At 41.7% G+C, this 262,922-nt stretch overlaps 2 protein-coding genes across 2 annotated transcripts; one reads left to right on the top strand and one right to left on the bottom strand.

Moving 5' to 3' along the window:
• Window positions 1–35,209: 35,209 nt before the first annotated feature.
• Window positions 35,210–91,721, bottom strand: LOC126166621 (DNA polymerase beta-like). The gene is made up of 7 exons (XM_049920417.1): window positions 91,407–91,721; window positions 80,492–80,691; window positions 80,191–80,351; window positions 65,940–66,062; window positions 65,623–65,797; window positions 42,678–42,885; window positions 35,210–35,446 (listed from the first exon to the last, which is right to left on the bottom strand). The coding sequence occupies exons 1-7, from the start codon at window positions 91,507–91,509 to the stop codon at window positions 35,352–35,354; spliced, it is 1,065 nt and encodes a 354-aa protein (XP_049776374.1). The 5' UTR covers window positions 91,510–91,721; the 3' UTR covers window positions 35,210–35,351.
• Window positions 91,722–139,025: 47,304 nt separating this feature from the next.
• On the top strand, window positions 139,026–256,160 carry LOC126166637 (protein phosphatase PTC7 homolog). Its single transcript, XM_049920418.1, has 5 exons — window positions 139,026–139,384; window positions 214,882–215,061; window positions 222,515–222,713; window positions 233,710–233,966; window positions 255,418–256,160. Exons 1-5 carry the CDS (start codon window positions 139,159–139,161, stop codon window positions 255,465–255,467), a joined length of 912 nt encoding a protein of 303 aa, XP_049776375.1. The 5' UTR covers window positions 139,026–139,158; the 3' UTR covers window positions 255,468–256,160.
• The last annotated feature ends 6,762 nt before the right edge of the window (window positions 256,161–262,922 follow it).

The raw sequence follows: 262,922 nt of genomic DNA, 5'->3' as shown, positions 1-262,922 counted from the left end.
TGTCGTCACTGCTGCTACCAATGCATTAGAATTTAATGAAGAAAAATCAAAGGAGCACAGTACAAATCTTTCCCATGGCATAAACAGTTACTGGCAACTGTTACAATTTATTATCCTGTGTATTCATATTACTTTAAAAAATTAAGTTAATATTTAATTTTAACTGCATATTAATATGACTTTTGTACTTCTGGTATTAAAATAAATTGTTAGAAAAAGTTAATGTTGTTATTTAATTTCCTGATGATAAATTATGATAAATGAAAACAGTGTTCCACAAAAAGAAAAAGCCTGTATTGAAACCTACAGCCATTGTAATTATGCTCAGTAATGAAAGATCTGTAAGACTTTCATATTTTATTCTGCAGTGATATCTGATGCTTTACAACTCAGAAATACACTAAGTGAGGAGAGGAGATGGGAGGGGAGGCAGGGTTTACTAAAGCATTGGTTCAAATAAATCAATAATACTGTAGTATCATAGCCTATCAATACTGCTGAAGCCGGAGCCTCGAATATTTCTGTGGGCAGCGTGAGCGGCACTTGTAATATCACCACCAATAAAGAACCTGCAGGCCACCAACCACTGAAGACTACCATGATGGCATTATAAATGGCAGGCACCTGGGCACCCTTCTGCTACCTGAGAGTACTTCCATGTTGTTAGTTGGTGCCAAATGTTACACCGAGTTGCTGATAGTTGGCCCTACCAGAAGCCATTCAGTGTCACACACCCGCCCACCCACCCACCCACCCACACACACACACACACACACACACAACACACACACAATAGGGCCTCAGCTTATAGCTAGCCATGTCTGCCACAAGTTATCAACAACATAGCATTTCTCGACCCACAAAATGACCACAAAGTATTTATTTAAAGTGCACTTGTGCCAACTAATGTTTTGCCTGTCTGTCCAGATTCCTACTGCAACGGATCCTCTGGTCACCTTCCACACCATTTATTACTGGCAACAAGAACATAAGATTTGGCTCCAAGGAACATATCAAGTACAGTAACATGCTCTGGTATAAAAACACTGCTGAAACAAAGGGACCACACAGAAACATACTTACTATTAAAAAGGGCAAGAATTTATTGATATCTACTGGAGAAATCTAAAATGCATTTCTGTGGATCTAAGAAATCCTTGCTTAATCATCTCAGCAGAAATAAGTAATATAATTTCTTTGAACTGGTCACTGTTAACAATTACCTATTAATAATCTTTTAAGTACATACTGCAATACTTCATTTTACAACCACACTAAAGCTATTGAAATCTATATCAGTTGAGCACTGGAAATAAGACAATAATTAAATGCTCCTCTGTGTCTGAAATTATATTCATCATGAAAAAAAATCAATTTTTAATGTGTTCTCTACTTCATATTCATTTAATGTCATCCAAATTTTAGATCTGAGATGACTTCACACACACACACATACACACACACACACACACACAAACTTAAAGGCCACTCACTCCTCAGATGTTGCAGCTTATTTTTGGGCTTTGACCAAAATTCAGTTGTTAACTGGACTTTTCTACATGTCTACCCACTGCCTAACATCTATGTTTCATGAGTTGTGACCCACATCTACATTTACATCGTGCTCTGCAAGCCACCGAATGGTGTGTGGCAAAGGGTACTTTCGGTACTACTATCTGATTCCTCCAACCCTGTTCCACTAGCAAATAGTGCATGGGAAGAATGATTGTTGGTAAGCCTCTGTATAGGCTCTAATTTCTAGAATTTTCTCCTCATGGCCAATATGCGAGATGTATGTGGGGGGAAGTAATATGTTGTCCAACTCCTCCTGAAAAGTGCTGTCCTAAAATTTCGATAGTAAATCCCTCCGTGATGCACAACGTCTCTCTTGTAACGTCTGCCAGTGGAGTTGGTTTAGTATCTCCATAACGCTCTCTCGCCAGCTAAACAATCCCATGACGAAACATGCTGCTCTTTGTTGGAGCTTCTCTATCTCTATCAGTCCCACCTGATAGGGATCCCAGTTAGATGAACAATACTCAACAATCAGGCGAACAAGCACCTTATAAGCCACTTCTTTCGTGGGTGAGTTACACTTCCTTAAGATTCTTTTGATGAATCTGAGTCTGGTGTCTGCTTTTCCCACTATTGTTTTATATGGTCACTCCGCTTAAGGTCGGTCACTCTGGGTAGTTACGCCTAGATATTTTATGGCAGACGCTGTCTCCAGCTGTTTGTCATCAATAGTGTAGATGTACAGTAGGGGATTTCTTTTCCTATCCATGCGCAATATGTTACATTTATTTACGTTCAGGGCCGACTGCCAGAGCCTGCACGATTCATCAATTCTCTGCAGGTTGTTCTGCAAATTCTGTTTTCTGGCATTGTTACTTTCGTATAGACAACTGTATCATCTGTGAATAGCCTTAAAGAGCATCTGTCATTTTCTACTAGATCATTTATATATATTGTAAACACCAACAGTCCTATCACACTTTCCGGTGGTACTCAGGATATTACCTTTACATCTGTCGATTTAGTTCCGTTAAGAGTGACATGTTGAGTTCTATCTGCAAGGAAGTCTTGAATCCAATTGCAAGTCTACTTCGATACTCCATAAGCTCGTATTTTTTTCATTAAACAGTAATATGACACGGTGTCAAATGCCTTCTGAAATCAAGGAACGCAGCATCAACTTGAGCGCCATTGTCCACTGCATTGTGGATCTCATGGAGGAACAGAGCGAGCTGAGTTTTGCAGGATCGCTGTTTGCAGAATCCATGTTGATTTTTATAAAGGAGATGTTCATTTTCCAAAAAAGTCATAATTCTTGAGCATAAAACGCTCCATAATTCTACAACAGATTGATGTCAAAGATATAGGTCCATAATTGTGTGAATCTGTCTAACAGCCTTTCTTAAAAATGGGAATGGCCTGCATATTTTTCCAGTCATTAGGTACCTTTCATTGCTCAAGTGATCTATGATAAATTACTGTTAAAAGGGGAACAAGTTCTTTTGCATAATCTTTATAGAATCTTATAGGTATCTCATCTGCACCTGAAGCCTTTCCGCTACTAAGCAGTTGTAGCTGATTTCCAATTCTGTGATCAGTTATCTCAATATCTGCCATTTTAATGTTTGCACAACAATTGAAAGGAGGGACAGTGTTACAATCTTCCATGGTGAAACAACTTTGGAAGACTGAATTCAGTATTTCAGCCTTCTCTCTGTTTTGTGCCAGTGTGGTCATTGAGAGAATGAATCGATGATTTTGACCCACTTACTGATTTTACCTATGATCAAAATCTCTTAGGGTTTTTACTCAGGTCAGTTGACAACATCTTACTTTCAAAATCATTGAACACTTCTCTCATTGCTCTCCTTACACTCATTTTCACTTCATTCAGCTTTTGTTTGTTAGCTAGGTTTTTACTTCTCTTGAATCTGAGATGAAGTGCTCTTTGTTTACATAGCGCTTTTCTAACACAGCTATTAAACCATGGTGGATCTTTCCCATCCCTTAAAACCTTACTCAGAACATACTTGTCTAGGGCATACTGAACAATGCTTTTGATTTTTTTTTCATTTGTTCTTTGTTCTCCACATCTTTGTCCTCATTACCCAATATTTGATGCTAGCTGCTGAGATATTCTGAAATTTGTATCCTGTCACCCTTGCTGAGCAAATATATCTTCCTACCTTTCTTAACATTTATTGTAAGAACCGTCGTCATAGATGCTGTCACAGCCTTATGATCATGGATGCCTTCCTCTGCGCAAACTAATTCAATAAGTTCAGGTCCGTTTGTTGCCAGGAGGCCTAAGACATTACCCTCATGAGTTGATTCTCTATCTGCTAAGGTAATTTTCGGACAAGACATCCAGAACAATGTCACATGATTCCCTGTCTCTGGCACCAGTTTTGATGGCATGACACTCCCAATCTACACCTGGCAAGTTGAAGTCATCCACTATTACAATGGCATGGTCAGGAAAATTACTTATGATATCCTACAAGTTCTGTCTGAAGCACTCTACAACTACAGATCCTGACCCAGGTGGTCTATAAAAGCATCTGGTCATCATTTTCGACTGTTCTTGGATACTTAATTTCACCCAGATTAATTCATATTCGGAATCCATAATAACCTAGCTAGAATTTATAAAATTTTTTACTGAAATAAATACGCTGCCAATCTGAACTTAGGATTTCGTTGTCATTGATGTCTGGTTTCAACCAGCTTTCCGTTCCCAATACTATCTGTGCATTAAAACCTTCAGTAAGTGATACTAACTCTGGGACCTTTCCTGCAGTTTGCTAAAATCATATTAATCTTTTCTATCTCTGATCTGCGAGGACCAACATTCTCTGAGGTCGCTGTGGCTGATTTAACAGACAAATCATCTTTGATCCCAAGGGAGGGGTTTAGCTAACCTAAAAAGCCCCATGTGCATGCCACATGTACTCTGTTACCCTAGTAACTGCTTCCTGCACATAGTGTATGTCTGGCCTATTAAGGGGAACTCTACAATTCTGCACCCACCAATAGCAGAGGTCAAGAAATTTGCATCCGATACCATCGCAGAGTCGTCTGAGCCTATGGCTTAGACCTTCCACTTTGCTCCAGACCAGAGGACCGCGATCAACCCTGGGTATGATGCAACAAATAGACAGCTAAGCCCGCACCTTGCGTGCATTGCTACTTGCCTTCACTAAATCAGCAGCCACCGAAAGGAGCTGAGGATGGCCTCAGAACCCAAGCAGCAGGTGTCATTTGTGCCAACATGTGCCACTACATGCAGCCAGTTACACCCAGTGCGCTCGACAGCCGCCAGCAGGGACTCCTCCACATCACAGATGAGACCTCCCAGCAAACATACCGAATGCACACTGGAATTCTTTCCCATCTAACCTGCAATCTCACTGAGGGGATCCATCACCCGCCTAACATTGGAGCTCCCAATGACTAGCATAACCACCCTCTGTACTTGTCCAGACTGGGCAGGAAAATCAACTGCTGGCACAACAGGAGAGGCATCATGTGCTGGCTCAGAGGTATCATCAACAAAGGTGAGCACCTCGTACCTGTTGCTAAGACATAGGGAGGCAGTCGCACGGCCTGCTCCCTCTTTTGCCATCTGCCCAGTGACATGTGAACCCAACACTGTCTGCCACCCACTCTGGAGTGAAGTCTGTGTCACCTGAGGATTCCACTGGCACCAAAGAAGTTGCAGGTCTCGTCACTGACGCCCCGACATCACTGCAACTTTGAGCCTTAGCTAGAAGCTTGTTGATGGTAGCCAACGCAGCTTCCAGCTGTTTATGGACAGCAACCAACTCTCCTCGTGTCCGCTCACAACAAGCTCAGTCCCTAGCCATATCGTACTGTGTATAAAATAGATATAAGGTCTCAAATGGCGCTACTGTGTTTGAAAATATACCAAAGGAGTATAAAGTAACACTAAAAGTTGCTGTGCAGATTTCTCGCTGTACTTGGAGACCACAAGCTATTAAACAGAAATAAATATCTCTTCTGAAATTGATGTATTTACAGATACCTCTCATTAGAAATCCTGTTTGCTGAAAAGTTACTGCATGATATAAATATTCAAACTAGAATGCGCTGATCTGAACTGTGTGCTGTCTCCTAGCACAAAATTAAAACTTAGTGATGTGACGGAGTTTCTGGGAATAGGAAAATTTACACTATGAAGCCACCCTACACAAGGATATTCACAAGACTTACACAAAAATAAAAACTACAATCAATTTTTTAACCACTAGTCTACACAGTATAATACACATGTACATTTCACTTCTTTGCAGAAGTGCATGAACATAAAACAAAAATTAAATTAATTTACAGTTTATCAAACAAGCACTGCTGCTGCTCTGCTGCATGTCCTCTCAGCTCGGTGGCTTCCGGTACATTGAGTAGTCAACGGTCATTCACTCAAATGAGTCACACGATGGGTGATGAGGCAGTCTGGTGATGGCAAAATTTACACTAGGAAGCTGTCCTGCACAAGTATATCCACAAGACTTAAAATAATTATTTATTTTCTAACCACTAGTCTACACAGTAAAATACAGATAAACAGTTCACTTCTTTGCAGAAGCACATGAACAAAAGACAGACTAAATTAATTTACAGTTTATCAGACAAGTATCCATTTTGATACAGATACTTAGTATCATAAATTTTCCATCATTATATTTACAGAAAAGAAACATTTTTTATAAACAATAAATAAAGTTAAGAATTTTGTGTTTCATAAATTAACAACAGTAGGTGAATGCTTGAGCTATCCTTTAACTATTTCTTCTTTTATCACTTTTAATAGTCTTGGTACCTAAATTGAATAAAGAGAATATTGTTACTTCAAACTGAACAGTATATTCTCTAACGAAAGACACAGAAATCATCAGTGTCTGTGGAACTTATTGTTCATGGTCTTTCTGGTAGCAGCACATCAATTCAAGTGTGTGTGTGTGTGTGTGTGTGTGTGTGTGCGTGTGTGTGTGTCTCATAGTTGAGCTTCTTAAGAAAATTTCAGGTACATAGTCCACAAGTACATTTCTTTTCCTACAGAAGTGAGGGGTACATCAAGGACTGGTGGATTTTGAAGCTGATAAACTTTTTTGTCCTCAGTTTTCTAACTTTTTATCTCATATAACTTAGTTCCTTCAATAAATTCTGGAAGTCTCAATGCCAGAGTGGATGACTGTCCTAACCGTTCACATATGTTTTGCATCAAACAAGACGCTTCTGCCTAAGGGACTGTTTCTCTGTTTCCCACAGATAAGCATTGCTCTTTACATGAAATGTAGTGAAATCTGAAGCAGTTCATTAGATAAGGAATGAGAGACTTTACTTCAAAGCAGATGAAACCCAACGTTATGTGTCACTGCCCACAACAATATAGACATGGCTATTTTTCCCAGTCATGCTATTGAGTTTCTTTATCATGCTTCTCACATCAGTGAAATATTTTCCTTCCCATTCTTTCTCTGAATCTCCAATGCTAATATGCTTTAGGTCTCTGCACAAGACAACACACTCCCTGACATTTAGTGATGAATTTCTGTGGTTACTGGAAACACTCTGTGGGAATGTTTTCTTACGTAACTTGTAAGTCAATTATCAAATAATAAAGCAAGAAAAGATAGGCACTGCACGAAGCACAATATTCACATGTGGTCAAGGAACACATCTATTTCCCAACTGTGTAACTACAAAGAAACATACAAAATAGTCCCACAATTCATAAGTTCTGAACCAAGGCACAGGCACTCGTTGGCGTGACTAGTGCTGGAAAAAGGTGTGGCTCAACAGAACAGATGGATGCTGAGCAAGGTGTCAGTCTCATCCCCAAGCACAACAATATTCTGACACGAGGCATGGAATTGGCACAAAACATTGTATGAAACACCATTTACACACCTACCAGCAGAGAAGGGTAGAGACAGCGCACAGCGTGCATGTCTCTCAAAACCTCACAGTACATATTGCTACACAGCATGACTGTTGTGTGGGCACGGAGCAGTAACCAATGTTGACGTTACAAGGAGTGGATGGAGACTGGTCAAGGCTAAGTGTAGAAGTCTCACTAAGGATCAAGCTATTGTTGTCTACCAGTAGCCAGCGATCATAGTATGCAGGTATCTGGTCACACGGCATGATCGACAGCTTGGAACAGAAGTAACATGCAAAGGGAGAAACTCACTGCCTTAGCAGATGGTCGTTGCAGGTTAACGACATACAGAATTGCTAAGATAGCAGCCACCACTCAGTTCCCCCCCTTGCCCCTCCCATGGGAACGGAGTCTGAGTGGTGAGCAAGGTGGTGACAGCGAAGGCTGGTACTGGTGGATGACATGTCTTTTACCCATGGTGAGGATGTGGGCAATGGCATCGACCCTGCAGTTGCTGGTCATGCAATGGGGATGGGCGCCGGACTTCAGGGTGCTGAGTGCAAAGTGGGTGGGGCAGCCAGCTGTCAGTATCATGGGTCCACTGTGTGACAGCTAGCAGAGGTGCAGAACTGGCAGCCGACACAAGCAATGAATAATCTGATGGCATGCGGGGTGGGCAGAGACAGGCCGGATCACCCTGAGCCTGTGTTCAGTGCTGCACTTGCAGGGGTGGGCAGGCACTAGACGCTATTGCCAGTGCAGGGCTGTGCAGGCAAGGGCATAGTGTTGTTGCCAGTTGGCTGTGAAGAGAGGTTGACAGCCTGGTGGTTTACGTTTGACAGCTGAAAGTGCAAATGTTGGGCACTTCAAATGTGAATCAGCAGTGTCTCTGGTGTGAGGACAGGTGAAAGCAGCTCCAGGACGCAGCACTGGAAGCATGTGAAACAATGCTGTTGTGGAAGTGATGTGGGCATAGCCCACTGTTAACTGAGGCGGCCTCGCTGGCACTGACAATGCACTTTGCTTTGTTGATGATGATGCCTGCATAATCGAGGCTTTAAAAATGTTGTGGAGGTGCTCACAGTGTTATTTGGGCATCATGGAAAACACAAGTATGTCATTGAAGTAGGCAAAACAGCAGTGCAAGCTGTCCAACATGCCATCAAAGAAATGCTGCCATGTTTGGCTGATATTACGGAGGCCTAACGTCATAAAGGCACTCTAATGGAGTCCAAAAGGTGTGATGATGGCAGTCTTCTGGACGTTTGTGGGTGTGTTCAGAATCTGGGTGAAAGCCTCCATGCAAATCGTGCTGAAAATTGTAGCTCCAGCCAGTGCATTGTTGTATCTGTGTAAGAACAGCACCGTGATTCAGTTGGAGATGGTGTGGATGTTAGCTTCTGGTAATTGATGCATGGGTGCCAGGAACCATCCTTCTTCTTGACAAGGTGAAGGGTGGATGCCACAGGCTCTTCAAAGGACACACCACACTGGCAGCGAGCAGCTCGTCAAACTCGGTCTTGGCGATCATGAGTTTGTGAGGTGTTAGACACCATGGCCAGCAAGTAACAGGTGGTCTGGGTGTGGTGTCGTAAAGGACAGTTGAATGACAGACATCCCAAGTTGGGCTGTATGGGTGTGTGAGAGCAGAAAATTGCGCTCATACGTCAGTGTTGGGGCCAGAATACGCCGTCTGCTTCACATCATACAAGTGGTGCATTTCATTCACCTCCCAGTGCCACTGTCAATGAGGTGTCAGCCTGAAATGTCAGGGAGCAGGCAGTAATGTCTGATGAAGTCTGCTCCAATAATGAGGTCAGTGACATCAGTGACGGTGAAGATCCAGGGGAGCTCCCATAGCAGGCTGAGTCAAGGACGCCATGATATATGTCATAGGTGGTGATGGTGGAGTTGTTCACTGCCATTAGGAAGATGGCTAAGGCAGTGCCAGCATCCCATGTAAGTTGCTGTGGGAAGATAGACAACTCAGAGCCTGTGTTAATCAGGAAAGGAGTGGCAGAGTGAGCATCACAGATCAACAGGAACTGAGAGATCAAGCCAACAGACGGGCGTGTCTGATCCCAGCGGGCATTGGCATTTGGGTTCCAAGAGCAGTGCTACCAGTAGCTTGTATCGTCGGTGCCAAAACGCTCGCAATACTAGCAGAAGCCGGCTGTGTCAAGAGAGGTGTCAGCATGTCGACTAGAGCTGCAGTGGTGATAGCCATCGTTGCACCAGCAGCTGGAGCTGCATGGATGGCGGCAATCAGAAATGAGGTAGATCATGGTTGCTTGCAGCAATGCATACTGGGGCTGAGGTGGACAAGGATGTCTTATACCTCCAGCAGATGGGCACTTTTCTGTGGGGCGAGAAGAAGAGCGGCTGGTGACGTCATTAATGGTGCATCGAGCAGCAAGGGGACGGCTAAAAACAGGTGACAAGCAGAGTGACAGTCAGCTTACTGCACCGTGTGTGGGTAGGACTTGTGCACAATGGTGACAGTTGCAGGCAGGATGGCCAGTGTTTCATGAACCTGGTTGGTGAGGCTGGTGGCATCAGTGAGGGAGAGATTGACATGCATCGGCACAGCTGTCTGTAATGGGGCTGGGAGGTGAGCCAGCCACATGTTGTATAGAAAGCAGTTGGAGACCATGTGTGGCTCTGTCAGGTTTCAAAGATGACACAAGAATTGTGGAGGTTTCTGGCTGCCACACTGCTCAAGGGAAAGGAGAACCTGGACATGCTACATTTTATGCGATGTGAGTTATGTCATTAGGTGGCAGCAAGTGTCTCATAGGAGTCCGTGGCTGGGAGCAATGAAATAATGTTGTGGATCTCCATTGCTTATGTCAGCTCAAGCTGGCTGTTCACCACAATGAACTTGGTGGTGTCCTGGGTGATGCCGCAGCTGGTGAAGATGGCGTCCATTGAGGAAAACCACAGGCACAGGCACAGGTGGCGGCTTGCAGGACAATGGACAGCGGTGTATCGAGGCAGGGAGGGTTGGCAGTGGAGGTGGAAGAAGCAGGGGCTGGTGCAGGAATCGGCGTGGAGACTGTTGCCAGTGGGTGGTCCGCAAGTGATCACATCACCGCGAATTGTGCACACCGGTCAGCATTGCTGCATTTCAGTTCTGCGAGGCACGCTGTCAGCTCGGTGATGGCTTGTGGTGCTGGAGCAGCAGCCATGTGCAGTGAGGTGTCGGCTGGGGTGGAGGGAGAAGTCTTGGCCACTAGGTTGCACAATGGACGGCAAAACACACAAGACAAATTGCTCATGATGTGAAACACTAGTGTATGGTGCACAAAAATAGAAGTTGTTGGTGGGGTACACACAAGTATGAGGGTCGAAATGAGTGCTGACAGAACGAGGTAGCCGACACCATGCTGAAATAGGAAATTAAGTCAACGGATTCTACTGTCAGGTCACCAGTGTAAGAATGTTTCCGTACCTAACTTATAAGTCAATTACCAAATAGCAGAGCAAGATGTGGTAGGTGCCACACAAAGCAAAATGTTCATACATGGTCAAGGAACACATCTAATTACTGATTACGCAACAATAAAGAAACAAAATTCATAATTTCTGAACCAAGTCACTTGCCGGTGTGGCTGGTGCTGGAAAAAGATGCATTGTAGTATAAAAGGCAGATGCTGAGCAAGGCAGCACCCCTGCGTTTCACCATCACAACGAATTTCCAACGCGAGGTGTGGATTTAATAGTCTTTGGCAGAAGATGTGGCATGAAAGACCACTTACAGACCCCACAGAGTGGCAGGGATAGAGATGGCGCGGCGTGAGTGTCTTTCAAAATTTTGCAGTATGCGGCAACATGTGACATGCCCAATAGCAGTGTGGGTGCAGAGCAGCAAAGATTGTTGACAACGCGAGTAGAAGATGGAGACTGATCGAGGCTAAGTCAGCAGAAGTCTCGCTACAGACTGAGCTTTTGTTCTCTGCCTGCAACCAGTGACCGTAGCATGCAGGTATATGGTCACATGCCATCAATAGCTTGGCATGGAAGTAAGATGCGAAGGGAGAAACTTTGCTTTCAGAAAATCTATGAATGGGAGATTTCTGCTTATACAGGAGAAGCATTAGTGTTCAATGTTCTATTGACAATAAGGTCATTAAAGAAGACGACCAAATGGATTGGATGAGATAGGGCAGGAACCATCTATGACCTATTCGAAGGAACTATCCAATTAACAGAAAACATATAAAACCTAAATCAGGATGGCAGGATGGGATTTTAATCCTGCTCCTACCAAGAGCCTTCAATGTGGCCCTCACTATCTCCTTTACAAATTTCCCTCTACTGTCTGTACAAGTAGAAGATACTTATTAATATTTGGTTCCTACAATTTGTGGCTGAACTGATGCTCTCAGCTTACAATTAAATGTATGATACTGGGCTCACAGGTTAACCCAACATTTCTATTCCCAATGACACTTCTGCCACAATGAACCAAAATCAAAGATATGACACTAGACTAGTGGCACTGAAGAGCCTACAGTTTCAGAAACTCAGGTTTGCCAAATCCCAATTCAGCTATTGGTATCTCAGCTCCCTGAGGCACTCAGCATTCAGCACAGTCCACGGGATGCATATAGTTTATCAGATTCTGACATTACTCTCACACTTTCTGAATGAAATATTTCACATCATGATGACAGAATTATTTGGTTGACAACAGCAAGGTGTTTACCATCTATTCCCAAGTCTGTGGAGATGAGTGGAGCTAAGATGAGCAAAAGCATTAAAAATTGTAGAATAAAAACATCAAATATTTCCTAAAAATTTTCACACACACACAATATAAAAGCTTGTAATACATCAGTAAACAGATGCTTAATGCTGGATTTTCGCTAAACAAAAAATGGTGCATTAGCCACTTTACAAAACACTTAAATTTAAATATTTCATACTCCAGTTAGCTCTTGCATGAGGGTCAGAATAGTTTCCATGTATTGTGGAAAATGCAGGAGAAAATCAGTGCGGAAACAAAAGATTTGCACTTGTTGGGAGCCTGGCAGTGAGATCATGAGTGATAATAGTTGCCTGGGTGTCATAACACTCCAGTATATGTTTGAGTTCTCCACAGACTTAAAACGTTTTGAATAGGGATCACTTCATTTCATTTAGCCTCCTCTGCTAACACAGTGTCTTTTATGATATGACAGTAGCATGAAAAATCAGTGTTCACTATCAGTAATTCCCATCATTCATTTAGCACTCAGCTGTGTAAAATTTACTTTGTTAATGGAAAGACATCATCTGGAGATACACTATTTTCTCAGTACTGGACTGTAGTACCCAAAGTACTATACGTTGTCCATGTGCCATTGTGATTGTGATATATTGAGCAGTAAATATATCTGCAAGATAAACTGTGCCATCAAAGAAGAATTTCATAGTCTTGGGCAGTTTTCGTACATCCAAACAAATTCCTATGTGAAAACTGCCTAGGAAAGGATAATCATTATTTAAATAGACTGAGACCTGTAACATCTGGCAGAATGCTTACTAATGTCTGCAAAATAATTGAAACAGGGAAACTAATATGGCTTAGTGGAGTGAAAAAATCAGATTCTCTTGCTGAGAAAGCTAACCAAACAAAAAAGGAGGTACTATAGAGTATAATTTCAGAACACAGTCTACAACATGTAAGTCATCAAAAGGAAAATTACATATAAACACTATACCAGAAGATCGAATAAACTTGAAGCAGAAGTAGTAATATGTGAAATACAACCAGACATAGGCATCACACATCTCTTCTACTGCCATGTCTTTGCTTTCAATGTTTTGAGAGATGGTAGTATGGACTAAACTGAGGAAAAATTTTTCAGTAAACATGGGTTCTAAACTGCATATCTTAAAAGTTATGAGCATTTCTTCATCTTTGCTACAGTGAAACATCTCTCTTCTACTGAACAAGTACCCGTAGCTCTAAAGGTATGCATTTTAGAGCCCATGTTTACTGCACTTTTTCTTGTGTTTTGGTCCACACTATTACCTTTTTATGTATGGAATACTTTTTTTTAACATGCTGTATGTTAAAAAAGGAAAGCTCCTGAAGACTAAACCATGAAGACATGAGATTACACATAGCTAAAGAAAAATACTTTGAAATTATTGGTGTAATAACAGATGACTTAAGAGTGTTTTGTATATACAGATGTAAGGTGGCAATATTAGCATCTTCCTGAATGAATTAATATTAAGAGAAAAATTGTTATATGTGGAAACTTTAATACTGACATGGAAAAATGACAAAAAACATGATTTTGAAGAATTGTTACAACATTATAATGTTAGGGCAACAACATTTGTTTTAAAAAGAGTGACCTCTCAGGGTCAGGCTGTTACTGAAAATATCATTATCAATATGAATATAATAGAGGGAAACATTCCACGTGGGAAAAATATATTTAAAAAGAAAGATGATGAGACTTACCAAACAAAAGCGCTGGCAGGTCGATAGACACACAAACAAACACAAACATACACACAAAAATCTAGCTTTCGCAACCAACGGTTGCCTCGTCAGGAAAGAGGGAAGGAGAAGGAAAGACAAAAGGATATGGGTTTTAAGGGAGAGAGTAAGGAGTCATTCCAATCCCGGGAGCGGAAAGACTTACCTTAGGGGAAAAAAAGGATAGGTATACACTCGCACACACACACATATCCATCCGCATATACACAGACACAAGCAGACATTTGTAAAGGCAAAGAGCCTCTTTGCCTTTACAAATGTCTGCTTGTGTCTGTGTATATGCGGATGGATATGTGTGTGTGTGCGAGTGTATACCTATCCTTTTTTTCCCCTAAGGTAAGTCTTTCCGCTCCCGGGATTGGAATGACTCCTTACCCTCTCCCTTAAAACCCATATCCTTTTGTCTTTCCTTCTCCTTCCCTCTTTCCTGACGAGGCAACCGTTGGTTGCGAAAGCTAGATTTTTGTGTGTATGTTTGTGTTTGTTTGTGTGTCTATCGACCTGCCAGCGCTTTTGTTTGGTAAGTCTCATCATCTTTCTTTTTAAATATATCATTATCAATATTAGTAGAAGTGGCTATGAGTCACATGAAGTTCAGACAGAAATATGTGATCATCACAGACAGCTGGTATACAAGTAATGACATCATAGCACACTCAATAAGAACAACTAAAGAAGTCAGGATTATCCGTGAGCAAAATATTAACATCTTTGAAACAATATTAATTACGGAAAACCAGATCAAAACCCAACAGGCACAGAATGTAAATGAAAAGTATGATTTATTTATTACTACAACTAAATATCATTTAACGTTGCATTCATCCAAGTAAGAGCTGCAGGATCATACATTGGAGATAATCAGTGAAATATTAGAACAATGTAGGAAGCTGCAGGGACTGGGACAGACTGGCAACACTGAAAACTATAAAGTATTACAATTAAAGTATAGAAAAGTAATGAGAGATGCAAAAGCAAAAGCAATTAACACCACCATAACAAGCTCAAAAAAACATTAAAGGCAACCTGGAAAATAATTAAAGCAGGACAGAAGGAAAAAGTAGGCTCAAACAAAGAACATAGTCCACGTCAGTGAAAATAGACAGAAAAATGGTTATAGATGGTACAGAAATAGCAAACATATGTAGTGATAATTATCTAAATGTGGTAGAGAGCTTAAAACTGGAAAGAAACAGCCCAGAATGGAACAGCATTACCGTACCAAAAATTATATAGTTCTTGAAAGCAGTCACAAAAGACGAACTAAGAAAAAATATACAGAAACTAAAGTCCAAGAAATCAGCTGATTATGACAGAAAACCAATTTGCATAATAACAATAAGGCAGTAAGTGAACAAATGATCACACAATGGCTGGACACAGAAAACAGCTCTTTCAGAGGTGTAAGTTTTCCATAAAAACAAGAAAGGGGATCAGGAGTACACCAACAACTAATGACCAGTTTCACTGACAACAGGTTCTCAAAAATCCTCGATATGTTTATGTATAACAAATTAGCACTTTCCTGGACAAACACAGCATTTTTGTAGTATCACAGTATGCTTTCAGAAAGGGTAAATGCACAACATCAGATATTGTCAACTGACAGAAATAAATTACACACTTAGTAGATGAAAAAAAAGATGTATTCCCAATGTTTCTGGATCTCTCCAAATCATTCAGCACCACTGTCCATGAAATACTGATACAAAAATAGTAAAACTATGGCATTCGAAGGCAATCAGGAGAGTGGATACAATCACACCTACACAACAGTAACTGGTGTGTATCAACTGGGAACAAATACCAGTCAGAAACAGAAGCATGAAACATGGGGTGCCACCGGGTTCAGTAATGATGTCATTGCTGTGTAATCTATTTATAAAATGATACAGGAGTTAAACTGAAAGAGAAGAAAATATTGTATGCAAATGACATGGCAGTACTGAATAGTGCTCAAAATGTGAAACAGCTTGAATGAAGCACATATATTTCTGCAAATGACACTGTCCAATGATTCACGGGAAATGAACTGGTCATAAGAAGATTATGTATGCATTGTTCTAAAACAGATAGAAGTCTGAGCGTGTGGATTTAGAGGTAGTTGAAACAAGTCTGGAACAAATAGAATCCACTAGATTCTTAGGCACTAGTGCAGATAATGAGATTAAATGGAAACAGTTTTTAATTCTATCTGTAAGAAACAGGACTTCATTATATTCATAATGAAGCAGCTATCACATTATGCAGACAAACAGCTACCATGCATGGTATATCAAAGACTCTTTGAACCACACCTGTCATACAGAGGTGCAGTGTGGGGAAACTCAAATAGTCATTAAGCAAAAAGGGTTTACACTGAGAGAAAAAAAATGTTAGTATAATTTTAAGGTGGCCTTCTGAAACATGCAGAAACTGCTTCAGAATTATAGGTATCTTAACTTTTACATCTTTATGTAGGTGTGCAAACACACAAGGTGTCACAAAAGAAATGGTCAGTATTCAGGGTCATGATGGTAATGATCACTCGAAGCGAAAAAAATCTAGTAAACATGGGCTCCAAGATGGATGCCTTTTGAGATATAAGCACTACTTCATCCTCAATACTGTGAAATAAATCTCTTCTACTGCAAACTCGTTGCTTTCCATATTTTGGGAGGAGGTAGTATGGGCCAAAAAAGAAAAAACTGTCTACCAAAGATGGGCTCTAAAATGCATACCTTAAGAGATATGAGCATGTATTCAGTAGAAGAGATGTGTTTCACAGCACTGAATATGAACAAGTACTTATAGCTCTTACGGTATGCATTTTAGAGTCCATATTTACCAGACCTTTTTGCTTCAAATGATCGTTCATTTGTCATATCCTTGAATACTGACCATTGCTCCCAGCAAGCCTCATGGGCAAGCTAATTTCATACATACATACATTAATCCTTGTTCCATAGATCATGAATACGACATTTCATAATGATGTGGAACATGCCACTTTAACATAAGTTTTCTTTACACAAAATAATTAATTAAGTAATTTTTTTTTAAGTTACTACCCCCCATGAACAATGGACCTTGCCGTCGGTGGGGAGGCTTGCGTGCCTCAGCAATACAGATAGCCGTACCGTAGGTGCAACCATAGTGGAGAGGTATCTGTTGAGAGGCCAGACAAACGTGTGGTTCCTGAAGAGGGGCAGCAGCCTTTTCAGTAGTTGCAGGGGTAACAGTGTGGATGATTGACTGATCTGGCCTTGTAACACTAGCCAAAACGGCCTTGCTGTGCTGGTACTGCGAACGGCTGGAAGCAAGGGGAAACTACAGCCGTAATTTTTCCCGAGGGCATGTAGCTTTACTGTATGACTAAATAATGATGGCGTCCTCTTGGGTAAAATATTCCGGAGGTAAAATAGTCCCCCATTCGGATCTCCGGGCGGGGACTACTCAGGAGGACGTCGTTATCAGGAGAAAGAAAACAGGTGTTCTACGGATCGGAGCGTGGAATGTCAGATCCCTTAATCAGGCAGGTAGGTTAGAAAATTTAAAAAGGCAAATGGATAGGTTAAAGTTAGTCATAGTGGGAATTAATGAAGTTCGGTGGCAGGAGGAACAAGACTTTTGGTCAAGTGAATACAGCGTTATAAATACAAAATCAAATAGGAGTAATGCAGGAGTAGGTTTAATAATGAATAAAAAAATAGGAGTGCAGATAAGATACTACAAACAGCATAGTGAACGCATTATTGTGGCCAAGATAGACACGAAGCTCACGCCTACCACAGTAGTACAAGTTTATATGCCAACTAGCTCTGCAGATGATGAAGAAATTGAAGAAATGTATGAGGAAATAAAAGAAATTATTCAGATAGTGAAGGGAGACGAAAATTTAATAGTCATGCGTGACTGGAATTCGAGTGTAGGAAAAGGGAGAAAAGGAAACGTAGTAGGTGAATATGGATTGGGGGGAAGAAATGAAAGAGGAACCCGCCTTGTAGAATTTTGCACAGAGTACAATTTAATCATAGCTAATACTTGGTTCAAGAATCATAAAAGAAGGTTGTATACATGGAAGAATCCTGGAGATACTAGTAGGTATCAGATAGATTATATAATGGTAAGACAAAGATTTAGGAACCACGTTTTAAATTGTAAAACATTTCCAGGGGCAGATGTGGATTCTGACCACAATCTATTGGTTATGAACTGTAGATAAAAACTGAAGGAACTGCAAAAAGGTGGGAATTGAAGGATATGGGACCTGGATAAACTGAAATAACCAGAGGTTGTACAGAGTTTCAAGGAGAGCATAAGGGAACAATTGACAGTAATGGGGGAAAGAAATACAGTAGAAGAAGAATGCGTAGCTTTGAGGGATGAAGTAGTGAAGGCAGCAGAGGATCAAGTAGGTAAAAAGACGAGGGCTGCTAGAAATCCTTGGCTAACAGAAGAGATAATGAATTTAATTGCTGAAAGGACAAAATACAAAAATGCAGTAAATGAAGCAGGCAAAAAAGAATACAAACGTCTCAAAAATGAGATCGACAGGAAGTGCAAAATGGCTAAGCAGGGATGGCTAGAGGACAAATGTAAGGATGTAGAGGCTTATCTCACGAGGTGTAAGATAGATACTGCCTACAGGAAAATTAAAGAGACCTTTGGAGAAAAGAGAACCACTTGTATGAATATCAAGAGCTCAGATGGAAACCCAGTGCTAAGCAAAGAAGGGGAAGAGAAAGGTGGAAGGAGTATATAGAGGGTCTATACAAGGGCGATGTACTTGAGGACAATGTTATGGAAATGGAAGAGGATGTAGATGAAGATGAAATGGGAGATATGATAGTGCGCGAAGAGTTTGACAGAGCACTGAAAGACCTGAGTCGAAACAAGGCCCCGGGAGTATACAACATTCCATTAAAACTACTGACAGCCTTGGGAGAGCCAGTCCTGACAAAACTCTACCATCTGGTGAGCAAGATATATGAGACAGGTGAAATACCCTCAGACTTCAAGAAGAATATAATAATTCCAATCCCAAAGAAAGCAGGTGTCGACAGATGTGAAAATTACCGAACTATCAGTTTAATAAGTCACGGCTGCAAAATACTAACGCGAATTCTTTACAGACGAAGGAAAAACTAGTAGAAGCCGACCTCGGGGAAGATCAGTTTGGATTCCGTAGGAATATTGGAACACGTGAGGCAATACTGACCCTACGACTTATCTTAGAAGCTAGATTAAGGAAAGGCAAACCTATGTTTCTAGCATTTGTAGACTTAGAGAAAGCTTTTGACAATGTTGACTGGAATACTCTCTTTCAAATTCTGAAGGTAGCAGGGGTAAAATACAGGGAGCGAAAGGCTATTTACAATTTGTACAGAAACCAGATGGCAGTTATAAGAGTTGAGGGACATGAAAGGGAAGCAGTGGTTGGGAAGGGAATGAGACAGGGTTGTAGCCTCTCCCCAATGTTATTCAATCTGTATATTGAGCAAGCAGTGAAGGAAACAAAAGAAAAATTCGGAGTAGGTTTTAAAATCCATGGAGAAGAAATAAAAACTTTGAGGTTCGCCGATGACATTGTAATTCTGTCAGAGACAGCAAAGGACTTGGAAGAGCAGCTGAACGGAATGGATAGTGTCTTGAAAGGAGGATATAAGATGAACATCAACAAAAGCAAAATGAGGATCATGGAATGTAGTCGAATTAAGTCGGGTGATGCTGAGGGAGTTAGATTAGGAAATGAGACTTGCGCCATAGGGTGGTGAGGTTTCGGGTTCTGCTGGATAGGTCAGGAGTCCACTACACGCAACAAGCAGCTACATGGGTAGCAGGGGTTGTGTGGCGTGGGTTGGGCGGTTTTTTAGGTTAGATGGCCTTGGGCAAGTACAGAAAGGGCAACAGCCTCAACGGGTGCGGGGCAAAGTCAGGACATGCGGGGACCAAGCAGCAATCGGTATTGTAATTGTAAACTGTCGAAGCTGCGTTGGTAAAGTACCGGAACTTCAAGCGCTGATAGAAAGCACCGAAGCTGAAATCGTTATAGGTACAGAAAGCTGGCTGAAGCCAGAGATAAATTCTGCCGAAATTTTTACAAAGGTACAGACGGTGTTTAAAAAGGATAGATTGCATGCAACCGGTGGTGGAGTGTTCGGCGCTGTTAGTAGTAGTTTATCCTGTAGTGAAGTAGAAGTGGATAGTTCCTGTGAATTATTATGGGTGGAGGTTACACTCAACAACCGAGCTAGGTTAGTAATTGGCTCCTTTTACCGACCTCCCGACTCAGTTGCATTAGTGGCAGAACAACTGAGAGAAAATTTGGAATACATTTCACATAAATTTTCTCAGCATGTTATAGTCTTAGGTGAAGATTTCAATTTACCAGATATAGACTGGGACACTCAGATGTTTAGGACGGGTGGTAGGGACAGAGCATCGAGTGACATTATACTGAGTGCACTATCCAAAAATTACCTCGAGCAATTAAACAGAGAACCGACTCGTGGAGATAACATCTTGGACCTACTGATAACAAACAGACCCGAACTTTTCGACTCTGTATGTGCAGAACAGGGAATCAGTGATCATAAGGCCGTTGCAGCATCCCTGAATATGGAAGTTAATAGGAATATAAAAAAGGGAGGAAGGTTTATCTGTTTAGCAAGAGTAATAGAAGGCAGATTTCAGACTACCTAACAGACCAAAACGAAAATTTCTGTTCCGACACTGACAATGTTGAGTGTTTATGGAAGAAGTTCAAGGCAATCGTAAAATGCATTTTAGACAGGTACGTGCCGAGTAAAACTGTGAGGGACGGGAAAGACCCACCGTGGTACAACAACAAAGTTAGGAAACTACTGCGAAAGCAAAGAGAGCATCACTCCAAGTTTAAACGCAGCCAAAACCTCTCAGACAAACAGAAGCTACACGATGTCAAAGTTAGCGTAAAGAGGGCTATGCATGAAGCGTTCAGTGAATTCGAAAGTAAAATTCTATGTACCGACTTGACAGAAAATCCTAGGAAGTTCTGGTCTTACGTTAAATCAGTAAGTGGCTCGAAACAGCATATCCAGACACTCCGTGATGATGATGGCATTGAAACAGAGGATGACACGCGTAAAGCTGAAATACTAAACACCTTTTTCCAAAGCTGTTTCAAAGAGGAAGACTGCACTGCAGTTCCTTCTCTAAATCCTCGCACAAACGAAAAAATGGCTGACAGCGAAATAAGAATCCAAGGAATAGAAAAGCAACTGGAATCACTCAACAGAGGAAAGTCCACTGGACCTGACGGGATACCATTTCGATTCTACACAGAGTACGCGAAAGAACTTGCCCCCCTTCTAACAGCCGTATACCGCAAGTCTCTAGAGGAATTGAAGGTTCCAAATGATTGGAAAAGAGCACAGGTAGTCCCAGTCTTCAAGAAGGGTCGTCGAGCAGATGCGCAAAACTATAGACCTATATCTCTGACGTTGATCTGTTGTAGAATTTTAGAACATGTTTTTTGCTCGAGTATCATGTCGTTTTTGGAAACCCAGAATCTACTATGTAGGAATCAACATGGATACCAGAAACAGCGATCATGTGAGACCCAACTCGCTTTATTTGTTCATGAGACCCAGAAAATATTAGATACAGGCTCCCAGGTAGATGCTATTTTTCTTGACTTCCGGAAGGCGTTCGATACAGTTTCGCACTGTCGCCTGATAAACAAAGTAAGAGCCTATGGAATATCAGACCAGCTGTGTGGCTGGATTGAAGACTTTTTAACAAACAGAACACAGCATGTTGTTATCAATGGAGAAATGTCTACAGACGTTAAAGTAACCTCTGGAGTGCCACATGGGAGTGTTATGGGACCATTGCTTTTCACAATATATACAAATGACCTAGTAGATAGTGTCGGAAGTTCCATGCGGCTTTTCGCGGATGATGCTGTAGTATACAGAGAGGTTGCAGCATTAGAAAATTGTAGCGAAATGCAGGAAGATCTGCAGCGGATAGGCACTTGGTGCAGGGAGTGGCAACTGACCATTAACATAGACAAATATAATGTATTGCGAATACATAGAAAGAAGGATCCTTTATTGTATGATTATATGATAGCAGAACAAACACTGGAAGCAGTTACTTCTGTAAAATATCTGGGAGTACGCGTGCGGAACGATTTGAAGTGGAATGATCATATAAAATTAATTGTTGGTAAGGCGGGTACCAGGTTGACATTCATTGGGAGAGTCCTTAGAGAATGTAGTCCATCAACAAAGGAGGTGGCTTACAAAACACTCGTTCGACCTATACTTGAGTATTGCTCATCAGTGTGGGATCCGTACCAGATCGGGTTGACGGAGGAGATAGAGAAGATCCAAAGAAGAGCGGCACGTTTCATCACAGGGTTATTTGGTAACCGTGATAGCGTTACGGAGATGTTTAACAAACTCAAGCGGCAGACTCTGCAAGAGAGGCGCTCTGCATCATGGTGTAGCTTGCTTGCCAGGTTTCGAGAGGGTGCGTTTCTGGATGAGGTATCGAATAGATTGCTTCCCCCTGCTTATACCTCCCGAGGAGATCACGAATGTAAAATTAGAGAGATTAGAGCGCACACAGAGGCTTTCAGACAGTCGTTCTTCCCGCGAACCATACGCGACAGGAACAGGAAAGGGAGGTAATGACAGTGGCACGTTAAGTGCCCTCCGCCACACGCCGTTGGGTGGCTTGCGGAGTATAAATGTAGATGTAGATGTAGAAGAAACACTTAAAGTAGTAAAGGAGTTTTGCTATTTGGGGAGCAAAATAACTGATGATGGTCGGAGTTGAGAGGATATAAAATGTAGACTGGCAGTGGCAAGGAAAGTGTTTCTGAAGAAGAGAAATTTGTTAACATCGAGTATAGATTTAAGTGTCAGGAAGTTGTTTCTGAAAGTATTTGTATGGAGTGTAGCCATGTATGGAAGTGAAACATGGACGATAAATAGTTTGGACAAGAAGAGAATAGAAGCTTTTGAAATGTGATGCTACAGAAGAATGCTGAAGATTAGATGGGTAGATCACATAACTAATGAGGAGGTATTGAATAGGATTGGGGAGAAGAGAAATTTGTGGCACAACTTGACTAGAAGAAGGGATCGGTTGGTAGGACATGTTCTGAGGCATCAAGGGATCACCAATTTAGTACTGGAGGGCAGCGTGGAGGGTAAAAATCGTAGAGGGAGACCAAGAGATGAATACACTATGCAGAGTCAGAAGGATGTAGGTTGCAGTAGTTACTGGGAGATGAAGAAGCTTGCACAGGATAGAGTGGCATGGAGAGCTGCATCAAACCAGTCTCAGGACTGAAGACCACAACAACAACAACAACAACAGTTACTACTTCATATCTAAGAATTCATCTATTGAGTAGGAGTTGTCATTCAGAAATTCTTTTAATTTGCTTTTAAATGTTGGTTGGCTATCTGTCAGACTTTTAATACTATTTGGCAAATGACCATAGATTTTTGTGGTAGCATAATTCACCCCTTTCTGTGCCAAAGTGAGATTTAATCTAGAATAGTGAATATCATCCTTTCTTCTAGTGTTGTAGCTATGCAATTCACTGTTATTTTTGAATTGGGATGGGTTATTAATGACAAATTTCATAAGTGATTATATGTATTGAGAAGGTACTGTGAATATCCCGAGTTCCTTAAATAAAGGTCTGCAAGGTGATCTTGGGTGGGCTCCAGCTATTATTCTGATTAAATGCTTCTGTGCAATGAATACTTTCTCTTTTAATGACAAATTGCCCCAAAATATGATGCCATATGAAAGCAGTGAATGAAAAGGCATAATAGGTTAATTTACTGATATGTTTATCACCAAAACTTGCTGCAAGAAACTATTGTTTCACTAGAGTTTCATAGTGAATAGGCAAGTGGATGTTTACAGTGTCATGGTTATTATTATTGAAGAAAAAAATGGTTAAGAAAATCAAAAAGTTAAGAAAAGAAAAAAATGTGTGTGTATGAACAAATAATAATGTATACATATATAAATTATCAAGAAACATTACTGAATGAACAAAAATCAGTTGACTTCACTCAGATTAAAAACTTTCTGAGAATTTCGTATGCAATGTCCAAAAATCTCTTGTCTATTTTACAATAAAATATTTGAAAATAGGACACAAAAATACTGCAAATTGTATCACCAAGAGATCACCTTTTACTTATTCTTAGATTTTTACAATCAACATTTATTACTTTTATTACAAATGTAATGCACTCAAAAACAAGATACCAAAATTTTGTTATCTGTATCGCCTTGGGATCACCTTTTAATTACTCTTTTATTTTTGCAAACAATATTTATTACTTTTATTGCAAATGTAATTTCATTTGAAAACAATATACAAAAATGCTGCAAGCTGTGTCACCAGAAGAGCACCTTTTAATTACTCTTCAATTTTTACAAATAGTAATTATTACAAACGTTTATGTTCATGCTAAAATTTAAAGATGACTATACTGCCATTTTACGTCCCCTTCTGGTGAAACAAATTAATCACTAGATTCATTTTGCACTTTTGTGGCTGATAGTTACCAATTATTTATGTTTCGTGACTCCTATAGTACATTTCTTTCTGTCCATCTGTCTTTGCACCATTCTCCTTTTGACACTGACACTTTTATATTGCCATTCAACACACAAAACTTTTGCAAGATTGAGAAAAACTTCCAGAGACTGACCTGTTTGGCAGGCACTTGCAGCAACAAACTAGGAAGTGTTTCCATTAACTTGTGGAACCTAATTCTGCAAGTAGATGAAACTTGCAGAAGTCAACTTGCTGGGGGAGTTTCAACGTCAAACAACTTGCAGAAGTAGCTCCTACAAGTGACTTGTGGAAATTTACTTGCTAGTGGACACCTGCTCTAAGAATCTTGTTTCCGCAGGTATTTGCATTTAGTTTTTGCAGTGTGTAGCTGGAGTAAGCCCAACAAATACTGCTGATCATGTCTTTCATGAACACCATAAAATTATTTTTAAAGTAGAATTGTATATGCCCACTCAATACAGTGGTCCCAAATTAGTCTGTCTTGATATTTGTTTAATCAGTATGTATTAACACTGCCAGTGGAACATGAAGAAAAACCAGCACTCCATCAGTGACAGCATCACCCTGGCCCGCACTGACTGTCACTGCCATGCAACAGCACCGCTTAGTTGCTGTTGGAGTAATGGTAATTCTTCACATTATGTGGTTCCTGTTAATAAATATCAATAAAAGAAAAATCACACTAGAATAATAAACTCTTTGTCTTTTAATATGTCTGCTTGTGTCTGTATATGTGTGGATGGATATGTGTGTGTGTGCGAGTGTGTACCCGTCCTTTTTTCCCCCTAAGGTAACTCTTTCCGCTCCCGGGACTGGAATGACTCCTTACCCTCTCCCTTAAAACCCACATCCTTTCGTCTTTCCCTCTCCTTCCCTCTTTCCTGATGAGGCAACAGTTTGTTGCGAAAGCTTGAATTTTGTGTGTATGTTTGTGTTCGTTTGTGTGTCTGTCGACCTGCCAGCACTTTCATTTGGTAAGTCACATCATCTTTGTTTTTTTATATATATATATATATATATATATATATATATACGATGAGGCAACAGTTTGTTGCGAAAGCTTGAATTTTGTGTGTATGTTTGTGTGTCTGTCGACCTGCCAGCACTTTCATTTGGTAAGTCACATCATCTTTGTTTTTATATATATATATATATATATATATATATATATATATATATATATATATATACCTAAAAACAAAGATGATGTGACTTAGCAAATGAAAGTGCTGGCAGGTCGACAGACACGCAAACGAACACAAACATACACACAAAATTCAAGCTTTCGCAACAAACTGTTGCCTCATCAGGAAAGAGGGAAGGAGAGGGAAAGACGAAAGGATGTGGGTTTTAAGGGAGAGGGTAAGGAGTCATTCCAGTCCCGGGAGCGGAAAGACTTACCTTAGGGGGAAAAAAGGACGGGTATACATTCGCACACACACACACACATATCCATCCACACATATACAGACACAAGCAGACATATTTAAAGACAAAGAGTTTGGGCAGAGATGTCAGTCGAGGCAGAAGTGCAGAGGCAAAGATGTTGTTGAATGACAGGTGAGGTATGAGTGGTGGCAACTTGAAATTAGCGGAGATTGAGGCCTACCTCACATGTCATTCAACAACATCTTTGCCTCTGCACTTCTGCCTCGACTGACATCTCTGCCCAAACTCTTTGTCTTTAAATATGTCTGCTTGTGTCTGTATATGTGTGGATGGATGTGTGTGTGTGTGTGTGTGTGCGCGCGAGTGTATACCCGTCCTTTTTTCCCCCTAAGGTAAGTCTTTCCGCTCCCGGGACTGGAATGACTCCTTACCCTCTCCCTTAAAACCCACATCCTTTCGTCTTTCCCTCTCCTTCCCTCTTTCCTGATGAGGCAACAGTTTGTTGCGAAAGCTTGAATTTTGTGTGTATGTTTGTGTTCGTTTGTGTGTCTGTCGACCTGCCAGCACTTTCATTTGGTAAGTCACATCATCTTTGTTTTTAGGTATATTTTTCCTATGTGGAATGTTTCCTTCTATTAACCATATCATATATATATATATATATATATATATATATATATATATATATATATATATATATATATATATATATATATGATGAGACTTACCCAACAAAAGCGCTGGCAGGTCGATAGATACACAAATAAACACAAACATACACACAAAACTCTAGCTTTCGCAACCAACGGTTGCCTCGTCAGGAAAGAGGGAAGGAGAAGGAAAGACAAAAGGATATGGGTTTTAAGGGAGAGGGTAAGGAGTCATTCCAATCCCGGGAGCGGAAAGACTTACCTTAGGGGGAAAAAAGTACAGGTATACACTCGCACACACACACATATCCATCCATACATACAAGACACAAGCAGACATTTGTAAAGGCAAAGAGTTTGAGCAGAGATGTCAGTCGGGACGGAAGTATAGAGGCAAAGATGATGTTGAAAGACAGGTGAGGTATGAGCGGCGGCAGATTGAAATTAGGAATTAGCGGAGATTGAGGCCTGGCGGATAGCGAGAAGAGAGGATATGCTGAAGGGCAAGTTCCCATCTCCGGAGTTCTGACAGGTTGGTGTTAGTGGGAAGTATCCAGATAACCCGGACGGTGTAACACTGTGCCAAGATGTGCTGGCCGTGCACCAAGGCATGTTTAGCCACAGGGTGATCCTCATTACCAACAAACACTGTCTGCCTGTGTCCATTCATGCGAATGGACAGTTTGTTGCTGGTCATTCCCACATAGAACGCTTCACAGTGTAGGCAGGTCAGTTGGTAAATCACGTGGGTGCTTTCACACGTGGCTCTGCCTTTGATCGTGTACACCTTCCGGGTTACAGGACTGGAATAGGTGGTGGTGGGAGGGTGCATGGGACAGGTTTTACACCGGGGGCGGTTACAGGGGTAGGAGCCAGAGGGTAGGGAAGGTGGTTTGGGGATTTCATAGGGATGAACTAAGAGGTTACGAAGGTTAGGTGGACGGCGGAAAGACACTCTTGGTGGAGTGGGGAGGATTTCATGAAGGATGGATCTCATTTCAGGGCAGGATTTGAGGAAGTCGTATCCCTGCTGGAGAGCCACATTCAGAATCTGATCCAGTCCCGGAAAGTATCCTGTCACAAGTGGGGCACTTTTGGGGTTCTTCTGTGGAAGGTTCCGGGTTTGAGGAGATGAGGAAGTGGCTCTGGTTATTTGCTTCTGTACCAGGTCGGGAGGGTAGTTACGGGATGCAAAAGCTGTTTTCAGGTTGTTGGTGTAATGGTTCAAGGATTCCGGACTGGAGCAGATTCGTTTGCCACGAAGACCTAGGCTGTAGGGAAGGGCCCGTTTGATGTGGAATGGGTGGCAGCTGTCATAATGGAGGTACTGTTGCTTGTTGGTGGGTTTGATGTGGACGGACGTGTGAAGCTGGCCATTGGACAGGTGGAGGTCAACGTCAAGGAAAGTGGCATGGGATTTAGAGTAGGACCAGGTGAATCTGATGGAACCAAAGGAGTTGAGGTTGGAGAGGAAATTCTGGAGTTCTTCTTCACTGTGAGTCCAGATCATGAAAATGTCATCAATAAATCTGTACCAAACTTTGGGTTGGCAGGCCTGGGTAACCAAGAAGGATTCCTCTAAGCGACCCATGAATAGGTTGGCGTACGAGGGGGCCATCCTGGTACCCATGGCTGTTCCCTTTAATTGTTGGTATGTCTGGCCTTCAAAAGTGAAGAAGTTGTGGGTCAGGATGAAGCTGGCTAAGGTAATGAGGAAAGAGGTTTTAGGTAGGGCGGCAGGTGATCGGCGTGAAAGGAAGTGCTCCATCGCAGCGAGGCCCTGCTGCGATGGAGCACTTCCTTTCACGCCGATCACCTGCCGCCCTACCTAAAACCTCTTTCCTCATTACCTTAGCCAGCTTCATCCTAACCCACAACTTCTTCACTTTTGAAGGCCAGACATACCAACAATTAAAGGGAACAGCCATGGGTACCAGGATGGCCCCCTCGTACGCCAACCTATTCATGGGTCGCTTAGAGGAAGCCTTCTTGGTTACCCAGGCCTGCCAACCCAAAGTTTGGTACAGATTTATTGATGACATTTTCATGATCTGGACTCACAGTGAAGAAGAACTCCAGAATTTCCTCTCCAACCTCAACTCCTTTGGTTCCATCAGATTCACCTGGTCCTACTCTAAATCCCATGCCACTTTCCTTGACGTTGACCTCCACCTGTCCAATGGCCAGCTTCACACGTCCGTCCACATCAAACCCACCAACAAGCAACAGTACCTCCATTATGACAGCTGCCACCCATTCCACATCAAACGGTCCCTTCCCTACAGCCTAGGTCTTCGTGGCAAACGAATCTGCTCCAGTCCGGAATCCTTGAACCATTACACCAACAACCTGAAAACAGCTTTTGCATCCCGTAACTACCCTCCCGACCTGGTACAGAAGCAAATAACCAGAGCCACTTCCTCATCTCCTCAAACCCGGAACCTTCCACAGAAGAACCCCAAAAGTGCCCCACTTGTGACAGGATACTTTCCGGGACTGGATCAGATTCTGAATGTGGCTCTCCAGCAGGGATACGACTTCCTCAAATCCTGCCCTGAAATGAGATCCATCCTTCATGAAATCCTCCCCACTCCACCAAGAGTGTCTTTCCGCCGTCCACCTAACCTTCGTAACCTCTTAGTTCATCCCTATGAAATCCCCAAACCACCTTCCCTACCCTCTGGCTCCTACCCCTGTAACCGCCCCCGGTGTAAAACCTGTCCCATGCACCCTCCCACCACCACCTATTCCAGTCCTGTAACCCGGAAGGTGTACACGATCAAAGGCAGAGCCACGTGTGAAAGCACCCACGTGATTTACCAACTGACCTGCCTACACTGTGAAGCGTTCTATGTGGGAATGACCAGCAACAAACTGTCCATTCGCATGAATGGACACAGGCAGACAGTGTTTGTTGGTAATGAGGATCACCCTGTGGCTAAACATGCCTTGGTGCACGGCCAGCACATCTTGGCACAGTGTTACACCGTCCGGGTTATCTGGATACTTCCCACTAACACCAACCTGTCAGAACTCCGGAGATGGGAACTTGCCCTTCAGCATATCCTCTCTTCTCGCTATCCGCCAGGCCTCAATCTCCGCTAATTCCTAATTTCAATCTGTCGCCGCTCATACCTCACCTGTCTTTCAACATCATCTTTGCCTCTATACTTCCGTCCCGACTGACATCTCTGCTCAAACTCTTTGCCTTTACAAATGTCTGCTTGTGTCTTGTATGTATGGATGGATATGTGTGTGTGTGCGAGTGTATACCTGTACTTTTTTCCCCCTAAGGTAAGTCTTTCCGCTCCCGGGATTGGAATGACTCCTTACCCTCTCCCTTAAAACCCATATCCTTTTGTCTTTCCTTCTCCTTCCCTCTTTCCTGACGAGGCAACCGTTGGTTGCGAAAGCTAGAGTTTTGTGTGTATGTTTGTGTTTATTTGTGTGTCTATCGACCTGCCAGCGCTTTTGTTGGGTAAGTCTCATCATCTTTCTTTTAAATATATTTTTCCCACGTGGAATGTTTCCCTCTATTATATATATATATATATATATATATATATATATATATATATATATAATAGAGGGAAACGTTCCACGTGGGAAAAATATATTTAAAAAGAAAGATGATGAGACTTACCAAACAAAAGCGCTGGCAGGTCGATAGACACACAAATAAACACAAACATACACACAAAATCTAGCTTTCGCAACCAATGGTTGCCTCGTCAGGAAAGAGGGAAGGAGAGGGAAAGACAAAAGGATTTGGGTTTTAAGGGAGAGGGTAAGGAGTCATTCCAATCCCGGGAGCGGAAAGACTTACCTTAGGGGGAAAAAAGGACAGGTATACACTCGCACACACACACATATCCATCCTCATATACACAGACACAAGCAGACATTTGTAAAGGCAAAGAGTTTGGGCAGAGATGTCAGTCGGGGCGGATGTACAAAGGCAAAGATGATGTTGAAAGACAGGTGAGGTATGAGCGGCGGCAAATTGAAATTAGAAATTAGCGGAGATTGAGGCCTGGCGGATAGCGAGAAGAGAGGATATGCTGAAGGGCAAGTTCCCATCTCCGGAGTTCTGACAGGTTGGTGTTAGTGGGAAGTATCCAGATAACCCGGACGGTGTAACACTGTGCCAAGATGTGCTGGCCGTGCACCAAGGCATGTTTAGCCACAGGGTGATCCTCATTACCAACAAACACTGTCTGCCTGTGTCCATTCATGCGAATGGACAGTTTGTTGCTGGTCATTCCCACATAGAACGCTTCACAGTGTAGGCAGGTCAGTTGGTAAATCACGTGGGTGCTTTCACACGTGGCTCTGCCTTTGATCGTGTACACCTTCCGGGTTACAGGACTGGAATAGGTGGTGGTGGGAGGGTGCATGGGACAGGTTTTACACCGGGGGCGGTTACAGGGGTAGGAGCCAGAGGGTAGGGAAGGTGGTCTGGGGATTTCATAGGGATGAACTAAAAGGTTGCGAAGGTTAGGTGGACGGCGGAAAGACACTCTTGGTGGAGTGGGGAGGATTTCATGAAGGATGGATCTCATTTCAGGGCAGGATTTGAGGAAGTCGTATCCCTGCTGGAGAGCCACATTCAGAATCTGATCCAGTCCCGGAAAGTATCCTGTCACAAGTGGGGCACTTTTGGGGTTCTTCTGTGGAAGGTTCCGGGTTTGAGGAGATGAGGAAGTGGCTCTGGTTATTTGCTTGTGTACCAGGTCGGGAGGGTAGTTACGGGATGCAAAAGCTGTTTTCAGGTTGTTGGTGTAGTGGTTCAAGGATTCCGGACTGGAGCAGATTCGTTTGCCACGAAGACCTAGGCTGTAGGGAAGGGACCGTTTGATGTGGAATGGGTGGCAGCTGTCATAATGGAGGTACTGTTGCTTGTTGGTGGGTTTGATGTGGACGGACGTGTGAAGCTGGCCATTGGACAGGTGGAGGTCAACGTCAAGGAAAGTGGCATGGGATTTGGAGTAGGACCAGGTGAATCTGATGGAACCAAAGGAGTTGAGGTTGGAGAGGAAATTCTGGAGTTCTTCTTCACTGTGAGTCCAGATCATGAAAATGTCATCAATAAATCTGTACCAAACTTCGGGTTGGCAGGCCTGGGTAACCAAGAAGGCTTCCTCTAAGCGACCCATGAATAGGTTGGCATACGAGGGGGCCATCCTGGTACCCATGGCTGTTCCCTTTAATTGTTGGTATGTCTGGCCTTCAAAAGTGAAGAAGTTGTGGGTCAGGATGAAGCTGGCTAAGGTAATGAGGAAAGAGGTTTTAGGTAGGGCGGCAGGTGATCGGCGTGAAAGGAAGTGCTCCATCGCAGCGAGGCCCTGGACATGCGGAATATTTGTGTATAAGGAAGTGGCATCAATGGTTACAAGGATGGTTTCCGGGGGTAACAGACTGGGTAGGGATTCCAGGCGTTCGAGAAAGTGGTTGGTGTCTTTGATGAAGGATGGGAGACTGCATGTAATGGGTTGAAGGTGTTGATCTACGTAGGCAGAGATGCGTTCGGTGGGGGCTTGGTAACCAGCTACAATGGGACGGCCGGGATGATTGGGTTTGTGAATTTTGGGAAGAAGGTAGAAGGTAGGGGTGCGGGGTGTTGGTGGGGTCAGGAGGTTGATGGAGTCGGGTGAAAGGTTTTGTAAGGGGCCTAAGGTTCTGAGGATTCCTTGAAGCTCCGCCTGGACATCAGGAATGGGATTGCCTTGGCAAACTTTGTAAGTAGTGTTGTCTGAAAGCTGACGCAGTCCCTCAGTCACATACTCCCGACGATCAAGTACCACAGTTGTGGAACCCTTGTCAGCCGGAAGAATGACGATGGATCGGTCAGCCTTCAGATCACGGATAGCCTGGGCTTCAGCAGTGGTGATGTTGGGAGTAGGATTAAGGTTTTTTAAGAAGGATTGAGAGGCAAGGCTGGAAGTCAGAAATTCCTGGAAGGTTAGGAGAGGGTGATTTTGAGGAAGAGGAGGTGGGTCCCGCTGTGACGGAGGACGGAACTGTTCCAGGCATTGAACCATGCCTGGAACAGTTCCGTCCTCCGTCACAGCGGGACCCACCTCCTCTTCCTCAAAATCACCCTCTCCTAACCTTCCAGGAATTTCTGACTTCCAGCCTTGCCTCTCAATCCTTCTTAAAAAACCTTAATCCTACTCCCAACATCACCACTGCTGAAGCCCAGGCTATCCGTGATCTGAAGGCTGACCGATCCATCGTCATTCTTCCGGCTGACAAGGGTTCCACAACTGTGGTACTTGATCGTCGGGAGTATGTGACTGAGGGACTGCGTCAGCTTTCAGACAACACTACGGATGGCCCCCTCGTATGCCAACCTATTCATGGGTCGCTTAGAGGAAGCCTTCTTGGTTACCCAGGCCTGCCAACCCGAAGTTTGGTACAGATTTATTGATGACATTTTCATGATCTGGACTCACAGTGAAGAAGAACTCCAGAATTTCCTCTCCAACCTCAACTCCTTTGGTTCCATCAGATTCACCTGGTCCTACTCCAAATCCCATGCCACTTTCCTTGACGTTGACCTCCACCTGTCCAATGGCCAGCTTCACACGTCCGTCCACATCAAACCCACCAACAAGCAACAGTACCTCCATTATGACAGCTGCCACCCATTCCACATCAAACGGTCCCTTCCCTACAGCCTAGGTCTTCGTGGCAAACGAATCTGCTCCAGTCCGGAATCCTTGAACCACTACACCAACAACCTGAAAACAGCTTTTGCATCCCGTAACTACCCTCCCGACCTGGTACACAAGCAAATAACCAGAGCCACTTCCTCATCTCCTCAAACCCGGAACCTTCCACAGAAGAACCCCAAAAGTGCCCCACTTGTGACAGGATACTTTCCGGGACTGGATCAGATTCTGAATGTGGCTCTCCAGCAGGGATACGACTTCCTCAAATCCTGCCCTGAAATGAGATCCATCCTTCATGAAATCCTCCCCACTCCACCAAGAGTGTCTTTCCGCCGTCCACCTAACCTTCGCAACCTTTTAGTTCATCCCTATGAAATCCCCAGACCACCTTCCCTACCCTCTGGCTCCTACCCCTGTAACCGCCCCCGGTGTAAAACCTGTCCCATGCACCCTCCCACCACCACCTATTCCAGTCCTGTAACCCGGAAGGTGTACACGATCAAAGGCAGAGCCACGTGTGAAAGCACCCACGTGATTTACCAACTGACCTGCCTACACTGTGAAGCGTTCTATGTGGGAATGACCAGCAACAAACTGTCCATTCGCATGAATGGACACAGGCAGACAGTGTTTGTTGGTAATGAGGATCACCCTGTGGCTAAACATGCCTTGGTGCACGGCCAGCACATCTTGGCACAGTGTTACACCGTCCGGGTTATCTGGATACTTCCCACTAACACCAACCTGTCAGAACTCCGGAGATGGGAACTTGCCCTTCAGCATATCCTCTCTTCTCGCTATCCGCCAGGCCTCAATCTCCGCTAATTTCTAATTTCAATTTGCCGCCGCTCATACCTCACCTGTCTTTCAACATCATCTTTGCCTTTGTACATCCGCCCCGACTGACATCTCTGCCCAAACTCTTTGCCTTTACAAATGTCTGCTTGTGTCTGTGTATATGAGGATGGATATGTGTGTGTGTGCGAGTGTATACCTGTCCTTTTTTCCCCCTAAGGTAAGTCTTTCCGCTCCCGGGATTGGAATGACTCCTTACCCTCTCCCTTAAAACCCAAATCCTTTTGTCTTTCCCTCTCCTTCCCTCTTTCCTGACGAGGCAACCATTGGTTGCGAAAGCTAGATTTTGTGTGTATGTTTGTGTTTGTTTGTGTGTCTATCGACCTGCCAGCGCTTTTGTTTGGTAAGTCTCATCATCTTTCTTTTTAAATATATATATATATATATATATATATATATATATATATATATATATATATATATATATAAAAAACAAAGATGATGTGACTTACCAAATTAAAGTGCTGGCAGGTCGACAGACACACAAACGAACACAAACATACACACAAAATTCAAGCTTTCGCAACAAACTGTTGCCTCATCAGGAAAGAGGGAAGGAGAGGGAAAGACGAAAGGATGTGGGTTTTAAGGGAGAGGGTAAGGAGTCATTCCAGTCCCGGGAGCGGAAAGACTTACCTTAGGGGGAAAAAAGGACGGGTATACACTCGCACACACACACATATCCATCTTTGTTTTTAGGTATATTTTTCCTTCGTGGAATGTTTCCTTCTATTATAACCATATCATTAATTTGAACCCAACAATTACGTTTGTTATTGTCACCTTTGCATTTCGAAATCTTTCCTGTCGTCTTATTTCTCTTTTTTCTCTTTATTTTCTCTTTCTTTTCACCAGTAGTTTCACTTTGGATTCACCTTCCCCCTTTACCCTTTTTAGGATTATTTCCTAAGGTGCAACTGTTTTGATTACACTACTGAGTGTTTTCTGTGTTCAGTATGACGTATATTACATGCATACTTGCTGTTCATAATATTTCCTATAGTATCATATAAAATTAAATTCAACTAAAGGTCATTCATGAACTAAATAAATACAGATAAATTGGATATAGGAGACATAAGTTGACAATACTGGACAATTATTTTGGATGTTCATAAATCATGTATTAAAAAATTTTCAGTTATTACAATGTGCTAAATTAATACAGTTTATCAGACAATCTCTCAATCGAAAGTTTTAAGCAAAGACATGTATAAGTACTGGGTTTCTATTCCTATTATATAAGTACATCAGTGTTCTCTAGAGCTGTCCTGAGCAGTTCTGTTCACCAGTCTCTTTCTTCTGGTTTCCTATACTTAAAGTCAATGCAGTTAAAAATGTCCTCCTCGCTAGTAATGGGAATCGGTTCACCAGCCACACCTGGAACAGTTAATTTATTCACTAGCTAGCTACAATAACTCAAGGAAACATCAAAGCAGCATTAGTGTTACATATTCTTCTAACCTCACAGACTGAATCTCATTCAAAGACATTACGTATGTACTTGAACGTTTCCTCCTAGATAAACTGGGAGTATGTACATCAAAAGAGTTAACCTGAGCCTTTAATATTCCTCATCAGTTTTGAGCCATGAGACAGTATAGTTGCCACGGGTCACATTATTCATTAATGAGCTTACAATCCCAATCAGTCAGTAATTAATCATCTTTCACTGCCCTACTAACAAGCAAAAGTGGTGATAACAGTTTACATGAACTTGGAATTATTTATGTATGCTTTTTCCTTTTGAATATAAAATTCTTGAATGGCATGCTACTTGCCTTCAGAGAACAGGGGTCAGTTTGTGAGTTATAGTCACGCTAAGCTATTAATTATTTGTTTTATTTTGATACAGTGTTTCATCAATTCCCACAATTTGTGGTTATGTGTACTGGCATCTTTTTGGACTTTTTGTATTGCTATCAGTTTTTGGCTTTTGTATTGGTATTGGCATTTTATGTTGAGCTGTACAGGTTAGGTGAGGTTTTTGATACTACATTTCATTAGGTCTTGTGATATTTCACTATGTACTGGTCATGGGCATTCAAACATTTTTGAGGGAGGGAGATGGGGGAGGTGGCAAGACTCAAAAATTTCTATTTATGATATAAATGAGTTTCACTTATTACCTAAAAGAGTTTGTCAGTTTTGATACGTGTCATGCCACAACAACTAAATTTTAGTTACACAAATAACTTGTTACATACTACAGAATTGATGGTTATCCATGCACATCTTGAAGCATGTGAGAATCTGGAAATGAATAGAAAATTTATGCTTCAGATCCCAGAGGAAGGATTGGAAGTGCCTCTTTTTTCCCCTCCTTACAGACACATATGGTATTTGTCTCATTTTTATACCATTTTTATACTGATTTTGGTTTTTGGCTTTCTGTATTGTTATCAGTCTCGTAAGTTGAGCTACATATGTTAAGTGATGTTTTCAATACCAGTTATACACTGGAACGCCAAAGAAACTGGTATAGGCATGTGTATTCAAATATAGAGGTATGTAAACATGCAGAATACAGCGCTTCGGTCGGCAACACCTATAGAAGACAACAAGTGTCTGGCGCAATTGTTAGATTGCTACGATGACAGGTTATCAAGATTTGACTGAGTTTCAACATGGTGTTATAGTAGGCACATGAGTGATGGGAGACAGCATCTCTGAGGTAGCAATGAAGTGGGGATTTTCCCTTGCAGCCACTTCACGATTTTACCCTGAATATCAGGAATCTGGTAAAACATCAAATCTCCGACATTGCTGTGGCTGGAAAAAAATCCTGCAAGAATAGAACTAATGACAACTAAAGAGAATCATTCCAACATGGCAGAAATCAACCCTTCCACAAATTGCTGCAGATTTCAATGCTGGGCCATCAACAAGTGTCTGCATGTAAACCATTCAATAAAACAGCATCGATATGGGCCTTTCAAGCCGAAGATCCACCCATGTATCCTTGATGACTGCATGACACAAAACTGTATGCCTCGCCTAGGTCCATCAACACCAACATTGGACTGTTGATGACTGGAAACCTTTGCCTGGTCGGACGAGTCTGATTTCAAATTGTATTGAGCGGATGGACGTGTACGGTTATGAAAACTACTCATGAATCCATGGACCCTGAATGTCAGCTGGGGACTAACCAAGCTGATGTAGGTTCTACAATGGTGTGGGGCGTGTGCAGTTGGGAGTGATATGGGATCCCCGATACGTCTAGATACGACTCTGACAGGTGACCCATACATACGAATCCTGTCTGGTCACCTGCATCCATTTATGTCCATTGTGCATTCCAATGGACTTGGGCAATTCCAGCAGGACAATGCAATACCCCACACATCCAGCACTGCTACAGAGTGGCTCCAGGAACACTCTTCTGAGTTTAAACACTTCCACTGCCCACCAAACTCCCCAGTCATGAACATGATTAAGCATATCTGAGATGCCTTGCAACATGCTGTTCAGGAGAGATTTCCACACCCCCATACTCTCACGGATTTATGGACAGCTCTTCAAGATTCATGGTGTCAATTTCCTCCAGCTCTACTTCAGACATTAGTCGAGTCCGTGCCACGTCATGTTGCAAAACTTCTGCGTGCTCACAGGGGCCCTACACAATATTAGAGACGTATACCAATTTCTTTGGCTCTTCAGTGTAGTTGGTTTGCATTACTTTTGTGTTTTTTGCATCTTTCAAATCAGCCATGGTTTTGTGTATTTTGCTGCATCATGATTTTGTGGCTGTTATTTTAGATATTAGTTTGTCCTTGTTCAAAAGTGCTAATTTCTTATCACTGCCCCATTAACTTCAATATTTTTTGATGTACATTTTTGGCACAATGGGAGCATGTAACACCCTTGGCCAGCATTTAGAAATCATGTTTGTGCTGCATCTTGGGACTTGTTATGACATCACTGGTCAAAGTCAAGGGATGGTATCTAATGCTCTGGTTTATCCTGTTGATCCATTACCTGTCTCCAAACTAGCATTAACAGAGAGAAATACAGGTCTCTGACTTCCATAATAATGGGCAATTACTAGACTTCCATATGCCTTGAAGCATGAGCATGTCAGAAACATGATTCACCCAATGAGGGCACTGGAAGTGATGGGCAACTTTACTGATAAGTCCCACACGTGAAAAAGTAGTGACTACCAATGAGACTTTTCTTACAGTTGCAGGTTGATTACAATAGATGTACTTATCATTCCTATAGATCCATAGTGAGGGGATCCTCTAGGATGTAAAACATGTCAGGAAACAAGACTACACAATAATATTTACAAAAAAAAGTATGCTTTTGTATATTCCACAGATTCTAAATTAAATGATTTTCATAGAAGTGCAATTATGTCAAAAACCTTACACACATATACATTTAAAAGTTAATGGCAAATTTGCCACAAAACATGTAGATGTTCAAACAAAGGTGCATATGACAACTCTTAGGCTATTGTAGCCACACATCATCAAATAGAAAAATCATTTTACAACACTTATTTACATTGATCACATTACTGCACTGAAGTTGTACAGATGTCACATTGTACATAATGCTCCCATTATTTGATATTAATAATAACATGTACACATCACTTGATTCTGCTAAGAAATTTATCAACGGAGAAGGAGGAGATGGCCATCAGTAAATCCTTTGAGCTTCTCTACAACTGCACTTTATTAGTACAGTAGTTAAACTTTTTATGGCTGCTGATAAGTTATTGAAAATGTGTATTCCTGAATAATGGACACCCTTCTGGACCAAAGTAACTGACTTTAAATCTTTGTGAAGATAATTTTTCTTTTTAGCAATGATGCCATGAAATGAATTGTTGGTTTGAAAAATATATTCCATTACGGAGTAAAGATATGAAACTGTAGTTGGTATTTGTTTTCAGAAAATTCTAGACATTAAGATACTAGCAACACAATACAAAAATAAATCCAAATTATACAATATGTTGGGCTGGAATTATTCCATAAGCTTCTAAAATCAAAACATGCTTCCACCTAAGTAAGAAATGGAAGCAACAAGAATTACTGGACCAACAGAGAGCTGTCTCCAGACAACCTTTCCTTGTCTACAAAAGAGAAAAATTCATAAAATAAGTGTTCAGATAAATTCAAAATGATTATAACAACTGCAAACAGCTATAACTATTTAACACATACTGATGTATCAATAACAATTATAGATAGTAAAAAAAAGATAAAAATTTTGCTTGTTGTGCAAGCACAGTAAATCATACACTGGCACGTGCAGAGTGATTCAAATGTGGAAAGTTCATATCATAAGTGATAATGGTGGATACCACACAGAAGGTATTCTGCATGTTAAATTCTAACAGTTGTTCTGTCATCATAGTGCAAAAAAGGTTTCAACAGCAATGCTATCAAGCATCTCCAAATAGCAATAACCTCCACAGATGGCATCAACAGTTTGAAGAAACAGGATGTTTGTGCAACTTGATGACACTGTATTCTGCTCTTGGCCACATAGATCTCCAGACCTGAGGCAATGAATTTCTTTTGGCGGGTTACATAAAGGTCTTGTGCCTTCTTTGTCAAAATCAACTCCAGAACTCAAAATGTACATTTCCAACGACCCTCGCATCAGTTACTTCACATGTTTTTTTTATGATGGAGTGAAATAGATTACTGTTTAGACAATGTCCATGTGACCAAGAGTAGTAGTATAGAAATCCTATAAAGTATATATTTTTTTTTAAAATGAACTTTTTTATTCTCTTTAATACTTATCACTGTGCATTAAATAGTTATAGCTGTTTGTAATTGTTATATACATATTGAATTGTCCTGGGACTCTTGGTTGGAATACAAAAAATGGAAGGTCAAAAGGTACACAATCACTGCATAGTTGTAGCATTGAGTGATCAACAGGAACATAAACAAGACTGAAAACATTATCCAATGCCTGAAAGTTCAACATCATTTTCATTCCTTTTTATATGCTTGTCAATATCCCAATAAATTAACTATACAGAGAGTGATTACCACCATCACACCTTCTATTATTCATAAAAAAAATTAATGTGGTTATCTAGTAACAGTTACATTAGGAGGTACAAATTGTGTGCTGCCACTAGGTGACAATCTCTTTCTTCTACCTTCTCAACCACTATTGATGCAAAGTGAGTATGCAGTCATTACTATCACCTACCATAAGAGTTGTGTGAGAAAAGTAATGAAACTTACTTTTTATCCTTTTTTTTCTTTTTCTTTTTTTCAAACAACACTATTGCCCCCTTCAAAGAAGTTCCCTCCAGCAGCTATCACTGGCAGAGTCATTGTTCCCGGTCTTGGTAGCAGCACTGAAAGGCGCAACTGATAGCACCTTTAAAATGTCACTCACATTCAATTTCGCCAAAGTCACAAGGACTCAGACCAAGTGAATGGGGTGAGCTGTGGAACAACAGGAATGGCTTTTGGGGTCAAAATTCTGTGATGGAAGGTCTCACTCAATTCACCCTTTTCCTTAGACTTTCAAGGAAATCTTTGTAAAACACTTGGTCAACAGTTTGTCCTTGAGGAATAAATTCTTTACGCATGATGCCCATACTATAGTAAAAGCAAATCAACATTCTCTTGATCTTTGATTTGCTCATTTGAGCTTTTTTCGGTCAAGGGGATGTCTCAGTGTGCCACTTCTCATTTTGCCACTCTGTATCATACTCAAAAATCCAAGATTCACCACCTGCGATCACAGGACTCAACCAATCTTCTCAAGAATATCAACATGTTTCTTTGACTCTCCTGCTGCTCAGTCAGGACACTTTTCGGCACCATTTGGACACAGGTCTTTCCTATGGGCAAAACTTTGGTCAAAATTTGATGTATGGTGAGAGTGTCTACATTTAAAAGTCACCCATCATCTTTATTGTCAAATGTCAGTCTGATCTCACAAGAGTATGCACCTGTTGGACATTTTCATCAGTTTTTGAAGATGATTACCCACAAGCTTGTTTCAACTTTTCAAAGACCGTACTTGTATATTCCCCAAGTTTAACACAAAACCTGATTGCATAACATTGCTCTAAATTCTGCTGTTCCATTTTCATAACATGCAACTTCACTGTGGCATTCTCAAAAGTCACATGATACTTGAACAGAGCATCTAGACGAGGTGAACACATTGGCATATTCAAGTAGAACAACATAGCATTGCCAGATCACTTGCACTGTTGTCAGTCTCGTTACCTTTATCACACACATTGTGGACAGTTAAGCATGAAGAACAACACTAATGTATCAATAAATCATTTGTGAATTTTCGTTGAGTTTCTTTCATGTACAAATTTATAAAAAGAAAACTGTAACTCAGTTTGTATCTAAAACTGGACATGTTTTATCAAACTTCTCGAATGCACCATTCTCCAAATATTTTCTGTGTTGCCACAAACACACAGAAAACTTTAGGTTTTAGTGTCGCATAATTGTTTCTTATCCATTGCTAAAAATAAATACACCATAAACTGAGATAAATTGCAAATCTGAAAAGAAAAAGATCAGTTGCATCATAAATGAATTGGCTACAGAAAGTAAACTTCCAAGTTCCATTTTAATTATGCATTATTTCTCCCCACACTACAACTAATTTTTAATTATCTCTTACTGCCTTTCACTACAACATGTTACTATATATGTGACTGATGACCACATCTCATACTGAATATGTGAAATTCACAAACTGAAAAATGTGGATGTTACCTACATTTTTGGGTTTATTTCATGAATATTCACTGAACCTTTTTAATGATAAATTATGCTTTGTTTTTATTCACTCAGGTGAAGATGAGCATTGAAACATATGGATTAACACACAAGCTGAGCTCTGAAAACTATAACAGCATCAGTAGCAGGCTATTAACTATATTAAAAGCGAAAGAAAGAACCAAGTTGTCAATTCCCGCTACTATAACAGAACAAAAAATAACACGTAACTGGTGCTTTTCCTCCAGAATAAACTGTATACACACTACACTGAAACACAGGTTTTTCCATTCACCTGACAGAGGTAAGAATAATCAAACACACAAAGGGAAAGTTTAGAGTAATGTACTCTCTTAATATAAAATTATTCCTTACTTTAGTTCCTTCAATTCCTACTATCATTACCACATCTGTATAGACTTCTTTTACCTGACACTCCAAGTTGCTGGATGTCCTGCAGTGTCAATATTTCTTATCACTCCCTTCCAACTTATAATCCCACGCATGCTTTTACGTGTCACATCCCACAGTACACAGACATGTCTAGTGGTGACAAGCCACATATCATTTCTCTTTTCTAACTACTTTCACCTTGACTGGCTACAAAGAAACAGTTTTGCACAAGCCAACAAGAGAGGACATCTTCCTCGCCAACAACAGAGGACATCTTCCTTTTTCCAGATTATTGATTAAAAAGTTTTTGAAACATTAACTGTTTTAGGCTAGTTATAAACATAATTGTAAAATATTAGTTTTCCTGTCCACAAACTAAAATAACTACAAGACAGAACTGAAGAAATTTTGTAATGAGTATTGCTGTAATATATAAATATCATCACTACTTAGTGACGATGTTGTAACTAAAATACCTGTGCTTCCAACAGGACGTAATGAATATTCATTCAGTGTAAAGCCCTTTGACAGAGCATGTGTCCTCATCTCTTTGTTGAACAAGTCTGAACCTGTGAAATACAGGATAGCACAGTAGAACTGATCATATGGTATAAAACGGATGTCCAGTCGTCTCACTGGTGTCTCTTTGGATGTCTTTTGAACTCCAGACAACCTGCATGCGCCCTGTAGAAAATACAGACATCTATTACAGCATCAGTATAAAAAACTATAACTACATAAACATAATACTGTAGTCATGAAAAGACCTATTTCCAAGATTTATTTCATTGTAAAGTTTTTGAAACACAAAATTAATATGATTCTTAAAGCAGATGACAAAATCATTTCTTGTTGTGAAGGTTCAAAAGTTTACATTTGATGTGAAAATACTGTGTCTAATGACCAATACTTAGAGATTAAATATTGTTTTGTGTTGCAGCAATTAAATTGTGGTGATATTTAATAAATTCAAAGGATTCTTCATAGAAATTAAACTCTAAATAGTACACAGTAGGGAATGATCTTTGATCACTACCTTTAATCTTAGTTACTTGGAAAAATCCAACAGTGTATTTATGGTCATTCTACTGTCACATATCACCTACTCTTTGAAACTCAATGAAGAAACAGGTCAGGTACCTTTATCTGATATACTGGTTAAGAAACACGCATCCTGGACAACAATGTATGTAGTAACCTATGCAGGTAAACCTTTCACTCCATGTCTTGAGCCAATTACTATCACTCATGGGGAAATGTTAACCTTAAGTTCCTGGTCCATAGAGCTCATGAACTGTTAGACAAAGAGTGCCTTGTCAAAGGATTTCTGTTCAAACATTGTTACAAGTACACTACTACATTATGTAACTTGCTAATGGCTGAGAGTATTAAACGGCCTCTGAACCTAATTTACTGGTCATGGATTACAGATTGAAACTGAAGAATCTGCAGAAAGTCAGGAAATTAAGAAGATATGACAATGATAAACTGACTCATTCAGAAGGAACTGCAACATTTCTGTAGTAAACATTAGGCAGGGGCAAAAAAATTTGGCTTGCGATAGCACTTCCTGAAGCATTGTACAGAAAAGTATGCACTATTTCAGCAGGTTTCATTTCCAACAGGTTTCCAATTATAAAGGTTTCCTCCTGGAACACTCTTATTCTGTACAGGAGCTCCTCACAATAGTCGAGGAATTTCCTCTATAATGTCTAATTTATTCGCAAACTCTCTCACAATTTTTTTGTGTGTTATTAATTCTTTAATTTTTTTGTTTATGATCAGCATCCTGTAAACTATGTATTTACTCCTTCCATTATGAAGTAGCTTTGGACTCACATGGTCCTGCGGCACATGATAGATAGATAGATAAATAAATAAGTAATGGATATGAAAGATGCTGAGATTTTCAAAGGGGCCATTACACAAGTGACTGGATGAAACAGAGAAAAGGAATACGACAGAAGATGAATGGACAGCTTTGAGAGATGAAATAGTGAAAGCAGCAGAAGATTAAACAAGCAAAAATATAAGGCCCACTACAAATCCTTGGGTAGTATACAAATTATTGAACTGAATGGCAAAAAAGAGGAAATATAAAAGTTAAGTAAGCAAAAGCAAATATAAACATATAAAAATAAGACTGGCAAGATGTGCAAAATGTTGAAACAGGATAGACCCAATGATAAATGCAAAGCCTGGGGGAAATCAATGTGCTACCTATAGGAAAATCAAAGAAATTTTTGAAGAAAAGAGAAATGGTGATATGAATATCAAGAGTGCACATCGAAAGCCAGTAATAAGCAAAGAATGAAAGGTGAAAAAGTGGAAAAAATGTATATAAGAGCTATAAAAAGGAAACATACTTTCAGACAATATTATGGAAAGGAAGAGGAAATAAATGAAGATGAGACCAAAGATATCATAGTATTTGAAGCATTCAATGGAGCACCACTGAACCCTGAGTCAAAACAAGGTCCCTGAAGTAGACAATGTTCCCTCTGAATTACTGAGATCCTTGGACAAAACTATTCTATTTGGTGTGCAAGATATATGCAACGGGCAACAACATACCATCAGGTAAATGTAATAATTCCCATTCCAAAGAAGATGGGTGTGAATATTACTGAACCATCAGTTTGATACATCGTGGTTGCAAAATACTAATATGAATATTATTTACAGAAGAACAGAGAGAGTTCTAGAAGCCCACCTTGGGATTCCACAGAAATGTAGAAACATGTGAGGCAATACTGACTATACAACTTATCTTAAGAAGAAAAATCAAAAATTGGAAAATTCAGGATGGAATAATTACAATATTATGAAAAAGAAATATAGCAGAAATGCTGAGTCGCAGATAGGCACAACAAAAAAAACTGTCAAACAAATTAGCTTTCAGTCACAAAGGCCTTCTTCTGAATTAGACAACATAAACATGCACACTCACACAAACACAACTCACACACACGACCACTGTCTTTGGCAGCCTATCTGCGACTCAAAATCTCCACTATATAGTGAGTAGCAATCTATCCTTTTCATAGTATTGTCATTATCTTAAAAAATATTTTTGTAGCAGTTGTATATTTAGAGAAAGCATTTTACAATAGTGACCAGAGTACACTCTTTGAAATTCTGAAACACACACACACAAAATTGTTCAATCTGTAAACTGAGCAAGGAGACTAGTGGTAAATAGAGGAATTTGAAAAGGAAATTAAAGTTTAAGAGGAGAAAAATAACAACTCTAATGTTTGCTGATGACATTTTAATTCTTTCGGAGACTGGAAAGGACTTAGAACAATTGAACAGAATGAAAATTGTCTCGAAAAAAAGGTTAAAAGATGAGCAGCAACAATATTAAAACAAGGGTACTGGAATGCAGTCAAATTAAATCAGGCAATGATGAAGGAATTAGATTATGAAATGTGAATAGTACATTATCAGTTCTGCTACTTGGGCAATGAGATAACTGACAACACTGAGAGTAGAGAGGAAATAATATGACGACTGGCAGTAGCAAAAACAGTTTCTGAAAAAGAGAAATATTTTAATATCTAATACAAGTATGAATATTAGGAAAAAATTTTAAAAATATTCGTCTGGAGTGTAGCCTTTTGTGGAAGTGAAACGTAGATGATAAATAATACAGTCAAGAAGAGAATAACAGCTTTTGAAATGTGATGCTACAAAGGAATGTTGAAGAATAGATGAGAAGATTGGATAAATAATAAAGAAATACCGAATCAGACTGGGTAAGAAATACATTTGAGGCACAACTTGACAACAAAGGACGCAGTTGATAGGGGACAGCCTGTGGCATCAATGAATAGCTTATTTGGTAATGAAGGAAGTATAGTGTGTAAAAATAGAAGAGATAGATCAAGATTTGACTGCAGTAAGCAGGTTAGCATGGTCAACAACCTCATACTCAAATTTTAACCAACAAATTACAGTTCCTTGATATATATGTTTTTCCTAGTCTCGCTGTCAGTATTTTCTGTCTCAAGTGTACCTACAGCACTGCAAATGGTCAATATTCATTCTTCTATTATGTGTTGCAACTTGATTTTCAAGCAGTATATCAACTGACATAAAGTGGAATTTTTCTTGACTCAGTTTCTCCTGCAATTTTGATAGGTTAAACCTATTCATAAAGATTGCACCACAAGCTGTAGTTAATAGTTGTGAAGACAGAAAAACACATCTGGGCATCAATACTAGATGTTACCATAAAAATCTACTTCATTTGTATGGAATAAGCTGCTTAAAAGATAATGTCCTTTCACAAACAACACACTATCATCATTACAAGCTTTTAATATGGATAAATTCATTCTGGGATGCCATATGAACTTCACTGACAAAGCTCCTAATTTTTAATCAACTCTTTTTCATGGTAGTGGAAGAATTAACACTGATCTGAAACATTCACCACTCCTATGCAAAATACAGTCAGAAAATAATTTTGTGCGAAACTGCAGTATTCTTTTGAACAAAGATTGCTCACTTTTTTGTCCAAATCATGGGATAAATATCAATGAAGCAATAAAGTTTGTCAAATCCTATGTGTTTCTCCTTTGGCAAAAGAGAATGCAGGCTAGCATATATGTTGGTGCACCAATAAAACTGATTACTTTCAGTTACTTTTAATACCATCAGGTACTGCAACGCAGGTATCACAAATATATATGAGTGTCATTTTATTAGTGAAAGTGAAATGTATTTTATCAGTGTAGAGTCCCCCCATAAACCATGGACCTTGCCACTAATAGGGAGGCAATACAGGTAGGTACTGTAGCTGCAACCACAACTGCATATTTGTTAAGAGGCCAGACAAACACGTGGTTCCTGAGGAGGAGGAGCAGCCTTTTCAGTAGTTGCAAGGGCAACAGTCTGGATGAATGACTGATCTGGCCTTATAACATCAACCAAAACAGTCCTGCTGTGCTGTTAAATCAAACAGCTGAAAGCAATGGGAAACTACAGCTGTAATTTTTACTACGGCATGCAGCCTTACTGTATGCTTGAATGATGATGGATGGCATCCTCTTGGATTAAATATACAAGGGGTAAAACAGTCCACCATTCAGATCTCCAGGTGGGGACTACTCAGAAGGATGTCATTATCAAGAGAAACAAAACTGGCATTCTATGGATCAGGGCACTGAATGTGTAACTGGCAAACTGCTACAGAACAAAAGTGTACACAACTATAGTGCCAGAAGGGAAACAAACATACATCAAAAATATCACAGAACGACCACCTATCAGAGGAGCATAATTAACATTGGTGTAATACTACACAATAAGATACCAGAGGAAATAAAAAATACTACTCATCCAATATTTAAAGCTAAACTAAAGGCATTTCTAATAAAGCACTGTTTCTATTCTGTCAGAGAATATCTGAATAAGTAACAAAATTAATTGTAGTTGATGCCCAATTTTAATTGCTAATACTGTGTATTATTGTAAGTTATCTTTGACCTGTCCAATATGAATTGTACAATTTGTGCTATATGATAAAACTGGACCAATAAAAAACCAAATCAAACCAAATCAGAGTCCTTAATTGGAAAGGTAGATTAGAAAACTTAAAAAGGGGAATGGGTTGGTTGGCTGGTTGATTTGAGGGAGGGGACCAAACAGTAAGGTTATCGGTCCCATCGGATTAGGGAAGGATAGGGAGCGAAATCAGCCATGTCCTTTCAAAGGAATGATGCTAGCATTTTCCTGAAGTGATTTAGGGAACTCATGAAAAACCTAAATCAGGATGGCCGAACACTGGTTTGAACCACCATCCTCCTACATGCAAGTCCAGTGTGCTAACCACTGAGTCACCTCAATTGGTCAAATGGATAGATTAAAGTTAGATATAGTGGGAGTTAGTAAAGTTCGGTGGCAGGAGGAACAGGACTTCTGGTCAGGTGAATATAGGGTTCTAAACACAAAATCAAAAAGGGATAATGCAAGAGTAGGTTTAATAATGCAGCTACCTTGAACAGTGTAGTGAAAGCATTATTGTAGCCAAGATAAACATGAAGCTCACATCCACTACAGTAGCACATGTTTATATACCAACTAGCTCTGCAGATGATGATGAGATTGAAGAAACCTAAAATGCGATAAAGGAAATTATTCAGATAGTTACAGGAGACAAAAATTTAATAGCCATGGGAAACTGGAATTCAATAGTATGAAAACAAAGAGAAGTAAGTGGATATGGACTGGGGGAAAGGAATGAAAAAGGAAGCCACCTGGTATAATTTAGCACAGAGCATAATTTAATCATAGCTCACAATTGGTTTAAGAATCATGAAAGAAGGTTGTATACGTGGAAGAGACCTGGAGACTCTGGAAGGTTTCAAATTGATTGCATAATGGTATGACAGTGATTTTGGACCATATTTTGAATTGTAAAACATTTTCAGGGGCAGATATAGACTCTCACCACAATTTATTGGTCATGAACTGTAGATTAAAATTGAAAAACTGCAAAAAAGTAGGAATTTAAGGAAATTGGACCTGGATAAAATTGAAAAAAACTATAGGTTCTAGAGTGTTTCAGAGGGAGCATTAGGGAACGATTGGCAAGAACAGCTGAAAAGAAAACAGTAGAAGAATAATGAGTAGTTTTGAGAGATGAAATATTGAAGGCAACAGAGGATCAAGTACATAAAAAGACAAGGCTTGGTAAAAATCCTTGGGTAACACAAGAGATACTGAATTTAATTGATGAAAGGAGAAAAATGTAAAAATCCAGTAAATGAAGCAGATGAAAGAGAATACAAACATCTAAAAAATGAGAATAACAAGAAGTGCAAAATGGCTAAGCAGGAACAGCTAGATGACAAATGTAAGGATTTAAAAGCATACATCACTAGGGGGAAATAGATGCAGCCTACAACGAAATTAAAGGGACCTTTGGAGGAAAGAGAACCATCCGTATGAATATCGAGATCTCAAAACAAAAACCAGTGCTAAAACAAAAAAGGGAAAGCAGAGAGGTGGAAGGAATATATAGGGAGCTATACAAGGGCGATGTACTTGAGGCAAGATAATGGAAATAGAAGAGGATGTAGATGAAGATGGGATATGAGATATGATATTGAATGAAGAGTTTGACCAAGCACTGAAAGACCTACATCAAAACAAGGCACTGGGAGTAATTAACATTCCATTAGAATTACTAATAGCCTTTGGAGAGCCAGCCATGACAAAACTCCTCCATCTGGTGAAGCAAGATGTATGAGGTAGGCGAAATACCCTCAGACTTCAAGAAGAATATAATAATTCCAACTCCAAACAAAGAAGGTGCTGACAAGTGTGAAAATTATCAAACTATCAGTTTCATAAGTCACTGTTGCAAAATACTAACACGAATTCTGCACAGAAGAATGGCAAAACTGGTAGAAGCTGATCCTGAGGAAGATCAGTTCAGATTCTGGAGAAATGTAGGGATACACAAGGCAATACTGACCCTACAACTTCTCATAGGCGATAGGTAAAGGAAAGGCAAACCTATGTTTTTAGCATTCATAGACTTAGAGAAAGCTTTTGACAATTCTAAAGTAGGCAGGAGAAAAATACAGGGAGCAAAAGGCTATTTAAAATTTGCACAGTAACCAGATGGCAATTATAACAGTTAACTAGCATGAAAGGCAAGCACTGGTTGAGAAGGGAGTGAGATGGGGTTGTAGCCTATCTCTGACATTATTCAATCTGTACACTGAGCAAGCAGTAAAGGAAACCATAGAAAAATCAGAGTAGGAATTAAAGTCCAGAGAGAAGAAATAAAGGAATGGACAGCGTCTTGAAAGGAGGGCATGAGATGAACATCAACTAAAGCAAAACCAAGATAATGGAATGAAGTAAAATTAAATCAGGTGATGCTGAAGGAATTAGATTAGGAAATGCGACACTTAAAGTAGTAGATGAATTTTGTTATTTGGGAAGCAAAGTGGTCAAAGTAGAAAGGACGTAAAATGTAGACTGGCAATGGCAAGAAAAGTGTTTCTGAAGAAGTGAAATTTGTTAACATCGAGTATAGATTTAAGTGTAAGGAAGTGTTTTTTGAAAGTATTTATACGGAGTGTAGCCACATATGGAAGTGAAACGTGGACAATAAATAGTTTAGACAAGAAGAGAATAGAAGCTTTTGAAATGTGGTGCTACAGAAGAATGCTGGAGATCAAATGGATGGATCACAAAACTAATGGGGAGGTACTGAATAGAATTGGAGAGAAAAGGCATCTGTGGCACAACCTGACTAGAAGAAGGGATTGGTTGGTAGGGCACATTCTGAGACATCACAGGATTACCATTTAGCACTGGAGGGAAGTTTATGGGGTAAAAATTGTAGATGGAGAGTGAAAGATGAATACAGTAAGCAGATTCAGAAGGATTGAGGTTGCAGTAGTTACTCAGAGGTGAAGGGGCTTGCACAGGATGGAGCAGCATAGAGAGCTGCATCAAACCAGTCTTCGGGCTGAAGACCCCTTCCCTCATCACCCTCACAAACAACACAAACACAATACAATGCTATACACTACCTTCAAACATCACCTACAGTGGACAATTGCACATACAGAAGACATTTAAATTACCATGAAAATGCTTGTGCACTGCACAGTACAGTAAGTTTGAGCTCACTGGCACGAACTTCCTTCCTGCAGAGGAAAAGATCTGTTCAACAGCCAGAGCACACAGGACTTCCCTATTATCACTGTGAAATTTTGCCTAATGTTTCAGTTTTGTAATACATCACTAAAATTAATCAAATAAAGTTGGGCCACACAGTGTGCCAAAGTGTCCTTTTACACTTTGTGAAAATACAAGAGAAATGACTGAGTATTTGGCAAGATTACATGGATACGCTTTCATTGGTAGCTCACATTTTAAGATAGCGAAGGTTTTCTGTGTCCCACGAGATTAAAACAAACACTGTATCTTAGACAAACCAAACAAAAGTTTGTCAACGTGGTGCTCAGGTTCTAGTGTACAATCAACAGAATGTGAGTCCTGTGAACTGGTGTTCGTGTTAGAGGCCACAACCACTAAACTGTGGTGGATTAGCTGGAAAACATACAGATTACATCAGGAGTTCATAACTGCCTGGAGATGGGGTTGAGTGATGTCACAGGAGACGTAGAGAGCTAACCATTTGTAAACACAGCAAAATCAGTCAACAGTAGAGTACAAGCTGTACAAAGAGAAATCCAACTACACAGTGAGGTCATCAGTACTCAACTTCATATAGCTGAGTTATCTGCTCTGACATACATTGTGGTGGACTTCATAGGCTGTTTGATGGCACAGGGTTCCACAGCACAGTCAGCACCTGCAATGGCCTCTTCTGACTCGACTCCCAGCAATACGCCTATGATGGTCAAATTGACATCCTCATCAAAAAGCAGTAGATATGTAGATATTGTATCTCTGCTGGATGAGAACGCAAGGAGTTCCTTTTAGAGAATTGTGGGAAAGTTGAAGATACAATCTAATAAGAAAGACAACCCTCCTGGATTAGACTCATCTCTCCATCAGCCGTAAGTCAAAATTAGTGAGTACGTGAAAAGTTTGTGGGGAGTTCATTAAGAGGGACAATTTATCACACACCATATGATGGCTTGCAGAGTACAGCAAAAAGAAGATCAGAAAGCTGGGTGAAATGTATTGGGGGAAAAAGCAATATTAGGATCCAATGTTCTGGTGATGAGAAGATCCTCAGGGATGGAACACAAGCTTAAATTGGAGATGGTAACTGGTCATCTCCATCTCAGAGGAACCATCACAGTATTCTGCTCAATTAATTTAGGGAGACTACAGAATACCTAAATCTGGATGACCAGACAGGAATCTGAACCCAATCTTCCCATACGTATGCCCTGTTCTTTAAAACTGCACCACCTAACTTGGTTCCAATCTTCTGGAGTCCTTCGGAATTGATGAAGGGTACCGTAAAAATTAAATTACATCTGTGTGAGTGTAAATTGTAACAAGTTGCTACAGTCAACAGCAGTATACATCCAGCTACTGCAAAAATTAAATTACATGTGTGTGAGTGTAAACTGGGACTAGATGTCAAAGTGAAGAGTATCTTATTTCCAGCTACAAACATCTTTTCAAAACAATGATGATCTAACCCAAAATCAAAAACTACTAATTTACCTTGAGATATGCAAAGCATTATTCATTAAGATTTGATTCTTTTGGAGCAAAGTCATGACAAGCAGTTTTACCAACAAGAATGTCTTCCGAGACAGGAAATGAGTTCTTTGGATGAGTGTGGAACGCACCAATAAAACCGCTTGCACACAATACACCATTACTTCCTTTTTTTTTTTTTTAAGTGAAAATCAGCACTTCTGTATGTGTTTGGATTTCACATCAGATGATACTGGTCAGCACAGCTCACAACAGCTATGGCAATCTCACACTTTCTTTGAAAGTTTGTGACTTGGACTTAGTTTTAATTGTGCTGCAGTCTGAAGTGTCATTTTCTATATTCGGGGATTTGGTGTACCTGCAGAGACACAGAAGTTTGATGCCACGGACTGTAACCCGCTTGCATTATGGACAAAAATTTCTCAATCAGTGGCACTAGCGATTAAAGTTGTAGCAATAACAGCAGTGTCATCTTCAGCAGTAGTTATTGCACCAGTGGGTACAACAGAAGCTATAACAGCAACAAATGCTCTTGTCCCAGCAGCAATTACAGTGACAAAAGACATACAGCAACAAATGGTTCAACAAAAGGATTTGGCATCTGCACTCCATATACATTGTTCAACAGTTTTGATGAGTCTAAGGGGACTTGGGATACATATTTACGCAATTTCCTTCAACGTTAATTAGGTTATTGGTACTTTCTCTAAGAATACTCTATCACTGTCATGGTATAGTCAGTCATACAAAGTGATCCAGAAACTAAGGCCACTCTAAATTCAGGTATCTTGGTAAAATGTTGATTCAATCGTATGGTTGGCAAACTCACATTGTGACAGCTCAACTGCACTTTAACTCATGTGCTACAGAAATCAGTTAATCACATGCATGATGAATTGCCAACCTCCAGGACCTCAATCACATATATAATTCTGCTTGTTATGAGTGGAAGGCATCATATGCAGAATTGCTGATCAGAGACGTTGTGGTTCGTCAACCTCCCAATGGTGAATTTCACACCAAAAGTCAATTTATTAGCGCAGTCAGTTGGAAATAAGGCATAATCAAAATAGGGGTAAACAGCATTTGTAATGATAGTGAAGAGATATGATACTTAAATTGTCAGGCAAAGGATGATTATTGTGAAGGAGTGGGCAGTAGGGAGCAGGAATGTTGCCTTTGAGACAGTATGAAGCCTTTCAGCACTTAAGAGGATTTTATAGGCAGTATGGTGTTGGGGTTCGAGCATTTTATTAAATGACTTCAGAGATCTCACTGAAGCTAAAATGCACTAACATATAGAATGAAAATAGGGAGCTAAAGGTAACCACTCACTATATGGCTGTGACACTGAATGGTCATCAAGCACATAAAACAGGAAGAAATCATTGCTAAGCTTTTGGATAACACCCTTCCACAGAGTTATTTAACAAAACTACACACATTCAAAACCATGTCTGTATCGTCCCTGCTGCAGTGCTGCAGAGTAGGCGTTGCACAAAAATAACTAACATACTCACTACACCAGCAGCAGCTGATAATTTGCCGTGTGAGCCTTGCCCTTGCTCTATAGCACAACAGCACTTCGCCTGGCTGCACACTTTCTCCACTAACACGGCATGCTTTCTAAGTGGGATGAGGGGGGAATGGGGGAAACTGTATGTTGTGACTCGCTGATTATTCAAAGTGCTGCCGCGCAATTACGCACGTCCTCTACGTGCGGCGCTGTCTGCCAGCCATGCAGCAGCTGCGCCACCTAAGCGGCCAGCCGAGCAGCGGCCGCTAGACTGAGACTCAGTGTTTAATCGAATGCCGACTTGTACACAGGTCAACTTACTCAGTGACTTATATGTGTTGTTGTGTTGTCCGAAATATGTGTTAAATTTGACGATTTAACAATTGGCGACGAGGATGGGATTTTTCCTTTTCACCGTTGACTCACAGGGTTCCATGGCTACTATCGAGCAGCTCTTGCAAAATCTCCTTGAACAGCAAACGCTTCTAACAGCGGCGATTCGCGATTTCGTCGCGGCGTCAAATGCGGGGCATTTCTCGTCGCTGGCTGTACCTCCTTTTCCACCTTACGACGAGACGGCGGAAGACTGGTCTGATTATGAAAAACGTCTTCGACAGCACTTCTTGGCATTTCATGTCACGGACGAACAACCATGTAAGTCTCTGTTCCTTTCCTGGATTTCACCTCAAATGTATCGGTTGTTGTCGCAATTGGCTCCTTTGAAGGATCCTGCATCTTTGTCCTTTGCTGAAATGTGCTCCCTTCTGTCTGTCTATTTTCAAAAGCAAACGTATGTGGTAGCCTCTCGTGTTGCCTTTTATCGTTGTCAAAAACAACCTAATCAGTCCTATCGCGCTTGGGCTGCTGAACTTCACGGCCTCAGTCGAAAGTGTCAATTTGTTACTGACGTTCACAAAGAATCCTATGCCGATTCCATGGTACGGGATGCTATTATCCGGTCGGCGCCCGACAAAGAAGTTCGGCAACGTGCCCTTCAATTGGTGAATCCAACTCTCGATGAAGTTCTCTCCATTGCGCAGTCTTTTGAAATTTCTCGCGCCGACGGGGCGCAAATAGAAGCGTGGGGTGACGTCGGGGAAATACAACTTCTGTGCGCTGTTGACGACGCGCGCGGTGCGTCCCCGCCAGCCGACGTGGCCGCAGTACGCTCCCACGCGCAGCCTCGGCCTAGCCGTAAACAACCCACTAAGAAACTGCAGCAAAATCCCCGGCAACTTCCTTCATGTCCGCGGTGTTTTACGAAACATTCACGCGAGGATTGTCCCCAACGTTGGGCTGTGTGTCACAATTGCAAAAAGAAAGGTCATGTGTCTTCCGTTTGTAAATCCGACCGCATGCACGATGTTCATGAAGATGACGTTGATTCTGATTCTGTGTTGTCTGTCAATTTCACTTCTTCCCTTTCAGGGAAGTTATTCCTCACTGTCCAAATCCTTGGTCGAGATGTTCGCATGCAAGTGGATACCGGTTCTGCTGCCACTATAGTTAATTCTCAGACGTATCTTCAACTGGGTTCTCCACTCCTTTCCCCCGTCACTCGGCAATTACGGACGTACAATAAACAGAAGATTTCTCTCTTGGGACAGTTTAATGCTGAGGTATCTTACAAATCCGTCGTTCGCACTGTTCCCATATTTGTGGTCGACCAGAGCAACACAGAAAATCTTTTTGGTTTCGATGCCTTTCGCGTTTTTGGGTTCTCCATAGATGACTCTGTCAATATTGTCTCTGATGCTATTCCTTATGCTCAGCTGGATTCCTTGTCGATGACATTTTCGTCCCTTTTTACTCCTGGGTTAAGCCGTGCAAACGACTTTGAAGCTCATATCGCGCTCAAACCCACTGCTCGGCCTAAGTTTTTTCGGGCTCGGCCCATTCCTGTGGCCCTTCGTGATCGGGTAAAATGGGAGTTGGATCGTCTCACTGCTTCAGGGGTCTTGCTTCCTGTCACTTCCAGTGAGTGGTCCTCTCCTGTCATTGTAGTTGCTAAGCCCAAAGGTGATATTCATCTCGGTGGCGATTTCAAAGCCACTGTAAATGCTCAATGCCTCATCGACACTTACCCTATGCCCTGTCCTGAAGAACTGTTCACTAAACTCGCTGGAGGACAGTATTTTTCTAAAATTGACCTGTCGGAAGCTTATCATCAACTTCCTCTCGACGCTGCTTCCCTGCAGTTTCTGGTCCTTAACACGCCTTTCGGCCTCTATCAATACCAACACTTGCCATTCAGGGTTGCTAGCGCCCCTGCTCTTTTTCAGCGATTCTTGGAACAATTATTGCTCCCTGTCCCGGGGTGTATCAATTACATGGACGACATAGTTGCCACTGGCTCCACCACTGAAGAACATCTTCAAAATCTCCGCACACTTTTTAATGTCTTACAGACTGCCGGTCTTAAGTGTAATCTTCAGAAATCACAATTTTTTCAGGCATCTATCACGTACTTGGGGTTTCAACTCTCTCGGGATGGTATTCGTCCGCTTCAACACACTGTTGCTGCGATCGATGCCCTTCCTCGCCCTACATCTGTTAAGGAACTGCAGGCCTTCTTGGGGAAAATAGCATAGTATCACAAGTTTTTACCGTCTGCGGCGTCGGTGGCTCAGCCATTGCATCGCCTGTTGCATAAAACCGTGCCTTTTCACTGGTCCGCGTCATGTGACGCGGCTTTCCGGAAATTAAAGACTATGCTGAAATAGGCCCCGGGCCTGGCTACTTATCGACCTGGCCAACATCTTGTTCTTGCCACAGACGCCTCTCAATACGGGGTCGGTGCAGTCCTTGCGCACCGTTTTTCTGACGGTTCAGAACAACCCATCGCTTATGCCTCCAAAACGCTCACAGATGCCCAACAGAAGTATTCTCAAATTGAGAAAGAAGCTTTGGCCATCATTTATGCTCTACATAAGTTTGGTGTTTTTCTCTATGGCTCAAAATTTAATCTTGTTATGGATCACAAACCACTTGTTTCCTTGTTTCATCCATCAACGTCACTTCCCGACACGGCTGCACACCGCCTCCAGCATTGGGCTCTTTACTTGTCCCGTTTCAATTATGAGATTCATTTCCGGCCAACAGCTCAACATGTGAATGCTGATGCTCTGTCTCACCTTCCCATGGGTCCTGATCAGGCATTCGATAGGGACGAACTTTTGTGTTTCCACCTGGATGTTGCCGAGCAGCGGGTTGTGGGCGGGTTCCCCATCACTGGGGACAGGCTGGCAGCTGCTACAGGTTCTGACCCTACCCTCTCCCGGGTTTTACGCTGTATTCAGAAGGGTTGGCCAGATCGCCCATCCGCTAAGACTTCTGATCCGTTGCGAAACTACTACACTTTGCGCTACCGCCTCACGGCTAGGGACGGTGTTATCCTCCTCTCCACTGACAATGCTTCGCCGCGTGTTGTGGTACCTGCGTCTTTGCGTGCTTCGGTCTTGCGCCTCCTTCACCAGGGGCACTGGGGTGTGTCTCGCACAAAATCTCTGGCGCGCCGTCATGTGTACTGGCCTGGCATCGACTCTGAAATAGCACACATTGTCGCTGCCTGCGGCCCTTGTGCGTCACAGGCCGCTGCCCCGAAGTCATCTTTGTCACCGTGGCCTTCGCCTAAAAAGCCCTGGGAGCGCATTCATGCTGACTTTGCGGGACCCTTTTTAGGTACTTATTGGCTCCTCGTAATTGACGCCTACTCTAACTTTCCTTTCATTGTCCGTTGCACGTCACCTATCACCGCGGCAACCACCAGTGCTCTCGCCCGCATTTTTTCTTTGGAAGGCCTCCCCTCTACTCTTGTTACTGATAATGGTCCGCAATCTGCCTCTTCCGACTTTGCGGATTTTTGTGCTCGTCACGGCGTTATGCATGTCACGGCCCCGCCGTTCCATCCACAATCCAACGGTGAGGCTGCACGACTGGTCCACACATTTAAGGCTCAGATGCGGAAACTTCTGACTTCTTCTGCTGCTGATGATGCGCTTCTCCAGTTCCTGGCGTCTTACTGTTTCACCCCCATGGGCGATCACAGCCCGGCTGAGCTCTTACATGGCCGATAGCCCCGCACGCTACTTCATCTTCTGCGGCCTCCCACCTCATGGCCTCGGGTGCCTTCACTTGGCCGGTTCACCGCCGACGACCTCGTCTGGGTACGGGGATATGGCAGGCGGCCAAAATGGAGCCCGGGCCGCATCTTAAGACACCGTGGCAGACACCTGTATGAAATCCAGACGGACATGGGTGTTGCAGTGCGTCATTCGGACCAGCTTCGGCCTCGGGTGCTAGCAACACCTGTTCCGAATGCCGCCACACCACCTTTGGCTCTACCTGATGCTCGGGATCTTGGCATCTCTCAATACTCACAATGCAGCCCTCTCACCGTCATCGCGATGCCAGCACCAGAACGGACGCCACCAGGAGACGTGCCCATGCAAGAACCAGAGGACCATCCTCTGTCCCTCTGTCAGAGTACATCTACTCGCCTCCTCCTCCAACGGACGCCGACACATCGCCCATGTCTCCTGTCATATCAACTGGACTTGCCGCAACAGGCGGATTGGTGCATGGGGCCCCAGCAGATTCAACCCCTACGTCTCCTGTCATCTCGACCCCTTATCATCGGGGACACTTCTGTCCGTATGGGAAGCCTCCTCCTCAAGACTTTACGGCGAGTCAAACAATGCCTATGGACATTAGCCATCTCCAGGACACCTCCATCAAGACCAGTGCAACAATTTCAAAGGGGGGAAAAGTGTTGTGACTCGCCGATTATTCAAAGTGCCGCCGCGCAATTACGCACGTCCTCTACGTGCAGCGCTGTCTGCCAGCCATGCAGCAGCTGCGCCACCTAAGCGGCCAGCCGAGCAGCGGCCGCTAGACTGAGACTCAGTGTTTAATCGAATGCCGACTTGTACACAGGTCAACTTACTCAGTGACTTATATGTGTCGTTGTGTTGTCCGAAATATGTGTTAAATTTGACGATTTAACACTGTATTTAGAGGGCAATACACTCACACTGAATATCACTTGGTTTCATATTTGCCAACAACATAAAACACAAACAAAACAAATTTTCACTATTATTTAATTATTTTTGGTGCACTGAAGAAATAATATAATTTTCAGCTGGTACTAATTGTTGGAATACGTACACACACAGACATTTCACAGATTTTCGCACTCAGGTTGCCACACAGTCGTGACTTATTTGGTTTCATAACAAAAAAAAAAAAACCTTTCACACATATATGTTGACACAAATATTAAAGCATGTTTGCCACCTAACTATGAGGACGTGGAAACAAAGTAGTTATCCTGTATAGTGTAAAAGTATTTATCTTTAAAGCAGGAACTACACTGCACATCAATCTGCACATGCACAGGGCCCTTTCAACTGAAATGGCAAACGGTTTCGAAAACAGCCTGAAGACAGATGTAAGAATTGCAGTGTCCTCAAAACATTTAAAAAACTAATCCTTGTAATTCTTCCAAGGTTACAATGAATTCTTCCAACCTCACATCTTCTTTGATGCTAGTGAACTTACGGAACTGGTCTGTGCTTGTCAGAATTTGTCCATTATACAATGTGATTTTCTTTTTAAATGCATCCCATCAAATCAGAAATAAGTTGTTTCTCACCTTGCAATGTCTTACTGTGGGCAGTGTGCAGTCACGTCCACTTAGAATGCAAGCTCTGCAATCCATTCTGAATGTTCTAATTTTCGTTCCTGTACTTCTTTTTCCTTCACAAATTCAACAGTGGGTTTGAAATCATTCCCTTTGACTTAGCCAACATACTCGGCAGTAATACAAGATTATCACAAATGACTGAAGTGGTTTCATAAATTCACTGTTGCTACATTATCTTACATATTATTAGAAAACTCACCGCCCCCCATAGAACAGGCTGTTCCAACCAAGCTCCAGGGAGCCAGAGCACTCCGGAGCGCTCACTGTGGCAGCTCGGAGCCCGCGTGGAGGGGGAACGCTAACTCACTGCCCCCTGGCTGCATGCAGCCGCAACTGACGCAACAATCTGTGTTCAATGACATTTATGACTAAGTGGAGTAATGAAAGATGTCCTGAAGTTTGTGGATTTTGTGCAGTGTCATGGTATGGATCTTCACCAATTCAAAGGATTCCTGAAAGATATGGAAGCAGAGTATGGGGATATACCTTACCACAGTACAGTTCGTCGGCTGAGTCGGGGCAAAGTTCTTGATGTTTTCTTTGCCATTCGTGAGGAAATATCCCTTTTTCTCAAAATGAAAAGGGAAGAAATGTGTTCTCTGAAAGATATAAAATGGATATCAGACCTGGCATTCCTAGCTGACATAACTATGCATCTCAATAATTTAAATCTGTCATTGCAGGGCAAAGGGCAGCTAATTGTTGACATGCACGACCAGATCAAAGCGTTCATGGAAAAGTTACATTTATTTGAGAGGCAGATGTTCAATCGTCCTGCTTCTTTAAAACTACCTGAAGGTAGTACTTTGGGCGATTACCAAGCAAAGTTAAAGCAGCTCATCACATCGTTTGGAACACCGATGACTTGTCATTGCCACTTCAATTGGAAATTACTGATTTGGAAAATTCAACTTTGTTCAAAGAGATGTACTACAACATGTTGGATTTGTCACGATGGTATCATTCATTACAGCAAAAAACATTTCCCAAGCATCCACCAACTGCCAATTCCATTAAGTGATGATATGTGCAGTTTCAGGCTTCAGGACATCCCTGGATTGGTCACGGTTGGGTTGATGATCATCAATTTAAGTCATATCCTTCACACTCTCCTGTCCTAACTTCATATGAGTCTTTTGTGTGGAGTTATATGAAAGATTCTGTATTTATGGCTCCTCTATCAACGAACCTACCACAATTGCGAGTTCACATCAAAAGTACTTTTAGACTGATTGATCGGAACATGCTGTGCCAACTGTGGGAAGAACTTGATTATCAACTTGATATCTGCAGAATCAGTGGTGGGGCACTTACGGAGCACTTGTAAAATGTGAAGGGAAACAAAAAAAATTTTAGTTTTTGTATTTGTTTGCAAAGCCCTGTGGCAGTACGTCAAATAATACAGCTACAGAAAATCTGTGAAATCACTTCAATCATTTATTATAAAAGTCTATATATTCTTCTTTCAATTTCACAGGAATAATGCATGAGACTTTGGAAATTTTACTATATGTACCACCTACTTCTTCACGTGCTACATGCCCACAAATTTAGGACAAATGGTTTCTGATATAATGAACAATGAATCCCATCTGTGCTCTTTCACTGTCAACTAAATCTTTAAATTCTTTCTGCATGGTACTATAATGTCAATTATGTGACTGCATAATACATACCGAGAATTATCATCACTTTCTTCTGTCAGTCCCATTCATTTTTAAAGACTTGTGGCAATAGACTGCTGGATTGCCTCTTTTTGTGTAAACAGCCATTAGACCTGTGAACATCCTTCATACCATGAACAAATACCAAAGGGAAAACAGTGCTGACACCACAATTCAGCTGAAATAAAGAGAACCATGCTGACCAAAAAATGCCACTTTGGGACACTAAACGGATGTTGTGCTGTACCAGGTACTTCTGAGGAGGACTGAGCAAAGCTGAGATCAATAATGAAGTCACCACATGTAACTAATTTTTGGTACTTCCTATAAAGTGAATCAAGAATCCTCTCTAGCTTGAACAGAAATGCTCTGAAGTAAAAGTTAGGGGACCTATAAACAACAACAATTAGAAGTTAAATTTCACTAAACTCAACTGCCCTGCACAACATTCAAATATTTGTTCAGTGCAGTGCCGTGATATGTCTATGGACTCAAACAGAATACTGTTTTTTATGTACATGGCCACTCCCCCACTCCGCAAGGAACTCCTCGAAAAACAGCCAGCTAATCTGTATCCTGGTAAAGGAAGACTCTGAATTGTCATATTATTTAAGTAGTGCTCTGATATACCAATAATGTCATCTATAAGTAGTTCACTAACTTCATCTCTAATACCTCTTATATTTTGATGAAATATGCTAATTCCTTCTCTACTAGGATACCTGACCTCCTCTGAAGGTGATTCCTTAATTAGGAGGACTGCCTTTAAGCAGGTATACCTAAAGCTGACTTCAATCTAAAAGACGTGCAGTTCTAACACCAACTACTACAGGAATTTTCCAATGAGTGATTCCACCACCGCCCACTACACTGTCACCTATAAGCTTTGCCAGCCTTCCCTTCCCATACCTATTGAGGTGTAGGACATGCCTAGCGAAACCTGGTCTACTAATAGACTCAACTGGCACCACTGCATTGTGACCCATGCCCTCTGCCATCAGTGCCTTCTCCAGCCCCATGTTAACACGCCAGCAACCGCATTAAGATAAGGCCGTTTGTGATGCTGAAACAGTTGCATGAAATGCACATTTGTACCACCAGTTTGAGTAGCTATCTTTACCAGGTCACCACTTACATCATGTTCCCCATCCCTATCAATACTATTCCCAGCTCTTCCCACAATCACTACCTGATACTATTTCACAAAATTCCTACAATAACTCTCGCTCGCATGCTGTCAGTCACCTGACCCAGCCCTGCACTAGGCTTCACAATGCTGGCGACCTGGTACTCACTCACCAACACTTCCTGCAACTGCTGGCCCCACCTCTACCATGTGGACTACCTAGCAGCAGAACCTTCTTCTTTCTGTGACTTTGCAACTGCTGAGGACTGCTGCATGTTTCCTACATCTACAGCTGCAAGAGGATCATCTCCATTCAACTCTAACAGTTGGTCAAATCTATTGCAGATACACAAAATACAACTGTCTGAATATCTCCTCCTCCTAGCTGCCTTCTTGCCAACTGCCGGTTCCCATTCTCCAGCATTCTTTAACCTCCTCAAACTATCTAGTTCCTTCTTTGCGTATTGTAACTGCACCTGAATGGCGCAGATCTTATGCTCCTGCTCCTCTATCAACTTATTTCTACTACAGATTCTGCATTTCCAAGAGAGTATCTTGCTAGAATGCCCACTGGCTTCCCCACTGCATTCCCCCCAATGAAAATACTTTGAGCAAATCCCACACTGTAACCCACTACTCATGAACCAACAACAAATCCCATATTTCTCACTTACAGTAAAATTTTACATTTACAGAAAAAAACTAAATGTCTATTTTACCTAACTTCAACTACACCAGTTGAACTAACAATAGTGGTCTCAAACTTCCCACTCTACTAAGAAAGCAACAACTTTCATTAATACTATTCAACCACAAGTAATATCAATACTAACAAAACCTCATACATGTTACTAGCTGAAACCAAAAATCCAAGCAGCCACTGGAACACTCACTGAAGTTAAAACAGGAAATGAAAATTTTACGGAAATATTTCACTATAAACAATAAGAAACATCAGCCAAAAACTGCTGCATGAAATTTACGAAATGCTTCAACACACAGAAAACTCTAAATAGACAGTAAGCGAACATTTCCAAAAGTTTGGTAAACTGTTATTTCGACACAAACAGCACAAGACACTGTTGAAATCTACTAAATTTAATAACAGTATAACAGTGCACAAACAACTTTGTCAGAAATTAACTTAAGAACCACTACAGCTGCAACTGCATGCCGCAAAATGTAAACACACTGCTAACATTTGGACGAATAATTGAAAAATACTAAATTTAATATTTGAATAAAGTCCACAAAAAAATTTGACAGAAATTAGCTTTATAGCCACTACAGCTGCAAACACACGTCGCAAAATGTGTGTTATCACACAGTGAGGTTGATCCTGCACTAAATAAACTCATACTGCACCTTACAACATGCAGTCATTCCAATATTTTGCTTCATGTTTTGAAAATGATATTTACTAAGTGTCATTTCAAGATTTACCACAATATTTTTAGGCAGAAATAGCCCATTGTGTTTTTGCAATATGTGCATGGATGTGTGGGTGTCTCTCTCTCTCTCTCTCTCTCTCTCTCTCTCCCCCTCCCCACTCCAGTATGTATGTTGTTTCTTCAGATAAAAAAAAGGTATGAGTGTGATTTGCTTACACTTTTTTAAAGTTTACCTCAAAGAAGCACGCAGACAAATCTGTAAATTTGGGAGCCTACAAAATGTCACCTTGTATTGTGCCAGTCAATCCAGAGAATATGATGATGATGACGACGATGATGATAATGATTGATTTGTGGGGCGATGAACTGCATGGTCATCATCGGCCGTAGAAAGTCACAAGTTTTTTCACAGTCAAATTTTTTCACAGTCCAAGCCAGCCACTGTCACAAATGATGAGGATGATGATGATGATGAAATGAGGAGGACAATACAAACACCCAGTCCCTGGGCAGAGAAAATCCCCAACCTGGCCAGGAATCGAACCCAGGACCCCATGATCAAGAGGTAGCAATGCTATCCACTAGACCACGAGTTGCGGACGACATGTCTAGACGATGACCAAACTAGTTAGCTAATAACGTAACCTAAGAAATACTGACAGTTGAGCTGACTGTGAGATTTTCACAAGAGAAAGATACCGTTGCCAATATGATTGAAGGCACTGTCTCATATAAGTTCTGTTATGTGTTCTGTAACCTCTCTCAAATCCATAACATTAACACATTAGAAAAGCTTCTCATATGGTATTTAGTGCTGTATTGAGATAAATAGTTAATTCCTGGTACTAATCAAAATTCTGACCATTTCTCAAAATAATGAAAAGTGAGATACACAACTGCATTCTTTTATGAAGCTGTACAAAGATCCCATACGTCAAAACAGCAATGGGCACCTGTACTCTGCAAACTGCAATATGTGCTTTCAAGGATGGCATTAAGAGTAAAACTAGGGGTAAACTATCAATGACAATGTTTGAAAAGACAAGCTGCCTCAAATAATAAAACACTGAAAATATTTTAAGCAAACGAGTGCAACAGAGTTCCACAGCTGACATTCCTTAATCAAGCAATAGTTGCAATGTTGGCCTACAGACAACAATGTTCTTGCTGCACATTGCACACTGCATTGCAATGTATCCCTTGTGGCTCAGCTTATGATCTGTGAAATGCAACTGTTTCTCGTAGTACTTCAATACAAAAGTTCTTGAGCGACTTGTGCTGGCTTTCAAATATAATCATTCCATATTAGCTAGTACCTCCAATCCAGCATATTACACCTATCACATGCTGCTCTTACCACACTTAAAAACATTCTCTGTTATGTCTTCAGGCCTATAAAGGATTAATATCTCAACAGCAACATTTACTTTATCATACAGATTACTGGATTTTCTTAATGGCATCAAACACAATTCCATGATGTATTTTTTTCTTAAAAGAAGACAATTTAATTGATTCAACTTTTGGTTCTAGGTGAAACATTGTATTGTATTAACCAAACAAAATACCTTTTTAGCCTTGTTTCACAACCTTTATTATTACTTTACAACATGTGTTACATATTATAAGTCCATTTCTTAATACATAATACGCATGTACTAATACGTAACTACTAGGAAATGGGATTATAACCAGAAGCCTAGGTCAACAGTAACAATAAAGTTGTGGAACAAGGCTAAAAAAGTTTTTTGTTTACTTAATACAACTAGGCTTCTTTTTAGGACAAAAACTTGTATATGAAAAAAATTGTAACAACAACTTACAGATATCTGTAGAGTACCCACCATGAATTTACTGTCACCTTGTGAAATGGTATCAACAATGAGACCACATTTCTCCAGAGATGCAACAACATCTTTGAACACTTTTGATTTATTGTGGCTCTTATCTCTGGTGGTGTACATGTAGTCAGTATGAGTCACTAGCACATCAATGTCTCCACTATCTGCCTTTCCCCTCCTGAAATAAATGGGTTTTCATAGTCAAAATTTGAAATATTTAACCACAAACATATACAGAGGCATAGAGAAGAATATGTAGGAGAACAGGGGGTCTAATATAGAAGCTAAATGCCTATGTAAAATTTCATAAAAGTTTCTACCTGTAACTTCCACATATAGTTGCCACATACTTTTCATCATTGTCAGCAAGTTGTTTCTTAATTACAGTTTCAATCTGTTGGATCTCTTCCCTGGGTATTCTCTTCTCAAAGTCTTCTAAGTACCTGAGCCAAAATATAACAGTATGGTACACAACAGAGCAGGACGGTGAAATATTTGATGAAGTCTATTATTCTCTCTCCAAAACATGGCATTGTTATCACAGAAAATATGCTGACATCTAATAGTTATAAATTTTTGATTATAAATGTAATAGCATTTTCAAGAAAGCACATGCTGTTTTACATTTAGAGAGACTGCGCCTTGTAAAGTTACTTGTTCGCGCTTCTCTCTGTCATAGGCACAATGGACTGAGCTGCGGTGAATTCCTTTCACTGTCTTTCTTTGATCTAATGACATACCAATGCATTGCATACTCCTTGTCCTCTGGTCAGCAACATATTCATTCAGCCCCACCTATGATACTACGGAGAAAACCAGAGGAAGCACACTAATTGGGAACTCCAATTTACCCAGCAGTTAATCACATCCACTAATCAGGTTTGACATTCCAGGCAGTCTGCTTCTGAAGAGCTACACAATAGGTTAAGACATTAAAAATATGTATTAGAAACTAAACACTAAAAACATCAAAACATATGCATAGACACTAGTGACTAATAACATATGATATAAATGTATTAATAATGAAAATAGACAGATATTGATGAGGACAGGTGTATAAATAAATAAATGCTGAAATGTTTGGGTACACACATAAACAAAAGGAAGGAAGGAAACAAAGAAAGAAAGTAAACATGTTTTGCAAAAGACAGATCTTTTAATACTAAGTTTGGCTGAAAACTATCCCTCCCCCCTCCTCCCCCCCAAACAAGGTCATCATTTGACAGGCAAGAGTTTCAGTATTATACAGATTTCTAACAAGTATCACAGGATCCTAGGATCAAAACAAAACGTTCCTTTTGACATATATCACACGACATGTTATTCAGTTGCATGCTAAAGTATAACAGGAGGTACAGTGGTCACATTGCAGGAGATAGCATTGAATATGTGGCGATGTCTCAACATGGACTGGTTATGCCATTGACGATATCCAGGTTCTGCTAAACAGCTACACAGATATTGTGGATATCCTACTGCAAATCACTCAAGTTATTAACTGGAACAACATACACCAGTTTCCATGTGTTTCCACTGTCAAAATTTCACATCAGTGCACCCAAACAACCATGTGAATAGTGTGCCTTACCAACCATGGATTACATGGTGGGACAACTGTTGGTGCAAATATTCCATTACTAAAGACAAATTGGGCTTCAATAATGTCAAGGTCTAACACATGACAAGCTAGCTGCCCTGTTGCACCACTCAGTTCTCATTCTCCTGAAAAACTGTGTCATCCCTCCAAGAAACAATACGCTGTTAGCATGGATGACCATAGATGGCTTATGCATATTAATACACAAACATATTTGTTTTTTACAACAAATGTATCACTGTAGTGTGCTGCAGTAGCAGTTCATGATACAACATGCACACTGCCCACAAGTCATGGCAAACCATCTGTAGGACAAATGTTTATATGAATATGTTTGTCTGTTTCTGATCCTAGGAATCATGTCCCTAATGTCTGGTACAAACATTTGCAGGAACTCTGTAATATGCTCATGTGTAAATCTGATCTAAAACTATCTACTTTGCAATATGTGTTTTATTGTTGTGGTTCTCACTTTCTTTTATCTTTAACACATTACATTTCCTATTTTGATTATATTTTCCTTTCTCTGATTTATTTTTATTACTTTTCTTGTCTTTCTCTTATACTACTATAGTGCTGAGCAAATAAAACTGGCTCATATGAGTGGATACGACTGGATAAGAATGTATGCATATAACCACATCCCGTGACGTGCACACGACATGTACGCAGGCCAAGTGGTCCACACCAGTTCAGAGTGCAGTGCGGGCTGTGTCAGTCTGAGTGGAGCAGTGCAAATGGGATTATGGTACTCACAGTGAAGCAGCAGGTGTTCATTAAGAAAAGTTATGTGACAACAAAGTCATGGAAATAGCATGGTCATTTGTTTGCTGAGAAATTTAATGGTGTCAAAGTGCCAGCAAAGAGTGCCATGCAAAGCTTAGCCTGAAAGTGGTGACAGACAGAATCTGTTTTCGAACAAGTCAAAACTATTCCAAGACACGCCCATGCACCACAAAATGTAGCTGCAGTTCATCAGAAAATGCTTCAGAGTCCTACCAAATCAAGTCAATACCTGTCACAAGAAACCAGCATATCACATCGATCACACAGACAAATACTACATCTGGGACTGCATATTCATCCCTCGAAGAGTCTGTTGTTTATGTCTTAAAACCAATAGATGCTCCTCAGTGCCTCCAGTTTTGTGAGTGGCTGTCCACTGAGATAACAATGAATAGCTTGTACATGGATCTGTTCTTTATGTCTGATGAAGCCTGGTTTCACCCGAATGGTTGTGTCAATTCACAGAATCACGTTTTGTGCAGTGTTAGAATCTGCTTAACTTCCACAAAACACTATGGCATGGTCAGAAGCTTAGGGGTTTGGTGTGCAGTATCTGCATGCTGCATCACTGGTCCCACCTTCATTCATCAGACACAGTTCAGTGCATTACATTTCCAACATTTTGAAACCATTTGTGGCAGCATTAATGTAGAAGGAAAAGACCTACAGTTACTTCCAACAAGATGGAGCAACTGCCCATACAGCCAGCCGAATGTTGGAGGACATTTATAAAATCTTCACAACCGACAAGAGTTGTTAGCTGAGGTCAGTCTGGCCGTGGCCCACCCTAGATGGCCACCCACGTCACCTGAGCTGTCAGTGTGTGGTTATTTTGTATGGGGAGCTCTCAAGTCTAAGTGTATTGCAACAAACTGCAGCAATTCCAGCAGTCCACCTTTGATATGCCTTCAGCAACTTGCTGACCACGGCCCACAAGTACAAAGAGATGAATAGTGGTCACTTTCAACAACTGCTATAGTCACGTTAGCAGTGTATTTCCTTTCCTCTGCTGTGTTTGTAGGTACCCTGGAACTCTGTTCTCTGGACCACTTTTACTTGCTCTACCCTGTACATACAAGTCAGCACTGTTAATGTGCCATGTATGACAATACCACCAAATATTAAAAATAGTGCAGCTCCAGCATACACTTAGACAATAACAATAAGTAATGCATTCCAAGTTTACAGCTATTAACCAACATTTGTGCTGTAGATTGGTATCGAAGACAATAAAATAACTCTATGATGATTACAAAACAAATATGGCTTTAGTCAGTTATACTATCAAAATAATTTTATAACTATTTATGATTACATTTTGCTCATATACTGATCTATCATTCTCTGTTAATGCACCTGTTATGCATACATTTTACATAGGAGAGAAGCACATATATACAGATACAGACAGCTGCACATATAAGAGAATAGTTCCTGTCAACGTCAACTATGTCAACTGAAACTAACTACTGTACATGGCATATTAATTTATTTCCAGATACTTGCTCACATGTGATTTAACAAAAAGTATAAAACCTGGGAAGTGCACAATGGAATAACAACAATATGGAAAGGATGGATTGCTACTCACCACATAGCGAAGGCACGAAGCATTGAGCTAGACACACGCACAATGAAAAAGAATGCTGGAAGTAGTTCAGTTGGACAAAGTTCTTCTTCAGAGGTAGAAGACACACACACACACACACACACACACACACACACACACACACACATGATCATTGTCTCCATGAACTAAGGCATGATTGCATCTGATGTGAACAGCAGTCTGGCTGGGGAGGTTAGTGGAGGTAACGAGGCAAAGATAAGAGGGAGAGGAATAGTGTGGTAGGTATGGGGGAAGATGTGAGTGCAGCCTGTGGGAGCGTGCAAGGATATGGTCGGGACAGGATAGGGCTGCTACGTGCAGCATCAGGAGGCTGTGCTGTGGATGGAGTTTGGGGGAGGGGGAAGTGAATGTGTAAAGTAGGACGAGAGCAGTAGAAAAGGGGAAAGGACTACGTACATGCGTTGGCATGATAGAAGGTGTTTAGTGAGGGAGCATGGAAGAGGATAGGTGGTGGAGCAAAGGGACTCGGGAAGGTTGAAGCATGGGGTTGTTACAGGAATGAAGAATATGTTGGAGAGAGAATTCTGTCCCCTATGCAATTCAGAGAACTGGTGTTGGTGGGAAGAATCCTGATGGCACAGGCTGCAAAGCAGTTATTGAAGTGAAGCACATCATGTTAGACAGCATGTTCAGCGACTGTGTGGTCCTGCTGTCTCTTGGACACAGCCCAGCAGTGGCCATTCATGCAGACAGAAAGCTTGTTAGTTGTCATTCACATGTAGAATACAGCAAAGTGGTTGCAGCTAAGTAGGTAGATCACATGGCTGCTTTCACAGGCAGCCCTGATGGGATAGGAAATGCTTGTGACAGGATTGGAGTAGGTGGTAGTGGAAGGATGTAAGGGAGAAGTCTTGCATCTAAGTCTGCTGCAGGGATATGAGGCATGAAGCACAGGGATGGGAGCAGCGATGGAGTAGGGCTGCATAACAATTTTATGTAAGCTGGGTGGGTGGTAGATTACCACTACGGGAGTGGTGGGGAGGATAATAAGGAGGATTTTTCTCATTTCAAGGAACAATGGGAGGTACTCAAAACCCTGAAAGAGAATGTATTTTATCTGCTCAAGTTTGAGTGGCACTGAGTTACAACAGGAGTGCTCCTTTGTGGCTGGACAGTGGGAATGTGGGGGATGATAGGTGACTGGTGAGATGACACATGTTACATCTGTTTCTGAACAATGTTTAGAGAGTAATTCAGTTTGTGAAGGCCTCAGTTAGACACATGGAGTATTTGAAGAGTGACTGGTCACCACTACAGATGCAACATCGACGAGTGGCTATGCTTTATGGATGTGACTTCTTGGTGTGGAGCGGGTGGCATCTGTTGAAGTTGAGGTATTGTTAGTGGTTGGTAGGTTTGGTGTGGACACAGGTACTGATGTAGCCATCCTTGAGGTGGATGTTGACACTGAGGAAAGTGGCTTGTTAAAAGTGGCTTGTTGAGCTGAGAAGGAATGGTGGAGAAGTTGCTGAGGTTCCAGAGGAATATGGATAGGGGGTCCTCAACTTCAGTCCACATCAACAAGATGTCACAAATGAATATAAACTAAGTAGGTGGTTACAAAGGCATCCTCTACGTGTTCCATGAATAGGTTCACATAAGACAGTGCCATGCACGTGCCAATTGCTGTAACATGGATTTGTTAGTAGGTGATGCCTTCAAAGGAGAAATAATTGTGTATTGGGATAAGGCTGGTCATGGTGACCAGGAACGAGATTGTAGGTTTGTAGTCAATCTGGCATTGGAAAAAGCAGAGTTCAATAGCAGCAAAGGTGTGGACATTGGAGATGATAGTGTGGAGAGAGGTGGAATCAAGAGTGATATGTACGGCATCGAGTGGTAAAAAAAAAGAAGAAATGCATACAGTTGGTGGATGAAATGGTTGGTATCTTTTGTATAGGAGGTTATGTTAGGTTAGGGGTAGTAGGCTGAAGGTGTTCATCCATGAGAACAGAGATTTTCTCTGTGAGCGAACAGTAACCACCCACAATTAGCCATCTTAGGGGTTTGGTTTATGAACTTTAGGAAACAGGTAGAAGGTAGGAGTGTGGGGAATGATGGGAGTAAGGTACAGAAATAGACTCAGAGGAGAGGAGGTACCTATACACCTGAGTAGGAACTGGAGATATGGATGGATTTCTGAAATGGGGTCACTGTGGCAGGGTTTGTAGGTGGACGAATCTGACAGCTGGCGGAGTTCTTCTGCCACATAATTCCTGCGGTTCATAAGCACAATGGTGGAGCCTTTGTCAGCAGGTACAGTTATAAGGTCAGTTTAAGCTTTTAGGTGGTGGACTGCAGCTCTTTCAGCAGATGTGAGGTTCGTCTCCATGTTGAGGGATGTGGGGTAAAAGAGCGAGGCAAAGTTGAAAAGGAGTAGTAGGGCTGAACCACAGTTTGTCGGAGGTGTAAAACTAAGTCAGGCAAAGTTCTATATTGGTTTTGGGTTGAGTCTAACTGGTAGAGTTCGTCATAAAAACTGTAGGCTCCAGGAAAAGGACAGAATGTCTTCAACAAGCCTGACTGAATTTGGAAGTGAAGCAAAAGGTAAGGCCTCTGGAAAAGAGAATTTTACAGATAACAGAGAGAAGGTAATGCATGGGGGCTGATTTATACGGTATTGCAGGAGTAGGTCAGTAAATGCTATGGACCAACAAAATTTGAGCACACAGAAATCATTGTGGAAAGACGGGTTGCAGCCGAAGATCCCATCTTTGGTGGTCAGGCCATCTTAAGAGATTCCATGAGCTGTGCAACAATGCAGGAACTGAATGTGGGACTGTGCTTTGGTTAGAGGTAGTGAAACTTTTCTGTATTGGCACAGATGGAAGGGGCAAGGATCCATAGTGGATCATAAAAATGCAAAACATCCTCCTCACACAGTGGTAAGTTAGTTACATTTTCCATACATCGTTTGAAAGGTTCTTCTATCAAGTGATGTGGAATGAGTCAGTTTAGAGGGTATGTATACAAAATTAGTGCTAACATTAATGAACACTTAATGTTTTAGTCCTACTCATCCCACTAAACTACAAAAACAGTTTTTTTATTAAAAAAAATACTGGCTACCAGTTTTTACATAGAAATTCATTAATGGAATAGAAGGAGTTGTCCAGGGAAGTGATTTTAGGTTAGCTTTACAATTTGCTTTGCTAACCATCTGACATTTTATGTTATTTGGCAAATGATCAAAAATTTTTGTTGGTGTATACTGAACTCCTTTCTGAACCACTGACAGCTATTATAAAGGGCAATAAAGGTCATTTTTGCCTCTGGTGTTGTAGATGTGGACATCACTGTTGATCTCAAATTGTGAAGGATTATTTATGAGAAATTTCATTAGCAAACATATATGTTGTGATGGTGCAGCTAAAATGCCTAGCTCCTTGAAGGGGTACTACATCATGTCTATTGGTGAACACAACATATTACTCTTACTGCTCACTTTTGTGCAACCAATACCTTCTTTGTAAGTGATGAGTTGCCCCATAAAATTATTCTCAGACATTATTGAGTAGAAATATTCAAAATATGTCAGGAGGTTGATTCATTTGTTTCCAAGATTAGCAATAAAACTAAGAGCAACAGTGGCTGAACTTAACTGTTTGAGGAGCTCAGTAATATGCTTCTACAATTTCAAGTTTTCATCAACATGTACACCCAAAAATTTGGGCATTCTACCCTATTTCTGACTCCCGCCCACTTGTTACGTCAATTGTTGGTAAGATTTTACTATTACATAACCCAATATGTACACTGCATTTTTCCCCCCAAATGTTATTCATAGTCCATTTTCTTAGACGCACATTATACTTATTTGCAAAATATCATTTACAATCACTTCTGTTGCTTTCTTTCTGGTGGGGCTTATCATAATACTAGTATTGTCTGTAAAAAAAAATGCCAATTCTGCTTACTGAATGTTAAGTGGAAGGTCATTTTCATATATAAGGACTAATAGTGAGCATAAAATTGAACTGTGTGGGACTCTCTTTGTGATTTCTCCTCAGACACTAACATTTTCTACTCTGCTTACATTGTCTGAATTATTCAGCACAACCTTCTGAACCTTGTTTCTTAATTATGATTCATACCAGCTGTGTGTAAAACCATCAATACCATAACTTGAGTTTAAGAGAGTAACATGATCTCTGGAATCAAACACCTTGCAAATATCACAAAAAATACCAACTGGCAATATTTCATTTTCTAAGGCATGTACTATTTGATGAATGAACGTGTAAATAGCATTCTTAGTTGTGCAACTCTTCTGGAATACAAACCTAAGTAAATTGTTTCCACTTAAGTGTGAGACTAATCTTGAGTACATTACTTATTGGAATATTTGTGAAAAAGCACTCAGTAAGGGAACTGTATGATAATTGTTTAAGTCTGTCTTGTTACCTTTCCTACGAAATGGTTTAATAACTGCATATTTTAAACTGTTAGGAAAAATTTCATGTGCCAGTGATGCATTCCATATACCACTAATATTATTACTTATTAAGTCGGAAATACTTCTCAGAATTCTGTCTGAAATTCCATCAACACCACATGAGCTTTGGTTATTTAGAATTTTTAGAATTCTGTTAATTTCAGCATAGGATGTAGGTACTACATCTAGTTGCTTAAAGTTTAGTAGAATAACATTTTTATATTGGGTTGGTGCATAAGTTCACAGTGTTTTTTTCCATAAGTTTAATAAACACAACAAATACACATAACAGAGACCTCCGTCATCAATACATCCTCCCTCACTATTTACAACAGTATGTCACTGTTGGGATAGATTGTTGATTTCTCAATTGTAGATATCACACGGTTCTGAGGTGAAGAACTTGTCAAGCCACCACGTTCAGAGTGCATTTTCATCCAGAAGCAAAGTTCCTTAAAGGTTGTTCCATAAAGAGTGGAAAACGTGTAAATCTGAAGGTGCAAGATCAAGTGAATAAAGTGGGTGTGAAATGACTTCCCAACCCAACTCCTCTATAGTGTTTATGGTCAGTCTACCAGAAAGCAGGAGGGCATTATCGTGGAGTAGCATTACTTCACACAGTCTTCTTGGTCATTGTTCTTGGAATGCATGAATGTACACAGATCTTTGTACGAGGAGTTGCTGCTGTCTCTGAGCTCAACCATTCCTTTCCTGTAAGGAAATTATATTAACATAAAATTACACACATCACAAAAAGTTTTGCATCACACTTGTTCCCAGAATTCCTGAAGATAGACATTTACTGTGGATATTGTACAACATCTATTAGACGGAGAGGGTCCGACAGCCGATCAGTTCCAGTCATTCCACCAGGAAGGAGGCACACGGCTCGTGTTGTCTGTAGTTTAACCTTGCCTAGACGGTCAATACCATGGTTCGATCATGTCGGCATCGTTACTTTGTGTCAGGAAGGGCTCTACACAAGAGAAGTGTCCAGGCGTCTCGGGGTGAACCAAAATGATGTTGTTCAGACATAGAGGAGAGACAGAGAGATAGGAACTGTCAATGACATGCCTTGCTCAGGCCACCCAAGGGTTACTATTGCAATGGATGACTGCTATCTATGGATTATGGCTCGGAGGAACCCTGACAGCAATGCCACCATGTTGAATAATGCTTTTTGTGCAGCCTCACGATGTCGTGTTATGACTCAAACTGAACGCAATAGGCTGCATGAGTGCAACTTCACTCCTGACGTCGATGGCGAGGGCCATCTTTGCAACTGCGACACCATGCAGTGTGGGACAGATGGGCCCAACAACATGCCGGATGGACCACTCAGGATTGACATCACGTTCTCTTCACCAATGAGTGTTGCATATGCCTTCAACCAATCATTGGAGACGTGTTTGGAGGCAACCCGGTCAGGTTGAACGCCTTACACACATTGTCCAGCAAGTGCAGCAAGGTGGAGGTTCCCTGCTGTTTTGGGGGTGGCATTCATCTTCATGGGGACAATTCGCGCCCCCATCGTGGTCATCTTGTGAATGACTTTCTTCAGGATAAGGACATCGCTTGATTAGAGTGGCCAGCGTGTTCTCCAGACATGAACCCCAACGAACATGCCTGGGATGGATTGTAAAGGGCTGTTTATGGACGACGTGACCCACCAACCAGTCTGAGGGACCTATGCCAAATCGTCATCGAGGAGTGAGATAATCTGGACCAACAGTGCCTTGATGAACTAGTGGATAATATACCACAACAAATACAGGCATGCTGGGTATTAGAGGTACAAGTGTGTACAGCAATCTGGACCACCACCTCTGGAGGTCTCTCTGTATGGTGGTACAACACGCAATGTGTGGTTTTCATGAGCAATAAAAATGGTTGAGATGATGTTTATGTTGATCTCTATTCCAATTTTCTGTACAAGTTCCGGAACCGAGGCGATGCAAACCTTTTTTTGATGTGTGTATTTCTTGTCACCAGTAATGATCTGGATAAGATCAATATTGTTCATAAGACAACTGATGATAAGCAAGTACAAATGCACATATGGCCATCCACAAAGTTTTTTATTTTGGCTTTGTGGTACTCATGCACATGATTTTTTTAGCCTTCCCAACTGCATGCAAATGTCGCATAATGGTGAAATAATCGCAGTTCATCACATTCGGCAGTTCTCACGCACACTGACATGAGTCATTGTGGATTAATGCATTCAAACAATTCATCAAAGCCAAACAGCCTTTCTGACTATTAAACTCAAATAGAAGAACAAGTCAAAATCGTTGCAATTTCTCTACTTGACACTCCATTTCCTAGCACCCACAGCTCAACTCACAAAATTACAAAGTGTAAACTTATTTAGCAACAGTGAACTACAAATAAAAAATGACATTCAAAAAATGAACCCATAGCAACTAGAATACCAACATGCAAAACAAAAATGCCACAAATTTATGCAGCAACCTAATATATTCTCTTGCTTCCATAACTGAACCATTTAATCCTATTTTTGCTGCTACATTTATAAAGTGACTGTTAAAAGTGCTTGCCACTTGTGAATTATCTGTCACAACATTGACATTTAGTTTAATTGTTATTGTGTTATTGTACAGTGACTGGATGTCCTGTCTCCTAATTTTTTAGGAAAGTAACTTTCAAATATTGACACAAATTTACTGTAGAATAAACTGAATCTGACATTAGCACATCTTTCTACATTACATTGGGTACATACTAATTGTTTCAGACTGAGTACTGTCTACAAAAATGTCATCAATGTCCTACTATCTTGCTGTATGTGAGTTGGAATATTAGCTGCTAAAATTGAAAGTTTCCCAGAGGGGATTTGTAGACTGTTACAATCATCAAAAAGTATTCTGCAGTAACAACTCACAAGCAAATGCTTCTGGTTTCTTATCAACACAAAACCTACTTGTTTCAATGTTTGACTTTTTGTCCAACTTTTACACATGTTGCAACTCCTCTGTTTTCCATGTTAAGTCTACATGAAAATGATGCAAATGTATAGTTCCTGATATTTAACTTCTCCATCTCTTTGGGTACATGGTGATCAGACAGTACATAATATCTATCACTTCAAATTTTCCACATCTTGTAAGCATACAAGAAACTCATCTGCTCCTGTCCTGCTCTAATTTCTTTCAGTACTATCTGTAGCCTAATTCTAGCCTATAAAATGTGCCCCTTTGACTCCAGTAATCACAAAGATTTGGACTTGGCTGCTTGTGCCTCCCTTATTCCGTCATTGACCCAAACTACGCAATACCCTTGTCTGTCCCTATGCCACCCGTGCTCCAAACCACTTGTCTCATGGATCATACTTCTGCAACAGACCCAGATGCCAGATCCATCCCAAACATCCTTCCACTACTACCTACTCCAGTCCTATCACAAGTGTATCCTATCCAATCAATGGCAGGGCCACACATGAAAGCAGCCATGTGATCTACCTAATTAGCTGCAACTACTGTGCCACATTCTATGTGGGCATAACAACTAACAAGATGTCTGTCTGCGTGAGTAGCCACAGCCAGACTGTGGCCAAGAGACAGCTGGATCACAAAGTTGTTGAACATGCCCACCAGTACGGTGTGCTTCACTTTAACGGCTGCTTCACAACCTGTGCCATTTAGATTCTCCCCACCAACGGCAGCTCTTCTGAGATGCGCAGTTGGGAACTTTCTCTATAACGTATCCTTCACCCCTGTAAGCCCCCTTGTCTCATCCTTCCCTAGTCCCTGTCCTCCAGCACCTGTCCCTACCCTCACTCCCGCTCCAGTACTACACATGCCTTGTATCTCACCAGTTTACTTACAGTCTTTTCCTCTTCTCTACTTCTGTCTCTTCCACAACCACCCTGCCTCCCCCACCTCGCTTCTGATGCTGCATCTAGCAGCCCTATCCTGTCCTCGCCACATCCCTGCAGGGTCTCACAGACAGCACTAACATCTTTCCCCATCCCTACCATGTTATCCCCCCCCCCCCCCCCCTTCCCACTCTGCACCTTCCTTACCCCCACAAACCACTCCAGCTAGATTGCTACTCACACCACATGCAGATGCGTATTAGTGCACAGAGACAGTGACTGCATGCATGCACGCGTTTGTGTGTGTGTGTGTGTGTGTGTGTGTGTGTGTGTGAGCGCGCGCGCGCGCGAGTGCATGCATGCACGTGTTTTCTAATTCTGAACAAGAACTGAGTCTGAAAGCTGAAAAATCTTTCTAAGGTTTTTTTTTTTTTTTTCACTGTGCTTGTCTGTGACACAAAGCCTCCTCTATGTGGTGAGTAGCACATCACCGCTAATCAAAATGGCTCTGAGCACTATGAGACTTAACTTCTGAGGTCACCAGTCCCCTAGAACTTAGAAGAACTTAGAACTACTTAAACCTACCTAACCTAAGGACATCACACACATCCATGCCCGAGGCAGGATTTGAACCTGTGACTGTAGCGATCGCGCAGTTCCAGAATGTAGCACCTAGAACCGCTCGGCCACTCCGTCTAATCAAAAGTATCATCATATGCAAATATCTCCTCTCTACTTAGCATTGTTTCGAGATTGCAGCTGGTCAACATTTTCTACCAAGCACGATATTTCATCTGGCCACCTGCCAGAAAACTACAAGTGAGCTGTCGAAGACTAACACTGACTACCTATTCACACAATTAATCAGCACATTGTCTACGTTCCGTGCTTGCACCATCATCATACCTGCAAGACAAATCACTGAGGCAGTAAATTTCCATCAAGGCAGTGCGGTCGGTCTTGCTGATACAGTCATGACACATGTGCAAAATGCTTACTGTGTGCAAATAAAATGTGTGTGACAGGTAGACGAAGGCAGTCTTCAGTAGATCACCTGAAGGTATCTGACAGGTGCCCAGAAGAAAACCTGGCTGCACTCCTGATACATCATTCAGTATTAAGTATGATGGGAAAATGTAGATGAAGAAAATCTCAAAATTCAAATCTCCCTCTTGTGTACACTACTAGCCAGATTTATGCTTGTACACTAGTAGCAGCCCAATCTCTTCACCAGAACTATTTTGTCACCCAGTACTCAGATTTACAGTTTGCAAATCATGAATCTACTAATAATATACAGCCCTGAAACAATCTGCATTATCATACACTAAAACTACAATTTTACAAGTATGACACAAAGTAAACTTAGGGTACGTCAGTCTTCTCACATGTGATACAAGTACTATTGAGTGATATCAAATAAATATCAAGCTAGTCACCCCTTCTTCAAGTTTTACATCCTTTTCCAGATAAATTTCCTAATGACTGCCATGCACATTACAGGTAAAAACAAACTGGATAATGTATGTTTTTCATGCAATAATTTAGTTTCTTTAATTTTCTCTATATTACCGACTTAGCTATTTCAGTATACAGTTCATTAAAAGTATAGACATCAGATAGAAAGTTCCTGGAGAATCATAAACTTGTGGAATAATGCGAGGACTTTTTCTGGATAAATATGGAATCTCAAATGTCTCTGTACCAACTTGGGTGCAGAAAAGAGAACTACAACAAATAATTACCAACAACCTGGTGCTGTCATCTCAGCAGCATATTACTGGAAACTATTTCTATCCTTTGTGGCCCTCTTGTTAAATTACAGAGAGACATCTCAGTGGCTACCATGGGTAAACAAATTTCAAATCCAAAGTTCCAAGGTTTAGTCTTCAGTCAGTCCTTTTTTTGTGGTCACTTATCATTACTACTGACAACGTTTTGTTAACATGAAAAATCCACATTTAACTGTAAGGTTCCCAATAGCTGACAGAGTGAATTAGTTCAAATGTTGGAGGAAGACAAGAGCATACCACTTCCAACAGTAAGGTGCTGAAACATTCAAAACAATGTCTGGGTTGAGAACAGTTTTACCCTGTTTTCCATACAATATAATAGGAAGTTCTAGTACGTGTCAGTCTCACATAAATTTAGATGAAACCTGAAGTTTAACTGTACAAGGCAAATTTAACAGTTACAACAACAGAGTAAGTGACAATTATGATACCAGACTAATTTAGCCTTATTCCAACAGAAGCACTAATAAACAACCCTACTAAGCTCACCTCAACCCAATAAGCTGGTGATGATTAAGTTTCTCTTTGTTTTTCTTTAAATCTTCAATGCTTTTAATACCAGAATCAACAAGTTCTTTTGCTTTTGCTGGTCCTATACCTGAAACTCTTGTTAACTCATTTATTGCTTTTGAAGAATCATCATTTCTAATCTGAAAAAAGATTAAGGAAAAAGATGAAATTTGTATTTGCTCATAGAAACAATTGTGCTTTACTCCAATTGAAAAATTATGTTTTCCGCAAGTCCACTAAAAAGAGTTACGTTCAACACGGAGCTTTCAAAAACACTTACATTTTCCACTTTCCGCAGCTTCCCTGTCTCCAGGAACTCATCTATCTTTTTGGCAATTTTTTCTCCCACTCCCGGCAGCTTTCGAGCTTCTGCACCAGATTTGACACGTGTAGGGTGTGCCGCAAGAGTTGACGCCGCTTTACGGTATGCATTATACTTGTGGATATTGCGACTAACATTTCGCTCATAATCAGCCAACTCTAAATCAAAATGAGAGATGTGTCATGTCAAGTATTCAGAAGTAATCGAGCAGAAAAAGTAAGGTTGTACTTCATTCTGTTTTATTGGCAGAATCTTCAGGGGCCTTGCAGCTAAGGTGAAAACAGTGGTTATTCCACAGAAGCATCTAGTATGAATATTACTTAAAGTTAATAAACAAACATCTTGCAGAAGCCTCTTCAGTGCCCTAGAGCTTTTTACACTTACATTCCAATACATACACTAATACTACTTGTGATTAAGAACAAGAATAAATTTAGGATGAATTCAGCAATTCATACTCACAATATTAGAAGGTATAATTTCCAAGCAGACTAAAAGGAAAGTCATATAGCATGAATGGTTGGGAGACCCCAAAGGGTAGGTTCAGCCACCTAATTGGGAAGATTTTCCCTTCTTCACACCTGTATGCCCTTTCCTACATGAAGTATGAGAGGTGTGTGGGAAAGTGTATTTGTTAAATGAAGATGAATGTAATGGGTGTGTATGTGTGCAAAGTGTTGTTTCCTACTTGTGTTGGAGATAATGAGAGGAGAGAGAGGGTGAAACCCAGTGCTGGCACACAGCCTATTCCTTTTGAAGAGCATCAACGGGGCAGCCCACCTGTTCTCTCGGCCGTAAAGTCAAGGGGAAAATTATCAACAGCATAAAAGTTTACCTGGACAATTACCCATGCACACACTAGCCACCTCCAACGGTGATTAATTTAAGTAATTTGATGAGAATCAGTGTACCCATACCAGCACAGTCATCAACTCCAAACAGGCTATGAATCAGGATATAGAATGGAGTTTTATATTATGGTGCAAAAGTGCTAAACAGATTGTCAGTGAACATCAGACAGGAAATTGCACATTTCCAAATATTTAAAAACAAAGTAAGAGAATTCCTCATTAGCCACTCCTTATACAATTTATCAGAATGACTGTACTCAAGAATGTAAATTTTGAATAACTTTCATATTTGTATTAGTGCTCTGTGCAAAGCTACATAAATTCTTTGTCTGAAATATTGGATAAAAACAGAAGCTGAGTAGACCATGAGGAGGAGCAGCAGATTCTTTCAAAGGAACTGTTTTTCTCCTAACATAAATATATGTTGTCATCTAGAAGTAATCGCCTCAATTATCAGTTTGAGTAGATTAGTGCTAGTCATTATTTTTGTTAGTATATATTACAGAAATAGCCAACAATGTTTCTTCCCCCTCTTAATGTATAACTTGACTCAGTCCACATCCCTGAGGTTCTCCTTGTGATGGGATTGACATAACAAGATGTGGGGATGGATGGATGGATGAATGATTATGCTACCAATCTCCTTTTATATGCCTATTGTAATCCTGCTGAACAAAAATTTGAATTAACTGTAGCTCTATCTTACTTTTTCACCCTCTTCCTCCCTCTCCCCACCTTTTTATGGAAATTCAAGTGAAAGACAAGAAAATGCCATATCACTCAACAGAAGCTATAGAGAAATCCTTTTCATTTTATTTAAAAAGTATATGCTGTATTCAGTACTATATTGATAAGCACTCTGAGCCCTTTCTAAGCCTGTGGTGCAGTCATCCACTGCAGTGGGCAACTGTTAATGTTGCTACTTTGGTGCTGTTAATTAGTCCTGAGGCTCAAAATGCATGCAGTCCACTCCAGTGGATACTCCCTGCTGGTGTTGTGCCCTGGGTGCATTTGCAGCCTCAGGACTAACTAAAATTGTCAAAGAAGCTACATTAACAACTCTCTACTACAGTGGACAACCACTACACAGTTCATTCTCCTTTTTATCTCATCTGATAATAATTCAGTTGTCTTCAATTGTCCTGAGTATAAAAACCCATCAACTGGTTCTATGAGTTTATTGTAGATTTATAAAATTAATTTTTCAGTGTCTTCATTCTTATTTTAGTCTTACTAAATTTGATTTTGAAGCTTACTTTCAAACTTCCTGCATTAAGTTCATGCACTTAGTTTTGGGGTGAATCTGCATGGCAGCATAGAGTTCAGTGTCATCAGCCAAAATAATGTGGTTTCCATATCTTCCAATTATATGTATTTTGTCTTCGTTTTCAATAGATTAGGAATCTGAATCCTTTCTCAGTGACTACTGAGAAGAGTTTTGGTGATTTGAAATCATGTTGTTTGATTCCTCTTACAATTTTGAATTTCTTACTATCCTGATGAAGGTGTAGCACAGAACATATTTACTTTTTGGTACAGTGTTGCATAATGAACCAATACCTTACTTTTCAGGGGCTCTATGTAGCAATTTTGATCAATATGAGACGAATGCTTTCTCAAAGTCTATGTAAACTAGAAACAGGCAATTCATACACACTGTTTCGTTCTATACTTTTGTCTATTTCACTCTAATTATTTGTAATCCTAGCTTGTTCCTTGTGTTATGGATTATGGGAAGCTAACAGCCAAGAGCTGCACACAATGTGCGGATGAACCTCCCACTTTTTTCCTTATAAGCTAAAGACTGCTTTATTTTAAAGACATTGCCATAGTATATAAATAATGATTAACAACAGTTTAAGCAATTTAATAACATTTTTGTACATAATTTATGAATAAAGGTAACAACTCACTGAATGGTACAGGTGTTGACTTGCTGACAGACACGTGTGTGTGTGTGTGTGTGTGTGTGTGTGTGTGTGTTGACTTATTGGCTCCACTATTCAGTAGTTTTCAGTTTTGCTTATGTGGCTATTACCAACTCAGTGCCTCCACCATTCAGTGAGTTTGTTACCTTTACTCCTTAATTATCTACAGTCCACCATAACTTTCCATTACCATATTATTAAGTTTTTTCTAGTCACTGTGGTATGATCTTTCTCTTCAATGCAAAGAAATAAAAAACTTACATATTACCAAGAAAAACTTATTCCGTCAACAAACTAGAAACTATATTTTACTGTCATATACAATAATGTTATTGTTTTTGTTGTGGTCTCCAGTCCTGAGACTGGTTTGATGCAGCTCTCCATGCTACTCTATCCTGTGCAAGGTTCTTCATCTCCCAGTACTTACTGCAACATACATCCTTCTGAATCTGCTTAGTGTATTCATAGCCTATCCATTTCCCTTTTTAAATTTTCTAACCTACCTGCCCGATTAAGGGATCTGATATTCCACGTTCCAATCCATAGAACGCCAGTTTTCTTTCTCCTCATAACGACAACCTCTTAGAGTAGTCCCTGCCCAGAGATCCGAATGGGGGACTATTTTACCTCCGGAATATTTTACCCAAGAGGACGCCATCATCATTTAACCATACAGTAAAGCTGCATGCCCTCGGTCCCCTTGCTTTCAGCCGTTCGCAGTACCAGCAGAGCAAGGCCGTTTTGGTTAGTGTTACAAGGCCAGATCAGTCAATCATCCAGATTGTTGCCCCTGCAACTACTGAAAAGGCTGCTGCCCCTCTTCAGGAACCACACGTTTGTCTGGCCTCTCAACAGATACCCCTCCGTTGTGGATGCACCTACAGTACGGCCATCTGTATCGCTGAGGCACGCAAGCCTCCCCACCAATGGTAAGGTCCATGGTTATTGGTATTGGATATGGAATGGAACTACCAGTTAGCTGAAGCTTTGAGTTGATCTGCAGTCAATCTGTGCTCCAAGCAGAAGAGCACCACACCACAGAAACTAGGCATTAAAATTCAATTTACAACCCAGTATGTGTTAAATGCGGCACAAAGTGTTCAAGGGAAGCAACTCCGTCTACTGAATGAAATCTATGTATTTATCCTTTGATCATTGTTTGGAAGTGGTGCTGAGTAAGTTAATGCATTAATAAAGGCATACATACATATATACAAGTTATGAAGAACAAATGTTAACAAAATTACCAAATGGATAATCAGGCAGACCCGGCAACAAAGTAGAAGAATTATCTACATCTCAACTAAAAATTCTAAATACAGAATTATCAGAGAATACGAGTCACAATTGGATTAGTTTAGTTGGTTGATACTGTCATTCTCGTCAGTTACAGGCCCCACTGGTGCCAAAACAAAAGTTACAAGTAACTGAAGACCACACCAAAGTAGTTCACAAATTCTGTTGATAAATGAAGCAGAAGACGTAAATATTATATGTAGAAAACTAAAGTCTCCACATACAGCCAAGGCACCCAGGCCTTGTGACTTCATTATATTTTATATTGTGAATGCAAATCAGTTTACCTCCTTACTTTCTTCAGAATGAATTTTCATTTTTCAGTAATGTGTGCTGATATGAAACTACCTAGCAGATTAAAACTGTGCGCCAGACCGGACTCGAACCTTTGCCTTTTGTAGGCAAGTGCTCTACTGACTGAGCTACCGATACAGGACTCACAACTTGGTATTACAGCTTCACTTCTGTCAGGACCTCATCCCCCACCTTCCTGACTTACTAGCAATTCTGGAAGAAGGACACATCATAAACATGACTTAAACACAGCCTGCAGGACTGTTTCCTGGGTGAATTCTTTACTCTACACCAGATTTTGCACTGATATAAGACTTCCTGGCAGATTAAAACTGTGAAAAGAGCAGGACTCAAACTGGGGACATTTGTCCTTCACAGCTAAGTGCTTCACTGACTGAGTTACCCAAGCACGATTCACGACACTCCCTCACGGCTTCACTTCTGCAAGTACCTTATCTGATATTAAGGCTCATACCAGCACATACTCCATGCAGAGTGAAAAATTCATTCTGGAAACAAACCCCCAGGCTGTGGCTAAGCCAAGTCTCCACAATATATTTTTCTTCCAGGAGTGATAGTACCATAAGTTAAGCAGTTCAGCAGAGAATACACTGTGATGATCATTTGCGACAAGTGACTATTATGTGCTAGATGTGAACTTTAACCCGGATGCCTAATTTATTTGAGTAAACCACTACAAGCAGTGCCATGTCAGAACCCTTCAGACGCTATCCAGCAAAACCCCTGAACCTTAATGTTAAAGAATATACCAGAGCTTGACTTTAGCACAGCCTTAGTGTTGTTACTACACTGCAAATCTGACAGAGAGAATGACATCATCACAAGCTATGGGTTACAAAAATCCATTAGATCACCATATTCTTTTCTCAAAGCTGCTAGTGCTCCATAATTATGGAGAGGAAGTCTCTAAAGTTTACAACAGAAGTAAAGACATACTAACATGTGAGCTGCCCTTAAATGAATGCTCAAATGGTACAACTGGAACAGCACAGCTCAAAAAGGTATTGTATCATTCATGTCTTGGTCTAGCACACAGTTTTCACCTGTCTTACATGCTGTTACAATTTGTATCACCTCATACAAAGTTATCAAAATCTTATGAACAACACTGAAGCTAAGTCAAATCTGTAAAGCACAATCTTAGATCAACATAATTAAAGTAGTAGTTAACTCTATGCTATGTTGTACAGTGAATACGCAAGACATACCGGTATTTAAAATAAAGACATACATGTTGCACTGGTATAAAAAAGGGATGTATGAATGCTATTCAAGGTACCGCTTTAGAATAAGCAATTTTAATTGAAACAAGTTAACTATGAAAATAATTAACTGGAGTGATCAGAAGAGAATGTGTGGATTCTTGGTGCTTTACAAATGCTTGGGGCACTTACTGTGAACATGAAAAGGTGTAATGCAGACAATGTGTGATGTATATCCCCTGGCCTCCAGTAACTACTACTTAAGCACATTAACAACTATGAACGAAACATTTATTCCTTTTCATGTTTGTCACCAACAAAAGGTCATAATTTCAGAACATTGAAATGGAAGCAATGAAAGTGACAGCCGAAGGGTTACACCAAGAAAGTATTTCTACCACAATTTCTCTAGGTTAACCCTCAGTTGATATAAACCGAAAACCTTTGAGTAAATAGTACATATGCTTCAGTGACTGCCTGTCAGTCATGGAAACTCAGTAATACAGTGCCAAAAAATCAGGACATGGGTGAATGTAGGCCTAAATGAGTAAGTTGTGTAAATGAAGTGTAGTTGGCGTCATCGCTTCGTTAAGATGGCTGGACTGTAGCCACAGCTGAAATGTCACTGTGACAACGGAATCCGTTTCGTGACACAAGTTGAGGGATATGCTTTTCAATGACTATCACATGGTGGGAACATGAGTTGGACAACTGAACTTCCTCACCCAACCACCACTTGAGTGGCAAATTAGGAAGACTTAAAAGTATATTAACTTAAATTGAAATTAAAGTTTCTAAATGACTACTATGAACAATTATAAAATTATGACTTCAAATTCATGACTGTTTCTATGCCATAGGGCAGTTTTCAGTTAATATCTACATCAACACTCTGCAAACCACTGTGAAGTGCACAGCAGAGGGCCCCTCCCATTGTACCAGTTATTAGAGCTTTCTTCTGTTCCAGTCACATATGGGTCATGGAAAAAATGATTGCTTAAATGCCTTTGTGCATGCTGTAAGTAGTCTAATCACATCTTCTTGATCCCTAAGGGAGCAATACATAGAAGGCTGTAATATATTTCTAAATTCCTCACTTAAAGTTGGCTCTAGAAAGATAGTTTGTGTCTATCTTCATGCACATGCCAGTTCAGTTATTTCAGCATCTTCATGATGCACTCGCTTGGAATGAACAAACCTGTGATAATTTGTGCTGCCCTCATTTAAAGCTAGTTGCCAACATTGGCACCACTTTGAAATCTTATCAAGATCTAACTGAATATTTGCACAGCTTGTTTCAGACATTACTTCATTACAAATAATTGTATCGTCTGCAAAAAGTCAGAAGTTATTATTAATATCATCCGCAAGGTCAAGAAAATCTAAATCCTATGTCTATTGAAGACTCTGAATTAAGGATAACTTGCTGTGTCCTCCCTACCAAACGACCTTAATCCTGCCACAAATTTCAGTTGATACTCCACACAATTTTACTTTTAATTATAACCACAGGTGTGGTACTGAATCAAATGTTTTTTGGAATTCGAGAAATACTGCATCTACCTGACTGCCTTGATCTGTGGTTTTCAGTATGCCACATGAGAAAAGTGAGAGTTGGATTTCACATTATCTATGTTTTCAGAATCCTGGCTGGTTGGCATGGAGGTCATTCTGTTCAAGGTAGATTATTACTTTTGAACTCAGAATATGTTCTAAGATTCAACAATAAATGCATTTTAAGGGTACTGCACGGTAGTGTTGTGGATCACTACTGTTATCCTACTTGTAGACTGGTGTGGCCTGTGCTTTCTTCCAACTAACAGGTACAGTTTTTTGTTCCAGGTGTAATGTCTCTTGCAGCGGTCTCTCTGCGATATTTTCAGAAATTTTATAAATTATATAACTCAGTACATATCTCTTCTTATCTTACCGATTATCAATGCAAAGTAGTTTCAAGCCCAATTATTCCTTGGAGCGTCCATTTACTCCATGGAATAGCTTCTCTGCTATCTATGTTTTCTCTTAGGAAAAGAATGAGAACTTCTTGCCGATTAGTCGTGAAAGAAGGAGGATGTATATGTATGTATTGTTGGGCTAGTCGCCATCTTGATGAGATTCTGTATGAGAAGGAATTTAATACATGAACTAAACTAAAGTAAGTGTGTTCGCATATTATTTAACTGATTATTATTGACAGTGTCTGCTTACTACACTGTGTTGCACGGGATCAGTGGGGAACATCTGATTTACACTGGACGAACCTGCCGTTTTGTATGCTCAAGATATCCAGTTATTTCAAATAAATAGGCTAACACGGTCTTACCAGCAGATCTCCGGTCTTCCCCATGTGATCACCGAAAGTTAATAATTATTACAAATGTTTCCAGGAGATCGACTGACAATTTTCGTCGCACCGAGACTTCGAAATTGCTTCACTGCCTTATGGAATTTAAGTTAAGCTCAATTTAATCAGGATAGAACAGTATTGAACTGTGTGAATGTGATAAGCCTGCTTTGTGAATGAAAATTCCCTTAATATACGCATGTTTTTACTATCCTGATCAGTGAAGCTAAATCAGGCGGGTGAGAGAGAGGAGCCACATTTCAGTACAGAATCTGATAGGGATTCCATCAGGCCCAGGAGCTTTGTTCAATTTTAAGGCTTTCAATGTCACTGACACTAATATCTATTTCACTAATCCTTTCAGTGGTGCGAGAATTAAACTGAGGTAATAATCATGCTAACATTTGAAAGTGGAATTAAGTACTTCTCATTTTGCTTTCCTACTCTCAATTTCAGTTCCTATTTTCTCCACGACTGACTGGACACCAACTTTGGTACCAGTAATAGCCACTGCATACAACCAGAGTTTCTTTGGATTTTGTGAAAGATCTTTTGACACTATTCTGGTATGGTAGTCACTGAAGGTTTTACGGATTGCACTCTTGACAGTAAAACTAGTTTAACTCAACATCTCTATCTACAGCCTTCTGCTTCATTTTACACCTGCTATGCAGCAGTCACTGCTTTTTATGAGTTCCTTTACAGTGACTGTATCCTATGGAGAGTCCCTCCCAACACAAACAGTTCTACCGGGCACGTCTGTCAGTTCTTCTACATGTTCCTGTTCAGAGCAAAAATTAGCTTTCGCCCACAGTCTTCGTCAGAAAAGTTTCTTTCTGACTAAGAATGTGGCCAAAAGCTAACGCGTAAGTGTATTTTCATTGTGCCTTTCATGACCAACATTAAGTTTGATATGATTATAGATACAAGTCACTCTTGCAAATAAACAGAATGTAGCTATATACTCACTGAGATTATTGTAAATCAATTGACACACAGTACATAAAAGTAAAAAACTGTAAACATGCTCCAAAACGTGCAAATAATTAAGAATGATTAATTATTGGTGTTGTCTCACTAAGCTCAATGACTGCTTAAATGTACGGGTTAACACAAAATGAAACCCTCTACCACATGTACACTTAAAATGCATCACATTCTTCACATGGCAGTTCTCAATAACCTAATGAAATCTAAGCTTCTTTTCACAAAGTAGAGTACACTTTTCAACGTGCAGGAAAGTTAGTGATGGAGTACCTCAAAGATGTGCAGCTTATTGTTCTTGATTTATCATATCATTTCTCAACATCAGAAATCATGTGTTCTGAGAAGGTACAACATATTTTTTTTCTTTTTTTTCCTTAATAGACATAATGCAACTGATTTACAGCAAAACTGTCTCACACAATAATAGCTAAAGTGTGGTTTAGAAATTTTATTCTTAAAAATGACAAACAATAAGGTATGGCTAAGCTTGCATCTTAAAATAACAAAACTTAGATACAGTATAATGTTATAATTAAGAGGATGTGACACTGAACAAACATCTTGAACAAATTTCCTAGAGTATTGTGAGATGTTTATACAAAATAATGAAACCTTGTCAAAATAGTAAGCAAAAGTTCAGTAAATAAGGTTCTGTTAGAAGAGTGATTATGGACTGCCAAATACTTAGCCCAATGTTTTTATACACTGAGTTAAAAAAACAAGATGCATTAAGGCATATGCCATTTTCCAGAAATAAGCATAGAAGGAATGAGCAATTGGAATGATGATACAGACCATCAATGTGGAATTATGAAGTCCTGAACATTTTAGTCAATTTCAAATCACAATTATACACCCTATTATCTGAAATTATAAAGCAATTTTGGTCTGAAAACTATAGTGCTGCAGGCCTACTTGGTATGGTCCCATCGCAAGCCATATGTCCTTCCCTTTCTTTAACGTTTTGAACTGACCTACTAAATCAGTTACAGGAGGACCTACAGTCTAACATGGACTCCAAAACCACAGTGCAATTTGGCATTTTTGACTAGTAATTGCCAGAGACAATAAGTGACATAGAAGTGAATATCAAGGCATTATATACGTTAAACAAGTGCGTCAGATTACAAAAAATAACCCCCATTAATTCAGTAACAGAGTTCTGCAGACTCCAATAAGCTCTACCTTCAGGGATATGGAATGAGTCAAGATATACAGTAACAGAAGACAAAGGCAGCAAAGAAACTTAATGAATATACTGTTTTAACATTAAACTATTACTATTCTGCTGGGTTACATTTACACTTATGCTATCTAAATTTAATCAAATAAATCAACAATAAAGTTATTCTTTTGAAATACCTTGCCATCTATTCCACTTTACAATAAAGCTGCTGTTTATCTGTCATTAGTAGGTTAATATTTACTTGATTATAATGAAATTTTTCAAGGAAAATTTTTTTTACAACTATAAATACTTAGTCATATCTACAGAATAGTCCAACTTGCGATACAGGTTTATAACAAACACTGCTACTTGCCATGTGTCTAATAGCAATTATTCAATCCTTGAATCTAGACATTCACATAAATTGTAGAGCAGTTAATGAGATACGTTTTTAATTGAAAAGAATTCCCAACTTCTTGCCTTTTGCCAGACAAGAATTTGTTAACTATCTGACCACCACATTACACAATTCCATTCTGAAACCTGGGCAAGAAGGAAAATATTGTAACACACAATTTTCTTACTAATTACTTCTTTTGACCAAAAAACATTATTTTCCAATGAATTATTTGAAGGAATTGAGAAGTTAAAAATGCATCTCTTGATTTCAGACTGAAATGAGAAAATGGTACTGTCTATTGGTTTATACTACAATTAGAAATACATTAGTTCTTCAGACTAAAATATAAGTCAGCCATTTTGTTTTATTTTGTGTACTGTACTTGATGTTTTCGAGTATAAATAATATTTCTGCTGCTGCTTCCTTGTTTCAGTAGAATCTCGGATAACCCAACATTTGGAAATTGGTTTGGCTAATAAAGACATAATGTTGAACGAACACCGAAATTTATCCTCAACTACATTGCAGACTAAAGAGGTAAATCTCGCTGTTGAAGAAATGTATATTTTCTGAAAATAAGAACATATAACGTAGTAGTATAGGATAGGCGTGATAGGGAGGCGTAGTAGGAGATAAAATATAAGCCCTATATGGAATCGAAATGCAGCGCTACGTTACATGCCAGAACTAAGTAAACTACACATAATGGGGCAGCTTTTTGCTTGTGTGTTCACCAATGCTGATTTCTTTACGGCACAAATTGTTAAATACAGACACAACAAATTGGTGACAATTCCATCATTGAGCTCACCCAGTAATAATTCACAAATATCATAATTAGGGTTGTTTTCACTAGACTGGGCCTTTCTTTTACTCATATTTTAACTGCAGAGTAAAAACAATACAATATTCAATTCAACGTAATAAGAACTCGTCTCATGCAATTCACTTTGAACTTTTCAAATTACCAAACAATAACACAGAAATCGACATAAGTAATAAATCGATATTTCAAACAAACATGTCAATTGCTTGGTATCGATATCACCAAACGCGGATAAGAATCGTTTGTGGGTAAAAAGGTCGTATTTCCAAAACTCGAACTTTATTATGATTATTGGCATGTTATTGATTTTTGTCATTTTCAACATACAACTGTCTCACAAGTATATAATTACCGAAAATACACAAGGATTCATTAAGGTATCGAACAATATGTCCTCACAATGCACAGATAGTATTATGAACGCTTGTAAGACGTTTAAACTCACAATAATCGTTTGGATTTTGTTCAAGAAAAAAGTTATAGAAAAAGTTTAGCTTCCTATAACTTATCCTTTTTTCGCGCGCTTCCTGGCTCGACGACTGTTCTAAGATGTTTATTTTCTGTTTCGTAAATTAATAATATAGTCTTTAAAAATGACGTTTTATTTAATATTAGTACGACTTCTTGTCCTGTTTTTCAGCTATTGTGATGGTGAGTGATGATTTAAATTGTACGGTGCTAATACGGTGATGACCTTGACCAGCTGCCATTACAGCAGCGTTGAATGAATATCGCATGGTCAATAATAGAACTTGCATTCATCCTAAATTTATTACTCCAAGTCCCACGATTTATAAGGAACCACTGCATTAAAAAGGCCATAAATGCACTGAAATATCGATTCACTGTCAGACATCAACCTGTTTACAGCGAGTCAGCTACAATACATCACGCAGATTTTCCAAAGTCACGTCATTAAGATAACTCCACTTTCTCTTCTTGTTAGTTATCAAATAATTAAACATTAACCTTTTATATTCAAGAAATAGAATTTTAATGGCGAAATTGCAACACAACTTTTACATATTTTACATGGTCTGGTTTTAATGTTCCATGATCGTCGCATTTATTTAGACAAGACAGTACAGAATAAATGTTAACGAAAAATGAACTGGAAGAAAAGATCAATAGAGAAAACTCAATTACAAAAAAGGGAAAGAGGCGAATTATTAACAGGAATCTACATCATATTCTTATTCAAGATAATAACAACAGCATTTTTTCGTCATTTATCATGTGTGTACAGCATTCAACATTAAGATCTTCGTCCATTACAAAGAAATTTTTTTGTAATTTCAAATTTTCCGACTTCTAATTCTAATTCTGCAGTAATTTTTGACCACAAGATGGCTGTTCTAGTAGGATATAAAAAAAGGATATATCTATAGAGGCAAACATAAGCCACTACAAGGCAACGGGGAGGAATGTAGTATTATATGCTGCTGAGACAATGACACTAGGAAGAAATGGGGCAGAAGAACTAGAGAAAGAAGAGAGAAAAATACTGAGAAAAATACTAGGTCCCAAAAGAGGTGGAGATAGGTGATTGCGAAGATCTGGGGAAGAATTGTACCGGAACATGAGAACAATATCCGGGGAAATCAGACTCAAAAGGTCAGGGTTTGCTGGACATGTAGTTAGGATGAGTATGGAAAGAACGACAAAGAGAGTGTGGGAAACAACAGGGAGGATAAGGGGAAAGAAAGGAACGAAGTGGGTTGTTGAACTTCCGAAGGACTGGTTGGAATGACGGAGAGGAATATAGGAAAAGATTAGAGTGTCACCAGTGGTGCCGACAGGAGAAATGGAAACTGAAGATCTCAGAAGAAGAGCGGGAGAGAAGAAGAGAAAGAATGAAGAGCTTCTGGGAGAAGAAGAGGAAAAGGCAGTCCATGATGGGGTTACCCGTGGTCCTAGAGAAGAAGGAGAAGAAGAAGAAGAAGAAGATATAAAAATGTAATGGCAGAAGTCACACCACATTGTTATATGCACGATCCTTAATTATTGATTTTGTTAATTGTAAATATTAAGCACTATTACTATGTAGAGACTTTTTGGACCATAAGTTACTTACATTTCTTTTAAACATTTTTTGCTTACATTTTGTGTAATGGTAGAAATAGCAAAGACTACTCAAATGCCTATGGGAGAAAATCGTGATGTGGAAATTGACATCGAATAAAGTGAATTAGCTTATGCAGAAATTTGAAATTCACGCATTTCATAACATAATCTAGAATTTTACTCTGAGAGAGACGCTGTAATTGGTGACCATTTATGTGAGGGTGAAATTCACACAGAAAACATTTTCTGTAATGTAACTGTTCAGCCCAATTATGTTTTATATGACGTAAATGCTCCAGTGGACGATATATCATGTGAATTTAGCGTCCAAATAATAATCAACCAGTTGATCCAATTATGCATCTGTTAAAAAGTTTGCAGACAGTGGAAGAAAGTATAGAAGGCCTCAAAATTGAACAACAAACGAACTTTAACAACCTACCAGCACAATTAGAAAAACAATCCAACCATTTAATAAAAATGACTAATAATTTAATATTTTGTCACTACAGTGTAATCCTTTCCCAAGTGAAGTTGCACAGTTAAAAACATCTCCAGATGTCATACATTCTTTGGCAAAGGAACAAAAACAATTAATGGATACTGTGAAGGAGTTATAAAATAAAGCTGACTCTTTTGTGGAAGAGCAGGGAGCTATAAGTACAGAAAGAATTTGATGATCAGTACACACACATTGTTGATGACATTTCGTAATGACCTCCACACAAGACAAAGATATTAATAGCAAATTAGATTCAGGATTAGGACACATGGAAAATGAATTGGTCACAGCTGCAATGTCTGCACAGGGCAATACCAGTGTATCAATAAAGTCAGAATTGGAACACACAAAATCTACTTGAATCAAAGATTGTCAAATTGGCGAGATCAAGTTACAATGCAAGTCACAAACACACAGCAGAAACTGTCGGCAGTTAGAAGAGTAATTCAAGGCACCCCTCCAACAGCTTATAGAAGATTTGATAGTTACAAAACTCCTGTCATGATGTACAGTAATGAAATGAATTACAATGGGCTATCGCCAAATTGTTTTCTGTGAAAAGTAGGGATTACACTGATACTGTCCTCTGTCTTCCTTGAAGCACAACAGGTTATATTCAGGATGATGGTGCCCTTTGGGCAACGCAAACGCCAGAATCTTGCCAAACATATCAACAGTTTCAAAGAGTATTTAGATCTAAATACTGGTCAGAATTAGACATGGGTAGTAACAGGTCCAAAGGAACGGTTCACCAAGATGAATGAAAGGACCGAGGAACGAATTCTAAGAAACGGTCTTTCGTAGTTCATTTCGGTCGCGGTAGTCTACTTATAGTTCCTGGGAATGAGAAACGGTCGGTCTCGTCCCCTCAATGGCACTTCGGCCGGTCTCGTTCCAGCCGCGGTCCCGTTCTCGTCTCTGTCTAGTTCTCCCTCGGCCGCACTCGCCGTTCTTCACGTGACCACTCGACGCAATTCCACTGCCGACTGCTCCTAGTTAGTTCAGTATCTAATTGTTCATTTCGTTCATTGCGCTCGTCCATTGTACATCTGTTTCAAACTGTTATTGAACTCTGATTCTGGCTATTCAGCCTCGACGACTGGTAATTAAAAAGTACTTAATAGTTACGTAAATTACATAAAAATTAAGTTGTATGTAATAGATACATCTTTTCAGGTATAAAAGGGCATATCAGCTCACTTCATTATTTCGATCAACAGCAGAAGATATATTTATAACAAGGCAAGTTTTTTGTTATATATGTATTTGGTTTCATAGACATGAATTAACAACTAACTTTCAATAATTAGCTTAATTTGTAGTGTAAGAAAATTCATATAAAACGATTTTCCTGTATGTTTCATATGTAAAACACTACGTTTAGAGAGACTCTAATCTTTTTTATGTTTGGTTGTTTCCAATTTGCATTACGTACTACTTTGGTTTCTTTGCAAAAAGAAAAAAAAGAAAAGTGAGTTGTGGATCATTTTGGCTCAGCAGGAAAATCCATAAAACCGTATTTACTTATTATCTCAAAAATATTTGTTCAGTAGGAGCTCTCAAACCAAAACTTTTATTACTGTGACCTTAACTGCTCCATTAACTTTAATAATGCAACATAAAAACCTACTTTTTATTAAGAGTGTGAGGCAAATATGATGAGAAAACCACATTTTATTTTAAAACTATTTACTCTTCCATAAAGTGTCTACTTCACCCAGAAATTCAGAGACCAGGTGAAGTATATATAGGGTATAAACGATTATTGTTTACAACATAGCATAGTTGTGTAGAGGAAATCGAGACGAAGAATTTTATACAAAAAAAATGGTTCAAATGACTCTGAGCACATCTGAGGTCATCAGTCCCCTAGAACTTAGAACTAATTAAACCTAACTAACCTAAGGACATCACACACATCCATGCCCAAGGCACGATTCGAACCTGCGACAGTAGCAGTCGTGCGGTTCCGGACTGAAGCGCTCAGAACCGCACGGTCACCAGCGGCCGGCAGAATTTTATATAAGACACTTATGATATATTAATTTGGGAAACAGGCTTACAAGACTACTTGAGCTATAGCCCATGCGTGTCGCATGAGATTTTCATGTTCTCTTCTCCAGATCTCTACATGCGAACTATTAATGCTAGAAAAAACGAATAGGACCTCTTTTTGTAGGAAATTTAATGTAGTTAAATATCATATTGGGATAAGTTTTCGCTAGAGGCCATGGTATTCCACTTATTAAAGAGAAACTTAGAAAAGTGACTTTGAAACGTTTTCCATATTACGTTAAACATAATTATTAGCATTGAACTAGCAACAGATTTCTCTTTCATTTTATTTTCAGGTACAGCTGTGTAAAGTTTATATTTTAAGTACAGTAAAACGTAATTGTAAAATTTCATATTTGTTCCACTCATTAGCATGGCTGCCTCACTGCCTGTGCTCGTCTAGAAGATCTGATAAATAATTGATGGCTAATTCCATTCACAAACCCTTCCACCATCCTCTTTCTTTCACTTATAAAGTTAAGATGATATTCCAGCGTCTTTATGTAGTCGCCACTGTTGCTGTACGAAGCTTCTGATTTTAGTATGCCGTTTCTGAGCTCCTGTGTCGGAAGTCACGATATATATAAATAAATCTTCAATTCCTACACAGTTAGTATTGCACTTTAATGCGTAGATAATGTGATGCAGACATCAGCAAATTGCAAAAGAAAACTATTAATGTTTGTTTGATAGACGGCTCTTTACTGGCCAGTTATTTAATGCGAGTAATTCCCTTGCGAATGTGAATTATTTTATGTAAACGAGCAGAAAACAAAGATTTTGCAGTCTCTACGACCTTCCCTCGAAAGCGAAAGGCGACTGTGTTCTGGAGTGGTCGTGCTGGGTCGTTAACAGGTTTTGGTTCCATAAATCCGTACTTCCGTCCGCACTGAGTCTGCTGGTCTATCTGTTAGTCTTTATCTGAGCTTGTGGCCACCAAGTAACATTGGCTCATCCAAAAAGCGAGTTTTGTTTAAATACTACTCAAAGTATCTGCTGAAGTTAAACAGTTTGGCATAAAATATTAAAATATAAAAAAGTATTAAATACCTATTTTCTAGGCCTTCCCTGGTGGTATCCTGACTAGAGATGCGCAAAGTCGTTCATCCTTGGGAACTAGTTCATTGATGAACATTCCTTTTTGGGAACCGTTCATTTTTACACGACCACCGTTCATTTGTGCGTGGTATATGGTTCTTAAGAAAAATGGAAAACTAATAGTGTTTTAGCCAACTGGAGCGTTATGTGGCCGATGGTAAGGAATTAATATATGGTGGCTTGTATTAACAAGCCGCTCTTATGGGGGGGGGGAGGGGAGCAACCCTTCCTGATTTTTAAAGGTAGAAATGAAGTTTAAAAGCATCCAGGTTTTAACGTCTGTTTTGGGCAATGACACAGCTTGCTCAACGCTCACCTCTTTAGTTACTTCATAAAAGTTTTAAAGTAATGTAGTTGAATGTTCTATGCTATCCCTCTTCTCTGGCGTCAGTTTATGTTCATCATTTCCGACAACAGCTATAGTGGAAATTATGGGCAATTTGTTTCCAAAAACACATACTAGCATGACAAAAAGCGAGTTCCATCACTTGGGGACTTCTTGTTTTAGTTTTATTACCGGAAGATTCATTTGCACTTGCGTTTCCTGGAGTTTATTCATTGCAAGTGAACTTTTTTTGAAATACTGAATGAGACATTTAATCTTTTTGACCACCCTCTCGAATGGTTTTATATCCAATTTAAAAATTAAATGTATAGTGTGGGCGTAACAGGGGATGTGGGCCCATTTACAAATTTTGAGCACAGCAACCATGTTAGCTGCATTGTTGGTTACAACTGCCACTATTTTGTTGTTTATTCCCCAGTTGGTCGCTTCTCTTTGTAGAAAATTATCTATGTTTTCTGCTGTGTGCTGAAGTGAAAATTCCAGGCAACACAAGACATTCAGATGAAGTTTCGTGCTATCATCCATACAGTGTGCAGTTTTCCAATAAAACTTTGATAGTTCAAGGAAGTCCATGCGTCAGTTGTCACAGGGATTGCTGTTTTCGAATTCAGTTTTCCTCGTAAATTATCCTGCAGTTGATTGGGTAGTTGTGGCAGCAAGCTGGTGGGATGGGTTTTCCTACTTGCAAGCTGGTAATTGGAGCAGAGCAGGGAAACAAACTTCCCAAATTCTTCCACAATGCTGAAGGGAAGGTATTTCTTAAAAATCATTTTAAGTAACTGTAAGTCGATTTCTTTGCTTTTATAAATGGGGAGGGGCTTAATAAATCTGACAAAATTTGTCAAAGATGACTGTCCTCCTCCTATTGAAACGGGTTCAAAGGTGGCAAATGCAGGCATCCTGCTGATCATATTGTTCGACGATAGCGAATCAACATCGCTGACAGATTCACTCATAGAAGCCAAGGAGTTAGAGGATAGGGTGAATTGCTGGGGAGACGCAGTTGACATCATAGTGCTTGTTTCAGCACATGTCGACGATGGAGATCTAGATCGAAAATCCGTCCTCTCCAGTGGCACTGTGGAGTGTTTCTTTATAAGATGCGCTTTTAAATTACCCTAGGAACCTCCAGCAACACTTATGATGGCTTTGCAATATATGCATTCTCCTCTATCTACTTTTTTTATCGTAGTGATACTACAATACAGCAATTGACTTTTGTAATACTATTATTATTTCATTACTAATTCATCTTAAAAAGTTACCTTGAAAAGTTTTAAAGAGAATCTCTGTATTCATTGTACAAACCTTTACAAATAAATATTGATATGTAAAACTGCACCTGATTAAAATAGCTGGAAATTGAATATCAGGGAATGGTGTTGATCGAGTCAATGATAAAAGATTCGAAGTATCATTATGGTTGCTCTTATGACAGTTTTAAAAGCTATGATTTATGTACGACTGCATGATAAATTCATTGTTTGCCTAAAGTAGACATATTGTTTACCTAGAATTTCTTAACTGAATGCGTTTTCCTCATCGCAATATTCGTGTGACGGGCCAGTAAATACTCGGTGGCCACAAGCTCAGATAAAGATATGCTGAAAATTCCAAAGGCGAAGCTGCCTTTAGACATTCGCTAGAAATTAGTGCATGTACCAGAAGATAATCTAGAACATTTTGTGTCCATACTTGACTCTATAGACCTGATCTATGAAGATGGAAAGGTCAGTCGTGATAACAGTAATGGCCACAATAGTGCGCCACAGCCAAATCAGCTGCACATGCAGAATCACAACTCAGGTCAGCCACATGCCTATCATAATGCCCAATTGATGTCCCCTCCTACATTACCTGGGTACTGAACACCAGCCAACGTATATAAATAATGTCAGAAGAATATTGAATAATCGGTTTCATCCTGGTTATCCAGGAAATGGAGTGGGTAGTTTTATAAAAATAACAGCATCAGTTACTGGATTCACTTAATGCAAACCAGGACAAAGAGGATATGAATAACATTCACACACAGAATAATAAGATGCCCCATGCTCTGCCTAATAACAGCTGGCAAAATCAATGTCCGTTAGTAAATATTACTGAAGTGACCAATGAGGCACAGCCAGCTACTAACAACGAAATATTTTCAAACAAATTGCAACCTTATTAAGTCCACCAGTGATAATTGCTTAATCGGATGGAGGCAATCACATTCCTCTTTTAAGATATAATGATGGAATTGATATAAGAGGTGTATTGGCAATGGATCAACATACGTTTTCTAGTAACTCACGAGTATTAGTTCAACCTTCAATTAAGGCTGTAGTAGGGGAGATCCCTACTTCAATCATTCTAGACACAGGTGCCTCTGTTAATGTTATATAATAGAATTTATTTAACAATATTAAGGAGATAAACAAAGTGCTGACTTACTAGTTACAGAACTGCCATATATCAGAACTCTGTGTACAAAATCGCAACTTGTCAGGTGGCATACACTGGTGGTTGTCACAATAAGAAAAGGAGTTATATTATACCTGATCCTCATTTTGAGGGGTGCCATAGTGGAATGTTTAGTTTGCATTGAGGTTTTCTGTTGAAAGGGCGGAATATTAGTCTTTATTTGAGGAAATGCTATCTTTGCACTGAGAGCAAAGCTGTTGTGGTTGATCTCTATACAATTTGGATGTAGAAATTCGGTCTCTGGGTATAGAACTGCAGCATGTCTGCAGATTCATGTGTTTGGTATCATTCGCCATGCTGCAGTTTGGTAAACAAACTTCCATCAGTCTGTAAGTGACAAGGAACTGCAGACTAATTTCTTGTTTTGAACTTTATGTCAATATGTGTTGTAATAGGCTGATGTGGGAGCAGAATCGAAAGGTATTTTCTCTTGATGTTCTAGTGAAAGTTCCTGACACCCATGTTGTAGTTTGGCGAGAAACGAAATATGAGCATCTATGGCTGACACGACCAGTCAGCTAAAGTTCAGCATCCAGGTAGTTTAGAAATCTCTGTAATTATACAGGTAAATACCACCAGATATTACGATAAAATTAGTGAAAATGTAGAGTACATCTGAAAATAATTAGTGAAAATGTAAAGTACATCTGAAAATCACTTTCCTGGTCTCTGTGGTCAGAGTGAAAACAAGAAAACCTACATCCATGATAAAGTAATGGAATCGTCTTATCCCAGTTTAGAAAGGCCACTAATACTAAAAAAATATATTTATAAAGTACTTGCAAGTTTCTGAAGAAAAATCAGGTATAATAAATACTTATGTGTACCTCATGAACATGAGGGCACATGAAACATTTTGCCAAAAATCTTACTCTATCCCTTGGGTGAATCAAGAGGCTGATGCTCGAGAAATAACACAAATGCTTCATTGGAATGTCATTGAAACATTTCAGTATCTGTGATGTAGTCCACTACCAGCAGTAGATTAATTCGTTTAGTTCCAGATGTATGTAACATATTAAGATATTTGTGCCAATGTGAGAGCTTAGAGGATCTATTGCAGAAATTTCATGATGTACACTTTTTATCATCAATCACAGATCTTCCTACATCAGATTCTGCTGTGTAATGAATCTAGGTAGTATATGGCTTTTGTCCATACTATCAGAAGTTACTAGTTTTGCTTGTTTCTGTTTTGACTCTATGTAAGTTCTAGTGTTTATTGTTACACTAGAAGGACCTGTTAGAAAAAGCGACACTGTTTGTCGATGATATCTTAATTGCTACTACTATGTAGGAGGAACATCTTCATTTGCTTGATAGAACATTACATCAATATTCACAGGCTGGAGTGACAGTCAACCTACAAAAATCAAAGTTTGGTTGGGAAGATATTAAATTTCTAGGACACGTTATATTTTCTCCAGAAATAACACCCAGTTCTAGTAAAACAAGTGCAATAAAGTATTTTCCAACTCATAGAACAAAGGAGCAGTTAAAGATGTTCATCTGTCTCTGTTCATTCTTTCATCATTATGTTCCGATTCAATTGCTGAAAAGCTCAGCACTGTTAAGTTTATTAAAGAAAAATATAATATGGTTTTGGATCAGGAATAATATTTTGATACTATAGGAAATGCATTACTAATTTCTGAAATCCTGTGTCATCCTGACATGAATTTAGATTTTTGTACTGCAATGGAACCACTTTTTTCTGGACTTGGTGGCCTGTGTGTTTCTGATTCCTGAGTAAAATAACAGACATGAAGTTAAAATTATTAGTTTTGAAAACTGAACACTTTCATTAATGTGAGTGTGTTTTTTGACTACTATGCTAAAAGCTCTAGCCATAATATGGTTGTTCAAGTAATTTAGCTACTACAGTTATCATAAAAACGCTAAAGTATTTTGTGATTACCAACCATTAAACTTCTTGTTAACCTGTTAGCTACTTCTTGCTAGAATTGCAAGGTGGACAGCATTCCTTCATGAATATGGTTGTGAAATAATGCATGTGAAAGGTAAAGACAATGTAGTAGCAGATGCCTTGTCACATCTACCACAAGGTTTAAATGATATTACTGACTTATGTAAACAAATCACTGATTTCCAGATTCTTTTAATCAAAGACACTCCAGATAGGCAATACTATCTTTATATGTGTGCTAACATGGCTACAATTCAAGGTGCAGACCCTAGATGGAATAATGTAAAAACAAATTTATCTGAGAAACTCCTATAACACTACAAATTATAGAATAACGTATAATTCTACAGATGTAATGCTCAAAGCAATAACTGGCATGTGTGTGTGTACCAAATAGTTGCAGGAACACTTTAATTTGCCTTATTCATTATGTTTGGGGGCACTACAGTGCAAAAAATGTTTGCGAAAGATAAACCTTCATTCTTATTTTCTGAATATGCGAAGATATTTAGAACAGTTGTTAAAAATTTAAGATCCACAAGCAAGTGTTGCTAGAAGGAACTGCATTCTGTTTTACCAACACAACTTTTACAAATGGTATCCAGCGACACTGCAGGTCCAGTACCCTCTGTACAACGTGAACTTATGTACTCATTTGCACAGTATGACCTTTTTTCGAAATAGTTCAAGTTATAAGCCATAAATTCCACAGCAGCGTCCATCATTATCATTATCAGAAAGATTCGTAGATACTATATGCGAACAGTTTGCAAACCTGTCACATTTCTAACAGAAAACGCATCAAACTTCACATGTAAAAAATGGAAAGACTTTGTACAAAACTGTAATATCACACATATTTTCATATCAAAATTTCATCTGCAAAGTGATGCCATTGATCGTATTTTCCAAGAGTTTAATCGATTTATACACATATATGCGAGCCACAACAAACACATTGGGTAGAATTTATGAAATCTTTTGAACTCACAGTACTTAAATTGCTGATTTATGCACCTCTTATATACTGCCAGATCTATTAACCAACAGCAAAGAAGTCAACACTAGGATAAATTCACTGCCATACATGCACAAGAAAAGATAAGGGAGACATTAATTGTACCCACTGAACATGCCAGTATCAGAAAGACCACCTTGAACTGAGAAGATGTATAAGGTATAAACCCTTTGAGTAGTGATTCACATGAAAATGTGCTATAAAGAACTTAATATGTACAGGTAAACAGTAAAACCACTTTTTAAATAATGATTGCGCTAAACTATCAAGTGTTTGTAAAGAAAAACTAGAGAGTAAACCGCTATGTGATTAGTTTTACTGTAGTAGACCAATTTTTTATGTACAGAAAGTGCTGCATTAAATTCTACATTAGCATGTGACATAACGCCGTATTTTCCTTAGAAGCCAACTGTACATTCATCAAGCAACACCAAAAAATAATTTATGTACAGTAATTAAATTTTGGGAATTTATTCGTCTATGTAATATATTTATATGATTAACATTGTAAAACCACAGGTTAATGTAAGCATAACATAAGTCACTGAAAATGTGAAACTCTGGTACATTAATAACCAGTGTGGCAGCCACAATGTTGAATGCAGGCATGCAAAGTTGCATGTATTATGTTGTACAGGTGCCAGATGTCAATTTGTGCGATGGAGTTCCATACCTGTTGCACTTGGTTCGTCAGTACAGTGACGGTTAATGCTGTTTGAGAATGATGTTCGAGTTGTCATCTGATGATGTCCCATATGTACTCAATTGAAGACAAATATGATGATCAAGCAGGCCCAGGAAACGTATCAACGCTCTGTAGAGCATGTTGGGTGACAACAGCCGTATGTGGGCGAGTGTTATCCTGTTGGAAAACACCCTGTGGAATCTGTTCATGAATAGCAGCACAGCTGGCCAAATCACCAGATTGCAGACAGGTTGTGTGGTATAATTACGAGAGTGCTCTTGCTGTCAAACAAAATCGCAACCCAGACCATAACTCCTGTTGTAGATCCAGTGTGTCTAGCATGCAGACAGGTTGGTTGAAGGCCTTCAACTGGCCTCCTCCTAACCAGCACATGGTCTTCACTGGCATTGAGGCAGAAGTGGCTTTCATGAGAAAACACAACAGACCTACATTCTGCCAACCAGTCAGCTCTTGCTTGACACCACCGAAGTAGAAAGGCTACAGGTTGTATGGCTCGGAGCTGTCCTAGAAGTAACCGATTTGTAACAGTTTTGTGTCAAAGAAACATCCAGTTTCCCATAGCTAGAGACTACCAGCCTTGCTCATGGAGTTTTAATGAAGCAGATATTCTGCAGCATTGTTCCTAGAACAGATTGTGCTCTCCTGGTTATCAACCGATTGGAAGGCCAGAGACAGCCAAGGTTCTGCGAAAAGCTAGACTGTGATTTCCTACAATTGCGCCACAGGGTTGAGAATTATAAGGTCCCCTTAAGTGGGGCAGGTGTGCACTACACATAGAAGCTACTACCCAGTTGAGTGTCAGTGCACACAAGATTAGTGACTCTCCATCCAGTCCAGATAACGATGGCGGTAGGAGACCCAGAAGTTTCAATATCCAAAGATATACCACCAAAAGGCAAAGAAATACCACACACCGGCTAGAGAATTAACATACTAGTCGTTACGTGCCAAAGGATTTGCAACGAAGTGCCATAATTTGAAGTGCTCCTAAAAAGCAGTGGGGCTCGGATTATGCTAGGTACAGAAAGCTGGTAAAAATCTGAAAATGACCGCAGTGATATTTTTGTGGAAAATCAAAGTGCATTTCGAATGGATAAGTTCCTGGGAAATGGAGTTGATGTTTTTGTTGCAGCAGACAAGAAACCCAAATTCACTGCAATGGAAATTGAAATTATATGTAGATTGTTTAGGCAAGACTTAGTTCAGTGGGTAAACATAAAATTATAATTAGATCTTTCTACTGATCTCACCCCACTTCAGTGAAATCGTAAGTAATCGTATGTAAGTTCCCCAATCACTCTAAACACGAGAGTTGACTTTAATCATCCAAAAATCGATTGATATGATTTCAGATTTTTTAGTGGTGTGCCTGAAAGACATCTTGCGAAAAATTACTAAATGCCTAATCTGAAAACTGCTTGGAACAAATAGTTTTGAACCCCACTCATGATAGAAACAGAGTCAATGGCAACAAACAGAGCAAGCGTCCTTGAGGATGTCCGTATCAAAAGGACAAAAGTCAACTAAAACAAGTAGAGAGACATATGTGTTCCTTAAACTAGATAAAGAAGCAGTAGTGCCATATTTCAGTGAGGAACTTGCAAATTTTAACTCAGGAGTATTTAGAGGAACTATTGGCAAAGTTTAATAGTTGACCATGCATCGGATATGTATGTACCTGGTAGAATAGTTCACTATGGGAGGAATGATCCATGGTATACAGCAGCTGTAAAGATTCACATAAAGAAAGAAAGACTAAAGCATAATAGAGGCCAGCCGGTGTGGCCGAGCGGTTCTAGGCGCTTAAGTCTGGAACCGCGAGAGCTTTACGGTCGCCGGTTCGAATCCTGCCCGGGCATGGATGTGTGTGATGTCCTTAGGTTAGTTAAGTAGTTCTACGTTCTAGGGGACTGATGACCTCAGAAGTTAAGTAGCATAGTGCTCAGAGCCATTTGAACCAGCGCTGATGACCACGCTGTTTAGCGCCCATAAACTTCAAACACACTTTCATTTGAACCATAATAGAGATAAAATGAAGTGTGTGGCTCTAGACAGAGAGATGCAGAATGAAACACATTTGTCTGTCAAGAAAGCATTGCGTGACGCTTCTGTGACTACCACAACAGAATATTGTCGAAAGATCTCTTGCAAACCCATAGAAATTCTGGTCTTATGTTCAGACTATTACTAGCACTAAAGTTAGCGCTAGAGTATTGTCGAAAGATCTCTTGCAAACGCATAGTAATTCAGGTTTATGTGCAGACTATTAGTAGCACTAAAGTTAGCGCTCAGTGTCTCAGGATCGAGACAGGAACTGAGACTGAAGGTAGCAAAGCAGAAATGATTAACTCTGTTTTCGAAGGGAAATCCGGGTTAGTGCTCCAGTTTAATACTCATGCCACAGAAAAGATGGGTGAAATAGATACCAGTGTCAGTGGTGTTGAGAAAAAGTTGAAATGATTAATATTGAACAATTCTGCCAGGCCTGTTGGAATCTCTATCAGTTTGTGGCCGGATTAACTTCTCTAATAACTCCAATCCATCGTAGATCTCTTAAAAAAGGACTGTGCCCAGCAGAACATATTCCCTCTTCAAATGTAATGAGCTACCTTGAAGAAAATGATCTCCTCGATGCCAACAAGCATGCAAAACTCACTTTTCTCACATGACATACTGAAAGCCATTGGTCAAGGCAGTCATGTATATACAGTGTTTCCCGATTTCAGATAAGTGTCTGACTCAGTACCACACGTACGATTATTATCAAAAGTACAATCACGTCAGATATCAAGTGAAACCTGAGACTGAATTGAGAATTAACCTGGTAGGGAGGGTGCAGCATGTCATCATGGATGGAGAGTCTTCGAAAGATGGATAAGTAACTTCGCGTATGTCCCAGAGAAGTTTATTGAGACCCTTGTTGCTCATATGACTTTGAAGACAATATTAATAGTAACCTCACACTGTACAGTTTCCTAACCAATTGACAAATATTTCTGTCAGAGAACAAAAAAGAGAACGTTCTCCTCTTTAGAAGACTCTGACAGAAAAGTGGCTACTTCAATCCTCATTTCTATTTTCCCTCCAAAAACCCTGGTACGTGAACATACTCATACTCTTTTAAAATATAACGCTTTTACCCATTCTCACTCTGTAGTGAAGCCTTCATATTCAGTATCGCCATCCCACTGCCTCTGTCTATGTTTGTCCATCTCCTACTGCCTCCTTTTTCTCATGCTGGCAATTTCTTCTGTTCTGTCTCTCCCACTGTCACTATCTTCATCCCTTTTTCTCGCACTTCCTTACCACAGTGTGCTCCTCTCTCAATTTCAGTGTCTCTCTATCCCGATGCTATTGTCTTTGGCCCATTCTTTTCCTCTCCGATTGCCACCGTATCTCTCTTTCTCGGCTACAGTCTGCTGTCTTTCTCTTCAATCACTATTTTCTCCTCTCCACAGATGCCGTTGGGGATGGTGTGCTCGAGGTTTTGACCCTGGATCAGGAAACTTTAATACGTGGGTCTAGGGAAAGGGAAATTTGGGCAATTTATTTCGAGTAAAAGTTCACCAGTTTGGGGATCAGAGCGCCCCTATCCATTTCCACTGTCTCCTTCCTGATTTGCTTCCACTACTACTACTCCTCCTATCTCTCCTTCTCTTTCACTGCCACTGTCTCTCACTGACCATCAGTATCTCCTCTTTCTTTGGCTCCCACTGCTAATTTCTTCATCCATCTCGATTTCTCTTTCACTGCCACTTCCTCTCTCCTGCCATCGCTGTCTTCTCCCTTTCTCACCCAGTGGCACTGTCTCCTCTCTCTATCACCAATGCTATTATCTTTCAGAACAAAAAAGCACTAATGCGTATGCATGGCAAAATTTTTGTTGAGGAAGGGGGGCGGCAGGATTGAGGGAGCTGGTTCCCCAGTTTGAGGATTTTAAAGAGGAGCATGCTCGCCTTTTTTGTGCTCTGACAGGAGCACATTTTAGCTGGTTCCCACCTTTTCCCTGTCAAAGTGTGTCTGCCACTTATATAAAACGAATCCTGTATGTCAATACAGGTTTGCGAGCTCATTTATGTACTTTGACACATTTACATACACAGACACATATAAACAACAAATAAGTAAGCATAATATAAGGTTAAAACAAAACATTCCCATCCAACACAACTTGACTTTACACTAGTTTACATAACGCACATTTTTAAACATTTTTAGGCTACACCTCCAGTACACAGAGAAAACGCTTTGTTCGCGTGTACAAAGAAATTCATATGACAGAATAATCGTCTGTAAGGTATGTAAGGTACTTACACCACCAGGTGGCATCATCAAATACTTTCCACATCAAGACAGTTGTATAGCCTTGAAGTGCTCATTACACGGAGACAGCACTTCCATAAAGTTTTGTTGGTGAAACAGTGGCAACTAACAACATAGTTTGGTGACTTCAGAACCCCTGCAATGATGCCAGAAACCTTGCCATTTCTGCATTACATCAGTTAACACTGCATTTACGCCTGAGATCGGATATTATGTGCATATTTTACGTGAATAAGGATTGTGATTGAGAACCTCTGGATTTCTGTAGCGGACAACATCATCGAAAAAATTACAGGGTTTCCTGAGAACATCATCTGAAGAGCACATGTTGAAACTTTGACAATCTGCCATGAATATAAATTATAGAAGTGGCGTTTCCTGTAACTGCTGCTTTTCATGTCCAAAAATCATGGCTTTTTGGGTGATTTTGATCATGGATGAATATTTTCGAAAACGGAAAATTGTAGTTTCTATATAAATGTCTAAAGCATGTACAATTAAAATTTGACATATTTTCTATGATTAGTTATTTAGATAATTGCGGCCGATGGTACAGAAATGGCTAAAAACCAATTTTTGTATCTCCAGATCAAGGTAATGGATAATGATATCGAAAAAGGTTTCGAAGCTCCTCGAGGACATAATCAAAAGAATATATGGTAAAAATTTCAACAGTTTGAGAAGTGGCCACGGGCGCAACTGGCACTTTTCGTACCTAAAAATCAGGTTTTTCAGAGTTTTCTCGGGAACCGCCCATGAGCTGTAGGGTAGCTACACTATGCCCGAAAGGTACACAAACGATCGCCAGACCAAGGGCTATCCAAAACACTTGACCACTTATCTCTACAATCAATAGAACTCGAGATACGACCACTCAAAGAATTAAATTTTCGCATGCGGCTGTTTGGAACATATTTGTACTCCACACTGTCATGCACAGACTGATAATGAAGCACTGTCTGAAAGATGCTGTACAGATATTCAGTCAGATCTTGATAAGATGTAACAGTGGCTCACAGGTTTGTCATCTTGCTTTAAATGTTCAGATATGAAAAACTGTGCACTTTACAAAACGAAAATATATATTATCCTATGACCATAATCTCAGTGAGTCACAGCTCAGACCAGTCATTTCATACAAATACCAGGTGCAGCAACTGATTGGAATATGAAATGGAATGATCACATAGGTTTAGTCATAGGCAAATCATGTGGCAGACTTCGCTTTATTGGTAGAATACTAGGGAAACGTAATCAGTCTAGAAAGGAGACTGTTTACATATCATGTGTGGGACCCATCCTCGAATGTTGCTCAACTCTGTAGGATCCATACCACATAGTACTAAAAGAGGACAATGTAAGCAGATAAGGGCAACACAAAGGGACACAGGTTTATTTGACTTGTGGGAGAATGTCACACAGATGATGAAAGAACTGAATTTGCACACTCTTGATGTCTGAAGTAAACTAGCCCAAGGTAGGCTACTTACAAATTTTCAAGCAGTGGCTTTAAATTAAGACTCTAGGAAATACTATAACCACCTACTTACCACTCTCGTAGGGATTCTGATGACAAAATTACATTAATTGCATTTTACACAGAGGTATTCAGTCATTCTTCCTATACTCTACGGAATGGAGTGGAAAAATGCCCTGATACTGTAATTGGTACAATGGAGCATATCCAGAGACACATAATTCAAAATGGTTTGCAGAGTTTAGATGTAGATTTAGATTCGCCTGTTGTTGTTGGGATACAATATATTATTCCTTTATATATCTCCATGTTTCATTGTAAGTAACCCTTCTTCTACTTTTATGATGCACATTACGGTCTTGATAACTTTCCATATTGTGTGCTGATCTCACAAAACATACTTTCACCTTTCACTGAATTCAATTCTCTTCTCTTTGCCACGTTAGGGCAAGGTCCATAACAACTCTAACTTATAAAATTCGCTCCTTTTCCTCTTAGCATATCTCCCTCTTCCGTATTTCTATTTATCTGAAATTCCTACTGTTGTCATCTCAAATTAACTATTACTCTCATTTTTCCTTCTTCACTTCACTAATTATCTAAAACTTTTCCTTATCATTGTCCATCAAAATTTATGAATTCACCCAGTGAAGTCCTTTCCCACACACACGCACACACACACACACACACACACACACACACACACACACACACACACACTCTCTCTCAACCCAGAAAAAAAAAATCACGTGTCTCAGTTACTCTCCTCCACCAACATACACTACTGGCCATTAAAATTGCTACAACAAGAAGAAATGCAGATGCTAAACGGGTATTCATTGGACAAATATATTATACTAGAACTGATATATGATTACATTTTCACGCAGTTTGCGTGCAAATATCCTGTGAAATAAGTACCCAGAACAGCCACCTCTGGCCATAATAACGGCCTTGATACGCCTGGGCATTGAGTCAAACAGGGCTTGGGTGGCGTGTACACGTACAGCTGCCCATGCAGCTTCAACACGATACCACAGTTCATCAAGAGTAGTCACTGGCGTATTGTGACGAGCCAGTTGCTCGGCCACCATTGACCAGACGTTTTCAATTGGTGAGAGATTTGGAGAAAGTGCTGGCCAGTCTAGCAGTCGAACATCTTCTGTATCCAGAAACGCCCGTACAGGACCTGCAACATGCGGTCGTGCATTATCCTGCTGAAATGTAGGGTTTCGTGGGGATCGAATAAGGGTAGAGCCTCGGGTCGTACACATCTGAAATGTAACGTCCACTGTTCAAAGTGCCGTCAATGCGAACAAGAGGTGACCGAGACGTGTAACCAATGGCACCCGATACCATCATGCCGGGTGACACGCCAGTATGGCGATGACGAATACACTTCCAATGTGCGTTCACCGCGATGTCGCCAAACAAGGATGCTACCATCATGATGCTGTGAACAGAACCTGGATTCATCCGAAAAAATGACGTTTTGCCATTTGTGCACCCAGGCTTGTCATTGAGTACACCATCGCAGGCGCTCCTGTCTGTGATGCAGCGTCAAGGGTAACTGCAGCCATGGTCTCCGAGCTGATAGTCCGTGCTGCTGCAAACGTCGTCGAACCGTTCGTGCAGACGGTTGTTGTCTTGCAAAAGTCCCCATCTGTTGACCCAGGGATCGAGATGTGGCTGCACGATCCGTTACAGCCATGCGGATAAGATGCCTGTCATCTCGACTGCTAGTGATACGAGGCCATTGGGATCCAGCAGAGCGTTCCGTATTACCCTCCTGAACCCACCGATTCCATATTCTGCTAACAGTTATTGGATCTAGACCAACACGAGCAACAATGTCGCGATACGATAGACCGCAATCGCGATAGGCTATAATCCGACCTTTATCAAAGTCGGAAACATGATGGAACGCATTTCTCTTCCTTACACGAGGCATCAGAACAACGTTTCACCAGGCAACGCCGGTCCGCTGCTGTTTTTGTATGAGAAATCGGTTGGAAAGTTTCCTCATGTCAGCACGTTGTAGGTGTCACATTTTAGATGGTTATTTAGTATGTAGCCCTATAGAACACAACACCAGAACACAGTTAAAGATGTCAAAGTGGAATGGAATTCTGCCTGAAGGTACTTATATTGAGTATGTGTTTACATTATTCACCAGTCCACTGTCAGTTACATTTCAAACTGGTTGTCTTAAAATAATGAGAAAAAAATAAGCCAACTGCCAAGAAAAATAATCTCACATCTGCGCACAGCTGGTTCAGACCTGATCTAGAAAGGCTTAGATTTCTGTTAATGATTTTCTATGACAAATCAAGGAGTATTGATGCAGAAAAAGCAAACTATATAAATTTGAAGAACAAATATGATACCGGTTAAGCAAGTACAAGGTGAATGACGATTACATTAATAAGTTATAAAATAAATATAAATCAGCCTGAAGATTCATATCAGTAGAAGTATTTTATTAATTCTGGGAATATGATTAACAGCCTGTAGTGATATCAAGACTCATCTGGGTAGATGTAAAGATATTAGCGAAAATGATTTTTTGTGATGTTGGCAGTATGAATAACACTACTGCAACTGAACATAGCCATAAATCTGACAATATATGTAACTCAAATCATCGAAACTCCTGTGGATAGTGAATTTTCTGGTACATTTTGTGCATGCAGAGTAGTCTCTGATTCCTTGTTGCCTCTAAAGTAAAAACAAATGATAGCTGTAGAGCCTCCTTGCAGTCTTATGATTATATATGGAAATCAATTGCTTATGTTGCATTGAGCAAATAAATCGTATTTACACATGACATTTCGTGACCCTGAATTTCCAAACCATGTGCCGAAGTGATCGCATCACAACACATGTTACATAAGTTTTCACATCAAACGCGCCATGGAGAATCACTCATGGACAACTACATCATATAATCGCCGCAGGGCTCTATTTAGGTCCAGTGCTGTATACAGCCTTCACAGCAGACCTCTCAGAATCACTGAAAATCATCAGTGCTATAGACACCGATGATACTATGATTCTCACATGTAGCAGGTGGTCAGCTATTTGCTGTCCAGCGTTGACTGCAAGATATTTGCCACCAGCTTGAGGCATCAAGCAACTACTGGCTATCTAGAACAAAATCCTGTGCCAACTTTCTGGCCCACTATCTGCTTGACTTGGATTTTGAGCCCTATGTCCTTGAGAAATGCCAACATGTGGCGAGGAGACCCTACACCATGTCCCAACTTTCCCACAACTCCATCATCCACCATCTCAGGAAGAGAAATGTTATGAACAGTCAGTCTGTCGACAGGCTGTGCCCTCTGACGTCGATTTAACCTTCGATAAGACATGCACCCAAAACAATACCAAACACATGAGAAGCTGAACTATGTAGCACACCCCAAGACTATAGTAGGCAAGCCCTAGGGTTGATACTATGGTACTCTTGTTGTGGATTAATTCTCCCAATCTGATGAAAGATGCACGCCTGCCTGCTTGCATCATGTAATCAATGCCTACCATGACAAACAACAAGACCCTGCAAGTGTTTACTTACCAGCAAAGAACATCATCCTCAGTACAGTTGTGGTGAAACCCCTGCCCTTCTGGCTGGATAATCCGGTATTCTGGTTTGCCCAACCTTAGGGCCAAATCGTCTTGAGCCACATCACCTCAATCAAAGCTGAATATACTGTAGTTATGTGGTAGCTGCACTAAACAATCAAATGGCTATGGAAGTACAAGTCAACCTAGTTTCACTGCAAGGCACTAAAAATATACCTCCATCAAGCATTCGCTTGCAATACACATGTTGCAGACAAAAGTAAAGCGGATTGAAACATTGCTCTGCACAGAAGAACTCAGCAACTGAATACCATCTCAACTACTTCATCATCTTCGCATGTTGGCAGCCAGCGCAACTAATAACGATATTCTGTGGAATGCATAGTTGTCACGCATGCCTGCAGACGCGCAGAGAATACTTACAGTTTGTGGTAGTGCCATCAATGCTCTCGCTCAAACTGCTGACCGAATAGTTCGAAATGTATCCATCAAAGGGCGTCAAAACCATCTTCACCAGAACGAATACTTCTCTGGAAACACTGCAAGCACAAGTTACTGAACTGTCTGAGCAAGCTGCAGCCCTACAGATACGTGTGTTGTGACGTCGACGCCCTTCCAGGAGAAATAGGCAGGTGGCCACCTGGAATAATAGCTGTTGGCATCACAAAAAATTTGGAGTTGCGCCTCGGCAGTGTCGACCACTCTGTGACAAAGGCACACCGCGGGAATTCAGTAGCCATGGCGATTGATTTAAAATTGGACCGTTAGTGACTGTTTATAACAGAGCGCCCTACCAAACAGCAATTTGTCCTTGATACAGATGCTGATCGCTCAGTTTACCACTCTTCTCGTCTTCCACGGAGGAATACCGTTGGAAGTTACCTGTGTACTGTGAATGGATCTTCTATCACGAAATACATCTATAGCAACTTACATCTAAACCTCAATCTTTGACGTGAATTCGTATGGAGATTCGTTATGATGTACCCGATTGTTAGAGCACGTTTCTTATTGTTCTAGAGCTTGTGCGGAGATCTTCGCAACCGATGTGTGCTTGGCTCTACAAAGCAGTTGCCTAGTCACAGATACCTATACATAGGTGATTGCAAGTAATTCACCATACAATAATTTGCTTTATCAAATAGCTGAACTCAACTGTCCATTGCCTACTCCAGCACCAGCTAGACACCCAGCGGTCCATCACATCGTCACTATGGCAGGACCGCTAGTTCACACATAGCCTCATTGTCAGCGACGAGAAGAAGTAAAAAGCGCAAAGCAAGACTCATCTTTCATCTTAGTAGATGGGATCCGTCGTCCTTCAAATAGTAGCTGGGCCTCCCACTCTATATTGTCACTAGGAAGCGTAATGGGTAGCGTCGTTGTGGCGACTATCATCAGCTTATCGCCAGAATGATATCTGATCATCAGACTTAGTTTTACTCATTAACAACAATAATTTATCGTATACAGTTACATCAGAAGAAATACCCAAAACCTGTGGTTGCATTCCATTTGTTAATTAGGAGTTTACGAATTTGTGTGAATGCCATTCAGACTATGCAATGCCGCCCAGAAGTAGAGGAAGTAATTAAACAGTTCGGGTCCAGTTAGGTCTACACTAATGACCTAACAGTAAGTCATATAGCGAGCTGTTCACTAGACTGCAAGAACTTGTTTTAGTGATTAATCTGCAAAAACGTATCTTCAAAACGACAGAAATAAAATTATTGGGGTACCTCATCAACATACAAGAAACCTTCCATTTAAAGAAAAAGTGAAAGCTGTTCCTCAGTTTCCCCAGCCCTCTAAATATAATAATCACTCCTTTTCTTGTGTTTGACAAACTTTTATCGACTTTTGTGCACAACTGTACATTGTTGGCAGCACGCCTCAATGAAATGCTGCCTGATTTGCCTAAATCTGGAGACACACTACAGTGGAATGATGAAAAGAAAGAATCTTTGGCCAGAGTGATATCTGCTACTGCAGAGGCTGCATTGTAAGCTCGTCCTCTACCCGAAGCAACTCTTGCAGTTAAGATGAATGCACCATCAACTGCAACCGGAGCTGCCTTACAACGACATGTGAAACATGACTGCCAACCTATAGTTTTGTTCATCAAAAAATTATCAGCACCGCAACCAGACTGGTCATCGTGTGACCACGAGCTCTATGCACCATATGTCCCAATCAAAATATTTAGGTACATATTCGAAGGTACACATTTTATGCTTCTCACAGACCAAAAGTCAATTGTGTTCGCTTTCCATCAGGAGCCAGATAAGGCAATACCGCGCCAATTACAGCATTTGGACTTCATTGTGTAATATACAGTAGATAGTCAACATGTTGAAGGTGGGAAGAATAGAGCAGCTGATGCACGATTATGTATTGACGCCATCGCAAAGAGACTTGATTTCATAGCACTTGCCAACGTCCAGGAAGGAGACAGCAAATTGAAGGTATACTTTACACCTTAAACATCGTCAGACTTGCAGCTCCGACGCACTCAAATAGCGTGTTGGAATGTTCTGCTGTACTGCGATGTGTCAACACCGTAAGCGTGGCGGTTCGTTATGCCAGTTTTTCACAGACACGTAATTTCCCCTCTTAATAGCCTCTCTCATTGAGGACTAAGGGCCACTGTACGACTTGTGAAGAGAGCATTTGTTCTCAAAACATTGAGAAACATTGCAAGGGACCTGTTCGCCAGTGCAATGTTTCTCAGCGCAATAACGGCGGACTTGGTGTGTAGACAAACAATTCGACTAACACATCAATCAGTATTACTATCTTCATTCACTGATCTGCAAAGCCTGTCTTGCTGTTCCAAAAGTATAGCAGCCATTCATTTTTTACGACTTACAGTCTGCAAACAGGTTTTCGTCTCACGTGGAGCCATTCAGAAACCTCTCCAACCACCATATGATGCTCCATACACGGTATTGGCATGTCACGATGAAACATTCGATGTTGACACCAATGGCTCTTCCATCACAATACCCGCTGAAAGACTCAAGCCAGTCTCTACCCCACTGGTACAGATACAGCAGTCTTCCTTAGCTAATGTTTCCAAGTAAGCCTCAAGTCACAACTTGTCGTTGACACTTGGGATGGGGGGAGGGTGATGTTGACAGTGAATCCTCTGCTACATTTTATGTGTGTATAGTGTAAGCTCGGTGAGTCGTCACATTCCCTCTACACTAAAAACAAATGATAGATATAGTTGCTCTTTACAGACTCACAGGTAGAGGTTATAAATAATTGCTGATGATGTGTTGAACAAATAAATTATATTCGTGCATGACACTCTTTTCTACTAAATTTTGAAGTTGTAGCCACTGTCTTTAAATGGAATGAAGTAAAAGTAAGCGAGATTACAAATGCAACAGCAAAGTTACGTCACTTAAAATCAGAAGACATTTATGGTCTTTCCAATTTTTTGATCAGAAGATTGTTGTTATAATAGTACAAACATCACGTTTTCTTACAATCTGGGTGTTTGTTGGTGGCGGTTGCCCTTCATCCTTCAAAATTGCAGTCGTTACTCCTCTGCACAAAAATGTTGACAAGTTTTGTCCTAATAATTACTGCTCAGCCTTTCTTGTACCCATCCTTTCGAATGCTTTGTCATATTGCATACAGTTTGCATTTACAATTTGTAAATAATGTTATTAGTGATCACTATATTGGTTCAGGGCCAGCTTGTCAATAGTAAAATCAGCTGAAAAAATGGTTTCCTTTACTCCAATCGACATTATCAGTTAATGCTACATTTGTCGATATCAGCAAAATATTTGACTCTGTCAGCCATAGAACTCCGCCAGAAAAATGCTACTACTTTGGTTTTAGTGACTCAGAACTATCTCTGATCAGATTCTACCTGAGTAACGGAAAAAAATTGTTCGGTTTAACAAAATAAGATATAATGTCTAGGAAATCACGCAATGCTTATCACAATGGTCAGTGTTTGGACCTTTTCTCTTGATGACATACATGTAAATGACTTTCCCACCATTATGTTGTGTAAATCCACACTCTATACAGATTGTGCCACTTTTATACAGTTGGAAGACTTAGAGGCATTGAAGAAGGACAGAACAGCCAGTAAGTGGTTCCAAATCAATGAACTGCAAATATGCTCTTTGGCTTACGTATTAAAGATGACAGCAATGACTCTACTTCACCTAATCTTCTTAGGATCCATCTTGACTCCAAATTACCATGGAAAAATCACACTCATTATATATGTACTAATTTAGCCAATGTTAAGTATTTTTTAGGTAGGGTAAGGTCTTGTTTTATCGATAAGCTACTTCTTAAGGTATAATATGTTCCTTCCCACATCTACTTGAGATATGCCAGTTTGTTATGCAAAAATTCAATGGAGCAAAACAAATTCTCATTAGGCAACACAAGGCAATCAGGTGAATTTGTGGAGTCAGAAAAATGAGTCTTGTAGACCATACTTCAAAAAACTAAAAATTCCCTTTTTATATTACATTGTGTAATATACACAGAAAAAAACACAGTTTCAAACCATAATTATCTGTCCATCAATATCACACAAATCTCAACCAGCACATCGATATCAGTCACTGGACTTAATAAAACTGTGATATTTACAAACACATGCGGGTAAAACTATTTAGCATGTTGCCAGTACAGGCACACATTGTATCACTAAGTATGTTTAAAAATAGAGAAAAAGCATATTATAGAACAGAACAGTTTAAAATGTGCCCTAAATATGATCTTAAGTACTATTAATAATTTCATTTAGATTAAACTTATTAATATGGATTTGTTGAGTACATCCTATGCAGTATGCTGCATAGCCAATAACGACCTGAAAATACATTTTACACCATGTATGTTATTTATGTGCTTGTATATGTAACTGTATATATACAATATAACAACATGTATTGCATTTTAATACTTAAAGATAGATAGTAAATAAAAATAATAATAGTAATAATTTAATATTTTCAACTTTTGTATCATCTCATTCAGTAGCTTCAAATTAATTTGGTTCAAAATGACATGTGCAAGACAGTACTCAGTGCACAAGTCAGAGCTGTTTGTAATTGGCAATTGAGCTGAGCAGAGCTGGCAATTGAACTATTGTATGAGAAGAAGATATTACTTACTTATGCTTAAATCAGACTATAATTCAGAAGATATGCTAGTATTTATTTGTTTAGACAGTTTTAAATTCCCCACAAAAATGCTCTTATATTTTGAATCTAAGAAAACATAGGTTTATATTGAGAAAGAATGAATCTAAAACAAACTTTTATACAATATATGTCGATGGAATTACTACAAAAAGGGCCTAATGCAACAGGTATAGCAACAGTTCCAAAACATATTATTTTGATTAGATGCATGAATTTCAATTCATAATTTCCAATACTTCCATTTGAATCAATGCTTCATCTTCATAATCTACATCTTTGGATTAACCAATGATAACTGGTTCTTGGTGTGGCTTTTCCACCATGTCCAGGAATATTATGTTCATGAAATTTGCTCCACAGATACGACCCCTAATTCGATTTTTCCTTGTTTGGTGCGATCTGTGCAATCCACCTGTCTTTGACTGGTCAATTGCACCTTTGTTGTTATACAACAATTAATTTGGGTCTAGTCCATTCATAAAGGTCTATGTCTGCTATCTGTTGATACTCAGGTTTGTAGGCAATTTGATACTTCTCATCTGGAATAAATTTTTCTTTCAGTTTCTGTTTCGTTTCCAGCTGTGAGTTGTCACTAACACAGTTTGTTGCCTATGTATACTGCTATGTTGAATACAGAACTTCTTTGATTTTTCTGGAAGATACAAACTACTATGTTGAATGTGAAACTATGTAGATGTTTCTGGTCAACTTAGGGGTTAGCTTTTGGTCTGCTGAAATTAAAACTTAGTAGAGAATTATCAGTTTTACATTGCTATTGCAATTTTCCTGTTTAACTCCCTAGACTATTTTCTTAAGCCTTTAAATGCTTAAGTCTTTTACTGTACTCCTCTTTTACTCAACCATAGGAAGTTTAAAACAAAATTCCTGTGTCAAGTTACTTTTAAAAACGTAGTAACTATATTAAGTGATCAATATCTAACTCTTATTCAGCAACTAGAGTAAGTGAATAACTAAGTGTATTGTACTGCATTACTGATTTGTCATGGTAGATAACTTTGACATGTCCACCCTTAACTGACAAGAGAGCCTTACAGAGGATGCTTTGTTCTTGTAAATCTGTTTTTTACTTCAAAGTTCAGTTGGTATCAATCGTTATGCTCCCTTTTTATTTTCTGTTTGTGATTGTAGATCATCTATTGCAGGAAGCCAATTCTGTGAGTCATTAGAATGCACGTTTTCAGCTTACGTTGATGGATCTGATTCCTGCAAATCTTTTGCATTGTAAGATGGATAATATTCCATCTTCTGTAGTCTATTTATCACGAAAATCTTCAGAGTTCTCGAACTTATTGAGATGGTTCACGATCATTTTCCAGTAAAAACTGATACGTAATTTTTTTTCTGAGAGGCGTTTTGCTGGTATGGTGTCCCTTTAGTAGTATTCCACCTCAGTATTTTGTGGTTCTGACACAATTTTCTCTGATTTTGTTCGATTTAATTAATTCTTCTTCTCCTCTGTGCATAAAATAAATATTCAACTTGGTTTCAATGAATCACAAAAGGTTCCTGGCTTGTCATTTCCCTTCTAAATCCTTTCTTGCTTAAATATTATGTCTCTGGCTTCCATATTTCTTTGTTCAATGGGTAGTAAAAATGGATTCACATTGTTATCTTCACAGTTTTTGACAAGTATGCACTCAGCACATTTTCTGTCCCCTTTGGGCATATTTGTTATCAGTTCGTAGACATGCATACTGTTATCGAATAATCTCAGGTTCGGTTTCTTCTCTAAGAAAGCTTCTCCTGGAATCAAACAGTTCAAAGCTTTTGTTGAAAACCTTTTAATAAGACAAGCTGCGGTGGGGATCGGTTCTCTCCCTAAATTTCACAGGTAATTTCACATCAAATATTAAACATATCATGTTTTCCATTGTCAGTCTATTATACTACTGGCAATATTATTTTGCTCTGGAGTGCAGGGTTTAATGCTTAATTCCTTTGGCCTTCAAGAATAAGTTTGGTTTCTCATTTATGTCTGGTCTCTGAGGTCATCCCTGGGTCACTCCAGTGAGAGAAAGTTGAGAAGACCTGCCTTGCATGTGGAGTTTGGAGTTTCAACGAAGCTTAAAATTGGCAGAATTTTCTCCAGAACCTTTGGTTCTGAGTCGAGTGGAAGGATTGAACCAATGATTTCAAAGGTTCTGTGACATGCTGGGCCATGACTTCCTGGACTTGCGCCATAGTTTTGAGAATTGTAAGATTCCCCTAAATAGTCAGGTGTGCACTATACATTCCAGGCTGCTACTTAGACAGCTGGCTGTGTGTGGGGAGCACACAATACTTTTTTAGATTAGGCGATACTCTATCAAATCCAGGAAACGATAGCTGTAGGAAACCCAGAAGTATCAGTTTAAGATCGATAGAAATGCGTTCCACAGGTGAGAATATTAAAATAGAAATGGTAAAAAGCCAAAGAATTCGCAACAATGTGCCAGAGTTTGAAGTGCCCATGAAAAGCAGTGAAGCTCCTATAATACTAGGTACAGAAAGCTGATTGAAAACTGAAACTGATAGCAGTGAGATTTTTGGGAAAATTTAAGTGTATACCGAAAGGATAGGTAAATAGGTAGTAGAGATGGTGTATTTGTCACAGTAGACAAGAAACTCAAATCCACTGAAGTGGAAATTGAAGCAATATGAGAGACTGTTAGGGGAAGACTCAATATCAGGGGTGTGCATAAAATGCTAATAGGATCCTTCAGAACAGAATGATTTAGATTTAGGTGTTCCTTTTTCCCACACACCATTCGAGAGTGGAATGGTAGAGAAGTACTATGAAAATTGCAGAGTAACCATGTAGATGTAGATATAGATGTTCTGTCACCCACCAGACACACATCCTGATGACTTTAGAGAAAACCTCAGTTCACATGTAGGTTAAGTTCCCCAATCATACTGTAATCATCGGTGGAGACTTTAATCATCCAACAATTAATTGGGAAAATTACAATAATGTTAGTGATGGGCATGGTGAGACATCCAGTGCAACTTTACTAAAGGCCTTCTCAGAAAGCTGCCTAGAACATATCGTTAGGAGCCCCACTCGTGATGCAATTACTCTGGATCTAATGCCAAAAAATACACCTGACCTCTTTGAGGACGTTCACATCGAAACTGGTATCAGTGACCATGACATGGTTGTGGCAATAATGATAACCAAAGTACAAAGGACAACTAAAACAAGCAGAAAGATATAAATTTTCAGTAAACTAGATAAAAAGTCAGTAGTGTCATATCCCAGCGAGGAACGTTCAGCACAGGGCTGGAGCATGTAGAGGAACTCTGGTTCAAGTTTAAAAACATAGTTGACCATGCACTGTGTACCCAGTAGAACAGTTCATGATGATAGGGAACCTCTGTGGTATAACAGTCAGCTTAAAGAAACTTCCAAAGGAATAGAGATTACTGCATAATAGGTGTAAAACATGTCGTAGTGCTATAGATAGAGATATGCTGAATGAAACATGTTTGCCTGTCAAAGGAGTAATGCATGAAACCTTCATTGACTACCACAGCAGAATATTGTCAAGTGATCTTTCACAGAACTCAAAGAAATTCTGGTCGTATGTAAAGCTTGTTAGTGGCACCAAAGTTAGTCCTAGCGAATGAGACAGGAACTGAAACTAAGGGAAGCAATGCAAAAGCTGAAACGCTTAACTCAGTTTTGAAATGTTCCTTTGCAAAGGATAACCCAGGAGAATCGCCCCAATCTACTTCTCGTATCAGTGAGGAAATGAATGACATAAGTATTAGTGTCAGTGTTGTTGAGAAACAGTTGAAATGGTTAAAATTGAACGAAGCTCTAGGGCCTGATGAAATCACTGTCATATTCCATACGAAATTGTGGCTGTGTTACCCCCTCTTCTAATTACAATCTATTGTAGATCCCTCAAACAAGACACTGGAAAAAAGTACAGGTCACACTCGTGTATAGAAAGGGTAGTAGAAGTGATCCACAAAACTACCGCACTATAGACCTGACATCTGTTTGTTGTAGAATCATAGAATATATTCTGAGCTCAACATAATGAGGAATGTTGAACAGAATGACCTCCTCAATGTCAACCAGCAAGGATTTCGAAAACATCGATCATGTACAAGCAAATAAGCACTTTTCTCGTATGACACACTGAGAGCTTTGGATCAAGGCAACCAGGTAGATGCTGTATTTCTTGATTTCCGAAAATTATTTGACATAGTACCACATGTATACTTATTCTCAAAAGTACAATCATATGGGGTATCAAGTGAAATTAGTGACTGGATTGAGGACTTTTTGGTAGGGAGGATACAGCATGTGATCTTTGATGGAGAGTAATTGTGAGATATAGAAGTAACTTCGAGTGTGCCCCAGGGAAGTGTATTGGGGCCATTGCTGTTGATATTGCATGTTAATGACCTCACAGACAATATTACTAGTAAAATCAGGATTTTTGCAGATGATGCAGCTATCTATAATGAAGTAATATATAAAAGAATGTGTATAAATATTCAGTCAGATCTTATAATATTTCAAGATGGTGCAGTTATTGGCAACCTGCTCTAAACGTTCAGAAATATAAAATTATGCACTTCACAAAACGAGAAAATGTAGTATCCTATGACTATAGTATCAATAAGTCACTGTTTGAATCGGACAAACTCGTACAAATACCTGGATGTAACACTTTGTGGAATTGGTTAACTCATACAAATAACTTGGTGTAACACTTTGTAGGAATATGGATCACATAGGTTCAGTCATAGGTAAAGATGATGCTAGACTTCGGTCTATTGGTAGAAAACTGGGGAAATGCAGTCAGTCTACAAAGGAGATTGCTTACAAATCACTTGTGCGGCCCATTCTAGAATATTGCTCAAGTGCGTGGGGCCTGTACCAGATAAGACTAGCAGGGGATATTGAACATATGCAGAGAGGGACAGCACAAATTGTCACAGGTTTGTCCAATGACAGATGTAAGATATACCGAGAAAGTCTATCAACAAAGTTTCAAGAACTGGCCTTAAATGATTACTCTAGGAATATACTACAACCCCATATTTATTGCTCACATAGGGATCATGAGGATAAGATTAGAATTACTGCACGCACAGAGGTATTCAAACAATAATTTTTCCAATGCTCCCTACATGAATGGAACAGGAAGAAGCCCTAATAAGTGATAAAATGGGATGTACCTTCTGACGCTGATAACCACGCAGTTGAGCGCCCCACAAACCAAACAAACTGTACCTTCTGCCATGCACCTCAGAGTCGTTTGCAGAGTATAGATGTAGATGTAGATGCAAATCTGAATGCATTGATTCCAAAATACTTTTACCCTTAGAAGTCGAATGTGGATAGGAAAGTCTAGCTTTCTTACCTTCTATGAGTCTATTCTGAATGACTGATTTACATTTGATGTCACTGAGCAAAGAAATGTTTCCATAACGTCGTAGTGCTATGGGTTTATGTCATTAGACCAGAATGCAGAGATTTCTTTAACAATGTGATCACTTCGCTGATGCAGTTTATACATACATTAATTAAGCATGCTGTACCTATCAATTTCTCCTCTGCATCATGATTATTCTTCTTAAGGCGCCTTCTCCTGATGGAGGCTAGTGATGCACATAGCCAAATTGGATGTGACATTGCAAAATAGAAGACCTCTTCTGACATGCAATTATACCATCTCTGAATATCTTTCAGCTACAATTTCATTCATCTCCCAACAGACATTTACCCTTCTATTTTTCTGTTCAACGATAAGTTGTAATAATTGATATTTTTCGCCTCTTCTAATGTGTCCTAGATGTTGAGTCTTCCTTTGTTTTATAGTGAGCAATGATTCTTTTTGCTTTTTCGTGCAATGAAGGATTTCTAAGTTTAAAATTTTCAGCACCCAGTATGCATAAGAGACAGTGATATAGATACATTTCAAAAGCATCAATCTTTTTCTCTAGATATTGGTGAAGGATATAGCTTTCGCATCAATAGAGAAAAATAGTGAACGTATAGCAATGACTTTTTCCCATTCTCAGATGCATACTAAGATCTCACCTTACAAAAAGTTGTTTCATGGTAATAAATTGTCTCTTGGCCTATTCTATTCTAGATCTGATCTCTCACACTGCTTATCTATAACAGTGTCCAAGTACTTCAAGAAGGATTCTTGTTCAATCTTTTTTCCTTTCATTGACAAGGTTGCTTGAATTCTTCTCTTAGAAAAGACTACAACTTTGGTCTTGGAACTATTGGCAAACATGCCAAACTCTTCAGTGAATGGGACTATATTGTCTGTCATATGTTGGAGGGCAGGTAGATTATTTACTATGGCAACAGTGTCATCTGCAAAAACTAATATTTTTAATTATCTTTCGATCTATAATGATCCTGTTAGTTTCTTCCACCAACACTAGCCTGAAAATTGTTTTGGAGTATATGTTAAACATGATTACAACTCGAGAAATGACTGAGTAGCCCTGTTCCACTATTATGCTTATGTGAAGCTAAGTTATACTCATTTGTCTGTAATGATTCAGTGTATCTACAACTTGTTCCTTTAATGGAAAAGTCCTCACCATTAACTACAACTAATTGTGAACTGAGCTCTGACTTTATGAAATTTCATTCACGTATGTGTGTGTCACATATCTCATCTGTCATGCACTGCCTCAATTGCTCATATGGTAAATAAGTCTCTATAGGAAGCTGTGTTTTCTCTATTCCTTTTACTTTATACATTACATGTCAATGTATTAGCGCTGAAGGAATTCACAATGTCAGCACTCTGTATCTATGTCCCTGACCTATTTTTGCCAACTTTCCTTTCACCTGACCTAATACTGAAGTCTAGTCAGAGCGACATGTGATTTTCTTTGCTTCAAATAAAAGGTGTTTTCTGTAATCGTTTGGAATTCTCTAGTCTTTCAGGAAAACGTAGTTATAGATTGAAACTAAAAAGCAAATATTTATTTGTAACGCAGAAAGAGTAAAACACGAACTGTTACACAAAATAAAAGCATGAAACAACTACAGAAACCGTCTATAGGAACAGCTGTAGCAAAGGAACGAAAGACGAATGCTAGTAGAGCCAAAAGTATGGATACAAATTCTTGGTAGAAATTAATTATTGCATGCACTGCGCACATTCAGATCTGCCATTACAACAAAATCCTTTCGAAGTAGCTTCATTCCAAAAACGAGCACCAATCTTGATTGGCTGGATGACATCATGAACATTAGGCAATCAGCATCAGCATTTCAGAGCAGACTAACAGCATGGGGCTATATTTAAGTTCTAATTAGAAGGCGAATAAATAAATACGTAAATAAATAATTTACAGCTTCAAACCATTTACTTATAGCGAATATGGCAGACTTCATGTAGAGAACCCACAGATAAATTTTATGGTGCTATTGACAACATTGTTAAAGACAAAACTGCACTTGTGCTAAGAGATAAGTCCTTTTTATGCTGCCTGACAATGGCATCCTATTTCTGATTTATACGTTTTTGTGGTATGCTATAATCTGGGTTAGAATGATTTGCTTTGTAATATGAAGTGACTTCTCATAATATAATTTTGGGATCAGTATCTGCTACCAGAATACTAACAGGATGAGCCAAAAAGCACTAAAGTGAGTAAAATCCATTGCTACACATTTATATCAACTCACTTTCACTACTACATAGTAGTCTGCGTAGTTCAATTCAAGCTGGATGTTATGGAATGGAATTGAACATCGAAACATTCCACAATGCATTTAAAAGAGTGGCAATAACACAAATGATAAATGGAACAGAATGGGATGTTAATACCAAGAAGTCTTGGGAAGGAAGTTTTGAGCCTGATGCTGGTAGGGGGATAGCAGCAGTATCAGCTCACACTGGAAGTTAACCTATTAATTTTGCACTCATTCATGTTAAGGCAGTAAAGTTTGTGCATTTCTGTCTTCTTAATCTACATTTTATTGTTTGCTTATTTTTCGTGGTACTTTGTGAAGATTCCAGGAGGACCTTGGTATTTTTGCTATGAATAATCTTCCATAAAAGGTGCCAAATATTTGAAAGCGAAAAATGCTTTAAGGTAGTCAAAGACTAACCCTACAATGTGCATAAACGAGGACATAAATTTACAAAGGAATAATCATAAAAAAATCTTTATTTACGAGTCAGCTATATGGGCAGTGAAAAATATAGTTGTTTTTGACGTTATTTTGAATTAGAAAGAAAGCAAAACGCAACTGATAAGATAAAAATCTCTAAAAGCCATCTGAATATTTTTGTTGTGTATATATATTTATGTTTTCTTGAGATGATAAAGGTTGATGTTTGTAAATATTTCAATGTCCCTTTCCATAACAGTGTGGAAAATTTCCTATACAGCCTGTCTCAATAACATCAGGTATAATTTTTGCTTTGCCATTAATGTTTGGTTGGTTTGTGGACTTGAAGGGACCAGACTACTAGGGCCATAGGTCCTTTTTGCCATTAATAAAATCCATAATCCCAAGTTCATTATTTCTGGTACTGTATTACCACTTTTTATGGCATGGATGCTTTCTCATAACCTCACTTTCACTATTAGGTATCACACAAAGTGTCTCATAACCTCATGTTCACTGTTGGGTATGTAATGAACTAATCAAAGTGACATTACATTGATATCTATTTCACAATGGCATATATTTATATTTTGTTCCATTCACGTCCAGACTCCATTGTGAACAGATTTTTAAGCCTGGTTTCTGCAGGCATGTTTTACTTAAATCTGTATCCCTCACCACTAGCCTTACATGCCAGTTAGCGTTTCCACACACCAAAGTTGGAAACATAATTTGTGCAACTTTTAAGATGGCGACAAGTGGAGTTATTCATATCAGAGTTACGCCACCTTCATTTAAAAAACTTATAATCAGGTTGACAAAACTAAAACGGACCCACAAATGTTGGGTACAGAAATGGGCATCTCACAGGAAACGTTTGGGGCCATCCAATACAGTAACAAGTAAGCTATCTGCTGAGGACTAAGTTTTGCTTGTGAAGGAGAAACGTTTATCCATTTTTGGCAGATTCATTTATTCTTCGACAAATAACATGTAAAGAATTTTGAATCGTAATACATATCAGTTTTTGAGATTATAGTATTGTTGTTGTTGTTGTGGTCTTCAGTCCTGAGACTGGTTTGATGCAGCTCTCCATGCTACTCTATCCTGTGCAAGCTTCTTCATCTCCCAGTATCTACTGCAACCTACATCCTTCTGAATCTGCTTAGTGTATTCATCTCTTGGTCTCCCTCTACGATTTTTACCCTCCACACTGCCCTCCAATGCTAAATTTGTGATCCCTTGATGCCTCAAAACATGTCCTACCAACCGATCCCTTCTTCTAGTCAAGTTGTGCCACAAACTTCTCTTCTCCCCAATCCTATTCAATACCTCCTCATTAGTTACGTGATCTACCCACCTTATCTTCAGCATTCTTCTGTAGCACCACATTTCAAAAGCTTCTATTCTCTTCCTGTCCAAACTATTTATCGTCCATTTTTATAGTCACTTCCATACATGGCTACACCCCATACAAATACTTTCAGAAACGACTTCCTGACACTTAAATCTATACTCGATGTCAACAAATTCCTCTTCTTGAGAAACGCTTTCCTTGCCATTGCCAGTCTACATTTTATATCCTCTCTACTTCGACCATCATCGGTTATTTTACTCCCTAAATAGCAAAACTCCTTTACTACTTTAAGTGTCTCATTTCCTAATCTAATTCCCTCAGCATCACCCGACTTAATTTGACTACATTCCATTATCCTCGTTTTGCTTTTGTTGATGTTCATCTTATATCCTCCTTTCAAGACTCTGTCCATTCCGTTCAACTGCTCTTCCAAGCCCTTTGCTGTCTCTGACAGAATTACAATGTCATCGGCGAACCTCAAAGTTTTTACTTCTTCTCCATGAATTTTAATACCTACTCCGAATTTTTCTTTTGTTTCCTTTACTGCTTGCTCAATATACAGATTGAATAACATCGGGGAGAGGCTACAACCCTGTCTTACTCCTTTCCCAACCACTGCTTCCCTTTCATGCCCCTCGACTCTTATAACTGCCATCTGGTTTCTGTACAAACTGTAAATACCCTTTCGCTCCCTGTATTTTACCCCTGCCACCTTCAGAATTTTAAAGAGAGTATTCCAGTTAACATTGTCAAAAGCTTTCTCTAAGTCTACAAATGCTAGAAACGTAGGTTGGCCTTTTCTTAATCTTTCTTCTAAGATAAGTCGTAAGGTCAGTATTGCCTCACGTGTTCCAACATTTCTACGGAATCCAAACTGATCTTCCCCGAGGTCGGCTTCTACCAGTTTTTCCATTCGTCTGTAAAGAATTCGCGTTAGTATTTTGCAGCTGTGACTTATTAAACTGATAGTTCGGTAATTTTCACATCTGTCAACGCCTGCTTTCTTTGGGATTGGAATTATTATATTCTTCTTGAAGTCTGAGCGTATTTTGCCTGTCTCATACATCTTGCTCACCAGATGGTAGAGTTTTGTCATGACTGGCTCTCCCGAGGCCATTAGTAGTTCAAACGGAATGTTGTCTACTCCCGGGGCCTTGTTTTGACTTAGGTCTTTCAGTGCTCTGTCAAACTCTTCACGCAGTATCTTATCTCCCATTTCGTCTTCATCTACATCCTCTTCCATTTCCATAATATTGTCCTCAAGTACATCGCCCTTGTATAAACCCTCTATATACTCCTTCCACCTTTCTGCCTTCCCTTCTTTGCTTAGAACTGGGTTGCCATCTGAGCTCTTGATATTCATACAAGTGGTTCTCTTCTCTCCAAAGGTCTCTTTAATTTTCCTGTAGGCAGTATCTATCTTACCCCTAGTGAGACAAGCCTCTACATCCTTACATTTGTCCTCTAGCCATCCCTGCTTAGCCATTTTGCACTTCCTGTCGATATCATTTTTGAGACGTTTGTATTCCTTTTTGCCTGCTTCATTAACTGCATTTTTATATTTTCTCCTTTCATCAATTAAATTCAATATTTCTTCTGTTACCCAAGGATTTCTATTAGCCCTCATCTTTTTACCTACTTGATCCTCTGCTGCCTTCACTACTTCATCCCTCAGAGCTATCCATTCTTCTTCTACTGTATTTCTTTCCCCCATTCCTGTCAATTGTTCCCTTATGCTCTCCCTGAAACTCTCTGCAACCTCTGGTTCTTTCAGTTTATCCAGGTCCCATCTCCTTAAATTCCCACCTTTTTGCAGTTTCTTCAGTTTCAATCTGCAGTTCATAACCAATAGATTGTGGTCAGAATCCACATCTGCCCCAGGAAATGTCTTACAATTTAAAACCTGGTTCCTAAATCTCTGTCTTACCATTATATAATCTATCTGATACCTTTTAGTATCTCCAGGATTCTTCCAGGTATACAACCTTCTTTTATGATTCTTGAACCAAGTGTTGGCTATGATTAAGTTATGCTCTGTGCAAAATTCTACAAGGCGGCTTCCTCTTTCATTCCTTCCCCCCAATCCATATTCACCTACTATGTTTCCTTCTCTCCCTTTTCCTACTGACGAATTCCAGTCACCCATGACTATTAAATTTTCGTCTCCCTTCACTACCCGAATAATTTCTTTTATCTCGTCATACATTTCATCTATTTCTTCATCATCTGCAGAGGTAGTTGGCATATAAACTTGTACTACTGTCGTAGGCATGGGCTTTGTGTCTATCTTGGCCACAATAATGCGTTCACTATGCTGTTTGTTGTAGCTAACCCGCACTCCTATTTTTTTATTCATTATTAAACCTACTCCTGCATTACCCCTATTTGATTTTGTATTTATAACCCTGTAATCAGCTGACCAAAAGTCTTGTTCCTCCTGCCACCATACTTCACTAATTCCCACTATATCTAACTTTAACCTATCCATTTCCCTTTTTAAATTTTCAAACCTACCTGCCCGATTAAGGGATCTGACATTCCACGCTCCGATCCGTAGAACGCCAGTTTTCTTTCTCCTGATAACGACGTCCTCCTGAGTAGTCCCCGCCAGGAGATCCGAATGGGGGACTATTTTACCTCCGGAATATTTTACCCAAGAGGACGCCATCATCATTTAATCATACAGTAGAGCTGCATGTCCTCGGGAAAAATTACGGCTGTAGTTTCCCCTTGCTTTCAGCCGTTCGCAGTACCAGCACAGCAAGGCCGTTTTGGTTAATGTTACAAGGCCAGATCAGTCAATCATCCAGACTGTTGCCCCTGCAACTACTGAAAAGGCTGCTGCCCCTCTTCGGGAACCACATGTTTGTCTGGCCTCTCAACAGATACCCCTCCGTTGTGGTTGCACCTACGGTACGGCCATCTGTATCGCTGAGGCATGCAAGCCTCCCCACCAACGGCAAGGTCCATGGTTCATGGGGGGGATTATAGTATTACATTAATAAAATTATTAACAGAAATATTCACAGGAAAAATATACAGGGTGTTACAAAAACGTACGGCCAAACTTTCAGGAAACATTTCTCACGCACAAATAAAGAAAAGATGTTATGTGGATATGTATCTGGAAACGCTTAATTTCCATATTATAGCTCATTTTAGTTTCGCCAGTATATACTGTACTTCCTTGATTCACCGCCAGTTGGCCCAATTGAAGGAAGGTAATGTTGACCTCGGTGCTTGTGTAGACATGCGACTCATTGCTCTACAGTACTAGCATCAACCACATCAGTAGGTAGCATCAACAGGATAGTGTTAATCACGAACGTGGTTTTGCAGTCAGTGCAATGTTTACAAATGTGGAGTTGGCAGATGCCCATTTGATGTATGGATTAGCACTTCTGCGAATGGTTCATCCAACAATGTGTCAATCCTCATTTCAGTGCAAATGTTCTCTTTACGGATGAGGCTTCATTCCAACGTGATCAAATTGTAAATTTTCACAATCAACGTGTGTGGGCTGACGAGAATCCGCACGCAATTGTGCAGTCACGTCATCAACACAGATTTTCTGTGAACGTTTGGGCAGGCATTGTTGGTGATGTCTTGATTGGGCCCCATGTTCTTCCACCTACGCTCAATGGAGCACATTATCATGATTTCGTACGGGATACTCTATCTGTGTTGCTAGAACATGTGCCTTTACAAGTACGACACAACATGTGGTTCATGCACGATGGAGCTCCTGCACATTTCAGTCGAAGTGTTCATACGCTTCTCAACAACAGATTCAGTGACCGATGGATTGGTAGAGGCGGACCAATTCCATGGCCTCCACGCTCTCCTGACCTCAACCCTCTTGACTTTCATTTACGGGGGCATTTGAAAGCTCTTGTCTACACAACCCCGGTACCAAATGTAGAGACTCTTTGTGCTCGTATTGTGGATGGCTGTGATACAATACGCCATTCTCCAGGGATTCATGAGCGCATCAGGGATTCCATGGGATAGATGGTGGATGCATGTATCCTCGCTAACGGAGGACATTTTGAACATTTCCTGTAACAAAGTGTTTGAAGTCACGCTGGTACGTTCTGTTGCTGTGTGTTTCCATTCCATGATTAATGTTATTTGAAGAGAAGTAATAAAATGAGCTCTAACATGGAAAGTAAGCGTTTCCGGACACATGTCCACATAACATATTTTCTTTCTTTGTGTGTGAGGAATATTTCATGAAAGTTTGGCCGTACCTTTTTGTAACACCCTGTATACTCTAGTATTACATACTGATGTTCATGTGGCTGTTTTAAATTCACTGTACAGCAATAAGTATTTCCAGAATGAAATTCCGCAAATATCCCCCATCATGTGGCTAAACCATATCTCCCAAATACTCTTCTTCTTCCAGGAGTGCTAGTCTTGTAATTTTTGCAGGAGAGCTTCTTTGAAGTTTGGAAGGTAGGAGATCAGATATTAGTAAAAACAGAGCTGTGAGGACAGATCATGAATCGTGCTTGGATAGCTCCGTAGGCAGAGCACTTGACCACAAAAATCAATGGTCCTGGGTTCGAGTCTCAGTCCAGCACACAGTTTTAATCCTCCAGGACTGCCAGACTGGTGATGTGTTGTGGAATACCACTAGACACCCAAAACCAAGCAGGCCTCTATGGAGTGGAAACATGCTGATTTCTCCAGTATGACAAAAATTCAAAGTGAGTGCTGGTAGTAAAGTACTTGTGACAATGTTCTGGGATAAGCATATTATGTTGCTGGCAGACTTTGCTGAACACAGGACCACTGTGAATGCTGTAGTCTACACTAAAACTATGGTTAAGTTGCATTGCGTCATTCATGACAAAAGTCCCAACACACGATGTTAAACTTTTCATGACGATGTTCACCCCCATGTTTCTTCTCCTGTCCATGAGAAAATCGCCACATTTGGGTAGGAGGTGCTCCAGCATCCACCATACAGGCCTGACTTTGCACTATCAGACTTTCATTTCTATGGTTACATGAAGAGCTTCCTGGCCAATAAGCACTTTGTAGCAGACGTGGAAGTGAAATCAGCAGTCCACAGATGGCTATGCTCCAAGCAAATGGGCTTCTATAAAAAGGATGGACTGAAAGTACTATAGTGATGGGAGAAAAGTGTTGAGAACGTTGGTGAAATGTATAAAATTCGGTAAAAGATTTAAGTTAATTAGTTATTTTTTTGTTTTTCCACCTATTGAACTTGTTAGTAATAAAATTATTGTAAATTACTTTTCGATCTTCCCTCATATTTTTAGAAAATGTGTTGGAGAATACGCTGATTGTGAATATGCTTTGTGAAATGGTGAGTTGGATGGAGGGGGGAGGGCTATGTATGTACAAAAATAAGAACACACAATTAACATAGGTCCCTCCCCCAACTCGCAATTTCACAGAGCCTATTCACAATCAGCATATTCTCCAACACAAGTATCAAAAATAGTACTGTAACCTAAAGAACGATAGTCAGAGCGTAAAACAGTCAATTTTGTTGACAACATAACGTAAAATAACGACAGTAAAACGATAATTTATATTAGGCTTCAAAATAACACTGAAAATCATTATTAATTGCAGATGTGTTACTGGAGGACAATAATTGGGACAATAATTAGAGCTGTACTGCGAATATCAGGCAGCCATATGAACACCAGTATGTAATACTACTAATGTTTCTGTTAGTAGTTTCACTAATGTAATACCGTAATCTCAGTAATTGTTATGTATTACCATGCAAAAATTGTTATAGGCTATTGAACGTGAACAAATGAAACCACTGAAGATTGGGAAACTTCTCTGAAACATGTTTGGGTAATAAAACAAGGAAAATTGCGGCTGCTGAAGAGCGATCCAAATTTCCATACTACATACACTCCTGGAAATTGAAATAAGAACACCGTGAATTCATTGTCCCAGGAAGGGGAAACTTTATTGACACATTCCTGGGGTCAGATACATCACATGATCACACTGACAGAACCACAGGCACATAGACACAGGCAACAGAGCATGCACAATGTCGGCACTAGTACAGTGTATATCCACCTTTCGCAGCAATGCAGGCTGCTATTCTCCCATGGAGACGATCGTAGAGATGCTGGATGTAGTCCTGTGGAACGGCTTGCCATGCCATTTCCACCTGGCGCCTCAGTTGGACCAGCGTTCGTACAGGACGTGCAGACCACGTGAGACGACACTTCATCCAGTCCCAAACATGCTCAATGGGGGACAGATCCGGAGATCTTGCTGGCCAGGGTAGTTGACTTACACCTTCTAGAGCACGTTGGGTGGCACGGGAAATATGCGGACGTGCATTGTCCTGTTGGAACAGCAAGTTCCCTTGCCGGTCTAGGAATGGTAGAACGATGGGTTCAATGACGGTTTGGATGTACCGTGCACTATTCAGTGTTCCCTGGACGATCACCAGTGGTGTACGGCCAGTGTAGGAGATCGCTCCCCACACCATGATGCCGGGTGTTGGCCCTGTGTGCCTCGGTCGTATGCAGTCCTGATTGTGGCGCTCACATGCACGGCGCCAAACACGCATACGACCATCATTGGCACCAAGGCAGAAGCGACTCTCATCGCTGAAGACGACACGTCTCCATTCGTCCCTCCAAATACGCCTGTCGCGACACCACTGGAGGCGGGCTGCACGATGTTGGGGCGTGAGCGGAAGACGGCCTAACGGTGTGCGGGACCGTAGCCCAGCTTCATGGAGACGGTTGCGAATGGTCGTCGCCGATACCCCAGGAGCAACAGTGTCCCTAATTTGCTGGGAAGTGGCGGTGCGGTCCCCTACGGCACTGCGTAGGATCCTACGGTCTTGGCGTGCATCCGTGCGTTGCTGCGGTCCGGTCCCAGGTCGACGGGCACGTGCACCTTCCGCCGACCACTGGCGACAACATCGATGTACTGTGGAGACCTCACGCCCCACGTGTTGAGCAATTCGGCGGTACGTCCACCTGGCCTCCCGCATGCCCACTATACGCCCTCGCTCAAAGTTCGTCAACTGCACATACGGTTCACGTCCACGCTGTCGCGGCATGCTACCAGTGTTAAAGACTGCGATGGAGCTCCGTATGCCACGGCAAACTGGCTGACACTGACGGCGGTGGTGCGCAAATGCTGCGCAGCTAGCGCCATTCGACGGCCAACACCGCGGTTCCTGGTGTGTCCGCTGTGCCGTGCGTGTGATCATTGCTTGTACAGCCCTCTCGCAGTGTCCGGAGCAAGTATGGTGGATCTGACACACCAGTGTCAATGTGTTCTATTTTCCATTTCCAGGAGTGTATTTATGTTGACACTGTGAAGAACCGTATTTTAAATAAGCGATTATGTTGGAATAAGGTTTCTGTCACATGGTTTAAGAATATTTTTCACTTGACAAGGTATTATTTGCTTAGTTGAAGTGCATTATTTTGGCACAAAGCTAATGTTTCATGTACACAAACCCCTTATACTTAGAAAGTTTATGATATAATCAAATGGTTCAAGATATATCCAAGCATGTGTTTATTGCAGAAACACAATGAAAGGTGGAGGATCATGTATTTATGTTAAGAACAGTTTTGAATTTGAGGTCATAAGTGATATTATCATGCTAAGTGTAGACAAAGACTTTGAAGTGTCAGCAATAAAGATAGTTGCTATAAATATGCCCAACAAACTAACTATATTATGTGTATACCATTCTCCCAGTGGTAATTTAGATATATTCTTTTCAAAACTTATAGAAAGCCTAGAACTAGCGTTGACTCTGAAACATAATATCCTTTTGTGTGGGGACTTTAACATAAATACAGCTTAAACAGATGACACCAGTAACACATTTATGAATATCCTGCTTAGTTTTGGCATGTCATCACTAGTCAACTGTGCAACAAGAATAACCACACATTCATCATCTACCATTGACCGTTGTAATGGTACTTGAATTACATAACCATTACGGCACCTCAACTCAACCTCTCGATACCAGCAATATTCTACTGTGTTTCTTGAGAGTAGTTGGCATATTTCTGAGACAACATTCAGATTTGATTTCGTTAATGTAGAGGTACTTTGAAACATATCGATGTTGAGTTGAGGTGCCGTAATGGTTATGTAATTCAAGTACCATTACAGTGTGTACCTAGATACAGGCAGAGAAAACTGTGATGTACTTGTTAAAAATCTTGGATTGTCTGACTATTTATGTCAGATTATAACAGTAAAGGCTTGTGTAAAAATAGATTCAAAACTGTACATCTATAAAAGAGTCTACTCTCCATCAGCTTTGCAAAAGTTTTCCTTAAAGGTAACACATTAAAGTTGGGGAGGAGTATATACAGAAACTAAAGTGAATTGCAAATTCTCCAATTTTATATCTGAGTTTAAATTAAAATTTGAACAAACAATCCCCAAAGCATTAATTCATTTTGGAACACCCACCAAAAATAAATGGATTACTAAAGGAATTAGAAATGTGCTCCAACTTATAAATACCAAAACTACATTAAAAAGGACAATAGTGATCCAGTTTTCTTGCACTACTACAAAAACTACAAAAGGGTCTACAGGAAGGTACTCAAACTGCAAAAAAATCAGCCAGCGATAGGTTCATAAATTTAGCCTATAACAAAAGTAAAGCTACATGAGCTGTAGTGAAACAAGAAACAGGAACTGTGAAGAAGAGAGGTACAAACACACAAATCAAGAACAAGGAAAATATAGAAAGTAACCTAAAAGAATAGGCAAATTATGTGAATACCTACTTTAGCAGCATTGCAACGACGTTACAGAAAAATTTTCCAAAAAGTGCTAATCAACCAATACAGAAGAATATAGAAACCTCAGTGGTATTGCTTCCAACTACTAATGAGGATGCATGCAATATTGTAAGGCAATTAAAGAAAAAAACCTCAGCAGGTTTAGATGAAATTCCAATGTGTGTGCTGAAAAAATGCATAAATGGTATCAAAGCTCCACTAACAGAAATCATAAATGAATGTTTCAAAACTGGTTGCTTCCCTGACGACCTGAAGCACGCCAAAATTTTACCATTGCACAAGAAAGGTGACATAGAAAACGTTGAGAACTACAGACCAATAGCCCTATTGTCATGCTTTTCCAAAGTGTTAGAAACAATAATGTAAAACAGGCTTATGAACAAGTAAATTCAACCTCCCTTGCGGTGACCAGCATGGTTTGAGGCCTGGTAGAGGAACAGAATCTGCAATAGCACAATTTACAAAAACAGTTTTAGAAGCACTATATGAGAACTGCAATGTATCCGGCCTTTTCCTAGACCTGTCTAAGGCATTTGATTCAGTTGACCACCAGAAGTTGTTGCATAAGTTAGAGGCACTAGAAGCAAGGGGAGTGGTTCTCAAATGATTTCGTTCCTATCCAGAAAACAGAGTACAATCAACAGAGATCACACATGTATCCAGTGGCTCAAAGTACACTGAGAAACATATATCTGATCCACAATATATCAATACTGGGGTCCATCAAGGAAGTGTACTGGACCCAGTATTGTTTCTGGTGTATATAAATGATTTCCTACACATTATCAGCCACGGAGAGAAGATATTGTTTGCTGATGACAGCAACACAGCAATCACCAGTACGACACTAGCACAAATGCTGGAAAATTCTACTGAAGTGATGAGGGACGTTCACAAATGATCTCAGAAAAACAAAGTAACTCTCAATATAAAGAAAACAAATACAATATGCTTTAGAATGAACAAAAAACATAGTCCCTTAAATTTAAAACTAGATAACATCCCCAGACGATGTATCTACAACAAAATTCTTAGGATTGCACATTGACAGCCAAATGAAGTGGAATGAACATGCTATGAAACTCTTGAAAAAGGTATCCACAACGTGTTATACACTTAGAGTCCTTGTATCGCATGCAGTAATGAATGTTTGAGAACTGTATACTTTCGTTATGTTCCTTCAGTGATCAGATATGGTATTATTTTCTGATGACACAGTGCTCAGAATTTACAAACAGAATTTAAAGTGCAAAGAGAGCAGTAAGAATTATAACGAAAAGCAATATGATGTAAGCAATGATGTATCACCTGCAGACACGACAATCTTCCAAGATTTTAGAATCTTATTGAATTCGTTGATATAGGCATACTGAATAACTAATTTTTAGTTTAACATCTGCCACGTCACAGTCTGGAGCTATGTCTTGCATATAATCCCCAATCTGTATACTGCTTGGTCTCACAAATTACGAAGTTTATACGACTTGCCCTTTTTGGTTACATACATTAAGTTTATTTATTCATTCATTCGAAAATCTTTCAAGACTGTGAGACACATCATTGGTTTGCACATATTACCTCCCTCACATACATACGCAGAAAATAAAATATACGTTGCTGTTCTTATATTTATAGAACATGCGAAATTATACCTGCTGACCATTGTTTTCGCCAATAAAATAGAAACACACTGAAATCGAATGGAGTACAGCAGCAACTACTCCACGATATCAGCGACAGAATGCTCGTGTTTCGAAATACTGTCACCAGGAAGCAGTAGTGGTAGGAAACTGGCGCAACGAACTACAGCCACTAAAAACTGGGAGTTGGCACAAGCAACTGCAGTATGCGACTAGCTGTGACGACACTTTTGTTGCGTGTGTGAACCCGGATTAATAATTATCAGGTTGGTATATGTTACTAGCCGCGTCATATCAGTGATCTTTCTTCGGCCCGCCGATGTTCGTTTGAGATTTTAACTATGGAATGGTAACCGTGCGATATTCATAAGAATTCAGATGACGGAGCATTAGATGGAAGGCAGGGAATAGACGCAAACAATTGATAATAGGCTTAATATAAAGGTGTTGCATATCTTCCGAAACTCAACTAATATTATCTTTGCTATACCAAAGAGTGTGTTATGTCTGCGAATGTAAAGTTCCGATCGCGAATTGATGGCTGTTGAGGTCAAGTAGTGGTTTGTGTCGTGCGTGTTTGTGAGAGTGCATGAGGTTAGGTGAAAATGCAGTGTTTGTAGTAAGACTTCGGCTTCTAGATAATGCAGTCCATTGTCTGGACTGGGAGACTTTTGTCTCGAGCGTTGTGGAATGGCTTGTCGAATTATACGAACTGCGGTGAACAGAATCTCAGCAGAAAACGTGAATCCCGAATAGTGTCTGCGGTGTGTGGTTTTCCAAAAGAACTTTCTCACGCCAAGTTTAGGAAAGGACAGTTTGGTGATGATGCCTACTTTACTGCAAAGTACAAGTCCGCGGAGGTTATTGGTGAGTATGCACTACATAACGTGTTGCGTTATCGAGGACCTTTAACGCCGAGGGTGTCGGTGATCGATATGGCCCGTGATTGAGTTTTGTGTAAGTTCTGCCGACTTATGCTGATCTCTAAAGATTGTTATCTTGAAGAAATGTTTGGCTTCTGTAATCAGCCGACTAAATACGTGTCTCGTTTACTGATTACTGAAGGTAGTATATTTCAGCGCTGAAAGAAAAGTAACAAAATGATTTATCCTCAGCTTAAAATTTAGATTCACGTTAAAACCAATCACGCCCTCGTTGTAGCAGTAACGTTTGCTGTTTGTTAAACTAGTACAGTGAATAAAAGGTTACGTCAATCATTGCGCTAGAACTCAACGTAAACATAGACTTTGTCGGTGCGTTTGAGGCAATAGTCTTACATCAGTTTACATCCCATACAGTGTGGTTCATGAAAGACATTCACTGATCGCTGTAGCCTTACCCTGAACGAATCACACGCCTTGTACTTCTGGGGTACCGATATTATGGGTTTAAACTACTCACAGGTCATTGGCGCAGGTTCACTGCGTGTCCACTACCACAATTATTCCCATAATCTAACGTGGTTAAAATCGTAATTTATGCGTTAAGTGACAGTTTGCTATTTGTATTGTCAGTAAGATTGTACACCGCCTTTAAGAACCCCTCACCCTTTCTCAATTTGTTCATTAACGGCGTTTCAAAACAGTGGGTTACTTCAATGACATTCCGTCTATTGCGTTATTCAACAAGCGCAGTTAGTCATATTGTTGAGTAATTGGTTCTTTTCTATAAATCTGTATTTAACGCACCGAACCGTTTATTGAGTTGCCCATTCATTTGGGCTGTGAGAGCAGATTATTTTCACTCTGTAACGCATAGTGTTCACTATAGAGCAGAATTTGAAATATGTAGTACTGCTAAACGCGAAAGAAGAATGAAATGCGTTCTCTGTAGTATATGTAGGTATCTACTACATCTAACATAAGAAATGATGCATGTAGGCTATATGGGCAATTTTTGTTACTATAAAGTAATACTCCTAACAAAAGTGTATATGACAAACATTCTGGTGTTAAAAAGAAAACCATTGTGTTTACAAACATTCAGGTGCCAGTTAATACAGTTAACTAAAAGTCGCTCTCTCTCTCTCTCTCTCTCTGTCTGTCTGTCTGTATGTGTGTGTGTGTGTGTGTGGAGGGGGGTGGGGGTTAAGCTTACTTATTGTTTGCTTTGTGACTGAATGGTTATTTTCTCAAAAATGGCGACATGTGTACCATAAATAGTTCTTGAGATGCAGATAGATAAACTTCTCAAATGCTGTTCACAAAATTAAACTGTACATTGAGATCAGTGGAGTGAAAAGTGCTGCACATTTGTACACATGAAATCATTGCATTTTCCTTTATTGACAACTCTGCAATTTGGGATTCACTACATTTCATGATCCACAAGTTAATGGCTGTTGATGAGAATTTGTGGATTGTAATTCTTAAAAGAAGTCATATCTTTTTTAGTGTGTATCTGCTCTATTCTGAACAGGCAGCCTATTACAAGGGTTTGCAAATGAAGCCAAAATTTTATTTACTGTGTAATTAATAGCTGATCTTGTAGTGTTTCTGCTAAATCACTTTCTCTTTGCACCTCTGCTTCTGAGTTATATTCTCAATCAGCTCAGTTTATATACTACGGAAAATTTTATTCTACGGTGAGAATTGTTTAACGTCATGTTTTGAGCTAGTGATTAGCTTGAGGAGGAAAATTGCTATACTGCTTATCCTGTATTCATTTTCTCTAAGTAAACTTAAATTGTGCAACAGTTTTCCCAATCATCTGTTGATTATATGATAGCTACAAGAATGAATTTTTCACACTGCAGCAGTTTGTGTGCTGATAGTATATTTCCTGGCAGATTAAAGCTTTACTTTGGATGTGGACTTAAACCCTCTAACTTTTACTTTTGTAGGTAAGTCCTCTAGTGACAGATCTACTCAAGCTCAAATCATGACCCTCCAGTACTTCATCTCCTACTTTCCACATTTCACAAAAGTTCTCCTGTGAAACTTGCAACATTAGCATTCCAGGAAGAAAGGTATGCTAGTCCTGTAAATTCAGTGGGAGAAGTGTGAAGTATGGAAGGTAGGATAGTGAGGTACTGGCAGAAGTAAAGCTATGAGGATGGGTTGTTAGTTGTGCTTGGGTAGCTCGGTCAGTAGAGCATTGCTTGCAAAAGACAAAGGTCCCAGGTTTGAGTCCCAGTTTGGCACACAGTTTTAATCTGCCATTAAGTTTTGTATGATATTGGAGTTCCTGGGACTGCACTCTGAAGGTGCTGCCTTCACATAGTGATCTTGTCTTGACATTTCTGCAATATTTCTGGCAGTCATAGAGAACAAAAGCTTCAAGCCCATTCTGTTTCCATAACGTGTAAAACGGTATGTTTGTCTTTCACCCCAGGTGTATTAAAGTCAATGTAGCATGCAGATTTGATTTGATGTGACTCAGCTCATTGTATCACCAGCTTATGTCGCTTTCCCTTCTGTCATTCCAGAGCTGCAACATAGCTCTAATTATAATTGATAATTTTGTTTATACTGGATGATAAACAGTTAAACAAGAAGAGACTAGAAGCGCATGAAATGTGGTGCTACATGAGGATACTGAAGATGCTTAGATGAGATAATGAATGGAGAGGAACTGAACTGAATTGGAGAGAAGAGAAATTAATGGCACAACTTGACCAGATGAAGGAATTGATTGACAGGAAGTATCCTCAGATGTCAAGGAATTGTCAGTTTTGGTAAATGAGGGAAGTTTAGTAAAAATTAAAGAGGGAATGTAGGCTTTTACTACAGTAAGCAGGTTCAAATGGATGAAGGTTGCAGTTGTTATAGAGATGAAGAGGAATGTACAGAATAGGCCAGAGTGGAGAGTGAAACAGAACCACTCTGTGGACTGAAGACCACCAAAACAATAACTTTTTTTAAAAAAGATTGGTGTATTTACAGTGCAAGTATTTTTCTTTGCAAGCTGCTAAGGATTTTATATAAATACTAATGATGATTTCAGTTTTGTTTCTTATTAGTAAGTGGTGATGAAAATACTCAATTTCCAAAGTCTCGAAGCTTTCAGCTCCTTAAATGATACAAAGTTTGCTTAATTTGGACAGGTTTCTTCCTGCATTTTTAATTATAGTGACTGTCTCGTTTGTCTTTATCAGTGAGGCAGCATTTGTTGCATCTGTCTTATTTAACACATAAAACACGACATGAAATTGTGAAAATCTATTTAATGGATTTGTCGAATCGATCATTAAATTAAATCAAATTTTGAAAATGGTGTTCTGTAGTTGTTGCTGGCACACGCTGGCATTTCAGAAAGGCCTTGACACGGCCATTCTTTGTTTGGAAGATGAATACATATTGAAGTTTTCACTGTTTCGAAGTTTGATATCAATGTGTTCCAAGTGAGGAAACCTTGACTGTAGTATTAGATATCAACAGAAAACCCGAAAGGTCCGATAATTAGGCGCGCTTGTTATGTTTCTAATAGTCTGTTTCATGACCCGATAGGGAGGCGAGCCTGCCCCGGATCGAATCCGTCTCGCGGATTAACGACTATGGCTATTTAGCCGGCCGGTCTGTATATGTGGCTTTTAGGCACACATCCAACTAGGTGAATCGCGGCCTGGTACCCATGTCCCTCCTCAAATACACGATTCGAAAACATTTAGAAAACGTTCTCACACTTGCATATGAGATCTATCCAGAAACAATGTGCTACACTGCTCCTGTCCCTGGTGGAAAAGGGTGGTGTCAGGAGGAGCATCCGATTACCATCTGTCATCAGCATTGCCAGAACACGTATAACTGTGTCGATCCTGTAGATAATGGTACAAGACGAGCAGAAAAAGTAGTCTCGTTCCCTTCGGAATATCACAGCAATGCAACGCCTATCTTTGACTGCAAGATGCTGTATTTGGAGCTCTCCTTTCTCGCTTTAAGGATGTGCCTTTGTTGCAAATTTGCTTGATTGGCACTCTTATCAAATTGAAGGAATGGTATTACGCGCGTAGTGTAACTCGGAACTACAGCAATGACTTGCCCTTGCGACGTAAAAATTCTACTACAGCGCAACTAAATTTTGCGTTTTGGAATCGGTTTCCCTTTAGTTTCTTCCTAGATAGTTTTTCATAGCTTAGAAGTGATTCTATTAAACACTGTGAATTGTAGGGAACTAAAGGGTTTCGTCATACGCTGGTTTAGTGTAGTTGTGGAGGGGCATCAGGATAACACACTGAGGTGACTAAAGTCATGTGATAGCGATATGCACATGAACAGGCGGTAGTATCGCATACACAAGGTATAAAAGGGCAGTGCATAGGCAGAGCTGTCATTCGCACTCGAATGACTCGTGTGAAAAGGTTTCTCACAGGAATTAACGGATTTTGAACGCGGAATATTGGTTGGCGCTAGACACATGGAAAACTCTATACCGGGACTCGTTAAGGAATCCAATATTCCGAGATCCAGTGTCATGAGCGGGGCGAGAATACATTGCAGGCATTACTCTCACCATGGACAACGCAGTGGTCGACGGCCCTCACTTAACGACCGAGAGCAGCGGTGTGCTGACAAACGAGCAACGTTGCGTGAAATAACAGAACTACATGTGGGATGTACGACGAACGATTCACTCTCCCTTTTGGTTATTATATCCGTCCTGCGATAATCAAAGATATCTCCTCTCCCCCCCCCCCCTCCTCCCCTACCATTTTAGGATTTATGGAAGTCGGTATACTCTTCACTGCACTAGAGTTACGAAAGTGTTTGTTCTTCTGTGAAACACAATCTCTCCAACCTTGATTTCCAGTTGCTGTTTTTTCTTACATAGTTGACCTCGTCAACTGTTGCAGAATAGTTCTCCTAAATTAAATTAATTCTATTATGAAGACGTAAACGACAGAACATATGTATTACTCTATATACTACTTATTTCTCTTGTTGAATTTATTCTGTTGTGGTAAATCATAATTGCTGATATTTTGTGTGTAATTACGATGTAGAATTTAAATTTTTTGGCCGCAGCCCGTAGCTGTTTCCATTCGATCCTGCGCTAAATGTATGTGCGGATGGGTCTGCTGGTAAGAAGAACGGACATGGGACAGCTTACTCGGCCGCTTACTAACCCCCACACAAAAGCAGAAGTGTCTTGGAGTCGCTTGAGCCAGCCAGTTCGTCAAACCGGTCCTCATACGAGGGCGAGCCTTTAGAACCGCCTACACGCCTGCTGACAAATTTGCTCGACACATACACTTAACTGAAACGATCTTTACTATCGTTCAGTTGTTCGTACAACACTCATTTTACTGTTTCCTGTTGAAGAAGCGAGCGATCCAGGCTATAGTCTTAAAACTGAGGCGAGGTAGATGATCTGTAATGGTTGGTGCAAGTCGGGGGAGAGTTTGGAGTTTCTAATGGGTGTGGCCAGACAGAATGGAAAAGTAATATTAATACTTGCGTTCAGTATTATTTCCAACAAGAAGTGTGCGTTTTCCAAGATAACCCCCTCTTCACATGCCTAGGAGATGTCAAAGATTGGCTTGATGAGCATGAGGCTGAAATAGCTCGCCTTTCCTAGCCTCCACGAGCAACGGATTTAAATATTGTCGAACCACTGTGATTCATGTTGAAGGGGGAGGAGATAGCTGAGCACTCTTTACCCCCTTCAGGATTCTCCTAGGAATTGGAAACATTTAAATGTGAAAGTGGTATGAAATGGCATTGATTACTATTTAGTATACATCCCCAGGATGATTCGGGCTGCTTTGAATAGCAAGGAAGGCCCTACATCGTTATAAGAAACGAGTGTTTATATTTTTTTCTGACCGTTCGCGTATACCTTCACTGTATCAGCTCCATCCAACTGCTGATATTCACCTCGACGAAGTACTGAACTGTTGTAAAATGGTGTGTGGAATCTCTCGTTTTTGTGAATCCTTTGCTAAGCGAGACACGTGATTGGCAGAGAGTGTATTCGCTTATATTTTTCTTCCTTCTGGTGTGTTTAGTGCCATCCCACTTCATCGTCCATGAAAAGGCTTCGCAACCGTTCATCATCAGATCGACGTCAAACTTATCATCTACTAGAATGAGATTTCCACTCTGCAGCGGAGTGTGCGCTGATAAGAAACTTCCTGGCAGATTAAAACTGTGTGCCGGACCGAGACTCGAACTCGGGACCTTTGCCTTCTATCATCTACAAGTCTTGTTCTCGCAGATCTCTCTTCTTGCCGCTCTGTTTTTTGAGCTGTTTCTTGTTTAGGTCTCCGTCCTATATTTACCTCGTGTGGTAACAGAAGTGTTTAAAATGTTTGGTACATCGTAATCTCCTCGCCCAGGTACATTTTGTACAAATAGTTCAACCAAATTTAGTCGTAAGGGAAAGAAAAACAGTTTTTCACTTTAGCAGCACCTTCGATAAAGAGCAGCGCGCATCATTTACTTGTTAACTCTCACTTAAACTGGTTTCTTAGTTCCATAATACCAAGGAGACTGTATAAGCCGTATTTTGATTTAAAAGAAACATAAAAAATGATAGGCCAAGGCATTTGTGTCTCTCACATGTATCACTGTTAACAGTAATTGTTACTCTTACTGACGAAGCACTTCCGGCGCGGCATGTGTAGTTCTCATGTCTACTAATAAGACATGGAGAAAGTTAATGCCAACCGTATTTTCATCTGTGAAAGTTAAATATTCATCAATTTCAAGACGGGCTAGTAACAGCATAGTCTAAGACAGTTAATCTGTATGGTTCGTTGACATAGCTGTTGGCTAAGAACTTGCGCTCCGCAAATAGCTCCCTTTACGACATAGCTCACTATCCGAGATATTGCCGCTTTACCGCTGCTTAGCTAATGTCATGAAGCGTCTTGGTGTCCCTTAGCACTGGTGAAACACCTTAAGAAAAGTTTGGCATGCGCATCTTGCAAGAGAGATTTGCGCCACTTGTTCATGAACAAAAAAACCTGCGGCAGATTCGGCTTGTGTCCTTAATGGCAAGTGAACAGCACCGTCTTATGGTTTTCTCTCTGTTTCGTTTTTGATTAGACGGTTAATCGCGTTTCGTGCTTACATCTGATAACTTTTGTTCGGAATCTCTGTTTTCAGGCCGATAGTATTTTTACAGTATTTGGCACTTTTCATCAACCACAGTATGCAAAACATTTTTCCTCCCACCGTAGCTAAATTAGAGAGTAAACACTATCTCAGATGGGGAAGCGGAAGCAATCGGCGGCCGCGAAGTTTTTGTAAGAGTGCGCCCAGCCTTCTCCTGAAATCACGTGGAGCCTCAGATAAGATAGGCAGGTGGAACTGCTGCTGCACAGTGAAGACTGTCAAAGTTACTTAGGAGTTTAATGCATGGCATTGTGATAAGAAGCAAGGAATAGACTGTTACATGTTAAGAATTAGTAACCAAAACAAATTTTGATGTTCCATCTTCAAACTTCATATACACTCCTGGAAATTGAAATAAGAACACCGTGAATTCATTGTCCCAGGAAGGGGAAACTTTATTGACACATTCCTGGGGTCAGATACATCACATGATCACACTGACAGAACCACAGGCACATAGACACAGGCAACAGAGCATGCACAATGTCGGCACTAGTACAGTGTATATCCAACTTTCGCAGCAATGCAGGCTGCTATTCTCCCATGGAGACGATCGTAGAGATGCTGGATGTAGTCCTGTGGAACGGCTTGCCATGCCATTTCCACCTGGCGCCTCAGTTGGACCAGCGTTCGTGCTGGACGTGCAGACCGCGTGAGACGACGCTTCATCCAGTCCCAAACATGCTCAATGGGGGACAGATCCGGAGATCTTGCTGGCCAGGGTAGTTGACTTACACCTTCTAGAGCACGTTGGGTGGCACGGGATACATGCGGACGTGCATTGTCCTGTTGGAACAGCAAGTTCCCTTGCCGGTCTAGGAATGGTAGAACGATGGGTTCAATGACGGTTTGGATGTACCGTGCACTATTCAGTGTCCCCTCGACGATCACCAGTGGTGTACGGCCAGTGTAGGAGATCGCTCCCCACACCATGATGCCGGGTGTTGGCCCTGTGTGCCTCGGTCGTATGCAGTCCTGATTGTGGCGCTCACATGCACGGCGCCAAACACGCATACGACCATCATTGGCACCAAGGCAGAAGTGACTCTCATCGCTGAAGACTACACGTCTCCATTCGTCCCTCCATTCACGCCTGTCGCGACACCACTGGAGGTGGGCTGCACGATGTTGGGGCGTGAGCGGAAGACGGCCTAACGGTGTGCGGGACCGTAGCCCAGCTTCATGGAGACGGTTGCGAATGGTCCTCGCCGATACCCCAGGAGCAACAGTGTCCCTAATTTGCTGGGAAGTGGCGGTGCGGCCCCCTACGGCACTGCGTAGGATCCTACGGTCTTGGCGTGCATCCGTGCGTCGCTGCGGTCCGGTCCCAGGTCGACGGGCACGTGCACCTTCCGCCGACCACTGGCGACAACATCGATGTACTGTGGAGACCTCACGCCCCACGTGTTGAGCAATTCGGCGGTACGTCCACCCGGCCTTCCGCATGCCCACTATACGCTCTCGCTCAAAGTCCGTCAACTGCACATACGGTTCACGTCCACGCTGTCGCGGCATGCTACCAGTGTTAAAGACTGCGATGGAGCTCCGTATGCCACGGCAAACTGGCTGACAAAGATGGCGGCGGTGCACAAATGCTGCGCAGCTAGCGCCATTCGACGGCCAACACCGCGGTTCCTGGTGTGTCCGCTGTGCCGTGCGTGTGATCATTGCTTGTACAGCCCTCTCGCAGTGTCCGGAGCAAGTATGGTGGGTCTGACACACCTGTGTCAATGTGTTCTTTTTTCCATTTCCAGGAGTGTAGTGACCTCAGAGATTTTACAGATGATGCAGTTATCTATAACGAAGTACACTCTGAAAGAAGCGGGGTGGATATTGTCATATCTTGATAAAATTTCAAAGTGGCACAAAGATTGGCAACTTTTCGGAATTGTAAAATTGTACGCTTCACAAAATGAAAAAAAATACTATCCTATGACTGTAATGTCAATGACTCACAGTTTGAATCGGCCAACTCATAAAAGTACGTGGGTATGACACTTTGTAGAGATATTAAATGGAATTGCTATATACGATCAGTGGTGGCTAAATCAGGTGGTAGACTTCGGTTTATTGGTAGAATACTAGGGAAATGCAGACAGTCTACGAAGGAGATTGCTTACAAATCACTTGTGCAACACATTCTAGGATATTGCTCGAGTGTATGGGACCCGTACCAGATGGGACAAACAGTGGATATTATAGAGAAGGGCAGCACGAATGGTCACAGGTTTGTTTGACCTGTGGGAGAGTGTCCCAGAGATGCTGAAGAAAGTGAACTGGCAGCCTCTTGAAGAGTGACGAAAACTATCCTGAGAAAGTCTGCTATGTTTCAAGAACACTTAGAAGTATACTACAGCCCCCTACATATATCAGAATCACATCTTTTTGGGAGACAGTGATTGACTTTTTGTTTGTACAGGGTGGGCTAGAAGTCACGATCGGAAATGTTTAACGTTATTGTGTTGAAACAATAGCAACATGAAAGGCAAACAGGAACATGAAACGACTCTCTAGCTCTGGAAGACATTGTATTTGACAGGAAGATACATTCAAGACTAGACTAACACAGAAACGAATGTTCTTATAATAGGTTAACACAGAAACGAATGTTCTTATACCCTACATACATATTTTAAACTTTCTCTCTATGCTGAACTTCGTTCTCGGCGCTGAGTTGGATTCGCTGCCATATGCGTCTGCTTGCCCGGCGCAAATTTTCGCGAGTGATCATACTCTGTGTTGTCTTTCGCCCAGATATACAAAAATGGCTCTGAGCACTATGGGACTCAACTTCTGAGGTCGTTAGTCCCCTAGAACTTAGAACTACTTAAACCTAACTAACCTAAGGACAGCACACACATCCATTCGAACCTGCGACCGTAGCGGTCGCGCGGTTCCAGACTGTAGCGCCTAGAACCGCTCGGCCACTCCGGCCGGCTCCAGATATACACAGCACATTCATCACTCATCATAACCTTGCGGCGAGCCACTAATGTTGGAAAAGCTGCAAGTAACTGTTCGCACGAATCACATCGCGTATTCGTATCATGATCACTTAATTCATAGATACTGTCAGGTCGAAATAAATGGTAACCTTCCTTCTTCACCCAATGACGCATAGAGGTTTCGGGAATATGCATCTCCGCCAACTACTTCCGTGTTGATTTTGCTGGGGAACGAAACAGTGACTCATTTAAACACCCAGTGATTTCTGTATCGTTGTCATATTTCTTGGGTCTTCCACTGCATTGTGCATCTGTCACAGACCCACTTGTAGAGGCTTTTCTTTTCAGTTCCTGAAAATTAGCCTCCCTTGGGATTCTTTCTTGAAGCGATTAAAAAAATCTGTCCCTGCTTCCATCGTATGCCTCACCCTTTCGTTCCTTTCATGCACCCGTGCGCTAAGGAGACATTCTTCTGTTGTGACTCTGCGTGTCTCCGTCATTATAACACAAATGTATACAATAGTATCACCACAGACGGTGTCATCGTGGTAGCAAACGGAACACGATCATATTCCATAGCATTCCATAGCATTCGCCATGTCATATTTTCATAGAGGGAAACTGACATTGTTGTAATTGGAGTGACCTCTACCAGAATAAAGACGTGCTACGGGCAGACATTACTGTGTTTTGAACCTAGAATAAACTTACGGATCCATGAACCGCCGAACTGTGTGTTAAGTTACTTGAATACCTTCTGAGCATGATTTCTAGCATACTTTGCACATTGAATATTTTCATTAGTGCAATTACACAAAAGTTTTATATTGTTAACCATAATTAGAACTGTCAAGTCTAGGCATTTGGGCTAACAAAAATAACTTTTCATACCAATTGAAGCAGCATCAGGATTGTCTCAGGGTAATGTATTTTCAAATTAGATAAAACGCTAGGTGCAGTTACAAACTAAAACAAGAGACTACATAAAAAATCTGGAAAGAAAGTTTGATGTAACGGGATAAACAGATACACCGGCAACACATCGCATAAGGCGGCTCATATCTTCAGCAGGAAAAAATTTAATGTCGCTTTTAAAACAGCCAGTAACCCGAAATCTAAAATTCGCCCTACTCTTTCAAGTACGAAAAATCCAGGAGTCTACAGAACATAGTTCCAGACTGGCCGAGTATTCAACATGCCTTTTATTAAAAAGCATTCGTGTGCCGAGAACGGGGTCTACACACTGAAAAGGAGGGAAATAACACCGGACCTGTCAAAGAAAATGTCCAAATTCTACATGCAGTTAAGCAGAGTAGACATCGTAGAAGACGTTACTTTTATACAGCGAAAAGGAGGAAACATGTAAGTTTCTCAGTGGAGAAAATGAAGCCGCTGATACCCTGTTGACCGCGAGGAGGAGTCCTTCCAGCGACGTCCTCAGAGTGTGGTTGTCACCTGGCACGCTGTGGGGCTTGAACGCAAGCACCACCCAGTTTTCAAATGTCGGTACATTCTATTCCATGTTTATTATGGAACTGATGTTTTTACTCATGTTGTCACAGCATGCACCATCAAATACTTACTTATATTAGCCTACTGAATAACCTTCGTATTTCTTGAAGTTTACATCACCAAAAACTTCTACCTTGATATTTCGGCGTATCGTTTTGGTACTGTAATTCATCTTTACATCCCATTTGTTTCGAAGTCTTTTATAGAGACATGGGTTCTTAAAGCTTTTTTAAAGAAATCTTTTAATTAAAATGGAATTTTTAATTAAACTATGGCTGTAGACTCTTCCAACTCTGCGCCCAGACTTCTCTCGTCTGCGCGTAAAACATGGGGTAATTTTCTCCCGTATGACACCTACATCCTGCGACTTATCCAGTCTGACAAACGTTACTTTGATCCCATCCTGATGCTGCTTCAGTTGATATGAAAATTTTCATTTCTATGCTATCCCTTGGCGTATAGAGCTGATAAAGTAGATTATTATCATTATTATTATTATTGTTGTTGTTGCTGTTATGACAATGGCCAATCGCGGCTGATACCGCTTAAATAGTATAAATCTTTTGCCTCAGTGAAAATATTAAATGTAAAAACTTTATACAGTTAGTTAAAACATGTGTATGCTTTGCCTGATGTTGAATAGGCTTGTGCATTAACAATCGATATTAACAAGTCAAAACTGTTAATTCACACTTGTTGTAAACATTTCGGACAATAAACGCATTAACTCGTTATGTTGTCATTTGTACCTTGTCCTTTGGAATGTGTTGCATATACATTGCCTGAAAAAGAAAATACGCACCCAGAAGAGAAAGGAGAAGCGAAACTTCACAGGTTCAGTGTGTGTTTGTTATTGCGGTGCTTACAAAATCGACTAAAATTTACGAATAACTTGGCAGTATGAGCCGTCTTGTAAGTATGATGCTACACATCCTCTGGTCTGGATGCGTGTGCTGATTCGTTTGGGCCGTCAGAGCTCCCTCAATAACTGCCACATTAACCCACGCAACGGCTCCCCGCCGTAACGCCGGGAATAACACCGCTGCACCTTACCAGAACGTTGGAAGAACGGGACCTCACACCAGGTCGCCGCCATACTCTCCGACGATGGCCCTCTGGGGTAGTGTAGAACTGCTATTATCGCTTAACACAATGCAGCGCCATTAATCAGCAGTCCGTGCTTCCTGGTTACGCCGCAGCCCGAATGCAGCCGTTTATGCTGTGTTAACGGCAACCTACGCATGGGATGGTAATTCCCTGGTCCGGCAAGTGCTGCAGGATCTCAGGGTACTTTGCAGGGAGTCCATTACTTTCTCTCGGATGATAGGCGCAACTGTGTATCAAGATGTTCTCGGTGCACAATACGCTGATCTTTCCTTGAGGTGCTCAGATGTGGTCGACAGGAGCCTTGTCGAGGAGTATGCGTACCCTGGCGGTCCGGTGCAGTCTAATCTCGGGCAATTATCACGTCTGAATGACCGGCAAGTCTCGATGTTGCCTGATAACAATACTAAAAGTAACAGTACTAAGTAGCTCTGGTGGCTGTCAGATGATGTGCACGCGTACAAAGCTACACTATGTGATCAAAAGTATCCAGACACCCCCAAAAACGTAAGTTATTCATAGTAGGTGCTTTGTGCTGCCACCTACTGACAGGTACTCCATTTCAGCGACCTCAGTAATCATTAGACATCGTGAGATAGTAGAATGGGGGCGCTCCGCGGAACTCACAGACTTCGAACGTGGTCAGGTGGTTGGGTGTCACTTGTGCCATAGGTCTGTACACGAGATTTACACACTCCTAAACATCCCTAGGCCCACTGTTTCCAATGTGATAGTAAAGTGGACACGTGAAGGGACACATACAGCACAAAAGCGTTCAGCCCGATCTCGTCTGACAGACTGCCGACAGTTGAAGAGGGTCGTAATGTGTAATAGGCTTACATCTATCCAGACCATCACACAGGAATTCCAAACTGCATCAGGATCCACACCAAGTACTATGGCAGTTAGGGGGGAGGTGAGAAAACTTGAATTTCATAGTCAAGCAGCAGCTCATAAGCCACACACCACACTGGTAAATGCCAAACGACGCCTCGCTTGCTGTAAGGAGCGTACACATTGACGATTGAAAAGTGGAAAAACGTGTGGAGTGACGAATCACGGTACACATTTGGCGATCCGATGACAGGGTGTGGATATGGCGAATGCCCGGTGAACTCCATCTGGCAGTGTGTGTAGTGCCAACAGTAAAATTCGGAGCCGGTGATGTTATGGCTCTGAGCACTATGGGACTCAACTTCTGAGGTTATTAGTCCCCTAGAACTTAGAACTAGTTAAACCTAACTAACCTAAGGACATCACACACATCCATGCCCGAGGCAGGATTCGAACCTGCGTCCGTAGCGGTCTCGCGGTTCCAGACTGCAGCGCCTAGAACCGCACGGCCACTTCGGCCGGCTGGTGATATTATGGTGTGGTGGTGTTTTCATGGTGGGGTTTTTTACCCTTTGTTTTCCGCGGCACTATCACAGCACAGGCCTAAATTGATGTTTTAAGCACCTTCTTGCTTCGCATTGTTGAAGAGCAATTCGGGGACGGCGATTGCATCTTTCAACACGATCGAGCACATGTTTATAATGCACGGACTGTGGCGGAGTGGTTACACGACAATAAGATCCCTGTAATAGCCTGGACTGCGCAGAATCGTGACCTGAATCCTATAGAACACTTTTGAGATGTTTTGGAACGCCGACTTCGAGTCACGCCTCACCGACAGACATATATATATCTCTCCCCAGTGCAGCCCTCAGTGAAGAATGGGCTGCCATTCCCCAGGAAACCTTCCAGCACCTGATTGTATGCATGCGAGAGTGGAAGCTGCCGCTAAGGGTAGGCCAACACCGTTTTGAATTCCATCATTACCGATGGAGAGCGCCACAAACTTGTAAGTCGTTTTCAGCCAGATGTCCGGATACTTTCGATCACATAGTGTACATTGACATCCTATCATGTCTTCTGAATCCGCAACTTGTTTTCTCAGGTAGTATACGTTATATTGGTCTTACTATGATTTAAATTTATCCAGTTAAGTTTTTCGAACCATTGTTGTTTATTGGCACAAGAGGCGAACAGTAACTTCGTATCTAGCAAAAGGAACAAGATTTAAGATATCTTCTGCAGATGTGTTTTCCTTATTTTTTTCAGTTTAGGAATCAACAGCATTATTCTTAAAGTGTTCCTGGGAATAGTTTTCTTATAAAATCCCCCTGCATGACATCTTTCATAACCGAATTTTCCACTACCCTGACGAAGTGTAATATGAGCTTACTGGCATATATGTTCCACGGCATGTTTACGTTTGTTGAGTAAGTGACGTGTTTCACAAAGATTGGTAGTACAGATATTTTTGAATTGAGTCAAAAGTACACTGTTCTGCGAAACTTTAAGGGCTGGAGTGATAAAGTAACACATAGATTAACTACACGGTGGGAACGAATGACAGTGTGGGAGAGTTATTGCCCCAGGTCTCCCAGTCGTGCACGGAATGCTCCACGTCACACCGCGTAAGGTCAGCGTGACTGTAGCACCAAATGGGGCAGTTGAAGGGACGAGAGAGAGAGAGAGAGAGAGAGAGAGAGAGAGAGAGAGAGAATCAGTGAGCAGTTACAGTGCCCTCTGGTTGTGGTCATTGCAACATGGTCCGGAGACAGTATTTGAATGATTCCACATTGGGAAGAATCATCGAGACACTGGAAGAAGTGTTAGAGGAGTTCGGTATTACTCAGAGCTTTGTTTCACGCGCATGGGCAGCGTTCCGAACCACTGGCACTGCTTCCTGAAAGAGAGATGCTGCTCGACCGTCGTCACCTACAGCAGCAGAGGACCGCTACATTGTGCTGCGGGCAAAAAGAACGCACGTCAGACAGCGAAAGCAATCGCAATTGCATTTAAGAGGACTAAAATCCACCCAATCTCTCTCTCCACCGTGGCACGTCACCTGCTTTGGGGGGGGGGGGGGGGTGTATCTTTGCTTGGCGACCAGCACGTTGTGTTCCATTGACACCCGCACGTAGGCGCACCGGTTGCGATGGTGCCAGGAGCATAGGGACTGGACCATCAAGGAGTGGTGTCATGTTGCTGTTCTCCGACGAGGGCAGATTCAGTGTGACTAGTGAGTCTGGACGTAACCTCGTGTGCTAAGAGGTGAGAACGCGTAATGCAGCCAGCAAGATGGTGGAACTTGATGTATTTGGTCGTCCAGGTGAGTCAAATGGTGCATGAGCGTACTAACCTCCAAATCTTTGGACACGGTACACTTACCAAAAAATGGCTCTGAGCACTATGGGACTTAATTTCTGAGGTCATCAGTCCCCTAAACTTAGAACTACTTAAACCTACTAACCTAACGACATCACACGCATCCATGCCCGAGGCAGGATTCGAATCTGCGAACGTAGCGGTCGCGCGATTCCAGACTGTAGCGCCTAGAACCGCTCGGCCACTCCGGCCGGCTACACTTACCAGTCAACGTTATTGTGACTCAGTACTTCACGAGCTATGTTTATCCAAACAGGCAAACAGAGACCTGCTAACGTTATTGCAGGTACAATAGCTTATTTACCATCACTCATCAGAACAAAACTACCTATACGCAAGTGCAGCCGCAGGTGGAAGCTACTTGACACTTCTCTCCGACGTCATAAAAATTAAACCAAAAACGAAGAATTAGCCAAAATTATTGTAGCGAAGTTTTAGTATTAATCAGTGGCAAATTAAAATTTGGCAGTCTACTTTTCTTGGTGTTTGTTGCTCCGCGCTGCACCGAAGGGGAAGAGGGGCATTCATGCGACGGTGAAACCAGAAGAACATCAGCAAAACAAAACAAAAAAAAAAAAATGCTCAGTCACTTGACACGCTAGTTTAAGTTACATGTTATGAAGCCTGTTTACTGTTGTGGGGACAACTGTAGTATTGCACGACGTGCTGTGGCCTCGCGTCTTACTGCATAACGTACTTCAAGCAAACGCCGGACAGTTTGTTCAGGGAGGAGTCCCAAACAGGCGTTGAAAGGTTTGTGCATTTAAGATATTGTAATTGTTTTCACCAACATGAAGTATGAGGAAGTCCCCATTAAACTATTTATAGCCTATTTTGATAGCAATGTTTTTAAAATGGTGTTATAGTAATTCTAAAGGAGACTCATTCAAAATAGGATTATTAGTTTCAGAGTAATTACAATATTTAGAACTTAGACTTTATCTGTGTTACGTATGAAACGGACTGCTGTCGTATGCGGTTGTTCTCTCAATTTCATTGCTCAATAAGGTTCATTATCTCGTCAAATAATGAGGAAACATTGTTGCACCACCGGAATACCGGTATGAGAGGGGCATAGCGGAAATGTAACTTTCATTCTGCCTGTCCCGTTCAATTACATAGTGCTGGTTAGTCTCAAAACCAAGAGAAACTAGATATGCTACCTTTGTGGAGATTCGTGAAAGAATGTGAACAGAACAGTTGAGTTGTACCCAAAAAGGTATACCGACAGACGGTGTCCAACAAGATAGTTCAGCGGATGTGCAAAAAATTGTTATTGGAAAGACACTGGAATAACATTCACAGGACAAGAAGCAAGCTAACGAAATAGATTTTCAGGCAGCTAAGTTACAGCTGTTCTTGATTCGAATTCTGGGTATTTACTTCGCCATATTTGATGGAGAAATTTCGAAAATCTGTGTTCAGTAACTCCACTGTAGTGGCACTGTTGTGTTGTTGTGGTCTTCAGTCCTGAGACTGGTTTGATGCAGCTCTCCATGCTACTCTATCCTGTGCGAGCTTCTTCATCTCCCAGTACCTACTGCAACCTACATCCTTCTGAATCTGCTTAGTGTATTCATCTCTTGGTCTCCCCCTACGATTTTTACCCTCCACGCTGCCCTCCAATACTAAATTGGTGATCCCTTGATGCCTCAGAACATGTCCTACCAAACGATCCCTTCTTCTGGTCAAGTTGTGCCACAAACTCCTCTTCTCCCCAATCCTATTCAGTACTTCCTCATTAGTTATGCGATCTACCCATCTAATCTTCAGAATTCTTCTGTAGCACCACATTTCGAAAGCTTCTATTCTCTTCTTGTCCAAACTATTTATCGTCCATGTTTCACTTCCATACATGGCTACACTCCATACAAATACTTTCAGAAATGACTTCCTGACACTTAAATCTATACTCGATGTTAACAAATTTCTCTTCTTCAGAAACGCTTTCCTTGCCATTGCCAGTCTACATTTTATATCCTCTCTACTTCGACCATCATCAGTTATTTTGCTCCCCAAATAGCAAAACTCCTTTACTACTTTAAGTGTCTCATTTCCTAATCTAATACCCTCAACATCACCCGACTTAATTCGACTACATTCCATTATCCTCGTTTTGCTTTTGTTGATGTTCATCTTATATCCTCCCTTCAAGACACCATCCGTTCCGTTCAACTGCTCTTCCAAGTCCTTTGCTGTCTCTGACAGAATTACAATGTCATCGGCGAACCTCAGTTTTTATTTCTTCTCCATGGATTTTAATACCTACTCCGAATTTTTCTTTTTTCCTTTACTGCTTGCTCAATATACAGATTGAATAACATCGGGGAGAGGCTACAACCCTGTCTTACTCCCTTCCCAACCACTGCTTCTCTTTCATGCCCCTCGACTCTTATAACTGCCATCTGCTTTCTGTACAAATTGTAAATAGCCTTTCGCGCCCTGTATTTTACCCCTGCCACCTTTAGAATTTCGGCTTCGGTAATATTACGATTAATATCGCGCAGTGAAGGTATTGATCCTGGTGTACTTCACGCATGACAAGAATATTTTTGGACTTTCTGCCAGATTTCGCTACACTTTACTTGTAGAAGCTATTAACTATGACCAAATCATCACTTTCGATAAACCAACAATCTTCGATGGATCCACCCAGCAAGGATTGACATCTGACCAGTATCTGTGATTTCTGTTTGTTTACCTCTCCGTGCATACGTACTAATATATTAACTTCATTTGTAAATAGTACATCGTAGTGGAAACGATGGTTTTCGTCCAGCTTGTCAAGCTTTCGCAGGCTGAAACCGACAACCTAGATCGTCGTCTGTGAAATGTTGACACATTTTTTAACCATTACACTTGTGTGGGCAGAATTATACTTGTTGATGCACGGCCGATCTGTTTCTTGCGAGATGCGGCGATTACGGCATCTGTTCTCTTGCAGAACGATACCGCATCGGCGATTTATGTTGCTTCATCCGCAGACGTTTTCGATCGACCAGCTTTCGGTTTGTCTGCGGCAGAACCAGTTTCGCGGAATATCGCGAGAAGTTTCACTACTGCGCTGAGTAATGGGTGGTCCGTCTGAATGGCGTTGGTTACCTGCATTCGATCTCTCCTGATGTTATGACAGTTTCAATGCGTTCAACTTGACTCCACCAGCCTTCACAGTACCTGTCAGTAAGAAACAGCATAGCTTGAGAATGACTAAAGCTATACTCAGATGAGGTCATTGTTTCCCGCGCAATTATCTGGTGCGTTACGTGACACTTTCCGTTTCAAAATTACGGGTTGCGTCCAAGACATCATCTGAAATGGTCGCCATGTTGGTGACATATAGCCTCTCCATCTCATGTTACTTGAATTCAAATTTCTGGTCGTCCACATGTTTTTTTTTAGATGGTGGCTCCACCCCTATGGACCACCCTGTATACATGTACTAATAATGTTTGGTGCTAGTCCGTTAATCCGTTGAACGAACGGAAGATAATGCGCAGAGAAGAAGAATCGCAGAATGAAGTGGGGAATCGGCCCACACTGAAACAACTTTGAAATGGGGACAATTATACTCGAGAGAAGCTTCCCAGTTTGGTCAACGGTTTGAGGGACAGGTTACTGCCCAGAGTTTGTCAAGAGAGACCTTTCCAAAGTTTCTGAGTGTTATCTTGAACAAAGTTGCAAAAACAGATCAAATACAAGCGGTTGTCGCTTGACTTCCTCGGATGTGAGCAGTGTGGTGGATGTGTTGGATTCATGTTGTCGCTAATTACAAAGCCTTTCTTTTTATGACCTTTGAAAGCCCCGTACCCTTTCAATTTTAAACCGATCAACCCCATTTTGTTCTGATTGCCGGTTCCGGTTTACAAGATGGATTATAAAGTTTTACTATCAACGCACCACCAAATAGAAACACTTCTCTCTCTCGTATGTAGCATCAGTATCGAGATTTGTCTCGAAGCAGTTTCAGTATACAGGAGCTTTGCAGTACAGACAGCTTTGTTTCCTGAAGTCCAGAATGGAACGTAAATTCTCCGCAATAGTACAGAAAAGGTGCTATTCCAGCTTACACAACATCGTTTAACTCGTGGACTGGACTGAACTTTCTCTCTTAAGACTTCTAGTTGTCTAAGTGTGCCAGTCTTAGAGCTTCGGGAACGTACTACGTCACTGCTCTATCCCTAGCAACTGTCACTAACGCTGTTTCTTACTTGGGACTATTGTGGCGAAATTTATTTAAAGTGCCCTAATATTGCTGGTAATGTAAAGCCGTACATCGGTAAATTATCTCCACTTCTGAAGATTTAAGTGCCTCCCACTTGGTGTCGCTTGGTATTTCGAAAATTCAACTTATAATGTAATCGAAAGTGTCTTATGTATAAATCTGATACCATGGAAGAGGAGACGCTGTCGTCAAGACGGCACTGCACTCGTATTCGGAAAAATGAGGTCTAAATGTTTATCCGACCATTGTGTGTTAGGTTTTTTGTTGGTCTCTCAATCCAAGTGTTTGCCAGCAAAGTCAATCCCTTACGAAATGAATTCGAGCTTAATATTCAGTATCCAATGATATCGATGAAGACTGAACGTTAAACCCAATAACTATTAATTTTTTTCTGTCTTTTGCGTGGTATGGGTTCTGTAGATTCTCGATGAACATAAGGCAGGCGTATGTCATTGTTTTGACTTTTTTTCCCTCGTCTGCTAATGGCTCTTAATTTTCCACAAGCTTGTATCGCCCATCTTTACATTCTGTGCAATAACGTATCGTCCGTACCTTGTTGAACTAAAAGCTTGATTGTATTGACGAATTAGGACAGCTGACTGTGAAGAGACGTTCTCGCACTTTACAGTTAGAATAGTAGTCGAATAAATGTTTAGGAATCATCGAAGTACTTACAGGCCCGGATCGCCCTCCTGGACCGCGCAAGTAGTTTACGGATTATTCCAGTACTACTCTGACAAGCGAGGCATTAGGGGAACACAGAGGTTAATCCCAAAATTACTGTGTCCAAACCACTGTGGACTAAGGAAAACTGTTTGCTTGGCTGTTGGCCACACTGTTTTTGTTTGCCCAATAATCTCTTCAGAAACCACCGCACATCCGCTTGAGCTTTCAGTCTTGCCTTGCCAGCCATTTGTAATGGAGCTCCCGTTAGCCACTACCGCCAGGTACGAAGTTGGTGCAGTTATTCGGTTTTTGAGTGCAAAAGGCTTTAAACCAATTGACATTCATCGATAGTTGATGGAGCGTGTGGAGAGTCGTTAATGGATGTCAGAAATTTCCGCAAGAGTTTGCAGGTGGTCTCCCTCAAAGGTTGAACAAATCGTGCTTCAGGATAGACGGATCACGCTCTGTGAGCTCTGCAGTGTTGTTCCTGAGGTTTCTCGGAGGCCATTCACCTGGCTTTGACTGAAGTGAAGTGTTGAAATTTCGGAAGGTGTGTGCAAGATGGTTCTCAAGAACACTGAAAGAAGACCACAAACGGCAACGCGTCGCAACTTTGTCAATTCAAAGCTTTGCAGATGAAAAGATAACTTTCGGATTCAGTAGTCACACACAGGTGATGAAATCTGGGCCTTTCACTTTATACCTGAGACCAAACAATTCTCACGCGAGTGGCGGCATTCCGATTCACCTAAGCCGCAAAAAATTCAAAAGAACGCAGTTTGCCGGTAAAGTCATGTCAACAGTATTTTGGAATCGAAAGGGGATATTGCTGGTTGACTTCATGGTTCCTGGAACAACAATAAACGCCGACAGGTATTGTCAGACATCAAAAATCTCGGACGGGCAATTCAGAACCGAATAAGAGGAATATTGACAATGCTTTCCCCCCCACAATGCACGTCAAACCGTGGATCTTCTGCAACAGTTCCAGACTTCGTGCCCAGTAACTAGCGCTATTGTTCGACACAGTCCGCGGGCAGAACCGGCAAACTACAAGAAGTTGAGAGAGAGAGAGAGAGAGAGAGAGAGAGAGAGAGAGAGAGAGAGAGAAGCTTGGCTGGAAGGCGCTTCAGTGGCTAGGATGCGGAGGGCTAGTATGACATGAGCATACAAAAACTGCTACAGCGTTCACAAAAACGCATCGATCGAAATGTCGATTATGTGGAAAAATAGAAAAATGTTCAAGCTTCAGAACAATGTAAAATTTATTGTAAATAAACGTTGCTTTATATTTTTTAAAATTGGGACCTTACTTCGGGATCACCCTCGTATGTTTAACACAGAACAGTTTCCAACGCTTCTCGGAGTGCTACCTTCGATGAATGTGTTCACAGACTGACTGTACGTGCTGCTAACAACAAATTCGACACAGTCCGCGGGCAGAACCGGCAAACTACAAGAAGTTGAGACCATCTGCCAAGAAAAAATAATTAGCTTTCACGAACGTCGGTAGACACGACTCATCGAAACCGTATTCCTCCAGCCACACGCTCGCATGGCTATAATCGGCAGACCTGTGCTCACTAGACAGACGGGAAGTAACAAATTGTGACCCACCCCCACACCTCCCCACCCTATCACAAAGAATCGAATCATGGAGCTGCACCTTAATGCTTTCGATTCGTCACGTTGTCAGATCTGTATCTAAATGCTTACAGGATTCATCACAGTTTGTGTTGGTGTTACCGGCGATGGCATGGTTTGGGTCTCCAGAGGTTCTGCAGCAGTCCCGAGGAGCGCGCGATGGAGGCGCCTCACCGACCAAACTACTGGTGGAATTTCCGGTCGTAGCGACGCACCCAACACTTCCGAAGGTGGCACCAATGCCGCATGTATCGATGATGGCAGTTCAGACGGCGCACCTCAGAATGATGTCACTGCTAGGCTGACAGGCTTACATCATCGTTGCTCTACAATTGTTATTCTTGGTCTTTTATTCAGAGGCGCTTTATTACTTACATGCTGGGTGCATATTTTTATACGGGCGCATTCCCGCCTATAGTATTCGAGCTTAAGTAACGCTATACAATTAACTTCGTCTTGTGTACATTGTTGCTAATAACACAAGGAATATTTCCTTCCAAAACTTAAGAGAACTGACAGAAATCATGTATTAACTTTCGTTAACGGAAGTTGTCAGATGAAGTGAAGAGAGCGTTGATGCAAACGTCTTCAGTTTTCGACGGACAGCTCACTTGAAGAAATGATGCACCCACACTGCCGATTAATTGCGCTCAGTGTGCACTGCATAGGTACACTGCACATGTGGAGCAATCATAGATGCTACATTGCGTACTCAGAAACAAATACACTTTCACATACATTATGCTGGCTCTCATTTATTTGTGTGGGAGATGTCCCAGGGCTAAATTAAAAATAGTTCAAATCCCCCGGTTTTGATTAAGGTTTTTCCGAAAAAAATTTTCGGGTTGTAAGACAAGTACTTGAACTGGTAATACCCTCCCAGATATTTCCCTAGACCAGCTTGCTGGTGCTTGGTTGAAAATTCCCCAACTCTCCAGTGGGTCATTTCTACAACAGCCCACTCTGCCATCAGGGGTACGGGATGTAAAGTACTGAAAGAAAAAAAAGGACCTGTTGATGAACTCCAGAAGACCTGCAATGTATTCATCGTAAGTTTACCCTTAATGTAAACAAACCCCAGCTCAGCTGTCTGTGATTGGTCTTCAGGCGCAGTATAGCTACGCTACGCCTCATGAAATAAGCCCTACTTATACAGGGTGTCTCAACACAGCGGTTACAAACTTTCAGGAGGGAGCGAGAGGGAGGGAGAAAGAGTGTGTGTGAGAGAGAGAGAGAGAGAGAGAGAGAGAGAGAGAGAGAGAGAGTTCACCTAGACGATGGAAAATCACATAGCTGTACATCGTCGAAACGCTTTGCTGGCGCAGTGGTGACGGACACAAAGTGCAAGAAAGGAAGGACACGAACAGGGGGAGAAAACATGTTTATTACGCATAGTACACCAGTAACCAAGAAATAAGGACAAACGATTGTCATCAAAGAGTGTGTTCGAAATTATGACTCCGAATCGTGATGCAGGCCTCACACCTCCTGCGAATGGAAGTCCACTGCTGAAGCACTGTGTATATCAGTTATTTCGTTGTTCTAGTGTGAATGACGCAACGAGGCCTGCTGATGCATTGAACGTCGTCCCTCATTTTGCCAACCACCGTGTTAAATGTTTAAATTGTGTAGCTCTTACTTCAAATATCATTGCCAGTACTGTATCCCATCAGTCACGCTCGTATCGTTTCGTTGTTCCGTATTCTGTTGTAAAACATATACGCGGGAAGTTAAAAAGTACCGGTAACGAGAAAGAGACTGGTTGACGTGTATGAGAAGCTATTTTTTCTATAAAAAAAAACGCTACTGACACTACAGAATTCAGAAATACGCGTTTTTACCTATACTATTTCGTTGTTATTACAAATAGTCCTTAATGGAATTTGAAGTTAGACTTATACTGCGCGCCTGCAGTTCATCCTTTTAACGAATCGCGCGTGTATCAACCGCTAAGTCTATGTGTAAGCGACATGATTGCAACCCCAACCTGCCATTGGCCTATAACAGCACGTACGCGTCTGTGCTCAACATGGCGTTGTTTATGTGCAGGATGCTACTAGTGCGACCTATTCTTGAGTACCGCTGTAGTGTTGGGATCCGCCCTAGGTCACGTTATAGGATACCGAAGCAGTTCAGAGGCGGGCTGTTACCGGTATCTTCTTACAACACGTCCTCCCTGCGGGTCCGGGGTAAGAATAGGCCCGAGGTATTCCTGCCTGTCGTACGAGGCGACTAAAAGGAGTTTCAACCGTTTCGGCCTTCCAAGTGATGGTCCCCCTTGGGGTTTGACCTCCATTTTTCAAAATTCTACAGAAGTACGAGCCTTTTGGGGAAGGACACCTTATGTGGTGTACCACTGGTCCTAAGTGCACTAAGACCTTGGCACTCAGCATTGCACCGGCGTTGTAACCATACCCACTATTCCTCAAATTGGGCCTAAACGCCTGATGGGTTGTACAAGTTACGCCCATAGTGCATCTCCATCTGCACCAGCGATCATGATGGACTTTCCATGGCACCAGAAATCCAGCACGGTAGCCAGCCCGTTGTGGTGGGGTCGTCATGTACCCTCTAGGTTGTAGCCCCCTGACAACACAGGGACCGTACTGCCGATACCTGAGCTGCACCCTCCCCACGTCGGCCAAGGAGTAGATGCCCGTCTCCTTGGGGCATCAGGACTCCCGGCAATGGTCATCCTGCCAGGTGGCCCTTGCTGCGGCTGGGTGGCGCCCGTGGGGAGAGCCCCTGGTCCGAGTGGGTGGTATCGGGGCTGACGTTTCGCAGATGAAACGTCACCACGTATCAGGTCGCTCTGCGGCCGAGTCTTTCAAAAGAAAAGGTACCGTTTCTAGTTCTGGTTCTCCTGCCCTTTCCCCCTTGGCCACTCCATGGGAGGAGGGACAGGCCCGCCGGCTTGGGGCGAAGTACTTCCCCCGCTATTTGGTCTGTTCTCGAACCGATGGGGGGACATTCGCCACCTCCAAGCCCATGTTCTTTGTTCAGCACATTGAGGACATCTTCGGGGAAATCGAGGCTCTCAGCAAGATGCGTTCAGGGTCCGTTCTTATCAAGACCACCTCCGCCATACAGTCGGCGGCGCTCCAGGCGTGCGACCGCCTAGGGGACATCCCAGTCTCCATTGTCCCACATCTGGCACTAAATAGGACGCAGGGGGTTATTTTTCATCGTGACCTCCTGCTACAATCTGATGAGGAGCTCAGGGCCAACCTGGAGCGCCGAGGCGTGCATTTCGTCCGGCGAGTCCAGCGCGGCCCCAAAGACCGTCGCATCGGCACCGGGGCCTTTATCCTCGCCTTCGAGGGGGACGTTCGACCCTATGTCCCGCCTCCTATGCGCTGTTTTAGGTGTTTGCGCTTTGGGCACATGTCGTCACGGTGTGAGGCTGAGCCCCTTTGTGGCGATTGTGGATGTCCTCTTCGTGAGGAACATACATGCACCCCACCACCTCGGTGCGTTAATTGTCCTGGCGTCCACTCGCCTAGATCCTCAGACTGCCCCGCATATCAGAAGGAGAAGAAGATACAAGAAATCAAAACTTTGGATCGGCTCTCTTATTCTGAGGCCAGGAAGAAGTATGACCGCCTCCATCCCGTGCCATTGACCACTTCGTTTGCCTCAGTTGTGTCCACTCCTTCCGCAGTATCCTCACCCCTATCCTGTCCCCCCTCCACCTCCTCCGCCCATCAGGGGGCTCTGCCTCCGCCTCCCAAATCCCTCCCTTCCAAATCCTCCTCCCCCGTGGCCCCCACCCCCTCTGCACCAGGGGCCACCCTTCCTCCTCCTTCTCCCCCCACGCCACCTGAGAAGCGATCCTATTCTCAAGCGTCCATCGGGGAAACGTTCCGGACCTCAGCTTCCGAGGTCCGGCGTTCCAAAACGGACCCCGCACGTGAGGACCTTCTTAGGGTCCAGCCCACCATCCCTGTGCCTCCTTGGCCTTCCAAGAAGGCCTCCAAGAAGAAGTCTCTATCCCCCTCTCCACCCCGGCCCGTTTCGTCTGACGCTCCATCCGTGAGTCGCTGCTCCCGGCCGGCCTCAGTTTCGCCGGGACGCTCTGCTGCCAGGCGCTCAGCTGGCCTTTCGTCGGCACATGATGCTGCCCCTCCTACACAACCAGGGACAGTGGCCGCAGCTGGCGACGGGTCGATGGACCCGGATCCGCCTCCCGTCGGTTGTAGCGGTGTTCCCTCGCAACCTGGCCCTCCGCGGCCGTCGAGGTGACCAGCTCTTCCCCCGTCTCGTTCCCCCAACTTTTTGACTAGCGATGGCGTTGTTTCATTGGAACATAAGAGGTATTCGATCTCATCGGGAGGAATTACAACTGCTCCTCCGCCTGCACTGTCCGCTCGTCCTTGGACTCCAGGAAACCAAGTTGCGCCCGACTGACCGTATTGCCTTTACCCACTATACCTCGAAGCGGTATGACCTCACCCCTGTGGACGGTATCTCAGCTCATGGTGGGGTCATGTTGCTCGTTCGGGACGATGTCTATTACCATCCCATCCCATTGATCACCCCACTCCAAGCAATAGCTGTCCGCATTACTCTTTCTGCTTTTACTTTTTCAGTTTGTACCATCTACACTCCACCGTCGTCTGCTGTTAGTCGGGCTGACATGATGCACCTGATCGTTCAGCTTCCCCCGCCGTTTTTATTGTTTGGCGACTTCAATGCCCATCATCCCCTTTGGGGCTCTCCTGCATCCTGTCAAAGAGGCTCACTCTTGGCAGATGTCTTCAACCATCTCAATCTTGTCTGCCTCAATACCGGCGCCCCGACTTTCCTCTCGGACTCTACTCATATCTACTCCCACTTGGACCTCTCGATCTGTTCTACCACTCTTGCCCATCGGTTCGAGTGGTATGTCCTTTCTGACACCTATTCGAGCGACCACTTCCCCTGTGTCGTTCGTCTCCTGCACCACACCCCATCCCCACGTCCTTCGAGCTGGAACATACTGAAAGCTGACTGGGGACTTTACTCATCCCTGGCGACCTTTCCGGACGACGATTTTCCCAGTTGTGACAGTCAGGTCGAATACCTCACGGCTGTTATCATCAATGCTGCCGAACGTTCCATTCCTCGTACTACTTCTTCTTCACGTCGCGTTTCCGTCCCCTGGTGGAACGAGGCTTGTAGGGACGCTATCCGTGCTCGACGACGTGCTTTACGCACCTTTCGCCGCCATCCTACGTTGGCGAATTGTATTGAATACAAACGACTCCGAGCGCAATGCCGTAGAGTCATCAAAGACAGCAAAAAAGCTTGTTGGGCCTCTTTCACCAGCTCCTTTAACAGTTTTACTCCCTCTTCCGTCGTTTGGGGTAACCTGCGCCGGCTGTCGGGCATTAAGGCCCACTCCTCGGTACCTGGCCTGACCTCAGGTAATGCGGTCCTTGTTGATCCTGTGGCTGTCTCCAACGCCTTTGGCCGCTTTTTCGCGGAGGTTTCAAGCTCCGCCCATTACCATCCTGCCTTCATTCCTAGGAAAGAGGCAGAAGAGGCTCGGCGACCTTCCTTCCACTCGCTGAATCTGGAAACTTATAATGCCCCCTTTACTATGCGGGAACTCGAACGTGCGCTTGCACTGTCGCGGTCCTCTGCTCCGGGGCCAGATGCCATTCACGTTCAGATGCTGGCACACCTTTCTCCGGCGGGCAAAAGCTTCCTTCTTCGTACCTACAATCGCGTCTGGACCGAAGGTCAAGTCCCCATGCGTTGGCGTGACGCCGTTGTTGTTCCTATACCCAAACCCGGGAAGGATAGACACCTTCCTTCTAGTTACTGCCCCATTTCTCTTACAAGCTGTGTCTGTAAGGTGATGGAGCGCATGGTTAATGCTCGGTTAGTCTGGATTCTTGAATCTCGACGGCTACTTACTAATGTCCAATGCGGCTTTCGTCGCCGCCGCTCCGCTGTTGACCACCTTATGACCTTGTCGACATTCATCATGAACAACTTTTTGCAAAGGCGCCAAACGGTAGCCGTGTTCTTCGACTTGGAGAAGGCTTATGATACCTGTTGGAGAGGAGGTATCCTCCGCACTGTGCACAGGTGGGGCCTACGCGGTCGCCTGCCCCTTTTTATTGATTCCTTTTTAACGGATCGAAAGTTTAGGGTACGTGTGGGTTCCGTATTGTCCGACGTCTTCCTCCAGGAGAACGGAGTGCCTCAGGGCTCCGTCTTGAGCGTAGCCCTTTTTGCCATCGCGATCAATCCAATTATGGATTGCATTCCACCTCATGTCTCAGGCTCTCTCTTTGTCGATGACTTCGCGATCTACTGCAGTGCCCAGAGAACATGCCTCCTGGAGCGCTGCCTTCAGCGTTGTCTTGACAGCCTCTACTCATGGAGTGTGGCGAATGGCTTACGGTTCTCTGAAGAAAAGACGGTTTGTATCAACTTTTGGCGATATAAAGCGTTCCTTCCGCCATCCTTACATCTCGGTCCCGTTGTTCTCCCATTCGTGGACACAACTAAGTTTCTAGGCCTCACGTTGGACAGGAAACTGTGTTGGTCTCCACATGTCTCTTATTTGGCGGCCCGTTGTACACGTTCCCTTAATGTCCTCAGGTTCTTAGCGGTTCATCTTGGGGAGCGGATCGCACTGTCCTGCTTCGCTTGTAACGGTCCATAGTCCGATCGAAGCTGGATTATGGGAGCTTCGTCTACTCGTCCGCTCGGCCGTCCCTCTTACGCCGGCTAACTCCATCCACCATCGGGGGATACGTCTTGCGACCGGAGCCTTCTACACTAGTCCTGTCGAGAGTCTTTATGCTGAAGCTGCCGAGTTACCATTGACCTACTGGCGCGACGTACTGCTGTGTCGGTATGCCTGCCGGCTGTCGTCTATGCCCGACCACCCCTCTTACAAGTCCTTCTTCGCCGATTCTCTCGACCGTCAGTACGGGTTGTATGTGTCTGCCCTGCTGCCCCCCGGAGTCCGCTTCCGTCGCCTGCTTCGACAATTGGATTTTGCCCTCCCTACCACCTTCAGAGAGGGTGAGAGCCCGACACCACCTTGGCTCCAGGCTCCAGTTCATATTTATCTCGACCTCAGCTCACTCCCGAAGGAGGGTACTCCGGCTGCAGTGTATTGCTCACGGTTTGTCGAACTTCGTGCTCGACTTGCCGGTCACGCCTTTATTTACACCGATGGCTCCAAAACTGACGATGGTGTCGGCTATGCCTTTGTCGTCGGGGCCGCCACCTTTAAATACCGGCTCCTCGACCAATGTTCCAGCTTTACGGCCGAGCTTTTTGCTCTCCATCAGGCCATTCAGTATGCCCGCCGCCACCGCCATTCATCATATGTACTCTGCTCTGACTCACTCGGTGCTCTTCAGAGCCTTGGAGCTCCCTATCCGGTCCATCCCTTGATTCAACGGATACAGCAGTCCCTCCATTCTTTCGCTGATAATGGTGGTTCTGTCAGCTTTCTGTGGGTTCCCGGACATGTAGGAGTGCCTGGGAATGAGGCTGCGGATGCTGCAGCCAAGGCTGCAGTCCTCCTGCCTCGGCCAGCCTCCCATTGTGTCCCGTCATCTGACGTTCGTGGGGATGTATGTAAGAGGCTTGTGTCGTTGTGGTGGGATACTTGGTCATCCCTCCAAGGAAACAAGCTCCGGGCAGTAAAACCGCTCCCAACTGCTTGGACAACATCCTCCCGACCATCTCGGCGCGAGGAGGTCCTTCTGACCAGGTTGCGGATTGGGCATTGCCGGTTTAGCCACCGCTACGTGCTCTCCGGTGACCCAGCCCCGCAGTGCCCTTGTGGTCAGGCATTAACAGTGCGCCATGTTTTATTGTCGTGTCCCCGTTTTAATCAATTTCGTGTTGTCCTGTCCCTGCCATCTACTTTACCGGATGTTTTAGCTGATGACGCTCGAGCAGCTGCTCGTATTCTGCGTTTTATAACTTTAACTGGCTTGTCCAAAGACATTTAATCTTTTTACTTATTTTATCTGCATCCTTGTCAGGTCCTTCTGGTGTCCCCTCCATCCCCTTGAGTTTTACCAGATTCCATGTGCTCTAACAACAGTGACTGGGCGCTAATGACCTCAGCAGTTGAGCGCCCTTAAACCCAACAAAAAAAAAAACAACTTAAAACACGTAAGTTTTGCGGAGATACTTTGGAAACTCAGATGGGGATCCCCGGAGGAAAGACCACTTTATTTTCTAGGAACGCTATTGAGAAAATGTAGAGAACCGGCATTTGAAGGTGACTGCAGAACGATTCTACTGCCTCCAACATAAATTTCACATAAGGGCCACGAAGATAAGATAGGAGAAATTAGGGCTTATGCGAAGGTAGGAAATGACTAGTAATGGTACAGGGTAACCTCCGCCACGTCCCACAAGGTGGCTTGTAGTTTGTGTATCTATGTATGTAGGTGTAGAAAAAATGCGGAGAAATACTCGTGCACTGTTTACTTCCCTGTTAAATTTAGAGTGAACAGCGTAAGACTGGAAACGTTTGTGGGCGACTGGTTTTAGATTTCACATATGATGATTGAAGTCCCGACTGATGAATTAAACAGGTAGTTCTTAACCAGTAAGAGTGGAAAGACGTATATGTTTAGGGCTCCTGCACTGTTGTCGACAATAATTGTCCCATGGGAAATTCTGAGTGAGGGCGTTGTATGTTGTCAGATGTCATTTTTCTAAAGAGCTAAAAATCCCGTCAGTGTGGAAATCAGACATGACATTGATATATCATATTGCTCTCTGTTGATCTTCGTGCCTGTGTGTTACATTTTAGCTTCGTAAACAAGAGGTAACCGGTTTAAGTTCCTCCTCGGACATTTGGGTGTGGCCTTGCGCTCTGTCCTACATAGACAAGACTCAAATGAAAGAGGAGAAAATAAAGTTAAGGGCTGCGGACCAGTGAACAACAACAACTACTTATAACTAAAAACTCAGACCTCAGACCGAAAGTGACCCAGTGGATGAAAGACAGGAGACCGAATTACAGAGAGGAAGGAAGTGCCAAGGGCGCCGAACGAGTCCCTGACGTTCTGTGGTTCAGTTCAGAGTACTCTCTCTCTTAACCACGTGTGTGGAAAGCTTGCAGTGTTCTCTAATTAAAATGTATATCGAATTATCAGTAACTCTAAATTCAGTCACCGAAATTTGCGACATGGAGTAGGAAGGGAACTAGATGCGAACTCTCTAAGTTTCGGAAATATGAATTAATGCAAGTCGCTGATAAGTTAAATTCTTCTGCAACATTTACAGTCTGTGATATTGCATTATAAGAATAGACAAACAGGAACCTGAAGCGTTTTTTTTTTAATTTTTTAGTCGTGGACGTTCCATAAATAAAGCATATGAAGTGTTTTTTGAAATTCAACCCCCCTCCCCCCCCCCCCCCCCCACACACACACACACACATGGAATATTGTTGGAAGTTCATTATTCGCTTTTTAGGGATTGACCGAATTGCCTGAGGGATTTCCTGATGGGATTTTCGTGAACAGTCGGAAAGTCGTTCTAAGCGGTCTGAAATCGTCGCAAAAGGAATCTTGATACAGACTTGTATTTTTGTACGTTATTTGTTCTTTTTGTTCTCTTCCTCATTTCGTTCATTTGAATGATAGGCGTCCTAGTAATAATATTTTTGCATGATAGTGTGTTGATAGTGTGTTCGATTTGAATTAAGATTTGTCTCCTTAAGTCTTCCACAAAAATTAGAATGAACAACTTATTTTTGGCGCACTCTTGCAACTCTAAGTAGATCAGCATTTAGTCGTATATGTGTATGCACTTACCACTGAACTATTAACTATAACATGACACATTTATGCAGCAGTATAAACTAATATTAAATACACTGCCCAGTCACATTAACGTGAGCACCTGTGAACAGCCTGAGTAACCATCTTTTGCTAGCGGAGACAGCAGCGAGAAGTGCAAGAAGAGTCTATTAGATTCTGGAAGGTATCGACAGAGATGTGCAGCCATGATGACTGCCGTGCTGTGGCCAGCTACACTAGGTTTCTAGGTCGAGAATCCATGGCGCGTACAGCCCTGATCGACAAGGCCCCACAGATTCTCGATTGGGTTTAAATTTGGCTTGTTTGGTGGCCAGGGGAGTACAGTAAACTCACCCTGGTGTTCTTCGAACCACGCTCGTCTTGATAGTAGATGGTATCGTGCTCAGGAAAAACAAACTGCATGTAAGGGTAGACATTGTCTCCAAGGATAGATGCATAGTGCCTTCCAGAATGACGAGAACACACAGGGAATGCTACGAAAACATTCCCCAGACCATAAGGCTCCGTCTTCCGGCCAGGAATCTTCAGACGATTGTTGCAGGACATTTGCTTTCTGACGTTTCATGCCTTACACTCCAACGGCCATCTTGTTCATTGGAGCATAAAACGTGATTCATCTGTAAAGGCTCCCTGTCGCACACTCTGTGGACGTCCATTTGCGGTATTGGCATGCAAATTCCAGTCTTCGTCGCCCATGAACAACATTTGGAATGGGTGCATGACGCCGTCGCCTACTGCGGAGGTCCATACACATCAACGTTCGCTGAACGGTAGTTGAGACATTCTTGGTAACCGATCTGAGCGATCAGTTGCTCAGTAGTTGTATGTCTGACAACCAGTACACATTTCCGCAGACGTCGTTCACTGTTGTCATCTGTGTCCCGTGGTTCACCACAATTTCCTCAGCACCGATTTCGGTTAGCGCCATTTTTCTATGCGCAGCATACATTAACCACGGCGGCACGCGAACAGTTTCCAAACGTAGCCGTTTCGGAAATGCTTCCACCCTTGGGACGAAAGCCATTATCATGCCCTTTTGGACATCCGATAAATCGCTCCGTTTCCGGATTACGACAGTGTCTCCACTCTTTCTCCTCGCGTCGCCCCCCCCCCCCCCCCCCCGACACGCAAGATACCTACATTGCTAGTGCTGCCACCTTCCGTCTGTGAGTAGTTGTTGTACGTTGACGTCGAACATAGGTGGTGGTTACATTAAGGTGACTGGACCATGTATAATAAGAAAATAAATTAATAAGCTCAAAAAGTGTAATGTTTGACAATTTAGGAACGGAGAGCAAAAGCTTAACGATGTATGGGAGTTGAGAGAGACTTTGCTTTGTATAAATCGGCAGTCGTAGGTTGATTTCTTGGCTATTTGTTGCGATATGTGTTTTAAAATGGGAGTATCCTTTTCTCGGAGTTCCGGTATTAAACGTAGTAGTTCCATTGATATGGAAGGAAAGTACTTTTAAAAATGCCTCGGGATCATGACTCCTGAGAATATCGATATCGTTGCTTAATATTTGTCTGGGAGTGAAAGGCTAAGTTAACTGGGATAGTGAGTGCGTTGCGAAATAGAGGGCTAAAATGTCACAAAGAATTCACCAGTAAATATGCGTTTCGACACGGATCTCTAACGATATCAAAGTTCATTCATCTGCCAGTACACTGAAAACTCCACCGTGTATCGCGGGTTGTATTTAAAAGCACAGTTACGTTTTCTCTATTCCGGAACGAAATGTGCAGCAAACGATTCGCTACATAGGTGTTCCCGTCAGTTTGTCTACACAGGATCAAATGCAATGCATTAAATGTAAATGTAGTATTTTGGTACTGACTAGAACTTTCTCGATAAATCCATCGATCCTGCGCGTATGCGATATTTCGATGCTGGCTCAGTAATCGAATCTACTGGACATTCTTTTGTTTAAACAGAAAATGCAGCCTCTTGGAGAGTGAGGCCGCGTGAAGGTGGTTTTAGTCTGACATTCTGCGGGAGGTTATTTCGGTGATTTTTTGGTATGATTATCACGGAGATACTGAATACAAAGTGTGGTGAAGGTTGCATAGTGTCTCATGTATTGAAGTGGAAATAATTCCTGAGAAATGAGAGGAAGATTTTAAGCATATAAACTAAATTCCACGACCAGACCCAGACTCAAGAGGCTGCGCACGGCATTCAGGTATCTGCGTCCTCCTCTACCGTGAGGTGTCGGTGGGACGTGGCACTTACAAGGCCTGTGGTTAGCACGCAACTCTCTCTCATTAATGGCGGATTTCGAAATCGGAGCCGCTGCCTCTTCAAGAAGCTTCTCATTTGTACTCAATGACGGTAAGCAGATCCTATCGTCCTATCAACAAGGAGAAATCTCGATACTTGCGGAGAGTGAAACCGGACCTTCTGTAAGGCAGTCGCCCGCTAAGCACGCTTGTTGGTTCTGAATGACGCGGCGCAGACATCAACATTTTATTAATTTCCAGCCTGTTTGCTCCGATTGAACACGAGGGTCCCCATTTCCTTTCTCAGGAGAATATCGCTTTCTTGTTGTTGATCACTTTGCAGTCTCCTGCTGGGCATTCACTCGGTCTTCACAGGGAGGAAGCTTCTAATCCTCGTCTAGCCATTTTGCTATAAATGTCCTATGCTTTTTCCTCAATCAGGCGCACAGTGGCATTTTCGCGTGGATGAACCACAGCCGGTTGCCCTCAAATTCTTAGATCGTGCTACAGCTCCAGTGAACTGAGCGATGTTACACGGCAAATTTCAGCTGATATTTCTCGCCTTTTACCATACATACTTGCTTACAGTTCATGAATTGATTTGCCTACTCGTAAACTAGGCATTTATCTAAGCACTCAGAGCGTACACTGTAAACATATGCAAATGAATAGATATAGTATGCTGTAAAAGTCCGAACACTCCAACATTTTGCGGAACTGACCCACCAGTGTAAAGGTAAATGGGAAGTATTGTGTTGTCAGTACAGAAGCAGGAACAGGAGAATGGGTCAGTCAGAAGAGCTCAGCGTCGTTGGAAGCTACATGAGTAACATATCCATGAAGGACATTTCAACCCTTTAAGAGCTGCCCAAGTCGACCGTTGGAGATATGACTATGAAGTGAAAACGCAAAGGAACAGACATATCAACCAAGACAAGACAGACCTTATGTCATGACGGACAGACACCGTCGAGCATGGTAGAGCGTGGTTATAATACATTGCGTGAAATCAGCGCTAGGGATCACTCGGGAGTTCCACATGCTAGCAGTACTTCAGATAGCAGAATGACCGGATCTAGCAGGTGCTCATAAGCCATGCATTCCTGTTGTCAATACTGACACTTCAGGTGATGTAAAGAGCGACGTCACTGGACAGTGGATGACTGGAAGCGAGTGCTTTGAAATGATGAATCACTTCATACCTTGTGGCAATCTGATGGAAGGGTTTGGATTTGTTGACTGCCTGAAGAAAAAAAATTTATCTCCCGTCATGTGTAGTTCCAACAGTGCAGTATGGAGGAGGTGTGTTACGGTTTTTTTTCAGTTAAGAGTTAGTCTCCTTATTGCGCTTGAGAAAGCGCTAAATGTGAAAGTATGTGAACATATTTAACAGCATTATGTACTGCATACAAGTAGAGGAATAGTCCGGAGATTGTGTCAGCATGACAGTGCGCTGTGGCAGAAAGCAGAATGTGTGAGGCAATAGTCTGTGGAGAATAAAATTCCCGACCTGAACCCAGTGGAACAGCTTTGGGATGAGTTAAGAAGTGCACTTCGCTCCAGCGTCCAACAACACTACCTTCTCTGGTTTCACCTCTCGAGGAAGAGTGGGCCGCCACTCCACAGACATTCAGGCACCTCACTGAAAAGCCTCTAGCAGAGTTCAAGCCGTCATAAACGAGAATGGTGAACCATCTCACGTTAACTTCCATTAATAGGCGTTGGGATTCTTCTGAGCAGATAGTTTACTTCTATGTACTTTTGTATAATATTATTAGGCTGACTGTATTTTTACATTTCTGCCAATACTTTAATGCAACTTATGTTTCCATCATTAGACACTGGCGAAATGTTGGAATAAATAGTGGATTTTTAGCATTTTATGGTGATGAAGCAACGTTTCTGTTACAGTTGTGTAGATTTAGTTTGTGGTGTATTTTTCCTCTGTATTATGTACTTGTGCCTCTGTGTTATGTACTTGTGCGTTGTTTGACTTAATCCGTATTGATTTTTTAAATTTTTACAGATACATGCTTATTTGGATATCCGAAGACTAGATTGCTTCTTCTGTTGTAACTAAAAGATAGCTGCTAATCTTTCCTGTGTGTCATAGATCTGAAACTATGAATAACTCGTTTTTTAAACGTCAGTTGTACTGCCAGCGTCATAACTTTCTGGCTATCTGGTATGCACACCACAGGCTTATAAATATAAAAATTACATGCCACCACCTGCAAGCTGTTATTATAATTAAATTTTATTTTCTAGTGACACGTGTTTCGCAACTTCGCCAAATAGTTTGGGCGTTATCTAACTTAACTAACACTGGTGTCAGTTTTCCATACGCTGACGTTCATAGTTTTACGAACAGGTACGAAGATGACATAACTACCAAAGAATAATAGGTTGTTGAGTGATTCATTCAATCGTAAAACGAATGTTGGCGTGTTTGCCGCATGAGACGTCTTGCTGGCTTCTGATGTTGATTTCACAACCTTTCATACTGTGTTATTGGAACATGATACTTGTTACTGCTGTCACGACTATCATTGACAAATATTGTTTGGCCACACGATTTCTTGTAGCATTTTCTGATACGCAAAATGGCAGGAAACTGTCACGTATAAACTTGATCGTAACTGGACTAAAGATGAGCACTACCGTAAGCCTAGAAGAATGACGTGGCATAAATTGTTAATTCTTATAATTTAAAAATAAATATTTGTTGAACGAAGATCGCAGTTTAACGTCCCGTCGACTACGTGATCATTAGAGACGAAGCACAAGCGCAGATTGGGGAAGGATAGCGAAGGAAATCTGCCGTGTCCGTAATAAAGGAAACAACCCGGCATTTGCATTAAGTAATTGATGGGAAACGCGGAAAACCTGTAATTGGATGACTGAACGGGGACTTTAATCGCCGCCTTCCCGAATGTGAGCCTAGTGCGTTGGCACTGCACAACCTCACTGTGTAGTCTAGCTGTGTCTAACAAGCAGCATTACTAACGGAGACCTCAGCTCCCCGGTACGAAGCAAGCGTTTTTCACCACATCGAGCCGAACAAGCTATGTGCGTACCATCAGTTTCACTATGCACGCTCACGGCTGATAGCTGTTTTAGGCTTGCGAAACCCTTGTCAGGCCAGAGGGTTTGGAAAATTTGCTGCGTTTGGTAGTTATTTGCTTAAATAGGTTTCTCATAAGTTTGTATTTTGCCTCCACTGTCATGATTGTACACTGCCCTACCTGGTGTAATTGCACATCCCAGAATAGTCTTAAAACTGTAAAAACCGGAGAAAACCTCAGTGGTGACCAATTGTCGGCATTGTTACGCCAGCTGAAGAGTTTGGTTTTCCCTGGTTTGTGCTAAACAGCGAACCTAGACTGTATTTCCATTGGTGTGCATGAATCTAAACGTCATTGGCACGTATTACACCCGAATGATGATCACTAACTGAAGTAATACTACGTGCTATCTACGTTCTGCATTTTAAGAGTGTAAAGTGGATGTTGAAGCTTGTCACTTCACTTTTCCTGGTCTTGGGTATTTCTCTTGACAGTCCGTATTATGTGGGAATGTTTTCTTAGGGATCGTTTTTCAGTTAATGTGTTGAAAAGTGATGGCGAACAATTTGTTTCTTTTTCCATCCACAATGTAGTCCACTACAAACTAAATCTTTCAGAACTTACTCTACATGATTTTACAGTGTAGAGATTTCATTCAGTTACGTGGCGTGTTGAGAACATTAGACGTCTGTCTGCTCCGACGTGTTTCATCACCAATCCGTTTAGTATTTGCGTGGGCGTTACGGAGATGGTCAACTACAGTCGCCAACGAGGGACGACGGGTGTTACGCATCACGTAGAGGTTTACGTTAAAATTTTGTGTGTGTACATCCAAGAAGAATCAGGAAACCCATTACTTACACATACATCTCGCGAAATGAGTCTGACGGGGAAAAAAATCTAATTCGAGCTCACATCGAGGCTTACTGATAATCTCCCCGTCCAACTTTAATGAATGGGACAGAAAAGTGGAGAGGGCGGGGGAAAATGTTAGTGGGACGCGAATTGCCCCCCGCCAGACTCTGTAAAGTGATTTGCGAAGTATAGATATAGCGCGGCGCTATCTTTTCCCCTGTCGCGTAAATAGTACAGAACAGTTTATCCGCCTAGCTGCGTCACCGAGACTCCTCTCATTCATTGCTTCCGGGAACCTATTAACGTCGTCGTCATAGACACGTGGTCACGTGACTACAGCAGCTAGCAGAATGTGGAAAAACAGCTAGCTAAAATCACGACGACTAGTTTTTGTATTATGCCACATTGCCCATCAGAATTTCTAAGCATTATTCTCGTATCATTTCGTAATTTCGTTAGAAAGAAAGACAGATCAGTGCTTCATAGGCTCAATTTGTGCAGTGTTAGCAGATCATGCTTGTGAACTACCGAGCAATCGAAATTTAGAGGATGGCGGACTTCAAACCCCGATTATATGGTTTTTTCTTGTACCGTATATTGCGCGTTATTTCTCTTCGAAGAAAAGTAGAGAACGTAGAGCAGATTTAGTACAAGCTTGTAAATATGTCTCACCCTGGAACGAAAAGTTTTAACATGGTGGAGTGGCATTTCAAGCGGACGTCAGTGGCAGGCAGTTCGAAAGTGGTGGCATTGGACAAACCTGCACCCGAATATGTGTTTGCGGCACTGGAAGATATCTGAAGGACCGACTGGAAGCTTCACTCCACTGCTGTCTATGCCCCCCCCCCCCCCCCCAACTCATCCAAACCTGGTCCGTGTTTCTCAGCCGCTCAGTGCGATTGTACGGGACTAAAGGTCTTAACAGACGGTCAACTTCCTTTCGGAATGAAATATTCCATACAGCAGAGGAATATTTGTCGAAATTAGTCGAAACCAAGAACATTGTATCTCGTTTAGTCTCTTCTTCGCTACCTCTCAACGATGCGAAACTGCCCTAGCGCACGAATGAGCTGAAATGTCGGCGCGTTGTGTGTAAAGCCGATGTATAGGCTACTTGCCATACTGGTGGCTGTGATTCTCCTGTGAAGGCGGGTCGACAACTTCCTCCTGGGGCAGCTACGCAATGCATGACGTAATGGAAGATGGCGTCACATGTCGCTCATTCGCCACGGAACAGGGAAACGAACGTTCTCCCAGAAGGATTTCTGTAACGTTCGTCGCTATTTCTTAAGGATGATGATGATGAGAGAGGATTATAATATCATTGCATTGTTCGTGGTGTTGATTCTAAGCCACTTTTGGTGAATTGAGGAAAAACCGTAAACCATGTTAACCCAGTCAGTTGATTTTTTAAATTGTTTTAACCGTTCAAGCCCGGACTGCCGAACCGCGTGATAAAGTGTTGTGATGTTCGCCTCCCACCTTTCACACGAATGATTTTTTACAAATAACGTTTTAAAACCACCAAAGCTGCTGTACTGATATTTTGCTACTGACATCAGTACAGAGACAGTGATCTACCTTAGCTGCTTTCATTAGCATAACAGAACTGAATAGGAGATGATGATGATGATGATGATGATCACCAGTGCATAGTACGAGTGTTTCATCATTTTCCTGAGTTTAAATGGCTCTGAGCACTATGGGACTTAACTTCTGAGGTCATCAGTCCCCTAGAACTTAGAGCTACTTAAACCTAACTAACCTAAGGACGTCACAAACATCCATGCCCGAGGCAGGATTCGAGCCTGCGAACGTAGCGGTCGCGCGGTTCCAGACTTGTAGCGCCTAGAAGCGCTCGGCCACCTCGGCCGGCTCCTGAATTTAACTTCTTTCACATCATAATGGGATAATGACTCGGTTTCACAGGCAGAAAGGAAGACGTGGAGAAGAGTCGTGATGGCATGGTCGTGGGCCCAAAATCAATTGCAAGTGTGAGTGGTGTGTGCAGCGAAAAGTGTGGGGAGAGTAAATCAATAGCGTATAACTATTTTTCGTGTATTCAGCTAACTTACGCAAAGTATATAGAAACTTAAGACGATTGTACGTTTGTTAGCACCGAATGAGATAGAGTATTTAAGACACGGGCCCGAAATCCGGGTGAATATAGGCTCATGCCCTTTCGAGCCACGTTTTTTTTAGATTGTCCGTGATGTTTCCAAGTAATTTTAGGCAAATGCCAAGGTGGTTCCTTCAACAGCGGCACTTGGGACCACCTGCCCTCATTAAACACGTTTCTATAATAAGTCTGTGTGATTTATGTTTTCCTTGTGTTAAGCTTACTAAGCTACTAACATGAACAATATTTCAGTACTTTTGACTGTGTTTTGATTCCTGTGCTCCCACAAAACACGGCTTAAAAATAGTACTTATTCACAAAACTGTGGTGACAAGTGCGATTGTAGTTGATGAGAGACTAATCGTTCTTCGGCTGTTCAGGTTCCCGTGCTACTATTGCGGTCTTTCATTCTATTCCATTTTCAGTTTTCAGTCCCCGAGGTAGCAGCTGTAATTGCAACTTTAAGTTTTGCCCTGAAACTCGTGATAAACTTCCATTTGTTTTTTTTACTATTGAAGTAACCACCATCAGCAATAGCTTTGAAAAATTTGTTACACGCGTGTTTAGATCTAAGACTAACTCAGCAAGTGGCGGTTGTCCTTTGCCCCACTGATTTTACCCCTCCTCTTCATCCTAGAAGCAATTCTTAGCGAACCAAACTCACATCTTGCCTCTCGAAACACAGACGCGTTAATTCAAGATTAGTTTGAAGAAAGCCATAACATTTAATGTATACTGACTAGCAGAAAGCAGTTTATCGTGAAATCTTGAAACTGTTTCGTCATTCAACGCGAAACACATTAGTTGCGCCCCGTACCACCTCCCTCAACACACGTCCTGTGTGAAGTCTGTACATCCTAAAACTTTTTTGAACCGCTAGTCGAGATTTTACTTGATAATCCTTCCTTCGATGAGGCTTCGTTGTAGCTTTGCCATCCATCAGCGAGAAGACGTTAAGTAAAGTATCTTTACTTGAAAGAAGAGACGTGCACGCCAATTAGAATGACATTAGCTTCCTCGGAAGACGACCACAGCTGCGTCTGCGGCTCTCGTTGTGAACAGCTTCATTGAAATGCACTCTGAGCGCTTGCTGTCAACCGCTAGCCGCTTGCATGACGTCATACTTGATGTTTACTGTGGGAAGTCAGCTCTCTCTCTCGCAGACGCGATTCTCGTAGGTAGTCTGGTGATTGTTGTTACATGTCGCATCGAAAGGAGTTGACAACACAGCAACAAATTTCAGCTGTGGTTCGGAATTCCAAGACACTGATTTAGGGTACCAGACTAAGTTTGCTCAAAAATGTTTAAATTTAGTAAATCTGTTTGTTTATTCTCGTGAGCTATTGTTGAATCTGTGTGTTTATATAGTATCGCGAGTTAATGTCAAGGGAAAGAGAACGTATAATCCATAGAAAAAGAACATTGCGCTGATAACATGACTCGATGGTTATTAAGTGTCAAGCACGCAGTCCAAAAGTCTGGAGATCAATACTCAGTCCGTCCCAGAATTTTTTCACGTATCGCATCTTTCACCTTTGGCAGTAATCTGAAGTAGTTGTTTCATTCAGTCTGATGAAATAATTCTCGTTCTTGCAATAAATGTGTTGTCACTTCACAAAATGTGAAAAATTCGACTGGCTAATGCTTATATTGTCGATTTATTGGTCTAAAAATTTATTACTCAGTATTTATGGCTCCGTTTCCGAAGTGAGTTCACGGAAATAAGGAAGACAAATATTTGAAGTGTTGATGCCAGACCGCTCCCCATTGCTTCCGTTTCCTTGTGCAGAGCTCATTCCAGTTATGGCTATTAAAAAAAATGGCTCTGAGCACTACGAGACTTATCTGAGGTCATCAGTCCCGTAGAACTTAGAACTACCTAAACCTAACTAACCTAAGGACATCACACACGTCCGTGCCCGAGGCAGGATTCGAACCTGGGACCGTAGTGGTCGCGCGGTTCCAGACTGAAGTGCCTAGAACCGCTCGGCCACACCGGCCAGCCAGTTATGGCAGTGACGTCTTCTTTTCTCAGTGAAACGTGGCTTTAGTGTTTAAAAATATGACAATGGTTCGCCTCGTCTTGTGAAGGAAAACTAGGTCCATCCTAGAAAGGAATCGTCCATCTGGTTAAACATCCGAAAAGGCATTATCTAAGAAGTTAATAATTATCGCCTTTTTCTTCTCATCCAGATTGTTCAAGAACACTGACTTGACGTAAACATTTTGCTACCCTAGTATATATAGTTTGGTCTGTGGTGAGGCAACTTGCATGTGGCCGAGCTTTAGTATGACGTTCATCTACTGTCTCCAACTTAAAAAAAAAATTCGTACTTGTCACTGTACTACTTCGACAGGTAGACATTAAGACTTCTTCATGGAGGCAGTACAGCTAAACTACTATTTTGGTGCCAATAAATTCTTTAAGTCGTCGTTACATCGTAGTTCTGTTTCTAACGCCCAGGACCATACTAACATCCTACTATATAATCCCATTTTGTGGTGGAATGCAAACTCATTAAAATTTGTGTTTATAGTTAAATAATAATTACCCGGCATCACCCCGATACCATTGCCCCCAATTCAGTCCTGTTTCATGTGATTGTGTGGAAGGGAGACCGTTTTTAAATCAATTTACAAGGTCTAAACATTTAGAAACAATGTCCATTGCGGTTAAATGCTAAAAAAAAGTTTGTTGGCAACCCAAAGGATATATTTCTGGTTATAATTATTAATAAGTGTGGAAAGCAGAAAACATGTCAAGAGTCATGCATGTGGAAAAGAGAATTTTTAAGGCACTAAGTTATCTGCAGTAACAGGTTGTCAGTGTATGAACCACTCGCCAGAAAAACAACAACAACAACAACGGCGGCGGTGGTGGTGGTGGTGGTGGTGGTGGTGGTGGTGGTGGTTTTGATTTTCTTCCTGTTAATCTTTTCGTTGTTTATGGGACAATGTCCCACTAAAGCATTATCGATATTGTTTTAAAATATCACTAAACTCCTAAGTAATTCTGTTGGTTTGTGCATAATTTATATTTAGTGGAACATATATGCCTGAAAAACTTCATAGACTGTAGAAAACATTGCTATGACATACGTCAGAGCCATCTCGAAATTTTAAGTTTAAAATTAGAGTGCGATATTCCATGTTTTTGACTGTCACAAAAATAAATGTTATGGTACTGATTTGTTATACTTGCTTCCATATTTTTCATCCTGAAAAAATCGCGCTACAAACAAAAGTATAATTTTGAAAATTCTACGTTCACAAGAAAGCATGGACGCAGCCAGGTTAGTGGGACACATGCGTCCCACATCACCGATTTTCTTCAAAATTGGCCAACTTAAAAGCTTTTTGGTAGTCAAAGTTTATTATGAATTTGCGGAAATATTTGCAAAGTTTACTGCAGCCATACCAGAGAACAGCTGTGATTATTTTAACTGGAGGGTAGTATGGTCTGGCTTCGTCAGTTTTTATGGATTATCGGTTTCGACTCTGTCGTCTTCAGATGCATGCATCAAACTTAGTAAAATGAATTACATGAAACGATTAAACGTACTTATAAGAAGAATACATAATGAAATAACGCTGCAGTATACTAATGCATAAACATACTTAAAAAAACTCACTGCAAAATGCAGATCATTACAACTACTGAAGCATATCGTGCAGCTAGACAGGTGAAATAAGTATGTTTACAAAGTATGCAACTTATGTCTTTTTTTTAGATTGTTTACATGTAGTTTTATGTACAGTGTGTTAGGAGACAGTAGGCCGCGTGTTCTATCATATGTCAAAAGACGGCCAATTTGCTGATTACCTCTCTTGCGTAATAACACGTTATTAGATATTTATACGAATGTCGTGCAGTACTAAACTCCGAAACGCACTGCATTTTGCAGTGACCGTTTTGATGTGTTTATTCATGAGCTGTACACAGCAATTTGTATGTTTCATGTATTTTTATGGGTATGTTTTATCGCTTCTGTATTTTCTTTTTGTTTTTGTGCTGCGCTGATATGAAGATAACAGAGTGTCGAAACTGTCCATTAATTAAAAATTGTGTAATCGAAGTAAACTATTATCAAAGTACCGAGTTTCACTGTAATCACTGTTCCCCAACGCTATACTTTAAATTTTTTTTAAAGACAGAATTAAATATTTTTCGCTGAAACTTCGCAAAAATGTATTAACTCGGTTTGCGGCGTATTACAAAATTTAAAACAGCCATAAAGTGTCATGATTATTTGTTCCCTTGTCAATGATGTGCGCAGGCAAAGAAGTGCTTATGGCGTCTGTTGAGTTGTGACTGTGACATAACACCTGTGTAAAAGATGAATATGTTGAAACCTACTAACGGTATACAAATGTTGTGAATGTGATGGTTTTCTCGGCATGTCCATATAGCAAAATCTTTTCGTGTTCCTAATGTTCTGGCGAAATCAACATTTGTAAAATCATGTTCATTAACGCTCAGAGCGATGAGGATTTAATAGAAGATTGAGATATTTCACAAGCTGTTGCAGAGATCGTGATTCGTTTGGTTCAACAAAAAATAAACGTGTTTTACACTTTTAACATTCATTGAAGTGCTTTAAGATGCTCTCATGATTATTCAGCAAAAACAAAGAAAACATTCTCATCCTCCAATTTTAGCGCTAACCAGTAGCTCTTGAAAAATGATGCGGTTTTTTTTTCGATAAGACTTACCAGTTTGTCGCTATTTATTTTTCGGAAGTAAAGTTTCCTTCTATCATTGTCTGGAAAACTGCAGAAGTTAGGTTCTGCAATCTTAACAGGAAAGGCCTTCTCTCGTGGGTCACTGTGGCACCTTTCCATCACGACGTGTGAGTTGTCTTTCGTGCCGCTGCTTAGTGGAGAGGGCAGCGATATTGTGATGATGGCAGTGATGAGATAAAGCTTTGTATCTACATATCCCTAACCCTTGGATTACTCCGAAGGGGCCGCTGAACGTGACTTCTTCAGCTAATATTCGAATCAACAGTAGTCTCATAGCCTCATTCCATTTCATATTGCAAAATGATGTGGAATTAAACCTAGATCATTGTGATGCCTTCTGTTTGTCAGCCACCGTATATCCTGTATCTCCTTCTCCAGCCTAATTCTAGCGTTAACCTTTCTTCCACCTCAGCGATATGAACCGGTTATGCACAGGTCGAGTCTAATGCAAAAGTCTCATTAGCTACATCCACTATTGTGACTGATGCAGTCCAGCATTTCCCACTTCCTGTATTTATTTTCAGAGCGAGATTGACTGTAGCTCAGGAAAGAAGACGTAGAATTTAACGTCCCATCGACAACGAGGTAATTATTAATGGAGCACAAGCACGGATTACGGAATGATAAGGAAGGAAATCGGATGAGTCTTTTCGAAGCAACTTTGCGACATTTGCCTGAAGCGATTTCGGGAAACGCAAAAGTTGGTTGTTGAATCCATGCATGTACACAGCATTTTTTCTGACACTCATATTGCTATGTGCGTGTGAAAATATCAGCTTGGGCTGTGGTATGTATAAGCTACAACTGCTCCAATAAGTTATTAGATTAATCCGCCTTTCGGTCGAAGTTAGTCAAGAAGATACAGTCTCCAATTGGGCTACCGCTTGTAAAGCTGTGTGGTGTGATTCTGCGGGTTATTGACTGCTTTTCCATGTTCGAAGATTTTTTCGGAAGTTCTCTGCTGCAAATTTCATCCTGTGCTTATTTACGCGATGCAATCTGTTCCACCCTCTCATAATTAAGAGGACACTATCTAACTGGTTCAATATTAACTAAATATGCAAGGCTGTAAAATGTTTTGTTGGGGTTCAGGACAACAAAATGCTTTCTGGCATTAAATGCTTTTAATAGAAATTCAATCAGTTGCGGGAGAACAAACTTGAAAAGTTCAGCTCTAGATGCAATTGTTTCCTGATTTCCAGAAATTATTCTCTGCTTTTGTGGTTTGAAGTGTGTTATTGTAGGAGTAATTTTCTTTTACTGCTCCTATGACTGTTGGAATGCTTGGTAACATTGTGTACTAGCTTAATTTTATTAGCTATTTCCGTTCCGCCGTCAGTGTGTGGGATAACACCTTTCCCACTGAAGTTAGAGCAGCTATCATAATGCTAGTTGTATAATCGACATAAAAGTTTTCTGGGTATGGTACCGCGTCATAATGTACAACACTACTGCCGCTGGAGAAAAACCAACGTTTCGGCCACGGTTGCAGCGGCCTTCTTCTGGGTCTAATGGTGTGTTCTACCTATGCAGTGCCCTTTATATCATGTTGTTACTGTTCACTGCGCATACCATTACGTCATAATTTTAAACAGGTAGTTAGCTTCATTGGTCATTTAAGGAAGGAGGAGGAGAGGGAACTTTATTAAAATAGGTTATTGCGGTGGAGGGAGACTAATAAAGTTCACTCTCCTTTTTCCTTAAGTGACCAATGAAACTAACTAACTACCTGTTTAAAATTGACGTAATGGCATGCGCAGTGAATAGTAACAACAGAATATAAAGGACACTGCATAGCTAGAACTCACCATTAGACCTAGAAGAAGGCCGCCGCAACCGTGGCCGAAACGCTGATTTTTCTCCAGCAGCAATAGTTTTGTACATTATGACGCGGTACCATATGCAGAAAACTTTTATGTCGACTGGCCGCGGAAGCCTACGCAGTTATAATGTTGTTACGAAGAGTTAGCTGTATTGCAGGTGTCTGAAGGGAAGAAAAACTTGCCCATGTGTGGATTGAAATTGTTGCTCCTGATGTACGGAGCACTGCCAGCCTGAAAGAAGACAACAAATTGGGCCGGCAGTCAGGTTCACCAAAGTAGAGCTAGTTCAAGCCGGTTCCACTTGCTGGCTGATAGGTTATGGTTTATAATGAACAGTTACAGCAAGTGGCAACTCTCACAGACTGACGCCAAAATCTGCGCTCAGCCCTAGCGTAAACCAGACACTCAATTTTATGTGCTGTGTGTCATTCCATGTTTTACGGACAAGACTCGATCAGCACTACAGGAAGCGATGAGCATAGTGTTTAGTCTCATCGATTTGTGTGCTTCTGGTTCAAGCCCAGAGCTAACACCACTCCATTCCCTTGGGAGCGAAAGTGTTATCTAGAAAGTATCGGATGCTTGTCCATACCCTGTGTTTCTGGCGAAAACATAGGTTATCGTAGCTAGTAATTTACCAAAGCTCTGTACGATCCATCACATAGCAGAAGTAGCTTTCATACCACAGCGGGAGTTGAAATTCTGCAGACGCGTGCATGTGTGAATAGTACTTGTCTCTTTCTTAACGAGTTACCGATATTAAAAACTCAAATTCCCAGAAGTTTTTAAAAGAAAAAAGACAAGTCTCATTTTTGTCGACTGTTCGTCATGCGTGAACGTATAAAAACGTTCATTTGTAACTCGATTATTATTGCGGAACGTATTGCTGGAAGCCCAGTGGTAATGAAAGCGTCTGCAGCGTGAAAAATCAGGTGCTAAGTTTCTGGAGGCTGCGCAATGCTAACAGCTAACTCCAACATACTTCATAAGTTTGTCAGTTCGTTGCTTTTTATGTACAGCGCTTGAGGCGTCTGTTATCGGTCACGTAAGTTTAGTCGTCGTTGCAATATTCTCGTAACGTGCATGTAGCTCTTGAGTTCGTGTGTTCTCTGTAACGCGCTTACATATACACAAGGCTACGTGAAACCAAGACTCTGTTCCTACATCGGTAGCTCCTGTTGGTCAGTAACTTAAGAGTCAGTGAAGCATCAGAAGTACTCTGATTACCACGTTGCGTTATCACAGTCTTACATCGTTATGAAATAAAAGTTGTAAGAGATTTGAGTGTGAGGAGTAAACATTGCAGTGAAAGTACGTTCGTGGGAGTGAAATTGTGGGAACGTACGCCACCGCGGGAGAATTATAACAGGCGCACCACACTACGCTTACCGTACGCTGTTCCTGCAATTTTCAACTTCGCCAGTCGCCGTAACTATGGCAAACAAAGAACAGTTCAGTTTGTTAGACAGTAAGTTCTTGAATTCTTACACCGCTTGCTACTTATTCTTGATTGATACAGGGTGACTCCGTGATTTTACAAACTTTCAGGGATAATGGAGAAGGGTAAATGTACCAATTTGAGAACAGACCCTGGTCCGGGAGCTGCCCAATCGAAAGTTAAAAAGCGAAAATTGTTCTGATACCTCTGACAATGGGATACATGTACAGATGCCGTTGTTGTTAAGTCGAGGGCCAGACCACTTTCAGAGGTCTCTCATATATCCGCAAGGAAAGGGATCATCAAGCATGACGAGAGAAGGATTGGCTGAACACGCATGTAGAATATCCCAACCAGCAAGGCCATTGAACATTTACATTTTTCCACAGAAAAACAACCATGAATATTTTTCGAGAAATGGATACGATGGACCAAAACAAGAAGAAATGTCCAGTAAGGAAGGGCTCTAAAGTGCATACCTTAAGAGTTATAAGCACTTATTCATGTTCGCTACTGCGAGACACATCTCTTGTAATGGACAAGTGCCCATAGCTCTTAAGGTATGCATTTTAGAGCCCATATTTACTGGATATTTTTTCTTCTTTGGTCCATACTATCAACTCTGAAAGTTGGGTACTGTACATTTTTAGCAGCATCAGCTCCGGTACACGTATTCCACCTTCAGAGCCATGACAACGATTTTCACTTATAACTTTAGACTCGGTCGTTTCCGAACAGGGTTCTTTACTTCAGATTGATGCATTTAACCTTCTTCATCATCCCTGAAATTTTGTAGCATCACGGAATCACCCCGTATATCGGGCTGTTCCCAGGTACAGATTATTCAAAAGAAAAACTTGAATATCGTCTCTGTAACGTTACATTATAAAGTTAAAAATGTAGTGGAATAGTTGACCCTCCATGGACCGGCACAACCCACAGCAGACTATTAATCCACTCAGATATAAACGTATGTTTGGACGACATCGAGTATGGTCTTCTACTGCACCTGTATGAAGAAAAATGTGAACGATTCTTTTTTTAAAGAATTATTACATATCATATGAGGTTTGCAGGGTACCTTATTTAACGTTTGACACTTCGTAAATCCTTAGGTTTTCAGTTGCTGTCAGACATAATGTCACCGCTCGTCAGCACTCTCTACGCGCATCAGTTACAGTTGCAAGACTTTGAATTCGGGTAGATATGTGTTGTTGTTGAGATTTACGGCGCTTAGATTTGTTAACTATTATTTCGACTAGATGGCCTGTTTTCCAGATTTTAAAACAATGTCTAGAAATTCACGAAGCCATTTGCAGCCTGCACCACGAATCAGATGCTGTTCTCCATGAATTCACGCTGTGTAGTGTGATGCACATAATGCCGAATTTCATTGCATTTTTAGCGAAACAAGTCGTCTCCCCGAATAATGTTCCCAGTCCTCAGTAGTTTGCTGTTTCTCTTTCTTTACCCAGTGTCATTGCACGACTAAGTGCTCTGAAATGGCCAAAGGTACATTGCTGGAAATGAAAATCGTTATACCATGAACACGACCTAACACCACCAAACTGATACTCGAGGATTTCCATGCCCGCAGTATATATTGATTAAAATTACATCCTTATGCGAAATTATTTACAGTGCAGAACGAGAGCCATTCGTATAGATGAAGGATGGCTGTTGGGTGTGTCTGACGTTTACTGATGCTTTTCACCAGGAGATGGCAATACAGCATGCCCAGGAAACGTGCGTGTAGAACTGATCACCTTCTTTGAGATATGGGGGCATCATATCGCAAATACAACTGGCAGCTGACCGGCTGGTGACAAGGTAGGACAGCAGTGTGGCTAGAAGCGTCGGCACAGTTCTTGTCTGAAGACCTTTATTTATTTATATATTTGCTCTTTCTTTTAGTCTGTTATCTGGATGCAAAAAAAAGACCAAATGTCGCACATGAATTGGCATGAATATACCACCTAATATTTAACATAATTTCAAATGTGTTAGTATAGTAGTGTTTAAGGGCGGAAAACCTACATGTAAAATACTTGCATAAAAAGAAAAAAGTGATTTTCAAAAGAAAAAGTCTACATACTGCCGCTTGACTATCTGTCACAGAGAGAAATATTCATCTGGAATCCAGAAGGTACTTGCCTGCTGCACCATGCTACATTGCTGGAGCACAAATTTTGCACTTTATATTTTTAGTGTTCTACTGTACAACACCGTACTGCAGTACACTACTTCGTGTCAGAAACCTAGTTTTCTCATTTGTTTGGATATTTAGCGCCTGGCTTTCTAAGATACAGATACAACAGATAGAAATTGGGATATGGCTGTTAGATGAGCCTTGGGGGAGGACCAGAGACTGTTTCCCGAAGATTGCTGTAGGTGGACGTTCTGCCATGGTGCGTCTCGTTGTCATACTGTATGGCCTCTTCTAGGTTGTTTCTCAACCACATAGGCTTGTAGTTCATTAAGCTGATACTTTCAGCTGGTACCGATGTCACTTATACCACAGTTCCTCATTCCTTACGTCATTTCTCATTCCTTGTTGTCTCATATTTGTATTACCAAAGATGTTCCTGTACTGGTCTACAACACCTTGTCTAATGGCACATTTCCAGAGGATGTGATCTCGGGGGCTGATTATCATCACAACTGTGTGATGCGTAGTCGTATTTTCAGTAATCTTTACTTTGTTAGGAAGGAATGGTATGTTATCCTCTCAGTTTGTCCTGTCCCACAGTCTTTCTATTGTCTGTCAGTGCAAGCTATTACTTCTATGTTAGAGGTCGTTCTTGTGCCCATCATCTCCTTTACCGTATCATATTCGCCCTTTTTGAGCACCATTATGCACGTTTCTTTCTTACGGCTAGGTCCAGAGGTAGCAAGCCTAGTATCACCAGCAGAGTCTTAAATTGTGTTGTTCTGTAAGCGCCTGTCAGGCGCAGGAGTAAATTTTTCTGTGCTCACTATAGACCCTGTGCTGTCCTTTAATTTTTCCTTCTATCAGTCCAAACGCTTAACCAGTAGCCCATCACGAAAAGTTTGTACGATTGTTCTTCTGGTTCTGATGAATAGAAGGATGGCGACAGTCAGTTCGTAGCGACACACTGCCTGTAACTTCTACTCTATGACGAAAAGAGAAGTGGGAGCTGGGTGGAGCTCTCGAATATTGTTCGTCGTTGACAGTTAACGCCGTAATAGGGCAACAGAGACTTTGCTCGTAGTAGAGCCAGTCAGCTGGGGCACTCATTGGTATGATCAGCTAAGAGTCTCGCTTTTGTCTGTCGGTCAGATCGACGCCAGTGTGCACGTGGAAGACCTGGTGAAAGGTAGCAGAGTTTCTCGAGATCTGCGCCTGTTCAACTCCTGGAGCCTTCGTGCGATTGCTTACTAGATATGACAACAGGACTGATATACGAACATTCAGCCGCCTTTCAAGAATTACCATATCTGGTGAAAATGGTAATATTGTCGTACCGTTCATGACCAGGTTACCAAATGGAATATTACAGGAGGATAATGGAAGACCCTCCATTGCAGTTCACACCACAGATGCATGCGTGCTCGGTCCCTTTTTGTCACACATGGTGTCTGGAGTGCGATGGTAAGACAGATATGAGTCTTCAGCCAGCAATCTTTATGAACATAGACTGCCTGTGTTTAAAGCACAGCGAGAAATTCCTCGATATAACATATGGAGAGTGGTGTTTTCTTCCATGCTACAATGAAGGCAAATGTGTGTTCGTGAGTATCGGGTTCACTCAGATGTTGGTGATGGACATCATTCCGAATGGAATGAGAGTTGAAGTATTTAATAAACATCTCCAGAAAGCTGGATAAACATCGAACTTGTGCTTCGTTGTGTAACTCTTTCCATCGGTGTATGCTGATTACTTTGACAGAAGTACGTTGTGCATGTTCAAAACTAGTTAGTAAGCATGATAATGGGATGGTTAATTTCAGTTTTAGATAGACAAAAATTTACTGGTCGTGGACTCAAACTAAAAAACTTGCTTTTTGCGAGGAGCACCCTTTTTTTAGTAACTAAGTCGTGTAGCACAGCCATAGAACGACTAGATCTAGAAGCTTCACATTTCCGCTAACTCTTCCCCGCTCGGAAATGCAAAGATGTTTGACAAAAAATTGAGAAAAGTGTGCGACTAACTGACATGTATGTTTGCTTTATGCTGTATTGTGTATTTGCCTAGCTGCAGAGGAAAGGAAAGTGCCCTCGAAAGGAAGATGTCCTTAGTCTCGGTCCGTCATACAGTTGTTACAAATGATCAAGTCGGCGTGTACTCTGTCAGAGTAAAAGAGCATTATCAACTAAGTGATAGTCTCGTCATCCATTGCTGCTTAATGATGCTAAAAGACGCAGTGTAATTCTTACACTATCGTTAGAGCGATACAGGAAACTGATAAAAAGCCAGATATTTGTGACACAAAATAAATTTTGTAACTACGTATGTAAGTGAGGATATTACACAAACCTCTGTTCCTGCAGAAAAATTATATCTCGAAAAAATTCAGAAATTTTCCTAAGCCGAGAAGAATGTGTACGGTCAGTGATATTGCTCTCTAGTTGTTATGACCAAATCATTTTCGGAGAAATCCATGACAAGCAGCCAGGTTCCAATAGAGCCTGCTCCGAAATGTACCCAGGTATTTTAATTTTTAGCCGGCCGGAGTGGCCGTGCGTTTCTAGGCGCTACAGTCTGGAGCCGAGCGACCGCTCTGGTCGCAGGTTCGAATCCTGCCTCGGGCATGGATGTGTGTGATGTCCTTAGGTTAGTTAGGTTTAATTAGTTCTAAGTTCTAGGCGACTGATGACCTCAGAAGTTAAGTCGCATAGTGCTCAGAGCCATTTGAACCATTTTTTTAATTTTTAATATTGTTTTGTTAATACATTTTGTTAACCCAGTGACTACCTATTTACTGGTCGAAAAAGGGATGAAAACAAATTTACTGTGATTCCTAAATTGTCTTTTTAACAACATTATTTAACATACATACTAAAAACAAATTTGATTTCTAAAATTATAGCCAGTCGAACTTTTAATAAAATAAAATTGACACAGGCTTTAAATACTACTGAGCGCTTGTAGGGTATTTTTCACTTCTTTCATCGTTCTTGGTTATGTATTTGTTCTTTGAGACGTAGTGGTAGAATTGTACACAGTTGATTTCATAGTTGTAAAAGACCTGCAGCATTGCTTCGAAAGGGTCCATCTCCATTCTGTACGTTTCATCAGTCCGATGAATAACTGTGAACGAAAATGTCCTTTCTGCCTTGGCATTATGGGCTGGTGTTGCAAACAAGTATTTTGCAATTATTACGATCTCTGTGAAGGAATAATATGAGAAGCCACTGGTACAGCTTGTCTGACATAGCATCAGCCACTACACACACTACACTATACTACGCTATTCTGACAATGACTGTGCTAAGTGACGCGACTATCGGACAGCTTTTATAACTCGCATCAAGTTGCAAGTTCTGAACTGCTACAACAATACAACTGCACGCCAGCCGCAGTACCGCTCATAATAGTGTTTGAGTGCCAATACTGATAGTGTAATTATGTATCCCGTCTATTCCATTTAATCGAGCGAAGTCTCCAAAAACATGCAAAATTACACAAAATACAAATTTAATTCCTGGAATTTTTGAGCTTCCGGAAACAATTTTGCGGGACACCGTATGTTATGAAAAACCCGAACAATCCGGGTTTTCCGGGCGTATGTTCACACGAACTCTAGTGACAGAAGACTAAACACAACTGTTGCGAGTAGCCATTCACAATGCACTGCTAACTATACTAACTACTTAGGAGGTTAGTGTTAGACTTACAAACCCACTTTCGTCGTCTAGTGGCAAGACATAGCGGTTGACACAAGTGTTGATCGTGTGTGTTTTCGTGGATGCTTTGCTCTACTTCAGTGAACCAGTTCGCTGGTTGAACGTACTAGTTTCAAAGCCGTCTGAAACTTGTCATTCTGCAGGCATTGGATGAATCTCATGTATTCAGGAGCAGTCATCCGTAATATGCTCCTACTAATATCCGTTAAGTGCGGAAGTGCGTGAATGTGTTGTGTGATGTATATGATGCTACCCATCCACCCTCCTGCCGTCATTGCTGTAAGTGTTAATATAGTTCATTTCAGGGCGCATTTTTCATTCGCCCATAACCTACTAATACACACAAACAGTGTTACTTGTACTATAAAAGAGCGTTTAACTTTGTTATGGACTGTGTTGTTGCTGATGTCGTAATACACAATAAAAGAACGTTTTGTTCAAGGAGGCAGAATTAATGACAGTTTAAATGTTGGTACCTTGCAATAAATAATTCAGATACAAAGGACTGAACGTGAGATTTAGTAGTAGTGCTTGAATGAGATAAAATGCTTCAGGAAGTTTTGTAAACTCAAAATCTTATTAATGTCGTACTCCCACTGCTTCCTACTAGTCGTAGAATTCGGCCAACTTCAGATATCTTTTTGTGATTATAAAGATGGGAAGAAAGCTCGACGTTTCAAGAATACCTCAAAGTAATCTTCACTACAGGGGAACATGGAGGAACGACACCAGAAGAAACTGCTGCCGGCAGTGTTAGTTGTCGAAATTATAGTGCAATGTGCTCCCATGTTTAATACTGTGCTCTCCGTACTGCATGATGTCGACATCGACTTTGTCTCGTTGTGATAAAAATTATAAATATAGCAGTCTATCTATAATAGGGATGTCTCTTGGAACCGAGAATGTTAAATTCATTTTAGTATATCCTGAATAGTAAGTAAAATATTTAATCATGTTACTGGCAAAATAACAGCGCAGCTGAAGGACATAAATTAACTTCTTGGTAGCTATAGTGACCATTCTTGGCAAAACAGCCACTGTAAACAAAGTGAAGTCACAGTGTCTATTGTCCTTCCAACAACGTTTTTACTACCCCATTGCGTTGATAACCTCGTCGTTCAGTGCCCCCCCCCCCCCCCACCTCTCTCTCTCTCTCTCTCTCTCTCTCTCTCTCTCTCTCTCTTTCACGCGCACACACATTTCGAAGTTACGGAATAATATCGGCGCCTCGGTCATTATGTGACGACCTTCATTGCTATGGCAGTTCGCCAGAAACTGTAATTCTTAAGACAGGGTGAGTCAGCTGCCCCTACTGTTGTTTTATGCAACCTGCAGTGTCTTCAAATACCACACACAAGGGTTTCATATTTTCTCGCTTGCTCTGTGCAAGCTATTAGCCCCACAGAAAAATGAACAGTACCTTTCTGTAGGAAATTTAAACTAGTTAAAATTTGTCTTGGTATATGTTTTTGCTGGAGGCCACAGATTGAGTTACTCAAGAACATGTTTGAAGGTCACTTTTGTCCGTTTTTCTTAAATAACTACAGCATCTAGTGAAAACGTATGCCAGAAAAAAATGCAATTACTTTAGATTTCCTCCAAATCAAGTCCTGTTTATTTTTTCTGCTGGACTAATAATTTGCATTTAGCATGTGACAGAATATGAAAATCTTGCACATAGTATTTAAAGGCACTGCGGGTTACAAAAAACTGAAACGTAGGGGCAGCTGAATCGCCTTATATGTTCCACCACAATTTCACAATTTGCAATTACCAGTGTACTAAAACTTTTTTCGTAACAATTGAAGCTGTGATGGTGAAATTATTACTTCAAAACGTACACTGGCGCAGTAAAATGTCTATTGAATGGACACACATTAAGTATTGGGTCGATGCAGAAGTTTGTACCCTTTTTACAACGCCTTTCTTTTATTACAGTATATTACATAGCAACACAATAACAAGATTGACGCACCACATCATAACTCTCACGGTTCACTCAATGACATAATCACCATCTTTGTCAGTGACCACCTGCCAGCGTTCAGATAAAAGTTCAATGTCTCTCTTGCGGAACTGTTATGGCTTAGAGTTGAAGAACTGTGTTATCCATTTGCCAAGAAAAGGTTAATCATGAAACGCTTGTTCTGAATGTTGTTAGAGAGAGGCCAGAAAAGATGATAACCAGAAGGGAGTAAGTCTGGTGAATCTGGAGGATGAGGACGTGATTCCTAACAAAGTTGAACAATCACATGTGTGTTGATCTGGCCTTATGTCGGTGTGCATATGGTAGAGTAACAGCACGTTTACTAACTGTTTTATTTTCAGTTGCAACACTGAGTCGTCGTAGCTGTTCAGTATACGCTGAATTCATTTCTTGGTAGCAATCCATAATGAAGAATGCCAGTTTGGTTCACCAAACGCACAACATGATTTTTTGAGGATCATTCAACACATCCTTCACAGGATGTGTTGTTTGTGCTCCCCAAGGAATTGCTTTTGCCTAAAAGTCAAACGGAAAAGTCAGCGAAGTACATATGGGTACTACACTGGTCCTATCTATGCATCCAATTTTTGCACCTTACCCAATGAATGCAAATGGGGCACAATATTTATGTGATCTGATCATATTCCATACCTTTTGCTAATCCTGCGTTGTTTGGTGGGGATTGCTTTCAACCAACTGATTTAGGTAGTTTTCATAAAAAAAATGTGGTATTCAGTACGTTTTCTTCTCGGAAACAAGAAAACCCTGTCCGCGCCGTCCTCTTAGCAAAGGCTTCCCTCCTGTAAACACCACAAATTCTTCTCCTGGCTTCTGCCTCAGTAGATCCTCGATTTAAGTCGAGGAGTAAAATGTCGTAAGTGTTCAGTTCGATGTACATCACACTCCATACTGATTCGCCTTGAAAATGACCAAAACGAACTGTTAGCAATATACGAACTCCTGTTCGCAGTAAATAAACTGCATACTGAAGGAAAAACAATTGAATAAATAAAAACGAATGCTCCTCAACGCAGTGACGCCATGCACTTATACACCGATCCAAAATCAGTGCACACCGCATTAAGGGAAGCGTGTGTGCTGATTTATTTAAACCAGTGGTCGTCGAGCTTTCTTGCTGGCGTTGTGTGGCGGCACCACGAGCCGTACATGCATCGATCTTATTACTAACTGGTAACCTACATAAGTTTGTATGCTATAGGTCCCCTATAGACTAGATATAGTAAGGGCGCAATGAGTTGGCCGCCGGAAGTACAGATCGTTAAAAGTCGTCGGCACCACGCTGATCACCGAGCGAGGTGGCGCAGTGGTTAGGCACTGGACTCACATTCGGGAGGACGACGGTTTAATCCCGCGTCCGGCCATCCTGATGTAGGTTTTCCGTGATTTCCCTAAATCACTCCTGGCAAATGCCGGGATGGTTCCTCTGAAAGGGCACGGCCGACTTCCTTCCCCATCCTTCCCTAATCCGATGAGACCGATGACCACGCTGTCTGGTCTCCTTCCCCAAACCAGCCAACCAACCAACCACCACGCGGATCACTTCGTGTCAACTGTTCGTTTGAGAGTGCCGCGTCCCTCAATGACCCTAAATTAGTCGCGCTGTAATTGCCTGTTGCTGTTGTATGAGTTGATGATTAATTGGTTATTAACAGTAATTGTGCTTTCATTTAAATGCATTATGCAATGTGAGACCCGACCACAGATATTTACCAAATAATCTGAATGTCACTTTTCTCCTAGCCATTGCGTTGTATTACAACAGTTTTAATTTAATTTCGTCTTCCTTGCTGGAAATGCGTACCACATTTGAATATGACGGGTAGGCTTTGTAATGCGCATTCACAAATCCACGTTACTTCCGTCTGAAATTTATAACATAGCCGCTGATAGGTACGAGTCACGCACTCCCGTTAAGTTGCCTGTACTGAAAGAAAAACTATAAAACATTGTTCCTCCCCACCACCACCACACACACCTCATATCCTTTAACCCCGCAGTAGCTATGCTAAGTTTACCTCTCTGTCCATGAGAGAAGCCGACAATTTTACCTAGTTCACGTCATTTAAAATTAAGCATATCTTAAAATGTTACAGTCCTTGTAAGTATTTTCGTTTGTTACTGAGCAGAACACCACTCCGAACTCTTAACGGTAGCTGATTTTTGAATTCGACTGTTTGCTACTAGGTGCATATTGCTGTACTGTAGTATAAAATGCGTTTAAGAACCGCCTTGTGCACGAACATTTGGTTCGCGCCGCAGTTCGACGACCATTGATTTAAACTGTTCTAGTTAGCGGTGCGCGTTGACTAACCTGCCGCAGTTATTTTCTGGTTAGTCTACTAAATTTTCACCTTCAAGGTCTCTCCTTAGCGTGTCCAACAGTTTCTGACATACTGTAGAGGTGAAGTAGCACAGTACTTCAGTATCACTCTGTTGCAGTGCGCACTCTGTTCGAAATTGGCTCACAATGCGTAATCAACTAATTACCCATCCGGGGAGCCAGATGCTCGCGCAGTAGCCGCTGACGATGCGATGGAGGATGTTTATTTGCGTCTGCACGCGCACCAGCTAACTTGTGTGACTTAGCGTGGCGAGCTGTTCGTTGCGCAAGGCGACGCCCGTGATGCAGTAATACTGGGGGCGGGCGGGCAGGCAGGCAGGCTGTCTGTGTGCTATCTGGTGGGGATGGCGCCGCCTGAGTTCACGCAGCAGCGGCCACAGTCGCTGCCGTGACCCGGAGGCAGCAGAGTCCGGTCTAAAGAAGCTGCAGCCCGAGGCCAGAAGGCCCTAGGCTTTAGGTGGCGTCGCTGACGCAGGCCACTAAAGAATGACACACTGCTACTCGACGAATAAAATAGTTCAGAACTCCACGTCAAAGACTAAGGACGATTAGCTGAAGAGATGCGGGATTGAATGTGAAAAGGTAAAAATAACTTACAGATTGTCATACTTGGTTTGTTTTTACTCACTGTAGTGACAATGTAGTATAGGTAGGTGTTTAGAATTATTCATTTTCTTCTGGGTGGGCCCAACAACCTCAGTGAATTTGAAGAACAACATTATTCCACCAGGGCTGTGTTTGAAATATTTTACTTGCACTGCTAGTTTCGGGCACTTCTCATTTCCCATGGATCTATAGTAACACATGTGGATACATCGTCTTCGTTACATTAAAAAATCGTGTGACATGCACTATTTGTGCACAGAACGGTGGTCAGCAGTCATAGTCTTGATATGTTTACCACAGATCCCTGTTAATCGAGTTAAGATTTTCCCATGCAGTCATGCATATATGGCAGTGCCATGAACCACAAGTGTATACAGGGGCCGTCCGGTGTGGCCGTGCGGTTCTAGGCGCTTCAGTCTGGAACCACGTGACCGCTACGATCACAGGTTCGAATCCTGCCTCGGGCATGGATGTGTGTGATGTCCTTACGTTAGTTCGGTTTAAGTAGTTCCAAGTTCTAGGGGACTTATGACCACAGATGTTGAGTCCCATAGTGCTCAGAGCCATTTGAACCATTTTTTTGTATACAGGGTGTTCGGAAATTCCCGTTACAAACTTCTAGTCCCATAGTGCTCAGAGCCATTTGAACCATTTTTTTTTGTATACAGGGTGTTCGGAAATTCCCGTTACAAACTTCTAGGACTTGTAGAGGGGAGTGGGTAGATAGTTTTATGAATTTGAGCTCATGTCCGGAAACGTTCAGTTTCCGTTCCACAACCATTTAAAAACATTTTGCTAATACGATCACTTTTACAAGTAACACATCACTTGTTTTACATCTCCACTCATCAGTAGCCACAGAAATTGCTCTTGTGCTCGTTGACGGGTTCTTTTCAACGTGATGCAGTACAGGCTCTTCTAATCCGGGTCCGCGGCGTCTCCGGAGCACACCAGTCACGCCTGCCGACAGTGAAGGTATACTGCCGTTGCGTTATTGTTGCCAAAAGGGTATGCGATGGAGTTGGACGATGTGAAGAAATATCTTGATAAAGGCGCCGTGCAGTTCTTCCATTATCGTGAGCTTCGCCATTCAGAAGGATCATGTCTGCGTCTTCGGCAAACGGTACTCGGCCACGTTGCTGAACACTCACAGACACGTGACTGATGTTCGATACAGGTTACAGTACCAATAGACGTTAGGTGACATCAGCCAATCCAACGTAACCACCGCCCACCATGACTACCCTGTTGCAAACCTACCTAGGAAACATGTTTTCAAACGTGTGTAGAACGGAAACGGTATGTTACAGAACATGGGTTATTATTGAAAGTATTATGTGCTCACTCCATTCTACAAGCCCTAGAAGTTTGTAACGGGAATTTCCAAACACTCTGTACAGCGTGATCTGCGGTAAACATTAAAAATGGTGGCCATTGGCGACCGTGCTATGCACAAATATGGATGGAACGTGGTTATTTTTTTTAATGAAACGAATACAATGTGTCCACATCTGGTACTATGGACCCACTTGAGAATATGCAGTGCACTAAACTAGGAGTGCAAGTAAACTATTTTAAACGCAGCGTGGTGGAATAATGTCCATCGAATTTAGGAGAAATGCTGGAAAGTACTGCTAGATAATAATTCAGAAGCGTGCATAAACTGCTTTCTTTGTCCGTGCGCACCTTTGCGGAGTAAGGCTACTGTATATAATGTAACTGTTCACAAAGAGAAGGCGAGGGTGGAGGGGGACACTGGCGGTCATAGTCAACTCCTCTCGAAACTCGTCATGGGGGTCTTCAAAACAAAAATATTTCAGTTTGGTGAGCGGGTCAAAATCAGCAGTGGCCTTTGCTACCACTCGCTGAAACCGGCCGAGGAAACAGTAATTTGTATATGACATAATTTGCTACATTTAATCATATACTAATTTCTAGCGATGTGGATCGATCTCAAATTTACGTTAGCAAGTTAAACTATTCAGAAAAAAATGCCTACTGCTAAACATGTGTTAGTAATTTCTTCCCAGGCGCGAAGTGCCATTTCAGATGCTGGAGTTGTACATCAATTATGCTAGTTTCGTCTGAGAAAGCGAATCACATGAAAGGCTTTAAATGTTATCCGAAAAGTCGTATTAAGCTATATCCATACCTAAGACATAACCCGGTCCAACCGTCATTCGTTGCCGGATATTCCTTTTGTCGACATTGCGTATCGATTGAGTTTTAGTCTGCAAGTACCTCCTACCCCCCCCCCCCCCCCTCCCTTCTCTCTCTCTCTCTCTCTCTCTCTCTCTCTCTCTCTCTCTCTCTCTCAATATACAAGTGCCGGTTTGTCGTCGTCGTCCCCTAATGCTTAATGTATACCCTTAGATGGTTGTATAGTGGGACTATCTACGGAGTGTGCGTACCACACTGTCATCATCAGAGGGAAACGTCATGGCTTTTTTGGTTAAACTCTTGTTTACATTTTGCGCGGACTGTAGCTTTAATATCAAAGTATTTGTCTTTCTTGTACACGCATATATTAGTAACGGCAGTGGTTAATAATGGTTTCTGCTACGGATACAGCTCGAAATACGTAAAAGGAGGAAGCACTTCAGTCACGTGACTTTGAGGGGCATGTCCGCTTGTGACAAAAATTTTGTTCAGTGCATCTGAAGGCTCAGTCGATACATGTTCCTACACAACAGGCGGTTACAAAGTGCATGATAATTGTACATATATATTTGTAACTAAATATGCCCGCAATCACACTTGTCTCAATGTGTTCATAGTATAGGGGAAGGTATTTGGACTTCTAAACGGACGGGCGTGTGTTCCAATCACAGAAGCGGAGCCTGTCAATGGTAGCGCAGTTTAAGGCACTAGACTCATAATCTAAAGAGTAGAGCATAAATCTTGAACAGGCTATCTCGATTTATGTTTTTCTTCTAAAACGGTTCAGGCAAATACTCGGGCAGTTAATTCGAAGTCCACGAGGCGGGCAATCCATCCTTGCCCTTAATGTTTAAGGGGAGACGTCGCCGTAACAACAGACGATATTCCCTTCCTTTGTCGCTTGAAATCGCTGGCGGCGATGTATTCCGGACGATGACGATTATTTTAATTTGTGGGGCTTTCAACGACATGGTTATAACCGCCCGTACAAATTCCCAATCTTTTCACTGTCCAGTGTCGCCATTTTCCCGAATGAAGACAAAATGAAGAGGACAACACACACCCAGTCCCCGGGCAGAGAAAACCCCCGACTCGTCCGGGAATCGAAAACGGGACTTCGTGATCCAGAGGCAGCAGTGCTGACCACTAGACGACGAGCTGCGGACTGAGGTACGGCGGATGAGGGCACTGGTGCCGCAAGTCGTGAATAACAGCTCGGACAGTGCTGCTCCTACCATGTTGCGATATGGCGCCCTCGAACAAATATTACTTTGGTTTGGCCCATATTTTCAGACAAGTTAGTTCTGCCGACTGTGACCCCGGTACATAAGTACTGGTTTCTCCCAAAAGCGCATAGCTTCTCCTGCATGTGGAGCTGTCGAAAACACTGGTGCTATAGTGAAGAATTCGCCCGCATCTCTTGGTCGTGCGGTAGCGTTCTCGCTTCCCACGCCCGGGTTCCCGGGTTCGATTCCCGGCGGGGTCAGGGATTTTCTCTGCCTCGGGATGGCTGGGTGTTGTGTGCTGTCCTTAGGTTAGTTAGGTTTAAGTAGTTCTAAGTTCTAGGAGACTTATGACCACAGCAATTGAGTCGCATAGTGCTCAGAGCCATTTGAACCATTTTTTGAAGAATTCAAGGAAGATAGGTAGGGTTTAACGTCCCGCCTACGACAAGTTTAAGACAGAGCACAAACTGTGAACTGACGAGGATTAAGTACACCACAACATTAATCTAAAGTGAATTAGGAGAACCAAACCTTAATATTGCTGACCGGGGAGTTGAAACATGCTCCTTCCGAATGTAAGGGAGCGTACTAGACTGCACCCGTTTGATAGCTTTACAGCTAAAAGGAATTCCTTGCTTGCTCGGTTTTCGGCTCGTCCTTAACGAGGCTTGGCACTTTCTTCCAGAGAACTAAAAATTTTTTTGTGTTCCTCGAACATAACTCTTTGATTTCGTGCGGCTGTTGGCGAGAGCTTGTGCAATTGGAGCGCATCGTGCATAAAATATTGAAACTGGGGTTTTATTGTCAGCAGCTCGTGGTCGACAGTGGTGGAAATGTGTAAAGGCACGTGGTTATTTGTGGAAAAATCATGTTTATTTATGTGTTTGGTATTGCATGCATTTTCCCGTACAGTTTACAACAAAGCAAAACAAAATACATTCTCATTTCACCATTAGAATTAGGCCGAGTACGTAAAAATTGGAAGATGGCAGTCTTTCGGGTAGGAAAGAGGGAAATTGGTATAAAGGCAAGTTCGCTACATGTCGCTACGGTTACAGTATGGAGTTGTCTGCTAACGTCGTACAGCAATTACTCTGATAATGCTGCATGGAAAGCTTCTGTCGGGTTACGAGCAAGCAAATTTAAAGCTCACAAAGAAATGAGCCTGTCTAATAGCAAGATTGCTAAAAGATGGGCGTTCCACCAATGTTACTGATAATTTTGTCAGATAGGGTACTCAGTATGGCAAAAAGGGCCGGACACGAAAACTGCCAGCGTAAGATGCGCGTTTGATTCTGCGTAAAGCAAAAGTCAACAGCTAGTGTTCCTCTCAAATCGTGGCAGATTTACAGTCACAAAATGGTTCAAATGGCTCTGAGCACTATGGGACTTTAACAGCTTTGGTCATCAGTCCCCTAGAACTTAGAACTACTTAAACCTAACTAACCTAACGACATCACACACATCCATGCCCGAGGCAGGATTCGCACCTGCGACCGTAGCAGTCGCACGGTTCCGGACTGCGCGCTTAGAACCGTGAGACCGCCGCGGCCGGCTTTACAGACACATCAGGCAAATACTGGCTCAAGAAACGAAGCTGGCGTTCAAGAAACTGCTTCATAAGCCACTTTTAAACAATGCGCCTAAGGAAGCTCGACTGAAGTTTGCGGAAGAACACATGTCGTGGACACTAAGAGTCGAACAAACTAATTTTCATTGATGATTAGTAGTTGAATTTGGATGGGCCAGATGGCTTTCAGTATTCCAGGCATGATCTATGCACAGAATACGTTCGAATGAGTAGAAACTGTAGCGGGGACAACGTTATTATCTGGGCAGCATTTTGTACTAAAGGCAAGACCATAGCATGGTTGCACTCCACAGTGAAGTCTGATGGTTATACAGGAATTCTAGAAATTGAATTGGTTCGAATGTATGAGGTATTTGATGATGATGATTTACTGTGTCAGTATAACGCTGAGATTCACATGTCGCCAAAACAAAGTTGTGGTTGCAAGGTAAAGGAATTCCACTTCTGAGCTGGTCATCGAGAAGTCCGGCTTTAAATCCTATAGAGGATCTATGGGAGGGGGGGGGGGGAGGGGGGGATTCCAGCACGACGTGTTTATCGCTGTGCACGACAGTTTGAGACTGTGGCCGGGCTGTAAACTGAAATTCGCATGGAGTGGACATAGTTTCGGATGAAGAGATCACTTTCCTATACAATAAATGCCTAAGAGGATTTTCGCAGTTACTAAGAACAATGGAGGAGCGACTAGATACACGGTCATAGTTGTGATCTATTTACCATTTGCGTTAGGTTATTCTAACAATAATTCATAAGCGCCTTTACATAAATTTCCACCCCTAAGTTTGTATTGATTCTCTAAATTTCTTAAGTATCAGTGCTAATGGTAAAATGAGAATGTATTTTGTTTTGCTTTGTTGTAAGCTGTGCGAGGAAAAATGCATGCAGCACCAAATATGTAAATAATCCTGTTTTTCCACATATAACCACGTGCCTTTATACTAATTTCCACCACTGTATTAGTTAGCGTCACTGACTCCAGATCGCTCGGTCCCAGGTTTGATCCCCGACTGGATCGGAGGTTTTCTTCAATCTGAGACTGAATTTTTGTGTTGTCCTGATCATTTAACCTCAACACAAAGGCGCATAAGAGACCGAAGTGACGTCAAACAAATATTTGCACTAGGCGGCCGAACAACCCCAGACAAGGCATCCGGGCCAACAATGCCAAACGATCATTTCATTTGTAGTTTTATCTTTCCGACTGTTTTTAATCATCATAGCTTATATGGTTGGAACCACTAATTAAATATTCGCGAGCAAAATTAGGATCAGTTCTAAAAGTCAAAACATGACATACGTAGACACGTGCCGCCCTCCCCCTCCTCCCCTCCCTCCTTCCATGAACTTTGAGGCTTCATTATTCTTGTTTGGTGCATTTGTTTTGACTAACTCTCGTAACATCTCATGTTGTTACTGACGTATTATCAAAAAGGCGTTTTCTGTCGAGCCCGCGGGAGGCTGTTTAGACTTTCCGTAGCGTTTCAGAGATTTCTGATACAAGCAATTATTTCCATAGTTATAGGCCTCATTGATGATTTTCAGTTTCTGGAAGAGATGAAGAGGCTTGCACAGTATAGACTAATTTGGAGAACTGCATCAAACTAGTCTTCCGGTTCTAGGCACTTCAGTCCGGAACCGCGGGACTGCTACGGACGCAGGTTCGAATCCTGCCTCGGGCATGGATGTGTGATGTCCTTATATTAGTTAAGTTTAAGTAGTTCTAAGTTCTAGGGGACTGATGACCTAAGATGTTAAGTCCCATAGTGCTCAGAGCCATTTGAGCCAAACTAGTCTTCGGACGACGACGACGACATGATTACAGAATAAATTTTATAAATTACTACTCATTCGTTAACTTTCTCCATTGACTGCATATTATAACACGCTTTTCAAGTTACAGTACAAACGATTGCCAGCTGCATGCAGATAACCCGGAAGTAAAGTTTCTGACGCATCGCCGTCATTAGTTTTACTCTTCATCTTAAGTCGTATTGGGAAGTAATTTGACGATTGTGAGCAGTGTTACAATCGATGTATTTGTTCGTACATTATTTTCGGCCTTGAATTAACAAGGAAATGTGTATATTGTTTCACTCTACCTTGACCTAGTGCAAACTACCATCCGCTGTGAACAACAAGCTTGTAAACGCTGTTAAGAGTTTACATTCGCATGAAGGAAGAAATGGAATTTTTTTTTCGTCTGTGTGTAATATGTGGTGAAATCCGTAAAAAGTAATGCAGTGTTCGGAATGTATGAAAGTCGCCCTGAAATGACTGTCACCGCAGCAAACGCTTATTAATACGTTTTCACTCTTTATTTTTCGAACTGCTTTGGATTCTTTCTGCTCTGTGTTGAACGTGGGTCGTATAATACCCTCCCAAGAGCTGCTGCTCAGACTTAAACGTGTTGCAGCTGTAGTGTCGACACAACTTCAATTAGAGAACAAAAATACTCGACGCCAGCAGAGGCTTCTGTGGGATAGCTACTAGAAGCCAGCTGGCGATCTACGCATTGAGACGTTCATTATGATCTTATGTGAACAACTTTGGTAAAAGTCTTTTGCTATTTCCAGTAAGACACCAGAGGATGGGCTTATAACAGTCCGAAACCGGTCGCGTGAAAATAAAGAAATTTACAACTGAAGCGGTATTTTCAACCTCTGCTATAATGCTCAGTTGCGGATGTTCTTCCAACAGGACTGTTTGTTTTCAAATACCGCGCGGGGCAATTGGAATATATCACGAATTTCTGAATTTACGCAAGAGACTCTATCTGACATCAGCCGCCATTAATTTTAATAAAATGTGTCTAACATATAACGTGATCCCCAATTTTATCAGAAGAATGTTCAATAGAATTACTGGTAGCTCACCATGTTACATTCAGCAGCTCCTGAAAACTGATATAATTAAAGAAATTAGACCTTTATATTCAGAAAAAGATGTCTTAAATAAGAAAGCCTATGTAATGCACCTTAAATTTTCTAATGAACTGACCCATTTTATTTTTGACGACGCGTATGCGCATATTATGTATCGCATTGATTGTCTCAAGGATAACATTACTAGTCCTCATGTGAGGAATCTGGAAAGATTAGGTCTGAGGTTTGACTCTGCTTTAGAAGTAGCTACTGAATGTAATTTTAATTTTTACCATACTGTTGAGAACCAAACTAGCATCTTTTTAATCGCGAGGAAATGTGTTTCCTAAATAAAAGGCTAACCCATAGTCTCGGATCCCCATTTAATCAACATAGGGCCTCTTCGTTGGTGGCCCACACCATCGTTGCCCTGGAGCAGGCTAAATCAGACAACCCCACAAAAAACGCAGTCTGTCAAAAATTGAATGAAGCCATTGCACTAGAACTTGGCACAGTAAATCATAAAAATCAGAAGCACTGCGGTCCTCACAAGAAGTATTCCCACGCACGGGACCAATCCATTTTGAGCGACATTAACAGGAAGATTCATGAGAACCAAGCCATAATTGTGCGGGGAGACAAAGGCCACACGTCAGTAGCCCTATACGAGGCCGACTACGTACGAAAAGCACAGGACTTCCTCTCCAGCCCTAAGTTCAAAAAATACTCATTTAACCCCACAGCTAATTTCGTCGCTGAAATTAAGGAGGCATTTAAAGAAACAGATGCGATATTCACCCCATTTTTAAAAAAAACCTTTAATATCGATGAATCCGAGAACGCAAACTTTCAGGGTCGTCGTGAAACTTCATAAGCCACAGGCTCCTGTAAGGCCAGTCATAACGCTATTAATGCCCCAGATTACTTATTGGCTAAGGAAGTGCAAAGTGTCCTCAGTAAGCATTATTTTTTCCATGATGATCATGCCATTAAGAATGGAGATGAGTTAATTACCCACCTCAAACATGTAACTGTAACCAGTGATAAGAATCTAGCAAGTCTCGACATCGTAAGCATGTACACGAATATTCCCAATAAAAAGGTGATTCCTATTATTCAATCAAACTTACGGATGTTCTCTCGTCTAGATTCACAAAAAATTACCGAATTCTTACATTTGCGCAGAATTGTCCTGGACCGTAATTACTTTGTCTTCAAAGACACCATATATGGGATCTCCCATTGCTAGTATAGTAGCTAATATTTACATAAATCACGTTGAACATAAGTTTTTTTTTCTACCCACCTACAACATCTTCAAAGAGTAGTATGCTACAAAAGATACGTCGATGACATCATACTTTTATATAACGGGACCGACATCCAGCTGCAACTTTTTTAACACGACTTTAGCAAAATGCACCCCCAAGATTCAGTGTACCATTAGATACCACTCTGGCTTTACATTCCCATTTTTAGATATGGAAATTTCGTTACAGAACACTAGTGTTCACTTCAACATATTTAGAAAACCAATTACGACTAGTTCTATTATTCTTTGCTCGTCAGTTCACCCAAAGTAGCAAAAAATGGCAGCTCTTCGTGCTATGCTTTACCGCGCGGCCAGAGTCCCTCTCTCAAAAGAAAATTACCAGTGCGATTTGGATACCATTAAATTCATAGCACATGCTAACGGCTGCCAGCCAAATGTTGTTGTTCATCAGCAAATGCAATCGAAAGGCGCTTCCAACGATCTGTACGGGATTACCCTGGTTCAGAGACCATCAGGATCTTAGCAATTGCAAATCCGCTGTCACTAACACCTGAAGGATTATAACCATTCCATTTCAAATTAAACACAAATTGCAGGATTCTACATATTCAACGTAAGGGCTCGGTTTTAAACATTGTATAAGAAATAGAAATCATCGGCAGCATTTGCCGTGATCCGTCTGGGGCATTTTCAACGAGCCAACTGCGCTTAAGCACGCAGTCCTGCTGAATAACTTTTCTTTTCTGAAGCAGCGCCCAGCCTCATTTCCTTCTCTTTCTGGTCCCTGATTACTGTAGGCCAAACATGTATACTATTTTTTATCGGGTCAGTATTTTTTGTGGCCTTCAATAGCCTTAACGAATGTACGGCATATGCCTCTTTCCTATAGTGAGGTCCGCAAGGTCCACCCAGTTCATTTTACATAGCTGTAAAATTGTTCTCTCTTAATGAAAGTTGCGTGTTTCGCTACTTTCCTTGTTGATCAGTAACGAGAACTTGTAAATAGCAGTGGCACATTTGCATGTTCTTTTAACTGATGACTGTGGCGTGTTGTTCCACGTTGCCACTTATATCGCCACTAAATTAAAACTGTTAACTTAAATCAAACTGCATTCACTACATGAGCAGTGAATATTATGCAAAATAACCATTAAAATTTGTTTTTATTCGCTCAAACAGTTTGTAACGCTATGAAAGCTGTTTATTGAGGAAATAAGGCTTATGATGGGGCAAACAAAAAAATAACGCAGATGGCGGTAAAATGTAAAACTCAGAAAATACACTACTGGCCATTAAAATTGCTACATCAAGAAGAAATGCAGATGATAAACGGGTATTCACTGGACAAATATATTATACTAGAACTGACATGTGATTACATTTTCACGCAATTTGGGTGCATAGATCCTGAGAAATCAGTACCCAGACCAACCACCACTGGCCGTAATAACGGCCTTGATAGGCCTGGGCATTGAGTCAAACAGAGCTTGGATGGCGTGTACAGGTACAGCTGCCCATGCAGCTTCAACACGATAGCATAGTTCATCAAGAGTAGTGACTGGCGTATTGTGACGAGCCAGTTGCCATTGACCAGACGTTTTCAGTTGGTGAGAGATCTGGAGAATGTACTGGCCAGGGCAGCAGTCGAACATTTTCTGCATCCAGGAAGGCCCGTACAGGACCTGCAACATGCGGTCGTGCATTATCCTGCTGAAATGTAGGGTTTGGCAGGAATCGAATGAAGAGTAGAGACACGGGTCGTAACACATCTGAAATGTAACGTCCACTGTTCAAAGTGCCGTCAATGCGAACAAGAGGGTGACAGAGACGTGTAACCAGTGGCACCCCATACCATCACGCCGGGTGATACGCCAGCATGGCCATGACGAATACACGCTTCCAATGTGCGTTCACCGTGATGTCGCCAAACACGGATGCGACCGTCATGATGCTGTAAACAGAACCTGGGTTCATCCGAAAAAATGACGTTTTGCCATTCGTGCACCCAGGTTCGTCGTTGAATACACAATCGCAGGCGCTCCTGTCTGTGATGCAGCGTCAAGGGTAACCGCAGCCATGGTCTCCGAGCTGATAGTCAATGCTGCTACAAACGTCGTCGATCTATTCGTGCAGATGGTTGTTGTCTTACAAACGTCCCCATCTGTTGACTCAGGGGTCGAGACGAGGGTGCACGATGCGTTGCAGCCATGCGGATAAGATGCCTGTCATCTCGACTGCTAGTGATAAGAGGCCGTTGGGATCCAGCACGGCGTTCCGTATTACCCTCCTGAACCCACCGATTCCATATTCTGCTAACAGCATTGGATCTCGACCAACGCGAGCAGCATTGTCGCGATACGATAAACCGCAATCGCGATGGGCTACAATCCGACCTTTATCAAAGTCGGAAACGCGGTGGTACGCATTTCTCCTCCTTACACGAGGCATCACAACAACGTTTCACCAGGCAACGCCGGTCAACTGCTGTTTGTGTATGAGAAATCGGTTGGAAACTTTCCTCCAGTCAGCACGTTGTAGGTGTCGCCACCGGCGCCAACCTTGTGTGACTGCTCTGAAAAGCTAATCATTTGCATATGACAGCATCTTCTTCCTGTCGGTTAAATTTCGCGTCAGTAGCAAGTCATATTCATGGTGTAGCAATTTTAATGGCCAGTAGTGCATTTGCGCTGCAATTGTCGGGGAATAGAGGGTGGTTCACTTCGAACACGAGGCATAAGGGGAGCGCACCACCTAAGTGGACGCGGCGCTGTTAGATCACGGGCGCCGTGCCAGTCACGTGAGGGAGCACGCGCGTCTGTTGGCGTCGGTCGGACCGCGTGACGACGCGTGGGACGCCGCCTCGTGACGCAGGGCGCCGTGCCAGCGCGAGCGCCGGCCGGTGCCGACGCCGGGCGCCAAATAGCGGCCGCGCTCTCGCAACAAAGAGCCTTCTACTCGGGACGCCAACGTGTTAAAATATGGTAGCCTGTGCACTTTTGACTTCAAGGGTAATGATCGTAACTAAATTTCATTTATTCATGTTACGTATGTAAATGTAACTGTTCAAATATGCGAGGGGTGATAAAGTAACGGGATTTTTTCTTCAATTTCGCGTTTTTTTATATATCCGATTTTCGAAAAAGTTTGTCTTATTGGTAGACATGTTTCTGATCTATGTTTGCATCTTCAGCTGTTTTGAATCTTTAGTTTATTGTTGACAGTCGGAAAGGTTGTACGTGTTTTCGAGTGTTCGGGCAATTTTTTTTTTCTTCCGATTAAGATGGATCCAAAGAACTTGCATGAAATTTTTTTTGAAAATAGAATAAAGTGCCGCACCGAATTCGAAAACTTTGATTTTTGGCGAGTCCCTCATGAAGAAGTCAGAGATTACGACCGCCCTGGACGCTCTAGCACATAAATTACTGACGACATTGTGGGAGTATAAAGAAAATGGTTGTGGAAAATTGCCGAATCACCATCAGAGATGTTGCAGATGACGTCGGCATCTCCTCTGCCTCATACCAAGCAACTTTTTTCAGGTATTTGGGCATGAAACGCGTCGCAGCAAAGTTTCTTCCGAACTCGTTGAATTTCGCCCAGAAACGACGTCGCGTGGACAACACTCAGGAATTGGTGATTGATGTCGATAATGATCCAGAACTTCTAAAGATTATAACAGGCGACGAAACATCGGTATAAGGAAAAGATGTCGAAACAAAGATCCCGTCATCGCAATGGAAACTGCATGAAGATCCAAGATCGAAGAAAAGTTCGACAAGTTCTATCACATCTGAAGATTCTTCTCACTGTCCTTTCTTTCTTTCCTTTTTTTGTCGTATGGTCGATAAAGGATAATATCTGGAAATTATGTGCAGTTTGAGTGAAGCAATCCAGAATTTTGGCAAAACCACTCCTGGTAATTGCATCACTATAATGCTCCCGCTCACACCGCAATGTGTGTTCGTGATTTTTTGGTAAAGAATATAACCGTTGTGTTGCTCCAGCCATCGTATTTGCTGGACGTGGACCCCCCTGCGAATTCTTTCTATTCCAGAGGCTGAAGAGAACCCTGGAAGGACGTCGTTCTGCCACCTTTGATGGGATAAAAACAGAATAGCTGAAGGAGCTGAATGCCATAACGAAAAGTAGCTTCCAGAAGTGCTTCCAGGATTGGAAAAAGCACTGGCACAAGTGTACTATATCGGAGGGGAACAAAATTGATGTTGATAAATACAAGTAATTCTATTTTTTTTAAATCCCGTCATGTTTTGACCACACTTCATATTAAAATTTTATGGTCAACAGCTTAACATTGCAAGGAATGAAATTTTATGCGTTAGTATCTGCGGAAATCAAACCTGGATCCATAAATTACCACTCTATGCTTTGGACCACTCGTCTATAATGGACTCATGACAACAGTTCCTTTAAAAAAAATCTCTTACACTACACACAATTTCAGGAGAAAAATATTGAACTTTTGAAGTCACTAATCTGTGGCAAATTATTGGCTTAAGATGAAACATTTGTTCAGCCCATGATCTGCCCTTCCAAAAATTCTTGATATTCACGTAAATTAGTCTCCAGTGTTGCTTTTCTATCCTGTTTAGTGTAATTTGGGAACATAGGTTATATAAAATTCATCACAAATTTCACTGTTGTTTACATCTTGTCAGCACCTTTCTTATGCAGTGAATGTATAAAGACCACTTGGCACTCTCCTGGAGGTTTTCTGTTTTCCAAGTTTTCTCAAAGATTTTTTAGTTCATTTTTTAATTTTGGGTAGGGACCATTTCAGAAGTTTTGCTGTAATAGTCTCTTCTCAGCTGGCTTTATAAGGTTTTAAGCTTCTTCAGTTTCTTTGATAGTTAGGGATAAATCATCTTCCAGGTTTCTGTGAGTGTTTGATTATTCAGACTTGTGGATTGGTTCAGAACATTTAAGAAACTGATCAAAATGTTCGAAATTTTCAGCGTTACATAAACCAGATCGGTGCGCCTAGTCCCATGCTCTTCTGTTGTTAGATTCACATTTGAAGTACATTTGCCTAACACTTTAAATCGCACTTTAAATCTCACTTTGTTCTGCAAAGATCTACTGGAAAAGGGCCTCTTTAGCAGGTCAAGTGCAAAAACACTTTCATTCGAAATTTTCTCGTATTCTCACTTGTTTTACCAGCATCCAATCAATTACTTTTTGATTTAAAAGTGTAGTAATTGTAACTAAATTGAATATATTAATTTTATGTCCATAAATTGAACAGTTATTTTTAAATTTTATGATTGTGAGGAATAAAATGAAATAGGGAAAAAAGTATTAGCAGGAATTGAACCCAGGTCCAAAATTTAACACTCTACCTTAGACCCCTCACCCAAAGTGCTAGAGTAGAGTTGAGTTTTATTGGTCCTGGTAATCATATAGTAAATAAACAGTACATTCTGATGTAGGACAAGTCATGACAGCTACTCTTTTTAAGAGTTCCCATACCTATACTTGCACCATACACTACATGCAGTTTCAAAGAAAAATACTGACCTGGTGCTGTGAGCAATGTAGCACAAGGAGTGGCAGAAGGGATGGCGTTACATCAGAGCATGTGCAGTAGAAAACAGATAGCTGTGTTGCTCCTCTGAGTTGATCATAGTGCAGCTGACTGTCATTTCAGTGCTCGACACTGGTTTCTAGTTATCACAGAAAGAGCACTACACAAGTTTTCTTCTGTTTTATTTGCATACCAGTATGCATTCACAGGAAAATGGCACAATTATAGTGCAATTTTCGGCTCTCATTCAAAGTGAAATGACATAATTTTAGTGAGATATTTACACTGTGCTTTAGCATATTAGTACATTAGAACCGGCTGCCAATGAACTAGTTGCTGTCATTGCTTGGCAATGTTCTAGAATAATGTGTTGCACTTTGTATTTTAGTATATGTGGCATTCATCTGCGAATAAATATTTTTGTATGTGTCAAAATTTCCACCTAACATAGTATAATTGCAAAATCTAGAACTTCAGGAGTTGAGATAGCAGACTTTTTCAGCTAATTGCCCAGATAAAGTATTCTCAAGTCTGAGAATTCATTATATTGAGGCATTATTTTGGCAAGTTTCCTTCCCGTCAACATATTGCTTAATAGATACCATACTCCCATAACAACTAACAATGCTAATTGGCACCTATCATAATCTATGTTCCTCTTCACATTAACACTCAATATTCCCTTAAACATCACTCTAGCTGTATGGTTCTTAACAATTCCTTGATTATCTAATTTCAGGTACTAATGTAGTCTTCTTCTAAAAAAGATAATCTTGTAGTAATGCCCTTCCTTCCTTCACAGGTAGTCTACAAGGTTACCAGTCCCTTGTATTTTCTTTCATTCAGAGTTATCAGACTCGTTTCGTTTGTGGCACTGATTTTCAACATGTTGAATCATTTACTTATAATTAAATTTTTTGAGTGACAGCTGTCTGTGTACCTTTATGGACCACACATTAAAATATTACCATATTTACTAGCATAATTATTCCATATGTGTTGGTGGTGTGACTTAGCAGCAAACATTCCAAGCTGTATAGTAGTTAAGATATTAGTGTTTTTTGTGGCTCCTTTGGTGCTGGACCAGATTCACATTGCTGACGTGATGATTATGTACTTGAGTTCCATATATGCCACACACATTCTTCACCTGATCTGATGCTAAGTCGCCAATGGCTTCGGAAATTGACAATAGACTTTCATAAGTATGGATTGTGTAGGAATTCATTTATCAGGGGCAAACACTGGCTTTTAATGGTTTCGTATCTGAATAATTCCAGATGGCCTCTTTTAAAGGCTGATGATAGCTTTCTTACATTTTCCCTGGATGTGATATTTTACATAACAAGAAAATATAAGAGGGGATGCACTATTGCACTTATGTAGTCAGATTTTAATTTCTCTTCCACAGTGTGTGTCACAACGTATACTTGACTGTCTGGGTTGTCCGTTATGTCACAGGTGTGGCGGACGGTGTTGGTGGTTGGAGGCATTATGGAATCGATCCGGGAGAGTTCTCATCGTCACTGATGCGTGCCTGTGAGCGGCTAGTCTGCAACGGCAGGTTTGCACCATCTGAGCCAGCGGCGCTGCTTGCCAGCTCGTACTATGAGCTGCTCGAAGACAAGCGGCCTGTGCTTGGTGAGTGCTTACTCTACACTTTTTCTATTCTTTAAATCTCCTTCTCACTGATTTGCAGGATTCCATGGACACAGATTGCTGACAGTGGAAGTTTCATAAAAATTACTTGTCAGTTATATACCTAAAAACAAAGATGATGTGACTTACCAAATGAAAGTGCTGGCAGGTCGACACACACACAAACGAACACAAACATACACACAAAATTCTAGCTTTTGCAACCAACGGTTGCCTCATCAGGAAAGAGGGAAGGAGAGGGAAAGACGAAAGGATTTGGGTTTTAAGGGAGAGGGTAAGGAGTCATTCCAATCCCGGGAGCGGAAAGACTTACCTTAGGGGGAAAAAAGGACAGGTATACACTCGCACACACACACATATCCATCCGCATATACACAGACACGAGCAAACATTTATGTTTGCTTGTGTCTGTGTATATGCGGATGGATATGTGTGTGTGTGCGAGTGTATACCTGTCCTTTTTTCCCCCTAATGTTTGCTCGTGTCTGTGTATATGCGGATGGATATGTGTGTGTGTGTGCGAGTGTATACCTGTCCTTTTTTTCCCCCTAAGGTAAGTCTTTCCGCTCCCGGGATTGGAATGACTCCTTACCCTCTCCCTTAAAACCCAAATCCTTTCGTCTTTCCCTCTCCTTCCCTCTTTCCTGATGAGGCAACCGTTGGTTGCGAAAGCTAGAATTTTGTGTGTATGTTTGTGTTCGTTTGTGTGTGTGTCGACCTGCCAGCACTTTCATTTGGTAAGTCACATCATCTTTGTTTTTAGGTATATTTTTCCTTCGTGGAATGTTTCCTTCTATTATAACCATATCATTACTTGTCAGTTACTTATTCTTGTGAACAAATATTGTTGCAGATATGACCATGATTTTTTCAGGTGAACTGAAGTCTATTTTTACATCTTCATGATTACTGTGCAGTTCACAATTAAGTGCCTAGTAGAGGGTTCATCGAAGCACCTTCAAGCTATTTCTCTTCTGTTCCACTCTCAAACAGTGCATGGGAAAAATGAACACTTAAATATTCCTGTGCACGCTCTGATTTCTCTTGTTTTATTATGATGGTCATTTCTCGTCTATGTAGGTGGAGACCAACATAATACTTTCATGCTCTGAAGAAAATATTTTTTTGGTGCCCATCAGTATAAGGAGGAATGATCATAATAATAAAATAAGAGAAGTCGGAGGTTACACAGAAATATTTAAGTGTTTGTTTTTCCCATGTGCTCTTAGAGTGAATGGTACAGAAATAGAGTATGAACCCTCTGCCAGTCACTTAATTGTGAATTGCCCAGTAGCCATGTAGAAGTACATGTAGACAGCACTGAAGATCAGTTTCGGTACTGTAGAGGTACAGGAACACATGAGGCAGCACGAATCCTGTGCCTAATGTTAGAAGTTAGGTTGAAGAAAGGCTAACATACATTTATAGCAGTTGTAGATTTAGGGACATATTTTGATAGTGTTTACTGGAATACACTCTTTGAAATTTTAAAGGTTGCAGGGATAAAATATGGGGGCAAAATGTTGTTATACAGAGTGAGCAAAACAAAGCTGACCCAGAAAATACATCGTGCAACTGAAGATAGGCCCTAGGTGTGGATGATATGTCACGTTGCCTATCTTTTGTTGTATGACATATTTTCTGAGCTTGTTTTGTTTGGCCCATTTGGTACTACTTCTGTAGAAATGAGACAGTAATTCCGACACTAAGAAAATGAAAGGGAGGTTATATAATGAGCATCAACAAAAGTAAAACAAAGTAACAGAATGTAGTCAAATGAAATCAAACAGTGCTGACAATTAGGTTAGACAAAGACACTAAAAGTAATCGACAAGTTTTGTTATTTGAGCAGGAAAGTAACTGACTGCCATAGTAGGCAGGATATAAACACTTATTGGTAATAACACTGCACATAAGTATATTAGGAAGTCTGGAGGATAACCTTGTATGGAAGTGTAACATGGACAGTAGACCGTTCAGCCAAGAAAATAATTTCAAAATCTTGTGCTATAGAATAATACTGAAGATTGAACGAGTATATGGAGTAACTGATTGATAGGTACTGAAGCAAATTGGGGGAAATAAGAAATTTAGGCATAACTTGACTCAAAGAAGGGATGGGTTAATCACACTTCGTGCATGAAGGACTGGTTAACTTGGTTATGTAGGGTAGTGTGGATTGGATTAAATTGGATTAGATGTACTTTTCGTTCCAACTGATCCATAGGGAGGAGATCCTCCAGGATGTGTAACATATCAGAAAAGAAGAAAAAACCAAAGTAAGTGACTTTAAATCTTTGGTTTGGGGGTGGGAGGGGGGGAGGTGCACACTCCGCTGCAGAGTGAAAATCTCATTCTGGAAACATCCCCAAGGCCGTGGCTAAGCCATGTCTCCGCAATATCCTTTCTTTCAGGAGTGCTAGTTCTGCAAGGTTCGCAGGAGAGCTTCTGTAAAGTTTGGAAGGTAGGAGGCAAGGTACTGACAGAAGTAAAGCTGTGAGGATGGGGCGCGAGTCGTGCTTGGGTAGCTCAGTTGGTAGAGCACTTGCCCGCGAAAGGCAAAGGTCCCGAGTTCGAGTCTCGGTCCGGCACACAGTTTTAATCTGCCAGGAAGGAAACTTCCTGGCAGATTGTGCCCAGGAGATGGTGGACCACATCAGCTGTGACATCAAATGGGCTGTTGCAGATTCCATTCCACAGTCTAGCAACCACCTCAGATGACAGTCTGTCCCTTGATGGAATAGCTAATACCACTTGGTAATCAGAACCTGATGCACAGCTTTGTGGAAATTAAAACATCATCCAATCAGAGAAAACCTTTATGGTTTCTGATCTGCGAGAGCACAAGTAAGGCGAGTGATAAATGAGCAGAAGGGGAACTCCTGGAAGGAATATACAACTTTGGTTAATCAGTCCGTTTGGGACTCAGTAAGGTGGATTTCAGGCAAGGGCGGTACACCTCCCTTATAGTCATATTGAGAAATGGGGTCTTGGTGGATGCACCTAAGACATGGCTCTGTTTTTAGCAGAACACTTTTTTACCGCCACCGTGTCACCCATACAAACTCCTGCATTGCAAGTGTTTTGTAGAACCAGGGAGATAGTAGGTGGCTCCACTTCTTCTTGTGTAACCCATGTGATAAGGTCTACAATCTTACATTCTCCATCTGGGAACTCGAATCAGCTGTCTGCGGCCAAAGACACTGCTCCAGGACCTGATGAGATTCATCATGCATCATTTGCATCCTGAAGCCAAAGCAAAACTTTTTTCTTGTTGTAATCAGATCTGGTTTGGTGGACAGTGCCCCACAACTTGGAAGGAGGCAATATTAATTCCATTATGGAAGCCAGGCAAGGATCTTACCTACCATACTAGTTATCAGAGTGTAGCCCATACCAGTTACATCAGTTAGACACTCAAATGCATGGTCAGATGATGCCTCGTCTGGCTTCTGAATCTTGAGGTAACCTTTTCAGGTGCTACTGTTCTGCCCTTGACAGTTTAATTGTACTGGAGATGATGACATACAACAGTGAGGCAATTTCAGCTGACTGTCAAGAGGCTGGAAGCTTGTGCCAATGAAACTGATTTTTGGTTCTCAGCAGAGAAACTAAAGTGTGTCAATTTTAATCATGCTTGTCAAAGGCTAACTAGCCATAGCTCATGATTGGGGGACAATATATTATTTGACTCAAAATTAGCCTGGCTTCCACACTTGAAATTCCTGTGAACAAAGGGCTTCAAATCATTGTATGTTCAAAATGCCTTGACAGTTTTATAAGGCATTTTTCAGATCACATTTACACTATGGCAGCTTGGTTTATGGATCAGCCCGTATCTCCTACCTCAAGCGACCAAGCTATTCAGGACATGTACTACTGACCATCTCAAGGATCTGGATGTATCAGACCTCCAAATACACAGCCAGGAGTGAAATAAATTGTTGCATTGGCGTCTTCAGAGGCCCAGAATAATTTTAAATGTGATGCAATAGAAGAAAATTTATATTCCAGATTATGTTTTTACAACTGTTTTCTTCACTTTTAAGTGCAATCCACAGTTTTATAGTTGTTCATGTGGATGGCTCCCAGCAAGAGAATGCCCTCAGCAGTTCAGCTGTTTTCTCTGACAGGGGTTCTTCAAAGTGCACCTTCTGGACCCTTGTACAAATTATGATGTGGAGTTATATCTCCCTGAAATCCAAAATAACAATATTCATCTTCTTCTTTAATGACATCTGACATCTTTTATGACTTCTGAAATAAGTCCCACGTATGTCATTTTAGTAAATCTCTTCTTGGAATTTATAACAGCATCATTTATTTGTTGTAATTTTTGGTATAACAGATCAACCTGATGGGCATTATAATTGTTAGCAACTGTTATCTGTTTCAAGGTATCAATTTCCTTCTGGATTGCATCAGGTTGAAGAGGTAATTTCAATATCCTATGTATTACTGTTTTAAAAAATGCCATTTTGTATTTTAATGGATGGCATGATGAAGCATTTATTATTATGTCGGTTGATGTGGGTTTTCTATAAATAGAAATTATGTTTTCCATTCCTGTTTGCAATTGTGAGGTCCAGGAAATTAATACTATTGTTACTTTTGTGTTCTACTGTAAATACAAGTTTTGGATGTAAATTATTTAATAATTAAACAATGCCCATCAGGTTGATCTGTTATATCAAAAATTACAACAAACAAATGATGCTGTTATAAATTCCAAGAAGAGATTTACTAAAATGACATACATGGGACCTGCTTCAGATAAAATAAATAAATTATTTAAGAATACAAGTGTGACAATAGCATTCAAAACCAATAACCCAGTACAGGTGAAACTGAAACACACAATTGGGGAATCAAATATATACCAGAAGTCAGGTGTTTACAAAATACTATGTAATGACTGTGAGAAACAGTACATTGGCCAAACTGGCCGTAACTTTCCAACACGTTTTAAGGAACATACTACTGGTACTGCACATACCAAATCAATATTTGGTCAACATCTTGATGGATACAATCATTCTGAGGGTTGCATTTCTAACAATTTGAAAATATTACATACTGTGCCAAAAGGAGTACTGCTAAATACTTTAGAAGAAATTGAAATCTATTCACTTCACAGAAGTAAACCATTATCCGTTTTAAATGAGCAACTTGAATTCAAAGACAGACATTTCTTTGAGCTTTTTGACGGTCTGCTTTAGAATGTTCACTCGTCTGTCCCTCGTTTTTAAAATTATCAAACCTTTAGGAAATATTTTATCTTTACTTCGTAATTTTATTTCGCCAAACATTATTTATGACTGTTATTTATCTGTTTTTAGAATGTTTGCTTATATGCTTTAAGACTGCATATTGCTAATTCACATTCCTTTACTTTTGACACTATGGCTTGTAGTATTATAATTTCAAATTCCTTTCATTTTCATTAAAAATAAAAAAAAAATGGAATCTACATATGAACTCCATAGACAATATTTCATAAATGTGCACAACTACTGTTCCCTCTTGATTCTTTTTTTTCTTCTTAGTATTGATCTGTAAGAATTATTATGTAATCTATGTAAATGGAAGTCTTTTATTACACCAGTAAATCGTATCTGTGCAGCATGTACTGCACATGTCAGTTAACGACTATGGCAGCCTACTTATTGAAAATCGTTTCAATAAAGACATGTTGCTGCTCAATGATACATCATCTGACGTGACAGTCCTCGCCGTTCCACTTTCACAACAACTTTGTTAGAAACAAGCCTGCTGCCACATCTTTGGAACGGAGTCCAACTTCACCATGGCAACCAGTGGTTCCAAATGGTTCACTAACAGGCCTTGAGAGAGCAACTCATGTACTGTCAAACTGAAGTTCATTTATCCTACATGTTTAAATATTTTTAAAGCTCCTCAATTGACAATAGCTTTCGAACAAGCTAAGTTTAGTGTGTGTTTATTTTCATTTCTTGACAATGTTCTTTTAACTAAGAAATTTTACATTGTTATTCAACCTATAACCCATTGGTTAGCAATGACATCATTCTGTTAGAAGTTGGCGGAGCCTCCATTATATATAGTAAGATGTGCACTGGTCTCTCCAGTAGTGATTTACTATCAGGAGGAGGTTCTTACTCATTGGCAATTCTTCATTTTATAGCTTTGTAACTTCATGTATTTTCTTTAATGTACATAGCCCTCTAATTAAAGCTTTGCTTATGACTTGTAGGTCTGATGATGACCGGTCACTGTAATAAATAAATTGTGATCAAGACTGTTTTGATAGTAAATAAATATCATTTCTGCTACTACTCATAACTTTTACCCTCATCAGTATTCTATACCCATTAGTCTGTTCATTCCATTCAGCAAGTCCTACAAGTCTTACTTTCACTGAGGATATAAATGTCATCGACGACGCTGATCATTGATACACTTTCACTCTGAATTTTAATCCCACACTTGAATCTTTCTTTTATTTTAGTCATTGCTTCTTCAGTGCATTGACTTGAACAGTAGGGGTGGAAGACAAAATAGTTATATTGGATCCTCTTTAATCTGAGCACTTTGTTCTTGATCTATCTGCCCTTGTTACCTTTGAGATTTTATGGATTATACTTCTCAAAAAGTCTGATGATGCTATGTCGCCAGACAGGAATTAACTTGAATAGTCCCTTGGTAGCAAATTGTGTATGCTTTCCATCTACTCACTCTCTCGTCTGTGCCTGACACTAGAATTTCTCTTGCATTCGTACTACTTGGTATTAAGTTCAGTGAAAGTTGTTTTGATTTTTCTGTATGCTGAATCAATCTTCTCAGTGACCATTTCCTTCTCAAGTTCTTCCCTTTTTTCCTACGGCCATATTGAATGGAAATAGTAACCTGAAAAGGCAAGTCAGTATTTGTACAAAAATTCTACTTATTTCAACTGACTTGCCATTTGGCTTTAAGGGGCTGGTAAGATTGGCATATTATATGTTGAATATCAGTCAATGAGGCACTAGGGAAAACATTCCATTGTTGCAGAGGGAACTTACTCTTGTTTCTTGCACAGAGAGATATATGTAGCATGTATGGGTGTTGTATAGCCACAAAACTTATTCATCATTTTACCCAAAAGCAAAACATCAAATCCAGTTTATAACAATAATTTGAATAAGCTAATGATATACACTTGAGATTGTTAATTGGAATTCAGAAAATAAATGCAAGTGACCAAGCTAATTTGGTTTAATTTTCAGCTAGTATCCTTAATAGTATTCGTGTTTTATAATTAGTGAAAAGATTTACAAATGCTGTGCCGTATGTAAACTTCAGTAAGTCAATTTAGATTTTCAGTATATATAATATTTTTCCCAGTGGAAACAGGAACAAAAGTCTGACAATAATTGTCTTATCAGACATGGGTAAAATATTCTCAAATGTGTTGCAGGTAGTACCACAGCATGCGTGGTTGTGCTGAATCGTGAGACACACATGGCATACACAGCAAACATCGGAGACTCTGGGTTTGTTGTCGTACGCCGTGGACAGGTGGTGCACAGATCTGAAGAACAGCAGCACTACTTCAATACACCTTTCCAGCTGTCAATGCCACCACCTGGCCACACTGGGCTTGTCCTCTCTGACAGGTAACTATCAATTAGAAGCTTTTAGATAATCTAGTAGTCAATAAAAGTTTTTTATTTAGTTGTCTGGTGATCTCTGCCTCAGATGAAATAACAAATATTTATAGTGGTTGTGGCCCTCCTTATTACATAACATATTTAAATTTTTGTAATCCAGAAGTGTTTATGCATGAGTGAGGCAGTTCAGTTGACCATAACTTAATATTGAGATAAATTAGCTATAGATATTGTGTACCATAGAAAATACTATATCAAAATATTCAAATGAATTTGTGTAAGGGAAATAAATTGTTCTTAATGGAAAGATAAAAAAAGACTTACTGCTGCTTATAAAGATATGAAGGATGGAGCTGAACAATAAAAAATGTCAGGAACAAAGACTTTCATGCACCATTGGTAATTAAGTGTTACATAAAGGACTACTTCGTGCATGAAGCAGATATATTTGCTAAAGTCTACATGGATCATTTTCTTTATTGGTTGGAACAAGATAAGGGACTGGGAGCAGAACTGTCAGATGTTGAAAAGTAAGGGCCACCCCAGTGTGTGCTTCTCATGTACTATGCTGTACTAGGTCTGGAGAGTATGAAGGATGAGGCTGCACAGTAATTTTGTTTTTTGTGCAATAGTCATGTGCCAAGGGGAAGAATGTATGGTTGCATTATCGTGATATAAGAGCCGTGAATTGTCTCACCCCATTTCAGGCCAACCGTTCTCACATTTTCTCGCATGCGTTGCAACACGTCCCGATAGTAACATCAATTAACAGTTTGTCCCTGTGGTACGAATTCATGAGGTACTAATCCTTCAAAGTCAAAGAAAACTATCAGCATTTGACCTGACCTGATGAGCTTTTTCTCGTCTTGGAACCTGTTCCAACCAGTTGTGAAGATTGAACCTTCGTCTCAACATCATAACGGTAGGCCCACATCTCATCAGCAATTATGAGTCTCTTAAGGAATGTCTTGTTCTTATTTGCGCGATCCAAAAGGTCTTCACTGATTGCAAGGTGGAGGTCTTTCTGTTCTTGACTCATGAGCTGTGGAACAAACTTGGCAGCAACACGATGCATTCCAAGATGATGTGTCGGGATTTAATGACATGATCCAACAGAAATGTTACATTCTTCTGCAATTTCTTGGACAGTCAGTCTTCAGTTGGTATGCATAATTTTGTTGACGTTCCTGACACGAACATAGTCAGAGTTTCAAGGGCGTCCTGAATGAGGGTCATCTTTAACTTCTGTTAAACTGTGTGAACCATTCATAACACCGAGTAGAGCTGTTTTTCATTGGAAATATTGAAGATTGGTTTGGGGAGGTTGTAGCAATAGAAAAAGTGAGAAATGGATCTTTGCCGATCAAAACATCACACACCAACCAGTCACATGGAGGAACTTCAGGCCTGTGTAAAGATAGGAGATACACCAGTCACCATTCCTCAATGTAACAAGCTCAATAGAATTCAAGGTGTTACCTTCCATTGGGACCTAATGTTACAAACTGATGAAGAGCTGCTTACTAATCTGACATGGCATGTAGTCCATTTTATTCGCCCACATCCATAATGGACCGAAAGATAATGTAGTGGTCACTGGAGCTTTCTCCTGGCCTTCGAAGGCAACATCTTGCCTGAGAAGGCTCAAATTTGCATCTGGCCATTCTGATTTAGGTTTTCAGAGATTGCCCTAAATTCAGGCACATGCCGGGATTGTGCCTTTGAAAGGGCATGGCCGACTTCCTTCCCCATCCTTCCCTAATTCAATGTGATCGATGACCTCACTGTTTGGTCCCCTCCCCCAACCACCCTGAGAAGGTTAAGGTCATGGCCTATAGGTGTTGATGTCAGATCTTATTTTCCTCTTCAAATGAGATAATTTAAGTACCAAATGTTAGGACACATGTCCTCCCGCTGTTTTAATGAGGATATCTGTTGGGCATGTGGACAAGCACACTATGAGGGTAGCTGTTGTGACCATCCTCCTCAGTGGGAGGGTAGCTATTGTGACCAACCTCAGTGGGAAGGTAGCTGTTCTGATCAACCTCCTCAGTGTGTCAACTGTCCAGAACTGTACCCTCCTCATTCATCACTCTACTCAGTGTTTAAGAGGGAGAAGAAAATTCAAGAGTATAAAACACTTGACTCCCTGTCTTATCAAGAGGCAAAGAAAAAGTTTGAAAGTCTTCATCAGAATGATATGGTCTCAGTTTTTGTACACACAGGCACAGGCTGCTGGCCAAAGAAAAGTATGGTTCTCTTTGCTCTGGAAGATAAAATGGGGAAATGTTCACAGAAATCTAAATCTCACAAGGATAAGGAGGATAAGCAGCAAGATAAACTGCTTTCAGAGGCTTCTGATGTTCTGCTCCCCAATCCTGCACCTTGATGTTGTATTACATAATAAGGTGGACTGTGACCTGTCAGAGGAGTAATCACACCCATCTTCTCCATTCGCCAATTTCTCAGACCTGACTCCAAAGCTCCTTCAGTAACAGCTACTATCACCATCTGACCTAACTCTGTCATTTAAGGGCTACTTATTTTGTAACTGGCACATAGCACTTCAGGAAACATGGTTTATGGCAACACATCTCCCTGCTCTGAAAAACTACAAACCCTACTGTACCAGTCATGTTACTGTTGAGAGAACATGTGGTGGGGTTTGTTCCCTCATACGCTCTGATATTTTAAGTGAGCAGGTGCCCCTTACCATTGAGCTAGACGCCATGGCCATTAGTGTCTGCTTGTCAATTTGGGTGACAGTCTTTAATGTGTACCCACCCCCAGACGGACCTTTCCATTTTCATCAGTTTTTAGAGTTACTGGAATAGCTACCTCCTCAGTCATCATACTGAGGGACTTTAATGCTCATAATCCTCTGTGGAGGAGCGACACTGTCTTGCAGAGAGACCTTTCAGAAGTGGATGTCTGCCGACTCGACACTGCAGCTGCAAGAAACTTCAGTGCAGCCCATGGAAGATACTCAACTATTGATCTCACAGTTTGCAGCCTGAATATCTTATCCCTGATTCAGTGGTGTGTCCATGACAATCTTTGTGACAGTGACCGTTTTCCTATCGTTCTCCCCCTCTTCACTCACAGAAATCTGGAACATGTGCTGTGTTGGTTGCAGCTTTCTAGCTGACTGACAGGCTTTCTACTCTGCAGCCACATTTGCAGCTATTCATGCAACAGATATTGACAAAGTTGTACAGGATACTGTTGATAATATTATTCGTGCTGCTGCAGCAATGATACCATACTCCTCCAGCTCATCCCAACAACCGCTGGTGCAGTGGTGGTCTGAAGATATAGCCGCAGGTGTTGGGGAAAACCGCAGGGCAGTTCAGTGGCACAAGCACTGCCCATCTCTGGATTATTTAACAGCATTCAAGGGACTCCGGGTGAAAGTGCGGTTTTTAATAAAGAAAAGGAAGCAGGAGTGTTGGGAGTAATATGTATCATCTGTGCAGTCCCACACCCCATCATTCAAAGTATGGACTAAACTCCTCCAAATTCATGGACATCCACCACCCATGATGGTTTCTTGCATCCGTGTCAATAGTAATATCTGCGCTGATCCCATGGTACTTGTCTAATGTTTTGTGACACACTTCACTGAAGTGTCCACTTGCAGTGATTACCATCCTCACTGAGTGCTGCCCGCTATCCTTCCATGCACATGGTCCTGTCATACCGTGTTCCTCTTAGTGAAGGTGTTTCATAGTGCTTTGGCAGAGTTTAGAGATACGGCCCATGGACCCGACAAAATCCACAATCAAATTCTGAAACATTTTTGTGCCGACAGCATGAAACATACCCTCAGTCTTTTCAATAGTATTTGGCGGGAAGGAGAATTTCCTTCTCAATGGTGAGAAGATATTATTGTTCCTGTCCTGAAACTGGGAAAGGATCCACATATTTTAACTAAGTACTGGCCAGTCTTTCTGATGAATGGGCTGTGTGAGCTATATGAATGTATGGTCGACTGCCATCTTTGTTGCTACTTGGAAGCTGAAGGGCATATATCACGATTACAAAGTGGCTTTCAGGCTTTCCAGTCCACCACAGAACATATGGATTGTCTGGAATGTGCAGTGTGCAAAGCTTCACCCATCACCAACATCTGATTTCTGTGCTCTTTGACCTACATAATGATACCACCTGGTGTCTTCGCATACTATCTGCACTGAATGAGTGACGTTTCCGGGGCAGTTTACCCATTTTTCTCCAGAATTTCCTATCTCTCCAACATTTCCATGTTTTCCGACTCTCAGCAATCGATAATACAGGAAATTGGAGTCCCTCAAGGATTGGTTCTGAGTGTAAAACCATTCGCTATTACTATCAACGGTATTGTAAATACAGTGGGATCCCACAGTACCTGCATCATTGTAAGTCGATGATCTTTGCCTGTACTAAGCCTCCGCATCACTGTGCATCGCTGAGCGCCAATTTCAGGGGGCTGCCTGAAGAGTACATCACTGGGCCCTGAATCACAGCTATCGATTTTCACCTGCAAAATCACAAATTGTGCATTTTTGCCAACTCCAGACTTTGCACTCACACCCAGAAATTTATCTTAGTGACCAGTTTCTTGAAGTCACTGAAACTTTTCAATTCTTTGGTATTTTGTTTGTCAACAACCTAACTTGGTTACCACATGTCCGCTGGTTCAAGACAACTTGCGTGAAGAACCTAAATTCACAGTTTCATTAGTAACTCCTTGTGGGACACGGACTGTATAATTCTTCAGATATTACAAAGCACTGATTTTATCCTGCTCTGGACCATGGATGCGTTGCCTATGGGTCAGCAGCACCATCGGTGCTGAGCTTGCTGGATCCTATTTACCACACTAACATGCAGTTGCCAACAGGGGCCTTCCATACAAGCCCTGTTAACAGCTGCCTGGTGTAAGCTGGTGCCCCACCACTGCGGTTTAGACAACAACAGTATCTGGCTAATTACACGGTATGTCACTCAACTCTGTTCCATAACAACAGTTCAAACTGTTTGTGCATTGCCTAAAACTGGGTAGACAACTGGTATCTGACTTGATACTCTACTGAAGGACCTCCAACAGCCTCCTTTATGTTCCTAGGGCTCCCTCTCGACACACCCCACTTGTACCCTGCCCTATGATACAAATAGACCTTTCTTGTTTCAAGCAGGAAGCTGATTCTACCCTTCTCTGACACTTGTTTTGTTCGATCCTCCACGATTATTCTAATTCAGTATGCATCTAAACGATGGATTGAAAGTCAATGACAAGATTCGTTATGCTTTTGCACACGCAGTAGGACATAAGCAGCACTCTCTGCCGGGTGCCTGCAGTGTATACACTGCAGAGTTTGTTGCCATATCTCAGGCTTTGTGGTATGTCAGATACCTGGCCACGACAAACTTTCCGATCTGTAGCCATTTCCTGAATTGCTTAAAAGGAATATCTCTGAGTTCTCAAAAATCTTTTGGTCGCTAACATCCGGGACCTGGTTGGCCTCTACATCCCTGGAAAGTCAGTGACCTTCATCTGGACACTGAGCCAAATATGCATTTCAAGAAATGAACTCGCCACCAATCTAGCCAAAGATGCAACTACAGGAGAACATCTTGACATCAGAATACTGAGCACAGATTTAAGATTACAACTTTGACACAGTAGTTTGAGGCTCTGGGAATTGGAATGGCAGGCTACTAGGAACCAAAACAAGTTAAGAGCAATTAAGACGTCTACTAAGGTGTGGCTTACATTTTCCAGGCCTCTCGGAAAGCGGCCATTGTGTCGTTTTGACTACACATCGGCCACGTGAGACTAAACACAGAAGTCCTTCTGTGTTGGCTGAATCCTGCTCATTGCAGTTGTGGTAGTCTACTGACAATAGCACATGCTCTTGTTGACTGCGCCCTGCTGGCCAAGCTATGTCACGTTCCCAGCTTGCCTACCTCTCTACCTCAAGTGCTTGCAGATGACAAGACAGCCACTACCCAAGTGTTGTATTTCCTGAGAGAGACAGCGGATTTTACACTAAACTATGTCTTCTCCCACTTTCAGTGTCAGGGGTAGTTGTGGGGGGAGAGCCTCACTCTGTGGTGGGTACCCCCCATGTGACTGCAGGCAACTCTATGCCCCCCCCCTCCCCCACCCCCGTCACTTTGTTTTGCCTTTAGGCCCTCTTGTGCATGATACTGCCTTGATTATCTCAATTTTCTTCTACCGATCGTATTACAACTATTGTCATGCACTTTTTTTAAACTCTTTGACTTACTTATATAGTTGGAGCAGCCAAGTTCCAACTTCTTTTGCTTTTTAGCTTTTTACGTCTTCATCTCATGACATGGAGGGACTGATGACCCAGTAGTTTAGTCCCTTTTCAACACACCACCACCACCACCACCACAACCACATGTTAATATGAAAGAACAGCAAATGTTTGACTCGTGAATGATGATATACAGGTTTTTCATAACCCCCCACCCAGGGGGCTCGTCACTCTTTGGTGGGTTCGTGCTTGGCTACCATGGGGCCCCAGCCTTTGCAGCATCTTTCCCTTCCACACTGCATGTCTATCCTCTTGCTATTCTTTTTCTCCTCTCTCGGGGAACATATCTGGGGGTCCCTCTGTCAGGTGTTCATGAGGTATAATCACCTAATGCGGGTGCGAGCCCTTCACAGAAGGAGCATGCCATCAGAGACACTGGCAATCATGGGGGATTTTCTCACAATGAGAGAATAATCTAGACCCTTCCCGTTGCACCATGGTTCCTCATTGTCTCACATACTGAAGACGGTCAGTTCTTTGCCATGGTAAATCTGGTTATTATTCAGAAAGGTGTCGATGCAATTGCTGGCCCTGTTGTGAAATCCTGCTCTTGTTTATGGAATGGCACTTTGCTTTTGGAGACTAGTTTTGATTCTCAAGCACAGTGACTGATTGCCTCCTCACTTCTCCACGGCTACCCTGTTTGTGTCGAGGCCCATATAACTTTGAATTCTGCCCATGATGTTATTTACAGTTGGCTGTTTGACGGTCTAACCGAGGCCGAAAGCCAATCTTGCCTCTCTCCTTATGGTTCCATTGCCATCCACCAGGTAACGAGAAAGGTAGATTTCTCCTTAGTACCCACTTGCACTCTTTCTCTCACCTTTGATATAGCGGTGCTTCCTTCAAAGATCAAAGCGGGCTATGAAATTATCACAGTCCAGCCATACATTCTGAACCCGATGCGCTGCTACCAGTATCATAGTTTCAGCCGCACTAGAACGTCTTGTCGACACACAGCCAAATGTGTAACCTGTGGCAGGGTTGCGTAACCTGTGGTAGGGATGCGTGTGAAGACGATTGTCTGCCTCCTCCTCCCTGCTGTATCAACTGCAATGGCGGCCATGCTGCCTCCTCTCGGGATTGTCCCATGTATCTTGATGAGTGGGCTGTCAAAGAGATCCGGGTATATGAAAAAGTGCCTTACCCAGTCGCTCGCAAGTTATTGGCTAGTCATGAACTCTGCATGCTCTGGTCCGGCACCTATAGTTCTGTTCTTGTTACCCCTCACTCCTTGAAGGACAAGGCCACGCTGACGTACGACGTCAGATTCAGCTCTGAGGTTGTGAAATCGCCCAGTGTCAAGGTAGCACTGTCATCCCCCCATGCAACTGTGCAAGAAGCCGAACTCTCTCGCCTCAAAAGGCGAAGCCACCAGCTACACAACTGGTAGGCTGGAAAGGATAGGAGGAGTACTCCCGCAATGACTTCCTATGTCACTCCAGCTAACCAACACCAGTCTTCCTCTAACTGGAGAAGCTCGAAGTCCACCAAAGGCAAACGATCTTCTCCTTCAGACTCGAAGATCCTCTTCGATAGTGTCGCCACATGATATCTTAGCCTGGATGGCCTCCATGTCGGTGGTGCACATCACCAACCTTTTTTTTCGGCGTTGGACTCCACAGACCAACTGCAGAAGCAAGCAGATGCTTCTGTGGACCTCATGGAGCAGGATCCTCCTGTTTCTGTGCCCTGTAGTAGTGGCTCTTCACAGGATGTCACTCGGCAGTCGCTGAGATGACACCCCTACATCTCTTCCTCTTCATTATCTTCCCTTTGAGGTTGGCATCCCATTTCATGGGGGCATCATACTGCTCATATGGGATGACAACCAGTCAGCCCATCTCCCCTTTTCAATCTGTTGCAGTTTGCCTTGTCCTTCCGCACCTGACTTTTTCCCTCTGTATCATTTATGTCCCTCCGTCATTCGATGTCACCAGGGGAGACTTCCTTCAGCTTATTGGGCAGATATCTCCCCCCATTTCTGCTACTCAGTGACTTTAATGTGCATCATCCCCTTTCTGGTTCTCCCAGAACCTGTGCTATCAGAGATGCCTTCTTGCCTGATCTTCTTAATCAACTCAACCTCTTCTGCCTTAACACTGGAGCACCCACTTTCCTTTCTGACTCCTCACACACCTATTCCCATTTGGATGTCTCCTTCTGCACTGCCCAGCTTGCCCATCATCTTGTGTGGTCTGTTCTTTCTGATGCCTACTCGAGCGACCATTTCCCATGTGCTATCTGTTTGCTGATTCCTACCCCACCTCTGTGCACACCCAAATGGCAGCTCACTAAGGCTTGTATTACACTGTCAAATTTCTTTGTCGAAGATTTGATCGAAGATATGATCAAATATTTGTCAAATTTATTTGTCAAAGATCTTTGACATGGCGCAAAAAGGGGTATTACACTGTCATCATTTTTTTTCGTCAAAGTTCATGATGGGTGACAACAACAACTTGTTATTAACCGCAGCAGTTGCATGTACCTCAATTGCACTGTGTGCACATGTGGAAGAGAAGCGGGGGAAAAAAATGAAACATACCTTGGTGAAGCCGTGTGTTTTACAACAAGACAATAAAAGCATTCAAAAAAACTTGTTATGTGAGCTTGTAGTGGAGGACATAAAGTTGTACATAAATTACTTAAGTATGGATGAGCATACATTTCAGTATTTGCTCAGTGAAGTGTGTCCTCGTATCACAAAGCACAATACCCACTTAAGAACTGCTATATCTGCAGAAGACAGGCTTACTGTAACACCCAGATTCCTTGCTACAGGAGAGGTTTGGGTTAGGTTAGGTCAGGTCTTCAATCTTCTTAATCTAATATATTTTTTTTTTATTCAGGGTGCCTCACATTGTAAAGTGCCTCATCAGCTTCATACATCTCTATTAATTTTGTAGTTTTCGAAACTGTTAAAAGCGATGCTAGCGCTCCACGTGGTAACATGTCACATTGCAGTGAACAGAAGACAAGCGACTTTTATGATCAAAACTACAGCAAGACCCTAGATTTGATCAATTTGACAACAGACGAGATTTGACAAAGTGCCCTATTACACCATCAAACTACTTTGACATAAATATTTGACATATCAATTTTGACAAAGAAATTTGATAGTGTAATACTGGCCTAACGCTGACTGGCAGTTTTACTCCTCCCTGGCAACCTTTGAAGCACAAGATTTCCCCAGTTGTGATGACCAGCTGGAATATCTCACATACGTTCTGCTTACTGCTGCGGAATATTCCATTCCTTGCACATCCTCTTTACCACATCATGTCCCAGTCCCTTGGTGGACAGAGGTGTGACGCAATGCAATTCGCGCACATAGATTTGCTCTCCTCGTTTTTAACAGACATCCTAAACAGGCGTGTGCAAAGTGTAGTCATGTTCTTTGGGATAGCAGAAAAGCTAGCTTAATTTCATTCACTAGTTCTTTTAACAGTTTCACGCCTTCCTATGTTGTGTGGGCCATCTTCCATTGGCTCTCTGGGACTAAGGTCCATTCGCCAATTTTGGTCTTACAGGTAGTAGACTATTACGATGGACCCTATTGCTATCTCCAACACCTTGGGCCACCATTTTGTGGAAGTTCTGAGCTCTCCCCACTGTCACCCTACCTTCTTCCATTGGAAACAAGCGAAGGAGGCTTGGGTGATACTGTTGTCTTCTCTGAATTGAGTGTGCTACAATGCCGCCTTTACTATGAGTGAGCTAGATCATGCTCTCAATGCATTCCGATCCTCCACCCCAGGGTCAGACACTGTCCGCATTCAGATGTTGCAGAACCTTTCTCTTGCAGGCAAGCACTTTCTGCTTAACACGGACAACATCATCTGGGCAGACAACACTTTTTCCGGGCTTTGGCATGAATCCACCGTTATACACATACCTAAGCCCGGTATGGACAAAAAACCTTCCTTGTAGCTACTGCCTCATCTCTCTCACCAGTTGTGTTTGCAAGGTGGGGGAACGTATGATTCATGCCCGGCTAGTAAGGTGGCTTGTGTCGTGCAATCTACTAATGAATGCACAGTATGGATTTAGAGTGCAGCATTCTGCAGTTGATCATCTCGTTACTTTTTCCACCTATGACATGAATGGTTTTCTGCTGAAATCCCAGACAGTGGCCGTGTTTTTAGATTTGGAGAAGATCTACGACACCTGCTGGAGAACTGGTATCCCTTGTACTCTTTAAAGGTGGGTTTCCATGGCAGACTGCCCTGTTTCCTACAGGAATTTTTAAAAGGCGAAGTTGTCAAGGTGTGTATGGGTTCTGCCTTGTTGGACACCTCGATCCAGGAAAACGGTGTAAATCGATAAGTGATAGTGAAGGATGACAGAGGAAGAAAATACTAGCAATTATTAGTTTTTAGTTTGCATTGGAGCTGAGCCTTCTTGGCAGATTGAAATTGTATGCCAAAAGTGTTTCAAGCCAGATAGCTGTGCCTGTTGCTGGCAAATGCTCTACCAACGGAACTATCCAGATGCAGTCCACAACTTACTACTATGAGAGTGGTTTGTGGTCAGTAGAGAATTTGTCCATGAAAGGCAAAGGTTCAGAGTTAGTATTCTATACTAGGACACAGTTTTAATCTGCCAGGATGTTTCAGTTATTAATCATTCCAGTATTTTACATTACTTATTACTCTCTCTTCTCCTTCCAGGCCTGAAGCTGCAGATACATCCAATTTTCCTGTTGAAGATGGTGATGTCATCCTATTGGCAACAGATGGTGTTTTTGACAATGTGCCTGACCAGTTACTGCTGGCAGAGTTGTGCAAGATCCAAGGAGAAAGTGACCCACTGAAGATTCAGGGTGTTGCAAATTCCATTGCTCTCATGGCCCGTGCGCTAGCATTTGATAGTAATTTCTTGTCACCATTTGCCCAGAATGCACGCCACAATGGTATTGAAGCAATTGGTAAGTTAAGTGTATTAGATGATAATAGATGATGATTTTTGATATGCTTTTCTGTTGATACAACTACTCCTACACTGCAAATTTGAAAATTAGTTAATTAATTAACAATAGCATTTCACTCACCTTCAAGAACATGCATTCCATTTCCTTTTTTTTTTTTTTTTTTTTTTTTTTTTTTTTTTTTTTTTTTTTTTTTTTTTTTTACAGAGGTATTGCTGCCATTATTTGCAGTCTGGGCTGTTGTTTAAGAAAGCAGAGGAGTTTAACTTTAATGCCTAAATTAGTTCTATAAACTGTACCTCAACTGCCTCATATCCAGAGCTCATAAATTTTTCCTGGAAATGAGCATCCACATCAGCCAAACCTGTACTGACATTTATGCCCAATTAACTCACACACAAATAAAATTACCTGCAGTTTAATACTTCCACCTCCTCTTCATAAGATTCTGTGATGTGGCTAGACTGAGTCCTTGTATCTTTTAATCACCAGTCCCAAAATATTCAGATAAGATTAGATCATCACGTGTCATATTGAAACAAGAAATGTCATTCTACAGTCTAAACTAGGTGACTGGCAGTGCTTGAAGGTGAAATGAGATTATTGGGTTAGATTATCATCATCATGATGTGAGAGCAAACATTTAGAACACCACCTGACATAAGTCATAAATATGTGTTGATACGGTCTTACACAAGAAAAGTTTTACAGAGAATGCCAGATTATGAGGAAAAGACTTGAAATATCAGGAATTTTACTATAGCTGACTTGGAAATGTCTGTACTTATAGCAGTGCAGTGTTGGTTCATTAGGTGCTTCTGCATAGAAGACTGTAAAACTTGGTGATGCCACTAATGATGTGCATCCTACCATATGACTGAGATGGTAAAACAGTCCGAACTTTACAGGAATGGATACAGCAGGTTAAGAAATACAAAAGTCTGTAAATGGGTGGAAAGGATCAAAAACTGAAGACATAGTCTAAGTGACCAACAGCAGGCTTGAAGAAAAGTGTGCATTCAAACTAAGATTATGAAAGACCAGATTTTCTGCAGATTTACAAAGTCCCAATACTGTCCCATCTCGATTATGGCAGTCTCGCATATGGTTTGGCATTGCCCTCAGCATTGCAGTCACTGGACCTGATACTCCATTATGGACTCAGACGTGCAACAAGAGCCTTTTGAACTATCCCCGTGAAGAGCCTACTCACGGCTCAGGTGCCAGCAACAGCTACTGAGTTATGCCACACGCATTCGCAGCTCCTCTAATAGGCACACAAACAATTGTCCTTTTCCCTAGTAGGAAGCTCCACCTCCCATAACAGAGACCCAGAACTGGAGTCACAATTGCGGTTAGGCTGTAGTGTCTCTGCTCTGAACTCTACCTTCTCTCAGTGTCACATCTTGTCAGAGAGCAATCGCATACACCGCCATGACGTGTACCCTGACCTTGGATCTGTCTCGATTTATCCTTTGGCCTGAAAGATTCAGTTGACCCCATGGTGTCTGGCTGTTCTCAATGTATTTCTAGGATCAGAAATCGTGTACACCAATGGCTCAAAGATCGGTGGACAAACCGGCTATCCATTCACACATGCAAGGTGCAGTGAACTGTGCTCCTTGCCAAATGGATTCAGTGTCTTCACTGCTGAATTGGTAGTCATCAGACAAGCCCTAGCCATACTCGCTCTTGCACTGGCAAATTGCTTCTTATCTGCATCGAGCCCCTGAGGAGAATTCAGGATATAGACAAGTGCTACCTTTGTCACTCATTAGTCACAGCTATCCAGGATCTTTTTTGTGACCTCCATCAAGTTGGATTGTTTGGAGCCCTGGATATGTTGGCTACCAGGATGCTGATTTTGGAAATAGGAATCCTAGAACTAGACTTCTGTTGACTCTATGCCGTCAATTGTTGGATGTCTGGAACTTGGAAAGGTTTGCCCTTGACTTCCCAAACTGAGAGCAATAAAGGAGGCCACAACCACATGGCAGCCTTTCCTCTGCACGTCTCACAGGGTATCTCCCGTCCTTTGTCAGCTGCACATTAACCACACTTGGTTTTCCCACTATCACATTTTCTGACGTGGGACCCACCTTACTGCCGATGTGGTGCCCACCTGACAGTGGCCCACATCCTGCTGGACTGCCCAAATTTGGCTGCTTTGTGGCAAACTCTTAACCTTCCTGATGCACTGCCTCTGGTGCTGGCAGGCGATGCCAAAGCGACTGACCTGGTTTTACGTTTCTCCCATTGCGGTGATTTCTGCTCATCTCTGTGAGGTGGGGCACTTTGGCCTCATTGACTGCCTGAAGGCTTGGACCAGCTGCTCTGGCTCAAGGTTTCCATGGTGGCCCTTCTTCAGCAGTCTGTCCTAGCCCCTACCCATCGCACCTTTTTATTTTGCTTGTCCTTTTATGTTCGCCATTTCTTTAATGTTTTATCTTTTCTAAAATTCAATCATCTCATCTATGCTGCCCGTTATTGTGGGGTAATGGATGGTGAGGTGGTACTGGTCAGATGCAGAGGGTGTGTCTCCCACCACATACCGTGCTCTGGGGTGCTCCAACTGCATTCTGTGCAGAGTGACTCTCCCACCTTACCCCCCCCCCCCCCCCTCTCTCTCTCTCTCTCTCTCTCTCTCTCTCTCTCTCCCCCCCCCCCCCCCCCCCTCCCTCCTACTTCTCCCTGATTTTATCTCTCTCGTATTGTATCTTGCTTACAGTTGGGCTTCCCAGGATTTGCCTTTTGTATGCTTCTTTTGAGGGTTATTCCTGGTTTGACACATAAAGGATGAATGGACAAATGATATCGCTGTTTGGTCCCTTTAACTCCAACAACCAATGAACCAAAGATCAGATAAATCGGTGGCTCTGCACAAACAGATGCCATTGTTGATGAAACTGCTGCAGAATTATGAATCTGCATTCAGTATGATCTACGATGACCTTTACTTTTGGCGAAGTAGTTAGCCAATAAGGATCAAGGTGGGTGTTAAACAATCACAGTTGTACTTAAAAGATAACATTTTGGAAGCACTTGAAATGACTGTGCTTGTGAAAGAGGTGTTTTCCCAATCACATTACGGCAGGAAAGTGCTCTTTAGTACATTGTGGTATAGTCCGTGGAATGAAAGGACCAATCTGCTCCAGTCAAAAGACAAGCAAAGACACTGTTTCTACTGGAAAGTTAAGCTAATGGTCTACAGCGAGGTACTTCCAGGAGAAGACACTAATCTGTGACTAGAGCTTGCCACTGTGACATGAGATGGCAGTCTCCAGGTAACTTCCAGATCAAAATGCCAGGGACTTCCCTAACAAAGAATACTGCTCCTCCATGACAAGAAATACCCACATTCATACAGCTGAACTTACTGAGAATAAACTATGTTTGCAGAAATTTAAAGGGTTGCAACAGCCATCATATGACAGGAGCATGGTGGCATCATATTTTTCACTTGTTTAGATTCTTGAAAGAACATTTTTTGGGTCAGACATTTTGCTTACGACCTACAAAACAAGTGGACTAACATTATAGCAAAGCGATGTACCTACGTCAAAAATAATGCAACAATTCCTGTAAATATCAGAAAAGGTATTATAATGTCTGTTATTTCATGGCTTCCTCTTGAAAGTCTCACTCCTATCAGAAACAGTGTCCAAATGATTATACTAAATGGAATGAATACTTTTATCTTGAATTCCTCTCCAACTGATAATACGGTTTCTCAGTATGACCAGTACTGCTGAAAACACAGTTACAATGAACTGCTTGATGAATAGCATTAGTCAAAATGTCCAGTTCTGTTGCTTCAAATGCTTAATTAAGACTCTTTCCTAAAGCTTTGTATTTGTATTTGGTTTTCTTTAATGACATAATCCTTCTCTAGGATTCTGTCAAGAGGTCTAGCTGTTTTAAATCTAGAAAATGTGGAGGAAATATGTTATTCTTGATATTCCTAGTGCCTTGCAATGCTGTTATAGAGATTTGGTATGTGCTATTTTACAGACTATAAAATGAGCTTTTTTCTTCAAAAAATTGCCTCCAAAATTCAGGTGCATCTTATACTCAAAATTAATATAAAATGTCCAGTGTTTGATTTAAAAGTACTGCCAGTCTTAAAAATGGCCATATATTTGATGCTGTGGGAAACATCTGTCTGTCTGGCAACACTGGATTCAACTGGCAACACCAGTGCACCAATGCAATGACATGAGTTGAAGGGATTCACAAGCTTGCTAATGCCGTCTATCTCCTGCCCCATCATCACAAACCCAGAACACTGTGTAGCCATTGCAGTCTGTGGTGCTAGTGAACTGAATTGAAAGTAATTTGTGTTATCAATAATAGTACAATATTTTTGTTAGTAGCTATTTTTGTAATGGAAAAAAATAAAATGTATTCATGACACAGGCTATGAATTGAAAGTAATAGCATATGCAGAAGAAATGGCAACAGAGCAGCATTTTGGCCCTCCACCAACAGAAAAAAACCATTCGCAATTGGCAGGTTACTAAAGAAGAACTGAAAAAAAGAGGATGACTGAATGCAAAATGGCCAAAACTAGAAGATAACGTATTGAAATTGATTCAAGGACACCATCAAAATGGCACTGGAATTGATACAAAAACGATTCAAACACATGCTCATAAGCTAGAGCTACAGTGGAACTTAACAGACTTTAAATATGGAGTTGTTTGGTGCTACAGGTTTATGAAGCGTCATGGACTTAGCATGCAAACTACAACCAAAATATTATATTTTCATCTCTTTATTATTCAACACTGAAAGAAAACCCATTTGGAACTAAGCCAAATAGTGAATATGGATGAAACTTCTGACAGTTGATGGGCTGAGTAACAAAACTGTTTCCATGAAAGGTGCTAAAACTATAAAAACAAGTGAACATGAAAAAATGCACTGGACTGTTGTCCACTAAATGTACTCGAGTGATAATTCTCAAGTGCAAACAGTGCCAAAATCTTCTGAAATACTATCAGGTGGTGGTGTTCACGTACATGACAAGGGTTGGATGGACGAGGCTGTTATGAAATTATGAATTTAACAGTGTGTGGGAGAGAAGGAAAGGTGCTTTATTGAAAGAGTTCGCTTCTTGTGCTAGATCAGTTTAATAGTGATTTGAAAAAACTGCTTAAAACTTAAGGTGTGTTTTACAGTCTGTAGTGTCTTAATGTCTGTGAAATACAGTGTGTCTCAATAGTAGTGTGCCATTCTGTTGGAAGGACAATTGCTCATTGTTATTGTGGTATTGCCCAGATCATTTCATTGTGAGGTTCTTGGAAAGAGAGAAGGGAGAGAAAAATAAAAATGGGAAGCAAGGTTTAAAATCATGGAATGAAGAAATTAAAAAAACTTTAAAAGAGTAGCATCAAACATAAAACCCCATGGTAGGGAACAGGTCAACACGCAACAGAACTGAACCAAAACACTGACAAGAAAATTGCAGAGAGATAGCTGGGAGATATACATTGCTAGCACTGAAAATGAAATATAGTGAAACCCATCTTTTGCACTTGTTAAGGGATCATTTAAAAACTGAGTAAATCAGGGATAATATAATTGATAGGAAATTACTTTTTAAGAACATTTCATGCGTTTGGTCTCTCATAAGTTTTTCATTTGATTAACGCATATGTAGTTCATACTTTTGTAGCAAAAAATCCAGAATTATAGTTCCCATGCAATTTCTTGAAATATACAATTAATATTCAATTAATGACACATACATCCATCTTGTGTCTAAAAATTTCGGTGAATGGTGTCGTATCTGAACGGCAACTTGGCACATGTGTGTGTGCATGCGCATTGGTCTTCAGAGACTTGAGGAGAATCAATACATGGTGTGCACTGCATGTGTCTGGCTGTGTAAACAGACTGTGACCAGTTGAATGTGGTCAGTGTGAGAGGAAGTGTCACAGTGCAATGGAGCAACATGTAAACATAAAGTTCGGTTACAAATTGGGGAAGACTGCAACACACACACACATGGAATGTTGATGCAGATGTACGGGAGGGAAGCCATGAGCAGAAGAATTGTCTATGAGTGGTTTAAACAGTTCTGTGAAGGGAAGGAAACAACTAAGAATGATCCACATACAGGTCTGCCATTGACAAGCAGAACCCCAGAAAATATAGAGAAAGTGCGACAAATGCTGGCACAAGATCAGCGACGAACTCTGAGATTGATTGTGGAGGAATTGGGCATAAGCAAGGTCACGATACACATCGTCCGCGATGATTTTGGTAAGCGGAAGATGTGCTCCCGATTTGTGCTGCACAAGCTCGCAGACAAGGAGAAAGCAAAACGGATGGAAACTGCTGGTGATTTCACTTCCATGTGCATTGATGCAATTGCCGGCGCTGTGAAATCTTGCTCTTGTTTGCGGAATGGCACTTTGCATTTGGAAACTACTTCTGATTCTCAAGTACAACTACTGCTTGTTGATTCGCTTCTTCACAGCTATCCTGTTTGTGTTGAGGCTCATAGAATTCTGAATTCTTCCAGTGGTGTTATTTACTCTAGGCTGCTCGACAGTCTGACTGAGGCCAAAATCCAAACATACTTCTCTGATCAGGGGGTCATTGCCATCCATCTGTTGAAGGTAGATTCCTCCGTAGTGCCCAAACGCACCCTTTTTCTCACCTTTCAGAGTGTGGTGCTGCCATCAAAGATCAAAGCAGGCTATCAAGTTACCACAGTCGGACTGTACATTCTGACCCCGATGCACTGCTACCAGTGTCATCGTTTCAATGTTTTATTGACACCTGGCCAACGTGTAACCTGTGGTAGTGATGCACATGAGGGCGATTGTCAGCCTCCTTCTCCCCTATGTATCAACTTCAATCCCCTATGTATCAACTTCAATGGTGACAATGCCGCCTCCACTAGAGATTGCCCCATGTATCTTGACAAGAGGGATGTCCAGGAGATCGGATAAAAGAAAAAAGTTCCTTACCCAGTCGTTTGCAAGTTATTGGCTAGTTGCAAACCCTGCATTCTACTGTTTGGCACTTACAGTACTGTTTGTGCTGTGTCTCACTCCATGACGGATGTGGCCATGCAGTCATGCGACCTCAAGTTCAGCTCTGAGGTTGTGAAATCACCCATTGTGAAGGTACCATCACTGTCCCCTTGTCCAGCTGTGCAACAAGCCATTAATTTCTCTTCTCAATGGGTGAAGTCACCCGCTACACAACTGGCAGGCCAGAAAGGACAGAAGGAACACTCCTGTGAAGACTTCCTACTTCCCTTCAGCCAACCAGCGTCTGAGTATTCCTCTGCCAAGTGGAAATGCTCCAAGAAGGCAAACAGTCTTCTCCTTCGCTGACTTGGAAGATCCTCTCTGACGGTGTCACCATGTGATACACAGGGTGTCACAAAAAGGTACAGCCAAACTTTCAGGAAACATTCCTCACAAACAAATAAAGAAAAGATGTTATGTGGACGTGTGTCTGGAAACGCTTAATTTCCATGTTAGAGCTCATTTTAGTTTCGTCAGTATGTACTGTACTTCCTCAATTCACCACCAGTTGGCCCAATTGAAGGAAGGTAATGTTGACTTCGGTGCTTGTGTCGACATGAGACTCATTGCTCTGCATTACTAGCATCAAGCACATCAGTACGTAGCATCAACAGGTTAGTGTTCATCACGAACGTGGTTTTGCAGTCAGTGCAATGTTTACAAATGCGGAGTTGGCAGATGCCCATTTGATGTATGGATTAGCACGGGGCAATAACCGTGGCACGGTATGTTTGTATCCAGACAGATTTCCAGAATGAAGGTGTCCCGACAGGAAGACGTTCAGAGCAATTGATTGGCGTCTTAGGGAGCACAGAACATTCCAGCCTATGACTCGCGACTGGGGAAGACCTAGAACGACGAGGACACCTGCAATGGACGAGGCAATTATTCGTGCAGTTGACGATAACCCTAATGTCAGCATCAGAGAAGTTGCTGCTGTACAAGGTAACATTGACCACGTCACTGTATGGAGAATGCTACGGGAGAACGAGTTGTTTCCGTACCATGTACAGCGTGTGCAGGCACTATCAGCAGCTGATTGGCCTCCACGGGTACACGAATGGCTCATCCAACAATGTGTCAATCCTCATTTCAGTGCAAATGTTCTCTTTACAGGTGAGGCTTCATTCCAATGTGATCAAATTGTAAATTTTCACAATCAACATGTGTGGGCTGATGAGAATCCGCACGCAATTGCGCAATCATGTCACCAACACAGATTTTCTGTGAACATTTGGGCAGGCATTGTTGGTGATGTCTTGATTGGGCCCCATGTTCTTCCACCTATGCTCAATGGAGCACGTTATCATGATTTCATACAGGATACTCTACCTGTGTTGCTAGAACATGTGCCTTTACGAGTGTACCGAGCGAGGTGGCGCAGTGGTTAGCACACTGGACTCGCATTCGGGAGGACGACGGTTCAATCCCGTCTCCGGCCATCCTGATTTAGGTTTTCCGTGATTTCCCTAAATCGCTTCAGGCAAATGCCGGGATGGTTCCTTTGAAAGGGCACGGCCGATTTCCTTCCCCATCCTTCCCTAATCTGAGCTTGCGCTCCGTCTCTAATGACCTCATTGTCGACGGGACGTTAAACACTAATATCCTCCTCCTCCTCCTCCTCCTCCTTTACGAGTACGACACAACATGTGGTTCATGCACGATGGAGCTCCTGCACATTTCAGTCGAAGTGTTCGTACGCTTCTCAACAACATATTCGGTGACCGACGAATTGGTAGAGGTGGACCAATTCCATGGCCTCCACGCTCTCCTGACCTCAACCCTCTTGACTTTCATTTATGGAGGCATTTGAAAGCTCTTGTCTACGCAACCCCGGTACCAAACATAGAGTCTCTTCGTGCTCGTATTGTGGACGGCTGTGATACAATATGCCATTCTCCAGGGCTGCATCAGCACATCAGGGATTCCATGCGACAGAGGGTGGATGCATGTATCCTCGCTAACGGAGGACATTTTGAACATTTCCTGTAACAATCTGTTTGAAGTCACGCTGGTACGTTCTGTTCCTGTTTTTCCATTCTATGATTAATGTGACTTGAAGAGAAGTAATAAAATGAGCTCTAACATGGAAAGTAAGCGTTTCCGGACACTTGTCCACATAACAAATTTTCTTTCTCTGTGTGTGAGGAATGTTTCCTGAAAGTTTGGCCGTACCTTTTTGTAACACCCTGTATTCACCCAGCCGGCCTCAGTGTTGCTCGAGTGCACTACCAACCATTTTTCTGTGTTTTTCCTCCTCATGACTCTCCTCCAATGGAACGTTTACAGCCTTCGATCCAACAAAGAGGATTTATGGCTGCTTTTAGAATTGCAGCATCCCCTTGTACTCTGCCTTCAGGAAACAAAATTGCGTCCTCATGATCACTTTGAGCTTTTGCATTTCTTCCTGGTCCGTTTTGACCTCCCCCTGAGGTCAGCATTCCATCTCATGGGGGAGCCGTGCTGCTAATACGGGATGATGTTCATAGTCAACAGTGAACCCATCTCCCTGACTACGCATCTTAAAGCTGTCGCAGTTTGCCTCTTCCTCAGTCATTTTCCCTTTGTACCATTTATATCCCTACATCATTCAGTGTCACCAGGCCAGACTTCCTCCAGCTTATTAGGCAGATACCTCCCCCATTTCTGCTACTCGGTGGCTTTAATGACCATCCCTTTTGGGGTTCTTCCAGAACCTGTTGGAGAGATGCCCTCTTGGCTGACCTTCTTAATCAACTGAACCCCTTCTGCCTGAACACAGGAGCACCCATGTTTCTTTCCAACTCTTCACACACCTATTCCCATTTGGATCTATCTTTCTGCACTGCCTAACATGTCCATCATCTAGAGTGGTCCATTCTTTCTGACACTTACTCGAGTGACCATTTCTCATGTGCTATCCATTTGCTGACACACATCCCAACTGTGTGCGCACCCAAATGGCAGCTTACTAAGGCCGACTGGCATCTTTACTTCTCTCTGGCAACCTTTGACAAACACGATATCCAAAGTTTTGATGACCAGGTGCATTATCTTACAAAGCTTATAATTACCATTGCATTGCAGAACGTTCCATTCTCTGCACTTCCTCTTTACCATGCTGTGTCCTGGTCCCTTGGTGGATTGAGGCATGCCGCAACACAATTCGCATGTGAAGATGTGCTCTCCACGTATTTAATCACAATCCTACAATTGCAAACTGCATTCATTATAAAAAGATGTGTGAATAGTGTCGTCGCATATTTCGGGATAGCAAAAAAGCTAGCTGGATTTCATTCACTAGTTCTTTTAACAGTTCCATTCCCTCCTCTGTCGTGGGTCAGCCTCCAAAAGCCCTGCAGGACCAAGACTCGTTCCCCAGTTTCCAGCCTGACAGTAGCGGACGATGTCATCGTGGACCCTTTTGCTATCTCCAACACCTTGGGCTGCCATTTTGTGGAAATTTTGAGCTCATCCACTATCACCCAGCCTTCCTCCTCCAGAAACGAGTGGAGGAGGCTCGGGCGATATCCTTCTCTTCTCAGAATCGTGATTGCTACAGTGTCGCCTTTATTATGAGAGAGCTGCAGCATGCTCTCACTTAATGGCAATCCTCTGCCCCAGGGCCAGATGCTGTGTTAACATTCATTCAGATGTTGCAGCACTTTCTGCATAATACATAAAACTGCATCTAGGCAGAGCGCACATTTCAAAGACACTGGCGTGAAGCCACTGTCATACCCATACCTAAGCCTGGTGAGGAAAACCACCTTCCTTATAGCTACTGCCCCACCTCTCTCACCAGCTCTGTTTGCAAGGTTATGTAACATATGATTCATGCCCAGGTGGTATGGTGGCTCGAGTCTCGCGCTTTACTAACCACTGCACAGTGTGGATTTTGGGAGTGCCATTCTGCTGTTGACCATCACGTCACTTTGTCCATTGTCCACCCATATCGTGAATGGTTTCCTCTGGACATCCCAGACTGTGGCCATGTTTTGTGATTTGGAGAAAGCCTAGGACACCTGCTGGAGGACTGGTATCCTCTGTTCAATTTACACATGTGGCTGCCTGCACCATTTCCTTGACTTGACCCCCCTGCGGGTCCGGGGTAAGAATAGGCCTGAGGTATTCCTGCCTGTCGTACGAGGCGACTAAAAGGAGTTTCAACCGTTTCGGCCTTCCATGTGTTGGTCCCCCTTGGGGTTTGACCTCCATTTTTCTAAATTTCTACAGAAGTACGAGCCTTTTGGGGAAGGACACCTTACGTGGTGTACCACTGGTCCTAAGTGCACTCAGACCTTGGCACTCAGCATTGCACCGGCGTTGTAACCATACCCACTATTCCTCAAATTGGGCCTAAACGCCTTTTGGGTTGTCCCAGTTACGCCCATAGTGCGTCTCCATCTGCACCAGCGATCATGATGGACTTTCCATGGCACCAGAAATCCAGCACGGTAGCCAGCCCGTTGTGGTGGGGTCGTCATGTACCCTCTAGGTTGTAGCCCCCTGACAACACAGGGATCGTACTGCCGATACCTGAGCTGCACCCTCCCCACGTCGGCCAAGGAGTAGATGCCCGTCTCCTTGGGGCATCAGGACTCCCGGCAATGGTCATCCTGCCAGGTGGCCCTTGCTGCGGCTGGGTGGCGCCCGTGGGGAGAGCCCCTGGTCGGAGTGGGTGGTATCGGGGCGGACGTTTCGCAGATGAAACGTCACCACGTATCGGGTCGCTCTGCGGCCGAGTCTTTCAAAAGAAAAGGTACCGTTTCTAGTTCTGGTTCTCCTGCCCCTTCCCCCTTGGCCACTCCATGGGAGGAGGGACAGGCCCGCCGGCTTGGAGCGAAGTACTTCTCCCGCTATTTGGTCTGTTCTCGAACCGATGGGGGAGACATTCGCCACCTCCAAGCCCATGTTCTTTGTTCAGCACATTGAGGACATCTTCGGGGAAATCGAGGCTCTCAGCAAGATGTGTTCAGGGTCCGTTCTTATCAAGACCACGTCCGCCACACAGTCGGCGGCGCTCCAGGTGTGCGACCGCCTAGGGGACATCCCAGTCTCCATTGTCCCACATCTGGCACTCAATAGGACGCAGGGGGTTATTTTTCATCGTGACCTCCTGCTACAATCTGATGAGGAGCTCAGGGCCAACCTGGAGCGCCGAGGCGTGCATTTCGTCCGGCGAGTCCAGCGCGGCCCCAAAGACCGTCGCATCGACACTGGGGCCTTTATCCTCGCCTTCGAGGGGGACGTTCTCCCGGAGAAGGTGAAGGTAATGTGCTACCGGTGTGACGTGCGACCCTACGTTCCGCCTCCTATGCGCTGTTTTAGGTGTTTGCGCTTTGGGCACATGTCGTCACGGTGTGAGGCTGAGCCCCTCTGTGGCGATTGTGGACGTCCTCTTCGTGAGGAACATACATGCACCCCACCACCTCGGTGCGTTAATTGTCCTGGCGTCCACTCGCCTAGATCCTCAGACTGCCCCGCATATCAGAAGGAGAAGAAGATACAAGAAATCAAAACTATGGATCGGCTGTCTTATTCTGAGGCCAGGAAGAAGTACGACCGCCTCCATCCCGTGCCATTGACCACTTCATTTGCCTCAGTTGTGTCCACTCCTTCCGCGGTATCCTCACCCCTCTCCTGTCCCCCCTCCGCCTCCTCCACCCATCAGGGGGCTCTGCCTCCGCCTCCCAAATCCCTCCCTTCCAAATCCTCCTCCCCCGTGGCCCCCACCCCCTCTGCCCAAGGGGCCACCCTTCCTCCTCCTCCTCCCCACACGCCACCTGAGAAGCGATCCTCTTCTCAGGCGTCCATCGGGGAAACGTTCCGGACCCCGGCTTCCGAGGTCCGGCGTTCCAAAACGGACCCCGCGCGTGAGGACCTTCTTCGGGTCCAGCCCACCATCTCTGTGCCTCCTCGGCCTTCCAAGAAGGCCTCCAAGAAGAAATCTCTATCCCCTCTCCACCCCGGCGCGTTTCGACTGACGCTCCATCCGTGAGTCGCCGCTCCCGGCCGTCCTCAGTTTCGCCGGGACGCTCTGCTGCCAGGCGCTCAGCTGGCCTTTCGTCGGCAAATGATGCTGCCCTTCCTACACAACCAGGGACAGCGGCCGCAGCTGGCGACCAGTCGATGGAACCGGATCCGCCTCCCGTCAGTTGTAGCGTTGTTCCCTCGCAACCTGGCCCTCCGCGGCCGTCGAGGTGACCAGCTCTTCCCCCGTCTCGTTCCTCTAACTTTTTGACTAGCGATGGCGTTGTTTCATTGGAACATAAGAGGTATTCGATCTCATCGGGAGGAATTACAACTGCTCCTCCGCCTGCACTGTCCGCTCGTCCTTGGACTCCAGGAAACCAAGTTGCGCCCGACTGACCGTATTGCCTTTACCCACTATACCCCGGAGCGGTATGACCTCACCCCTGTGGACAGTGTCCCAGCTCATGGTGGGGTCATGTTGCTCATTCGGGACGACGTCTATTACCATCCCATCCCATTGACCACCCCACTCCAAGCAATAGCTGTCCGCATTACTCTTTCTGCTTTTACTTTTTCAGTTTGTACCATCTACACTCCACCGTCGTCTGCTGTTAGTCGGGCTGACATGATGCACCTGATCGTTCAGCTTCCCCCGCCGTTTTTATTGTTTGGCGACTTCAATGCCCATCATCCCCTTTGGGGCTCTCCTGCATCCTGTCCAAGAGGCTCACTCTTGGCAGATGTCTTCAACCATCTCAATCTTGTCTGCCTCAATACCGGCGCCCCGACTTTCCTCTCGGACTCCACTCATACCTACTCCCACTTGGACCTCTCGATATGTTCTACCACTCTTGCCCGTCGGTTCGAGTGGTATGTCCTTTCTGACACCTATTCGAGCGACCACTTCCCCTGTGTCGTTCGTCTCCTGCACCACACCCCATCCCCACGTCCTTCGAGCTGGAATATACTGAAAGCTGACTGGGGACTTTACTCATCCCTGGCGACCTTTCCGGACCAGGATTTTCCCAGTTGTGACAGTCAGGTCGAATACCTCACGGCTGTTATCATCCATGCTGCCGAACGTTCCATTCCTCGTACTACTTCTTCACGTCGCGTTTCCGTCCCCTGGTGGAACGAGGCTTGTAGGGACGCTATCCGTGCTCGACGACGTGCTTTACGCACCTTTCGCCGCCATCCTACGTTGGCGAATTGTATTGAATACAAACGACTCCGAGCGCAATGCCGTAGAGTCATCAAAGACAGCAAAAAAGCTTGTTGGGCCTCTTTCACCAGCTCCTTTAACAGTTTTACCCCCTCTTCTGTCGTCTGGGGTAGCCTGCGCCGGCTGTTGGGCATTAAGGCCCACTCCTCGGTACCTGGCCTGACCTCAGGTAATGCGGTCCTTGTTGATCCAGTGGCTGTCTCCAACGCCTTTGGCCGCTTTTTCGAGGAGGTTTCAAGCTCCGCCCATTACCATCCTGCCTTCCTTCCCAGGAAAGAGGCAGAAGAGGCTCGGCGACCTTCCTTCCACTCGCTGAATCTGGAAACCTATAATGCCCCCTTTACTATGCGGGAACTCGAACGTGCGCTTGCACTGTCCCGGTCCTCTGCTCCGGGGCCGGATGACATTCACGTTCAGATGCTGGCACACCTTTCTCCGGCGGGCAGAGGCTTCCTTCTCCGTACCTACAATCGCGTCTGGACCGAAGGTCAAGTCCCCATGCGTTGGCGTGACGCCGTTGTTGTTCCTATACCCAAACCCGGGAAGGATAGACACCTTCCTTCTAGTTACCGCCCCATTTCTCTTACAAGCTGTGTCTGTAAGGTGATGGAGCGCATGGTTAATGCTCGGTTAGTCTGGATTCTTGAATCTCGACGGCTACTTACTAATGTCCAATGCGGCTTTCGTCGCCGCCGCTCCGCTGTTGACCACCTCGTGACCTTGTCGACATTCATAATGAACAACTTTTTGCGAAGGCGCCAAACGGTAGCCGTGTTCTTCGACTTGGAGAAGGCTTATGACACCTGTTGGAGAGGAGGTATCCTCCGCACTATGCACAGGTGGGGCCTACGCGGTCGCCTGCCCCTTTTTATTGATTCCTTTTTAACAGATCGAAAGTTTAGGGTACGTGTGGGCTCCGTATTGTCCGACGTCTTCCTCCAGGAGAACGGAGTGCCTCAGGGCTCCGTCTTGAGCGTAGCCCTTTTTGCCATCGCGATCAATCCAATTATGGATTGCATTCCACCTAATGTCTCAGGCTCTCTCTTTGTCGATGACTTCGCGATCTACTGCAGTGCCCAGAGAACATGCCTCCTGGAGCGCTGCCTTCAGCGTTGTCTAGACAGCCTCTACTCATGGAGCGTGGCAAATGGCTTCCGGTTCTCTGAAGAAAAGACGGTTTGTATCAACTTTTGGCGATATAAAGCGTTCCTTCCGCCATCCTTACATCTCGGTCCCGTTGTTCTCCCATTCGTGGACACAACTAAGTTTCTAGGGCTCACGTTGGACAGGAAACTGTGTTGGTCTCCACACGTCTCTTATTTGGCGGCCCGTTGTACACGTTCCCTTAATGTCCTCAGAGTTCTTAGCGGTTCATCTTGGGGAGCGGATCGCACTGTCCTGCTTCGCTTGTATCGGTCCATAGTCCGATCGAAGCTGGATTATGGGAGCTTCGTCTACTCGTCCGCTCGGCCGTCCCTCTTACGCCGGCTCAACTCCATCCACCATGGGGGGATACGTCTTGCGACCGGAGCCTTCTACACTAGTCCTGTCGAGAGTCTTTATGCTGAAGCTGCCGAGTTACCGTTGACCTACCAGCGCGACGTACTGCTGTGTTGGTATGCCTGCCGGCTGTCGTCTATGCCCGACCACCCCTCTTACAAGTCCTTCTTCGCCGATTCTCTCGACCGTCAGTACGGGTTGTATGTGTCTGCCCTGCTGCCCCCCGGAGTCCGCTTCCGTCGCCTGCTTCGACAATTGGATTTTGCCCTCCCTACCACCTTCAGAGAGGGTGAGAGCCCGACACCACCTTGGCTCCAGGCTCCGGTTCATATTTATCTCGACCTCAGCTCACTCCCGAAGGATGGTACTCCGGCTGCAATGTATTGCTCACGGTTTGCCGAACTTCGTGCTCGACTTGCCGGTCACACCTTTATTTACACCGATGGCTCCAAAACTGACGATGGTGTCGGCTGTGCCTTTGTCGTCGGGGCCGCCACATTTAAATACCGGCTCCTCGACCAATGTTCCAGCTTTACGGCCGAGCTTTTTGCTCTCCATCAGGCCGTTCAGTATGCCCGCCGCCACCACCATTCATCATATGTACTCTGCTCTGACTCACTCAGTGCTCTTCAGAGCCTTGGAGCTCCCTATCCGGTCCATCCCTTGATTCAACGGATACAGCAGTCCCTCCATTCTTTCGCTGATAACGGTGGTTCTGTCAGCTTTCTGTGGGTTCCCGGACATGTGGGAGTGCCTGGGAATGAGGCTGCGGATGCTGCAGCCAAGGCTGCAGTCCTCCTGCCTCGGCCAGCCTCCCATTGTGTCCCGTCATCCGACGTTCGTGGGGATGTCTGTAAGAGGCTTGTGTCGTTGTGGTGGGATGCTTGGTCATCCCTCCAAGGAAACAAGCTCCGGGCAGTAAAACCGCTACCAACTGCTTGGACAACGTCCTCCCGACCATCTCGGCGCGAGGAGGTCCTTCTGACCAGGTTGCGGATTGGGCATTGCCGGTTTAGCCACCGCTACCTGCTCTCCGGTGACCCAGCCCTGCAGTGCCCTTGTGGTCAGGCATTAGCAGTGCGCCATGTTTTATTGTCGTGTCCCCGTTTTAGTCAATTTCGTGTTGTCCTGTCCCTGCCATCTACTTTACCGGATGTTTTAGCTGATGACGCTCGAGCAGCTGCTCGTATTCTGCGTTTTATAACTTTAACTGGCTTGTCCAAAGACATTTAATCTTTTTACTTATTTTGTCTGCATCTTTGTCGGGTCCTTCTGGTGTCCCCTCCATCCCCTTGAGTTTTACCAGATTCCATGTGCTCTAACAACAGTGACTGGGCGCTAATGACCTCAGCAGTTGAGCGCCCTTAAACCCAACCAAAAAAAAAAAAAAAAAACCATTTCCTTGAGAAATTTTTAACAGACAGAGTTTTCCAGGTCCGTGCGAGTTCTGCCTAGTCAGGCACATTCATCCAGGAAAACAATGTGGCTCAGGGTTCTGTCCTGAGTGGCGTACTCTTTGCTGTCGCCATTAACCATATAATGGTCTGTCTTCCACTAGGCATCTTCGGCTCCCTTTTTGTTAACAATTTTGCCATCTGTTGCAGTTCTCCACATACTTGTCTCATTGAATGGTGTCTTCAGCAATGTCTAGATTGTCTTTACTCATGGAGCATCCACAATGGCTTTTGTTTTTCCACTGACAAAACTGTTTGTACGAATTTCTGGCAGCACAGTTGGTTCCTTCCACCGTCTTTACATCTTGGGCCTGTTGCTCTCCCGTTTGCTGAAACTATGAAATTACTGGGCCTTAAGCTTGATAGGAAAAACTCTTGGTCCTCCCACGTGTCTTACTTGGCAGCTCCCTGTACGTGATCCCTCAATGTCCTGTGTGTCCTCAATGGTATTTCATGGGACGCAGATTGAACCACTCCCCTCCATTTGTACTTGTCCCTTGTTCGTTTGAAACTACATTATGGGTGCTTTGTTTATGCGTCTGTGTGCCCATCCCTCTTATGATGTCTCAATACTGTCTGCCATTGTGGCATCTGTTTGGTCACTGGCACTGTTTACACTAGCCTGATCAAGTGTCTGTATGCAGAAGCTGCTGAACTACCGCTGTCCTACCACTGTGACTTTCTCCTCAGAGGTATGCATGCGGTTTGTCAGCCATGCATGGCCACCCGTGCTATGCCTCCTTCTTTGATGACATCTTTGATCACCAGTGTGGGGCACATCCCTCTTCTGTTACCTCCTGGAGTTCTCTTTTTGGCTCTTGCTCCAGCAGCTTAACTTTTCATTCCCTGCAACTTTCCTGGTGGGTGTGAACCCTTCACCACCTTGGCGTCATGTGGCGACCCGTGTTCACCTTGGCCTTCATTTCCTTCCTAAGGACACTACTCCAGCCTTGCTCTATCACTTTCAGTTTCGCATGGAACTTCACGACAGTACCTTTGTGTACACCGATGGCTCTCAGACTGACTGTGGTGTCGAGTGCGCCTTAGTCATTGGCGCAGAATTTTCAAGCATTGGCTTCTGTCACCAACTCCTACAGCAGAGCTCTTCACCCTGTATCAGGCCACGCAGTACATCTGGCGACACAGTTTTTTCAGTTGTCATATGCTCAAACTCCCTCAGCGCACTTCAAAGACTCTGCGCTGTAGACTGGTCATCCCCTAGTGCAATGGGTCCAGGAGAACAGTCACTTGCTCACTCTTGGTGGAGCCACTGTGCTGTTTATGTGGGTTTCTGGTCATGTCGGTCCAACAGGAAACAAGACTGCTGACCCTGCTGCAAACGCTGCAGTCCTTGTATCTTAGCCCACTGGTTCTTATATTCCCTCCGATGATCTCTGTGTTGCCATCTGTCAGGAGGCAGCGTCACTTTACCATCACCACTGGTCCTCCCTTCATGGGAATAAGCTTCATGTTATTAAGTCTCACCCAGCGGCTTGGATGGCCTCCTCTTGGCCCGCTCACCACATGGAGGTCATTTTAACTAGATTGCATATTGGGCACTGCCTTTTGAGCCATCATTTGTTAAGTGGCACTTCCCCACCACTTTTTACAAATCGCACCCAAGTTTTAACCGTCTGCCATTTCCTGATGGAATCCCCACTTAAGCTTCCTGTCTGAGTTATCGGCCATTTTGGCAAAGGACACGCAGGCTGTTGACTGTGTTTTACTTTTCATCCATCCTAGCAATATGGCTAAGGCCATTCAAATTTTAGTCTGTACCTCCGTTTCTTTATGGTGTATTTTATAGACCTTTCTCCATGTCCCTGTTTTTAGCTGTCTTCTCCTACATTGATTGGGATTGAGATGTAGTCATTTTTTAACTCCTCTCTGTCCACGTGTTCGATAGTTTTGACATGGGCGTATATGACTCTGGTTGTTTTTGCTCAAAAAAAAAAAAAAAAAAAAAAAAGAAAAGAAAGAAATCCATAGCTGACCAGGATTCATTGGTTCTGAACGCCATTGTCACAGGATGTGACACCTGGTGCTATCAGTTCGATCCAGAATAAAAATGGTAATCGATGTCATGGTGTTCACCATCCTCTCCGCAACCTAAGAAAGCTGTCTGCAAAAATCCAAGGTGAAAACACTGTTGATCACCTTCTTTGAAAATAACTGCATCATCCACAAGGAAGTTATTCCTGCAAATCAAACCATTAATGCTGCATTTTACCGGTTTGTTTTGAACAGATTGCTACAGCATATCCAGCAGGTTTGGCCATAGTTGCACAAGACTGGAAAATGGATGCTAGTCCACAACAATGCACCCTGCACACTGTATGAGTCGTGTGTGCCAATACATGGTGCAGAAGATGGTAACTGTTCTTGAACATCCTCCGTACTCCCCTGATCCGGCTCCTGCAGGCTTCTTCCTGTTTGCCTACTTGAAGGTGGCCATGAAAGGTGAACATTGTGTGGACGTGAATGCCATCAAAGATCATGTGACAGCCATTCTGTGATTGATTCCACAGGAGGCCTTTGCTGATAGTTTCCAGAAGCTGAACGAGCACTGTCAAAAGTGTGTTGTACCGCGTGGAAACTATTTTGAAGGGCAATAAAGAACATTTGTTTGTATCTTACGTTTTTTTTGCTGTCTGATAGCATTCACCAAAATTTTTACACATACCATGTATATTAAGCTTGATATGTGACATGTACATATATAGAACTTAATATGGAGCAGAATGTGCAGTTAAATCTTAGCTCCGTTGTCAGGTCCCAGCTCAACCAAGCACCAAAAGTATGGATGATTGAGATTGTATTTAAATGTCACTGCTTCTTGTTTCACTCACAGCTATTTAAGCTGTACTTTTAGATTGTAATCTAACCACCAACTTGGAAATTGTTACATGTTCCGAACAAGAACCTCACTCAAAACACCAGTTTATAATGCCTCCCTGCAAATTAAAGTTACTGCACTTTTAGTGAAGTAATACACCAATTATTCCCATGTTGTTTTTGCAAGAGGCTCTTGCTCTTGTTTATTGTTGATAGCCTCCTTCCGTTAGGTTTAATATTGAAGTTAAGCCCAGTTCAATACTTTGTTCAGTAACTTAACTATGAACAATGCTAAACAAAAATTAAGTTTTTTAGGCTGCCAGTCTTAAGAGACAAAGCACTTGTGGCATAAATTGTTCTAATTTAATACTTCGATTGATTCAGATCTATGGAGCCCAGGGCTCAAGAAACTTTACAGGGTGATGGATAAAAAGTTCTCAGTAAACTTGCAGCATCTAATTTGGATAAAATGCCAAGTTTTTTTATGTAACAGGCGCAACATATTTTTCAAAATTCCTGTACTTCAGGTGATATTGATGTTAAACACAGTGATCAACAATAGTCCTTACAGACTAAGTCATGTAACTGTTGCTTCTCTCACAAGAATATTATAAATCCATAGCATTCTCAGCTTGAGATTATATTTTAATAGATCACAGCATTTCTTTTAATTTTCCTGTGTCGTTCATCTTGGAGTCAAGGTACTCCTTGTCCAAATTAGTCCTAGCTCTGTAAATTAGACTGTTCAGCGTAGTTGTCTTCTGAGCTGAATAGTGACAGCTGCAAGTTTCCATTGTCATTGAAATCACCATTCATTTTCAGATATAATAATAGCAATTATCTTCACAGTTAGAATGACATTTAAGATTAGTTTACTTTCTTGAACCAGTCACATGACATGTGAGGCACAGTGTGCAGCAGTGTTTTAATTTTGACATCCAAATACTGCATAGTGACTGTATTATTAAGAATTAAATAATGGATAGGCAGATTTGCCATCAATTATTCTATCAAAGACTAACCTAGCCATGGTCATTCCAGGTGATTACTTAGTACATAATTTCACTAGTCTTAAATTGAAGGTGATCATTTGAAACATCGGAGCCATTTAGGTTTTCACCTTGGTGACATTGTGGGAATGGAAGGGGAGGAAGTTATGTACACTGTACTGTGTGTGTGTTTAAAGCATAAGTTGTAATTCTTTTTTTATGTAACTGTTGATGACTTACATACATGTAATACAAGAGTGTTTTATAGGTTTCCTTGGTAAAAGAGCTATTAATTATTTCTGTCCATAAACTGCATTATACAATCTACAATATAAATCTCTTTCACTATATTTTATATGATTCTGTTCTGTATATTTGTTTTTCCTTCTGAATGTGATTGGTAACAGTTAAGCTATTTCTGAATTACATATGTAATTGTCTTATTTTCAGGTGGGAAGCCAGATGATATAACAGTGCTCTTGGCAACAGTTACTATATGAACTAATATCATTTAGGAGCGTGGTGTCCACTGCACTGAAACATTTTGTCTTGTGCATTCAGACACATTAGGCATGTTATGTAGAAGTGTCTCATTGTCATGTTACAGTGTAGAAGTAAGTAGAAGTGGCATTAGATCATTGAAGTGCTGATTGCGAGAGGTGTTGAATTCTGACACAGATGAGTGGGTACTTCATATCTGATGTGTAGAATACTTGCTGACTGCTCTTTTGCAGAGACTGACAGTGGGTCCAGAGTAATGAGTAAAACTGATGCTCTTTAATGGAAAGCTTCCTAGCAGTGCCTGTTGCATTGTTTGTACTGTGTAGGGAGTGCATGTTACATTAATTTTTGTCATCTTTCATTTTTATATTTATACCCCTGCATGGTTACATATTAAAGACATTTTTGTGAAGACATCATTTATTATGCCTTTATGTGTCAGCTGTAATGTCTGCAGATTCAGCTAAGATACATCAGTGCTTCACACTGTGATAGATTAAAAATTGTTATTCCTTTCCTGGAACTTTCCTTGAGACTGAATGGTATCATATTCAATGAAATATGTTATGCTGCAGCTTCAATGAGCTACAGAAGTGATTTAAGTGGAAAATAAAACACAAGAAGTGATGTAAATGACAGAAAATGCAATTATGTAACAAACTGTGAAACAGTTAATAAAATAATTATAAACATGTCATGTACAATTTTTTTTTGTATGAAGATTATGAACACCTGCAATTCAGAAATTGTCTTTGCATTAATAATATGCTGTAAACTTGCAATCTACATGCAATTTCCTATATCTTAAGTTATTATTTGTTATAATTTTCTTCAAAATGTTTAGTTACATTGAAATTTTTATTGCTTTACATTTTTCCTGGTGTTACATATTTTCCTCTTACTTCTCCTCCTCTTCTGCCTGTTTCATGTGTTTAGTTTCTGCTGCCAGGAATTTAAGCCAAGATAAAAATTGCTAGTAAAGAGCTGTCACATTGCGAAATACCTTTGGTCCATTTGAACAAGGACAGCCCAAGCCGTTGTCAATAATAGTGTTCTTTCAGGATTACAGTCAGAGTAGTCATTATTTTGAAATAATTTAATTATGAAATTACATTTCTTATGACATTTGTAGCTACTGAGTTTCACTATATACAACAAAATAAATAGCTTATCCTGTCATGGCCATGACTACTCTAGATGAAGCCTGATACTGATACTATGCCATTAAGAACTTGCCTAATAGCTTTGTATGCCTCTGCAAATATTCAGTCACCAGTCCTCGACTCTTCCCTGGAATCTGCCAGACAATGTTTTCTTAGGGGGATTGGTGTATAAGTAGTCCCATATTTGATTTATTTGCATTTAGATATACAAGCTGTTAATCAGTGTGTGAAATACAGGCAGAACCTTCTTGATACCTGACACCACATCCTACTATACAGGCAGTCATGTATAACTCCAGGCAAACACTACACAGCAGATGATTCTTCAACACAGTGACATGGCAAAAGAAAAAAAAGATACATTCACAATGTAACTAACAAAGATACAATAAAATATAGCAAAACTTCAGACATGGGACCTGTCACAAATGACAAATTACAGTTGAAATGATCTACAGAGACATTGTTTTTCACTGAACAATACTCTACATCATATAAATGACAAAATTACAAGAGTTCTCTTGCATGTAAGTTCACTGTTCCAAACATCTGTAAAATATTTCAAAGCCCATGATTACCTTTTTGCAGCCCTTAATGTGTGTGAAAACTCCTATTCAGTAAAAATAAATATTGTATGGATCCTAATCTTATGCATATGCTCAAATTTGACTCCACATGGCAGTATCCATTTAGATGTCACTGCTGTTTGAAGTAGTACGAGAGCATTCAATAAGTAATGCAACACATTTTTTTCTCAGCCAGTTTCACTTGAAGAAATGTGGAATTTGTTGTGAGATATGGATGAATATTTCCACTTCAGCCCCTATAGTTTCTTGAAGTTTAAATAGGTGATGGTGCTATACATAGCCTTCAAAATGGTGTCTGTAATGGAGGTGCTTTCCAAGCAAAGAGCTGTCATTGAGTTTCTTTAGGTGGAAAGCCATAGCATTGTAGATACTCACAGGGTCTTGCAAAATCTCTATGGATACCTGGCAGTGAACAAAAGCATGGTGAGCTGTTGGGCAAGGTGTCTGCCACCATTGCAACAAGGTTGTGCAAACCTGTCCAATCTCCCACATGCCAGCTGGCCACACACAGCTGTGACTCCTGCAACTTTGGAATGTGTGGATACTCTTTTGAGGCGATTGACAGATCACAATCAGATACCTCTCAGCTCAGGTGGATGACTCTTTTGGTAGTGCTGACACTTGTCCACCAGTTGGGGTTCTGAAAGTGTGTGTCCACTGGGTTTCTCGCCACTGGACAGAAGACCATAAAGAGCAGCGAAGGACCAAATGTTCCGAATTGCTTGCATGCTGTGAGGCTGATCATGACAATTTGTTGTCGAACATCATACACAGGTGATAAAACATGGTTTCATCACTTTGAACCAGAAACAAAAAGGCCGTCCATGGAGTGGCACCATGCCACTTCTGAAGAAAGAGTTCAAAGGTGCACCCTTAGCCAATAAAATCATGGTGACTGTCTTCTGGGACTCTGAAGTGTTTATTCTGTTTGACGTCCTCCCTCAGGTTACAACTCTGAAGTGTACTGTGCTATGCTCAGGAAATTGAAGAGATGACTTAAGCATGTTTGTTGCCATAACAGTGCAAATGAACTTCTCCTTCTCTATGACAATAAAAGGCCTCACACAGGTCTGCGCTCTAGAGAGGAGCTCATAAAATTTCATTGGACTGTTCTTCCTCATCCACCCTACAGCTGGGATCTCACACCTTCCAACTTCCATTTGTTTGGTTCAATGAAGGATGCACATCACAGGAAGCAGTATGTGAATGATGAAGAGGTTATTGATGTAGCAAGGCGGTGGTTCAGATGTCGTCCAGTGGGATGGTGCCATCAGGCATATAGGCCCTCCCAGTAAGGTGGCGTAAGGCCATCACATTGGATGGAGATTAAGTGAAAAACAGGATTTTGTAGCCATAAGAGTGTGGAATAATATGGTGTATTGGAATCCTGAATAAAATCAACCTGCTTTCAGATAAAAGTGTTGTATTATTTATCGAAAGCCACTCGTAGTTGTGGACTGAATCCAGCACTTTCCTGTCAGTCAAGTAGCTACAATACGTCACGTACTTCTAGTGCTCTTTCTTAATCATATCAGTTGACTGATCGGGGTCAAATGAAATGGTATCTCAAACCCTCCCCCACTCCTTCCGCAACGGATTGAATGTGTTGTATTCACTGTGAATTGTAGGCTAAACCTCCAGCCCTAAATCAGTCTTGCACTATTTGTTAAGAATGCAGACCATCATTTCACTCAGTGTGATTGAACTCTTGAATTTGATCAGGCATCCTTAAAGAAAAGTTGTGAGGAATTCAAGAAACATTAGAGATTTACAGACTTTTTCCATTCCTATCAGTTATTTTTTTCATGCCCTGACAAGGAAATTAAGAATGTAATTAATTCTCAGAAACAAAAACTTCAATTAGGATGATAATATCTCAAGGGTGTAATTAAAATCCTATTTTTCACCTACAATATACCCCTGATTATAGGGGGTAAAGTGACGATGATGATGTATGAATGATTGAACAAACACACATAATAGAGATATTTTCGAACCTGTGTTCTTTGTGTGAAAGTTTTTCCAAGTAGGCCTGTTTCTTCCTTAAAATAGCCTGTGATGCTGGTCTGCTTCTGAGAGGAGCTGACATTTTTTTTGCAGGTCATTTTGAATTTTTCTTGCTTCAGTAAAGTCATTGTACTAAAACTCCCTCTGGCTCATATAATCCAGAAGAGTACCAACACATTGTTGTACAGTATAATGGCACAAGGACACTGTCTTCATCCGCAAATACACAACAGAAGAAAAAGAAGAAGAAGACAGTGAATGTGAAGCAGCAGTCATAATTTCGGCATCACTCAAGCACTGGAAGCCAGGTTCACATGCGTTGATCCTCAGCCACTCATTCAAGTTTTCTTTGACAAATTCAAAACTGTTTAAACCTGTTGCCAGAGTCATTATATGTGCATTATTCCTTCATCACTGAAACCTTGAAAATCACTTACCTGGAAGAATTTTTTCTTCTATGATTGAACTAGTGTTCAGAACTTGACTTCCTGTCAAATATCAGAAATCCCGTTTATGGCATTTAGAATTCTCAGTTTCTTCCAGAATGGCACTAGATCGTCCTTGTCAACTAGCATTTTTGGTAGATGCGTCCAAAACCACCGTTTTTCAGATGCAGTTTTCCATCACCTCGGCTACGAGAGTTCTGGAACCTGTACAGAAAATTGGAGTAGGGATCAACATAAACATCATTTCCTCCCTTTTTATTGCTAATGAAAACCACACATTGCATATTGTACCACAATACAGTGAGACCTTCAGAGGTGGTGCTCCAGATTGCTGTACACACCAGTACCTCTAATACCCAGTAGCATGTCCTCTTGCACTGATGCATGCCTGTATTCATCGTGGCATACTATCCACAAGTTCGTCAAGGCACTGTTGATCCAGATTGTCCCACTTCTCAATGGCGATTCAGCATAGATCCCTCACAGTGGTTAGTGGGTCACTTCGTCCATAAACAGCACTTTTCAGTCTATCCCAGGCAAGTTCGATAGGGTTCATATCTGGAGAGCGTGCTGGACACTAGTAGAGCGATGTCGTTATCCTGAAGGAAGTCATTCACAAGATGTGCACGATGGGGGCACAAATTGTTGTCCATGAAGACGAATGCCTCGCCAATATGCTGCTGATATGGTTGCACTATTGGTCGGAGGATGGCATTCACATCGTACAGCAGTTACAGCGCCTTCCTTGATAACCAGCGGCGTACATCGGCCCCACATAATGCCACTCCAAAACAGCTGGGAACCTCCACCTTGATGCACTTGCTGGACAGTGTGTCTAAGACGTTAAGCCTGACTGGGTTGCCTCCAAACACATCTCCGATGGTTGTCTGGTTGAAGGCATATCCAACACTCATCAGTGAAGAGAATTTGATGCCAATCCCGAGCACTCCATTCAGCATGTTGTTGGGACCATCTGTACCGAACTGCATGGTGTCGTGGTTGCCAAGATGGTCCTTGCCATGGACGTTGGGGACTGAAGTTGCACATCATGCAGCCTATTGCGCACAGTTTGAGTCATAACATGACGTCCTGTGGCTGCATGAAAAGCATTATTCAACATGGTGGCATTACTGTCAGGGTTCCTTCGAGCCATAATCCATAGGTAGCAGTCATCCACTGCAGTAGTAACCCCTGGGAAGCCTGAGCAAGGCATGTCATTGACAGTTCCTGTCTCTCTGTATCTCCCGCATGTCCAAGCAACATTGCTTTGGTTTACTCTGGGATGCATGGACACTTCCCTTGTTGAGAGCCCTTCCTGGCACAAAGCAACAATGCGGACGCAATTGAACTGCAGTATTGACCATCTAGGCATGGTTGAACTACAGACAACACAAACCGTGTACTTCCTTCCTGATGGAATGACTGGAACTGATCGGCTGTCTGATCCCCTCCGTCTAATAGGTGCTGCTCATGCATGGTTGTCTCCATCTTTGGACAGGTTTAGTGACATCTCCGAACAGTCAAAGGGACTTTGTCTGTGATGCAATATCCACAGTCAACGTTTATCTGCAGGAGTTCTGGGAACTGGGGTGATGCAAAACTTTTTTTTGATTTGTGTATAATGGGAGTTACATTAGGAGGCGTGTTTAAAATTACTTGATAGCTGATAGTATTACCACATTGCCCTCCCCCCTCCCCAGTGGATTCACCACTCTTTTGCAGGTTTGTGCTTGGCTACCATTGGGTTCCACCCTTTGCAGCATCTTTTCCCTTCCATGCTGCATGTCTGTCCTCTTGCCGTTTTTTATTTTTTCCCCTCCCTTGGGGAACATGTCTGGGCTGTTTTTGGAAATGTATTCTGCATTTTTGGTAGTCAATATCAGAATATTCTCCACTGTTTTTTCATTCATTTTTTCTTTCTTAATTCACCTTCTCCTATCATTCCTCCGCTTCTGTGTTTGTTTCCTCTTTTTCTTCTTCCTCCCTGTGTGCTTCTGAAAGCTGGCCAACACATCTCACACATAACAGGTGATTGGGAACGCATGATTCCCAGCCCTTGGTTGACAGGTAGAGTTTTCGCATGTATATGCTGGTGTAGGACAGGTCCAGGGAGGGATGATTGCCTGAGCTGCTGCTAGCTTTCCAAATTGCTCATTGATACCTGTGTCAGGTGTCCCTTTGGGACACTTTGTCCAGTGTCATCATTACAACCACACTCGAGAGTCCCATTGACACCCAGCCAAATGTGTAACCTGTGGAAGGGATGCTCACAAGAGCGATAGTCTGCCTCCTCCTCCCAACTGCAATGGCGAACATGCTGCCGCCTTCCATGATTATCCCATGTATTATGCACGGACTGTCCAGGACATGTGGGTGAAGGAAAAAGTGCCTTACCTGTTCGCTCACTAGTTGTTGGCTAGTTGGAAATCCTGCGTTCTACCATCTGACTCCTACAGTACTGTTCTTGCTACATCTTGCACCACAAAGGACATGGCGACGCAGACATGTGACCTCAAATTTAGCACTGCAGTTGTGAATCACCCAGTGTCATTGTAGCGCCCCCCTCTCCTCCTCCAGCTGTGCAACAGCCACCAAACTATCGCCTCACAGGGCAAGGTCACCAACTACACAACTGGCAGGCCGGAAAGGACAGAAGGAATACTCTGATGAAGACTTCCTACATCCCTCCAGCCAACCAACATCTGAGTCTTCCTCTGCCAACTGGAAACACTCAGTTGAACAAAGGCAAACAATCTTCTCGTTTGCTGCCTTTAAGATCCTCTTAGACAGTGTCGCCAAGTGATACCCTTGCCCGGCCAATCTCTGTATCGCTAGCACACACCACCAACCGTTTTTCTGCCCTGAACTCTGCAGGCCGACGGAAGAATGCCAATGCTTCTGTAGACCTCATGGAGCAGGATCCCCCTGCCTCTGTGACCTGTAGCAATGAGTCTTAGAAAGCTGGTACTCGGCAGCCGCCGAGATGACACCCCTTCATTTTTTCCTCATCATGACTCTCCTCCAGTGGAATGTTCATGGTCTTCGATCCAACAAAGAGGATTTACAGCTGCTCCTAGAATCACAGCATCCATTTGTTCTCTGCCTTCAGAAAACACAATTGCATTCTCACAACCGCTTGGAGCTCTTGCATTAACCCCCCCCCCCCCCCCCCCGCCCTCCCTGCGCAATACAGTATTCCATCTCATGGGGGGAGCCATGCTGCTCATACGGGATGACGTTCATAGTCAACA

This window comes from Schistocerca cancellata, chromosome 1 (genome assembly GCF_023864275.1).
Source record: "Schistocerca cancellata isolate TAMUIC-IGC-003103 chromosome 1, iqSchCanc2.1, whole genome shotgun sequence".
NCBI classification, from domain to species: Eukaryota; Metazoa; Arthropoda; class Insecta; order Orthoptera; family Acrididae; genus Schistocerca; species Schistocerca cancellata.
The sequence above is the reverse complement of the archived record's forward strand: the minus strand, read 5'-3'. Positions and strand labels throughout refer to the sequence as shown.

Excerpts from the sequence above, each read along its gene's own strand:
- LOC126166621 (XM_049920417.1), bottom strand. The coding sequence starts at position 91,509 with ATGTCTTTATTAGCCAAACCAATTTCCAAATGTTGGGTTATCCGAGAT. Across the intron at positions 80,692-91,406 it reads TTTATACTCGAAAACATCAA|AGTTGGCTGATTATGAGCGA; the intron begins GTACAGTACACA and ends ATTTTGATTTAG. Across the intron at positions 80,352-80,491 it reads AGCTGCGGAAAGTGGAAAAT|ATTAGAAATGATGATTCTTC; the intron begins GTAAGTGTTTTT and ends ATCTTTTTTCAG.
- LOC126166637 (XM_049920418.1), top strand. The coding sequence starts at position 139,159 with ATGCAGTCCATTGTCTGGACTGGGAGACTTTTGTCTCGAGCGTTGTGG. Across the intron at positions 139,385-214,881 it reads CAAGTCCGCGGAGGTTATTG|GTGTGGCGGACGGTGTTGGT; the intron begins GTGAGTATGCAC and ends GTTATGTCACAG. Across the intron at positions 233,967-255,417 it reads CAATGGTATTGAAGCAATTG|GTGGGAAGCCAGATGATATA; the intron begins GTAAGTTAAGTG and ends TCTTATTTTCAG.